Below are 288,358 nucleotides of genomic sequence, written 5' to 3' on the forward strand. Positions count from 1 at the left end.
GGTCATGTACTCGGTATTTTTTCTCACTAGAAAAAAAAAAAAGAAGGTGATGACTGCCGACAAATAACTTTATTTTGTACGGAAACCACTTGCTCCTCTGTCTGATCATCACCATGGGTTACAGAGTGGATTATCCTGTCGTAAATATACCATCTTTGGTCATTGCACTGGTTTGTGGGTTAAAAAAAACAAAAACACAAACTCTTGTTACACCATTCCTGTTCGGCTCCCGGACCGTGGTCGGGAAGTGCAGGGGAGATGTTTCCTCCATATATATATATATATACATATATATATAAATATAAATATATATATATATATATATATATATATATATAGACATATATATATTATTATTATTATTTTATTTTTTTAAATCGATTTTTGGAAATTTAAAAATCGAATCATAATAGTCATTATTATAATCACCACCCCTAATACTAATTATAGGCTATTAAACATCATTAAACATAGTTTTAAGCATACTCGTCACGACTTCGGCAAGCAAACAGAGTTTCTTCTGGAACTCTAAAACTAGTTTTCATAATGTTAATCCTAACAGAGGCCAGGCCAGCAATACAATGTTACCCAGCACTGTTAAAGTTACTTTATCAACTAAGCTGAGTTGTTGTGTGTTTACTTTCTTCAGACATAATGAAGAGAGCACAACAAACCCTGCTCCCCTTTGGGAAGAAGATAGTAAGGCAAGAAGAGGATGAGAGGGGGAGAAAGGGAAAGAAAGGTGAATGAGAAGACCAGGTGCTGCCCCAGGATAGGATTATCAATGTCCCAAACACACTGATGTTAAACAAACAATACTGTCCTCTGATCTAATTCAATCATAATTATAATTATTCAATCTTAATGTAACTTAACATATCTAGTAGTATCTAATAGTGAAATTGTATGACTTACATTTTGCTTGTGTTCATGTACTGTTTATGTTTGAGTTTGCATTATTTGGTATTTGAGTTATTTAAGTGTGTCTTAAGGTTGATATTAAGGAGGTGTATATTATTTTACTTAATTCCTTCTTGGCAGGAGAGACAAGTGGAATCTTGTCTTGCATTATGCCCTGTTACATCTAGGCTAGATAATCTTTGAAACGTTGCTTATGTTAGGACATTTATGTTCATTGGAATCAGTGTACTGTCAATAATCAACAATCATACAATTTCAGTTAGTCTACATGCATGGTGACTGGCTGCCTGCCCCCATCTACTGGCTCTGACTGCCTTCATATCTCCACATCTGTACTGTATTCTGCTGTCCCTGCCCTCTCGAAAGTTGGTCAACACACACTCACACAGTGTCAGTTACAAATACACATTTCCTTATGGACCCGCCCTCTGAAACTTTGCTTATGTTCGGACCTCCACAATTATGACCTCAGTATTTCTAAAATCCTGGTTACGGCCCTGTATACACCAACAAGGAATATGTCTTGGTGAATAGGGTGCATGTATTGAAGAATAAATAAAGAAAGAGAGAATAAACAATAAACAAACAGTGCCTATTATATATACAACATAAACAGAGACACAAGTGTGGGATGATTGATAAATAAAGATGGAGGAGCTGTACAGGAATGACAAAAAAGAGATAAAAAATAAAGGATTGTTAAAAATGACAAAACTTTTACAAACTCTGCATTATTGTAATGTAGAGATTTAAGGGCAGGGATGGGTATGAGTGCAAGAGTCAGTGTCGGTGTCAGTGAGGGTGGGGGTGGGGCCCTGGGACTATGGAGTTAGAACAGTCCCAATATTATTCACAAATAAATGCAGAGTAATTTGTATCTGTAAAACTGGATTTGTATCTGTACCAGAGTATTTCGTATCTGTAAAACTGGATTCGTATCTGTACCTCCAATTTGCGACTTGTATATCATAATTTGCTCATCAACTTAGTATTTTTCACTGTAAATATATTTGTGAATTTCCACCTATTAGTGTGGATACTTTTGAGACTCTTCTACCGTGCTGTTTCACACAAAATCTACAAATGCACGGCGCAGGTGACTCGTAAAATGTCACTTGACCCGTGTCTCGTAAAACACAATTCACAAATAAATGCAGAGTGATTTGTATCTGTAAATTTAATCCGTATCTGAGACAAACAGATTTGTATCTGTAAATCAAATCCGTATCTGAGACAAACAGATTTGTATCTGTAAATCAAATCCGTATCTGAGACAAACAGATTTGTATCTGTAAATCAAATCAGTATCTGAGACTAACAGATTTGTGTCTGTAAATATGAATCTTATCTGTGCCATCTAACTTGTATATCATCATTTGCATATTGACTTCGTATTTTTCGGTGGAAATGTATTTGTGAATCTTCATTTTTGCTGTGGATCTTTTTGGGACTGTTTTTACACGCCGTTTTGTGTCACACGATTCGTAACTCGTGTGTGTCTTCCAGTAGATGGCGCTAATGCAACATTGATAGATGCTGTTTTACTGAACAGAAGAAGAAGACCAAACCAAGTGCTGTCACTAATTGCAAGATTGATGAAGGGGGGAGCAGCAGCATGGCTAGCTAACTAGCTGCTTCCATGCTGCTATATTCATACTTTATTAATTATGAAAAGTCACTCAGAGCCATAATGTAACGTTAACGTTAGCGTACACGACGAGTAGAGGGGGCAGAGCTGCGTGCTTGTATCAGAGTTGACACAAAACTCCAGATGTAACGTTAAGTAAGTTATGTCAAGCTAACCTCCTTACTTTAGTCATGTCTGTGTCACAAAACTTCCTTCAGATGAAAGGCATTTGTGGTGGCAGTTCGTGGTATCATAGTCTGCCAGCTGACCTGCTAACGTTTCCCGAGGCTATATGTATATTGTAGTGATCGGAAGAGTACCGTTTGCAGACGGTGAGCGCTGATGGCGCAAAGGCTCATGGGAGTAATTTTCAAGTGTTTATGAGACTGTTGTTGTTGTGCTGTGTTTCGATTTGATGCTTTGTGTACATGTTCTGGCTGTTGTTGTGCCCTGTTGTGTTTTTAGGATGCCTCATGTTGAATTGGCATAGACATTGAATTTGCAGTGTGCACCATGACCGAGTATGATAAGGCGGGTCATCATATTCATCAAATGATCACAGACACACGATGTCCAAAGTTGCGATATCTGGACGTTACTATGTCAGCAGCACTTGATCCATGACGATTTGGAAGGCGTGGTCCGTGATACATCCTTCCGCACGGGGTTGTCACAATAAAATTAACCGTATATGTAGTTTCATGGTATGTCCCCATCATGTTTTAAATGTAGTTACAAGTGTGGAAGTGTATGGAAGGGGCGGCAAACTTGTTTTCGTTTTGTGACCCTGTGTTGTCAAATGATAAATGACCCTTGGACCTTGTTACGAGGCAGAGTTAGTAAGCTAATCATTAGCATAGCAAAGTTGGCTATAGTTGATTACTTAATACAGGGTTCGTACACATTTTTCAAGTTCAAATTCAAGCACTTTTCAAGCACTTTTAAGGGTCATTTTCACATTTTTCCAGCACCTTCTCGCTGGGGTAAAATACATATCTACAGGAATATACACTCATTTTCATTTTTTTTCCACTTTTTTATCACAATTATGTACATTGTATTATGCTGTAAATTATGTTTCATGATAGCAAAAAGTTTAGAAATTAAAGGAGAACACAAATTTTTATCCAAAAAAATGGAAGCCACTTGGCGTTCTTCAGGCACACTTGCACCGAGACAAAGAGAGAGCTGAGAGCACCCTGTAATTTTCTTTTTTACATACATTTTTATGTTTCAAAATGCAGTGTTGGGAGTAACGCGTTAGAAAAGTAATGCAATTACTGTAATGCATTACTTTTTGCTGTAACACAGTAATGTAAGGCATTACAAAAAAAACTATTTTACTCGGTACAAATCCCATAATGCGCGTTACAATGCATTTTAAACCCGAAATTAAGTGGTGTGTTGTTTTTATACAAATTCGCCAACAACTTCCTGTTAGTGCTAGAGAACTATTGATTGAGGAGAAGACGACTGCAGCAGCAGACAAGTTGGACTCTACGTTCGCGAGATGGACATACGCTCATTATTTTCAGTTCCTCAGAGACAAGGATGTGAAGAACATTATAGTTAAGTGCACTTAATGTGCAAAACCAAAAGATCTCTCTACCTCGCGAAATAGCACAAGTAATTTAACAAAACATCTAGAGCGGTGCCACACTAACATTAAGCTAATAACCAAAAGAAAGCAAACTGAGGATGAGAGCGGAGAAAAAAATAAACAGCAAAAACTAACATTCTCCCGTTCTGCGAAGCTTGAACCTCGAGAAGTGAGGAGACTGTGGCAGAGTATGTTGTCAAAGATACGCTGCCACTTTCAACAGTGGACTCTCCGTCTTTTAGAAAAATTGTGTGCAAGATCCCCGTCCAGGCTAGCAATAACATAGTAAGCTATCATTGCCTCAACAGGTTAGTGCTGCTGGGCTACTGACTATAATATAAACAGCCAACAGAACAGCGACATAACATCAATCTGTTTCATGTCAGTCTGTATCCAGAAAAAAAAAAATAATAAATCATAAACTTTAGCTAAAGGGCCTTACAATGTAGGCCACACACACACACACACACACACACACACACACACACACACACAGCTGCTTTTGAAAGGTCTGCCCAAACTAAATTTGAGTGTTAACATCGAACATTTTGGGATGCATGACCAGCTTCTGCCCCATGAATAGATTCAGGCTACATTGAAAATCTGTGTGTGTGTTTCAAAAATTTTCAATATAATGTAGATGCATTATAGGAATCTGTACTGTCCCTGATATATAGAGGAAGGTTGGACATGTCCATGCATCATGCATGTTTAATCAAATCTAGAGGACATAAGCTTTTAGAAAATGTATGGTACAATCAGCTTTCCCTTATATTAATAGATACCAGAGTGTTGACATACAAAAAGTTTTGACACATATTGATGATGTAAATCTTCTTATGGGACTGAAACAGGTAGTGCACCCCAAATGTTTCAATTTTAACACTGAAATTCATGTTCAGCATGGCCAACCATTCACAAACTGTTGTTTTCAGTGGTGGTGGTTATGAATTTTGGTGAAAGTAACTTAAAAGTAAGTAGTGTAATGCCTTACTATTCAAAGACAGTAATATTATAATGTAATAAAGTTACTGAAATGACAGTAACAAGTTAAAAAAATAATGCATGACATGTTTGGAGTAACTTGCCCAACACTCTCAAAATGTGTCACCTATCTGTAAGAAATCTTGGCTTGCCATCTAATCTTACTTTATTAGAAGTAAGTCATGAAAAGTGGAGAAAAGTGAACATTTCCTTTTCACACGTGACTGGTGTGACGTTACAGAGACAAACTGAACAGTCCCGTTTCTGACGCTGGCACTTTCAGCTCTGGTGTTACTTTGCTGCACAGAGCATTTCTCCTGCTGCTGACACAGAGCGCTGGTCGCTTATTCATCAAAGAGTGTTAATATTGAACGTGTCATCAGTCCAAATTGCATCAAATTTGACCTTCTCCTCAGCCATCTTTCTACCAGGCTGCATGTGTAACGACACACAGACATTCGGGCGCTAACTTAATGAGGTCACTTAACGTGATTAATGGTGCATCAATTACTCTTTAGCACGTTATGGTTTAGCTAACGTTAGCGGTTAACATAAAGTGTTAATGTGCAGCGTTGGCCTAAGTTACTCAAAAAATCTTAACTTACATTTCATGTGACTGGAGAGCGCAGACTCTCCCATTGCACAAATCTGCAAATCTTTTTTGCAGACCTTGCATGATGCCACTCTTTGATTCAGTCCGTATCTTAACCATTGTTTGTAGTTATCATTTTCAAGCCAACGCTCATTATAACGGCAGTCCCCCGGCATTATGTCATCTCCTGCTGTCTGTCTTCGAAGGGGGCAGGGTCACACACAGACCGGCAGGTCGCAGAGAGGAGCAGAGAGGCTCAGCAGAGCCCAGGAGAAAACATCTCCACATATAATACGGTTCTCTTCCTGATTTTATTTCTCCTTGTAATAAGCAAGCTATCCAATCTGATCCCAATTTTGTGAAAGACAGAATTATAATGTAAAGCACTTTCAAGCATTTAAACTTAAATCCAAGCACTTTTCAGACCTTGAAAACACAACATTAAAATTCAAGCACTTTCACGGATTTCAAGCACCCGTACGAACCCTGTTAATAGCCTGATGGCTGATTAACCCAGAGATGTCTCTGTGAAGAGTGCTTGTAGCAAGATTTTTCCTTAAGAGAATAACAGAAACTAGCTACCTAAAGTTGATATAGGCTAGTCGTTCAGCTATTGGGTCATATCCCCGCTGAATGAGCATTGACATGGATGTATACAGGAGCTTTTACAAGTATTTGGCTAGTGTCTCCTATGAGAAGGCGAGGTAATTGCAGCAACCTACAGACTGACACCAGAAGGGATGATAAGACTGTGATCATACTAGTATTAAAGGAGACAGATTATGAAGCTAGTGTCTAGAGATAAACACGTTAGAAAGACTCTTACAGCTTAAAAGATCTGACAGCCTCATCAGGCTTAACGTTACTTTTGCTACATTTTAGACTGGGCTGTCACGACATTTTTTTCAGTGAAAGACCAGAATCTCTGTCCCCAAAATGAAAACTTTGTCTGGTCCATAAACCAACTGAAATAATCATTAACATTTGTCCACTTTCCCCACAACAATTGCAATTGTTTTTACATACCTTCATCCAGTGTGCTTCACACGATAAATCACCTGCTAAGGATACAATGACATAGTTAGTAATTGACCACTAAAGAGATCGTCTATGCAGCACACATCTCACGCTGCCCCCTGTACAGTGGGCTCTCGTATTTGAGAACTCTGAAGTCGGCGCGGTGCAACTTATCACCTGCAGCGTGGCTCGCCGTGCCTTCTGCTGCGGTTTGCAGCTAACAAGCAGAGCTAACCTAACAGCCTAGATGTAGGCTACCTGCTTGTTAGCAGCCACCGCTGCGACCAAAAACTGGCCACACAAACCCAAACACACACGGCCGACTTACAGCTAACACCCCTCACTAACGGTGTTAGCTGACGGCTAACCCCTCACTAACAGCTAACATCATTATGGCTAACACCGTTAGCGAGGGGTAGCCCCGTACACTGGGGGGTCAGCCGTTAGCAAGGGGTGTTCGTGGCTCCCGGCGCCCCTCGCTAATGGCGAATGCCTCTAACGGTGTTAGCCGTTAACGGTTAGCTGTTAGTGAGGAGTTAGCCGTTACCGAGGGGCGCCGTGTGTGAACGCCCCTGGCTAACGGCTAACCCCCCGGTGTAAGCCGTTAGAGAGGGATTCTGCACAGTGCCATAGATAGAAATGCATACAACATAGTTTAACGTTACTCTATCTGGTTCTGCATGCAGCCGAAAACCGGCACCCGGCTCTGTCTGATTAACATTACGTGGAAGAAGAAACACATCCCGGCTTACTTTAAATTATAGCAGAGACAACAATAGTAGAACGTCTCTGCTACAGTACACAGAAAGGTGATGATATGCTACAGATATTGCAATTATTCTACTCAAAATAGGGTGTCACTATATTCCTATATTCTGAATTGCATCATATTCATACTTTGTATATGACGGAGATGTATACTTCATCCATATTTGATTAGATATGGTTCATGTCAACAAAATCTTACATATGCATTGGAAATGGTCTCTATTCTATAGCGGTTCCAGAGTTAATATATGGCTTTAAGTGATGTATCAACTTAATATAGACTGTATATGTAACACAATCAAATATGCCATAGAATTGATCAATATTCCAGAAAAAATGTTGTGATGAGTCAGATATGTCCAGATATGATATGAGGTGATACTTGGAACACACACACTACACAAATAAGATGTTGCTGGTATCCTAATATAAGATATGTCCCCATGATGTACAATACTCACAATAAGTTAGGGATATAGTTATTTACATGAGTGCTTTTCCTATTTGGTCTGAATTTTAATGAAATAAGTAAAAGTTCCCTTTGATATTACTAAATAATGAATGAGAAGAAACACCATTTTCATTAGTTTAATATTTATTACCCCAAAAATTTAGACAATAACAAGGATAGCCCCAAATAACAAAAATTGACAATGTCAGTAGCGGGTGTTTTCACCATTTGCCGCAATGACAGCTTGACAGCGACGTCTCATGCTCCTCACTAGCCTCATGATGTTGTTCTGAGGCCACTCCTCCACAAGTGCTACACGCAGTTCTGCCAGGTCACGTGGAGGTGGGGTACGGTCATCCAGTCTCTGCTTCAGCTGGTCCCAGATGTGCGCTATGGGGTTCACGTCAGGGGACATTGCTGGCCATACCATATGAGGCACTCCGACTTCCTGAAGTTGAGCTGTGACAATTCTGGCACGATGTGGTGGAGCATTATCATCCATGAACAGAAAGTTGGGGGTGTGCTGGTGGAATTGGGGGATGATGATGGGTTCTATGATGTCTCTGAGGTAAGAACGTGCAGTGACTGAGCCATCTACAATAACCAAATCTGTTTTGCGCGGACTGGTAATGCCTGCCCAGACTGTTGCACCTCCTCCACCAAAGGGAACCCTGGGGACCATGTTGACCTCGGCGTATCGGTCACCTCGCCATCTCCAGCAACGCTGACGACCATCATTTTTGTGCAAGGCGACCCGACACTCATCAGTGAACAGGACGGTAGACCACTGCTGCATTGTCCTGGTCACATGGTCTTGTGCCCACTGCAAACGTTCACAGCGGTGTCTTGGTATCAGTGGAGTCACCTGCAACGGTCGTCTGGCATTCAAGCCAAAGCGGTGGAGTCGGTTTCGAATGGTTTGTCTGGAAACCCTAGCACCCCTCACATCTCGTAACTGGGCCTGCAGCTGTGTGGCAGTTGCATAACGATGTCTGAGTGCATAGGTCCTTAGGTACTGGTCATCGTTGCGGTCTGTCACTCGTGGGGCTCCACTCCTGGGTCTGTCACGAACTCTGCCAGTAGTTCTGTGTCTTGATGCAAGTCTGCTGATGACACTTTGAGACACACCAAGTTCACAAGCAACATCTGACTGCCTGCCACCGACCCGAAGGCGCGCTATGGCCAGGTGGCGCTGCTCGTCCGTTAAGTGACGTGTGTTCATGGCTGTTTGAATGATGAACTTGGAATGACTTACTGACAATAACAGCTTTTTATACCCACAGAATGTTGAAATTGATGCCACATTGAAAAGGGTTGTCTTTTAGTTTTTTGGTATTGGCCTTAATATGTAAGGCACACTGTACACAGTGAGACCATTACGTGGAAAACACAAAATGAGGTGTGTCTATCACCCCAATACAATTGCCTCCCTAACCCAAAACTCTCTGAAGTGAAACAAACACCGTATGTATGAAATCCACTGAGTCTCTCACAATATCCCTAACTTATTGTGAGTAGTGTAGAGAAAAGAAATGCTCTGTATTGTACAGAAAATCCAGTGACATATCAAATGAGATATTCTGGGATTATGGCCCTTTTTGCCCAGTATAAATCACCAGATTCCGTCCATTGTCATGACCTATCAATATCTCACCTAAAACAGGCCTGACGGCAAAATCTGTAATAAATATGTTTTATATGAGAAAAGGTGATGACATATGCTAAAGATATTGGCATTATTCTACTCAAAGTAGGGTGTCAATAATTTCCTATATTCTGCATTGCGTCATATTCATACTTTGTATATGACAAGAAGATGTATACTTAATCCATATTTGATTAGATATGGGTCATGTTAACAAAACCTTAAATATGCATTGGAAATTGTCTGTATCTAGCGGTTCCAGAGCCAAGATATGGCTTTGAGGGATATATGCAATCAATATATGACACATCCAGAAATGCCATAGACTTAATCAGTATTCTAGAAAAATATTGTGATCAGATATGACCAGATGTCATATATAGAACAAATACATGACAAAATTTTAAATGTTGCTCGTATCCCAATACAATATTTTGTCTTCATGTTGCATACTGGGTTCATTTTTGACCAGATATGGTGCATATCAACAAAACTCAGGATATGCATCAGAGATGTCCGTATTCTAGACAGAATCCAAAAACGGATATTTAGGGATTCTGGGTATTTTCGCCCTGAGGACATTTACGGAACACATACATGACAAAATCAAAATATCGTTCGTATCCTAGTACAATATATTGTCTTCATGATGTATATTGGGTTAATATTTGACCAGATATTGTGCATATCAACAAAACTCAGGATATGCATCAGAAAAGTCCGCATTCTAGACAGAATCAAAACCTGGATATTTGGGATTCTTGCTCTTTTTGCGCAGTGTGACTGAACCATTCAACGCCCTTAAACAGAAAAGAGCCAAGTTCAGCTGGACATCACCATGTCAGGTAGCCTTTGAGGTCCAACATGACAACAACAACAACACCTAGTTTCACCACCAATTCTGGGTCATCCTGATTTCAACCTCCTCTTCATCCTTTACAATGATGCCAGTGACGTTGACTTTTGGCCGAACAGACTGGGCTGCGTACAGAGCAGGTACTCTGAATCAGGCAGAGTGGAATTACTCAACAACAGAGCAAGAATGCCTCACTGTCCTCTGGGCTCTGGAGAAATGGAGAGATTACTTGTAAGGCAGAGACTTTACAGTGGTAAAGTCTCTGGTCTTCGTTTTTTAAAACCCAAAAGCCCAGCACTCAACTGCTCTGATGGGCACTCTGGCTCCAAGAACTCTCCTTACAGTCAAATATTGTAAAAAGAAGTACAATACAGTGCCGGGTGCTCTGTCAAGAGCTTGTGCTGCTGTGCTATGCTCCAAGAGGGACACCTCTGAAAATCCCAAACTTACAGGTGAGGACATCTCGAAAGCCCAGCAGAAGGATTATTTTATCCAGAGCCTGAATGATGAAATCATGGAAACAGTATAAGTGGCTGAAAACCCTACTATCAAGTTCACTGTTTTGGAGGACAAAGTATACAGAGTGGTGTACTTACCTCACAAAATCCTTTACCAGGTATATATTCCTTTGTCACTCCGCCAACAACTGAATTTCGTTTCATACTGAACTCAGCTGTGCATGAGTCAACAGGAGTTACCTGCAGAGCGCAACCTCAGTTGTCTTTTGAGAGGTCCCTTGGATGCTGAGCTAAGCCCAACACTATGTAACCCTGACACATCTGCCTATGCTACAGTTAACCAGATAGCGGAGTTCAAGAAACGTGTAAGCTTCAAACTGGGAAAAGCAAAACAAAGACAAAAACAGAACTATGGCAAAGGGAGAAGCAGGGGCGCCGCCAGAGATTTTGGATGAAATCTAATTGGGCCCTTGTATAGGCTGGCAAAAAAATGTGATGCCGTTTTATATAAAACTATGCATTTTAATGATATTTTTGACTATCATTCGCATTGGATTTGGGGTGAAAAAATACATATATGAGTCTATATGGTCATTGTGATTTAATCTTCTGATTTCTAGAAAATATAAACATTTCTCTGATTGTACTGAGAGTTGTATTGAGTCACACAGTCTGCATGCACCAGAAATGTTCTCCTCTGTTCCTACTGCAAAGCAGGTGGGCAAGAGTCCCAAACTACTGACCAAACATTCTATTACAGTGATAGCTGAATTTTAACTATATCATATATAAACTAGGGCCGGAACTCGATTAAAAAAATTAATCGAATTAATCAGAGGTTTTGTAATTAATTAATCAAAATTAATCGCATTTTAATCGCATATAAATATTTGACCTGAGAACAGTGAGAAGCAATGATTTTCACATGGATTTTAGTATACCATTGAATAATGACTGAATACAGAAGCTTAAGCAACAAAACATTGTTTTTTCAAGACCAACAGAGCAGTGCAATTTTTTAATATTGGTATGGTCTTTTATGGCTTTATTGATAGAACAGCTGAAGATATGACAGGAAACAGGGAGAGAGAGAGGGGGAGTGACACACAGCAAAGGGACCCAGACCGGGAGTTGAACCTGGGTCCGCTGCAGAGCCTCAGCACATGGGACGCGCGCTCTACCCACTGAGCTAAACGCTGCCCCGACCAGTGCAATTTTTGCCATGAAGTGCAGCAATAGCATGCTCTTATCTACGCTGCCATCCATCCGCTTTTTAAAACAAAATTTCCCATCCACTGGGCCAACCAAAGCAGTCTCATCTGCTTCTTCGGTCATTGTTGTTGTCTGAATTCATGAACGTTAGTTGGTGCTCCAGTATAATCGGTACCCCTGTAACTCTTCCAGTGAGAAACGTTCCGCGGTGCAAAAATTAGTGCGATTAAAATGTGTTAATTTTTTTAACGCGTTAATTTTTGTGTTCGTTCGTTTTCTTCCGCTTTATCCATGCGGGTCGCGGGTGATGTTACCGCTTTTATACCACCTTTTTCAAGGTGGAGCGGGGATACTGGGGCCAAATCCAGTGGCTCTATGGGCGAAGGCCAGGGTACTCCCTGGATGAGACGCCAGCTCATCGCAGGGCCCTTACTGATGGCAGTGGCTGCCACGAAGGTGCCAACTGCACATCAGGAGCAGTGTTGGGGTTCAGCATCTTGCTCAAGGATGCTTCGGCTTGTAGCTCAGTCCCGCCCAGGGGAGCCAGGGATTTGAACCAGTGACCTTCTGGTCACTAGTCCTCAGCTCTACCCACTGAGCCACAGCCGCCCCTAATTTTTGTGTAATTAATTAATCGTAATTAACACGTTAAAGTCCCGGCCCTAATATAAACATGCATATGCTTTTTATTTCAAAACTGTTTTTCATACATGAACATCATTCTGAAATAAATATGGATTATAGGCTATTTTTATTTTATGGGGGGCTGACAGAAAGCTGCTGCTGCTGATGCACTAGACGTATCTGTTCAAACAACATGTTTATTTTAATTATACACTGCCTCAATGATCATTATGTGAGAAAATAATTTGTGAAAAAAAAAAAAAAAATTCTGTCATTAATAAATATTTCCTTTTCTTTTTTGTAATGGTTAAAAGAGCAAGAGAGAGAGAAATCCCCACAGACTGCCTGCAATGATGCTAACTGGTATGTCACTGAACACAGTATTGCTCACCTTCTTCACTGGGACAGGGAGGGGGTGAGTTATGGGGAGACCGGGCTGCTGCTGACTCATCCGTTGTTAAGCCTGCTAAAAGGGGCAGGGACAATGATTTAATACGAATATCTGGCTAAATGTTTCCCTGCACTGATTAAATGTTGATGAAATATAGGCTAATACTAGTCTGTAGGCAAGCTTGCTTATTTCACTATGGACGTTAAGCCAACAGGTTAATACCACTCACAGACTATAGGCTACCCACCTTTCTTGGTGAAAAACTGGGTTACAGGTTGACACCCTTTACTTTGTCTTTCCTCTCTATCTTTCCTCTCTTTCCTTTTTTGAAAACTAGATTTTGATTTAGGCAACATTGTGATCACTGTAGTTCTGGCACATCTACTGACTACAACTAAACACCATAACTGATAAGTGCACTAAGGCAGGACCAAACCATATCACGCAGATACAGGGGGGTGGTTGGTCAATATCGATGTTTACTTTTTGGTCAATGGGAATATTTAACTTTTACTGCCAAAAACAAGTAAAAACAAAGAGATCATTAATTGTATTATTATATTTGAAATATATACACAATGATTATGGTTTAATAATTTATTCGTTTTTTATTTTACCTATTTTTTTGGAATTGTCCTAACTTTTCCCTGCTAAAGGGGCCCCTGGGGAGAAGAGATGGGAATTTTTCAGACAAAGATTGTGTCTGAATCATCCTCACTCAAATATTAATGAATCCTTTTCTGCCAAACTTGCACCACAGTGGAAAGGTCCACATCGTGTCACCTGGATAAGACCTTTGTGTTGTTAATGTGGCCCAACTCAAAGCCATGTTATCCCACAGCTTAGGAGATGGACAGAGAATAACATAGATAGATTCTCAAAATGAATGAAGAGGAAAGCAACAAGGACAGTTTCCCTGGATTCCCTGCCTCAGGAATGGAGGGGGATAGTATAAGTAAAAATAAAAAAAATCTATATATTAGCACGTGAAGTCGATTTGTAAAATAGAAAAACACAAACTAACAAAAAAGCATAAAAAGCCCTCCTGAGTTCAGGCTTTTTTAGGGGGGATGGAGTGTGACAACCAGGATTTTAACACTGGATTTCACCTCCTGTCCACACCCAGGAAATACCTATTTTCATAGCCTACTCACAAATTAATTCCTGGTCGCGCCACAATTCCACTCCCCTACCGTTTTAGGGCATTCATTAACTCTAACCCTTTAAGCAAAGGGTAGTGTAACAGGTCAGGAGGAGAATAAGAAATGCCAACAGAGCTACTTATTTTTTGCGCTTAAAAATCACGGTGAGGTTGTTAAATCCCTTAAAAATCATTTGTACATCAGTCACTCACAGCGACTTCAGATCAGCAATCCTCTTGAGTCTCCTGGATCGCTCCATTCCCTTTCTGCTCAACTGTTTACAGAAGCCAGTCATTCATCCACAACCCAGCAGCAAAACCCGGACTGGACCAGACTCAATGACTGACTGACTTTGTAAGTCAAACGCGACTATCTATTTTCTTTTTTGAGGGTTTCCTTTTGTTACTTGATTATTGTTTATGAATTGATAGTTACTAAATCATGAACTGAACTTGTTTTTCTTTGCTTTTTTCTTTGGGCAACTGACTTATTAGAAATAAAAAGGGTGATAGAAAACCTGAAGTGGAATTTTGAGTTGAATTGTTTTTTTTTTTTTTGTTCTGTAAAATTCTGGGTCTGTGGGATTTCTGGTGTGAATTTAAATACATTTGGTTTTGCACTAAGATTTGAACCAAGTCTGGTTCAGAAAAATGTTTGGGGAGACATTCACTCTAACAAATTATGTGCTGGCTCAACGTAAAAAATTGATGTAACAATTTGCATGGATATTTTTAAGTTATTTCAACTTAGAAGTTTTGTGGCATGTACTCAATACTGGCTTTGGTTAGGCTAACTCAGTTACTTTAGTACAAGGAACATGATTTGCCTTGTCCTCTACAAGCTAATTTAAGTTGAACCAACTTAATTTCAATTGTGTTAAAATTGCTCTTTTAAGTTATTCTAACTTATTTCTTGTCCTTTCATTCTACTTAGAAATGTCCATGCAAATTGTTACCTTAAATTTTTTTTAGTACAAGAACTTATTTATCTAAGTCAGAATAAATCACACATACAAGTTCCAGTTTTATGATCTAACTGTTTATTCAAACACCAGTCAGCATCTCTCTTACAGTAACAGGATTGAGTGTTTATTGACATTTTAACAGTACACAAAAATGTAGCCTTCATTAAATAAGTCAGGAAACTTACAACATAAAATAACCCTGTAAAACTGTCTCAGAAAGATTCATTATCTTCATCATCTTCACTCACTGCACCCTCACAGGATTTTCCCCTCTTCAAAAGCTCAGGCTTGGGGTCATCAATAGTGTGAGGAGTGTGTTTCCGGCTCCTATGAGAAGCAAATGTTCCATAAATGTTTGTTTTGAAAGGACAATTTTCAAAAACACAACACATAGTTTCCTGTTTCTTTAAATGACGGCCAATATGCTCAAAGTATTCTCTTGCTGTGGAGATAGTGTTTAAGGGGCAACATGGACACTTGAATGACAGTACAGTGGACAATGTCACTGTATCACAGGTGGAGTGACAGGTGGGTTCGCAGGCTGCCCCATGTTTTAAATGAGCAACAGCACTCCAAATAAAGACAAGGAAGAGATTCTCCACCATGACCATGTCAAAGTCTATAATGCTTTAACAGATCTGTCTTTCTTGGTGTTTCAAATCTGCAAATTTCACAGGCCCACTTTATTTTAAAAACTAGCGGTTCTGTTTAAATTACTTGAATTTAGGTCATTCAGAAGGCTGTGGTACCTACAATTTGTGTATATAACAGTACATTCTTTGAAACTATTTTTGACGATTCAAGATAAAAAAAAAAAAAAAACAAGAGAAAATTTATGCAAACTGCTGCAAAAAATGGGCAGTCGGCAATTGCACACTCCTGCTGTTATACCAACTAGTTTCATTATGGTATGACCACTCCTGTGGTGTCTCAACAATATTTGCTTCGTCAATGCGGTTTTTAGACTGCACTTGCTGCTGCAATGGCTGACTAACAAACCGAATGTGTGCTCAGTCACCTACAACGGCCTAGCCATGAATCTATTGCTGGTCAAACATTCAACACAACTACAAATTTTAAATAAATGTGAAAGAAACAAAGTAGTAAAAGTACGTAAAACCAGTGCCAATTAACACCTGCCACCATAAAACAAAACTTAACAAACACTAATGTTAGGCCAAATTACCACCATTACTGCTGGCTTATACATTACCACTGCTGACCGAGAAAAAGCATCTAGTGTTGTGTAAAACGATTTCTTGTACTGTCTGCTGATGCAGTTATTAGCTGTTGTGAATAAACAAGTCAAAATTGTACTCACCAAGCCGTAAAGTTTGCAAACCGCGTTTTTCCAACTCTGTGCTCTGCTAAGTCGTGTCTTCCAACCTTATGCTTCAACAGGCATGCCGCATGATCTGTTTGCACTAAACATGTCCGAGCAGGTCAGCCTTGTACTTAGCTTTTAACAAACACAGACACAGATTTTTAAGTTGTGCTAACTGAATACACCTCCATGTTAAGTAAACATACTTGCCAACATTGGGTTGTGAAAAATAGGGAGATTTTTTTCATTGGTGTATCGGCCCAAGTAACAAGGTTCCTTCGCCAGGTGTGTGATTTATTTGTCATAATTTCTTGCCTTGTATTTTAAACCACACATGTCCAAAATTCTTAGAACAGTGTTTCCCCTAATTTTTTTTTATAGCAGCTGTGCTCTGAGTTGATAACCTAGCAATACTAGGGGGGTCTGGGGGCATGCCCCCCCGAAAATATTTTTGAAAAATGACCCTTTAAATCTCACCTACTCGTGAGATTTTGGAAAAGAAAATCATTTTCAGAATTTCAGAATCAGAATCTAAGACATGAGACAAAATAGTGTAGAAGCTGACATTGCTGCTTGAAAATATGTTAACATCCTGAGCATTTCAGAAGTCAGTGAGCCACATGCCATGGAAGCTATTGAGAAAAATAATCATAATTTCTGCATATTAATATTCATATTAAATAGAGGAAGCACTAAAATACAATAACAATAGGTGTCTTACTCGTCCAGTTTACTGATACAATCTGCAGCTGGTTTGGAGTCACTGGGTCACATGACATGAAAGATATTCTAAAAAATAGCAGTTATTTTGTATTAATATATTTATGCTAAGTAATTTAATGACGGTCCCTAAATCAGTCTCCAGTGATTCAGCGCAAGGCTCTGAGAGGTGAGCTAACCGTCCTCCTGCTGCTGACACTGGGGGAACCTCAGTAAAGTCTCAGCTGGACCCGAGTAGATATCCACAGAATATTGTGTGCAACTTAAATTCCCCATTCGCTCGTGATATTAAACAGACAAAAATCACGTCATCATCAAAATCAAATGATTTTGGCAGACCAGGGTTGCCAGATACTGCAACAAATATAGGGACACAATCTTTCTTGTTTCCTTTACTGTAAAATCGGGAGATTAACAGGAGAAATTACTGACCGGGAGCGTCGAGGGAGATAGGGTTAAAAATCGGGAGTCTCCCGCGTGAATTGGGAGAGTTGGCAACTATGAGTAAAGGCAGAAATGTCTGCTGAAAATTCACGTATTATTGAGTTAAGACTATTTTATTTATTTCAATTTAGACCCACTTATCAAATTAAGTTATAAACTCATTATAATGTATACACATAACAAACTAGTTTTATTATGCAGAAAAAGCTCTTGATTTTGAGCTATACTTACTAACCCCATGAATCATTTCTTAGAGTGTGGGTTGTCCATTCTTCAGTGAGAACTGGAGGTGAGATCATAACTGCCAGTTCTAATATATGTCAACAGTAGTATGCCAAAGTTGGCCTGAAGGGCAAGGGTATTGTATCATTGCTCTTCAACACCATCAGCTGCTCTGGGTTCTCTCTCTCTAATTGGCTGTTGTAAGAAATACTGATGTAATGACAAACGTTGTCATCCAGATTTTGAATCCTAGATGTCAAACACATATGAAATTTATTAACGCCCCAGAGGAGTCTTTGAGCACATAATGAGGTTCAAGACTAGATCTGCAAACCCCTCACACAGAACAACCAAGCTCTTGGTTCAGGATCAGGCTTCCCAGATTTTCTGGATGGGCAAATTTGGGTTAAATCTGCCCATACCCCTTCAGTCTGATCCCGGCCACAGGTACAGCTGCAGTTCCATCATTTGTACTATCAACCAGGGTGGGAACTTCAAGGTGGCCACGGCCCACATTTTGGCCTTGATGCCCCGTAAAAAAAAAAATCATCGTACAGCCACAGTGGCCTTTTGTGCCCCTGGCCCGGTCAGCGTGAGTGGGCTTGCCTTCAGTTACAGCCACCCGCGTACACAGTAGTCACTCACAGTAACTTCAGTGAGTTCGCGGTTTGCGCAGGTGGAGTCTCATCATCACGATGATCTCACGTGAAAGCCTCCCAAACAGCAGCAGCATCTCAAAACGGAAGAACGACACTAAAGCACAGGTGTGCAAGCGAGCTCAGCCGGTTTTGATATGATACGTAACATTAACTGACTTATGTGGTAGGATTTAGTTTGGCAAAGTTGGAAACAGATTCGAAATTCCCAGATCGATAACTCATAAGTGAAACATTGTTAAAACCCAAACGATGCCTCTTTTCTACCGTAGTAAGGTAGACAACGAGCTACAACCGTATTTTCATCAAAATGAGCGGCTGGACACACGAATACACTCGTACACACTCATACACACACACACACACACACACACACACACACACACACACACACACGTATGTAACAATCAACACCTTTGATGAGTTTATAAAATGTAGATTCTAAGGCCATCGTCTACTAATAACAAAACCTTTTCCCAGCTAAAGCAGGAACAAATCTCTACAGACCCATTGCAGCATGCAGTGCAATGCACCTTTAAATAATTTGTCAGGCTCTTCATCCTTTTGAGTGAGACAAATTTAGATTTACGAGTGTGTATTTTTAAATTATTGATTAATGTTATTTGAATTATTCACAGTTAACTTGCCATGACTGTATGGTTTGAGAGCAGTCTGTTAAGCTTTGGTATGGTAATGTCTTAGTTTCATTTTTCCAGTGTATAAACTCTTGGCAAATGGCTGGGTTTACAGCAGAAATCATAAAAATTCAAAATGCCGTTAAGTACCTGTGAAAATGTTTTTCTTTTTTGATAGGTGTGACACGTTGTCCATCACTTAAAGTAGTGAAAAACTCTGCACTGTGAAGAAAAAAATAACACTGAACATGAAACAAACTGAAAAAAACTCTATAACTTAGACATGAACACTATGGTGTTATAGTTTGAAAGCTACAAGACAGAATAGATCATGAGAGGTCAACAAAGCTTAGGGGTTATGTCAAAAAGATATCACAATTGACAAAATCAAGGTTTGTTTTTGAAAGAGCAAGTGAAGGAAAAAGTCCTCTAGAAGAAGTTATTATAATGCTTGTATGCGAGGGCAAAATAGGTGCTATTACGGAGACACAGTGTCTGCACAGGGAGAAGTCAGGGGAATGAACGGGTCAACAGAAACACCAAAGTGTTGAGGTGTCTGGACTGCAACACATTCTGGCCTTTAATTCAACTCAGTTTAAATTTAACCTGCTCCTCTTTGTGTAAGTTAAGGAATGTAGATAATACGGGGCTCACAGCTCCAAGGGACCTTGGAGGCAGCATTCAGCTGTGTGTGGGTCAAAGGTTAGCAGGAGACAAGGCCACAATAGGGACTAAAACAGAGCCTGACTCCTATGCCAGGTGGAGGAAGATATCTAAACGTGTACATCTCCAGAAAAGGATAGAGAGATCATTTAGGTAATTTTGGAGTATAACACCCAAGGAGGGACAGTAACAGATTTAGCCATTTATGGGAGATGAGCAGAGAGATAGACCACCTCCTTTTCATATCGATTGGATAGATGGACCCTCAACCCACCGCAATGACCAATTACGATTAGGCAGGTACAGCCCAAGGGACTTTAAGAAGGCCCCTACGAGTAGAGACAGGGGGTGGCACTTGGAAAAACCTCCTAAGAGCAACAGGCTGAGGTTTTGAGGGAGCAGAGGGCAGAGCATTTTTTGGCATAGTTTTGTCCACAGATTTGACACTATCAGAACGCGGCCGCTTCTGATCAGGACTCAAGGCGCTAGATTTTGTTTCAATAAAGATTGCTTCTTCACTCCACCCGCTTTGACTCCGCAGACTCCTTTTATGATCAAACTACACGCCGACACCTTTGAGAAGAGAAGCCCAGAAACCACAGTGTAATACTGTAGACCTGTATTTGTTTCCTCTTTCCTGCCAACAATCAATATCCATAACCAGGTGGTTGTTACTATAATCACAACAAGGATGAGGTTGATAGTAAGTTCTCACTTTCACCCAATACTGAAACCTAAGCAAGTCGTTTTTGTGTGTAAACCTAACTAAATGTAAGGTGATCAAGCTTCCTTCTGTTTAATGTTGGATGAATGAACTTCTCCTCAGCCTGGTCTTGTACGGAACTTCCCTCTGAGTCATAAAAAAGGCTCTGCAAACACTCACAGAGGATATCAAAGAATTAGTGACATGTTGCCAGTTCACCACAGGATGAGCCTTCCCAGTCTGATAAACTGCCAAGCACCCTGCAGACATGACATGGCATGGCCCAAATGTCCCAAGAAGCATGAATTTAGAGAAACAAAGATTTTTTGTTCAAAAACAGTAGGGACTATTCCATTGCACCAGAAATAATCTTTGTGTTAAATGCCATTGTTTCTGACCTTCAGACTGCAGTCAGCTAGGTCTACTTTCAAGTAAAACTCAACAACCTTGCAATGGCGCCGCCAGCTGGAATCCTGTACTTTTTTTGAAGGTGAAAAACAAAAAAAAATTAAAGCAATTTGTATTCTGTGTAATTTCTCTCTCCCTCTGCTTAGCGGGAAAGCAGGGACTTGAGATAATTTTTTCATAGCCTATATCCATTTTCATAGCCTGCACAGAGATGCATTTCTTTATAGGAACAGCATAGGCTAGTGAGCACCATACATATGTCTTCTACAAATCCCGACCACGTTTGCAAAGTTTGGATGAAAACAAATGCTGCAGGTCTGCAGTGCACTGTCCAGGGTGCTGAACCGGGGCCGGATTGGAAGGTTTGGCAGGCTAGATATTTAAATTATGCAAATCAGTGGGTGACACCAAACAGCGTCTGCAAGCAAGTCATAGCTTTTCTCTCTCTCACACAGTGACCTGGAGAGACGCAGCCGCATCTGAGAGGACGATCGCGCGTGTGTGCGCAATTGTGCATAGCCTGTGTTGCACCTTCTCCACTACACAATACAGCTCGTCTTTACTCGACTCAATTTAGGTGCTTTTCCATCGCAACTGAGTTCTTCATAGTTCCTCCTCAGCGGGGGCGACGTCGTCATATCATGGCGGCTACATTCGCGCGCCATATCGTTCTCTTTTTTTCTCTCCTCTGGTCAGCTCCAAAGTCACTCGTCTGCACTGCGATTATGGACCACAGCGTGGTTTTCCACACAGCAGCCATTTAACTCGTGTCAGAATAACCATAGTCTCACAGATCATGTGGGAGCTGCAATCTGTTATTTCACTAATACTGAAAACATTAGATTTTGTCTTAAAAAAGTATTTTTCCATTTGTTGTATTTGCAGTTTCTGTGTGTACTTTGAAATTGAATCCTGGCGGCGCCACTGCAACCTTGCATAGGGATTTTACCTTTAAATAAACGTACAAAAGACATACAATCAGACGGTTTCCTTACTGAGCAGAGACGTGTGAAGACCATGATAGGTTATCTTTGATGTTGATTCCCAGAAACCTTCAAATGCTAATTTGCTCCACCTCAGCTCAAATGATATATAGGGGTGTGTGTCATGTTTTTCTCCCCTAAAATCAGGGATCAGCTCCTTGGTTTTGCTGGTGTGCTTTTGAAGTCTCAATGTTGGTGTTGTTCACAAGTTTGACATTTTTGCACAACAGTTAAGTTCAGGGTGGGAATTTCACGGCGGCCACAGCGGCCATGCCCCATGAAAAAAAAAAATCATCGTATGGCCACAATGGCCCTTGTGCCTCTGGCCCGGTCAGCGTAGTGGGCTTGCCTTGAATTACAGCCACCTGAGTTCGCGGTTCGCGCAGGTAGAGTCTCATCATCACGATCATCTCACATGAAAGCCTCTCACACAGAAGAATGACACTTCCCAGCCAGCATACTCATGTGGGGCCCAGATGGGCTCCACCAGGGCCGATATGTGGTGCCCAGCCTGGCTGCCCAACTGGGGCCCAGCTAAATTTGTCCTCAGTTTTCATGGAGGCCCCTCATGTGTCAGCCCTGATGGGCTGATGATGGGCCCTTGCTGGGCTTCATACGGGTCCCACATGGGCATAACTGGGTTTTCCCCATGTGGGTCCCACAGATTTTCCCTAATATGGGCTGATGATGGGCCCTTACTGGGCTTCATATAGGTCCCATGTGGGCAAAACAGTTTGTCCTATGCCTGTACTTTTCATGGGTTAGTGATAGGACCTAACTCAATTTTGTATATATATATATATATAATAACATAACATTTAGTTTAGTAAAGAAAGGTGTGTAAAAGTTAAAACTAAAATGTTTCTATATATGAAACGAACATAGACAGTTGATGCTTCTTTTCAATACAGTAGCGTTGGTAATGAGATTGGTATTGAATAGCGGTGATGATACATTAGGAAGTCTAAATGAAGAGTAAAACAATGATTAGAAGACTAAAAAGCTAATATAGCGAAAAAAAGGAGAGAGGCCAAACAAATTTCTAAGGAAAACGGTTTATTCAACAACAAATATAGAAAAAACAGTGTAATGTGTGTATGTGTGCTATGTAATGATGATGGTCTTCTACTCCTGTGTCCTCCCTGTTCCATCGGCCCTTTGAAACGAAAAAAAAAAGGATGAAGACGGACCTTACCTCATTTAATAGTGCTTTGAGATAGCTGATTACTGTGATCTATGAAGTATCTCAAGGGTGCTCCAAATTGAATTTAAGACTTTCATAGACCCTATACAGCCTATATACTGTAGCAATATGAATCTGTCACAGCTAAATTGTCATGAAATTTAAACCCAAAATGGCAAAACAACAGATCATTCTTGTAGCAAACATCATTCCTAACTATAAATATAAAATATATTTTAATTTTTATATTTTTAAACCTTTAAGTGTCGTATTTGTTTTGATGCCAAAATTCACACTGTGATTATGAATACAGCAAACACTATAAAAAAATAAAAAGTTGAGTGTAGAAAAAGCCCTGAGCACGGTCTCTGTCATTTATATCTTGCATATTATGTGACTTACAGGTTTTGCTCTCCTCCATGTGCTTTCATGGCACGGTTTCCTCCCCTGTCCCTAGCACCAATCAGCCATTTTGACACTGCCTTTTCCGCATTCTATCTTGTTATGTCTTTGGTGAGGCAATTTCTTTTCAAACTCCCTAAGTGACATCCAGAAAAAGCAGAGAGGGAGAGGTGGAGCATGAATCACAAAGTGTATTATTTAGATGTTACATATGGTGAAATAAATATTTAAAAATAATGTTTGTCATTTCTCTGTCATGGTATATGGCATAGGTCTGCACCTACTAATAAGCCGGATGAATAGCCGACTGGCCCTCTCTCTCCCATGCACTCTGCACAACACAGAGGCTGATGCTCAGTGGCGTGGGAGTGGACTGCCATCTTTTATAAATGTATATATTTCTTGATTTTCTATTTTTTTAACACCTGATTCTATTTTTAATATAAGGATCAGCTTAATATTTTGTATAATTAACTAAAATAGAAGATTGCATTAAAAAGTTATGTTGAAAAATTTGAAATTGTGATAAGATAAACTAAATAAATAAATAACAATATACACAAAATACATATGTAAATACAATAAAACTGCATTATCCGTGTATGGTTCATTCTTTCATTATTCTGTTTTAAAAAACAAAATCAGTAAAACAAGCAAATGGGTCCGTTTCTCCGTCTTGAAACCATAACGGAAAAACCGAAAATGAAAAAATGAGAGACAGCAACCACGTAAATATGTGTGTCTGCACCTTTATTGAAATGGTAATTCATTTTGCAAAATGGTTTCAAGACGGAGAAACGGACCCAATTGCTTGTTTTCCTGATGATCACGGACATAGACATATGTCTATGATCACAGATTGCCAACTTGCGAGCGTCCTAGCGGAAACGGAAACACTGTTCGTGGGTAACACAGAGTTTAGCCAATCGCAGACCCCGCTGGTAGACATTGGGATCATGGGTAATGTAGTACTTCTTCGACTACGTGAAAATGAATGTAACGGTCAAACCTATATTTGGATAAAAAACCTCTGAAAAAAAACGATACGAGCGTCTGACAGTTGCGTAGTTCTAACATAATTAGTGAGTCTACACTGGCAAATTAGGACATTACATGTTAAACTCATTTACATTCTTGCTAGCTAACGTTCTTGCTAGCTAACAGATGTTTAACTACTTGGCTAAACGTCTGTTAGCTAGCAAGAACGTTGCTAAAGGGAAAAAATTGTTGAACAAACTTTTAGGTTTACACAGTGCTTTTTCAGTTCTATGGTGTTTGTTTGTTAGTCAGGACTTACCTTCGACACTGTCTGGCCCAAATCAAAACTTGTCTTCTTCAAACTGGTGATCCTGAGGCAACTCAAGAATGAATGAGTGTAGTGAGATTACTTCTCATCTCCATGACAACCCCTGCCACACACGCGCACAGTTTATAAAAAATGCACTGGCTGAAAGACTGGCTGTGGTTGAGATTATTCATGTTTTTCTTAGTTCCTTTTTTTACCTCACATTATAGTGGCTGAAATACCAAAACATTTTGATGACACCTTAAGTTTCAATAATATAACCATATTATAACAATTAAATTTTTTGCCCAGTTGGGATCCATCTAGTTCCCATATGTGCTGGCCAACTGGGATGCCCATCTCTCGCCCATGTATATTCTTCTGGGATGCCCATGTGGGGCCCAACACCAACCCACTTCAAAGCCCACGCTGAGCCCATGCCCAGTTAAAGCCCATGTAACCCAAGTAAATCTCATGTGGGCCCCATTTGGACGTGTTGGCTGAGTTACAGTGCAAGCGAGCTCAGCTGGTTTTGATATGATACGTGACTGACTTATGTGGCATGATTTAGTTCGGTAAAGTTGGAAATATATTCACAGATTCTAACTTTCCGGATCAATAACTCATAAGTGAAACATTTTTAACACACAAACGACGACTCAGTACTACCGTAGTAAGGTAGACAACGAGCTACAACCGTATTTTCATCAAAACAAGCTCCTCTGGGCTGGACATTAACACTGGTCTATATGGTCAGCCGTCTGTGAGACGAGGGCGCAGGGAACGTCTACAAAGTGCAACACTGAAAAGAGATACTACAAAAAATATTCAATAACTTCACAATTATTCACTGTAGTGTCACGAAAATCACTCCACACACCAGTGGTCTCCTATTGGTTATTACATAATTTTTTGTTTGGAAAAAATGTGCTTTGGCATAATTTTAAAAAATGTTTTAATACCTAATCCATGTCTTATTATAAATCAGGATGTTATGGTATTAATCTGAAAGGTAAAACCATCAAATTTTACTCAATGGCCTTTGTGCTCTGTAATGTGGCCTTGGTGCCCCTAAAAAAAAAAAGAAAAAGAAAAGTGAAGGCCTTGCCCCTAAAATGACAAAATTCCAACACTGGTTTAGTCAAATATCCAGTTACAGACTGTGTTAATCAGGCTCAGTGTTAAGACTCCCATCAGTTTCATGGGGGAGATTGTTTTTGAACCTTTAGCTGAAATCAACACTCTAATATAAGTGTTGTTATTTTCATGGTGTGTGAAAACTGAGCAGAGGACAGTGGATATGGCAGCTTCTGTGGATTTGTTGCATCTGAATGCAAGTGGTGAGCTTCCAGGTTGGCAGGGATATTGTTCTTGATTTGCTGCAGAACTAGTTTCTGAAAACTCTTAGACAAATTAAAGGTGAGTTAAGCAATTGGGCAATAAGGCTAGCTACAGACTTTTTAGATATATGGACAATGGTGGCTGTTTTAATACAGGTCTCCTGTTACAGTGCGTATGTATAAAAGGTCAGTAATGATATTGCTATGCTCACACTCACTCACCATGATGTGAACACTGACAGTGGCCGGTCCGCTGGAGGTTGATAATATTTTACAGCTGACTCTTTGATGAGGAGGTCAAAGCAAACCTATGATGTGAAACATTTTTTATCTTCACGGGTACAACAGCTCGTGACAGGGGCAGTACCCTCAAAGGTACACAGTTGTACAAGACTATAGAAGAACCCTGCATATGAAGACAGAAGAACCACATCCCGGTTAACTTCAAACCCAGCAACACACTGATGCAGAAACATGTCCACCCTAAGCACAAAACAACCCCTCCATAAGCGAATGGCACAGCACAGGAGGGCCAGCTCCTCCGGTCAAGACTCTGTCCACGTACATTTAGAAGAGAAAGGTCATTCATTTGAGGAAAACACCCATTCACAAATTGACCCCTAGCCCTTACGACCCACATGAAGGCTGGTTGGGTTAGCCACTCACTAGTGGCCCCAATGACAGAGTTCAAGCAAGACCCTCTAATGTAATGTAAATGGTATTTCTATAGGCTACTACAAAACTATGGGTGTGCCTTTTTTGCATCATTATCAATACTCACTAACCACCCAGTCTAAACAGCAATTTGGTCTCACACTGACATTGTCATTGCACCCCTTTATGTTGGAACAATGTTACAAACATGGACACATTGTCAGTTTGGAACTTATTAGTACCTTTTCAACTTTAACAACATACATATTACATCATGTACATATTAGTAGGGGTGTCAAATTATTGCGTTAATTGCGATTAATTAATTACAGTCATATTTAGCGCGTTGTGTTTTTTAATCACGTTAATCTAATTTTTAATCTCTAACTTTACTGTTTCTGTTTGCCAGTTGCCTTTTTATAAAATCTGTTTTTATGCGTTCAGCTTCTTGTGCTTGAGTGGAAAACAATGGTCAGTCACACCCTGAAAGTGGACATTGATTGGCTGTCATTGTGTTTGGGATGGTTTAGCATAAACTGATAGGCTCCCATTGTAGTTGGGAGGGCAAGTGAGGAGCTGTGAGTAGTGGAGAGGAGACGCGAAAATGGAGGAGCATGTGAGAGATGTCGGTCCAGTGAATGGGAAATTTACATTTCACAAATGCCCCGACGCCACCATTGATAGATGTAGAGTGATATGCCTTCTTTGTAAGAAGGAGTTTGCTTACCACCGAAACAGCTCAAGTTTAGCCTACCACATCAACACAAAGCACCCAGTCACTAGTGCAGCCAAAGTTAGCAGCGAAAACGTTTGCAATTTAGCGAGCCATAGCAAAGCTCTTCGCCAAATTAAGTTCGAGGAGAACACCCCGTGTATGAGCAAGTCTGTGACCGACAGGCTGACGAATGTTCTTGCCAAGTGGATAGCGATGAACTACAGGCCGATAAACATAGTGGAAGACGAGGGGTTAACAGAGGTGTTGCAAACTACGTCCAGTGACCCATCATAGCCGTAAGTCTGATTGACTTGAAATTTGACACACAAGTCCAGCTCCATGTGCTCTACAAAAAAGCCTCTTGGACCATGAAGCTCTGCCTACTTAGATTTTTTGCTAATTAGCATAATGTGAAAAACAGTAAAATGAATAGAACTTTTGAAAGATTGACTCTATCAACACCAAATTTGGTATAAGGCTTCGGGGGACGGATTGCCGCTTGCGGCTATATTTATGTTTTATTTTTTCACTTCGGACAGTTGCCAGGATTGTAGTGTTGACTATGTCACTAACTGTCTTTGCATCAAAGACACCAACAGTTGTACTACAGGGAAATGGTAAAAAGACAATTGCACGTAGGAAAATAGAAAAAAATACTTCATGATTCTGGTCATTCATAATAAATATTGTCTTACATGGTGGTGGCAGCATCATGCTGTGGGCATGCTTTTCTTCAGCAGGGACAGGGAAGCTGGTCTGAGTTGATGGAAAGATGGATGGAGCCAAATACAGGACATTCTTGGAAGAAAACCTGTTAGAGTCTGCAAAAGACTTGAGACTGGGGCGGAGTTTCACCTCCCAGCAGGACAATGAGCCACAGCTACAATGGAATGGTTTGGTTAAAAGCCTATTCATGTGTTAGAATGGACCAGTCAAAGTCCAGACCTAAATCTAATTGAGAATCTCTGGAATCACTTCAGACTAAACTAAAGCTATTTTGCAAGGAAGAATGGGCAAATATTTTAGTCTCTATATGTGCATTGCTGGTAGAGACCTTTTGCTGTCATTGCAGCGAAAGGTGGCTCTCCATTATTGACTCAGGGGGGTGAATAATTTTGCACACCACACTTTAGTTTTTTATTTGTAAAAAAAAATTAAAAACCATGTATCAATTTCCTTCACAATTATGCACCACTTTGTGTTGGTCTGTCACATAAAATCCCAATAAAAATACATATACATTCAAAATGTGGAAAAGTTCAAGGGGGGTGAATACTTTTGCAAGGCACTGTACATTATAGGAAGCCTCCAACTGATTTACTTCTTCTAATTATGTCATTTTAATTTCCTTTCGTCCTGGAAATTTAAGTAAAATTAAAGCTGCAGGCAGCGATGAACGGGCCCTCACAGTCCACACGCATCGGAAGTCTGAATTGGAAGTCTGTGGTGTTCAATCTATAGGAGGAGTTCGTTAAAGTACGAGGCATGGTCATCCATGAAGATGGGGGTGAAATGGGAACTTTGAATGAAAATGGCTGGCTTTTGTTGGAGTGACAGTTTGGTACCCCGGATGTTTTTTGTGCATCTGGTCATGATACTTATGCATACCGAATGTCATTCATGTATGTGCATGTAGGGGGCGGGGCTTGGATTTGTAATATTCCAGGGGGTGCTATAGAGTCCCCTGGTAACACCTTTCGTCAGCTATCCTCAGGAGGGCATTGGCAATTATTGTACCAAGTTTCGTGTTAATCCAAACTACCAATGTGGAGATATAAAATACGTCAATTTAAAGAGTGGCACCTAATGGTAAGCGGCCGAAATTTTGCACAGAGCCTTAGGGGCTCATGGGGAAGTAGTAACCTGAGTTTCATGTCATTCAGACACACCAATGTGGAGATATGCAACACTTGCTGTTTGGAACGAAATCTGCAGGATGTGAGTATTGAGTATTGAGTATCGTTTGAAAAATCTAAATTCTTTTAATAACTTTTTGTCAGGAGGGTCCACAGATATTGTGTGCAAAGTTTCGTGCAAATTGTTGAAATCACCTGGGAGGAATTTGAAAAAGTATTTTTATGAAACCTTGTATTTTTGCGAAACCTTGTATGTTTGCGAAACGGTAGGCGGAGGCCTGTATGAAAAGATTCAGCACAATTCAGGAAACGCGTGGTTATAGGGTTTTTGAATGTGCAATAAAGTATATGGGAGTTATAAGCCAAAACGCACCTCGATTATAGCGCCACCTAGTGGTGGAAACTTCCGACAATAGATTATAAAATTTTTTGGTAGGTGTGACCTTCATTACAAGTTTGGTGAGTTCGAGACCGAGACCTGCTTGGGCCTTAAAGTGAAACTCTCACCAAATTGCAACCTAGGCTTTTTTTGTGAATGTACATGAGTCAAACCTTCGTGTAAAATCATAATTACGAAGAAAAAGGAACTTTTAAGATTTACTGTTCAAAAACGTTATTTTTAGCAAACTCTGTGCACACAAACAATGTTCTCAATGCTCGTGTTCATGTGTAGAGACCCTGGTGATACTACGCACAAAGTTTCATGTTGTGTCGGGCCTTCTTAGTGTTTTAAAAATAGCGATTTTGATGCTATCGCTAATTTGCCCCAAGCACTCTCATTGAAAAGTTGAGTTTGACCCCAAAAAAGAAAAATATGCTAAATCTTAAAAGTGCCTATTTCGTCGTAATTATGCTTTTACATGAAGGTTTGACTCATATACATTCACAAAAAAAAGCCTAAGTTGCATTTTCACAAGAGTTTCACTTTAAACACCTATCATAGTCAGGACCAACGTAAATTCAAAGCTGTTGTTAAACCAAAGGCATGATTTTAGGCTCTTTTGAAAGATGATAAGGTTACTACTGCACTGATCTATAAGATTTTGAACTCACTGCATCATTAGGGCCCGAGCTGGTCAAAACCTGAGAGGTCCCTACTGTTTTTGTAGTATCAACTTTTTTGTCCAAAATGATCACATTTTTCACTGCCTGAACATACCCCAAAACTCACCAAACTTGAAACATAGGGCACACCTGCCGAAAAATGTTATAATCTATTGTCATTGTGAATTTCCACCACTGGGTGGCATGATTATTGCACAGGTGTGCCTTAGGCTGGCCACAGTAAAAGGCCACTCTAAAATGTTCAGTTTTATCGCACAGCACAATGCCACAGATGTCTTAAGGGAGCGTGCAATTGGCATGCTGACTGCAGGAATGTCCCCCAGAGCTGTTGCCCGTGAATTTAATGTTAATTTAATGTTCTTTACCATAAGCAGTCTCCAAAGGCGTTTCAAACAATTTGGCAGTACATCCAACCGGCCTCACAACCGCAGACCACGTGTAAACCACACCAGCCCAGGATCTCCACATCCAGCATGTTCACCTCCAAGATCGTCTGAGACCAGCCACCCGGACAGCTGCTGCAACAATCAGTTTGCATAACCAAAGAATTTCTGCACAAACTGTCAGAAACCGTCCCAGGGAAGCTCATCTGCATGCTCGACCTGACTGCAGTTCGTCGTCATAACCGACTTGAGTAGGCAAATGATCACATTCGATGGCATCTGGCACGTTAGAGAGGTGTTCTCTTCACGGATGAATCACGGTTTTCACTGTTCAGGGCAGTTGGCAGACAGCTTGTGTGGCGTTGTGTGGGTGAGCGGTTTGCTGATGTCAACATTGTGGATCGAGCGGCCCATGGTGGCGGTGGGGTTATGGTATGGGCAGGCATATGTTATGAACAGCGAACACAGGTGCATTTTATTGATGGCATTTTGAATGCACAGAGATACCCTGATGAGATCCTGAGGCCCATTGTTGTGTTATTCATCCATGACCATCACCTTTACATGAGGGAACAACTGTTTGGACTGAGGACAATGGGACACACCGGCATAGTTCACGACACCCCGGAGGAATTGAAGCTACACTACCATCAGTGTTTCCCACACATTCATTTATTTGTGGCGGCCCGCCACGAAAGAATTACGTCCGCCACAAATAGATTTTTCGGCTTTTGACTCGCTCGACCGCTCATAAAAGCAATGGGACTCTGTCTGTGAATGTAACTTGTAGTTACAATTCCGGTGCAGTAGGTGGCGGTAGCCTACTATGCATTGTAACTCCGCCAATAGCATTTAATCCACCTGGTGGGCCAGAAGAAGAAGACGACGACGACGACGACGAAGTGAAGGAAGAACGGACCGACCGGATCAAAATACGAGGGTAAGACGTCTTGGCAAACAAGTTCAAAAGTGGTCCGAACAACTCTAACTCATCATGTTATATTAGCATGTGTCTGTATTTATAGCTGGAAGCTCAACATGTCACAGATACATTAACTCACGCTGTAGTGTAAACGTTGGCTAACAGCCGCTAACCGTGGTCTCAACACGTTGCTCACACTAGCCCCTTTCACACAGCCGTTTGCATGCGGGGATCCTGTGCCAATTCTCCGCACCCCCCTCTGTGTGAAAGTTTCAGATGCGGAGAGGGGGGAAATTTCGCTGCAGCTCTGATCCGCCTCTGGAGGTAGTATCAGGGCCGCATTATTGGTGAGCCGTCCCAGTGTGAACGGATAATCCGGAGGCGCGGAGCGAGGGCGTGTCGGTCTGACAGTCTGATAACTACACAGGTCTTTCACTCAACTAAATGCAGAGAAATGTCCCACAAAGCAACGTTACAGGACCAAACAACAGTAACGTAGTAACTGTAACTGTCTTTGGCAACTTATATGAGGGAAAAAAATACCACAGATGTACGTGGAGAAGCGTATGTCCTGCCGACTCTTCGTCACATTTCTGTCCGAAAAACAGCGTCTGTCACCGGCAAACAACTTTAACTCACAGAGTGTTTGTGATAAAAATAAATCACCGCGACCGAGACTTCAGGGAACTTTCCCCCAGAAAACAGCCTCCATCCCCGCGAGTGACAGAGTCAGACAGTGTCCAGTTTACTGATGGTGATTATGTATAATTATGTAATTTAGCGCGAAAAACGTAACTTCGTCACTTTCCAGGATGTTTGGTGGGTCAGGATCTCATTCACAACACATTATAACAGCATCCATATGATAATAAACCGTCGCGGGTTTGGATTAACAGGGGGAACACCTGGGGAGACACCCACGTCATCAACATGACGTATACCGTCACGCCTCTTTAGGAGCCGCAGCGCCGGCTTTCTGTATGAATCACACACGTGAAGGCGGAGAGGCTTCGCTCTGTGTGAATCAACCTCGGCGGAGAATTGCCGAACCACCGCTCCGGAGATAATGCGGAGAGGCTGTGTAAAAAGGGCTAGTGCCGCTTAAGGTTAGACGGCACTGTACATAGAGCGGTTCTGCTCGTTAGTAATAAATTCTAATGTTGGATGTTCACTCCTTCACACAGATGAGTATAGAAAAATATTTTCAAAGGCCGAAAAGGGCTCGACTGGGAGAGGAGGTGGGCCTACAGTCCGGACCACAGGAGGTATTATCAAAACGGTGTAGACACTTAGAAATCTCATAAGGAAAGTGAACAGACGTCCATCAGTGTGAAAATTAATTTGCTTCCAGTACTTCCAGGCTTCAACTAGTGCCGCAGCTGGTGCAGCAGCGGCAGCTGAGGCAGTAAGAGAGGGTGAGGAGGAAGGGATAGTAAGTACGCAGGGAGATGTTGTAGGAGAGGAGGAAGACAGGCAGCATGTAGAGCCAGCTAGGGCGGAGGCAACAGGTGAGACTCAGCAAACACTGAAAAATAAAGCAGGGTCAGATCAGAAATGCACTTTTCTCATGAAAATGTATATTTTTATATTTATATTTATATTATAATTTATATTCTTATGTGCCTTATAGAGAGGACCACGACAAAACATAGAGCGACTGGGTTCGATCCAGAATGGCTAAAAATGCCACAATTTAAGTCATGGCTGTATAACACCCAGCACGGTAAGTTTAGTATCTTTATCGATAAAACCATGTCTTGTTTTTTGTTCTCTTTGTAATGTTATTGCTTTACATTTTAGGGATGTTTTGTCGATTGTGCCGACAGCACAAGCCTGCTGCCAGAAAAGGGCCAGGAAAGAGGGCCTTCGTTGAGTTTGGAGGAGGGGTCTACAGAAAAGACTACATCGAGAGGCACATCACCACAGAACACCACCAGGAGAGTGTTAGATGCCAAGCATCTCTTGCATCTGGTAGGTTCCAATTTCAACATCAAATATGCAATGATAATACAATTTGAGTTCAACATTTTAAAACATTTAATCATTTACAGGCATGTCACTGATGAATGCCTTTGAGCCCACAGTTGTTGTGGAGCATGAGGCAGTAATAGGTGGCTTCAAGTGCCTTTACTGGCTGATAAAAATGAACTGGCCCACCACACTAATTACCCCAAGCTTTTGAGCCTGGCTGAGCTTCTGGGGTGCGATTATTTTAGGAAACTGAAGGTAAAAGTCATCAAGATATTTAAAATAAAATCAGTCTTTACATTAATAAATAAAAATTACAAAACAAATGTTCTCTTTTTCCTAATGTCAAGATTGACCAGCGCAATAACTACAGATCTCATCGCATTATCGATGAAATGCTGGAGATCTTGGGAGAGGTTATTGAGGAACCAGTCCTCTCTGAAATCCAATCTTCAAAGGCAATTACCCTGGAGGTTGATGAAAGTACAGACGTCTCCACAGCCAGGCAGCTCGATGTGCATGTCCGGTATGGAAGTAGAATTTCATCAAAATCTTACATATCCTGGGTCATATATGTGAATACTTAATACTTTGCTTTCTCTCAGATACCTGGATAAAGAGGGGCATGTTTTCAACCAGTTCCTGGACCTGGTTGAACTTGCTGATGGCAAAGCACACACTATTGTGACAGCCATAAAGACTGCAATCTGTAAGAAAGGCCTGCCAACAGAAAGACTTTATGGAGTGGGGACTGATGGAGCAGCTGTTATGACAGGTATTATTATACATATCATGTAAAATTGTTTGTTATAACCTGTGTTTGTGACTGATTAATTTTATTTTAAAAACCTTTTTTTTTTAAAATTCAGGGCGTGTGAATGGTGTTGTGAAGCAACTTGCTGACAGCTATCCAAAGATCGTGGGTGTGGCTTGTGCAGCCCATAGATTAGCCCTTGCCTGCAAGGACTCATCCAACCATGTAAAGTACATGGCCACCTTCAGAGATCACCTGCAAGAGCTCCACTTATTCTTCCGCAACAGTGCAAATCGCACTGCAACACTCAAGGCAGCATCCATCACCCTTGGTGTTAGTGACTTAAAAATGAAGGTAATTGTAATTTGATATTGTAGTAGTTATCTTTTGTGTATTCATAATGTAAAATGTGATAGCATAGTTATTTTCTGTCTATTACAATATTCTGTCTTTTTTGCAACATTTCCAGGAAGTAAAAGACACACGTTGGCTGTCTCAGCACAAGGCAATTGAGAACTTGCAGAGAAACCTGCCAGCAGTCCTGGCAGCCCTGGCAGAGGAGGCAGAAATGCGTAGATGTCCAGTGGCAAAGGGTCTCTACACTTTTTGTGCCACCTACAGATTTGTGGCTGCTGTTTACCTGCAAGCTGATGTTTTGCCCCACCTTGCAAGTCTCTCCAGAGTATTTCAGAAAGCAGACGTCAACTTCCTTCATATAAAGGAGATGGTATGCTGAATGTGCACATTTAATTAGTGTGATAAAAGTCAGTGTGTTTTGATACATTGAAATAGGGGTCCTTTCCATATCTGACCAGTAACAGCAGCTATGTTTTTTGTTTTGTTTTTTAATTTAGGTCCCTGTCACCATTAATACTCTGAGGAACATCAGAGAAGCTGGACAGACTCCACTCCCGGGATCATTTCTGTCTCGCCTCCACGAGGACCTGGATAATTCCCAAGGTCTTGGGGCCTTTAACATACAGCATGAGGAGGAGAGGGACAGGAGAGGACGGGGGCAAGGAGATGGCCAGGAAGCCACAAGGGAGGGGCAGTGGGCCAGATTCCAGCAAGAGGTAAATAATGATTAAAGTAATGATTTACCTCTTACATGTTTTTTATTTGTACTCCTGACTCTATGGTCTGACCCTTAATGACTATATTAAAGGTAGCTGTAAGCTCATCTTCCTATGTTCATTGTAGGTCATCCACCCTTACCTAAGTGGCCTGGAAAAAAACCTTCACCTGCGGTTCCATGACCTGGACATACTTGGGGCTTTCAGTGTCTTTGGACCTAAATCGGCTGCTCTGCAAGATGACTCTGCTAACATCGACAATCTGAGGATTCTTGCCAGAAAATTCTGCCCTGAGCAACAGAATGAGGTCCTGCAGGAGTGGACTTCATTTAAGAACCATGTCCTTACTGGGGCATTCAAGGTGGGCGAATTAAACTGATTTATAACTATAGGATTCATATAATAGGATATGATTAATAACACACTCACTAACTAACTATTGCCAAATTTGTTTTTTGAAGGACAAGAACCAGGCTGACATCCTTACTCTGCTGGCAAGTGAGTTCGACGAATGGGATAATGTCTACCCTTGTCTCAGCCTCCTCGCAGGCATTGCCTTGGTGATCCCCGTTTCAAGTGTTAATTGTGAACGGGATTTTTCTACTCTGAATAGGGTAAGAGCATCACTCTGAGGAGCAAAACAAATATTTTCTTTATTGGTGCAGTTTATGACATTTTTTTTTTTTGATGAATCCTTAGGTGAAAACAGACCTGAGGAATCAGCTGCAAGGAGAACACCTGGCTGCCTGCCTGAGAATCTCCATCAACGGACCTGACCCCAAGGAATTTCCTTACGATAAGGCCTTGCAATATTTTTTTCGGAAGCCCCGAAAAATTCATTGCCCTAACAAAGGGTGCAAAGTCTGTAGGCAGTAGGAAAGAAAGAAGTCTGTGTCTGAATCTGTATATATATGTCAATTTATCTAATCTGTATATAAATATGTACATAAAGTGTTGTTATTATATTCCAACTCCGCGTTCTTCTTGGTCATCGCCGCTGCCGCCGCCACCCCCCACCCACACCACCACAAATAGATGCCTGTCCTGTGGGAAACACTGACCATGGAAGCAAAGCTGGAGCTTTGATTAAGGCAAGGCTCTTGGAGAAGCGGTGGAGGTTTAAACCGACCATTCCCTCATGTGTGATGGGAAACGTGAACTCTCTAGCCAACAAGACTGACAAGCTAGCGACACTTGTGAAGAACTTGAAGCTGTACAGGGAGTGCAGCCTACTCTTTACTATGGCTACTATGGCTCACTAGCAACATTCCTGATGCTAACGTGGAACTACCCGGCTTTACAACTGTACGGGCGGACCAGGACCTCAAGCTAAGTGGCAAACGCAAAGGTGGGGGCCTCTTACTTTTCGTAAACAACAGATGGTGTAACCCAGGACATGTGACTGTAAAGGAGATAACGTGCTGCCCAGACATCGAACTGTTAGCTTTTAGTCTCAGACCATATTACATGCAGAGAGAGTTCTCACACTCCATAGAGTCTTCAGACTCAGCACCCAGATGCCTTCATTGTGATCTCAGGCGACTTTAATCATGTAACACTGAACTCATCACTGACTGCCTTTTATCGGTTTGTGAATTGCCCCACATGAAAAAACTAAAGAATTGACCTCATGTATGCCAATACAAAGGACGCTTACACTGCCACCCCACTGCCACCACTTGGGAAATCAGATCATAACCTGGTTTTCTTACAACCACTGTACACCCCACTGGTCTCCGCAGACATCCCATTACTACTTGCTCCTTCAGGAAGTGGTCCCCAGAGGTGGAGGAGGCTCTGAGGGACTGCTTCGAATCAATGGATTGAAATGTGCTTCAGGAGTCACACGGCGAGGACATTGAGGGAGTCACTAACTACACTACTGACTACCTGAACTTCTGCATGGATATTGTTGTTCCCACAAGGACTGTACGCTGCTTTCCTAATAACAAGCCCTGGATAACCAGCAATGTCAAAAATCTCCTCAATAAGAAGAAGAGGGCATTTAAAGAGGGGGACCAGGCAGAGCTGAGGCACGTACAGAGGGAACTCAAGGCTAAGCTGAAAGAGGCTAAGGAGGAGTACAGGCGGAAGGTGGAGCAGAAGCTGCAGGAAAACAACTTGAAGGAGGTTTGGGATGGGATGAAAACAATCACAGGCTGCAAGAAGGGGAATAGCATCGTGGAAGGAGATGAGCTGAAAGCTCATCAACTCAACCTCTTTTAAAATAGGTTTGACTGTCCACCCCCCACAGCTACCCCTACCTGTCCACCCCATGTCCCCCCCTCACTTTCACCTCCACCACAAACTGCTGTCTCACCCCTCCCCAATGCTGTGACCACAGATAATGTGGCTCCACTCAACCAGCAACCACCAATCAGCCACCACCCGCGGATGCATCCCCTCCCAGGGAGAAGCAAAGGCAATGAGACCCCCCTCTCTCCGATCATCAAAGCAGACCAGGTTAGAACAGAGTTGAGGAGAATAAAAACTCGGAAAGCGGCCGGGCCTGATAAGGTGTCTCCTAGACTGCTCAAAGCCCATGCTGTGGAACTGGGGGAGCCTCTTCAACTTGTATTTAACCTGAGCCTCCGACAGGGAAAAGTTCCAGCACTATGGAAAACTTCATGCCTCATCCCCATCCCTAAGAAACCACATCCAAGCGAGCTAAATGACTTCAGGCCAGTTGCTCTAACATCCCACATAATGAAAACCATAGAACGACTGTTACTTCTCCTCCTCAAACCCCAGGTTCGCCATGCACTTGACCCACTACAGTTTGCGTACCAGGAGAAGGTGGGTGTGAAGGATGCAGTCACATACCTACTGCACAGAGCACACTCTCACCTGGACAAGGGGAAAGGTGCTGTGAGAATCATGTTCTTTGACTTCTCCAGTGCCTTTAACACCATCCAGCCCCTCTCACTGAGAGACAAGCTTATGCAGATGGGCCAATACAGATGCACTCTATAAGAAAGGGCAGAGTCGACTTTACTTCCTGAGGAGGCTGCGGTCCTTCAATGTCTGCAGCAAGCTCCTCCGAATGTTTTACCAGTCTGTCATTGCCAGTGTACTCTTTTAAGCTGTTGTGTGCTGGGGAGGTAGCACTAATGGGAGGGACACTGGGCAGCTGGACAGGTTGGTAAGAAAAGCTGGCTCTGTTGTTGGAATGGAACTGGAGGGCATCATAGCAACAGCTGAGAAAAGAACACTGAGCAGGATGCTGGAAATCCTGGACAATGACCGCCACCCATTACACAACACTTTTAACAAACAGAGGAGCATTTTATACAAGTCAACTACTTAACCCTACTTTCTTAATTCAATGAAAATTAAGCAATAAAACAATGACTTACAGGACTTATTTAAAAAAACATTTCATTAAATGGCTAATATACAAGACAAAAAAAAATACAAATTTGTATCCCTTCCAGGAATCAAACCCCAGTCACCTGTATGACAGACAACTGCGCTACCCCCTGTGCTACCTTTGCACTCAATGTACAAGTTTCACGACAGTGTCTTTGTTGCTGCTCTGTATTGTGTGCTCTGTAACTGTGTTGCTGTCCCGGTCGTGCCGGTAACGTTATGTCCTCCAGCAGGACGAACGAAAGAAACGAAAACTATGAATTATGTTTCTGACTGCTTCTCTCTGATTTCTCTGAACAGTTTTTTTTCTTTCAGAAATTTGCTTATATGTCCTTTGAAACCGATTCCAATATCGCTGAAAACTCCATATTTCTTGTCCGAGCATGGCTGGCAGTGAAAGCTGTAAAATACATAGAAGTATTTTTGTTTACGGTTGTTTAATGTGAGAATGAAATTTGGGAACTGTTATTGGACCAACCTGCTGTCAATCTTGTATTTTGGTTGCTGATTGGTAAGGGAGGACGTCCTCCCTTAGCGCGTCATTTTACGTGTCTTAGCCAATCATAGATCAGCATGAAAAACTCCTAAATGCATTGAGTGAATGGAAGGAGATCCCTCCCACGGAGGACAGAAACCCTCCGTCCTCCTCTAGCCCCCACCTTCCTGCTCCCTGCCCTGCTTAAATCTGAGTTTGCTAATCACTTCCTACTTTTTTCTCACTGTGTGACTACGTGGTACTTTCAAAGCAAAGTATTTGTAATGATCCATACTTAATTTACTTCCAGTATATTTAATTAATAAAACAAAAGAAAGAAGTGTGGCAAGTCAACGAGAAGGTTACATTTGCTAGCAAACATCCAGCTTTACAAAGAACCAAAAGGAAAAGAAAAGTGTTCCTGTTGCAGCCTATATGTAGTACATTAATACAGCTGCAGCTGGTTGACGGTCAATACAGGTGTTTGCATCACAGGTTGATCTGGAGGTCTCACACTTTGCCACAGCTGACTGACCTCACGCTGAGTTCATGCTGGATTTCAACATACTGTGCGGCATAGGCGCCGATTTATGTTTTTGCCTGTGGGTGCTCAATTATTTTTTTTTGGTGGTCAAATTAAATAAATACCACCAAGGTAATGATTGTCACAACTACTACTACAGCTTAATAACGATGTATGCGGCTGGGAACAATGGCTTTAAAGGAGTCATCACCCGGAAATCGCAATTTCTCTTGTTAAAACATGCATATTGGTGTTGGACCTCAGTTGAAACTTGCCTGAAAAGCTGGAGTTTGAAAGTGGCTCAGTTTTTTCACTTTGGCTCTTTTTCCGAACAGGGATAGCGCACAAGGGTGTGCATTCCTAAAGCACGAGATTTTGACTCTGCTCCTGTGGTGACGTTACCACAGGAGGCTACTTGCATAACTAACTGCTAACTCCTAACTGTTGATAAATTAGCAATTATCATATTGAGGTGCTTGTATCTAACTACAGGCAGGGTGAGTAGACACTCACTCGAAATGAAAAAGTAAGAAAAAGAATTTACCATTCAGAGACATCCTGCTGTAAACATGTCTCTTCCACCGTCACTCTTCCGTTCGGGTTCCGACTCCGGCTCGAACATAAATGCCTAAATTCCGTAAGGTTCGTCATGTAGTATGTGCGCCATGACAGGGGGCTGTTTATGTTTTGGAGTCTGTGTGCATGCAGGCTAGCCCCCCATTCCGGCTCTGTCCTTCCTGCGGCCAATCAACGCGCGCCTCATTACATATTAATACAATGCACATCCGGACCAGTCAAAACCTCGCACGTAATCTCGCGGTATGAAAACGTGTCAGAACAAGCTCCAAGGGGGACTGGATACGTAAAAAACCAGGTCCTTTAAGTAACCATTTGAACGCACTGCGGAATGACAGAAATACCCGATAGTTAGTTACAGGTGTCGCAAGTTAACCTGGATGCTGCGCACTCAACACCACAGCTAACAGCTATCAGCCAACAGCTAACAGCCAACAGCGGTCTCCACGTTGCTCTCGAGCCGCTCGGCGTGAACAAATGCCTCAGACGTTCCACCCATGAGTTGTTTGTGAGTACAGACATTCACAACACATCCCATGTTTTTTGTTGTGTGCATGCCGTCAACTGTCCGGGCGCTGCACTTCCACACTTCTGAGTTCCGCCCCTTGCGTTCCATCAACATTACGCTGTCTATCAACATGTAGAAAATCGATTTTTGACATTTGTGAATCGATTCAGAATCATCCACGTCCGAATCGCGATTCATCTAAGAATCGATTATTTTTCCCACCCCTAATATGTGTATATATCTATATATATATATATAGATATATATATATAGATATATAGATATATATATCCAATCCCTGATCAGGATGTAACGTCCGATTCCAAACGAGTCTGAAACCACGTGATCGGCCCCGATTTCTGATCGCGTGATCGGATCGGGACATCCCTAATAAAAACCTTTGACCTGCAATTTTCTGTTTCTAAACAGAAGTTATTGTGCTTGGTTTTTAAACATCTTAGAGACACATTATCTAATGATATAGCTAATGTGGACGGCATTACTCTGGCTTCCAGCACCACAATAATGAATCTGGTGGTTATCTTTGATCAGGATTTGTCCTTTAACTTCCACATAAACACATTTCAAGGACTGCCTATTTCCACCTAGGGAACATTGCAAAAATCTGGAACATCCTGTCTCACAAAGATACATAGAAATAAATCCATGTAATGTTACTTCAAGGCTGGATTATTGGGTCGCACTTTATTTTACAGTATGTTTATAAGACGTAACAAGCCGTACTTTGTATCAAATTAGACAAAAACAATACTCTAATAAGACGTAACAAGCCATACTTTGTATCAAATTAGACAAAAACAACACGCTAATAAGATGTAACAAGCCGTACTTTGTATCAAGCTAGACAACGACAAATAATGTAATCTTAATTAGACAGTAAACAAGAAAAGTTATACCATATAGCCTACCCAAATTATACTGTAATCAGCAACTGCATATAAAGTCTTATTACTTAAAATATAAGCAACTATAATTACAAACCAAATCGGAGATCCTAATACACTCATTTTACAAGATCTAAGTCTAATTAGAAATCACACACGATGCCATATCATATTCAAAATATGCTAGTTAGACGCTATTCTACCCTAGTAGTGTATAAAATCTGAGCTGTAATACAATCACCCTATTTAGAAATGCTGTTCTCTGTAAGAGCAAGGAAAGTACCTAGGAGGCCTGCATTGCAGAAAACACTGGAGAAGGAATCCCCAAGAAGGCCACTAGAGTCACAATTGCTGTTTATGGAAATCATAATTACTATGTATAAAATAAATAAAAAATGACTTTTGCCAGATGACACCCAAGGCCCAGAGGAGGTGTCTGGCTATCTTTTTAAGGCCTTATTTGGAAGGTATTACATCAGTATAACCCACAAATGGAAGTTAATCATGAATAAGGGCGTGTGTGAAACAAATATCTTTGACCTGAAGACTAGCTGTTTCGTCCTTGATTTAGGACTCCACCTGTGAGTGTTTTATAGTTAATAACTCATATAATTGTAAACTTTAGACAAGTAGTTTGACACTACATTTTGGCGAGCTCCAGCCACGAGGCGTGGCGGACGGACTGGGCAGGAGGGGATGCCGGAGCTCAGGGGCCCTCAAAACCACCATTAAGGTAAGTCAGAAGTTAAACCAATATAGTACATGAGTAATGCTGTCCAATTCTTCCCAGCCCATAAGTCTCGGGTATTGTCTTAAAGGAGAACTTCGGTCGATTTAAACATGCAGCTTCATTGCTCAAGCTACCCTTGACTCGCCAGTACCGAAGACGCGAACAAATTTGGTCCAGCCATTACAGAGCTCCGTGAACGGAGACGTAGCATTGAACGCTAACAGCATGGGGTCAGAACTTTAGACTGTGTTTTAAGCATCTTAACATGCTCCACATCTCACACCAAAAGTTATGCAACAACATTTGTGCAAGGAGCTACTTACCTGTTTGTTGACATCGGCGTCTTCCGGTAGCTAGACTAAACTAGCTGATCCGTCGAGCGTGCATTTACTCCCTCACTGGCGGAGACGGAAACGTAATCCAGCATTTTCGTGTTTCTGTTCATAATGTACATGTCCATGTTACAGCCTGTCATGAGCCATGAGCCTTACAATAGCCTGTTAAGCCTGTTAAGTGCACACTCGATGTATATACTAGTTTGGTCTAGCTACCGGAACACACAGATGTCAACAAACAGGTAAGTAGCTCCTTGCACAAACACACTGTTTTAACTACTTTTTTATTCATTTTGAGTCATACACGCTACAGAGCTGTGTGCTAAGGTGTCTGCTGATGTTGCATAACTTTTGGTGTGAGATGTGAAGCATGTTAAGACGCTTAAAACACAGTCTAAAGTTCTGACCCCATGCTGTTAGCGTTCAATGCTACGTCTCCGTTCACGGAGCTCTGTAATGGCTGGATCAAATGTGTTCGCGTCTTCGGTACTGGCAAGTCAAGGGTAGCTTGAGCAATGAAGCTGCATGTTTAAATCGACCGAAGTTCTCCTTTAAAGGCCCTCCAAAAAAACCTAGAACCATTTGAGTGCTATTAATAACCTTAATTAAGGTAGTTTGAAGGGCATGCAACAGTGGCTGTCAGGTCAAAATTAATAATGATATTGTAAAAATGACTGTATATGAATAGTCAAAGCAATACTCTGAAATATAAATCTGAAGCTAAGTCAAATGATGTGTACATAGGAAAAATGTCAATCAAGTAAGATCTGTATGTAACCTAACCCTAATCACTCTCTCTTCCTTTTCTCTTCATTGTATTTAAAGAAAAGCACATGCATGACAAATAATGGATACATTTGAAAGATTGATTTTCAACATATTAATTTGCATGTGGATTGGAATGGTTTTGAGTATGGCAGGTGGAATGATATGGGTTGTTGTAAAATACAATGAGGAAAGAGACCTAATACAAAATGACTCATTGTGCAATGATACACAATGAGGAATTAGGCTGAAGAAAAAACAGAGTAAAGACAGACCAAATGCAGAAGGCATTTGCGTACTGTCAGAATAGATGAGTGTGTAAAGGAGGAAACAAGGTTGCTGGTATTGAGTAGAAAACCAGCTGGAGGTTGTGTGAGGCTTAAAACCAATATTGCTGCATGAATTATTGTTTGTCACATTGTAGCTACAAAGGTGGAGTGGGTTATTGTATTGTTGTGTTGAAATCATTGCAATAGACAGCTGTCAGAGATAGTTAAAAAAAAAAATATGTAGGATGTTGCTGTCATTTAATGAAGTTGAGTAAATTGCTGTTTAAAGAAGAGCTCAAAGAGTGACCCGTGCCTAAGTGAGAGGACTGTTGCCAACTTTGTGAAAGCAGCTGCAGAAAATAAAAACATAAAAGGCCTTGTATAATACCTGTACATAAAGTGTGAGTGTTAAAAATAGTGGAATGAATGTGAGAAGAGTTTTGTAAATAATAAATAGTGGTAACAGTTGTAAGATAAAGTATAACTGAAAAAGTAAAGAGTAGCAGATAATTAAAGAGAAAAGTATATCTAATCACTGAAAAATTACATAGAGAAGGTGAGAGGAAGCAGACAGGAGAGATAAACAACCCACACACACACCAATTAAAAATGGCCTAGGCCTGCTGTAGCCAGCCAAGGGACGGAGCAGACAGAGTGTGAGGAAAACTATGGGAAAGGCTCAGAACAAAAGTTCGACTGGATTAACACCGGTTGAGCTGATAATATTACAGCGCCCAACACAGAGACACAAAATTCAGAAGTGCATGAAGTCATTGCATAGTCAACCGCAGGAGGGACCAGACGGCCTCTCACAGGAACATTTAACCCAAATTATTGTGATCAGGTGGAAGCAGAACTATGGTAGAAAGACTTGAAAAATGATAAAAAGCACTAGAAAAGAAGGATTAGCCACACTGAACAGAGAGAAGTGTTGCAGTATTTTAGGATGGAAGGAGCACATAGACAGATGGTAGCACAGCAAAGAAAGGAACAGGGTGAGACGAAGCCCACTGCCCCTACTCTGGACACAGAATAAGCCCCAGTACATAAGCCTAGAATAAAATACAGACAGAAGGATAGGGAGCAGGCAACCTCAGAAGATGCAGAGCCCCCTGCTTACCAACAAAAGGTGCACAGTTTGAGCAGCCGCTCAGCAATAGATTTGAGTCACACTCCAGAACCTGAACCTATGACAGAAAGTCTGGATAGAGAATTAGATGCTGATAGCGAAGGGTCAGTGTCTCCAGATAGGGAACATGAAAAAGGAGCGTGTGGACCACAAGTGAGGGACAAGGCGAGACAACACAGACATCCTGAAGCAGCACGCCACTTGACGCCAAATGACCAAATGGGGAAAAAGATACCGGAAGAATTCTCACGACTGCTGGGACAGCATGAAGAAAAGGAGCGATGAAGACAGCGGCGGTGACTGGATGAACAACACACGCGAGCCAGGTGAAACAGCCTGGGTAAACATACACATCACTATCATAACTATCATTCCCCAACTCAGACACAAATGGAAAAGTGGAAAAAGGAGTATGAGGAAAGGGAGTGCCAGAGGCCAAGAGAAAGTATGATGGACCTGGAGAAAACCGAGGAGGAAAGATGGAGTCCACAAAGTGGAACGCAATATGGCCAAAGTATGGGAGACCACACCTCGAGTGCGACTGGTCCTGAGGGACCAAGCAAAATCAATTCTGAAGAACTAATGGCAGAAATACGTGAGCTTACGAAGGACCTAGACAAAACACTGCAAGAACTGAAAGACGACATGGACCGAAGCACAAAGATATGGATGAGGAGGTAAAAAAAACACAGAGGAAAGAGGAACAGCAGCAAGAGGAGAGAGAGCGAGAAGAAGAACAACCAAGAGGAAATGGACGCCAGCGGTCAAGAACATATGCTGTGGCAGTAGCAGTTAAAGGAAAAATGAAAACAAGCCCTCCCTATAAAGACTTATGAACCCAGAGAGTTGTGATAACTGACAGGCATTCACACTTACAAGATGAAGAGGAGATGGAAGAAAGAGAGGAGAAGAAACAGAGGACGAAAAAGAAGAGGAGTTGGTGAGAAACCCAGTAATCACTGACGGCGCCAGGTGGAAGGGAAATATGGAGCAGAAGGTCCTCACTATGCCACTCATGACCAAAGGCAACGCAGGTGAAAAGTATGTGCCATGGAGCTTCATGGACTTAACGGGACTGATAAACCGTATGCCTGCATTAACAGAAGGAGTTGACAAGTGGATCAGGGCCTTCTAGGAAAATACAGCAGGAGTCAAGTTGGCTATAGGAGACATCAAGGCCATACTGATGAAAGTAGTGGGGCAGCAGACAGCAGCTGAAATCCTTACAGATGGAAAAGCTAAAAGCGTAATTGGTAACACCGGAAGGGATGGCGTGGCATTCAGACCCCACAGAACAGACATATGGGCTGCACTTAGAAGCAAGTACCCATCCAGGATGGACCCATCCAAGTTGGAAAAACAGAGCCTGAAAGAAGGAGAAAACCCAGCACAGTTCCTGCATGATTTCCAAAGAAAATGGAAAGAAGAGACCGGAAGTGAGTGGAACGCCAACAAAACATCTAAAGCTTTGTTTATGTTGTATGTAAAGAATGCCATGCCAAAAGAGGTGACAAGCAAACTAAATCAGGTGGTTGGTCTGATGAAAATGGAATGGCCGGTGTTTTCAGAGCACATCATACATTACGTGGAACAGTACAGGGCTGAGAAAACCAACCAGGAAGAGCAAAGTAAGATGCTAGGGGGAAAGCTAACACAATTACAGATTGGCGAACTGACAAAAAACATTAAAAAAGACAGAGAAAAAGCCAAGTACCAGGCAGCAGTGACAACAACCACATCAGAGACCAAATCTGAGCCCCCACCTGAAGTCAAAGGTGAGCCAGCGGTCACTCAAGCACCTGTGTACACAGCTGTAATGGCCCCACCCCAGACACAGCCCCCTGCTGTTCAACAGCCACACTCTGCTCCAGCCTCAACAGCAGTACAAGTACCTCCCATACGTTTACACCTCAATCAGGGAGGTGAAGTGGTCTATCAGCCACAAGGAAGAGGAAGACCCAATCAAAATGGAGGACCACCTCAAAGAGGAAGATGGCGGCAGGGACCTCAACCTGGATACAATCAACGTCAACAACAACAAACCAATGGACAGAACCAGCAAGGGTACCAAAGACAGGACATCCAGTGCTGGGGATGTGGACCAGCTGTACACCTGCAGAGAAACTGCCCATCCAACCCACGAATGGGACCAGCAGCACAAGCACAATAGGGATGCCCAGAGAAACCTGAAGGGGAAGTAATTGCACCTGCTCTAACCACACAGCCCCAAAAGGAACCCACTATAGAAGTTAACCATCCAAGATCGCCAACACCATTTCATGGTAGACACAGGCGCCACACACTCCTGTATTGGAAAAGAAGGAGCTGAACTTCCCCTCTCATCAGCTAAAATTCGAACCATTGGTTTCTCAGGAAAAACTCAAGTAATACCAGTTACAGAACCTGTCCCCATGCAAATTGCTGGAAAAGCGGTATATGCCCCACTCCTCTACTCAGTAGACACACCCATCAACCTGCTAGGAAGAGACATTCTGTGTGCATTACAAGCCAGAATAATGTGCACGCCAGATGGACTACACTTTGACCTGCCAGAAGAAAATATGCAGATGTTAATGGCACCAGTAATGGAACAACAAATGTTGACCAAAGAAGCACATGTATACTGGCTGAAGATTATATCACCTACATCATTCCTACAGTACGAATGGGGAGCCTGGAAGCTGTTCATTACTCACTTTTACGAAGCAGCTAAAGAGCCCCCCCTTCCACTACACTGTACCATGATGTATGATGCTGAAGGTGACCAAGAAGATTATGACGCCTGTTGGAATTAACTGATCAACCGCTCCATTACAGCCATACAGTACCAAGACATCATAATGGGACCACAAGGCGTGGCAGCAGCTGTAAAATTTACAGAACATGTACAGGAATGGTTCCAGGACCCGCATGGGCTTATAGGACACCAAAAAAGAAAAGAAAGAACCAAACCAGATCCAGAGCACAACTGGATCAGCACAATAACATCAGCACGTCAAAAATTAATTAAACAAATGTACCTGTCGTCTTTTCCAGGCTTGAGAAATAAAGCTAGCAGTTTTAAAAACATTGAAATTAACAACCACTCCAGCTTCTGCTCATCAGAGCACCAAAATATTTCAGGGTTTTGTCCATAGATTTCATGAAATAATACCTCTCTCAAATCGTCATACTTTGTACAGTATAAAAGGAAATGAGACTCACTCTCTACTTCATCTAGCTCACACATTTCGCATATTCTATTCTCCTCGGGAATATTTTTAAATCGACCAACCTCAATGGCCAGAGGAAGAATACCAGATCTCAACTGTGCAACTAAAGATCTTTGACTTCTCTGTAAACGTGATGTAACATATAATTCAGGTCCAAAATTAGATTTAATCTGCATATATGTCCTTAATTTTGGTTTTAATAGGACATTTCCAAACCATTTCTCTTCAAATTTCAATAGAAGCTTATTTTTAATGAAGTTAACGTTACAGCACAAGTTATTCCTATAAATATACACCATATCCACCTCCTCAAAAATAGAGTAAATTTCGTTTGACCAGGGGGAACTATTAGTCCGGTGGCATAATGAAATTACCGTTACGGAGGTGATAAAAGCACCAAATTTTGCATGGTGTTTCCTTAGGGTCTATAGTGTAAATTTGGCCTAGGTGCCCTCAGAAAATAAACTTCATATTAGCAGTATATCAATATCAATGAAATATGCTTAAAACACAGTGATTTTCAAGTTCCTGCACCAGATAAAGTGTTCAAATGAATCCCAAAGTTAACATTTTATAGTTTTATTTATGTGTATGAACTTTTACATTACTAAAGCTTCAATACATGACAAGTATTGAAAAAGTATAATCTTTATTGGCCCTGTAATTAATAATTATGAGTCGTTACAGGTGCATTTGCAAAGAGGTGAGCAGTATTGCCAGCCCATAGAGCCCCATTGTGAACCCGGAAATATTGAGTACACCAAAGTTTTATATTAGAAATGTGCAGTGCTTGTGCAGTATTAAGAAACTGCTGGTTGCTAACTTGTATATGTTGTGCAATTTGCATAATTAACATTATTAGCATTAATTAGCATTAGCCTATATGGGCAATATTTCAGCAACTGCTTGGCCGATTTGGACAATATTGGAGTGGTTTTGGGGGTTATTAAGGATGCTGAATCCATTTCTGACATTTTCAAAATTCAAAATGACAATTTAAACCAAAAGTGGCCATATTTCAACTCCCGGTGGACCGATTTTTATTAATTGTGAGTCGATTTTGAGGTTATTTATATGCCTTATACATTGGACCTGCATTTCAGAATCAATAGAGCACAATGTCACTGGTGTGAATGTTGAGACCTAATTTTTCGTCAAATTGCTTCAGTTCTGCTTGCGTTTTTTGGCTGCTCAGTTTTGTGTGATTGTCACTGTGCTAACTGCATCAGGCAGAATACTGGCTGGATGGAAAGATGGACAAAACAGAGCTTTTTATATTTGGATCATATCATCTCAATGCAAGTAAGTTGATCAAATAGAAGCAAATAACAGTGATTACAGTATGTATGTAGTGCATACATAAAGTCTGTGTAAAGCAAATTTAGCTATTTTCTTCAAAACACATTAAACAGGTCATAAATATATTTTCTTAAAACATGTAAAAAGCCATTCAACCATTTAGAATTAAATTTTGGAGCTAGGCTCACAAACTGTGTTTCACGATTTTTGTGTTCAGGATTTAATGGGCGGGTCAGAAATCATTGCTGCATTACGTAACACGGACATGATCCCAGCCCTGCTGCGGAAGCCATATAAATACATTCAGCACATTAGTTTCAGAGGTTTTTCCGCTCACTCTCGAGTCATAGCATCTCTTAGAATAGTTTGCAGCTAGCTAACCAGTCAACCAGTCAGGCTGACAACCCGGGCCAGCTCGGACACAACGTGCACGGGCTCAGGTCAGGTAGGGTCGGGCTTGATTATAAGGCCAGATCTAAGCTCTAAGTGTAAGTGTGTGCTTATGTATGTTATAAATATTGTACATTTGGGCAACTAAAAGCATTTTGCTGAAGGTGCAAATCCTGAAAGTGATGTTACATCGGGCATCCTGTCATGCCCATGTAATGTTAGCAAATGTTATTGCATTTAATCATGACATGATTTGGCCTCATTCCCTGAGCAGAGTCCATCTGACAGCACAATGATAATCTACAGGTAATATTTTATGTGCCCCAATATAGGGTTTTATGTTGGTGTGTATTGTAAAACATGGACTGTGAGGAACGAGGCTGAGCACTATCAGTGTCTGACTCAGAGTCAGTTTCTGGCTCGGATGGCTCAAACAGGTCGGGCTGGGTCCGTCCGATGATGCTGCTAGCTTCCATTGTTACTGTAGGTTAGGTCCTTGTACAGTACACGGAGGAGGATCCCCTCCCGCGCGTTGGCTTGGTTCCAGCGCCTCTAACTGACACGCCCCCATTTTATATACTTGGCAATTGTTTTAATCTTTCAAATTTGGCTCAGTGGTCAATAACACATGTTTCTGTGGTATGACATACTCATAACACAAATTTATTTCTGCTTTACACTGACCTTAATGTTACCACAGCTACCAAAAGAAGTTAGACTACTTTGCTTCATCACCCCAACCCTAATAGCGCACAAGTTCTGGCGAGCAAAAAGAGAGGGTGACTGGTTGCTGCAACAACAACATGCCTTGAAGAGATGCTGCCCTATTTCTTTGCCGCTGGTCATCACAACTACTCAAGATAGATCACATGGCATCTGCGCGACATGCAGCACCTTCCTGCTACTGCCAAGGATGACCTCCTCGCCGGATGCCATGTGTGCTGCCACTCAGATGGTGCAGCTGCACTGAGTGGAGATATGTTTGGGGAGCAGACATGCATCAAGCAAGGGAAGGGAGTGAAAGGCATGTGGTGGTGGGGAACACGAGAAGAATGGAGCTCTCTACCCTCTTTATCTACGAGCTTGGCCTAGTCCCTGCATCCATCATCGGTAAGTATGGATGCCTCAGAAACAGTAACAAGTCTGTGATTGCTCAGCGTCTTGAAATCTTTGTTCCCAATCCCCACCCACCAGACGTTGTACTCGTTGATGCATCGCAGCTAATCTATCGCGTGGTGTGGCCATTGTAAGGCACTGTGGCTGATTTCACAGCCAGAATGGGGCACCGGCTTGATCACTACATCACCCAAACATTAGTTATCTTAGACCGGTATGAGCAAGTCTCTGCCAAAGACCACGAGAGGCAGGGGCTGGGGGGAGCTCAATAGAGTACAACTGTCACTGAAAACCCCCCTACCTAGCCGCAATAAAGTGATGAAGGACAAGACAATTGAGTGGAGGGTAGGCGAGCTCCTTTGCACACAACATAGGAGATCACATCAAGATGGTCAGACAGTATTGTCACTCATGACAAAGCAGCCAGGCGTGGTGCTAAAACTGTCCACATTCTCAGCGACAACACTGATGTGTTTGTGCTCATGGTCTGTTGGTGCTGGAGGGTGGGTATCACATGTCACCTGCAGATGGAGAGGTGGCTATGCATGCTCCCTAGGGTGTTACACCACCTCCTATCTCGTTGGCAAAGGGCAGGTGTCTGCGCTCAAGGCCATGAGAGTAGTACCTGGTGACCTGCGTCACTTCATTGGACAGGAGGGAGCTACTGATTTGCAAATCACAGAGACAGTGAGGGTTTTTTTCCTCGCTCTGTACAGCCGCAGGAAGTCTGCATCTCTGAATGTCGCCAGATATGACTTATACCGAAAGTGCAAACCCCCCCCAGCACTGAAGACACTGCCTACAGAGTGCAACGTGCACCTCCATGGACGGCGTGCCCATCTACAGATACTGCTTTGGAAACCAGCAGACCGCCCTGATCCACCAACTGTGGACATCACCAAGTTTGGATGGAACAAGAAGGAAGGTGAGAAGGAAGGAAATCATCATGCCTGTCCTGGATGCAAGCCCCCTGTACCAGCTACTGCTTCTGCAATGGCTATGACAGTACATGTTGCACCCAGCTCACACACTCACAGCAAGAAGAGCAAGACGACAAAAATGTAGTCGAAGAAGAAGATGTTGATGATGAATATATGGTTATATAGTGCAGAGTAGCAGAAGTACAAGGTGCTATTGCTTGATGAAAGTTTTCTAGTTTTCTGCTGTGATAATTTTGGGTATACTTCTGTTTTAAAATCTGTTCCAGGACTTTTGTGTTCTAACTGTAACTTGTAATATACTCCTTTCTCTGTATTATTTAGCCATAGTCATAGTTTGATATGGTACTTGCCTTTGTTACCTCCAATTTCACCTCAGAGTGTAATGTTATGTGAATTAAAATGTACATATTCTGCATCATTTGGATAATTGTGTTCATAAATATCCTGCAATTTATTTTTATTGATTCAGTGTCCTCTAAAACATCTAAATTGACTCAAAATTAATCAAAACTGGGAGTTGAAATATGGTTTGAACTGCCATTTTGAATTTTGAAAATGTTGGATATTCCTGTCGGCATCAAATGTTGATACTTCATGGAGAGCACCTTGATCTATGCCACCCTCACAGAGGAAGCACTTGTGAATATCCAGTCGTTGCATTTCATCATTACATCGGCTTTCCCCCTCCAGATTCAACAGCAGTGCATCTAGCTATGTACTGTCACACACAAATAGGATTTAATGTGATGTGATGCAGAACTAATGGCCAAACTATGAACTCAGTAGATGGCTAAATGAATAACCTAAAGCTGAATTAAAAAATAAAAGAGAAAACCCAAGATCTCTTAACATTTAAGCAATTTTTGCTGCCTTTTTTCTATAATTTCGCCTATATTATACAGGGCTTTTGAGGTTTTTTGGGGTCTAAGATGTCTTGGTACTCTATTTTACACTTATAATTTGGAAGATCTACTCGCCAGAGCACAAATTAACAAAAGGAAGCTTTTTTAGTGGTCTTAAATGGCCATTACCATTAAAGTTTTACTTGAGAGGAAAAAACAAAAAAACATTTTTCTTGGATATCGTTTTGTGAGTGATTTGACACTAAATTTCAATATTTCAGCTGGGCTCCTAGGCTGAAATCATTCAGGAGGTCCTAAAGAAGCTTCATGTCAAATTTGGTGCTTTTATCACCTCGGTATGTAATTTACTCCATATAAATACTTTTTTATTTATTCTATCCTTTGCCATTTTGTTTAGTCAATTCCACAGTCGAATCATTTCACATTTTCGTTGTACACATCCTGGAATCCAGCCCATAGCTCCTTCTATTGCTGGAATTGGCGCAAATTTATGGACACCCAAAAAATATCTTATAGCTCTATTCTGTATAGTACGTATAACTTTAGACTCTTTAAATCCCCATACTCCTGCAGCATAATTCAGTATGGGAGAGACGCATGCATTATACAATTGAGTATATGTAAAGTAACCCAAATCATAACAAACTTTCATTTTATTAATAACTGATCCCAAAGCTCTCCCAGCTGAATCAGCAAGGCACCCAAAACCAGTTTCAAACCTCATAAAATCATCCAGAAGGAAACCTAAATATTTATATGAGCTAACATATTCCAAGGGAACTGAATCAAACTAGAATTTTTGTTTACTTCTTTCCATGCCTTTGTTTCTAAAATGCATTATCTGTGTTTTGCAATGATTTATCACCAATCTCCATTTATGAGACCAGGAGCTAACCAAATTTAGCATATTTTGTAAATCAGACTCAGATTCTGCCAGTAAAATAATATCATCTGCGTATAATAGAATACCTAAATAAGTGTCATCCAAACATACACCCAGATTATTTTTCTTAATCTGTAGAGCTAAATCATTCACAACAATGCAAAAAGTGTTGGAGAAAGAATATCACCTTGTTTCACGCCAAAAGGGGTTTCAAACCAATCAGTATACACACACACACACACACACACTTAGACCAGCCACTGCACTCAATGTAAAAACTGTATGCTGTCTTACATTATGTTTTTGTTGTTGTTTTTATTAAGTTTGTTATATACGTTTATATTTTGTTAAAAAAAATCGATTAAAAATAATAATAATAATTTATCTCTAAAACTATACGTGGTGGAATTAGAGTTGGGGTGGAAAAACATAAATGAGGCTCTATGGTCGTTGCGATTTAATATTGTTGACGTTTCTCTGATTGGATTGAGAGCAGTCACTTAGTCTGCAAGCACCAGCAAATTTCTCCTCTTTTCCTACTGCAAAGCAAGGGGTGAGAGTCCCAAACTACTGACCAAACATAGTATTTCAGTGAGTTTATAGTTCAGTTTCAGTGATAGCTAAATTTCAACAAAACAAAATAAAGTTATAGGCTATATGCTTTTTAAACCATTTAAATCATTCTGAAATAAATACAGACTATGTGTTTTTATTTCAGAATGATCTTTATTCATTAATTTCAATTTATCTTTTTTCCATAATAACAGATTAATTCAACACAGAGCTGCTCACCTCCTTCCTCAGTTGTGGGTAGGCCTACTGGGGCTGGTTCAGGGGTAGGTGGGGGTACTGGGGCTGGTTCAGGGGTAGGTGGCTCACGGGGCTCACAGACAGCTGCGGCGGCTGCTGTTGCACTTGACGTGTCTGTTCAAACATGCATCATTTTTGACAGGAGGGGTGGTCAACTGATTAAATATGGGCAGCTTGCTAAACGTGAACAGTGAAATCTAAAAATCCAGAGTTTTCTTCCAAAATATGAGCTAATATGGGGAGAAAAGTGAGCTAGCTTAAAAACCACAAGGTTAAGATAAACAGCAGACCACCACATGAACAAAACCCACCTTGTTTTTGGAAAAACTGGGTGACATACTGACACCCCTTTGCTTCTCTCTCCTGCCTAATCTTTTTGTCTTTCCTTTTTTGGCTACCCGACTTCTGGGGCATTTTCCCTTCTCTCGGTCTCCTTACTGACTGAATACACGCGCCGCGCAGCAGTTCAGTTGATTCGATGAAAGGACCGAACCATTTTACGTAAGGGGGCAGGGGGGGCCTAGAGAAATATTTCCAAAATAAACTTAGTGTTATTATCAGTGCATTAAGTGATGCACATTTATGAATATAAACTAACAAATTAGTGTCATATTATTTTTGTCAGTATTCTAATTTTATTAGGGGCCTTTCTGGGCCCCTGTAAATGATGGGCCCCTAGAATCCTTCCCCTTATCCCCCCCTTTTCGGCGCCCAAGACTGTAGCCTCGGCATAGGTCCGTTTCATCAGGCAGCCGTTCCCGCGATGTAAAAATCTTTTCCAGCTGGTATCTCCTGGAGAAGCGTTTTAAAGTTGAACTCGAGAATCCGATCCGTGTGAGACTTAGCGGATCTCAGATAAACTCTTTTGAACTGGGTATTGCTCTTCAGCCTCTGTTTACACCTGAGAACCGCCACCTTGTCCTCCACATTAGCGAAGGCAACTTTCACCACACCTGGACCGGGTCCTCTTGCTCGCATTCTCAGCACCGCAACAATTTCTGGCGCAGGTTCACACTCCGAACCACTCTCCAGTAGCTCTCTTACTTTTCCATTCAAATCCTCCCCTTCATCGTAGGCAAGACCCAGTATCACAATCGACACATCAGGTTCAAATTTATCAGAGGGCTTGGAGCTAGTTGTCTGTATTTTTTCTTCAAGTGAATCGAGTCGCGACTTTATGGAAGTTAAATCCTGTCATTAATCAAGAGCATAGATTTTCAGTTTGAGAGCATGATTTCATTCCTTTTCAGTGACACAGCTCTTTCGTGTGCTCAGATTTTTTCTCCTCATGCTCACATTTTGTTCTTGCATTTAAATTTCTTCTGCTCTCTTTCAAAATGTCAGCTTGAACTCAAAAATCACATGCCCGTGTTCACATTTCTCCTTCTTGCACACAAAAATTTCGCTCGCATTCAAATGTGCCCTCTGCGCGCTCAGATCTAAAGTGCACACGCTCAGAACACACACCTGCTCACAGATCAAGTTCTGCTCTCGGATCTCTCCTCTGCTCACGGATTTTTCTTGTGTATCAACACTGTCAACCAATAGAAGGCCGGCTACTATTGACCAATCAGATTACACCCGCTTCTTTGCGGGGCGGGCACTCTTTCTACCGGGTTTATCTACTTCCGCCCTCCAGGCTGTTAAATGTGGTGGTTGCCTTTATTTTTTGACGACCTTTGGAATAAAATATCAGTTAATCAATACACCAGCGCCCGTGCTTTTCATTACAGTAGCTACATCAACATAAAGTAGAACAATAGCTGCTGTACTTTCGCCATATTAGCCAGCTGCCCAGGCAGCGGGATATGTCTTATATAGTATAAATACTGCAAAGTGGTTATGATCGGGACGATAGTACAGCGGTTAAGAATATTGTTTCATAATGATTTTTGCTTCATGAGACGCTGGTTCGCATCCCAGCTCGGCCGGCACCCTCGCTCGTGTAATGAAAAATGATGTAATGACACTATGATGATAAATACGCTATCATCATAGCGTATTTTTCATTCATCCGTTTTTCATTACACGGATTCTACTATTGCAGGGGTTCTCAACCCTTTGCAAGCTGCCCCCCCCCAAAGCTGGTTCATTGCAGTTGGAAAAACGTGCAGTGTCAGTGGTCACGTCTTCTTCCTTGATTAAAAAAAATAAATGAATTAAACCCGGCATTTATTTGGAACCTGCGGTTATTTATCAAAATATACACCTGCACCTGGCGTTTAAAGTGGACCCTGCGGTTAATTGAAACTCGGCTATTATATAAAGTACATTTACACCCCGCTCTGTACGCCGGGCCGGGATGCGAACCAGGGTGAAGCATAAATCATCATCAAACGATATTCTTAACCGCTGTACTATCGTCCCGATCATAACCACTCTGCAGTATTTATACTATATAAGATATATCCCGCTGCCTGGGCAGCTGGCTAATATGGCGAAAGTACAGCAGCTATTGTTCTACTTTATGTTGATGTAGCTACTGTAATGAAAAGCACGGGCGCTGGTGTATTGATTAACTGATATTTTATTCCAAAGGTCGTCAAAAAATAAAGGCAACCACCACATTTAACAGCCTGGAGGGCGGAAGTAGATAAACCTGGTAGAAAGAGTGCCCGCCCCGCAAAGAAGCGGGTGTAATCTGATTGGTCAACAGTAGCCGGCCTTCTATTGGTTGACAGTGTTGATACACAAGAAAAATCCGTGAGCAGAGGAGAGATCCGAGAGCAGAACTTGACCTGTGAGCAGGTGTGTGTTCTGAGCGCGTGCACTTTAGATCTGAGCGCGCAGAGGGCACATTTGAATGCGAGCGAAATTTTTGTGTGCAAGAAGGAGAAATGTGAACACGGGCATGTGATTTTTGAGTTCAAGCTGACATTTTGAAAGAGAGCAGAAGAAATTTAAATGCAAGAACAAAATGTGAGCATGAGGAGAAAAGATCTGAGCACGCGAAAGAGCTGTGTCACTGAAAAGGAGTGAAATCATGCTCTCAAACTGAAAATCTATGCTCTTGATTAATGACAGGATTTAACTTCCATACGACTTTAGGATACCTATTTCCAGGTCGATATTTTCTCGTATCTCCTTAATGGACTTCTTCAGTTCGGCTTTCATCATTTTTTCAAGGGAACCATACACGCTGTCAACCTTGCTACTTAACTGTTTTTCAATATTATCCATCTTCGTACTTAACAATTTCATCTCCTTCAGCTACACATTTGTTTCCTTGTCTTCGTCTCTGTCTTTGTCCTGTGCTCGCCGCCCACGTCCATCCGCCATCTTGTGCTCTTAAAAGTCTGATGTAGGCTTAGTGAAGTCAGCAACCCCACAGTGTTTTCACATAAAAGCAGGTGTGCAATTGCCCTACCAGAGACAGTACCCCCTAAAGAAAGATGCACTTGAGGGAAACAAACCAACCATTGAAGGTCTAGTAGAGGCAGGAGTGCTGACAAAGACCAAAAGCACTTGCAACACACCTATTTTTCCCATAAGGAAATCTAAATTCTAACAACTATAGGTTAGTGCATGACCTCAGGGCCATAAATGCCAGATCCACACATGTTGTTGTCTAACATTCCTCCAGAAACAAAGTGGTATACAGTAATAGATCTATGCTCTGCATTTTTCAGTGTGCCTGTTCATCCTGACTCTCAATATCTATTTGCTTTCACTTATCAGGGCCAGCAGTATACCTACAGCTGGTTGCCACAAGGCTTTGTGCACTCACCATCCATTTTCAACAAAGCCCTGGCTGAGGACCTGCAACACTCGGATGCGCAGTCCACCACCCTGATGTACGTTGATGACATCCTTATATGCTCAGAAAGCAAAGAGCAGTGTGAAAAAGACTCAATTACAGTCTTAAAAGCACTAGCAGTGGGTGGACATAAGGTCAGTAAATACAAACTACAGTTTTGCCAACAGACAGTTGAATATCTGGGCCAACAACTAAGTGGTAATAAGAGGCAAATTGCACCCTCTCAAGTTGAGGCAGTGACAAAGGCCCCAAAGCCACAAACGGTGGGCCAAATGTTGTCTTTCCTGGGCATGACGGGTTGCAGCAGACCGTGGATATGTGATTATGCAATAAAAACAGCTCCTTTGAGAGCTTTGATATGTGTTGCAGGTGAGACCCAGAGGTCAGCCCCGTTGAAGTGGACAGAGGAGGCAGACAAAGCTTTTTTCCTCCTAAAAACAGACATGCAGACCGCACCTGCTCTGGCTACCCCAGATTAAAGTAAAATTTTCCATCTGTATGTAACTGAGAGACATGGTTATGCATGTGCAGTGTTAATGCAGGATTCCCCTACAGGTAAACAACCTTTAGCATATTATAGCGCTAGACTTGACAACATTGAAGAAGGCTTGCCACCCTGTTAATCAGGGATTGGCAGCTGCAGCCTTCAACTATAAAAAGGCATCTGTTCTAACAATGGGGCATCCTGTTACATTGTTTACATCACACCAACTACATGCCATGCTAACCAGTCCACGTTTTGTGTTAACACAACCCAGACGAACTGGCTACGAAGTATTGTTGTCAGGAGCAGAACTTACCATACAAAGATGCACCACCAATCCAGCTACGAGGATGGTGTTGCCCACAGATGGCACTCCTCATGACTGCCTCGCAGAGACTGACACATTCATGAAAGTGCATGATAACTTATTTAATCAACCTATCCCATCAGATGTTAGGTTGTTTGTGGATGGGTCATTTGTCACAGGAGACACTGACAATTGTGCAGGCTATGGAACTGTGCAATTAAATCCTGAGCACTCCTTCACCAGACTCCAATCAGTACAAATAGATCAGCCATGCTCTGCCCAATTGGCAGAGATAAAAGCTATTACTGCAGCTTGTAAGTTAGCGGCAGGCAAAAGAGCAACTATTTATGCTGATAGTGCATATGGTTACGGTGTTTGCCACATCAATGCTGGCATTCCGAAACAGCGTGGGTTTATTCGTGCAGATGGCACCCCAGTAGTGCATGGACATGCAATAGCAGGGCTGATTCAGGCAATACAGTTGCCCATAGAATTAGCGGTAGTCAAGTGCCCTGCCCACCAACACTCTGGTGGCAAGAGGAAATAACTTAGCTGATGAAGCAGCTAAAGAAGCTACTGGACAGATTGAGGTAGTGCAAGAGGCTGCTGGACTAACCATCCAGGCCCCTGTGTTAACTAAGCGAGATCGTGCATCTTTAACTAACATTGCCTCTCTTGTTGAGGCACAGAACCAGGTCTCAGAGGCTGAGAAACGCTTATGGCTCCAAAGGGGAGCTATCAGAACTGCAGCCACAGCTCCCCATGAAGGACTGTGGAGAAGTCCCCAAGGACATTTTGTTATGCCTCTATCATTGTTGAAAGTTGCCATTCGGCTAATGCATGAACCGGATCACTGCTCACGTATCCAAGTGATAAGAAAGTTGCGGCAGTATGGTGGTCTCCCTATATGACTGCCATGGTAGACAGGGAACTGGCTTTGTGCCCACAGTGTCCTAAGTACAACGTTCGTAAAATGTTTACTCATCCACTGGTTCATTTCCCAGTTCCACTTGGTCCATTCCCGCACCTGATGATGGACTATGTTGACATGATAGAGTTAACCGTAAAAGGTACATGATAGTGGTCATCTGCTGTTTAGCAGATGGGTAGAGGCAGGTGCGACCACTAAAGAAGACCATAAGTCAGCAGCAAAATTTCTGTGTACAGAAGTTTTTTCCCAGGTTTGGTGTACCAGATACTATCTCATCAGACAATGGACCTGCTTTTGTGAACAGAGTGCTAAAGGAAATGTTAAAAAGACTTGGGGTACAACAAAAGTTTGGTTGTGTGTATCACCCCCAATCACAGGGATCCATTGAACGAGCCAATGGTATGCTAAAAGCCATGATAGCAAAAATCGTGGCTGATAGTGGCAACAGACTAACCTGAGTGGATGCTATGCCTATAGCTCTAACGTGCATGCGCTCACAGACTAACAGGCTAACCCATCTAACACCGCATGAAATGCTCACTGGAAGACCAGTGCCATTACCCCAACCAAGGACACCCATTGCAGGCCCGTCGCTCCCACAGTTTGAGCAGGAAATGGGAGACTATTTAGCTAGTTTAACCCAAAGTCAGGTGTTAATGATCCTATCAACAATTGGTTGGACACTCAATTTGGACGATACAAGGCACTCATTGCAATAGACAATGAGGAAGCCCACCTGTAGGGTATGAGCACTGCAGCTTAAGTCTCTGGGTCAGAAAGGATGACCCAATGGTAAGATGAAACAGAATACGGGCAAATGTACATAACTGTAAATAAGATAACCATCCTCCCCTTTTGAGGTAAATGACTTGCTCCCTAAAAATATGATATAAGCAAATGTTACCAACTAGGAGAGCGACTTGCTCCATAAAACGGCATATACTAACAATAACTCAATACATTGCTGTAAGTATAAAAACGCAAAATGACTGTGTATACCTGCCTCACTACTGGGGTCCGTTTCACAAAGCAGGTTTAGTGAAAACTCTGAGTTTGTTAACCCTGAAATGAGGGAAACTCTAAGTTTTCCGTTTCACAAAGGGAGGTAACTCAAACCAGAGAAAGAGGGGTAACTCTAGCCTGTTTCACAGAGAGAGGTAACTTAAGCTCTTGGTCAGTTACCATGGCAACATACTCTATGAACCTAACCTGGTCGGGACCAGGTTTTTCTCAACAAATCTCCGCCCTCTTTCAGCCACACGCGGTATTTGATTTCCTCATTCATTCAGTCAGCAGGCCAGTTTTGGCGTAGTATAGTTCTGCCGTCTGTTTTTTCAGAAAATCATTGCAAAAATCAGTCATTATAAGTTATATTAGGTGGCGACTATTTTCACGACCATGGCATGTCCTTTTGATAATGATCCCGTGGATGAAGGTGCAGCATTACTGCGCAGAGAATTAAATATTCGTCGGGAGATGATTATCAGACCGCGCATCGATGTTCTTGCATTTCCAGACATTTATCTTTTTGAGCGGTACCGTTTCACGTCACAGTCCATCATTTACATACACAACCTAATCCGTCCTTACATTTCCAACATTACCAACCGAAGTCATGCTCTCACATCCCAGCAGATATTGTGTGTTGCGCTGCGTTTTTTTGCAAATGGGAGTTTTTTGTACAACGTTGGAGATGCAGAGCACTTGAGCAAGGCAACTGTGTGCCGAGCGGTCAGAAAAGTGTGCCTCGCCCTGAAACGGCTACTACCCATCTTTGTCATTTTCCCTGGACATAAACCTGTCAGAGCCATCAAGGAGGAGTTCCACAGGATTGCAGGTGAATGACTTAGAGATCTATTAAAAGAATATCAAATAATATTCTGTTAATGACGTTGTGCTGCAACCTTAGACTGGGATTATTCATTTTAATTTCTTTCAGGATTTCCCAGTGTGATTGGCTACATAGATGGCACACACATCCCCATCACAGCTCCATCACATAATGAAGCAGATTATGTGAATAGAAAGTCCATTCACAGCATAAATGTGCAGGTACATGTGGATTGACTACTGTTTCAAAATGTTAAAGACTGCATCATAGTTCAACATCTGTCATTCTCTGCACTGTCAAGATCGTATGTGATGCTGCATACATCATTTCCAATGTGGAGGCCAAGTGGCCTGGGTCTGTTCATGACTCAAGGATTTATCGAGAGTCTAACCTGAGCAACAGACTGCAACGTGGTCAGCAGCCTAAAGATTTGCATAATACTTTACTTGTCTCCCTCCTTTTAATATAATCTAATGTATCCACTATACATTACAGGAGAGTTTGATGGCCATCTTCTGGGTGACAGGGGTTACCCATGCCAACCTAGGCTGCTGACCCCTTACCCTGACCCTGAACCAAGCCCCCAACAGAACTTCAACCGGGCTCACTGCAGGACGAGAGCCCGGGTTGAGATGACCATAGGCCTGCTGAAAGCCCGTTTCCAGTGCCTACGTCACCTCAGGGTGACCCCTGAGAGGGCCTTTAATATTATTGTGGCATGTGTTGTTCTTCATAATATTGCCACTATTAGAGGAGAGCAACACCCTGCCCTACAAATTGAAGACCCCGATGATGACCCCATCCACCTGTCAGCTATGCAGGATGGCAGAGCAGTCAGAGACGCCATATGCCATCATCACTTTAGTGATTGAATCACCATCATCACCACCACAGCAGTCAAATAAAGACATAATACACATTTAATTTGGTCTTCTTTATTTCCTGCAAATACAAGAGCTAGTTTAATTAATGTTCCAATATAGTTAACATAATTAACATGATTCACATGTGACCATGCACCTACCTCTAACTTGTGCTCCAGTATTTCAATTTCTATGTCTGCCTTCCTAATCTGGCGGTCCAAGTACTGCATTTCTTTGTCGGTTTTTTGTATTTTTTTCAGCAGGTGAATTTTGTAAATGTCTTTGACTGGTAACTGGGAATACATACAAGGAGGACATTATACAGTTGCACATGAATTCCACAGAACGAATCTCTGGTGTTTACTGAACATCCATCTCACTGTGTCAATCTGTGCAGTGGAAGTTGAGGGACCCTCCTGCTGCTGCCCAGCCATGCCCTGTTAAAAAAGGATGAGAATGTGTTAATACTTCAGTGTAGGCTAAATGTCACTCTATATTCCACCAGAATGTTAAGAAATGTAAATCGGAAGAGAGCTATCAGTAACATATCAAGATGTTACCTCTATAGGCCTTTCTGGATTCCCCTCTGTAAAGGCAGCAGATAAAGTTTCCTCATACTCTTCATCCTAGATGAGTGATACTTTTCAGTATATTTAAACTACCATTTGACAAAATCTTTGAAGTATTGCCTACTTACAATTACAAGGTCTGTTGTGGTATATATATATATATATATATATATATATATATATATATATTTTATAAAAGCACTTGTGTCTTGGGGGGTGAGCTCAGAGGATGAGCTCCCTCCAGGGATTCCCTCAGCCACTGGCCTTCCTAAATTCTGGCTTAGGGCCAGCTCCTCTGCCTCCGTTAGAGGTGGCGGTGCTGGGCCACCACCCGTTTTACGGGCGTCTGCTTTCTTTCTGTTGGCTGAGTAGAAGTCTGTGTTAGTTTAAATAGGCTTAATTATTTAACAGAACATGATATAGATGAGAAGACACTTATGTGTGTGAAAACAGCATTATGTTGGGGATAAAACAACTGCACAGTCAAACAGCCACTTAATATTTACTTTACAATGTAAAACATGATCAAAATGAGGTACCCCCATGAGACTATGCCGAGGTCTTACCTGTTTGAACAATGTTTTTATGTTTCATCTTAAGCTGCTGCCAAGTGCGCTTCTCCCCTGCGGGGTTGCACCTAAATGAAATAAATTGATAGGCTACCACTCAAGTTTCCCCCTGTAATATTATTGTGATTGCAAAGGACTACATTTAAACTTACGCATTGACCCGAGCAGCAATGCTCTCCCACGCCGTCTCCCTCTCTTTTGCTGCTGCAGCGGTGTTACACTTCCTTCTAAAAATGGGCTCAAACTCACTGTATGACCGCATTAATATTTCCAGTTCAAGTGGGGTGAAAAATGAAGCCCGCTTCTTCCCCGTTGCCATGGTGACTCGTCGAATCAGGGCTCCATTGACGCTGTCTTTTTATACTTGTGGTGCACGCGCTTAACTCCAGGTGAAACTACTCCGAGTTGATCAAACTAACTCAAATCAGCTGTTCTGGAACCGAAAACTCAGAGTTTCCTATCTCAGAGTAGATCAACTCAGAGTTCAGGGTTAGACTCAGAGTTTGTCGAACCTGCTTTGTCAAACGGACCCCTGAAGTCTTCCCATGTGATTATACAAATTAATTAATTGTACTGTCTCCATTATAGACTGGACAATATAGAGGAGACTCAACTCAACTCAACTCAACTTCATTTATAAAGCGCTTTAAGCAGCCATAGCTGGGACAAAGTGCAGTACATGAAAAGAAATAGAACATAAAACATAAAAACATAGGAGACAAAAACAAAAACAATAAAACAATAAAAACACACACATACAGACAGGCGCCACCACCCACAGAAATACACAACGGGCAAGGCGGCGAAGTCTATGGTCCACTACACCCACCTCCACTCCTAGTTACACCACACCCTGCCATGCAGCTAACAATGGCCCCTACAGGTTCCTAGGCCTTTAGGGACAACACCAGCAGCCTGGGGATGGATCCCTTTCCGCCCTACCGCCATCAGCTTCCACCAATGGTTCCAGAGATGCCACCACGTATTTTCGCCCAGTTATGGAGAGCCACCGCAGAGCCACCTCCACCCTACTACACCACACTCCAGAACGTCGCCTCGACCGGACCAAGGCCAAAGGCAGCAGACCAGAGCAAGGACATGGACAACGAGCTGGCTGTGCCACCACCACCAAAGTAAGGACCCACCCCAACAAGCTCCAGTGAAAGTGAGGAAGGAAGAAGCCACAACGCAGCGCCAATTGATACTGAAATAAGGCCCCAAGAACCTGTTGACACATTGGTGGCCGTGCTAGGCCCACCCAATGTGGATGTAGTGAATGCGGTCTTGCCAAAAGGACTGCACATGTATCACTCCCTGACCGAGGCAGATGATGTAATAGGGATTCTGCCTAAAAGACAATACAGACTTACGGACAAAAACCTGACACATGAAGCACAGAGATTGATAACCCACATCAGAAGGAAGTCACTGGCCCGCCGACAAGCTCACATATTGAGCCCCTTACGCACGGAAAACAAGAACTTTGGCGACACTGTGGCCCATCTGGAAAGAAAGATTGCTGACCTGGAAGAAGAGAAAGCACACCTACAGATGATGGTGGAACAATTGCATTACCAAAAGAGTGGCCTACTGCGACTCTGCGACGAAAAATTACATCAGCAAAGAGCTGCCCTGAACATGCTCACCTCTGGAGTGGCTTCAGTGGGAGAGGGTCACTACCCATATGACAGCCAGAGGAGCACCCGCAGTGGTGCCCAATAAAGTCTCACTCACCATGGCCCTAGCCCCACATCACAACACCGAGTATGAACAGAAGTTACAGCAGTGGGAGGAGCTGCGTGACCAGCATGTACCTGCTGGAAAGACTGTAGGAGGATGGTCATATGGTGAATTTGTAAAATTAGCCAATACAAACCAGGCCCAAAAATGATTAATACTCTTGTGGGCCTGAGATCAACTGGAAGTTATCACAATAAGTGGTAAGGCCCCCTCAGGCACGCTTCAGACCCCATCACCCCCTATATGAAATGGGATGACCCAAAAGACACCGTGCACAACTCGATGATGCTTCAAGTTGACCATAGGGGAAGTCTTGCCATACAGTACTTAGAGCCTTGACCTTACCAGTACTGGGATGAGGGCTTTGCCCTGTTGGAGGGCACAGCCCTGGGTGAAGGAGCAATTATGCCCCTAGGCAGAGACTTGTGGATACAAACCAAGACGTATAAACTGACGGCCAAATATGTTTTGTTTCTGTGGCCTTATCCTTTCTCTAATCACATTTTTGACGCCTTTTTCCTATATCCAGGAACTCGAGGAGCATATTATATCCTGGTGTTCCACAGCAGCCAGGAAGTGACTAACATTTTGGACAATGGATACAATGTAATTTATTCAAACACGCCCACCACAGTGCAGGCATGGCTGAGGTTGGTGTCGAACCCCTGTGGAGACACCCATGTGGAAGCAGAGTGAAGGAGGTCCTATTCATATGTACCTGGCCCCCTGCGGACGGAGGGTCAGGTTGCAGGACATACACTACCACTGTTGGAAAAATTATGCTTATTTTATCAGTTTCTTGCATTGCATTGATATAACCTGCTTGTCTTCCTTTATATGTTTGTGGAAGTGTACCGAGCTCCTGGAAAAGTACTGTGAAGAAACACACTCACCCTCCGGCGGGACCACAAGGCCTCGAATGGCATCTTGTGTGAATAACATTTGGTGGACATCATAAGAATGTTTGTGTGAAGGATATATGCTGAAGGCCGTAGGTCCGAAAGTGTGTACGTGTACTTCTCCATCATGCATAACAACTGTATGACTCATATGTACTGTCAAAGAGCCAATCATATACGCTTACGCCCTATTGTAGGTGAATAAAAGATGCTTGGGGAGAGCAGCTCATTGGAACTCAGGAGCCCAGACTTTGTGTGCTGACTTCTGCTCTTCCCCTTTGCCTAGAAAGACAATCTCCGTGTCCGTGTCTCATTTCTTAACAGATTTAAACCCAACATTTCTTGGTGCTGTGACCCGGATCCCAATATACCCAGCTCTGCCAGAAGGAGGACGACACACCGAAGCCCGTCAACGGGCAGGACCACAACAGGTGGCCTGAAAGAGACGTCCCCTCCAACTGAACAGGGTTGGATTGACGGGATCCGGACTTTGAAACTAAGGAGACGGGACCGGAGAACTGAGGAAAAATCATATCACCTTCTCTTGTGAGTAAAAACACCCTACATTTAGAAACAGGATATTGCAAATTCCTAGGTAAAGTAAAATAGAAACAAAATTAAAATTAGTTTAAGTAGTATTTCTCTTTGAAGCAGCAGCATAGACTGAAACCTTATCGGTGTTAACGAACGTCTATGGCCTGTTGAAGTAGAAGAGAACACATAAAAAACACAACGCAGACTAGGGAAAAGCATTAAAAAATAACGATCACTGAAACGAAAATTTGCATACAATGGGTGGGAAGAATTCTCGTAAAACTGTAGATGAAGACAGTACAGGTGATAAAAAGTATATGAAGCAATGGAATCCTCAAAGTGTCAAGTATCTAGATAAATGGAAAAAGAAGTATGGATTTACAGGCCGCCTAAAAGTAAGAGAAATAGAGGATTTAATATCCCGCTTGGAGACTAGTCTCATCACCAAGCGAGGGAAAAAGCATGAAAAAAGAGCTGACGAGCTCCGCATAGAGCAAGGATGGTTAACACAGTCTAAAGCCAGACAGGATAACCTTAAGAAGCAAAAAGAAGTGAAAAAGGAAGCTAAGAAAAGCCAAATCCTTTTTGTGCGCAAAGAAGACAATGAGATAAACTGCAGGCAAGTGCCTGAACCTCCCCCATACGTGCCAGTGGCTAGTGCGCCGGTCGAACAAAACATTCCAGAGCAACAAAACATTCCAGAGTCAGTTCCAGAGCCAAAATTGGCATCTGCAGCTAAACCATCCCATTTGTCCCACTGGCCACCTCTGTACCCAAAGGTGCCAACTCCTAAAACTGAAAAGATGAACGATAGGGGGGGCCCTAGTCATGGGTTGCGACCAGCAGGCCTCCTCCAAGCACCCAACAGATACACCCCCTCAAACAGCCCGGCTGGAAGCCCCAGCCTAACTATCAGACTTAAAAAAAGAGAACCACCAGTGAAAAACTCTTCAAATATGATAGCTGAAGAAGTGTTTCCCCAGATCAGCCTCCAATCCTGTACGTTTTTCGTCCTTGGACCCTCGTGGAGGCCGCGAATGCTGTAGCCGGCATTCCTCCACCGGAGGATGATTCAGAGGAATGGATAAAATGTATGAGAGAGCTGATAGACTCCTACCGCTTGAATGGACAGGAAGCAGGGGAAGCTATGCAATCTTCATTGAAAATTAAATGGGGGAGAGTAAAGGGTAATTACACAGGGAGAAATGGTGTAGGGACAGTGTTTGCATATCCAGCCGATGGAATGCTGGTGGGAGAATATAAAGATTTTCTCGATGCAATAGCAGCAAGAGTGAAGGCCACTTTTGCACGCACCGCGAACTACTCTCGCATAGCTGCCATAAAACAGAAAACAGACGAGGATCCTGAGGATTTTAGGGCTCGAATGGAAACCATGTTCCGTGCTAATAGTGGTATAGCATTTAGGTAAATTAAAACTGATGCAGACCAACAACAACTCAAACACGCTATTATGCATGGTTTACACCCAGATGTTGCAGGCTGGGTCCGCAAACATTTCACTGAATTTGACACCGCGGACGTTCCTACCACTATGCAGTGGGTCCGCCATGCAACCAAACACTTAGACTCCAAGAATAAGAAAGGGAAAGGAGGAAAAGGAGCGAACACATTTTTCTATGATGACGAAGACTGTGATGCTTTCCTCAATGACAGCCCAGATTGTCACACAGTGGAAACGAAGGGGGATGATAACCTCAACAGGGAAGCCTGTCCTCGGGATGTTTTGGCAATTCTGACACATACTCAGCAGAGGCAATACACCCTCTTATCACCCTCGATGTCCTCCGTGATATGCAGACCTCTGCTCCTGATAATGAAAAACAGTATTGGGTCAAACAAGGCGCTGAAACAGACAAAAGAGGACTGTATACACAGGCTAACAAACCTATTCTCCCTAAAAACTTGTACAAAGCTGCCGCCATTTTGAGTCATGGGCCTTGCCATGTCTCAACAGGAGGGATGACAGAATTCCTACTCAAAAAACTTTTGCAGATCATGTTTAATTTGCATAAAACACAACCCACAGGGCAATGTAAGACCAAAATGAGGGAAATTCCCGGAACCAACTGAACCTTTTCAGACTATGCACATGGATTTCATAGAACTAAACAGAAGCGGGCCATACAAATACTGTTTAGCACTAGTTGATGCATATTCAAAATGGGTTGAAATAATACCTTCAAAAGCTGCAGACTCACTGACAGTAGCAAAAGCATTGTGCAAAACAAGTGTGCCACAGTATGGGATCCCCGAAGTATTGTACAGTGATAATGGTGCACATTTTGTAAACCAAGTTGTAAGTCAAGTTGCAAAACACTTACAAATAAATCTAAAAAATCATTGTGCCTACCACCCTCAAAGTGCAGGTCTGGTAGAAAGAACAAATGGGACTGTCAAATCTCGGTTAAAGAAATGCATGGAAGAAACAAAGAGACCATGGCCTGACTGTTTAGATCTAGTGAAATTATACATGAGAACCACTCCGACCGATAAAGGGTTAACCCCATTTGAGATAGTTCATGGTAGGGCATTTAGACTCCCTGTTGTCTCAAAAGACCTTGAGGTATCTGAAGAAGAGACAACATTGGCAGAGCACATGAGAAAACTGTTGGACCAAAAAGATGTTTCCAAAACAAATTTACTGCCCTCTGATTCTCTTCCCCCTCCACAGGACAGCCAGAAAGTGAGGCCAGGGGACTACATATTCGTCAAAATCATCAAAAGAAAATGTTGGTCCAGCCCACGGTGGGAGGGTCCGTACCAGGTCCTGCTAACAACACCAACAGCAGTAAAGATTGCAGAAAGGACAACTTGGATCCACCTCAGCCACTGCAAACTGCAGCCTACCTCTGTCTCAACTGGATAGTGGGGAAGTCTGGGCTACAAAGGGGGCTCTGCTATATAGCGGCAGGGCCGTCTCAAACCCCAATGAAGAAAACAACTGATCCCTGTCCTATTAGGATGACAGAGCAAGGTGATGCAGAATCGGATTGTTCTGGACTTGCTAACAGGATCACAAGGAGGAGTGTGTGCAGTTATTGGACAAACATGTTGTACCTACATCCCTGACGGCATGACGGACGGAAGAGATATCTACCAAGCTCTGCAAAACCTGACCAATCTCCAAAGCTATGTGCTGGAGCAAACTCACGGTGCTGACCCACTCCCGGACTGGATGACTGGATTCTTTAACGGCACCTGGTGGCAGGTTCTCCTAAAGGCATTGGTACCCGTGTTCGTAGTCATGCTGTTGTTCCTCTGTTTTATCTCTTGTGTGATACCCTGTATACGATCAATGTTTGAGAAAATGGTTCAACAAAGTTTTGTGCAAATGCAATTATTATCCCAAAGGTATGAGTTTGCTAATCCTCAACCTTATGCTGATTCCCGAGTGTAAAAATGTTTTACACCTCGTCTTTTTCCAATGAAGGTATAATCGAAAATGGCGACAAGTGATAATAACCTGACGAACTGAAAGTATGAGCAATTAAAACTGATAAACAGGAGGGAAATGTTGGAAAAATTATGCTTATATTATCAGTTTCTTGCATTGCATTGATATAACCTGCTTGTCTTCCTTTATATGTTTGTGGAAGTGTACCGAGCTCCTGGAAAAGTACTGTGAAGAAACACACTCACCCTCCGGCGGGACCACAAGGCCTCGAATGGCATCTTGTGTGAATAACATTTGGTGGACATCATACGAATGTTTGTGTGAAGGATATATGCTGAAGGCCGTAGGTCCGAAAGTGTGTACGTGTACTTCTCCATCATGCATAACAACTGTATGACTCATATGTACTGTCAAAGAGCCAATCATATACACTTACGCCCTATTGTAGGTGAATAAAAGATGCTTGGGGAGAGCAGCTCATTGGAACTCAGGAGCCCAGACTTTGTGTGCTGACTTCTGCTCTTCCCCTTTGCCTAGAAAGACAATCTCCGTGTCCATGTCTCATTTCTTAACAGATTTAAACCCAACAACCACGCCACACACAGACGGTTTGTGGAGTTCATGAACGGGACTCCGGCTTTAGCGAGACGAACCACTGGTTTCTCGCCAACCATTTGGCATACCTTAATGACAACATAATGGGATGATAAAGGGAGTGCTTGGTAAAAGGCAAGCAAGGACTACTTTTGAAGGTTAAGTCAGAATATCACATGCACCAGAGCAAGATTACTAAATCATATGGCATACGGGATATCAGTAAGCCCATAGGGGCACTGGAGGAACGTTTAAGCCTAAGGGGAACACCATGGGTAATACATCAATATGACTACAAGATTAGCCCAGGTGACAGGAAGCATGCTGCTAGGGCTAGACAAAGTTCTTGCCTATCTTTGTCCAAAGTCTGATCAGCTGCTGAAAAAACATACCATGATAAAATGTTTCACAAAAACAAACATGGAGGCTTGAGTAATGCATGAGGATGATCTAACAACTAATTAATCTAGTGTTCACTGTAAAGCTGACCTAAGGAGGTTTACATCCATAGGAAGAGCCTGGATCACTACTCTGATCCATGATGTGTTCCTCCTACTTTTGTAGCCATATAGGGTACTCTCATGGGCTCAGAATGTGTGTATTAGTCACTTTTGTGTCTCATAATATGTTTGAGCGTTACACTGTAAATTGTACTTCATGTTTACTCTATGTTCCTTACTAGCCTACAGGATAGATCAGATGGAATGCTAGGCTAAATAGTGTTACCACCACGTAAACCGTTACTCGGGGTGGAGGTTGCTCAGTTATGTTGCCAGGACTGTCAGGTATCTGTTTCATGAATATCATGGTGCCATCATGCTTTGGACTGGTCCAGCGGATGGCTCAGGGATGGCTACCAACTATTACTTTAATAGTTGGAGCCCTCTCCTATAGGTTGATACTCATTTTCAGATTAGTATAACACTGGAATTTCACTTATATCTCTCACATGGTGTTGCTCATATTTTGCAGTCTCATACTTGTCAGCTCACTCGCAAAATGTGTTGTGAAATGATGTATACCTATGCTTGTAACCATATTCCTGTCATACTCACATCATTGTAACTGTTTTTGTTGAGCTTTCTCATAGATAGCATAGTGTTGGTCCTGATAAAGAACCAAAGGGGGTAGTGTATAAAATCTGAGCAGTAATACCATCACCCTATTTAGAAATGCTCAGCTGTTCTCTGTAAGAGCAAGGAAAGTACCTAGGAGGCCTGCATTGCAGAAAACACTGGAGAAGGAATCCCCAAGAGGGCCACTAGAGTCACAATTGCTGTATATGGAAATTATAATTACTATGTATAGAATAAATAAAAAATGACTATTTCCAGATGACACCCAAGGCCCAGAGGGGGGAGGGGGCTGAGAGTGGGGTGTCTGGCTATTTTTTAAGGCCTTATTTGGAAGGTATTTCACTGGTATAATGCAAAAATGGAAGTTAATCATGGATAAGGGTATTGATCAGGCCTAAAGGAAGGAGGATAAAGGCGCGTGGAAACCCCCAGACCAGAATAGTATATAAGTTGGAGCATCAGACAGAGTTCAGTTCATCCTGGGAGAGCGCACTGCATGTATCCTGCTGTATGAAATACATATCTTTGACCTGAAGACCAGCTGTTTCATCCTTGATTTAGGACTCCACCTGTGAGTATTTTATAGTTAATAAGTCAGATAATTGTAAACTTTAGACAAGTAGTTTGACACTACACCCGCACTACCACATTATGCATTTAATGCTACCAACATCGGCCTGTAGCTTAATTAGACAAATGCACTGCCATATTATATCAGGCATGGCCTTTATAACAGACAAAATACAAAAATACACAGAGTTCAGAGGAAAATACATTCATTTGAGCTTTTTAACATAGTTTCACTTTCTTACAGAGTCATTTAATGATCATTAGAAGAAAATCGGTTCACATCTGGTCGCTACTACACACGTCTCTGGTAACGTGGATGCTCTCTAGAGTCTTGTGGAGTGTGTAGATGGATTCCTCGACGCTCTATTTCCATAGTTAAGACATCAGAACATTTAAAGCCATGTCACTATCCAACCCCAGTAACATTAGACCAGCTTGGAAGCTGCCACTTAGGCCGTGTGGCAAAAAGGTACTGTGGATACCAGTGGGCTCGGCTGTGATATGCAGGAACCAGACAGCCAGAGAGCCTGAGCTACAGCGTGTAGTGTGTTTTCTTGTGACTATAGCCGTGTGGGCTAATGAGTGTTTTTTTGTGGGCAATAAAGCCATTTTTGAGTTACTATTTGCTACAGTTTCCTTTTGCCTCCTTTACACCCAGTTTATTATTTAACTATGTCACTCCCTTCATCCCCTAGCCATATGGGGACGTAACATATTTGGGGGCTCATCCGGGATCGTTAAGGAGCCAGAGAAAATTTAGCGAAAGTTTTTCCATCCACAGTAGCGGCTGTGGTGCTGAGTATTGGTCGTCCGGTGTGCCATTGTTTTGCCGTTGCAACTGTGCGGGTAACTGCTCCTCAGGTAAGACTAGGGGAGTGTCCAGCTTGGTTTAAATCAGCCTATCCATCGGGCACTCTTTTGTTATTTTGCCTTTTTTGTTTTCGGGTAATCCTGGGCGGGGATAACATTCTCTGTTGGAGGCAGGCGTTTCAGGGCTTCATCCGCTGATAGTAGCCTTTCAAGTCGCCTCGAGCCCGGCACGCTCCAAAAGGTAAGCAGGTAAAGTTATCATAGGCAGCATCTGAGGAGTTGGTTTCTCACACGGCTGGGCGGGTAATAATTGTGTGTGGCGTCGGACATCAGTGTTACCGCGTTTGCTGCTGTTAGATGCAGTGACTGAATTTCGTTTTAGCGATCAGCTGTAATTTGTTTGCCCCAAGTGGTGTGCGGCTTTTAAATAGCCAGCAGCTAGGTGTGTGATTTTCGTTATCTGCTGTATTGTAAGTATTGCGACTTTTGTGTTAAATGAGTTTGTGGCTAACCCTAGTGTCGAGCAGCTCGATCTGTGTAAGAAGCGCGATTTGAATTATGAATTACCTGTTTCAACTGCGTGGGTGAAAGGAGAGCTTAAAGCAGCTGTTCTTACCGACTTAGTTGATCAAGGTGGGTTGGTGGTATCTAGGTCGGATTCCCCGGGCTTGGTGGCCGCCGGCAAGGACCGCCCCGGGTCGCCAGAGTCCCTCATTTTAGCGGCTGTATTAACTTTGAGTGCAGAGTCGGCGTGTGACGTGAGTGCGGTAGTGAGAGGCATTGAGATGAGGTTGATGCCCTCACCCCTTCATGTGTCCACATTAAGAGTGGGCTAGTGACTGGTTTCTTCCCTGTAGTGGTGTGTGCTGGTTTCCCCGTCAAGGGTGTTCATTTTATTATGGGGAATGACGTTGCTGGTAGCAAGGTCTTTCCTGTGCCAGAGGTTGTAAGTCCCCTTCTTCGTTCTGAGTATGACTGCCGTGCTAAACATCATCCAGGAGCGTGGGTCGCTAAAGCGCTGACTCAGGCGCCGTCTTCTCAGCAGACCCATACTGCGCCTGATAGCTTTTCTGTCCCAACTGAGGGTAGGTTGCCCCCTGCTGGTGACGCAGTGGTTTGCTGGTCCCAAGAGCTCAACATCAGGCTACCCACCTCCTTGGAAAGGAGTTGTACTGTAGCAAGGAAGAATGGTGGCGGTGGTAAGAAGTGCAAACGTCGTGTTAACCAGAGTGTGCCCAGGTGGGTTTCACAGTGGGTTTCACAGCAGGGTGGTGTGTCTGGTGTAACATGAGTGTTTTGTGTGTCACCACGTGAGTATGATCTGTGGCAGGGGTCTGCACTGTGTGTGTGTGAATAACCTGTGGTGGAGGTGTACATTGTTTTGTAGGGTGTGTGTGTATGGACAAACTTGGTTTGTTCTTATGGGAGGAAGTGTTACGGCCCCAGTGCTGTGGGTGTGTTTTGTGTTGTTTTCTTTCACCCATTCAAGTAACACCCGTATCCTCCCCCTCTTCCTCGTCAGTGTGTGGATCGCACACCTGAGGCTACTTGCCACTTAGGCCATTTGGTATAAAGGTGCTAAGGATACCAGTGGGCGCGGCCATGATATGCAGGAGCCAGACAGCCAGAGAGCCTGAGCTTCAGCGTGTAGTGTGTTTTCTTGTGACTATAGCCGTGTGGGCAAATGGATGTTTTTTTTTTTTTTGTGGGCAATAAATATATCCTTACATCTGTGAATGTGTAAATGGGAGGCATTGACTTATAGCACTTTGTAGAACAAGCTTTATAAAGTTCACTCCATTGACTTGTATTAGTTCACGGGGCGGAGCTGCCTCCTCCGATATGATGGTGCCGTCGACGTACATGTGTCTATGGTAAATCTTGTTGCAGTCTTGAATAAAATAGAACATTAAAAAAATAAGATTTAGGGGTAAAAAAAATCGTCCTGCTGGCCTTAAAATGACTGAACAGTGCCACCTGTTGTTGTGGAGTGCGAATTACAGGACATTTGTTGGAAAGTTTACTGGCATTTGTGTGTGGATCTGAAGACATTTGTGTGTGGATCAGCAAGGCGGAAAAGTAGTGCCAAAAGTCACGTGACAGTGGTAAGACAGTGCCAAAAGTCACGTGACAGTTTTTTTCCGTACTTGTAGAATTCTTTTTTGTACTTGAAGGATTTTAGTTTGTACTTGAAGGAAATTATTTTGTACTTGAAAGATTTTAATTTGTACTTGAAGGATACTTTTTTGTACTTGAAGAAATATGTTTCTTTGTATGTGTAAAACATGCTGTATTTATTTCTGAAGCATGATGTATTTGTTTGATTGGTACATTTCTTATTTGCCAAACAAAATGCATTAGTTTGTGAATGATGTTTTGCATTTGCAGACCACACTGAGTTTGTTTGTGAATCGTTGGGTGTGAGTAAAACAAGTTTTGTGTGTGTGTGAGGTTTTGGCATGATTCTAACTCCATAATAACTGCCGACAAATAACTTTATTTTGTACGGAAACTACCTGCTCCTCTGTCTGATCATTACCATGGATTACAGAGTGGATTGTCCTGTCGTAAATATACCATCTTTGGTCATTGCACTGGTTTGTGGGTAAAAAAACAACAACAAAAACTCTTGTTACACCATTCCTGTTCGGCTCCCGGACCGTGATCGGGAAGCGCGGGGGAGATGTTTCCTCGAGGGCCGAAGTTTATTATTACCTTCGGGGTGAACCCTTTCACGTATGTCGTTGGTCGGTAAATAATGCCTGGGAGCTTTGCTGTCTTTTGAGGTGCCGTCACGTTTATTCACAGCTAACTGCAGCATATACTGTACATTTTATTCCTGTCGTTACTGCCGCTACTCCTTTCTCTCTCATTCATTCACTGTCTGCCGTACACACGCTCCCTCACTGTCGCTCACCCACTCACACTTCACGCACTGCCCTATTCATGAAACAACATGTAACAACACTGTTAAAAGAACTTCTGGACAAGCTGTACTTCAGCGGTAAGGATTTGTAGTCCGAAGTATTCTCTACTTCCTAAAATAGACATCGCAAAATTGGTAACTGGAATAAACTGTCCAGGTTGCTTGTATTTTAATAAACCATACGATTTCAAACCTCAGATTTCAACATGGTTTCCGTTGATGTAAATACAAAGCAGGCCAACAAGCTCACGTGAGTGATACGAAGCACCAATTATTACATGTAATGATACTTTTAATTTAACTGCGACTTCACGCCAGGTAGTGCCATCCAAGTTAGTGATCAGCCATCACAAATGATAACATAACTAGCTAAGGTTAACTGCCTACAAATGGTCGTTTCAGAGGTAGTGATGCTGCTGTCTTGACAGGAGCCCATCTTTGGGTGGCCATTGAAAGCAGAGGGATCATGTTGGCTGATGTTAGCTAGCTAATTTATAATCCATGCTTGCTCATTTTTTGCAGTTATGCTGTTCTTTGACTATATCTAGTGCTGCTGCTGCTACTATTATTTCAGTGATTTCTGTACCTACTAGATGTTTTAATAGCCTATACTAATTATAGGCTATTAAACATAATTTTAAACATAGTTTTAAGCATACTCGTCAAGACTTCGGCAAGCAAACAGAGTTTCTTCTGGAACTCTAAAACCAGTTTTTATAATGTTAATCCTAACAGAGGCCAGGCCAGTAATACAATGTTACCCAGCACTGTTGAAGTTACTTTATCAACTCAGCTGAGTTGTTGTGTGTTTACTTTCTTCAGACATAATGAAGAGAGCACAGCAAACCCTGCTCCCCTTTGGGAAGAAGATAGTAAGGCAAGAAGAGGACGAGAGGGGGAGAAAGGGAAAGAAAGGTGAATGAGAAGACCAGGTGCTGCCCCAGGATAGGATTATCAATGTCCCAAACACACTGATGTTAAACAAACAATACTGTCCTCTGATCTAATTCAATCATAATTATAATTATTCAATCCTAAAGTAACTTAACTTAACATATCTAGTAGTGCTAATAGTGAAATTGTATGACTTACATTTTGCTTGTGTTCATGTACTGTTTGTGTTTGAGTTTGCATTATTTGGTATTTGAGTTATTTAAGTGTGTCTCAAAGTTGATATTAAGGAGGTGTATATTATTTTACTTAATTCCTTCTTGGCAGGAGAGACAAGTGGAATCTTTTCTTGCATTATGCCCTGTTACATCTAGGCTAGATAATCTTTGAAACTTTGCTTATGTTAGGACATTTATGTTCATTGGAATCAGTGTACTGTCAATAATCAACAATCATACAATTTCAGTTAGTCTACATGCATGGTGACTGGCTGCCTGCCCCCATCTACTGGCTCTGACTGCCTTCATATCTCCACATCTGTACTGTATTCTGCTGTCTCTGCCCTCTTGAAGGTTGGTCAACACACACTCACACAGTGTCAGTTACAAATACACATTTCCTTATGGACCCGCCCTCTGAAACTTTGCTTATGTTCGGACCTCCACAATTATGACCTCAGTATTTCTAAAATCCTGGTTACGGCCCTGTCAGGGATATCTGTAAAGTTAATGTTAGGCCTGTTCTGGTTATTTTACAGCTGTCTTTTCTACTTGCATGTCAGTTAAAATGCTATTAGTTTTCCATCCCCTTTGTAATAGGGTCGTTGTAAGCCTTTGGTTTATTGTGTCACAGTTTAGTTTGTTAAAGTTTACATCAGTGTTAAAGTGCAGTTAAAGTGTATTACTGTTAATACTCCACACCTTAGCTTTCCCATATCATTAATAGGCGAAATATATATATACACTGCACTTGTACTCTAGTTAGTATGATTAGTATTGCAATGACAATAAACTGGATGAATCTCATCACATGTTCATAATTAGTCTATATCAGTCCTATGTATAGCACACATCAAGCATCTGTTTTTTTTTGTTTTTTTTTTATTAAAATGTAGCATGCAGTGGTCACATATACTTCTCTTCTCTCTTCAGATGCAGTTTTAAAATATTCCACCACCAGCCCAGTGACACAGCATCAGGTGCTTCTGTCCCTCTATTTCAGCACAGCAGACTGACACAGCATCAGGACTAAAGGCTGCACCAACAGACCTGCTGACTGGACATCTCTTCTGACTAGTTCACAGAGGACCAGTTCAAATAAAGAAGCAGGTACACATTTTCCAAAAACAAAGATGGTAGAGTGTCAACATGACTTTTGTAACAGAGTCTTAGTCAATGGGGAAAAAAATCAAAAGAAGCTGGCTGATGTACTCAAACAGAAATAATAGCTTGCACTGCTTCTGCTGCTAAATGTTTTCTCCAAAAGAATACAGACTTAATAAGGAAGGACTTAAGGACTGGAACAATGCAAGCCACTTGCAGAAGGTTCATGAGGACAGCCAGGAGCACAATACCCACATGGCAACATGGAAGGAGTTGGAGGTCGTTTTGCAAAGCGGCTGACAATAGATAAGTGAGAGATGGCACTCTGAGGCTGAGAGATAATATGTTTGCACAATGCCTTATTTATAAAATTGTACCATTTCAAATAATATACAGTTCATGGACTTATAGACTTACTGCTTTAGCTTGCAAGCTAAATTGACATAAATCTGTCCATCGTATAAGTCAGGTTTCTTTTACTCTTTGCAAACCCTCCTCTCGGTCATGTGCATTTGTCTACAAGGAAGCCAGCGGGAAATCTATCAGTGGATCGATGGATTATCATACACACATTGTGATGTGTATATCAATAAAAGTTGCTTTTTGATCAACATTATGTCTCAAATTAATTATCGTTAGCTTGCAAGCTAAAGCAGTAAGTCTGTAAGTCCATGAACTGTATATTTTTTTAAATAGAACAATTTTATGAATAAATATTGGGTATACACGTTATTGACTTTACCTGTGATGCTTCACCCGAGCTGGCTGCTCCACCCGGTCCACTGCCGTCAGCCAACTTTGGCTTTGGCGCATGCACGTTTGGAGTAATCGAGGTTCGATTATTTTCCCCTGTGACCTACGTGGCGTCATTTCAACACTTTCTACTCGTACCCAAAAACTTGAATTCGTGTTCACGGGGAAGACTTCGTAGTTGTAGAAATTAAGAGTTGTACTCACAAGACGTTGCACTCACAGCTTTTAGATTCATACCCACATAAAACCAATCCTAACCCAAACAATTTCTCAGACTCGCTTATATGACAGTAGGATTTTGTGTACAACAATTTTATTTGCACACAAATGTTTAACACTACGGATACAAATGTTAGAATCATGCACACGTCTTTTTGATAGCGATCTTACTACATATATTGCTGACTAATGGTAGGTTTAAGCCACACACAAATATGTTATTCTCTCTGTTGCTACCATACAAAGATTTTGTTTATATCTTTACTGAAATGTTAATTGAGCAGTACAGTTTATTCAAACTAATACAATTTAATTTTGCAGTAAAAATTATCAAATGTAAAACGTGGCTTACTTACCCTGTTCTCCACTAATGTTTTGAAGGAAAATACATATTCTCTACAAGCACTGTGGCTGTATCATCACTTTTTTTAATAAATGTGGCTTTAAAAAATGTTGTATGACCTTTAAAAAAATGGGGCATGCAATGTTGAAAACAAAAGTCACAGATTACAGATATTTAGAAATGTGGGCATTTCATTATTCCATACTCGGCTGATTAAAGGAGTTTCTTGAAATGAAAAATGTTCAATAATGTTTAATGAAGTCAATTAGCACCCTTGTCAGGTGACAAAACCATTTGTAAATGTTGTAGTGTAATAATCAGCAAGGCTCCACAGGTAAAATGCTCCTGGTTTTTGGTCAAGAGTAAAACAAACTGTGAAAATAAAATGACAACAGTCTCATGGATGAGAGTACATTGATTCAATAGCAAACATTTATTCCAATCATATAGACAATGCACAATTTGTCATCTACCCTGATCAGCGTGCTCTGAATACTTAGTGTGACTGCTAGATTCAACTGTCTTTAAGCAATCAATACTTTGCTATTGTCACTGTTATACAAAAATGTAACTATTGAGACTTTTTTTATTTCTGAAATTAACTAATGGTAAGTTTTGCAGTTGTTTTTTTCTTGCTGCATAGAATGCATACAGCTGATCACAGTATCAAAACAATTACTCATCGTGGGACAACACAAGAGGCTATACATGCAGAGAGCATCCATTCACAATTCTACCTATTGGATCTACATTTCTACTCATGTGTTACATTACACTCTTTGATTTCACAGGCCTTAAGGACAGACTCTAAATCAGATAAATCATTAAAAACAATGCAATAGATATATCCTCGTCATATATTCTTTCTTTATATCCAATTGATATGTTAGATATGTTACTCCTGGGGGATTTCTGCCATTTCTATGTGCCATCCTAAAGGGAGTATGGACAATGTTAAGGCTGTGTACTTTGTAAAGATAGCCATGACAACAAGATTTCATACAGGCTGGTTTCACATATATCGTGTACTACATGTATAGTCAAAATGGGTGTTGTCTCTGATACAGTTTGTCCACTGTAAAGAGGCTCCTTTTAAATGCTACGATTAAATGAATGAGTATTGTTTTGTTTCAGTGGGCAGGTTTATGTTTTGCACAGCATAAAAAATCAGTAGAATGTAGTTCAGTCAGTAATTTAGTCCTATATTGGATTTGTTAATAATAGCCAAAAATATATCAGTTTAGTAGGTCAATTATTGATCTGCATTAGTCTGCAGGTTATGTTTCAGTGTAAGAGAGTACAAAAGAACAATTAAGTCTTGGTTTTGGTCTTTTCAATAAGAAAAGTATAGTCAAATGGAAAATATTGTACAAATGTTGTACCACATAATTGTCTTTATTCCTATCCCTGTAGCCTTGCATTAAAAAATAATTTGGGAGAGGTGGTTTCTCCTAAAGAAACTGTATAACTGACTGTATAATGCAGGCATAAATTCTGACAGAAAACAATTGAGTCTAAGTGTTTATTTGATAGGGAAGCTGTATCTCTAAAATGCACCTCAGAGAGACAGTTGGGAAACTAATTGCTTAGCTGGACAGCATGTCTATAGTGAAAAGACAGCAACATTCAACAATCCTAGCTAAAATTAAATCTTCTCTGGATGGGACCAATACAATGTTTCTCTTATGTTTCATGTTTTGAAATGTTAAGAGAGGTTGAAACTATTGTACCTATAAATATTGTGATAAATGTGGCCACAAGAAATGATTCTGAGGTGCACTTAAAACTAAATCCATTGACGTAAGTGCTTGAAGCACAGACAGACTCAGAGGATGACAGTTCCACAAAAGACTGTATTTAAAATATTGAAACCTCCTGGATTACTTCTAAAATAAATATTTTCTTGTTCAGTGACTGATTGAGCTGAATCCAAACCTCAGACATTTCTTTTTTGTACACGTTTGTTAAATTATGTACACATTTGAAATTAATATATGTTGCAGAGTGTGTGGCACTTAAGTTAAGTTAAAAACACAACCAGCCTGTATTACATGAAGGGGCAACAGTACTTGGTTAAAAAAGATTGTCATATAACTCTCACTATGAAACACTGAAATAAAGAACATACTATCGAACATTTCTGTAAATTCAAAATAAAAGCACATTTCTGATAAAATCTTGTGATATGCACTATATAAACGTGACCATGCAGATGCTCATGGGGTATAGAAATATCACGTACAATATAATGCAAGCTTGCTATACAAATACTGAAAATTACATCTGATAGTTCATATCTCTTCCAATGAAAAACTCTAGCTTTGGCAGATTTTCTCACAGTCATTCTGACACAATATTTGTATTTGGTGCCAAAACTGGGATGTTTGTATTAAAATTTAAATTATATATAGTGGGTGCCTATATAACCACTGATATTCTAATAATGGTATGCTTCATAATTTAAACCGCTGTTAGCAAACTATTTTGCATTTCTCAACCGAGAAACGGTCACTTGCCTCATGAACTGACTCAAGAAAAATCATTTGAGACAATTTTAATCTCCATATACAAACCAGTCATTCTGGGAGAACTGGCAGCCTCTACTGGCCTCTACATAACATTTGACACACTGGGTTGGATTTGGTAGAAAGTCTGCTGGTTGCTATATGGCACAAAAGGAAATTACAGCACAAAGTTGGAAGAAGGTGCTTCTCTTCCAGTATATATTACAGATGATGGAGTGCTAATCCTAGCAAAAATCACCTGAAACAGGCTTATTTGATCAGCAAAGCCTATGATGCCAAAAGGTTTTCTTCTGATGATGATAATTAGACTGAGGTATTAATTTAACAGCAGTGTTGTATATTTATGTCGAAAATGCTACATGTAGCACCTGTAAATGTATGCTACAACCAATCAAGTTTGATTTGTGCTACTACGGTGAGCACAGTGCTTTACAGAGTATCCTAAAAGAACTAGGATAAAAATATGTTTTTAAGGTTTTGTTTTGTTTTTTTTAAGAAAAGGGTGATTAGAAAAATCTGCAACATTTGGGAAGTACATGACTTTGCTAGCTGAATCAGAGTCAGAACAGAAGACCAATATCAGTCTTATCTCTCTGCATTCAGTCCAAATATATATCCATGATACGTTTAGCCTAGCTTAGCAGAAGGACAGGGGGGAACAGATAGCCTATATAAACTGGGGGAAAAGCCTTGCAACAACTTGTGTAACATGACAAAGCAACATTTCTCCATTTGAAACAACAACACCTGCCAAAAACACTGGAGACAGCTAGCTCTTTGTGCTAAGCTAGGCTAAACACAACCCCAAGCAACTATCCCTGATGCAAACACATAGAGATAAAACGGATACAGATTGGTCTATTCCATATGATAAATTACTGTTCCGAGATGTTCAATCCCCTTAACATAGAAAAGTGGGAGGCATTAGTGTGTAAAGTTTTTGTTTTGGCTATAATTTCATTATTTCAACTCGGTTTGTGAGAAATGTTCTTCCTTTGGGTTGGTATGGCAGTTGTTCATCTTTTAGTAATTCAGCTGGGAGCATTTCATATTCAGTGTTGGGCAGTAACCAATTCAGCAATAATATATTACAGTAATATTATTACTTTACCTAGTAACAAGTTGTGTAAGGAATTCGTTTCAAAATTGGTAATAATATTACAGTTACTATGTTAGGTTATGCAGTGTTGCCAGAACATAATTTGATTTTTTTCCTAGGTAGGTTGTCATATGATGATGTGTATGCGCAGCAGGTCAGGGCAGGTCACGTCCATTGCAAGCTAAAAGCTGAAGGTTGGAGGATGGGACAGACCGGTCAGTCTCAGTGAGTATATCTCCATTGAAGATACCAAGAACATTGTGGTTTGTTGCAAACTTTGTACAAGCAATAATATGCTTTGAACCGCAAAAAAAACAAAACAATATCTGAATAAATGAAGCATCTGACATGGCAGCACAGCTTTGTGAAACACAACTGACAGTGAGACATCTACTGCCCATGAAGCAGCATGCACCAACAGAAACTGGATTTCAGAGCAGGGCACAGTTGTGGAAGGCGCCAAGTGGACACGATCTAAAGTAGCTCATTGCTAAGTTATACCATGGAGGAGACGTTATTTTTGTAAAAGTAATACAGGATGATAATGAACATAACTAATTACTTTCAATACCAAGTAATAAGTAAAGTACTTGCATTACTTTTTAATGCAGCAATAAGTAAAGAAGGGAACGTATCACACTTCCTGAGTAACTTGCCCAACACTGTCATATCACGGAATATATCTGCCTTGAAAGTGCCCTGACTGCCAGGTTACTAGTCATTTCAGTGCGAAGAATGCATAGATGTGGTTTTTATTTCAGATCCGTAGTTGCCCCCCAAATAACTATCCCACTTTGTGACTCTGTTCAAGTTAGCATTTGGCTGTGGATTTGACAGCAGCAAGTATATTTGAAATGAAACCTGCCAAATTCATTTGGGAAGCTTGAGGTCAAGTATTGCATTGATTAAGTACAATGTACTAATTATCTTGTGATATAAATAAGTATAACATTCCACTGTTGTTCTGCTTTTTGTGCTGTAGATATGGGATGGACATCAAATGTAAGTACGGGATATAAAGATAAGGTCAGGGTTTACAGTATACAAGGTACAGTAAACGCATATTTCAGTGCAAGTCACAGCATATTTGACTTCATAGCTACAGAAGGAATGCTAAGCACACTTACGGTTCAAAACAGTATTCTGTTGAGTATGTGGTATCTGTACAGTGAGAGACAAAATAGAAAACATACCTCTGTCACATATTAATGTCATTGTTGTTCACTCTTTGTAAAATAATTCATTCTTTATCTATTCAAATCAAATATGTTGTATCGTAAATAGTATCTTTCTGATGTAGCACCCTTTTCAAACATACACAGTATTTACAGTGCAGGGAAGTAAACAGTGGTTTCACAGCTATGATACATATATTTTTGCTGTATTTGCTGCTTTTGCTACAGTTTGAATGCTACTGTGCAATTTTTTTTCCTTTTTTGATTGATTTATATATATAAAAAACATACAGAACTGTTTTAAAAAGTTCTCCTTTTCCCAAAGCACTGGCACAGCATCAACACTACAATAGGTTTTCCTTAGAGTGACCACAAAGTACACAATGATTATTTCTACAACACTTAAAAGGTTGTGATTTAGTGTAAAGACGTATAAAATTGTCATGCTGATTAAAACCTTTACTTTTAAAGTTATTATGATATATACAGATAATACTAACTGCTGTCACAGACATAGGGTCCTCTGAAAACCAACTGTCTTTAATTATTAGCTACATCTTCTTCATATGTTTTTCATCTTAGTATGTTAGTCTTTGAAAACAGGGGTTATTGACGTTCCCTTGTAGAAAATGTTTCGGGCGTTATCAGGACTGTTGGCTCTCTCTGGAATCAGGATGATGTTATTGCCTTTTCTCCGCAGTGTCGACTCACGGCTGGAGGGGGTCTCTGAAGCGGTTTCTCCACCCCCCCCTCCGCCACCACCTCCACCGGATCCAGAACCACTACCATCCCCAGGAGTCACCCTTATGGTAGAGAGTCCCTGCGGGTGGAGCCTCTGCTCTGACTGGCCGGTGCTCTGGGTGTGCACAGTAACTATAGGAGGAGCGCTAACAGTGGCAGTGGTGGTAACAATGTGATTGGCACGCTTCCTGTCAATGGACCCTTCACGTATTGAGTCTGAGCTTTCAGAGTCTCTGTTTAAATCATTGAGGTCAAAGGATTGCTTCAAACTTCCACCTCCCCCTCCTGGTCCACCAGTCCCTGTACTTCCACCAACCCCAGTGCCATGATCCAGGGACCGCCATCTCCAGGATCCACTTCCATCTGTGGACGGAGCTTGGATCACTGGCTTGTTGTTTTCAGGGTGGGCCTCTACTCTGATAATTGCTCCAGTACTCCCTGAAATACTACCTGTGGTACTACCCAGTGAACTGGGACCTGTGGTGCTGGTGGGGTCTTGATCAGTTAGCGCTCTGTAGCGAGTAGATCCCTGGCAACTCCCATTGGTGCCGCAGCCAATGCTGCTCTCATCTAAACTCTTGGAGTGGGTCTGTAGTAGGCCCTGCTGTTTGGACATAGCAATCACTTGCATGATTCGTGGCTGGGTGTTCTGCCCGATATTGTTAGTCCTGCAGGCTGTTGTCTTCTCTGCTGCTCTTTGCCAGTTAGCTTGGGCTGTGCTATTTAATGTTGACATCCCCTCACTTCCTCCTACAACCCTCATCCTTGGGGAGTTGGAGTTGTAATTCTCTTGAGCTTCCTCTGGTATGTGGACCAGCTGCGAAGACCCAGGTCTAGATTGCATGGATATTCTGGCACCTCCGGTGATACCACTACAGTTACTGGGCAGGGTGGTACTTGCACCTGTGGCCAGTTTGGACATGTATGCATGACTATCAAAGCCTCCATTCAGACCCATAGCTGATGGCTCAGAGCTAGACCCGAGCTCCATGCTGCCATGGTGATGTGGGTGCTGGGAGGACTGGCCAGATGACGAGTCTACAGAGGAGGAGAATGAGTCTGGGACCTGCAGGGAGCATTTGTGGTTGCTGTTCTTACTTTTCCATTGAGACAGAAGCTGCTTGGAGCGGCTGGAGTCCATAGAGGCATGGTGGAGGCTGGCAGCGTGACGTCTGGCGGCTTCCTCATATGCTGCCATGGCCTGGGGGGTGTGGACCCGAGGTAGGGTGTGACTAAAGGTCGCCTTGGCATCTTTGTTCACAGGGCTGCGGGGGGAAATCACCTCGACATCTGCAGTAGAGCACTTCAGACTGTCCTCAGGTCTCTGCTGTTGAAAGGCTCGATGAAGGAGGCCATCAGAATGGGAGGTGGGCATGCCAGGCTCACCGGCCATGCTTGCTTTCATTTGCAGGTGGTGGAGTATGGCCTCTTGGCTTATGTGGGGCAAGGAGCAGGGGGGGCGGTGTATCTGTGGAGGGGGGCTGGCGCTGGCCTCCTCACTTGGCTGAAAATTTCCGACTGCATACAAGCCCTGGCAACAGAGGAAACATTATGTATAGTACATTGTATATGTATAGTACTACTAATTTTATGAGTTCTTTGTTGAACCATTTTAGAATATTTGAGTTTATATTTTATTTTCAATTTTATAAAATGAGGCTTCTGTTTAGAGAAACCATTGGGAAGGAAGCATTTGATGGGACTTGCTCCTACCAGGTAGACAGCGATAGCACCTCCTAGCAAGAAGCCAAGGTAGACATCAATGGCATGGTTCTTGTACTGAATAATCCGGGTCAGACCACAAATGATGGCACAGATAGTGAAGGAGAAGACCAGCAAGGGCTTGAGCAGCTTGGATGAATCCGTCAGAGTGCTGTTGAAGTACATCTGTGGACAGATGACAGTGTTATTCTCCATTGTCCTTGACTGATTACTGTTTTGTGTTATAGCAGTGTGCTATACTATCACCCTTCAAAGGCAGCATTAGTTAGCATTTATGTGGATACAAATCACAATAAGTAGTTATCTTCTCCGTAATGGCCGCCATCTATATTTTCCAATTACTGCTGACGTAATTACAAGTCACTATCACCAATCACTGTAGAGTCATTCAATGGCAACTCACTCAGAATCCAGAACTGCTGTTAAATAATTTATCAAGTGAAATACTCCACCTATGTTTTAGAAATTACTTTTCAGTTTTTAAAAGTGTTTTCTCCAGCTGTTTGATCTCTGGCATCGTCACATGCAGTTATTGAACCAATTATGAAAAACAAAACACCAACTGAGTTATTTCAGCGCAGTTAATTAAATGTATGCACAACAACAAGATTTGTGGCAGTTTTCTGTCAGGCTTAAGGCCCACTATATTACAGAGACAGCCCTTGTGTTGTTCTCTAAATATGTAATTTAAAAGCGGATAGAGGTAAGAGTGCTGGCCTTCAACTGTTAGGTTCATACCTGTCCAAAAGAACGTTTCAGTTATTATAGCAAATGCAAGTTTATGAAGTCCTGATTTTCACTGTGGTGTCCCTCAAGGGTCCATGAAGGGCCCACTATTGTTCTGTATATAGTACATGCTTCCTCACAATCAGATCATCCAGATACATGGTGTTTCCAATCGCTGCTAGGTAGATGATACACAGCTGTGCAACTCTGTTTGTTGGTCCAAGATCCCAGCTTGTGACTAAAGGTGATCAGCCTCTCTATAACTGTCAAAATCAGAGAGGCTACATCATCAGTATCTTTTAAAACTCTCAAATCCTTCTTTTATTTATAGGAGGGCATTCATGAATTCTAAAATATAAGTTCCTGGGTTTCATTACCTACTCTTGCCATGTAACATTTTTAACTTTATTTTCTTCTCTGGTCTTTAATAAACCTTGGTGTTGGTTTATTTAGGGCCCAAGCAGAGAACCTGCAAGGTTCCTATTGTTTTCAAATGATTATATATGATTTGTTTTTTTTATTTTTCTTTGTCCCAAATGATCGCATTTTTCATTGCTTGAACATACCCCAAAACTCACCAAACTTGGAATATAGGTCACGCCTGGCGAAAAATGTTATAATCACATTCAAAAACCTTATATCCACGCGTTCAGTGAATTGAGCTGAATCTGCAGAATTTTGATATTCCAAACTTTACTCAAATGATTAAATAACAACTTCCTGCAGATTTCGTTACAACCAGGAAGTGTTGCATATCTCCACATTGGTGTGTCCGAATGACATGAAACCCAGGTTATTACTTCCCCATGAGCCCCTGATAACCTGTGCAAAATATTGGGTGATGACCACTAGTTGGCACTCTTTAAATTGAAGTATTTAATATCTCCACATCTGTATGTCAGATTAATACGAAACTTGGTACAATTGTTACAAATGCCCTCCTGAGGATATCTAACGAAGGTTTTACCGATCCGCCACTAATTGGCATTATGGTGGCAGTCTAATTTAATATTTGGCACTGTGACCACACCATAACACTTATGGCAATGAAATTCATAGGGGTGGTATAGACTGGCCCCTGTAACTCACTCACCAAAAATGACCAACAGGTGGCGCTATTTTCAAAGCAAAAGCGTTTTTTGGCCCATAACTCCCATATAATATGTAGCACCTTTTTAATCCTTATATCTACCTGAACCTGAATTGTGTGATGTAGGCCACGCCCACTTTTGTGGTAACTTTCCATTCACAAAATGTGAACAATGAAAAACCTACACTGTAAATTATTTCTGTAAATTTACGGCAGAATTTCAACAGTATTGAGGTGTTTTTTGGATATACAGTGCTTTACTGTTAATATTACAGAAAATCAGTGAAATTACAGTTCATTTACTGTTTTTTTAACGGTATTCCTATAATACAGCACTTTACTGTTAAAGTGTCTTAGATAACAGTATCATGCATTATTTTTGGCATTATGGGAAGAGCATTGCCTGAGCTGCACATGTAAAGCTAGTTACCTGCCATTCCTGATCCATCCCTCATCTTACTAATTATTTGGTGAGTAGCAACTTTATTCGATTGTTTTATTTTACATATTATATTATTGTTTGATTTGATTTGATTTGATTAGTTTTGTTTGCATTGATGATTACAGCATATGCACATGCTAGAATGATTTTGGTTAGCAGCACTGGTGTAGTCCAGGGTATAAGCGGGTATACGGCATATACCCACTTCTTTTTCAGTCAGCATTGCATATATCCACTTCTAAATCTCCCCTGATGCGCACACAGTAGCGTTACACCGGTGAACAACAAGGTGATTTCATCCCCCTGCTTATTCTGATGGCATTAAACCGTTTGCCCTCCATCGCGGTGTACCAGCATACTGAAGTACGGTGAGTATACATGAAAACCCATTGGTCAAGTTAGATTGATTGACAGCCATCAAGCCAATCACAGCCATTTGACCAAACCCACTAGTCCCGGCTGCCCGAGAACTGCTGTCACTCGCTGCCGCAGACAGCGAACAGAGCAAAGGTATCACTGCATGAAAAGTGGGATCTTTGTCCCCGTAAACGCCCGGAAATCTCAGCAGTCTCGGCAGTTAACGACAATTTGCAGCCTGTGAACGTCGCTTTCTTCTGTGCCACATATTGACGGAAACGAACCATGACGTATGTGGAGCTTGCGGAGGTGTTAATGGCTCCAATTAGCATATGAATAGCGGCGAAACCATGCCTTGCCAGAGAATGTGTGGGCTGGTTTGAATTTCCTCACTCAGTATTGGATGAAACCACTACTTTCAAACAAGACAACAACAACTGCCAAGCAAGGCCCACGTCAATTTCCGACAATTCACGGCTGTTTTCGGTGTTGCCTGCAAATTGCCGTGTGCAGTCGCAAACCTGAACTTCCTCAACAATCTACAGTGCCGCATACTGGTGAAAATCCCACTTTTCATGCAGTGTATGAAACGGCTATTTAACTAGTTAATAATGTAGAATTTTGCCTGTAAATAACTAAACTATGTCTTGCTTTGTGGCATGTCTGCTAATATTAAGCAAGCCAGGTGGCAAACAAAGTAATTCCAAGCCAGTTAAAGTTAATGGTAACTGTCAGAGTTTTCTAGAGACATCCACTGATTTTGACATTATTCAACATTATCATTATTCTTTTTGTTAGGAATGCCAAAAAGGAAGAGGTCAACTTACTTCTGTCATGTAAGTGGAGTTATGTGACAGGAGAGAAACAGAAAGCTAGCTTTCAATCCATAAATGTACTAATTCAAGTTTATAGTAGTACATTCATATTCTTGCAATAATGCCATGTAGGTGTTCATTTACGTAACTTAAAGCTATTTGTTGGAGCTTAAAACCTTCTTTTCAATGAAGAAAATCTCCTATCAACTCATCCCTGTTATTGCTCTCAGAAACTAGAAAATAATTGAAATGAAGACAATGAAATGCAATAAAACTATTAAAATATTAAATAAGAGGAATAAAATAATATAGAGTGCAATAAAGGCTAGGAAGAAAGATAAGTTAATACATATTAGAACAACAAAATACATGTAAAAAAACTAATAAAAAGCAGATAAAAGAACAAAAGAAAGGAATGTTTCCTAATCAAATCAAAGCTGTAGAGCTTTGTTCTAAGTTTACATCAAATATTTCAACACTGCCATGTTCAGGAATATTAACATTGAGTTCTTTATGTAGGATGTTTATGAGGAAGGGAAGTCCAGGAGTCAGGACGAAGGTGAGCTAAGGAATAAGGAATAGTTCACACGAAATGCCTAGTTGTCTCTCACTAGTCTGTGGGCCAGTATTGGTTTAGTAATTTCATAATCCTTCCTCCCTGAGATCAATCAGCATAAATTATGTGACAATGAGCAAATACTACTGATGGAGTTTTGGGTAAACTATATAGAGTAGTCTTACGTGTCACTGTTCCTAAAACGGGGCGTTTTTCTTGGCTGCCTTAAAAAAGGGCAAAAATTGAGAGTATACCCACTTCTCCAGGGACCACTACACCACTGGTTAGCAGCGAGCCAAATTCAAAGATGATAGTCAAACAACACAAGGAGCACATTTTAATTTTTACAAGTTAACGTTTGTTGACACCTGCATTTTGCCAGTGAATTCATGAAACTTTATGATAGTCTTGTGTAAACATTTTACCGTCTATGTAATTTACTTAGACTTAGACAACACTTTAAAGACAGTGAATTATTGTGTGTGACAGGGCAGATTCAAATAAAGGCAAGATTATTTTCAAGATAATTATTGGATCACAAATTAAATACTGAAGAATATTTGCTTTGCTGTAACTGTCTTTCCATCTTGCATTGTGCAATTGCCTGTTAATTTGTATTTGGACTGATTTTTTGACACATTTCTCTGATATTGCAGATGCAGTAGATGACTTCAGCATATTCCCATGTTCATCACATGACACAATAAATCAGTTAATTTTCCAGACATCAAACACTAAAATAAGCAACAATCAGGTAACCTGGCAAAAGGAGCCTTTTTTTTCTTGCTTCACAGTTTTACAACTGTAGTTTACTGTTTATTGAACCACAACAGTCAAGTCTGTTCAGTTTGCAATGATGTTTTCTTGTCAGATCTGTGGTTGTATGAACATCAAAAACCACATCTGTTCTTTTTGCTACAAATCCAACAAGATGCACAATAACTACTCTGTAACAAGAAAAAAAACTTAACATCTCTCCATGTTACTGTGCTGTTATTGCTTTAAGATTAAGATACAGATGGGCAGAATATTCATGATGGATTAAATTCTAAATTTCAGTTGACATGGCAGGAATTCAGCACTGGATGGTCAGCCTTGAGGGACACATCCTGTGTGAGGGGATTCAGCCCACTTTCTTGATGGGGCTTGCTGCCTTGTTTTCCACGTTCTACACCTTTAATCTTCAGTACCAAGAAGAGGCAGCATGCACCCTCGAGTTCATCCAGAGGTTAGATACTTTATGTAGAACCTGAATTTTTCTTGTGTTTTCAATCCTACATCTATAGATTTTCTTCCTTTTATTGTGTTATTTATCAGATTGAGTTCAACAACTTGATTTAACACATTGAAGAAACACTATCATTTTTCAGAGTATCATTAGCGTCTTTCACACTGCCGTTTGCATGCGGGGATCCTGCGCCAATTCTCCGCACCCTCCCCTGTGTGAAAGTTTCAGATGCTGAGAGGGGGGAAATTTCGCTCCAGCGCTGATCCGCCTCTGGAGGTAGTATCAGGGCGGCATTATTGGTAAGCCTTCCCAGTGTGAACGGATAATCCGGAGGCGCGGAGTGAAGGCGTGTCGGTCTGACAGTCTGATAACTGCACAGGTCCTTCACTCAACTAAATACAGAGAAATGCCCCACAAAGCAACGTTACAGGACCAAACAAAAGTAACGTTGTAACTGTAACTGTCTTTGGCAACTTATATGAGGAAAACAAATACCACAGCTGTACGTGGAGAAGCGTCTGTCCTCTTGTCCGTCCTCCGCCTGTCCTACTGACTCTTCCTCACATTTCTGCTCACAAAAAAAAGCGTCTGTCACCGGCAAGAACACCTTAACTCACCGAGTGTTTGTGATGAAAATAAATCACCGCGACCGTCAGCCCCCCGGACCGAGACTTCAGGGAACTTTCCCCCAGAAAACAGCCTCCGTCCCGCGAGTGACAGAGTCAGACAGCGTCCTGTTTACTGATGTTGATTATATATTATTATGTAATTTAGCGCGAAAAACTTCACTCCGTCACCTTCCAGGATGTTTGGTGGGTCAGGATCTCAATCACTACACGTTATAACAGCAGCCATATGATTATAAACTGTCCACGGGTTTAGACAGACAAGGGGAACACCTGGGGAAACACCGACGTCATTAACATGACATGTACCGTCACGGCTCTTTAGGAGCCGCAGCGCCGGCTTTTTGTGTGAATTACACACGTGAATGCGGAGATGCTTCGCTCTGTGTAAATCACCATCGGCGGAGAATTGCCGAACCACCGCTCCGGAGATAATGCGGAGAGGCTGTTTAAAAACGGCTATTGGAATAAACCCCCGAGAGAGGCAGCAAGACTTGGCGAGGCAAAGTCGTATCCAAGAAAACGGGCAAAGTCACAACCAACAGTCAACCCACATGTGTCCACTCTGCTAAAGAGACTAATGGATTTTGAGTGGGACTTCATTTTAGATGGTGAGATTAGCTACTCAATCCCGTTAATACTCAATCCCGTTAATCTAAAAACACCAATTTGTCTCAATCTTCTAATTCTCTCTCCCTCTCATTGTTACCCACTTTCTTCCTTCATCTCTCTCCCTGTCTGAACCCCTCTTTTCTTCTCTCTCTCTCTCTCTGATATTTTCTATTCTCTCAGTCATTCTTTTACTCATGACATCTCTATCTTACACCTTGTATTTGTTCTGTCGTTCTTTATGTGTTGTTTTGTTCTGTCTCTGAAACTATTTGAACTATTTGGATGTTTCAGGTTGGAATGTTATGGTTGGCTGATGGGTCAGTTCATGGCTTGGCAATTTTTTTTTATTTGGATAGGGGGGAATGAGGGGTAGAAATGTTAATTTTGTATCCAAGAAGTTGCAAATATACCAATGCTAATATAAGTCTCTCTCTCTCTCTCTCTCTCTCTCTCTCTTTCTCTCTCTCTCTCTCTCACACACACACACACACACACACACACACACAGGCACACACACACATGGCTACCTATAGGCTGGATTGAGAAACCTGGTGTCTTCGAGTGAGCCGTAACTCTCCTGCCGATGTTCTTGGACTTCCACACTAATAACAGTAACTACAGTTGTGTAACATGTACTGTATAGTGATGTTCATTATACTGTTTTTAACATGCAATTTGTTCAACATGTGAAGTTTTTACATGTCAACTTTACATTCAGATAAAAAGTAAGTAAAATTGGAATTGAAAACAAAACCAGTACTGAAAAAGGAAACATTGTCATTGAAACATTTGTATTGAAAACAGTTGTATTCAATAACTGTGGCTAATGCGCCGTGCTCGGCGCCCCGGTACTACCACCACACTCCATAGCATATAGAGACCGGAGCTCGGGAGCTCCGGGACAGAACCAGATACACAGAGACTTCGGCCATCAGGAGAGAGCTTGAAGAAAAGTCAGCGAGGTAGTTGGACTCTGTGCTGTCCAGAGACGGACCATCCAGCCCCACCTTCCCGCAGGCTGCTGCCATTATTCTCAAATAATATGCGAACCACGTTCTACTTGCCCCTCCCCCTCGACGCCAAAACATAAATACAAAAAAAATACAAAAAAAAAATAAAATGATAAGATTTTCGGATTTGAATTATTTGAATTATTTTCTTTTTTCAGTGCCAATACTTGTTTCAATGCCAATACAACTGTTTTCAATACAAATGTTTCAATGACAGTGTTTCCTTTTTCAGTACTGGTTTTGTTTTCAATGCCAATTTTTTTTTTTGGATGCCAAATTTTAAAGTCACCGTTCTGGCTCCACACAATTTAACATTCATTCGTTTACAGTAACATGCAATTGTTCTGCATGTGAAGTTTTTACATGTCAACTTTACATTCAGATAAAAAGTAAGGTGCAATTTAACATTTATTTGTTTGACATGCAATTGTTCTGCATGTGAAGTTTTTACATGTCATCTTTACATTCAAATAAAAAGTAAAGTGCAATAAGAAGCTGCTTTTTCCCTTACATTGTAATCACAGGATTGAAAAAATCAGTAGGTTAATTTTATAATGGTTTGCCTTCTGTGCTTGTGGCCAGGTTCAAACAGATGATTTTCTGAAACCTAAAATCAGTGACATGTAACATGTTTTTGTTAACAAAAGTGCTGTGTGCAATCGTATTTTTTAAAATTGATTATTAAAATGTATATATATTACAAACTAAATAGTCATTTAATTGTAAAATAAAGTGAAAGTAATTTTAAATATCAGTTCACACTGTATTTTTCATTTACAGAAAAAAAATTTTAATTGAGTAACAGTAAAAATATGTACATTTTACAGAAACATAATGGCAACCCAGCTGCCAGTTCTATACTGTTTTTTTACAGGGAAATTTCTAACAGTTTACTTTTGCGAACTCCTCCTAGGCGATTGGACCGATTTGCACCAAACTTTGTATGTAGCATCTGTGGACTCTCCTGACATAAAGTTATGAAAATAATTGTGATAGTCCAAAAGACGCCCAAAATATTAAACAACAATTTCCTGCCCATTGTGGTCAAAACAGATACACATATATAGACACATATTACCACAAAACTTTAGTGAATTGTGTGGCATGGCCCGATGAAGGTTTGTGCAAAATGTGGTGCAAATCGGCCAATAAATGGTGGTTTAATGGCTAAATGACGAAAGAACAGCTCCACTGTCTACTCTTTTGAGTGGACAGGCTTTCTTCACCAGAGGGTAGTGCTCAGGGGCGAAAATCCCATTTCATAGTTGGGGGGGACAATAAACAGTAACATTTTAGAGAATAATTCCAGGGGGGTACAAGGAATAAAAGTTGTAGCCTGTCTGTTATACAACATCTTTTACCGCAATTTGATGCGTTAGTCTCTCTATCTCTCCAACAGGCAGGCAGAAGACCTTTCTTAGCACTGGCTGAGTCCACCTGCACATGTCTAGACTTAAAACAAAATGATTGAAATCAAATTAACATGTACACATGCAATGAATAAACTAATTATCAGGCAAACATCTAAGTTTGTTTATCAGATTTCTCATAATCAGATAACTGCCTTTTTCCAGATGAAAGATATCAGATTATGCTATTTTCTCTCTCTCTCTCTCTCTCTCTCTCTCTCTTTTTACTGTCAAATGTGTACAACTCCAGAATGAATATCATGATCTGACACTGACAATACTGCTAAAAAATCTGTTGAAAATTCATAAATTTGTGATAAATTAATTGGAGATTGACAGAGACTGCAACATTTGACTGAATCTGTTTTAAAAACAAAGTAGATACAGTATCTACTAGTTAACTGAACATATTTCAAGACAATTAACTCTGGATAACTGGATAAAACCTTCCTGGAAATAAATCTAAAATGTCAGTAATATCTGATTCTGACATTTATATCCAGACAGTCTTTTAAAATGACAAAAACAATTATTACTGCTCTTGTCCTGTCCTGTCCTCTCCTCTCTATCTGTGACTATCACTATCTGTAGCTTTTAACTTAGCTTAACAGCACTCGTAATTGAGTAGGCTTTTGAACAATGCAGGATAAATGTTGCAGACAGCCTGGACCTGGCGCTTTTAGTAAATGGGATGTGTGTTGTTGTAACTTAGGTAACTATGTCTGTGTGGTATTGAGAGTGAGGAGTTGTCGTCATGGTACAAAGCCCCTCCCTCGATCTCGCGGGATCTTCCCCCTCTCCGCCATGATGGCAGGATGCCGGCGGCAAAACACGATTGTTTACGTGTGTTCTTAACTCTGTAGTAGTGGAGGTTTTTACAATTCCGCACTGTTTTACCATGCCTGGAAGTCACTGCTGCGTTAAAAACTGATGCAGTACCTCACACGATTCATATGGAAAACATAGGAACAATGGGATACAGTTTTGGTTGCCGAAATGGACACAGCATAAGGAAAGCAAGTCTCTGACCTGACGAGTAGACGCCGGATTGCTTGGTTGGCTGCAATAAGAAGAAAGGACCTTACTTTCGATCACACCCCCCAGTCGATGAGAGTGTGTTCTCTGCATTTTCACTCGGGTACATTCTCTAAAAATGTCTTTTTGCCGGTACAACGCTGTTTTCACCACCTGGGGGCTTGTAGATGGCCAAGTCCTGCACCTAGCCGAAGCAGAAAGTCTCGTAACTTTCCAAAGACTTGTGGCTTTTAAACTCCTGCATTGTGTAGTAACTTACACCAAAAACAAGGTAACTGACGATGTCCATGTATGTGCATGGAGGTAAATGATCCAGGTCTCTGTGCCATTCCGCTGCAGGGAGCTCGTATGGGTCGATATTTTGGATGTCCGAGAGCTTCTCCAAATACCGCTGTTATGCGCTTGGTGTGAGCTTGTTCCTGTAAGGTCCCTTTTCTTTCGCCTTATCTTTTTGCATTGCTTTACTTTCTTCCTTTTCTTTCTCATATTCGTAGATCCGTCTCTGTCCTGCCGAAATAATAAATGCGCAGAAATTAAAGAGCTCTGGACTGTTTAGTCGCGCCTCTGTGAAGTTCTGCAGGCGTTGCCCCTGACAACCGATAGCGTCTCCTACCATCATGGCCGACCGGCTCAGACCCCGCCCAGATCAACCCAAATCAGCACGTGACTCCTCAATCTCAATAGACCTCTTACCCAGCGAAGCACGTGTGAGTAGTCCACGCTGCTGCAGCTGCTAGCTCCGCCCGTTGGAAAGAGTGTGGGGTGGACTCAACCATTTCTAAGAATGGGAGGGGGGGGGGGGCAGCGAAATCTTTAAAGATGTAAATAGCACATTATTGCGCGACTATAATAAGCACTGCTTACATTGTGCTTTCAATAAATGCTACTGCATTGTTTTAAAAATATTAATTGTGTCTCAAATTATTCTTGGGGGGGGGGGGGGGGGGGGGCAGCTTTACTGGAGGGGGGGACATGTCCCCCTGTCCCCCCCCCGGGATTTCTGCCTATGGTAGTGCTGCCTTGCTAATGGATGCAAAACTCTGTTTTAGAGTCTGTAAGGTAACACAGTAGTAGTCCTCTCATTATTTGTTCTTCATGTAGATTGCAGGGAGCTCTTCTGACTTCAGCCTAAAGCATTTAATACCAAATTATAGAGAAACGGCTTCCTCAATGGAAGGTGTTGCATGAACAAGCCCGACAGCAGCATGACCTGACAAGTTTGGACTACCAGGGCCCGTTCATCGCTGCTTGCAGCATTAATTTATTTAGTCTTTCATTTGCTGTTCTTCATCTTTGTTGGTTTTATTTTTTCCTTTTTCTGTGCATCAGTTTGTAACCCTTGTTCAGTAACGTGCTGACAATTTTTTGTCCCAAATGATCGCATTTTTCACTGCCTCAACATAGCCCAAAACTCACCAAACTTGGAATATGTGTCACACATGCAGAAAAATTTCATACTCTATTGTCGTACTCAATTTTCCACCACTAGGTGGTGCTATAATAAAGGAACGTGCATTTTGTCTTATAATTCACATATACTTTGTCGCACATTTAAAAACCTTATATCCACACACTCACTGAATTGTGCTGAATCTCGCGATATAGGCCATTTTATTTTGCCTACCGTTTTTTTCCGCAAATTCGCGAAATGTCGCAAATCTACTTTTTCAAACTCCTCTCAGGCGATTTCACCGATTTGCACCAAACTTTGTAACACAGCATCTGTGGACCCTCCTGACAAAAAGTAATTCAAACAATTTTGATATTCCAAACAATACTAAAGTTATTAAATAACAACTTCATGTACACTTTGCTCAAAACACAAAGTGTTGCATATCTCCACATTGGTCTGGCCGAATGACATGAAACTCAGGTGACTTCTTCCCCATGAGCCACTAAGGCTCTGTGCAAAGTTTTCGCTCTTTAAATTCAAATTCTAACCCTAACCCTAACCTTTAAGACAAAACTTGGTACAATTTTTGCCAATGCCCTCCCGAGGACAGCTGACAAAACTGTTCCCAATCCGCCTCTACGTGGCGCTCTGGTTGCAGTCTAATTAAATAGTTGGCACTGTGCCCACACCATAAGTTTTATGTCAATGAAATTCATAAACGTGGTATAGACTGGCCCCTGTAACTCACACACCAGAAATGACCAGCAGGTGGTGCCAAATAAAACCCACATAATATGGCCCACATTTTTAAACCTCATATGTATGTGTTCCCTAAATTCAGCTGAATTGTGTGATGTAGGCCATGCCAACTTTCGCGGGAAATTTCCATTCGCAAAAATCGCCAAAAATGATAAATTGACTTTTTCCAACTCCTCCTAGGCCATTTCTCCGATTTCCACCAAACTCTGCAAGTAGCATTTGTGGACAAAACTTATCAAAAGCTTTCACCTACATCACACCTGGTGGCTGTGGTGGTGCAGTCCATTTTGATGCTTCACTATAAAACCATCAAGTCATTATAACTTCCACACACAATTTGCCATCTACTCCAAATTGCTTAAACATGGGTGTTGCCCTCAACACGACTACGTGGCACACCCCGACGGCAGCATGCCCCCACACGCGTGGACTGCGAGGGCCCATTCATCGCTGCTTGCAGCTTTAATTATTATTATTATTATTAGTATTAGTAGTAGTAGTAGTAGTAGTATCATCATTATTATTATAGAAGTTGTTGTATTTGTATTTCTTCAGTTTTACTCAAGCACCTCTTGTCAGTTTGCTAAGCTTATCTGTATTTCTATTGTTTATGTTGATTCCCTCTCTTGCCTTGTCATGTCTCATCTGTTAATGACTTAATAACTTGTGTTGCAATATTAATAAATGCCAAAAAAAAAAAAAAGAATAAACAAACATCGGTGTTTACATTGGTGTTTCTAAACATAACTAATTTCTCAGTTTTGGTTTGCACTATCTGGACAATATTTGAATACCAACATTGATTATTTGTAAATACCAACACACTGCCACACTTTTTATAATTACATTCTCATATTGTACACAATTATGTTTATATGTTTGTATGAGTCTATTCCATTTCTTACCTTTATATGATATTGTTTATTTTTTACTATTATTATTGTTTTTTGTAATACTACTGTTGTCCTTTGGCTGCTTTGTCAAAGAATTTTCCCCATTTGCGGGACAAGAAGGGAATTCTGATTCTGATTCTGATTCTGAAGAATAAAGACCAAACTGTTTAGCATCTAATCTGATTGGTGTTCAGTGTTGGGGAGTAACGAATTACATGTAACGATGTTACGTAATTTAATTATAAAATGTACGTAATTGTAATCCGTTACATCACTGGGAGAAAATATGTAATTAAATTACAGTTTCTGTTGGAAATTTCAATGATTACAACTTAAGTAACATTTGAAAAATCGCCGCAAAAGCTCGGATTTATCAAATAGTTTTCCGCCCCCCTGGATTCATGTTTGTTTTTAGTTTTTTTCATATCAACATCCTCCTTCCAAAACTGATGCTTGTGATTGGCTCTCTCTGGTCATGTGCCATTCGACTCAACCGACAAACCGTACGGCGGCAGTCAGACTCAGCAGCAACAATGTCGGCGGCGCACAAGATGTTCCTGGGCTGGAAATACAAAAAACACTTCATACAGACAGAAGATAAGGGCCCAAACATTTTAGTGCAATGCAAAGAGTGTTTGCCGGCAGTTAAGGTGTTGTTGACGTCAAAACTGTCGATGTCGAACCTGAAGACACATCTAAAGGTACGTAGCCTGATGTAGCTGTAGCCTACGGTAACTGCAACCACTCACATACAATAAAAGGGGAAGAAGTGTCAAACTTCGGTGTGTCTTTTATCCTAGCAGATTAAATGATGATGGCAAAGTCAGCTTTAGTTTCACATAAATTCTGATGCAAGAATAGTTATGTTATTAATGTACATTGTCCTTTTTAAATAAATAAACAGTATTATGAAGTAAGATGTAACCTAGCTAAGTTTTTCCAAATATGACCTCGAAGCGCCACCACGTGGTGCAATCTTTATTAGTTTATCTGAGCTTTTGAAAAGGTTAGACCCTGAGGGGTGTACTGCAAAGCCAGTTTAGTGTTTTAGCGAGCTAAAGCCAGGCTTCCCTGTATTACAAAGGTGGCTCTCTTTTAACCCGGCTAGATCACCATGGTAACTTATGCTTAGCTCATAACCTGGTCCCGACCAGGTTCTGTTCAGAGTTTAATCATAAAATCTGCTATAAAAGCGTCTCTGTTTCACTATTTAACTCATTTACAGCTGGCGTCACCTTTACTTTGAAAGTCCAGTGGAGCTGGATCAGAACGGAGCATTTGTACGGAGGGAGAGATCGCGCTGATCCGCTGCTGTTTACTTTCTCTCTGAGCATCTCTGTCTACAGATGTTCAGCTGAGGGGATACGCTGCTCAGCTGTTGATCCGACTCACGTCAGGAGGTCATTTATAAGGCTATAGCCTATTTACTTTTATATACAGTCAGTCACCACTGAAAGAAGTTGTGCACTCGCAGCAGGACAGATAATTTAACTTAATGTGGCCATGAATAAATTAATTGTTTTGCCTGTTATGTGTTGCCCAAACGCAAATCTTGAGTAGGTCTGCTCTGTTTTCTCACATTTAAAAAGGTCTTTGTACAGAGACAACATGAGATTTGCTTGTAGCTACAGCACCTAAAAAAACCCACTGTAACCTATTTTCATACGCACACCCAGCCTCGCTTTCAATAAAACACACACTGGCATTTTATAATTGCGATCAGTGAAATATATGAAAACAATATAAAACACAGTTTAAAACAACAGTTGTTGTTGCTCTAAAGCTTCATATTTAAAAGCAGCTCAATGTAGAGCTGTCAGAAATTAAAATCAGCCTTCTCTTGTCATATTTGCAGCAACACTGTTGCTTCAGGCTGTGATCAGGCTTTTTTGTATCGCTCATACTCTCTCCATTAAAACAACCTGCTCCTCTTGGCTGAAATCAGCCCGTTGTCACTCCATTTAGTGAGGAAGTGAGCCTCCTTCGCAGTACAGGCCTAAGGTCAGACTAATAATATATGGTTAAACCTTTTAACTGAAAGGTTTATCACACTATAGGTCTTAAAATGTGAAAATGGTTAACAGTTGAGAGACTTCATTCAAAATTAAGAAAAGTAATCATAATGTAATCAAATGTAATTAGTTACATTACTTTGACAAAGTAATTGAAATAGTTACACTACTATTACATTTTCAACAGGGTAACTTGTAATTGTAACCAACTACATTTCCAAAGTAATCTTCCCAACACTGCTGGTGTTGATATTTGCAGGTGAATTTTCAGTGTTGTGTTCAATGTGCTACAGCTCGCTCCTGTTTTTACCTATTTTAGCATTCAGTGTTTTATCTTTCTTCCTGAAAAGTTGTCACTGTAGACATGAGGGAATTCTACATGGTGGAGCAAAAATAGTATAGGATAGAACCATGCAGAAGTGTTACTGTTGGCCAATTCCATCCTCCTCCTATAAATGTTTTGCTTTATTTACTTCTCTTTAATTTGGTTTTTGATGGGGGGTGAGCAGGGTTAAGTGTTTGCATGGGCTAGAACCATTACTCACCGAAACATAGACAGCCGCGAAGGATGCAAGGGTAGCGTGCTGCGACGGGAAGGATTTTCTGCAAGACATATAAGACCAGAGATAGACACAGTGAGTTCACATCTGTATGTGTGAGTCAACGGAGGGTGGAGTGTTTAACCATAGCCAACACAAGCATAATGATATATCTCACCACCCTGCACACAGTCAGTCGTTAGGATTGAATGACTGAACCCGATTAGATGTAATACATCTATTCTTCTTTCTCTTGCTTCGACATACATGTTAGAACTCCAAAAATAATTTCACCAATTAAGTGGAATTTTACATTAAGCAAAAAACAAAAGGCATAGTTCATACAACTATGGTTTTGTCTGGAAAAAAATAAATGACAGTTTTTAAGAAATTGTGTTATTACAGGTCTTGGTAAAGCAAGTATAGGCCTGTGCCACTGGCCATCACATTTTTGCTTGAAATACCCATCACTAGTGATATCTTAATCTTATGCTAATATGACCAAGTACCAATGACACATACACATGGTGTGAATGTCTGATCACATTCTGCAGTGTATCAGCAAGAGTTTGACTGTGTGCCTCAAAATGAAAGCGAACCTGTGGCCCTTTTTCCTCACTTCAACCCAGTGACCTACTTCTGACAGCTCCTCCAACAGCCCTCATCTTTACTCCTGACTCTGCATGTGTGTGTGTGTGTGTGCGCGCTTGCGTGCATGTGTGCGCGTGTGTGCATGCTAAAGCTGTTTGCTCTCCTTCCTAAACCAGCATTGCCACATCTGCGGAGTCATAAAAATTTAATTTACATATGAAAACTGATCGCACTGCCTCTGAATGAACTGACCCACTTTTAATACAGAAAATACAAACACGAACATAGCTGTATATATTACTGTGCATCTGCTATAAACACACATCATTATAATTGTATATTGTTATAAACACATTAGTTAGGATATCTATATACTAAGCACTAAATTAATATAATAAATATAAATATATAAATACATTTAAACATTAAAGCTCCCATAAGTGATATAATTTTAATAAAATAAGTGGGCACTATATAGCTTTAGAGAACAAATTCAAACTCAGAATTTTACATTAATGGGGTAATAATGCAAACCATTAGTGAATAAAGAAGCTGTTCTCAGAGGAAAATAAGGTAACCAGAAAACTGTTCGAAGCTGGAAAGGTGGACGGGTCTGCCAGATACAAACAAAGTAAAAATTGCATTGTCCTTTAAGGTCAGTGTGTTTATTCAGTATTGAAAAAGAAGAGTTTCTTTATTTAGTTTTTTCAGGCATAGAAAAATAGCTCTATATTCCAATAGCAATCACAGTTATAGAGTGTTTAGTCAGTAACCCATGCCTCTACTTCCCCCGCTCATGCAGTAAAAGAGTAAATACATTTTCTGGTATCCCTGCCCACTTTATCCAAGGACAGAGAACTGCATAAAGAGGCTGTCCTATCTGGTGCAGTGTGTTTCCCACATAGTCCAGGTGTTGCATAGATTTGGTATTTTTTCGGGCTATATGACTAACCTCACGAAAAGCGAGTGCTTCCCAGTGAACAACCTAGCTCTTGGAATTCCACAAAAGGACCTGCCATTCCATCTGTCCAAATATGGCTTTAGATATTTAGGAATCAGTATTACACGGAATTTCCCTAAGCTGTACAAAGATAACCGGACACCCCTCATTGATAAACTAAGAAACGATTTACAGAATTGGAGGTCCATTAATCTCTCACTGGCTGGAAAGACCAACCATATTAAAACGAACGTGTTACCCCGATTCCTCTATCTTTTTCAGTGTCTCCCTATATTTCTCCCAAAATCCTTTTTTAAGTCCATTGATAAAGTTATATCATCATTCATTTGGGGAGGTAAAGGCCCTAGAATACAGAAAAGGCTTCTGCAGCAACATCGATCCCAGGGCGTACTGGGTTTACCAAGTTTGCTTTACTATCACTGGGCAGCTAATATTCAGAAAATCATATACTGGCTTCATGTTCCAAAGCTGTCATGGTGTGAAATAGAAAATGAGTCATACATTCTGACATACCTCCCTGCCTTGGTTACTTCAAGTATCTCTCTGTCTACTCCACCCTATACCTCTAACCCTGTTGTCATCAATACTTTACGAATCTGGTCACAATTTCGAAACCACTTTGGTCTAATAGATTTCTCTTATCTGGCTCCTATCTGTGATAATGATCTTTTTGTCCCACCTAGATTAGGCAACACCTTCGGCCTGTGGAAAAGACTTGGCCTTTCCAAATTTAAAGAACTCTACAGTGAAGGTGTATTCTCTACCTTTAGTCACCTCTCTCAAAAATTCAACCTTCCCAGCTCAAGTTGTTTCCGATATTTCCAGATCCGACATTTAATGCAAAATCTAGATTCAAACTTCCCCAATGCACCTGAACCTACTGCTATGGATGACATCCTCCAAATTCCCTCCAATTTAAAAGGCTTCATTGCGAGAATCTATTCCAACATATCATCTCCCGGAGACACCTCTCTCAATAAAATTAAAGGGAAATGGGAGGAGGAGCTTGGGAATGTAATACCTGAGGAATCCTGGACTGAAGCTCTGAAGAGAGTTAATGGAACTACTTCATGTGCTAGGCTAGGTGTAATTCAGTTTAAAGTCTTGCACCGTACCCACCTCTCCAAGTCTAGGCTGGCCAGAATTTATCCCGAGGTGGATGAGAATTGTAGCAGATGTCATGTTGCCCCGGCAACATTAACACACATGTTCTGGTCATGCTCTTCCCTCTTGGATTACTGGTCAGCAGTCTTCAGAATTCTTTCACAGGCACTATCCTTAAATTTGCAACCTAGCGCCTACTCTGCCATCTTCGGTATAGTGCCAGCTGACCAACAGATTATAAATAATCATAAGGACATTATAGCATTTACAACTCTACTTGCCCGCCGAAGGATTTTGTTGCACTGGAAACCAGCCACCACCCACCCAGCACCTCCTTATGGATGAGTGACCTTATGCATCATTTAAGTCTTGAAAAGATCAAATACACGCTTAGAGGGTCAAAAGACCTCTTCTATTCCACCTGGGGTTGTATTTATTTGTTTATTCGCGTATGTGTTCTGTGGAAAATCCAAAGGTATTGTCCTTTTCTATAACTGTCTTTTTGTACCTTGTTTTCAATAAACAAGATAGTCTGCCTGTGAATACACAGAGAGCAGGGACAGGGATTTCCAACTGCACAGGAAGTTAGCTGAAACAGTGACAGCTCTCTTTACTCTTTAAGTACTTCAGGAACCTACTGTAGCTGCACTTTACAAAGGACAGAAGTTGAGACAGTGGCCTGACTAATCCCATGGGTGAGTAGAGCCTGGTCAGAACCAGGCTCTACTCGCCCATGGGATTAGTCTGACCAGGCTCTACTCACCCATGGGATTAGTCAGCACCAACTCGTCAGTCCTCATTCTCCTCAATTTATCCCACTGTGTTTGACACGGTCAACCACGGTCAACCACTGTTATGCTGACGACACCCAACTGTTCTTCTCTTTTCACCCATCCTCCTCCAACACCCACTTTGCAAAGCGCATCTTGGAATGTTTGCCAGACATCTCCGCTTGGACAGCTGCGCATTATCTCAACCTTAGTAAAACTGAACTCCTCTTCATCCAGGGGAAAGACTGCCCTCGCATGGACCTGTCAGTCACTGTTGAGAATGTCACGGTATTGCCTTCGTCGATGGTGAGGAACCTGGGCATAATCCTCAACGATGGACTTTCCTGCACCCCTAACATCACTCCTGTGGCCCGATCCTGCTGATTTGCCCTCTACGACATTCACAGGATCTGGCCTTTCCTCACAAAAGGAAACGCAACTTCATGTCCAAGTGTTGGTCATCTCCTGCCTGGACTACTGCAACTTCCTCTTGGCTGGACTCCTAGCCTCTGCAACTGAACCTTTGCAGCATATCCAGAACACTGCAGCGTGCCTCGTTTACAATCTTCCCAAATTCTCCCATCTGACACCACTCCTCCATGACCTCCACTGGCTTCCTGGAGCAGCCCACATCTGATTCAAGTCGATGGTGCTGGCCTTCAAAGCCATCGAAGGAACTCCACCCGTCTACCTCCAAACACTGGTCAGACCACACGCCCCAGCTTGAGCACTTCGCTCATCTACATCAGCTGGCTGACTGGTACCCCCATCGCTGATAGCGAACAAAGCCCGCTCAGCTAAGTTGCGACTCCTCTCTGTTTTGACACCTCAGTGGTGGAACGAATTCCCGACCAATGTCAGGACGACGGAATCGCTCTCCATCTTCCGCAAAAGATTCAAGACTCATCTGTTCAGACTTTGTCTCGACCCCATAACCAGATGATGTTATGGATTTCCCATAATACTCTACTCCAAACACATGGTCACTGACCTCTACACTCGTATCCGACTGTTCCAAAGTACTATGGCATATTTGAAGGAACTGAGATGCAATGGTCAGTTTGACACACTTTGCTCACCAGTGACACACATACAAAAACTTAATCATATGGCAGCAGTTTGCTTGAGTTTAGGCAAGATGAGTACTTGGTTAGGTTCAGGGAACAAAAGACTTTACAGTAAATTAATTATTAACTTAAATTTAATTAACTATAAATAAAAATTTTTATTAAAGATGGCTATCATCAAGCCTTGTCAAAGGTTCCTCGAAAAGTTGGAAGCACATTATTTTGTCTTAACAATGGTGGTTTGATCTTATTCAGTTGGTCCTTCTGCTTTTGCTGTACAATACAAATTAATACTGCCACTGCACAACCACTGCAGCTATAAGTGCTTTCCATGCTGCTCTGGAAACAAGACTGAAGCTTGAGCTGCCACAGAGAGAAAGGAAGACAGTGTTTATGCCAGGAGCAGATGGTTATATTTAGACCTCCATGGTCTGCAGTCACGTCTACATGTGTCTCAAATGCACAGGTCAAATCAAGCCTCATCCCCTTTACCCACATCCCCATGCTGTCTAAGCATACACAAACTCACTTGGTAAAATGTGTTAAACACATTTTTATAATAATATTTTTTGATTTCATCATAAAATGTTACAACGTTAATTCCAAAAGTATGGAAATAGTCGTGTCATACTCCCACTCCTCCTCCTGCTGTCTCTTACACAAAGCCTGTCGTCATTCATCACTTACTTTCAGGTGCATTATTTTGTGTAATACAAACTTTGATCTATACAAATACAACCAACGTGGATCCCTCTTTTTCTATCTCAATCGTCAGCTGCCTCCTCACCTGCCCTGGTTGATGGCTGCAGGGTCGGCCCCTGAGCAGATATCCTCCATGATGTAGGGGTTCTGCTCACAGCTGATGTTGAGCGTAGTGTAGTTGGGTTTACACACAGTGAGGAAGTAGGGTGTTGGGTAGCCTGTCATTAGCTGGAGGATGTCCGTGATGAGGGCCGTGGCACAAAGACCGAATGCATGGACGCCTGAGGACATAGGCGAATGTCATTTATTAATGTTAAAGTGTAATTAAGCAGGTACTGAGGCATAAACAGAATAGAATATATATAAATAGAATATTCTATCTATCTATTCTATCTATCTATCTATCTAAACACTACTGATAATGTTATTAGATGTACTATTTATGCCTCAGAAAGCGTTAGTTAACAGGTAATAAGTCCTTCAAGGATATTTTTTAACATGATCAAGGATATATAGGCATTGATAAAAGCATCACAAACATGATTATTGTTGGATAAAAAAGACATTCATAAGCATTTCTAAGAAAATTGCTAAAAGTTTATGGGTGCTTCAGAAGGTTAAAATCTTATGAGTTTCTTAAAATAGCTTACATAGCATAACAAACACAATTATTGGGTTTAACTAACTTACCCTTTATGTTACTGACAATAGGCAACGTTTTTGATTTAACTTAATCATTCTCCAGAAAATACCGACTGCACAGTGTAACTGCTCTTGAAAAATGAAACCATCCACACATTCTTTATTTGTTCCTTATACACCTATTTTCACATGCTATTTCTCCCACAAATTTGAAAGCAGCATTACAGAACAAAGGAAACATGTCTGCCATGGAACGACCAAAACAGGAAGAGGTGTTTTTTTCCATGTTCACTATTCCCAGCAGAGTTCATTTGGTTAACCAAAACTATAATGAAAAATATTCGTCAGCAACATTTTTTCCATGACTAAGATGAGACAATAAATAGATCTTTCAAAATAAAAAACTATTATGAAATTTATCATAGTGTCGGACATTTGAAATGCATGATATTTTCCCCTAATTGTGGATCTTGTTTGTCTGTTTTGGCTCGCTGTTGCCGTGTCTTTTGATTTTTTTATTCACTTGCACATACCTTGAAAGGCTAGCCGGGTGCTTTAGAGTTCAAATTTAAAATAAAATACATAATTAGGTATATAAATAAATAATTTTAAAAAAAGAAGAAGAAAGGGAAAAATAAAATAATAAATAAATAGATAGTTCAGACAGTGGCTTCAGGTAAAAACTTTTCATAATGACTCAGTAAGGTATTACTTTTTTTGTTACTTAACAAAATCAGAGATTTAAGCAAAGAGCTCAGTTCCAGGAGAAAAGGAACAAATTTAGGTAGTGATTTTGCAAATTTTTGTTTGTGAATAAAACATTTTGCATAGGATAACAAAGTTCGTCGTGTGTTCAAGAGCATTATCTTCTGGGTTAACATAGCAAATAACATGTTTAAGGGTAAGAGAATGGACAGAGAGCAGCATAAAAAAAAATGAAATTCAACATCACTCCAAAACTTTTGAGATATATCACAATAAAAAAAACAGATGTGAAGCCTTTATTTGTTTTTGCCTCCATGCTTAGCACATTGATGACGCATGCGGCGGTGCGACTCTGTGGTGGCTGGTGTTGCCAGTGTTGTGTCCGTTCAGGACGAATTAATCTGTGTTCGTTTGGTAATGCCTCACTGCATGTTTGGTATGCAGCTGTTTCTGTCTGAAAAAGTTTCGTTTTGATCGAAAGTAAAGCGAGTTACACAAACCTCTCGTCCAGCGTCCTTTCTAGACACAACAGCCAGATAGGGTGTTTTTCCGCTACATCAAAACCTGTTCATGGCGTGTTTTAGCCGGTTTTCGGCTGGAAGGCTCGATCGAAATCTGGCACTGTCTTGAACGAAGTTAAACTGTGAGAACGCGCTGTTCACAAACGCCAGAATGAACGCGTTCACTATAACGTTCATCAGGCAGAAATACAGTACGTTCAGTTCACGTTCGCCCAAAATATGAACGAGTTCATGAACGATCGTTCATTGAACGCGTTCAGGCACAACACTGGGGCTCTCACTGCCTGTCTGTCACTTCACACACACGTGGATGTAACATTTATAACTAGCCTAACGCATTTAATAACAACATAACAGGTTTTGAATGGAAGTGATGACTAAAAGTTGACTAAAATGTAATGACTTTTCTTTCACTAAAACTGGACAAAAAAGTTTTGAGTTGTCATCAACTAAAAGTAGAAGGGGGGAGTGATAGAAACTGAGGTAAAGCAGGAGTGAACAGACAGGCACACAGTCAGTGGAGAGTGCTTCAGTGTTGTGGTAAAATCTATTCCACTGTTGACTTAGGTTTTCCTTACCAGTGGGACTCAAGACGGTTCAAAACTGTCATTGTTTCTGCTCCATCAGTAGGGAAAAAAACCTTTGTACTTATTAATACAAGAGATGGTTAACTGCTTTATCATAGCACTGAGATTGGGGTTTCTAGGTCAGATTCTTATAGTAGTGTTTTGCTTTGGCCAGAAGCAAGGCTGCTTTGGGTAGCCGTTTTGCTATCGGTGTATTTGCGACACCAACTGTCCCTTTTTCCACCAGATCCATGTTCAGTCCGTCTACGATCCGCCTCGGCAGCGGAGCTGATAGGTGTCACTCTAGTTTATGTGTGTACTTCCAATGGCTCTGCTAGTTCGGGTATCTACTCTGTTTCAGCTCCAGCAGTCTGGACCTTTCCGTAGCAGATTTGAGCCTGGTGCAGTGATTCAACTGAATTCAGCACAGAGCAGACAGGAAGTCAGACTCTAAAACAACAACATAACATAACACATAACAACATAACATCCGATTACTTTTCATAATTAAACACTCAGTGTTCATGCCAGCACAGAAGTAAAAAAAAAAGACAAATCCAAGCAAGTCCATGTTTCTTCTCATCCTTCAGTTAGGAACACCAACCCTTTGCCTGTTTGTTGTTGTGTTTATAACACATATGTATAACTGCGGTGGCACGTGATCCTGCAGTAATCGTGGGAACTCCTCTCTCTAACAACTCCAGCTTTCCAGCAGTGCTGCACCATGCTGCATTCAAAACAGCTGGTGGGGTTGACGGACCACAGAGCAAAGCCCTTGTGTATCCATTCTGCAACGTACATGCAACCAGTGGAATTCACAGGTAATACCAGGGAAATGCTGGGAGTGGACGAAAGGCGGAAAGATTTCTATTTCCACTTCCACTTTAAACATGTACTAAGCTTTTTTGTTGCTTTATTGGGATTAAAACACATGTTATTGTGCATTTACAGCAGATGCAGTAACACACAGTTAACTATATGCTTTTTACAAATAACTGGTGTAAAGCAATACTTCAACTGGACGTCTTACAGTCATCGTCTTCTACCGAACAGGCAGTTAGGTGGTTTGCAAACTACCTCTCAGACAGAACCCAAGCTGTTCAGCTGGAGCGTGCTGCTTCTGAGGGACAGGCAGGTTTCATTAGGCTTCATTAGGTGAGAAATCAGTTGAGGAAGATGAAGGTGAAAATGGTTACGGGTCCAGACGGGATCAGCTCCAGGCTTCTCAAGTCCTTTGCAGACCAGCTGTGCAGGACTGTGGAGTATATCTTGAACATGAGCCTGAAGCTTGGAAATGTGCCACTTCTGTGCAAAACCTCATGCGTGGTAGCAATACCAAAGATCCCTCACCCTAAAGACTTCAACAGCTACAGACCAGTTGCTCTCACTTCACACCTATTGAAGACCCTGGAGTGGCTGGTCCTTGTCCATCTACGCCCTCTGGTGGGTCCTTTTATGGACCCCCTCCAGTTCGCTGATCAACCTGGCATCAGAGAGGACAACACCACTATCTTCCTCCTGGACAGATCACTGTCTCACCTGGAGAAGCCTGGAAGCATGTTCTTTCATTTCTTCAGTGCTTTTAACACCATACAGCCTGCACTTTTGGGGGACAAGCTGAAGCTCACAGTGGTGGACCTACACCTCACGTCCTGGATCCTCGATTACCTCACCAACCGGCCACAGTACGTGAGGACTCGGGACTACGTGTCGGACACAATAATCTGCAGTACAGGGGCCCCACAGGGAACGGTCCTGGCCCCTTTCCTGTTCACCCTGTACACCGCAGACTTCTATCACCAATCACCTCACTGCCATCTACAAAAGTTCTCTGACGACTCTGCTATCGTCGGCCTCATTAGGGACGGGGACAACTGAGCCTACAGAGAACTTATTAAGGACTTTGTGGACTAGTGCCAGTGGAACCACCTCCAGCTCCACGCCGGGAAGACCAAAAGAGCTGATGGTGGAAAATCCACCTTGTCCGCGTTGTCCACTCCACCTAAGTCGTTTAAGTCACCCTGTTCGTTCTTGCTTCTAAATTTGAAAGGCCCGCACGCCACTTGCGTTAAACACCACCACGCAACTACTGCTGTAGCACAGCCCATCCATTTACCGACATCGTTGATCACAGAAAGTTACCTGATGAACAGTAACTTGATAACGTCATTAAAAACAGAATTACTCCACAATCATATTAACGGAATGATCATCCCAAATAAACACTGATTTTGCCGAATGTATGACGAAATGGACAGGGTAACTAAATGAAAACACAACTAGCTTAACAAAAGTTTTTAGAACAGCGTTTTTGTTTAATGAGAAATAGCTCTATTCATAATAATTTATTCGAGCCTACTGTCAATGTTGTGTAGCCTACATTTCAGTCTAGTTGTGAAGTGAAGTGCAACTGGTTAGATCGACGATAATGGGAGCAAATGAATTGCATTCCTGCTGTAATGTAGCATTCTAGAACATAAACATGTTCTATAAATGGCTGCACTTAAACTCAGTTGCGTCTCGTTATCGATATGGATGATAGCGAGATAGTTGCGTTTGGTGTTGCCCTGTTGTACTTACGGAGACGCTATGCTCGTCGCCGGATTTGGGTGCACGAAATCCTCCAGAGGCGTGAGCAGCACAGCGAATTTCACCAGCTGGTGCAGGAGCTGCGGCTGGATGGCGGGCGATTCCAGCACTACTTCCGTCTGGACAGGGAACAATTTGATAGCTTACTGTCAAAGATTGGGCCTGTCATTACCATGGCTACAATGAATTACCGGCGTCCGATACCTCCCGCTGAGCGCTTGGCGATTTGTCTGCGGTTCCTGGCCACGGGGGACTAGTACGGCACAATAGCGTGCAGCTATCGTGTGGGCATGAGCATTGTGGCAAGCATCGTGACCCAGGTCACCAGGGTAATATGGAATGCCTTGGTATCGGAGTTCATGCCAGTGCCCACCACAGAGGACTGGAGGAGCATTGCAGAGGGCTTCCGTCACCGGTGGGCGTCCCCCAACTGCCTTGGGTCCATTGACGGGAAGCATGTAGTTTTCAGAGCCCCAGATAACTCCAGGTATCTCTTCTACAACTACAAGGGGACCTACTCCATCATGCTCCTTGCAGTTGTGGACTCAGAGTACTGCTTTCGAGTGGTGGATGTGGGCAGCTATGGGAGGACCAGTGACGGCAGTGTCCTGGCAAACTCCAACTTAGGCCAGAAGCTGCTGGATGGGACCCTTGGCCTGCCACCAGATGCTCTGCTGCCAGGGGCTGAGCATATGGGACCACAGCCATATGTTTTTGTGGTGGATGAGGCCTTCCCGCTGCGCCGCAACCTCATGCGACCTTTTCCAGGGCACCAGTCAGGCAGTCACAGGGTTTTTAACTTTAGGTTGTTCCATGCAAGGCTGATTGTTGAAAATACCTTTGGTATGCTCACATCCCAGTGGTGTATGTACAGAGGAGTCATTGGGGTCAGCCCTGCAAATGTGGATGCCTGTGTGAAAGCTACCTGTGTCCTGCACAATTTCCTGAGGCGGACCACCAACAGGACAACCATGCCACCTGCAGGCCAACCAGGACCATCGCGACAACCATCAGCAGACGGCGATGCTGTGGGCCTACAGCCAGTCACTCGAGTAGGCAGCAACAACGCCAGTCGGGAGGCTATCCGTGTGAGGGAAACATTGGTGTCCTACTTCTCCAACGAGGGAGCTGCTACCTGGCAATCTGTATCCATGTCGGACACAATAATCTCCAGTACAGGGGCCCTACAGGGAACAGTCCTGGCCCCTTTTCTGTTGAAAACAGTGCACTCCCACAAATTACCCCACAGCTACCTACAAAAGTTCTCTGACGACTCTGCTATTGTTGGCCTCATCAGGGACGAAAGAGCCTACAGAGAACTTATTAAGGACTTTGTAGACTGGTGCCAGCTCAACGCCAGCAAAGCCAAAGAGCTAGTGATGAATTTCCACAGGCACAAACATCTCTGCACACAGGCGAACACCCAGGGAGCAGACATTGTAATGGTGACATCTTACAAGTACCTAGGAGTTCACATGAACAATAAACTGGACTGGACTGATCACACAGCAGCAACATACAAGTAAGGTCAGTGCAGACTCCATCTGCTGAGGAAGCTTAGGTCCTTTAGTGTGCAGGGGGCTCTCCTGACTTCTTTCTATGACTATGTGGTGGCATCAGCCATTTTATACAGAGTAGTCTGCTGGAGCAGCAGCATCTCAGCAGCAGGCAGGATGAGACTTGATAAACTTGTCAAGAAGGCCAGCTCCATCCTGGGATGCCCTCTTGCCCTAGTGCAGGTTGTGAAAGACAGCAGGATGATGGACAAGCTGTCATCACTGCTGGTGCAGGAGTCCCACCCCCTGCAGGTCACTTTCACAGCACTGGGCAGCTCCTTCAGCAACAAACTGATACACCCCAAGTGTGTGAAGGAGAGGCATCGCAGGGCCTTCCTTCCTGCTGCTGTCAGACTTTACAAACAGCACTACTCCCATTAGCATACAGACATGAATTTTTTTGTAATTTGTGTACACTAAATATGTTCATAAGCATATAGGAATGTATTCTTGCTATTCTATTTCTGACCTTTTTAATAACTTTGTTTATTTTTCACTATTGTTATTGTTTTTTAAAACAATACTGTCATTTTGCTGCTGTAGCAAAGGAATTTCCCGTTTGTGGGACAAAAAAGGTATGCTGATTCTAATTCTGATTCAGTTCTGGGCCTTTTATTATTAGCTTCTACATATATTGCCTCAGACAGAGCATTCCAACATCTGCATTTCATCTAAATGCTGATGATAAAACCATTTACTGCATTGCACCTACTCTTGCTAGGGCTTTTGCCTATCTTTAGCATACATTTGATAAGGTACAAGAACTACATTGTCATTTCTGAAAAACAACAAGCTCTGCATTTTATTATGCTATTATCAACACTGGTATAGTCTAATTTATGTTGATTAGCAACGTATTACATATTATGTAATGCTTATTACAAGGACCTGAATATAAAGCATTAACAATTTGCTGTACAGGGCCAATATATGTAGACAAGACAATATCTGGATTCAACATCAGCAGTCTAAAACAGCCACTTTGAAATAGTTGTAAATAAATAGTTTTTTTTATAGTTGATAGACACATACTGCAGTGTACATGTCACACAGTAGCACTTACTCTAGTGCCTAATGTCTTTTTCACATACAAACATATCGACATACATACACATTTAAAACAACACAATAGTCTGTTTGGGTTGAGTAATCTTGGCATAACATGAGTTAAATAAAAATTGTTTCTTGCTCAGTGGAGAAGCTGAACAACAGCTAAAGATCCCCTTTGCTTAGTATTGTCAAATGGGTCTCTACAAAGAGCAGGAAACAAGACTAGATCAAGACCTAGTAGACGTTCGGACAGTGTCTGGTCAAGGTGTGAAAATGTGGCCAGTTCAGTACTGGGGTAGTCAGTGGTAGAATTCATATTTGTAACTCCTGAATTTGAAATAGTCTTGTGCAAAGTTTCATTTATGAATGTAATTGTTTATTTATGACCTGGTTCCCAGTTGTGTAGTAAACTAAATTTTTAAAATTATTTTACTTAAAATTTTTCTATTTGGACTTTGAATTTGAATTTTGACCAAAAATATCTCCCATACAGAGGATGCTCTGAATGCTCTGAAACTGGAACTGTGATTTACTGCTAAATTCAGCTGAATAATTGTTACTTATGTTTGGAGTTATTTCCGTAAAACACCCAGGGTGGATTAGTGTGGATTAGTATGAGAGACAAACGCTGAGCTTGGTAGTCGGTGCGTCTCTCCATTTTAGTTGGTATGCATAGTATTAGAAAAAACAAATATCAGTGTACCAACGAAGCGGACAGCTCTGCGTATGAAGGAGTTGAAGTTGCAGCCAGCAGCGTTGATGTTAGCCTCCGCCCCAGCACCACTCTTCTTCCGAGACATACAGCAGAATAGGATGGCCTCCCCAATCATTATCTGTTAACAAAACACAGAACATACGTGTCACATGCGTGTGGTTGACAGAGCATGATTTCCTTTCTGGAAGAGGGCAGGCATGTCCCCTCATTTTTCAAAATACTATTTTTGTCCCTCAAGTTTTACCATCATAATTTCCCTAGCTGCTTTTTCTCAATGGGCATCTTATTCCTGCATATACTGGGTGAGCGGCAGACTACACCCTAGACTAGTCCAATCATTTCATTGTATTTTTGATTATTTGTGATACACATATTTCTGTATGCATTTTCATGTTTTTAAATCATGATTGTAGACAGGTGTGAAAACAGTAATAAAAGAGTCTCAGGATGTTTTAACCCGCTGGGATTATCTGGTTGATGTAGGTTGTGTCCCACAGCTTGATGGGCTGTGGCATATCTATGGCAGTCCATGCTCTGGTTTGAGCCAAGCTTGGCCTGTGTGGTACTCTCATACATACACCTCCATGCCTCCATAAGTGACACATGATGTTGCAGTGGGGTACCTGGCTTTCTGCAGAGCACCTATGTAGTATCACAGTCCCTGCTAAAAAAAAGGATGATATTGAGAAAAAAGTATGTTGATAGAGAGGCAAAGAATGTACAGAGGGAAGGCAGCATCAGTGATGGATAGTGACATGGTTAAGAAGTACTTAATCCTCATACATAATACTGAACCAGGGGTTATCTGTAAAATGTTTATCATATTTTTCCTCAAGTATAACATGGACATTTTGTCTTCATTTCTCTCTTTTTGGAATTAAGATCAATTTGTGTCATTTACAGACAAAGAATTGACAAACCCTTCACAGTCTGTCATTTAATGGTCGGAGTGTATTCGATGCAGAGAGAATAAGCATTTTGACCACATTACATGCCATACAGGAGAGATAGGGAATTAGTTAACACAGCACAACAGCTTTATCTGACAGAAAATGCAGCAGAAAGTGAAAGAGATCAATATAAAACAACACCACAAAAATACTGCACATTTTCCTGATGTGGTCTTCAATGGCAGGTTAGTCCAACATTATCGAGTAGGGATGTAACAATAACAAAAACTCATGGTATGATATGGTCATAATAAATAGTCCAGGAAATAATATTTACAATTCATGATATTAAAAAATAAAATAATAATAATAATAATGCATTTTATTTGAAGGCGCCTTTCAAAGCACTCAAGGACACTGCACATAACAACACAGTACAACAAAAGAGCACAAATACAGGACAATTTAGTGCAAATAATAGATAAGTAAGAGGATGCAATTACATGGTGCCGTCTCGGCACAGAATTCAGACTCTGCAGTCCTCACCAAACAGGAAGTCAACCGGGCCGGGTTAGGCAGGGCTGAGCTTACGGGGTGAGAATATTGCAATAGGTAAGAAGGAAAAAGTCTGTGCAGGATTCAGATTCCGCAGTCCTCACCATACAGGAAGTCAACCAGACCGGGTTAGGCAGGGCTGAGCTTCCGGGGTGAGAATAGTTCAATAGGGTGGAATAGAAAAATGGGAAGAGTGTGTGAAAAATGGGAAGAGTGCGAAAAATAGAAACATGACTTCGACTTTGTTATTACTTGAGCTGCCTCAGCTTATTTCTGGGTTTTTTTTCGGCCTTTATGGATTTATTTCACAGGACAGCTCAGAGAGGTGGCAGTAAATGGGAGAGAGGGGGGAGGAGATGCAGCAAAGGGCCACAGCTTGGACTCAAACCCTGGGCAGCTGGAGCGAGGACAAAGCCTCTTTACATGGGACACCTGCTCTACCAACTGAGCTTACCAGCATCTCTATCTCTGCTTTCCATCTATAGTAAAATTAAAGCTACAAGGAGCGATGGACAGGCCCTCGCAGTCCACGCACTTGAGGGCATGCTGCCGTCAGGCTTGTGCATGCAACACTTTCCGTTGAGGAAGCTGTTCCTCTATAATTTGGTGACCAAAGCATGCAAAAAGAATTGAATTGAATAGTTTTTGGCAAAAATGATTGGACTATGTACAATTGCTAAACAAAACTGCAGCCAGCATCCAGTAGCAATCCATCTCTCCCACTGGTGTACTCCAGGGTATACGCGGGTATACGGCGTATACCCACTTCTTTTTCAGTCAGCATTGCGTATATCCACTTCTAAATCTCCCCTGATGCGCACGCAGTAGCACCACACCGGTGAACAACAAGGTGATTTCATCCCCCCGCTTATTCCGATGGTATTAAACCGTTTTCCCGCCATCGCTGTGTACCAGCATACAGAAATGGAGCGCACCTCAGTACGGTGAGTATACATGAAAACCCATTGGTCAAGTTATATTGATTGACAGCCATCAACGCCAATCACAGCCATTTGACCAAACCCACTAGTCCCGGCCGCCCGGGAACTGCTGTCACTCGCTGCCGCAGACAGCGAACAGAGCAGAGGTATCACTGCATGAAAAGTGGGATCTTCGTCCCCGTAAACGCCCAGAAATCTCCCTAATTTTCGGCAGTTAACGACAATTTGCAGCCTGTGAACGTCGCTTTCGTCTGTGTCACATATTGACAGAAACGAACCATAACGTATGTGGAGCTCGCAGAGGTGTTAATGGCTCCAATTAGCATATGAATAGCTGCGAAACCACGCCTGGCCAGAGAATGTGTGGGCTGGCTTGAATTTCCTCACTCAGTATTGGATGAAACCACTACTTTCAAACAAGAACAATCACTTGTGATCTGTCACTATTGGTCACCCTGGGTCATTACAAATGTATATGTACATATACACACACACATAACTTGTTAACTTGAGAGAAAAAATAAATAATTTTGTGTGTTTTTACACAACATTGGCCATTGCTAATGACATACACAGTCATTAATCTAGCATACTTTCATTAAATAGATCAATTCAATCTAAAATTTAGTCTATAATTAGGCTATACTGAGCCTGATCTATTTATACCACAGATTTTCTTAAAATGAAGTTAGTACCTTTTAGAAAAATGTCACCTGAGGTAAAACTCCCCCTGCTACCCTGATTTGCATTTGTTTAGCTCACAGCATTTCCATTTCCATGTTAAAGCCTCCTCTAGAATCAAGGGGGGGGGGGGGTCATGGGGGGACAACTGCCAAGCAAGGCCCACATCAATTTCCGACAATTCACAGCAGTTTTCGGTGTTGCCTGCAAATTGCCGTGTGCAGTCGTAAACCTGAAATTCCACGACAATCTACAGTGCCACTTACTGATAAAAATCCCACTTTTCATGCAGTGTATGAAACGGCTATTCAACTAGTTAATAATGTAGAATTTTGCCTGTAAATAACTAAACTATGTCTTTCTTTGTGGCATGTCTGCTAATATTAAGCAAGCCACGTGGCAAACAAAGTTAATACAAGCCAGTTAAAGTTAATGGTAACTGTCAGAGTTTTCTAGAGACATCCACTGATTTTGACATTATTCAACATTATCATTATTGTTTTTGTTAGGAATGCCAAAAAGGAAGAGGTCGACTGACTTCCGTCATGTAAGTGGAGTTATGTGACAGGAGAGAAACAGAAAGCTAGCTTTCAATCCATAAATGCACTAATTCAAGTTTATAGTAGTACATTCATATTCTTGCATTAATGCCATGTAGGTGTTCATTTACGTAACTTAAAGCTATTTGTTGGAGCTTAAAACCTTCTTTTCAATGAAGAAAATCTCCTATCAACTCATCCCTGTTACTGCTCTCAGAAACTAGAAAAGAATAGAAATGAAGACAATGAAATGCAATAAAACTATTAAAATATTAAATAAGAGGAATAAAATAATATAGAGTGCAATAAAGGCTAGGATGAAAAGATTAGTTAAAACAGATTAGAACAACAAAATATATGTAAAACAATTAATAAAAAGCAGATAAAAGAACAAAAGAAAGGAATGTTTCCTAATCAAATCAAGGCTGTAGGGGTTTGTTCTAAGTTTATAAAAATATTTCAACACTGCCATGTTCAGGAATATTAACATTGAGTTCTTTATGGAGGATGTTTATGAGGAAGGGAAGTCCAGGAGTCAGGACAAAGGAGAGCTAAGGAATAAGGAATAGTTCACACAAAATGCCTAGTTGTCTCTCACTAGTCTGTGGGCCAGTATTGGTTTAGTAATTTCATAATCCTTCCTCCCTGAGATCAAGCAGCAGAAATTATGTGACAATGAGCAAATACTACTGATGGAGTTTTGGGTAAACTATATAGAGTAGTCTTACGTGTCACTGTTTCTAAAACGGGGCGTTTTTCTTGGCTGCCTTAAAAAAGGGCAAAAATTGAGAGTATACCCACTTCTCCAGGGACCACTACACCACTGATCCCTCCCTCTGGTTGTACAGCGGAACTACCAGCACACCCATCTGCAGTCCAAACAGAACAATCCAATAACAAGACAGATAAAATGTATTGTACCTTTCCACATTTTGTCACGTTTTAACCACAAACGTAAATGTATTTTATTGGGATTTAGAATATTTATTTTATTTATGTGATAGACCAACACAAAGTGGTGCATAATTGTAAAGTGGAAGGAAATTGATACATAGTTTTAATTTTTTTTTTATAAATAATAAACAGAAAAGTGTGGTGTGCAAAAGTATTTATACCCCTGAGTCAATACTTTGTAGCTGCAAGTCTTTTGGCGTAAGTCTCTACCAGCGATGCACATATAGAGAGAAATATGTGCCCATTCTTCCTTGCAAAATAGCTTAAGCTTAGTCTGATTGGATGGAGAGTGTCTATGAACAGCAATTTTCAAGTCTTGACAGAGATTTCCAATTGGATTTAGGTCTGGACTTTGACTGGGCCATTTTAACACATTAATATGCCTTGATCTAAACCATTCCATTGTAGCTCTGGCTGTATGTTTAGGCTTGTTGTTCTGCTGGAAGGTGAAACTCCGCCCCAGTCTCAAGTCTTTTGGAGGTTTTCTTCCATTCTTTCTTTTCTTCTTTCTTCTTTGTTTCTTTCTTTGGTGCCCTCAGCATAATTCCTTTATGATGAATACAGCTTAAATATGGTTTGGAGAGCATTTTGTCTACTACAAAACGTTTTTTCTATTTCACTGGCAGATATCGTCCATGCCTTTGCATCCTGACATAAATGCAATCAAAACATCAGTTCATTTTGTCATGTAGCTTCTGTCACATTCGAGCTCGCTGTAGCAGTAACACTAAAAGTTTGAGTTCTTCAGACTTCACATTGTCAAGAGCCATTTTCTGTCCCACTGCACAATCGACACCTCACCCCTCACCTAATTTGTGTGAGAGACTGTAGCCCACTCTGCTGAATTTTACTAAATGACAATCCTAAGGATGGTCGTGGGTTTATTATGCATTGCAAATGCCAAAATATGCTTTCTTAAATTACACTATGCTAGGTAAACTTTGCTAAATGCCTAAATGGCTAAAGATTATCAATTGCATGTTACACAGTAATAAATGGTCTGAAGCAAGAGGAATTGTTAGCCTAACTTGTGCACTGACTGCTAACTGTTACTGAGAAAGTATTGACCACTGTCACTTCAAAATAAACCATAAACTACTGCTCAATATCTAAAGTAAAGTAACAGCTCACTGGTTTTAGTTACTTGTAAAACGCATAAATAATGTTTAACAGTTAAATCTCAATTTAGCTTGCACCTAAGTTATCACATATTTGAGTTTGCTAACATTAGCATTCCACAATAACGTCAGCTAGTTCGAGGTGTATGCTGGGCTAACCGTCACATTAGCAGCACATTTCCCTTATTTAAGAATGATTAAACATGGACTTACCTGCAAGTGATGCACGGGCATCATCTCATAGTTTCTTCCTCTCTCTTTTCTCTGCCCCTGACTGCTGCTGTCTCATATCTCTTGTTCTGCCTGTTTTGTGATATACATGCCTAAATACTGCCTACATTTCTATACTGAAATAATATTGGCATTATGATTATCATGACTATGATGTGACTTACAGAAATACATATATATATATGTAATAAAGAACAAACATATACAATACAAACAAGGAGAAAAGCAGTTTTGCCAGGGGAAGCCTATATGTTATTAAAAGGAGAAAGAGGACCATATGTTGACAGTTTTTACTGCCTTTCTGTTGTTAGAGCCAGAAATCAAATTAATGTAATGTACAACTTCATTGAGAAAAGGTAAAAAAATTGTTTTTTTACTGTTGAATTTACATTTATGAATGTTGAATTTTGCCAACAGAATTAATACATTTATAATGAAATACATATTTTCTTTACTTTGACTTCTATAAAAGCAAAATACCATATTCTCCCACAATAAGGCAAAGTCTTTATAAATATGGTCAATGACAAATCTGCTTAAGTTTTGCCAAAATGTTCTGGTGTGTAAGCAATACCAAAAGAGATGCAAAACAATTTCTGGATGGTCTTCACGAGAAGAACAGTTTTTATTGATGTCTCTTTAAAATTTAGCAGGGTAATATCTGTGAATTATTCTGAACGACACTTCTTTCACCTTGTTAACTATGAGGTATCTGTGAGGAATCATCCAAACTTTTTTCCAGTCAATGTTGTTTACAAATTGGTTCCAATAAAACATAGCATTTGGAATAGATACAATTTCTTTCTGAAACAAGGCACAAATGTTCTTATTATTTTGAGGTTTATAAAAACAGATTTTTCCAACAGGTGACTCAGCCACAGCGGGGAGGGAGACAGAAGTGGGTGGAGGTCTGCCAGTATTTCTAAAAAGCATTATTGAGACTGATGGAATGGCGTCAAATACAACTTCAAAATTTCGTGCCGTAACTACGTCTATTATATTATAACTATTATATGTTGATAAAAACTCTCTATAAGAGAAAAGTTGCCCCTCTCCGTTAAATAGCTGGCCCACTAGCAGAATCTGATTTTGTACCCAACTCCCCAAAAATAGTGACTTGTTTTTATATAAAATATCTCTGTTATTCCAAATTAGATACCTGTGAGGTGAGAAATTGTGCTTGCTAAAAGGACCTGCTTATGGAAAGTGGACAGTTTTACAGGGAGTTTGTCCACATTGTAATTACAGTTTAAAATAAAGCTCAGACCACCAAAGCGAGAGAATATATAGTGGGGTATAAAATTCCAAACTGAGACAGGGTTTTTTAGAAAATGCTTAGCCCACTTTATCTTAAAAGTATTGTTTAGTGTATTAAAGTCCAAAAAGTTGAGCCCACCAGATTCATAATTATTCATAACGACACTTTTTTTGATATGTTTTTTTTTGATAAAACAGTTTTTTTAAGTAGGGTTAGGGTGAGGTGAGTTTTGTGACACTATACTGAATATTAGTGTTACTGAAGATTTCTCCCAAATAGAAATTCCCCAAAATTAGGGCAAAGCACATTTTTTCCAAACAAAAAATCTGTAGAATAACCAGCAGGAGACCACTGATGTGTGGAATGATTTTGGTGACACTACACTCTGAATAATAGTGAAGTTACTGAATATTTTTTGTAGTTTCTCTTTTCAGTGTTGCACTTTGTAGACGGTCCCTGCGCCCTCGTCTCACAGATGGCTGATTATACAGACCAGAGTTAATGTCCAGCCGCTCGTTTTGATTAACATTACGGTTGTAGCTCGTTGTCTACCGTACTACGGTAGGAAAGAGCCGTCAGTTGTGTTTTAACAAGGTTTCACTTATGAGTTATTGATCCGGGAAGTTCGAATATGTGAATATATTTCCAACTTTATCGGACTAAATCCTACCACATAAGTCAGTTACGTATCATGTCAAAACCGGCTGCGCGCGCTCGCTGTGCTGTAAGTTTCGTACTTCTGTTTTGAGACGCTGCTGCTGTGTAAGAGGCTTTCACGTGAGATCATCGTGATGATGAGACTCCACCTGCGCGAACCGCGGACTCAATGAAGTTACTGTGAGTGACTACTGTGCACTAGGGTGGCTGTAATTAAAGGCAAGCTCGCTACGCTGACCGGGCCAGGGGCACAGAGGCCACTGTGGCTGTACGATGAGTTTTTTTTTTTCACACTGCATCAAGGCCAAGGTGCGGGGCAACAGCGACCATGGCCACCGTGAAATTCCCACCCTGCATGCAGTCAGTGCATTGTCTCTTTATTGAAACGTCATCTGATCAGCCTGATTTGATCTATTTTGAGAACTCCGATCAAAACCGATAGGGGCATTATCGGCCGATTGCGATCGGTTGCCGATTGATCGGTGCATCTCTATATAGTATATCTGAGACATGTCTACTCGCTTTTCTTCTTTTGCCCCTTTTTTCTCGAGTGTACACGCTTTGTTTTTTTACATCCTTTATCTCTGCACAAACAAAGTCAATTGTCTTTTAAGCCCTTCAATTTTAAGGGCATTAGCACTGACCATGCTCTCAGTGTTGTCTGACCGCGTGTTTATCAGAGCTGAAAGGCTAGTTATGATATCGTTCGGGTTCGTTTGCTCAGACCTGACTGTGTGCATCATTTTCTTCGGTGCTGGTGACTTACTGGGAGTGATAGGCAGTGGTGATAATTCATCCCTGAAGTCTTCTGCACATGAGTGGCAGGGAAGTGGAGGCATAATCCTGACAATTGTCAATTAAAGCATTGCCAGCCTTGAGAATAAAGGCAGGAACACACCAGCCCAACCGTTGGACGTCTGAAGCGTTTGGGGAGACTCGGACGAGGTCGGGAACAAATCTGTTCGGTGTGTTCAGCTGCGTCAGAAGCTTTCGGAGCCGCGCGGACGTTGTCTGCTCCGATTCAACATGCAAAGTCTGAGGAGGTTGACTGTCGGCCATCTGAGCCATTGGATTCTCTGATTGGCTGTATGCCAGCTGTATGACCATTCTGATTGGCGGGGTGTGGGAGGGGGCGGAATACTGTGTGCGCATTGGTTTTCTATGCACTCCATTCCGTCATTCCCCGTTTTCATGTTTTGGAGTAACGTTACTGGCATGAGACTAGCTGCTATGTCCGTTCAGGACAAATTAATCTGTGTTCGTTTGGTAATGCCTCGCTGCATGTTTAGTATGCAGCTCTTTTTGTCTGAAATAGTTAAGTTTCGTTTTGACCGAAAGTAAATAGAGTTGCGTGCATACAGCTCTCGTCCAGCGTCTTTTTTAATACATAACACTAGTGCCACCCGCTTATTGCATCTTGCGCGAGCAGAACGTACATGGTACTGTGGAGTTGGCAGCACGTGGAAGTGGTGTGTTCAATGCAACTTTTCTGCTGAACGGGTCAGACGAGAGGCAACAAAGTGGTCGGACAAAGGCAGTTGGCTGTAAGTTTGAGCCTAAGTGGTTTGTGGGGGCCTTAACTTTACTAGCATCTAGGGTTGCCAACTCCCTGAAAAATAAATAAGGGACCCCCCCCCCCCGACTCGAATGTGAATTTAGTTTGACGCATGTTTTTGAGTGATACGAATACATAGAAAAAAATATTATTCAACAATTTATTTGTTTGTGCAAAATAAAAGATATTTTTAACAGAAATCTGTCCTGCGTAACTTGACAGAATAAAATAAATATGTATTTATTTAACAGAACTGTCCTGCTTAACTGAAAATAGTATAAAATAACAGAAAACAATAGAAAGTTGTTACTTTCTTACTGATATATAGTTCATGTGTAGTATATCAACTGCCTGTGCAGTACAAATTATGCACATCACATCTATCTATGGACTGTTTGAACTGACATGTGTAAGGTTGTATATATGTATGTATATAGTATAGTGTGTATTCTTTATATATTATTCATCTATGTATTACTTTTATGTCTTATTTATCTATTTTATGTATTCATCTATCAATTGTATGTGTTTTATTACACTAAACATTTTTTTTGCCCACAAAATACTGACATTTATTGGACTTAAAAAACATTCTTATTTCTTCTACATACCATATCTGCCTCTGGTGTTGCCTGGTGGACAACAAACCAGTCAAGGGTCCACCTGGTTGTTACAGAAAAAGTGCGCCAGCAGACATTATCTACACTATTTCCAGCCACGTTTTCTTTTTCTCATTCGAGTATGTATTTTCGCAGCCTTTTCTTTTTTTATCGGGGGAGTAACGTTACTGCGCATGGTGGAAGGCGTACCATCTGCAGTGTCCTGTGAACCTGTGTCGTTGTGAGCCATGCTAGATTGTTTTCCCAGTTGCCTCAGTCTCTTGTCTTCCGGTATCTTCCTGCAAGCAACAGTACCTCGACCGATGAGAAGAGCCGGATTCTGCATTGTTATTCTCGTGTGTGAGTGTGCTGTCAACTCATTGGTCACAGAGCAGGAGAGGGCTGGCAGTAAGATTACTGTATATTTTCATATAAAACGCCCTGTCATTCATTGATTCCATTGACATTTTAAAGGAGACATATTATGCAAAACTCACTTTTTCGTTGCTTTAGTGCGTACATTTGCATATCCGGAGTGCCTCCATTTTGATTCTCACGGAAATATGGGACAAAGTGCGTCCCTTTTAAGCTCAATACGGGACGCGTAACTTTGTTTCTAAATACGGGACGATTCCGTTTTTCAAGGGACGGTTGGCAACCCTACTAGCATCTGGCTTTAGCTTCCGTCCGGCGCTCTCTTAGCTTCTTTTCCTCTCGCGTTGATTCGACATTGGTCATTTGTTCGTTTTATGAGTGCTGTTTTATTTAAGAAAACAGAATTTGGTGCTTGGCGAGATAATACATTGAGTTTTACCATTTCCAAAACTTTCGTTTGCAGTGCTCAGTAGGAAGCATTTACTCACTTGGCCATCTTGGCACGCTCCCCCTTCTGGTAAACAGGTGAGTCTCAGTAAACAGATGCTGCTCATAACTTCCTGTTTCTGGTCCGTGATTCTCGCTCTCTCTCATGTGATCTCCTCTAGAACACCTCACAGTCCGGGGCACAGTGCCATCTGGTGGCTTTAGTGGGAACTTTGTTATTTCCACTTGGCTACATCTAAGTGTAATGAACATCTTGGGTAACAATATATGTGAGAAATGAAGCCTAGGATATTTGTCTGTTTGAAATACCCAAAAGCAGCATTTCATCCAGATAAAATGTAGGATTGGATTACCCAATCTCCTCCTTGAACCAGCACCTTATCATGGTGGAGGGGTTTGAGCACCCGAATGATCCCAGGAGCTATGTTGTCCGGGGCTTAATGCCCCTGGTAGGGTCTCCCAAGGCAAACAGTTCCTAGGTTACGGGTCAGACTAAGATCGGTTCACTCGCCCCTGATGACAGAAAGAACAACGAGGACGTGCACGTTGCCCGGATCGGCGTCACCGGGGCCCCACCCTGGAGCCAGGCCTGGGGTTGGGGCTCGCAAGCGAGCGCCTGGTGGCCGGGTCTGTGCCCACGGGACCCGGCCGAGCGCAGCCCGAGCGAGCAATGTGGGCCCGCCCTCCCGTGGGCTCACCACTCGCGGGAGGGTTCAGAAGGGGCCGGTGCAGTGGGATATGGGTGGCAGTCGTGGGCGGGGGCCCCGGCGGCCCAAACCCCCGATGGCTACTCTAGCCATGGGGACATGGAATGTCACCTCGCTGGGGGGGAAAGAGCCTGAGCTGGTGCAGGAGGTCGAGCGGTACCGGCTAGAAATAGTCGGGCTCACCTCCACGCACAGTCTGGGCTCTGGAAGCCAACTCCTTGAGAGAGGCTGGACTGTCTTCGACTCTGGAGTTGCCCGCGGTGAGAGGCGGCAAGCTGGTGTGGGCTTGCTTATAGCCCCCCAGCTCAGCCGCCATGTGTTGGAGTTCTCCCCGGTGAACGAGAGGGTCATTTCCCTGCGCCTTCGGGTCAGGGATAGGACTCTCACCGTTGTCTCGGCTTATGGGCCGAACAGCGGTGCAGAGTACCCGGCCTTCTTGGAGTCCCTGGGAGGGGTACTGGAGAGTGCTCCAACCGGGGACTCCGTCGTTCTCCTGGGGGACTTCAACGCCCACGTGGGCAGCGACAGTGTTACCTGGAGGGGTGTGATTGGGAGGAACGGCCTCCCCGATCTGAACCCGAGTGGTGTTTTGTTACTGGACTTCTGTGCTAGTCACAGTTTGTCCATAACGAACACCATGTTCAAGCATAAGGGTGTCCATATGTGCACGTGGCACCAGGACACCCTAGGCCGGAGATCAATGATCGACTTTGTGGTCGTGTCATCTGACCTCCGGCCGTATGTCTTGGACACTCGGGTGAAGAGAGGGGCTGAGCTGTCAACTGATCACCACCTGGTGGTGAGTTGGATCCGCTGGCAGGGGAGGAAGCTGGACAGATCTGGCAGACCCAAACGTATCGTGAGGGTCTGCTGGGAACGTCTGGCAGAACCCTCTGCCAGGGAGATCTTTAACTCCCACCTCGGGAGAGCTTTGACCAGATCCTGAGGGAGGCTGGGGACATTGAGTCCGAATGGACCATATTCTCCACTTCCATTGTTGACGCGGCTGTCCGGAGCTGTGGCCGTAAGTTCTCCGGTGCCTGTCGCGGCGGCAATCCCCTAACCCGGTGGTGGACCCCGGAAGTAAGGGTTGCTGTCAAGCTGAAGAAGGAGTCCTACCGAGCCTGGCTGGTCCGGGGGACTCCTGAGGCAGCTGACGGGTACCGGCAGGCCAAGCGTGCGGCAGCACGGGCAGTCTCGGAAGCAAAAACTCGGGTCTGGGAAGAGTTCGGGGAGGCCATGGAGGAGGACTACCGGTCGGCCTCGAAGAAATTCTGGCAAACCATCCGGCGCCTCAGGAGGGGGAAGCAGTCCTCCACCAACACTGTTTACAGTGGAGGTGGGGAGCTGTTGACCTCGACTGGGGATACTGTCGGGCGGTGGAAGGAATACTTCGAGGATCTCCTCAATCCCACTGACATGCCTTCCATAGAGGAAGCAGAGGCTGGGGACTCAGAGGTTGACCCATCCATCACCCAAGCCGAAGTCACCGAGGTAGTTCGGAAGCTCCTCGGTGGCAAAGCACTGGGGGTGGATGAGATCCGCCCTGAGTACCTCAAGTCTCTGGATGTTGTGGGGCTGTCTTGGCTGACACGTCTCTGCAGCGTCGCGTGGCAGTCGGGGACAGTGCCTCTGGACTGGCAGACCGGGGTGGTGGTCCCCCTATTTAAAAAGGGGGACCGGAGGGTGTGTTCCAACTATCGGGGGATCACACTCCTCAGCCTCCCTGGGAAAGTCTATTCCAGGGTACTGGAGAGGAGAATTCGGCCGATAGTCGAACCTCGGATTCAGGAGGAACAATGCGGTTTTCGTCCTGGCCGTGGAACACTGGACCAGCTTTATACCCTCTGCAGGGCTCTCGAGGGTTCATGGGAGTTTGCCCAACCAGTCCACATGTGTTTTGTGGACTTAGAGAAGGCATTCGACCGTGTCCCTCGTGGCATTCTGTGGGAGGTGCTCCAGGAGTACGGGGTCGGAGGCCCTCTGTTAAGGGCTGTACGGTCCCTGTACGACCGGAGCAGGAGCTTGGTTCGCATTGCCGGCAGTAAGTCAGACCTGTTCCCAGTGCATGTTGGACTCCAGCAGGGCTGCCCTTTGTCACCGGTTCTGTTCATTATTTTTATGGACAGAATTTCTAGGCGCAGCCACGGGCCGGAGGGGATCTGGTTCGTGAGCCACTGGATCTCATCTCTGCTTTTCGCAGATGATGTGGTCTTGTTTGCTCCTTCGAGCCAGGACCTCCTGCATGTCCTGGGGCGGTTTGCAGCCGAGTGTGAAGCGGCTGGGATGAGAATCAGCACCTCCAAATCCGAGGCCATGGTTCTCGACCGGAAAAAGGTGGCTTGCTCCCTCCAGGTGGGAGGAGAGTTCCTGCCTCAAGTGGAGGAGTTTAAGTATCTTGGGGTCTTGTTCACGAGTGAGGGAAGGATGGAGCGTGAGATTGACAGGCGGATCGGTGCAGCGGCCGCAGTAATGCGGTCGTTGTATCGGTCTGTCGTGGTGAAGAGAGAGCTGAGCCAAAAGGCGAAGCTCTCGATTTACCAGTCAATCTACGTTCCGACCCTCACCTATGGCCATGAACTTTGGATCATGACCGAAAGAATAAGATCCCGGATACAAGCGGCTGAAATGAGTTTCCTCCGCAGGGTGGCAGGGCGCTCCCTTAGAGATAGGGTGAAGAGATTTGTCACCCTGGAGGAGCTCGGAGTAGGACCGCTGCTCCTCCACATCGAGAGGAGCCAGCTGAGGTGGCTCGGGCATCTGTTTCGGATGCCCCCGGGACGCCTCCCTCGGGAGGTGTTCCTGGCATGTCCCGCCGGGAGGAGACCCCGGGGAAGACCCAGGACACGCTGGTGTGACTATGTCACTCAGCTGGCCTGGGAACACCTTGGGATCCTCCCGGAAGAGCTGGAGGCAGTGTCCGGGCAGAGGGAGGTCTGGGTGTCCCTGCTCAGGCAGCTGCCCCCGCGACCCGGCCCCGGATAAGCGGACGATAATGGATGGATGGATGGATGGATTACCCAATCTGAATATGAATGTTCAGGATCAAACATTTTTGGACATGCTTTGAAATAACCAGTTTTCAGATCAGATCAAAATGTATAGTCCAATCCGGCCAAAAGAATCCTGTGCCTCAGGGATGAGTTTTATTACACTGTGCTGACTATAATTGTATGTCACAATTAAAAATGTTCTTCTTCTAAATATTGAATTCCAACATAAAGTCAGTACAACCAATGTACATACAAGTTAGATATGCTGGCTGGATATAATATGCAATCTTTTGTTTGTGTAGCAGCATAATGCTTTTGTATCCCAGTCCCTAATTGAACACCAGTGGTAGCCACTCACTGTAGGGGGGAACTGAGTATAAAGGCGGCAGCTCTCCCCGGCGCTTTCTCTTTGCACTCCTGTCTGACGCGTCACTTCCGGTCCGGAAGTTTTGGCTCTCGGCAGGTAAGACTGTGCGCAGCTCATCATTTCCAGGTGTTAATCCCTTTCTTGGTTCTTATGGCACATGTATGTTGTACTGCAGAGCGGCTGAGCTGACGTGCCCCGCTTTTTGGTGTGCGCTGGTCCCGTTGGGTTACGGTTGTAAGTGTCCTCTCTGTCTGCAGGATCTTGGTCGATACCTTGTTAAGCTAACGTTAGCATGGTTGCAGGTAAATGCCAGTAGCCGCGTGTGTCTCTCCCCCTCTCACCACCGTTTGTGTAACTCATCCGGCCAAAAGGTATGTTGTGGTTTTACTGCGGCACTTGAAAGTGGTATGGTAGGCTCATTTTAATAGTGTTAATTTTGTTCTTTTTAGATGAGATACAGCCATTGGGCCGTGTGACATAAGAAAAGCCACGATCAGCTGACCGCTGCTGCTTTGTCTGCGGCTCTGTCGTACAGTGTACATTTTAGGACATCCTCAGGATCAGGCTTCAGCGTCAGACCTCAGATGAAAAGGTATAAGGTCTCAGGAAAAGCTCTGTCACACTCGCACCAAACAGACACATGAAAAATAGTCATCGGACCAAAAGAACTTTGTCACACTGAACTGCCTCAGGATGAAAATTGTCACTCTGAGCGCATCAGTAACTAAGTTGTCAAACTGAAAGGTATCAGCACAAAAGTTCTCACACTGAAGGGCATCACACTGAAAGGTATCAGGACAAAAGTTGTCACACTGAACGGCATCACACTGAGAGGTATCAGGACAAAAGTTGTCACACTGAATAGCATCACACTGAAAGGTATCAGGACAAAAGTTGTCACACTGAATGGTATTGGGAAAATCAGTTTCCTACAGAGGTTGCATAAGTACGGTGGCCGACAAGGGCAAACACGCAGTAGCCTAATGGCCAAACGTTGCAAATACATAAACGATGCAGAATCAAAGACACACAAAACACATGCAACAACAAAATGCTGCAAACAAAGAAAAGATGCAGAACCAAAACGACACAAACCCCAAAACACATACAATAGAGAAATGCTGCATATTGAGTTAACAAAACGGAAGTGTCAACACAACGGAAGTATTAATCTTTTTGAACTGTTGTTATATTATTTCAAAAGATTATAACCAAATATTTAAACCACGTAGCTTTTTATGTCGCCTCTCTGAAAGTTTTACTCCACTCTTGTCAGGTACAATGTACAGACTGTAACGCCCGCCAATGTAGTAATGTCCACAAATGTAATACATTTTCCACAGACGTACTAGCCGCTCCCTACTACAAATGTAACATGCTACTTCCCACAAATGTAATAACTATTACGTTTGCAGGGATTTATTACGTTTGTTGGGAAGTGAAAATCTATATCAGTGTTTCCTCTACATTCATTTAGGAGTGTCATCTTGAAAATAGGGCAACGACTCACTGGAGAAAAGGTAGACTTATTAGCTTAAGAAAACTTATAATAGATTTTATAAGTTCAATAGACATTCGCAAAATATTGATGGCCAGCTAAGGTTACGTAACATATCGGTAGCTTAATTAATTGGGCTCGGTGCCACCTCGCTAACGTGAGTAAACTAGTTGATAGCATTAAGCTAATATATACACGCCATGATGTAACTGCTGACTGCATTTTCAGATGAGCTTGTTCAAATATTTATCAAAACCCAGAAAAATTCATTGTTCTGAGCCTGGGTGCAATCTTTGCCACTGATTCTACAGCCCCATCAAGAAATTATCATTTATTGTTTCATTTATTTTTTTACTTTATTGTATTTTTGTTTTTTATTTTTACATTCAGCCTTTAAAAAGCCCTTTTCCATGCCAGCCATTCAATAAAAAGGGGGATTATGCTGGGCATAAAAGTAAAATCTGCAGTCAAGTGTTAGAGTTTTGGGATAGGGAGACAATTGTATTGGGCCATGAACTTTGGATCATGACCGAAAGAATAAGATCCCGGATACAAGCGGCTGAAATGAGTTTCCTCCGCAGGGTGGCAGGGCGCTCCCTTAGAGATAGGGTGAAGAGATTTGTCACCCTGGAGGAGCTCGGAGTAGGACCGCTGCTCCTCCACATCGAGAGGAGCCAGCTGAGGTGGCTCGGGCATCTGTTTCGGATGCCCCCGGGACGCCTCCCTCGGGAGGTGTTCCTGGCATGTCCCGCCGGGAGGAGACCCCGGGGAAGACCCAGGACACGCTGGTGTGACTATGTCACTCAGCTGGCCTGGGAACACCTTGGGATCCTCCCGGAAGAGCTGGAGGCAGTGTCCGGGCAGAGGGAGGTCTGGGTGTCCCTGCTCAGGCAGCTGCCCCCGCGACCCGGCCCCGGATAAGCGGACGATAATGGATGGATGGATGGATGGATTACCCAATCTGAATATGAATGTTCAGGATCAAACATTTTTGGACATGCTTTGAAATAACCAGTTTTCAGATCAGATCAAAATGTATAGTCCAATCCGGCCAAAAGAATCCTGTGCCTCAGGGATGAGTTTTATTACACTGTGCTGACTATAATTGTATGTCACAATTAAAAATGTTCTTCTTCTAAATATTGAATTCCAACATAAAGTCAGTACAACCAATGTACATACAAGTTAGATATGCTGGCTGGATATAATATGCAATCTTTTGTTTGTGTAGCAGCATAATGCTTTTGTATCCCAGTCCCTAATTGAACACCAGTGGTAGCCACTCACTGTAGGGGGGAACTGAGTATAAAGGCGGCAGCTCTCCCCGGCGCTTTCTCTTTGCACTCCTGTCTGACGCGTCACTTCCGGTCCGGAAGTTTTGGCTCTCGGCAGGTAAGACTGTGCGCAGCTCATCATTTCCAGGTGTTAATCCCTTTCTTGGTTCTTATGGCACATGTATGTTGTACTGCAGAGCGGCTGAGCTGACGTGCCCCGCTTTTTGGTGTGCGCTGGTCCCGTTGGGTTACGGTTGTAAGTGTCCTCTCTGTCTGCAGGATCTTGGTCGATACCTTGTTAAGCTAACGTTAGCATGGTTGCAGGTAAATGCCAGTAGCCGCGTGTGTCTCTCCCCCTCTCACCACCGTTTGTGTAACTCATCCGGCCAAAAGGTATGTTGTGGTTTTACTGCGGCACTTGAAAGTGGTATGGTAGGCTCATTTTAATAGTGTTAATTTTGTTCTTTTTAGATGAGATACAGCCATTGGGCCGTGTGACATAAGAAAAGCCACGATCAGCTGACCGCTGCTGCTTTGTCTGCGGCTCTGTCGTACAGTGTACATTTTAGGACATCCTCAGGATCAGGCTTCAGCGTCAGACCTCAGATGAAAAGGTATAAGGTCTCAGGAAAAGCTCTGTCACACTCGCACCAAACAGACACATGAAAAATAGTCATCGGACCAAAAGAACTTTGTCACACTGAACTGCCTCAGGATGAAAATTGTCACTCTGAGCGCATCAGTAACTAAGTTGTCAAACTGAAAGGTATCAGCACAAAAGTTCTCACACTGAAGGGCATCACACTGAAAGGTATCAGGACAAAAGTTGTCACACTGAACGGCATCACACTGAGAGGTATCAGGACAAAAGTTGTCACACTGAATAGCATCACACTGAAAGGTATCAGGACAAAAGTTGTCACACTGAATGGTATTGGGAAAATCAGTTTCCTACAGAGGTTGCATAAGTACGGTGGCCGACAAGGGCAAACACGCAGTAGCCTAATGGCCAAACGTTGCAAATACATAAACGATGCAGAATCAAAGACACACAAAACACATGCAACAACAAAATGCTGCAAACAAAGAAAAGATGCAGAACCAAAACGACACAAACCCCAAAACACATACAATAGAGAAATGCTGCATATTGAGTTAACAAAACGGAAGTGTCAACACAACGGAAGTATTAATCTTTTTGAACTGTTGTTATATTATTTCAAAAGATTATAACCAAATATTTAAACCACGTAGCTTTTTATGTCGCCTCTCTGAAAGTTTTACTCCACTCTTGTCAGGTACAATGTACAGACTGTAACGCCCGCCAATGTAGTAATGTCCACAAATGTAATACATTTTCCACAGACGTACTAGCCGCTCCCTACTACAAATGTAACATGCTACTTCCCACAAATGTAATAACTATTACGTTTGCAGGGATTTATTACGTTTGTTGGGAAGTGAAAATCTATATCAGTGTTTCCTCTACATTCATTTAGGAGTGTCATCTTGAAAATAGGGCAACGACTCACTGGAGAAAAGGTAGACTTATTAGCTTAAGAAAACTTATAATAGATTTTATAAGTTCAATAGACATTCGCAAAATATTGATGGCCAGCTAAGGTTACGTAACATATCGGTAGCTTAATTAATTGGGCTCGGTGCCACCTCGCTAACGTGAGTAAACTAGTTGATAGCATTAAGCTAATATATACACGCCATGATGTAACTGCTGACTGCATTTTCAGATGAGCTTGTTCAAATATTTATCAAAACCCAGAAAAATTCATTGTTCTGAGCCTGGGTGCAATCTTTGCCACTGATTCTACAGCCCCATCAAGAAATTATCATTTATTGTTTCATTTATTTTTTTACTTTATTGTATTTTTGTTTTTTATTTTTACATTCAGCCTTTAAAAAGCCCTTTTCCATGCCAGCCATTCAATAAAAAGGGGGATTATGCTGGGCATAAAAGTAAAATCTGCAGTCAAGTGTTAGAGTTTTGGGATAGGGAGACAATTGTATTGGGGTGATAGACACACCTCATTTTGTGTTTTCCACGTAATGGTCTCACTGTGTACAGTGGGCCTTACATATTGGGGCCAATACCAAAAAACTAAAAGACAACCCTTTTCAATGTGGCATCAATTTCAACATTATGTGGGTATAAAAAGCTGGTATTCAGTAAGTCATTCCAAGTTCATCATTCAAACAGCCATGAACACACGACGTCACTTAATGGACGAGCAGCGCCACCTGGCCATAGCGCGCCTTCAGGTCGGTGGCAGGCAGTCAGATGTTGCTTGTGAACTTGGTGTGTCTCAAAGTGTCATCAGCAGACTTGCATCAAGACACAGAACTACTGGCAGAGTTCGTGACAGACCCAGGAGTGGAGCCCCACGAGTGACAGACCACAACGATGACCAGTACCTAAGGACCTATGCACTCAGACATCGTTATGCAACTGCCACACAGCTGCAGGCCCAGTTACGAGATGTGAGGGGTACTAGGGTTTCCAGACAAACCATTCGAAACCGACTCCACCGCTTTGGCTTGAATGCCAGACGACTGTTGCAGGTGACTCCACTGACACCAAGACACCGCCGTGAACGTTTGCAGTGGGCACAAGACCATGTGACCTGGACAATGCAGCAGTGGTCTACCGTCCTGTTCACTGATGAGTGTCGGGACACCTTGCACAGAAATGATGGTCGTCAGCGTTGCTGGAGAAGGCAAGGTGAGCGATACGCCGAGGTCAACATGGTCCCCAGGGTTCCCTTTGGTGGAGGAGGTGCAACAGTCTGGGCAGGCATCACCAGTCAGTGCAAAACAGATTTGGTAATTGTAGATGGCTCAGTCACTGCACGTTCTTACCTCAGAGACATCATAGAACTCATCATCATCCCCCAATTCCGCCAGCACACCCCCAACTTTATGTTCATGGATGATAATACTCCACCACATCGTACCAGAATTGTCACAGCTCGACTTCAGGAAGTCGGAGTGCCTCATATGGTATGGTCAGCAATGTCCCCTGACCTGAACCCCATAGAGCACATCTGGGACCAGCTGAAGCAGAGACTGGATGATCGTGCCCCACCCCCACGTGACCTGGCAGAACTGCGTGTAGCACTTGTGGAGGAGTGGAACGCATTGCCTCAGAACAACATCATGAGGCTAGTGAGGAGCATGAGACGTCGCTGTCAAGCTGTCATTGCGGCAAATGGTGGAAACACCCGCTACTGACATTGTCAATTTTTGTTATTTGGGGCTATCCTTGTTATTGTCTAAATTTTTGGGGTAATAAATATTAAACTAATGAAAATGGTGTTTCTTCTCATTCATTATTAGTAATGTCAAAGGGAACTTTTACTTATTTCATTAAAATTCAGACCAAATAGGAAAAGCACTCATGTAAATAACAATATCCCTAACTTATTGTGAGTAGTGTATATCTATCTATCTCTCTCTCTCTCTCTCTCTCTCTCTCATATATATATATATATATATATATATATATATATATATATATATATATATATATATACACACATATATATATTTATCTATTATAGATCACAAAAGACAAAGAAAATATATATTTGACCTATTTTGGCCATAAGCGGTTGTATTGGCCGCGCATCATTTTGCAGGGTCTCATTAACGAGACTCAGCATTTATTGTGCTTCTTTGCGAATTTACTTGCAAGTTAATTAATCTATAGTTGTATAGCCTGGTTGGCACCATGCGCGAACATAAAGGGGAGTTCCCACTCCGTGAAACAGCGAGCGGAGCTGTTCAGTGCTGAAGAGATGCGACTCTGACTGTGTACCAGGGAAATCCGAGGAAGAATGTCTGCATCCTGGGCACCATGCACACAGGTGTGGGCACCTTTAGTGGGGCGAAGGCAAAACCAGAGTCTGTGATGTACAGTTGTGTTCAAAATAATAGCAGTCCAAAATCACTAATCAGATCAATCACTGTTTTTGGTAGAAATATATTTTTACATGGCAAATAATTTACTAGTAGGTGTAGTAGAGTAACAGAAAACCAACAGACCCATCAGTCATGACATGCATGCTGCTGAGTCTGTGTAATTGAATCATTAATTGGAAGGGGCGTGTTCAAAATAATAGCAGTGTGGAGTTCAATTAGTGAGGTCATTCACTCTGTGAAAAAACAGGTGGCCCTTATTTATGAACAAAGGCAGCACATGTACCAGCTGGTTGTAGAGCATTTCTTTCTGAAAATCGGAGTAAAATAGGTTGTTCCGCACATTGTTCAGAAGAAAAGCGCACTTTGATTAAAAAGTTGATTGGAGAGGGGAAAACATACAAAGAAGTGCAGAAAATGATAGGCTGCTTATGGAGTAAGATCGCTGTCAAGTGGTCCTCTGTGAACTAGTCAGAAGAGATGTCCAGTTAGCAGGTCTATTGGTCCAGCCTTTAGTCCTGATGCTGTGTCACTCTGCTGTGCTGAGGTAGAGGGACAGGAGCACCTGATGCTGTGTCACTGGGCTGGTGAAATATTTTAAAACTGCATCTGAAGAGAGAAGTATATGTGACCACTGCATGTTTCATTTTAATAAAAAAACAAAAACAAAAACAGATGCTTGATGTGTGCTACACATAAGACTAATAATGAACATGTGATGAGATTCATTCAGTTTATTGTCATTGCAATACAATTAAGTCTAATCATAGTACAAGTGCAGTGTGTGTGTATATGTATCTCTCTCTCTCTCTCTCTCTCTCTCTCTCTCTCTCTCTCTCTCTCTCTCTCTCTCTCTCTCTCTCTCTCTCTCTCCCTCTCTCTCTCCCTCTCTCTCTCTCTCTATATATATATATATATATATATATATATATATATATATATATATATATATATTTCATTCGCCTATGAATGATATGGGAAAGCTAAGATGTGGAGTATAAATAGTAATAAACTTTAACACTGATGTAAACTTTAACAAACATACACTGTGACACAATAAACCAAAGGCTTACAACGACCCTGTTACAAAGTGGATGGAAAACTACTAGCATTTTAACTGGCATACAAGCAGGAAAGACACCTGTAAAATAACACCTGAACAGGCCTAAAGTTAACTTTCCAAACGTCCCTGATGAATTTAAGTGGAGTAACATTAACACACGTCGACTTGAACTATTTATTGATTATTAAACAATGCTCCTATCGTCTGTAGTAAGCTAGCAAGCTAACACTCTGCTCCAACAACGGTAACTACGATCATTAAACTATTAATTTCATTCACTTTATCACATTGACGTTACTGTACCTGTATCTTCTTCACGTCTATCTCTTCTTTCCTTCTTTTCCTTCACTGGGCGCCAGATGGTTTCAGTCTTTTGGACCTTGTGGTTCCGCTACAGTATCAGTAAATCTCTCTCTTGGTCTTGGGGTCTCGGTCCGGTCAGATTCAGGCAGCTCGCCTCTCGACCCGCCCCCCTCACAGAGAACAGGTACAGTGCACCGTTTCGAGTGATCGAGGTTCGATAATTTTTCCCTGTGACCTGCCTGTGACCTACGTGACGTCATTTCAACACTTTTCTACTCGTACCCAAAAACTTGAATTCGTGTTCACAGTGAAGACTTCGTAGTCGTAGAAATTAGAGTCGTGCTCACAAGTCTTTGCACTCACAGCTTTCAGATTCATACTCACATAAAAACAATCCTAACCCAAACAATTTCTCAGACTTGCGTATGACAGTAGAATTTTGTGTACAACATTTTTATTTGCAACCAAAAGTTTAACATTACGAATGCGAATGTTAGAATCATGCACACGTCTTTTTGACAGCGATCTTACTCCATAGCTGCTTAGCTGAAATGATCTCCAATGCTTTAAAATGGCAACCAAAACCAGAAAGACATGGAAGAAAACGGAAAACCACCATTCGAATGGATCGAAGAATAGCCAAAATGGCAAAGACTCAGCCAATGATCAGCTCCAGGGTGATCAAAGAAGATCTAAAGTTACCTGTAAGTACTGTAACAGTTAGAAGACGCCTATGTGAAGCCAAGTTATGGGCAAGAAGTTGAAAAAACGACATGTGCTGAAGAGACTACTATTTGCCAAAGAACACAGTGACTGGCCTAAAGAGAAATGGTGCAACGTTTTGTGGACTGACGAAAGTAAGATTGTTCTTTTTGAGTCTAGGGGCCACAGTTTGTCAGACGACCCCCAAAAACGGAATTCAAGCCACAGTACACTTTAAAGACAATAAAGCATGGTGGCACAAGCATCATGATATGGGGATGTTTCTCTTACTATGGTGTTCGGCCTATTTATCGCATACTAGGGATCATGGATCAGTTTGAATACATCAAAATTCTTGAAGAGGTCATGTTGCCGAAGAGGAAATGCCCTTGAAATGGGTGTTTCAACAAGACAACGACCCCAAACACACCAGCAAGCGAGCAGCATCTTGGTTCCAGACCAACGAGATTAACGTTATGGAGTGGCCAGCCCAATCCCCGGACCTTAATCCAATAGAAAACTTGTGGGGTGACATCAAAAATGCTGTTTCTGAGGCAAAACCAAGAAATGCAGAGGAATTGTGGAATGTAGTCTAATCGTCCTGGGCTGGAATACCTGTTCACAGGTGCCAGAAGTTGGTTGACTCCATGCAACACAGATGTAAAGCAGTTCTCTGAAACAGTGGTTATACAACTAAATATTAGTTCAGTGGTTCCCAAGAAAGCTAAATCTTCAAGCATTTTTCAATTTAGCGCAATATATGATTTTCTTCCTCACTTTTTGTAAAGTAACAACAATTCATGTTTTGATTCGGAATAGAATGTGCAGTGTTCCCATTGCATTTGCGTGTATGGAAATAAAAACTGTCTTAAGGATTTTGAGCTTTACTCACTTTTTTAAACACACTGCTATTATTTTGAACACAACTGTACTATAACAACACCCATACTGCGTGGACGTCCCGGACCAGATGCGAGGACGTACTCCGTCAAAGGCGGTACAGAAGATGGCCAGTAGCGGTCTTCTATAACATCCTCCTCTATGGGCATAGAATACTGCCATAAATCGCGCGCGCGCATTGAGACTCGCGCGCGCGCAATAAAACATCCACAGCGCAAATCAAACATCCACACGCACAAATCAAACACCCGCGAGCGCATTTTTTTTTCCCTCAACGCTTTTCCAAGCACTGGCGAGCTATTTTTCATCCTGCATCTCTGCCCCCTGGAGCAATATTGTGGCCTGCGAGGAGAAAAACAGCTCAGCTGCAGACTGCTCGCTCGCGCAACACTCCTCTCCTCGCTCGGGAAAACTTTCACTCTGCCCGCGCACGAGTGAATATTTTTAATGGGCGTTTTTGTCAGTAAGGGGGCGGGCCTTGGGGGCATGCCAATCACCATTGTATCCCCGAATAATTGGTTGAGCGTATTGGCCAATCGGATAGCAGGGTACAGCAACACCACTAGGACAAACGGGACAAACCACACAGCCCTGAATGCCTGAATGATAAGTATTGCGATCTGGTGTCCTGACTTGAATGTTTGCAAAATGTCACACAGAGCAATGAACTTCAGTATGTTTGTCCGAGTGCTGTCTTTTCTTTCCTCCATCGTTGACATTAATCTGATAAAATGCTGATCATTTTTTGTAACTTGGACCCTGTTGCACACACATTTTTTATTTTGGTAAAACCTGTCATGACTGTAAATCTGTCTGTTGTGTTCTTGTCTGGTTTTGTCTTGTGGCTTCTTGTATTTGATTTCCATGTCTTTGTATCTTGTCTTGTGTCTTGTTTTTCCATGCCCTCATGTGTCCTTTAATTTCTCCTGTGTATTTTCCTATGTTCCCTCTGGCTCCCTCTGTCTATTGTTTTGTTCCCCTCATGTCCTTGTGTGCTCCTCCCCTTCGTTACCTCACCTGTTGGTCCACCTCACCTGTTCCTCGTCTCGTCATCAGTGTCTGTGTACTTAGTCTGTGTGTTTCCCTTCACTCCCTGTCTGGTCATTGTTCTTGTCAGCGTCCGTCCGTCCATGCTCCATGCTCCAGTTCCTGTTCCTCTGTCTGTTCCTTGTTCCCCCATGGTATGTGTTTTTGGAGTTTTGCATTTTGCATCTTTGATTTGAACTTTGCCTTTTTCTTTGCTACTTTGTCTTGCTGTTTTTGGTTGATACTTTGCCTCCTGCCCCGTTTTGTCTGCTCCTGTTTTTGTATTTCAGCTTTTGTTAAATAAAAGCTCGCCTTTTGTTTCCCCACGCCTTGCCTCTCGTGTGTTACTGCATTTGGGTCCACCTTCCCCTTTTCCTGAGTCTTCCCTTTAACCCCCCACCTGACAGAATGACCAGACAGGGAGTGAAGGGAAACACACAGACTAAGTACACAGACACTGATGAAGAGACGAGGAACAGGTGAGGTGGACCAACAGGTGAGGTAACGAAGGGGAGGAGCACACAAGGACATGAGGGGAACAAAACAATAGACAGAGGGAGCCAGAGGGAACATAGGAAAAGACACAGGAGAACTTAAAGGACACATGAGGGCATGGAAAAACAAGACACAAGACAAGATACAAAGACATGGAAATCAAATACAAGAAGCCACAAGACAAAACCAGACAAGAACACAACAGACAGATTTACAGTCATGACAAAACCGTATTGTTCATGTTCTCGATCTAGGCTACTTCTTTCTCCCTGAAAATTGTAAATGTAATATTAAAAAAGTTATTTTCCAGCTTTAGAAAGTAAGAGTTGGGCTCTTAAAACATTCGATCCTTCTTGTCTGGTACGTGTCAGCTTCCTCTTAACTATGCATCATAGTTTGTAGTTCAGACTCTCCATTTAAAAACCCTGATGACATCACTATGACGCACAATGACATCATTAGGACTATTATCAGACTTAAGACATACAACAGAAACACAAACAGAAGTCGTTATACATATACTGTCCCTTAAACTACATCTATTATTTTAATAAGATTATTTTTATTCATAAGCTTGGTGTATTTGAAAATACAGCTAGATAATGTGGATCTTTATCCTGGTTAAACTGAACCATTATATTTATCCTCCTTCTAAGTCAATTATATTAGCTGTATATTCATCATTTTAGAGGATTTGATATTAATGTAGTTACATTAAGTTTTTCCCTTTCTGTCCTTCGAGTTTTTGAAATCAGCTGCTCTGTGAGCAGAGCAGATATGAAGGTCTGCAGAGAGTCGCTTGTAACATAACGGTTAACAGTGGTTAAACACTGTATAAGTCTAATTTTCTTCATTAAGCATCGATAAGACAAATAGTGTTAAAAAAGACAGTGACACTTGAAGTTAGTAAAACAGTCAGCCGTTCTTCTCAGTCTCTTTACTTGTTCATACAGTCGCTGCCAGCTTTCTTTCTGCTGCTGTTTGACAGTAGATATTATCAATCATGTACTGTCCATTCACACAGACAGCTGACATGAAGGATGTTCAAAGACTCTCACATGGGAAAAGCTGAAAAGATATTGGGAAGCCAGCACAACTTTTGGTTAGAAATGCTACATCAAATGACATCAACCAGTGATAATAATAACAACTGCATATTATTTTTGTCTGGTGAAGATTTTGTGTACGTTTTTGTGCAGTCATTAAAAGGCAAGGCAATTTCATTTGTACAGCCCATTTTTACAAGCAGTTTGTCTCAAATGTATTAAAGTATCTGTATTGTCTGTCAATCAAAATAAATGATACGGCAAGCTATGCTTTTCTAGATACGAAATTAATGTTACCTCCTTGCAGTCGGCCATGGTTACTGACGGAACAGGCGGAACACGAACAATTGTCAGGTGCATACCGCCACCTGCACGACAGTCTCATCATTTTACATTATTTCTTATTCTGCACATCAATCTTGTGTCTCTTAAAAAGAGTGTCCATGGCCATCTTTGCCTAACTCGTCTTTTGTTCTGTAGACCTGTAGTAGGCTAATCGTTGCCCTATTTACTGCATGAACTGTATGGGGCTAAACAACAGCTTATTTGAAATCTCAGTGCCTGGTCCTGTTTTAATGCATGAACGAGTAGTTTATTTGCCGTCACTTCTCCCGTCCTCTTTAATGCCAAGACAATTGCAATTTGGTCAGCAGCGTACACTCAAATACTGATCCCAGTCTGCGACGCTGTCTCCTACTGGACCAGGTCTGGATACAAGTTTGAGTAAATAAAAGCCGGCCTTAATTAGAAACCGGGTTTGTTTCGAGGTTATTAATGTTTTCGATCCGAATCGCTGCTTGGCTGCATGTTTTTAATGAAATGCTGATTTATGTTTGGAAACATGTCGCTGTGTTTGCTGACAGCACTCGCTGCCTGTTCACACCTTTTTTTTTTCTTAACCCAGCACATCTGGACAGAGTTGTTCGAGCCTGACCATTGAGAGCTCGGATTGACCCAAGGAAAGAGCTGGAGCCTGTATGGCTACAGTCTGTGGCCGGAGCAACACATTTATTTATAAGTTTAATCGCTAGTAAACTTAAATGAATGTGTGCTCCAGATCCGGCTCTTTCTCTCTACAACTCTTTTAAACAGTAATAATGAGTTGATTATATTATATTTTTCCATCTTTGCTGAGCATAAGATTTGTTCGGAATTAAATAAAAGCCTCTCCCAAATAGAGAAATAGCCTACTATATTGACACACATCTGCATCTGGACATAGGCTTATGTGCTGCTCTCATATCGAGAGTTGCTGACGCCTATTATTAACTACAGGCCTTCTATCTTTATTATTATTATTATTACGTTTAATTTTTTATTATTATAATTTTTTTTTTTTTTAATATGACGTTTATAATTTTCAGGGAGACAGAAGTAGCCTAGATCGAGAATATGAACAATACAGTTTTACCAAAATAAAAAATGTCTGTGTGCAACAGGGTCCAAGTTACAAAAAATGATCAGCATTTTATCAGATTAATGTCAACGATGGAGGAAAGAAAAGACAGCACTCGGACAAACATACTGAAGTTCATTGCTCTGTGTGACATTTTGCAAACATTCAAGTCAGGACACCAAATCGCAATACTTATCATTCAGGCATTCAGGGCTGTGTGGTTTGTCCCGTTTGTCCTAGTGGTGTTGCTGTACCCTGCTATCCGATTGGCCAATACGCTCAACCAATTATTCGGGGATACAATGGTGATTGGCATGCCCCCAAGGCCCGCCCCCTTACTGACAAAAACGCCCATTAAACAAATTCACTCGCGCGCGAGCAGAGTGAAAGTTTTCCCGAGAGAGGAGAGGAGTGTTGCGCGAGCGAGCAGTCTGCGCACGCGCGAGCAGGGGAAAGTATTGCGAGCGGACTCTGCGCACGCTCAAGCTGTTTTTCTCCTCGCAGGCCACAATATTGCTCCAGGGGGCAGAGATGCAGGATGAAAAATAGCTGGCCAGTGCTTGGAAAAGCGCTCTGGGAAAAAAAAAGCGCTCGCGGGTGTTTGATTTGTGCGCGTGGATGTTTTATTGTGCGCGCGCGATTTATGGCAGTATTCTATGTCGATACTCCTCAACCTGGCTGGGATCAATGTCCGCATCTTATTCAAGGAGCACCAGCAGCAGGAGAGCCCAGAGGAAAGTCCTGCAGCAGCTGGCAGAGGAGCTGAGGGCAGAATACATGGAGGGGAAAGCGTCCGCGGCAGTCGGCACAAGGTGGTTAGCAGCAGAAGCAACCACCGCAGCAGCAGCAGAGACGGAGGCAGTGCCGGTCCGAAAGTGCTGCAAACGGAACCAAACCTCAGACACTTGAAATGCCACAAGCCCATGTGTGGTGACTGTGAGGAGAGCGGAGGTAATCTGCAGACTGTGACCAGTGATCAAAACGGCTCTTTTTTGTTTTAGATCAGCTCCTTTCAAGCTTTTTCTATTATTATTATTATTATTATTATTATTATCATTATTTCATTATTTTATTATTATTTTATTATTGTATTATTATTATTATTATTATTCTATTTTTATTATTTTAAGTGTTAAAATAAAATGTTTCATAATCAAATAAGTTATTTTTAATTGTTAATTTTCTTGTTCTGAGTTTTCTCTATTAAAATCTTGTGTAAATATATGCAATAATTATGGTTTACTATATGCATGATATGAATATTGATAAATGTATAATTAAGCGTGTTAACCCTCATGTTGTGTTCGTTTCATGTTAAACAATTTTGTGTTCCCGGTCAAAAATGACCGGTCCATTTAAACTCATCATAAAAGCTGTATAATACATATATTATCACCACTTGTTGTGTTAGATCTTTTTATCAACTTCAGTTCTTGTGAACATTACAAGTTTTGAACTTCTATTTGTTATTTATGGCCTGTATACCTCACTGATCTGAGCGTATACATCTTGAATTCGAGTTCTAAAAAGCATCATTTCTGGATTTTTTTGACTATAAAAAATAATCAGATGAAATATAGTATATTGTTTATCACAGACTACTTAGGGTCAAAGTTACCAAGAACATTTGTTTTGAAACCATTTAATTTTTTTATACAATCATATAAAGTAACACTAGTTGTGTTCCCGGTCAAAGGGTTAGGTGGGTCTCACACTGCATGAAAAGTGGGATTTTCGTCCCCGTAAACGCCCAGAAATCTCCCTAATTTTCGGCAGTTTACGACAATTTACAGGCTGTGAACCTGGCGTTTGTCCGTGCCGAAAATTGTCGGAAACGAACCATGACGTATGTGGAGCTCCCGGCGGTGTGAACGGCTCTAATTTGCATATGAATAGCAGCGAAACCACGCCTGGCCAGAGAATGTGTGGGCTGGCTTGTATATCCTCACTCAGTATTGGATGAAACCACTACTCATAAACAAGCAAAATCACTCGTGATTGGTCACCCTGGGTCATTATAAATGTAAACCCCAGTGGGAATATATATATATATTATGTTTATATATTTATATTTATATGATTTATTCATTCATTTATATTTATGATATCATCAATTACATGAATGAATTTACTGAGGAAAGGAACATTTATGGAGGACCAAACCTGACATAAGTATAAATAAATAAATGAATGCATAAATGCATAAATAAATACATAAATAAATACATAAATAAATGCTGAAATAAATAAATGCATAAATAAATGAATAAATAAATGCTGAAATAAATGTATAAATAAATAAATAAAAGTATAAATAAAAGAATAAATGCTTTTTATTTATTTCTACATTTCTGTTCACCTACATTTATTTATTTCTGTATTTCTGTTCACCTACATATATTTATTTCTGTATTTCTGTGTCCATATGTAAATGAGGAGGTAGGAGGTCCTAACCTCAGTCAAGAGCATGATTAGTCAAATCGTAGAGCCAGACAAAACCAAACGATTCCTGATCTCAAGCCTCGCTCTCTGTAACGTCGTAAAACAGCTCCAGTTAGCTTAATGTCCTCGACCAGTGTGACAGGTAAACTGGCGTTCATTTTAACTTGTGAGGGTCCCAGATGTGCTGGTGGTGTGGTTTGAGAATCCAGTCTGGAGAGCCATGTCCGCTTATCAGGAAAAACATTCTGCTCATTGCTCCAAGTCATGTATATGTGTATTCGTTTTGACGTGGCTTGAACACTTCTATCCAGATGGAGATGCCGGGGCTGCGACGGGCTGGATGTCAACGTCCTCTGCAGACTGTTTGACCACAGGCTGTATGACAGTGTACAGTTTTCACACTGACTTAGCTTCAGCTTAATAACGATGTATGCGGCTCGGAACGATGGCTTTAAGCGACCATTTGAACAGTGCGGAATGAAAAATACCCGATGGTTAGCGGTGTCACAAGGTAGCCTGGACGCTGCGCTACAGCGAGCAGCTAACAGCTAACATAAGAGCTATAAGGGGTCTCCACTCCGCTCTCGAGCTGCTCGGCGTGAAGAAATCCCTCAGCCTGTTCCACCCATGAGTTATTTGAGAGTACAGACATTCACGACAAAGATATGAGACCGACAACATGCACTTTTGGACGATTTGTGCTCTGTAGCGCTCGTCTTGAATACACATATACATGACTTGGAGCGATGAGCAGGATGTTTTTCCTGGTTAGCGGACATGGCTGAGGACCCCTCTCTCTCCAGACGGGATTCTCAAACCACACCACCAGCACACCTGGGACCCTCGCAAGTTAAAATGAACGCCAGTCAAATTCATAACTAAACCAGAGCTACATGAACAAATGTCAACAACTGCAGCTAACAGTTAGCTGAGCGGGCTTGCTGGTAGCCAGCAACATTCCTGTACAGTGTACAGAATCAGCGCTGCTAGTAAGGCAGAAGTAGTAGACCCTCATCGAGCACACTCCTGTAACCAATCATGCTCTTGACTGAGGTTAGGACCTCCTACCTCCTCATTTACATATTGACACAGAAATACAGAAATAAATATATGTAGGTGAGCAGAAATACAGAAATAAATAAATGTAGGTGAACAGAAATGTAGAAATAAATAAAAAGCATTTATTCATTTATTTATACTTTTATTTGTTTATACATTTATTTCAGCATTTATTTATTTATTCATTTATTTATGCAATTATTTATTTCAGCATGTATTTATTTATGCATGTATTTATTTATTTATTTATTTATTTATTTATACTTATGTCAGGTTTGGTCCTCCATACATTTGCCAGGAAGGAGTTGTTTATTCAAAGAAAGAGTTTTATTAGCACAAACACAAACACACAGCATGTACAAAACATAATCTGCCCACACAGCAAACGGGAAGCTCACAAGAGGCCTAAAATCCTACAGCACCGAAGTGTCTGTTTTTGCAGACGTCTGTGGTGCGCTGTCCTGTACTTCGGAATCGCCTCTCATGTGACTGCAGTGTGGCACAGAGCTCGGTGAGCTCCCGGCTGCGAACGGACGGAGGTCGCACAATTCATCCAGACACCCCGCCATCTTGTGCCGTCTTCCTCCTCAGACATCAGGTCCATGGCAGCGCACTTCCAAAGGTCCACCTCATCCTCAGCTAGCACTCTGTCTCGCTTCCAGCAGCTGTAAACAGTTACTTACACACAATGGCGTCATTATCGGCATCGTGTAAATCTGGACTTGCAGACGTGGCTCTGAGCTAACAGGAGGTCGCGGCCTTGTTATGAGGTGAGGTTAGTCTGTGAAAAGAAAATGCTTGCAGCGATAAACCTCCGTGTCCCTCTGCGGCAGCGAAGCTCCGTCCGTCGGCGACATTCTTCGTGGCGACCCGGCAAACTTCTCCCGTCCGCGCAGACGTCCTCTCGACAATGGCCGGGCCGCTAGCCTAGCTCCTGCTAGCTAGCTTAGCTCCTGCTAGCTAGCTTAGCCGAACCTGCTTCGTGTCCAATAAAACACAAACACTTCGACTGCGATGGAGAGTCCAACTCACACACTCACAGCACGTCGTCCGACAACAGTTCACAGTCTGTTAGTGATAAAACACGACACTGACGACACACACAGTCCACTGTTAGCTGCTCGACGCCATTAACTCTCCGCTCCTTCTTCCTCGTCACTCATGCTCCAGTCTACCCGAAAGTGTAAAAACTCTTACAGGTCATGAACTCTCACACGCAATTAGAATTACTTTTCAACTGCTTTTAAAACATTCAGAACCCATGAAATTATAGAAATACTTTTTTTTTTTACATTTTAATATCTTGGTTATCTCAAAATATTTCATGCAAATTTTAACTTCTTAACAACTGGCGTTTTATCTTTAACTTGTTCCCAGGAGAGAGAGAGAGAGAGAGAGAAAAGAATAAATAATCTTTTTTACACAACATTGGCCATTGCTAATGACATACATAGTAATTAATCTAGCATACTTTCATGAAATAAATCCATTCAAGCTCAAATATAAGGGTCTATAATTAGGCTATACTGAGCCTCATCTATTTATACCAGAGATTTTCTTAAAATGAAGTTAACACCTCTTAGAAAAATGTCACCTGGGGTAAAACTCCCCCTGCAACTCTGATTTGCATTTGTATAGCTCACAGCATTTTCATTTACATGTTAACACCTCCCCTAGAATCAGGGGAAGGGGGGTCATTTGGGGACAAATGCCAAGCAAGGCCTGTGATAGAAATTTTGTACTTCAAAGAGAGATGTAAACTGAAGTCCTACATAGGAATGTTCAGTGTAACTGTTCAACATGACCTGTAACCTGTGATCTTGTTTTAGGCCATTTTATTACCTATGTCTGGTATTGAGTGACCACTGAAGCTTAACTCTTCCTTATCACTTCCTTCTCTGTGGAGTATTCCTTTAAGTGCAGGTCATAAATTAGGAACTAATTGAGTGAAAACACACCCACAAAGAGGGATATATACCATGCTTTTCTCTTCAGATATTGAGTCTTCACTTTGTAACAGACATGCGTGTTGCTCTGTGAATGCTCCTCTTGTACAAGATTAAAACCTTGTTTGAATCTTGAGCTGACTCCGATCTCCTTCCTCCAGTTCTAAATTAACGCAGAATTATTTTAACAAAACTTTTGGCGCCCGAACAGGGACCCCAATATCTGTCGCTCTCTCCACATCAGCGGACCTGAAGACCTTGCAAGGCGGAGGTAAAAACTCCTGAAAAGTCCTCCACCGCGGGGCTCTTAAAGCTTCGTTTGGTCAGGGAGGCCAGGTCCCCTGGAGAGAGGGACAGTGACGGGTCTAACCAAAGAGGGGAGACGGACCAGCCAGGCAAGCATTGAGTCAGGGACTCAAATCATCAAAAGGGTAAGAAATAACCATTTCTAATAAGTAAAGCAAGTCAGGGACTTGGGAGATCAGGGATCTCTTAGAATAGGTCAGGGACCTAAAGAAATTTAAAAAAAGCAAGTCAGGGACTTGGGGGAGCAGGTCTCTCTTAGATTTAGGGCAGGAACCCTGAAATATCTGTCTTTGGAAGGACAAGGCTTAAACTAATCCCTCAGGGCTGAGAAACCAAAAGGACGTCGGGTCAGGGACCCATAGGAAAGAGTCAGGGACTCATAAGGAAAAGAAATGGAAAAACCGGTAAAATAAAATAAAATGTAAAAAAAAAAAGAAAAAGAAGAGCGCTCAAATAGAAATACAAATAAAAGTGAGATAAATAAAAAGAAAGGATCAAAATGGGAAATTGTAGTAGTTGTTATAAATGTTGTTGTGAACCTGACGAGGTTCAATATAAAGGAGATGTAAAATAGATCGATCGATAGATAGATAGATAGATAGATAGACAGATTGTTAGACAGATTGATAGATAACTGTATAGATCCCGAGGGGAAATTAGGTAATCGTAGCAGTGGTACAGTATAATAAGAATATAAAAATAAAAAACAAGAGTTAAAGGCAAATATTGATATTAAAAAAAAAAAAAAAAACAGTACAATACACATTTGAAAACATTATACATTAAGCTGCTCTTAAACTTGTCCAGAGTTTTGTGGAGGCACAGGATTATGTAAAAAAGAAGTAGGGGTTTGGAGGAAAGTTGCAGGCAGAAGAATGCATAGAATTGGTAGAAAATTGAGAGGCAAAGTCAAAGGGAAGTAAGATGAGAAAGAAGAGAGAAGGTTATATACAGGTAAAGGCATGGTTGGATGAGGCAGAAGCAAGAAAGAGAGGAATGCAGAAGCAGAAAGAAAAGGAAGTGAGACAACGTAAAGTAGAAATTGAGAAGAGAGGTTGAAGAAAGGAAAAGACAGGAAGAAAAAGAGAAAAAGGAAAAGGAAAAAGATTCAGGAAGTAATAAACTTTATCCTGTTTTGTACTCCAACCAAGATAAACAGGAGAATGATGATTATGTGCCTCTGGGTCCCCATCCTGATCCTCCACGTACGTCGACCCTCAACTACTGCAGCCTCCTGAACAGGCCTCCGCTCCGCTCCACACCCTCACCCTCCTTCTCTCTCTGCACCTACTCTCTCGCTCCTGTACCGACAGAAAGAGCCATAGGAAGTCCAAAAAAACCCAAGGTCTGGTAAGTGGTATGATTTTTTTTAAACCTTCTGTCATGCCTATAATCTCTCTGCCAAAGAAGTCAGTGAATTTTAATATAGAAGAAGAAGAAATGTATCCGCTGATAGAAATGCTGGAGGTAGAAAGTATATTAGGGTGCATTGTAAAGCAAAATTGGTGTTTGATTAAGGTAACATGGGACCCATTCCACAACAATGTCACCATACTACATGGGGACGCTCAATGGACTGTCCAAGTTGATGTTTTGATTCAAAGAATAATAATTCATTTTCAGGGAAGAGCAGATTATTGCAAAATAGCACGGTGTGTAAAGAATGCAGATGAAGGTGTGTTGATTTTCCTAGAGAGACTGATGAAAGTGTAGCAAACAGCGGTATGCAACAGGATAATGCTGACAATGGTCAGTACAATATGCAGCTAAAAAAAATGCATTCCTGAATGGAATGAAGCCAGAGATCTCACAGTTTGTAAGGAAGCACCCGGTTGGTGTTGGAACAGCTGGTATACAAGCTACGACCGACCATGCAGTACATGCAGAGAATGTACTGAAAGAAAAGAAGACCAAGAAAGGTGGAACAAAAAGGCAAGTGAAGTATTTGTCATGGATGATGATGATGATGAAAATTATGCTAATGCATTTACTGATGTGTATTTCCGAGGCAATGTCAACTGTGGAGGCTGGAGAGGGAGAAGCAGAGGAGGAGGACGGGGAGGACGGAGAGTTGGAGAAGATGAGAGCTGCTACAATTGTGGTAAATTTGGACATTGGGCTTGAGAATGTAGAGCTCCAAAGGGCAGAGGTCAAGGAGGCTGGCAGGAAAGAGGAGGAGGAGGGAGACCCAGACGAGTTGATGATTCATCGGCATGACTAGCCAATAAATCAGGTCATGCACTGACACACACAGACACACACCAAGACACAGAAGATGAGGACGAAGAAGTATGTTTGCTAGAAAGTGCTCAAGTATTATTAAGTAAGCACCAAAACCTACTACCAAAAGATAAATGATGTCTTTCTTTGGCATAACTAATTTTTGCAGAGAGTGGATTGCTAAATATGCTGAAAAAAGCACAACTGCTCCAAACCGCTATATATGATCAACCTATAGCGGCTCAAGATAAAATAACATGGACTCAAGATGATGATGCAGATGATGCCTTTGTGACTTGACTCAAAATAGTTCTAGTGAGCTCTTCAGTATTAGCTTTCCCTGATTACACAAAGCCGTTTGTTCAGACATGCGATGCAAGAAATGGTTTTATGACTAGTGTTCTAACACAACCATTTGGTGGAAAACAGAGACCTACTGCATATTATTCCTCTAAACTAGATAACATCACAAAAGCTATGCCACCTTGTTTGCAGGCAGTACAGGTAGCTGCACTCAGTGTGCAGAGTTCTGCTTCTATAGCGTTATTTCATCCATTGACACTTATGTTTTCACATGCTTGTTCTTCAAATGCAAAACAAGATAGTTTTTACATTAAACCCATCAACTCTGTTGCCAAATGTAACAGATGGAATAGCACATGATTGTGTAGGAGAAACTAGTGCTACAGTACTACCAAGACCAGATCTCACCGATGTACCACTTAATACAGCTGATATTGTGATGTTTGTAGATGGCTCATGTAAAAGAATCCAGACAGAACAAATGTCATTGGATATGTCGTAGTAACATCCAACAAAGTTTCAAAGTCAAGTTCCTTACAGTCACATTTCTCTGCATAAGCAGCAGAACTTGTTGCACTTATGGAGGTGTGCAAAGCTATTGGATGCCATTCAACTGCTGAGAAAAGTTGCAATATGCAAGTGTGCTGCACACACTTCAGGGAAAGATTTTATTTCAATAGGGAATCAAAAAAGCAGATTAAGAAGCAAAACGAGCGGCTGCTTCTCTGAAAAAAGTAGATGATATTTATACCACCGAGGTTATGCCTACACATATAGATCATGATATTTTAAGGGACATGCAAAATAGCTCACCTGAGACTGAGAAAAACATGTGGCGAACTAAAGGAGCCACAAAGACAGAAACAGGAATTTGGAAGAGCTAAGGTGATAAACCTATATTACCAAAGAGTTTATTTAGATTTGCTGCAATATTGAGTCATGGGAATATCCATGCAAGAGGTTGCGTTGTTGCAGTCAGTAGGCTATGAGTGGGATCCCGTTAGCCCTACTACCCTCCTGAACACAGGCAATCTGACATTGCTGTGTCTTGTGTCCTCCCTACACTTGCCACATTTGTAAATTCAGTATTCTGTTGTGGCACCCAGAGCTCTGTCACCAGAGAACCCCGAAAGCAGAATCTGACTGCAGCTTCCACCTGACAGGTGACCAGTTCTCAGCTATGGACCACCTGTCCATCAGTCTCTGGTGAGTGGCAGTTTCTTATTAGGTGTGTCAGTCAATAAAAAGTAACTGTGGCCAGCAAGTAGACGTAGACTGGAGTGATGTCATAGCGAAAAAAAGAGAGATTTCTCTGTGATCTAACTGCAATAAATGGATCAAAGGACACCGAAATAACACCATCATAATGCTGCCTTGTAAAAAGACTGAATTTAATTCAATTGTTTGTTGGACGGAGTTTGGACCAATCAGGGCTATGTTTTGCTGAGACATATTTCCATGACTTACCAGGTAGTCCAACTTCCTTGCTCACTTTCCTCCATGCAAACTCCTTTTTTGTGCCATCTTGGTATGAGAAGACATGTTGTTGTTGTTGTAGGTGTCCGCAAACGGCCAGGATTACTGATAATTATCCCCTCCTCCATTGGTGTTCATGAATGTACAGACATCAGTGACGTCAATGTTACAATGTCATTGGGAATGTTAATGGCGATGGGCTTTTGCGACACAGCATCACAGGAAATCCTTGGATGAGTTCAATATTTGCAACTCAATTACACAAATTCCGCCTATTCACATCTTTTCATTGACTTTGTACGTCATGCAAATAATTCACCTCCTGTTTGGTGTGAGCACACCACTAAACTGAATTCTGCCTTCAGATTTTGCCCATCAGCTTGCTAGCTAGCTTAGACACTAGTTTAGCTGTCTAGCAAACAGGATCATTATAGTGCAAAAATCAATTCAGAGTATCAAAAGGAAAAACAATGTCTACTCACTTCTGTTCAAAAAGCTGGTCTGTTTAAATGCGAAGTACTGTAATGTCAAAGCACGTCCAAGGCATGAAAAAACCCATTTAAAACTTAAACTTTGTGGTGTATTATTCAACATGTTGTTGATGATGTGTCATGTTCCAGATACTGTATGCAAATAACCAGAAGTCTCTCAGTTTTCTGTCTCCAGTTTTTGTTTCTAATCCTTACCGTGATGGCTGGTCCAGCGAAAGCCAGGCTGAGCAGCATCAGAAGGGGGATGACCTCGTGGTTGGGATCGATGTAGGGGAGGCTCAAGCTGCGGTCATGGCAGTTGAATCCAGACTTCACTGGCTTAAACACATCTGTCCACTCCAGGAAGTACAGACTGACCACAGAAGACACCAAGATTGGCAGCTGTCAATGGACACAACAGAAGACAGGAAAGAAGGATATCAGAGTTTAAAGTCATAAACTGCTGAGGCAGAAGCAGCTCTAATAGATTCCCAATGAATAAATACATGGATAAACAGGCTGTGAATGCTGCAAATATCCACATAACCCATGGTTCAATGACCATGCTAATTTGATTTGATAATGAGAAAGAAGAAAAGAAAATAGTTTTCATGACCTGAGGGGGTGAGGATGGAGCTGAGGGTGATGAAAGCTGGCATGTGGAAGGAAACACGTTTATGATGCTCCCATTGAGCTCTGCTCCAAACTACCTTATGAATTCTCCTCATTCCAACAAACTAAATGAGAAACAGCTAGTCCATGTTTATTATAGCCAGCTTTATCAATCACAAAAGACCAATTATAATGCAGCAGTTCAATCTAAACCATGAAATAAAGTTAAAGAAATAAAGCTGCAGTTGATCTCTCAACTGAGCCAATCAAAGTGCTCTAGTGGTGTGTGGAAGATAGCCAGGGATAGACTCTGCACAGGGATCTGTTGGTTATGCAAATCTCTGCTTTTGATATGCTGAATGGCTGGCTGCAGCAATTTCACTACTGACCTGTCACAGTGTTACACTGTGGACTATGGGTGGGTGGAATTTTACCAGTGCATATCCAGTTCTGTCAGGAGCATTCACAGAACAGAGCTGTGCAGCTGAGAAGACATACTGTTTACCAGAGACATCCTAAAACTATCAGCCTGTTTTCACAATTTTCACTAAGCCATGTAACAGCTACAACAGATCACAAGTGTGTGGGAGGAAAACTAGAGATCCCAAGATGGCACGTTTTTAAAATGACAGCTGCTTGCCTACTGCATACACAAAAAACTGTTTGCTCTCTTGCTGGTTAATTCATTTTGTGTTAAGCAGCACAGGAAGTTTCTTTCTTCTGGTCTACCTCAGTTATTCTCACCAGAATTAAATTAAATCCCAACCAGAAGACTTCATCACAATCCTCTCTCCACCGGCTCTCAATATCTGCCAGAGTGAATTCAAAGAACTCACCCTGACCTTTAAAGTAAAATATGCGCTGGTGCCAGGTTACATCTCCATCTTATTGCCCATACACCATTCATTTACTTATATATCCCCAGAATGTACAAAAATTGTCCAGTTTCAAAGCTTTTTGACATCATGATGCTCCAACTTAAATTAGAATATCTCCTTGTTCGAAAGGCCTGACCCTGAACTGCCCTTTTCTCTCTGTCATACATAATTTAAACTTACCACAACCTGTTGTTTTTGTTCACTCACCTGTTTTTGTTTTAACTCTTGCAGTGTGCCACACCTTTTCTTTTTCTTTACATTTGAAAAACTCATTAAATATTTTTACCAGTGCAATTACTACTATTATTTCAAAATATTATATAAACCCACAGCAACATGACTTCATAGCAAATCCTATTAAATAATAAATAATGGAGAGGCCTTTTTTCTGGGTTCCAGGCTTGTTGCACTGTGCCTGTCCTCTGTGAGCGGGGCGGGGTCGAGAGGCGGGCTGACACCAAGACCAAGAGAGATTTACTGACACTGTAGCATAATCACTAGGTCCAAAAGACTGAAACCATTCGGCGCTCAGGAAAGGGAAAGAAGAGGAGGAAAAACGTGAAGAAGAAAGAGGTAACGTCAACGTAATTAAGTGAATGAAATTAATAGTTTGATGCAGAGTAGTTACTGTTGTTGGAGCAGAATGTTAACTTGCTAGCTTACTTCGGACGATAGTAGCATTGTTTAATTATCGGTAAATAGCTTGAGTTGACACAAGGTAATTGTCACGGCGGGGTTAAAGTAGAGAAACTAAAAGGCTTAGGAGATGGACCAAAATGCAGTTACTCACAGGACAAGGACATGGGGGAAACAAAAGGCGAGCTTTATTAAAAGCTGACTGCAAAAATCAAGGGAGCCAGGTACAAAAAAGACAGACTAAATACACAGACACTAATGACAAGATGAGGAACAGGTGAGGAGAGAGACGAGGGAGGAGGCCAGGTGAGGTATCGAGGGGGAGGAGCACAGAGGAGAGAACATGGAGGGAACAAAACTACAGACAGAGCGAGACAGAGGGAAGAACAAAAGAGACACTTAAAGGACACAGTGGGGCATGGAAAATCAAAACAAAGACAACAAGACATGATACAAAGACATTTTTCCAGAGTCATGACAGTAATGTTACTCCCACCTTGAATTCAATTGAAAGTTAACATTAGGCCTGTTCAGTTGTTATTTTAACCTGTTGGCTGTGTTTTCCTGCTTGTATGTCAGTTACAATGCTATTAGTGTTCTATCTCCCTTAAGTAAGTAAGTGCAGTTAAAGTGTATTACTGCTCTCCCATATCATTCATCGGCTACATATATATATATATATTAGGGCTGGGACGCGTTAATTACGATTAATTAATTACACAAAAAATAACGCGTTAAAAAAATTAACGCATTTTAATCGCACTAATTTTTGCACCGCGGAACGATTCTCACTGGATGAGTTTCAGGGGTACCGATTATACTGGAGCACCAACTAACGTTCATGCATAGCGTTCATGCAGTGTTGGGCAGTTACTAGTTTAACTACATTTCTCAGTAGCGTGGTGGTAGCGTCGCTACTTTCTGAATGAAATAGCTTTTCAGTAGCTTAGCTCTTTTATTGACCAAGTAGCGCGGTAGCGTCTACACAAGCTACATTTTTATGAACACCTCTGAAGTTCAGCGCAGCGGAGCTTTCTTTTGCGGTCTGAAATGAAAGGATAAGTCGTGACGCAACCGCCACACATGGCCGTGTATGTGGAGCCGACAGAAGCACTTCCGTATGACGGTGACACCACGGACTAATCCTTGCATACAACGTCTCTGCTGCACGGGAATACAGACAGGTTAGCATGAGTGAGTTACGTTACTTGATAGAAAGATGGCAGAGGGTGAGGAGGACGGAGACGAGTTGATCCCGAGAGATGCAAAAGACAAACTTGAATAATAAACAAATACAGTAACAGAGAAACATTACTCTGAATTGTTACTTTTGTAATTTTTAACCAGCACAGGACACAGCAAAAATGCAATTTCTACAAAACCAAAGTATGGTGATTAGTCAAAATGATTGGCTTAAAATGTATGTAGATATAGCTACTACTACAGAGTGGGCTTGATAAAAATACCACTTTTGAAACTGCCAGTTATATGAGACACTGGTTGATGGATAGAGTACTTTATTAATCTCAAAGGGAAATTAAAGTGTTACAGCCGCTTGACATAAATCAAAATCCAAAAACAATGAGGTAGGTAAAAGAAACAAAAGGCTGAATTATATACAATAACTAAATAGACTAACTCAAATATCAAATATAAATTATAAAGCTGAAGCTAGAAGACTAGAGAACCTTAACGAAAACTACAACTATAATATACTATTTGTTGTTTAATTATGTTAATATGCTACAGTGTAGGACACTGTCCATTAGTGTAAGTCAGGTGGATATTGCTGTGGTAGCAAGGTGAATGTCTGTCCATGGATGTTAGAATTAAGTGTGCATTGATAGTTGAATAATAAAATACACAAAATAGTGAAAGCACAAATTATTGTTTAATAAACAATTGAACGTAACATTTTTGCCTGCTTATCTGTCTGATTGATAATTTTATTGATCACTGAGATAGCTTTGACTTGGAATGAAGTTGTTCCAATATAAAAAAAAATAGCTTTGATGTAGTTAAGCTACTTTTGCCATTTTGCTGTAGCTTAGCTTGCTACATTTCTCTGGGGAGTAGCTTTGGTGTAGTGAAGCTTAATTTAATGTAGAGTAACTTGTAGCTTAGCTCACTACTTTTTTCGAGTAGCTTGCCCAACACTGCGTTCATGACTTCAGACAACAACAATGAACGAAGAAGCAGATGAGACCGCTCTGGTTGGCCCCGTGGATGGGAAATGTTATGGCCTCTGAAGATAGATGTTTTCTAATAGTCAGGGTTTCCAATGTTCTGAATGTACTTGAAAGTATTGTGTTTTACTTAAAAAAAAGTGTTATAGTTTACAGAAGGTCTACCTACCTATAGGCTACCTGAATCTCTGAAATGTATTCCTAAATATGCTATTGCTACACTTTATGGCAAAAATTGCACTGGTCTGTTGGTCTTGAAAAAAAAAAACATCAAAAAGTCATTATTCAATGGTATACTAAAATCCATGTGAAAAAAATTGCTTCTCACTGTTCTCAGGTCAAATATTTATATGCGATTAAAATGCGATTCATTTCGATTAATTAATTACAAAGCCTCTGATTAATTCGATTAAAAACGAGTCCCGGCCCTAATATACATATATATATATATATATATATACGACTCACATTAAGTTAGGGATATTGTTATTTACATGAGTGCTTTTCCTATTTGGTCTGAATTTTAATGAAATAAGTAAAAGTTCCCTTTGATATTACTAATAATGAATGAGAAGAAACACCATTTTCATTAGTTTAATATTTATTACCCCAAAAATTTAGACAATAACATATACATATATATACATATATATATATATATATATATATATATATATATATATATATATATATATATATATACGTTATTGCTAATGTTAGCAAACTCAAATATGCGATAATTGAGGTGCAAGCTAAATTGAGATATTACTGTTAAACATTATCTATGCATTTTACAAGTAACTGACACCAGCTAGCCGTTACTTTACTTTAGATATAGAGCAGTAGTTTATGGTTTATTTTGACGTGACGGTGGCCAACACTTTCAGTTAGCAGTCATTTATTACCATGTGGAGTGCGGTTAATAGTCTTTAGCCAGGCATTTAGCAAAGTTTACCTAGCATAGTGTCAGTTGGTTTTGTTGTTGAATTGTATGCAATATTGCAACTCAATCTATTATGCTTTTATATTAGATTAGATTAGATTTATCAAATAGTTGATAAATAAGTAATAAAGGGGGAGAGCTCCTTGGCTGCAAGTGCACAAGTAGGGGAATTATTACAAAGTTAAATAAATACAAAAGCTAAATAAAGCAGAAAAATGAAATTAGGTCACTATGTAAGGGATAATGCCCGACGAGGTGTCGATAAACAGGAGTTAGTGACCTCCGCGTCGTCCATTAACTCCTGTTTATGGACACCACGAAGGGCATTATCCTGCTTATACCATGGTCACTTGCCAAAGAAAAGAAATTTGGACCATTAATTTAAATTTTCATGCGTTTTACAATCAAAATATAAAGTTTTTCACAAGCCATAACTTAGTTTCCCTGGTAACGCCCAAGGGTTTGACTAATACCTGGAACAATCATTACCCTCCCGTAAGATTCTTATGCAACGGAAACGTTGTTCACTCCTCTAGTAAATAGGACGGATCATAGGTACAACTTGGCAACGGGAGATATTTTAGTCCGCTCAGCGATGAGCCAGAAAGCTAACGCTATGCTAGCAAGATTCAAAGTCAATAACATTGCACACGGTTGACAAACAGTAAATAAAATTTGACAGTATGCTAGTACACTAACACGATTAGCTAACTATCCAGTCATGTCATTGTCCCCAAATCAATAGCAAGATTTTCACGAACAAATGAAGCAGAGAGCTGAACAGCGAACGGGATGTGAGATTATTTGCGTATCAGTAAGTTTAGAGGGGAAGTGTACTTTCTGCAGCTTGTGTGTTACAGTCACCACCCTGTACTGAAGGACTGACAGACTGCACTCAGTGCTGGAAATAAAATATTCAGATTTGATACGCCAGCTAGCGCAATGATTTACAGCGGTGAACAGTCAATTTGACTGGAACTACTTAGTAGGTGTCCATATATCAGGGGTTAATGGACACCCTGCAGCCAATCAGAATCGAGTATTCCCCCAGATCATGGTATAAAAATAAATAACTGTCTGCATTTATTTTTAGTATCATACCTGGTGCTTTTAATTATATTATTGTATATATTGAGTTATTTATTAATTTCTATATATTTGATTTTGGCAGTTTTAGTCCTCCAAACAGGCTGACTACAGTAACATACTCACCTTTACTACCCCTCAGCCTAGGCACTCTCTCTACGACAAGAGGGTGAAGAGGGGGGATGGCATGAGGGGCATCCTATCCTAACCTCCCACAAAAAGCCTGCACCATGTAACAGGTAGAGAGATGGACTGACACAGTGCAACTGAGCCATGTAAACAAGACCTACAAGTCAATCAAAGCTGGTATTAACAGTGCGTAAATGGGTCTACCTAAAATTGCTCTGAGACATTTCTCATTTAGCCTTAACAAGAAAGAGATGGAAACTCAAATGCACACAAGTCTATTTTGCAGACCAACAGTCTGCAGCTCTGTTGCATTGGATTCCTCCCGTAATTTCTTCTCACAGCCCTCCAGGCTCTGTGCTCTCCCATTAAAGAGTAGGACAGAGAAGTGAGGTGCATGTGTAGGCAGAAAATGGATGTGTAATTGAAGCCGGTAGAGGGTCTGCAGAGAACTGCAGTGAGATGCTCAGTGGGAGTTGAATGTGGCCTGCAGCATCATGGGCTTTATCATGCAGCTTAATACCCTGATTCACTGGTGGACAGAGGCAGGCGCTTACTCAGCTAATGCTAAGTAGAGCAGCACGATAGAGGAGGGCCCCACTTGGAGCCCAACACAGGGGAATCTCTTCAAGTCAACCAAGTCCTACTGGAAGCTCAGCCACACACACACACACACACACACACACACACACACACACACACACAGAGGGCTTCTGTTTGCAGACTTCCTTCCTTTGTCTACCAGGAATTGGTCACTAACACACTAACACAGTAGTTTTCTTGTCCCCTTGTCCAGCCTTTCTATCAGAGAAGATAGAAAGGCTGGACAAGCCTGGACAAGTAGACTGAATTCAGTTCAATTCAGTCTACTATAAAAGAGAGAGGATTCATCTAGCTTATCAGCTTATTAATATAAGGCAATTAAGGCATGTTGGGGAGACCAGAAACCAAACAAACAGGTGAATAGAGGGCAAGAGTTGTTAAACAAATGAACGAAGGAGTTGCTTCTTACAGCATCACATACAGTCTTCTTGGCCATATTCACAATGTGAGAGGTCAGAGAGCTCTTAACCAACAGGCCTGAACACAAGCCCCAAAGGCCAGCCCTAGCTTCAGGAAGATTAGGACATTTGGAACAAGTACAAGAAAGGATATGGATTGGATATTTATAATGTATTATTCTGGCGGTTGTCATAACTGATGTTCAGTGTATAAAATATGAACAATGTTAGGATCTCCATCCACATCTTCATTAGTAACAGGGACCCCCTGTCTAATCTCAAACCCATCTAGCACTGTTATACTGTTGAAGTAGAGAATTCAAACCCATGTTTCAAAGTCTTCCTTCATTTCTCAATTCTCATTTTTATTTTTATTTGCATTTAATTTGTGCATGAGTTCAACCTCAAGACACCTCTGGATGTAAAGGCAACAGATAAAGACCAGTGGCAGTGGGCATGTTAATGATAATGTGCAAATAATTAAACTATTAGGCCAAGACCATACCTATACTCACTGTACTCAAGTATTGTTTTTCCTCCCCTTTGTGTCCAATGAAAACCATGAATCTCCAGATTTGTTCACTTTAAATGTTTCTTATAAACTGAAAACATAAGTGTTCCTTTATGTGTTGAGAGTATTCTCCTTCTTCAGCTCTATAAACTGTTCAAAAGTCTGTTTTTCTGACTTTTTACAGATATGTGGTACTCACAAGACAGCCGCGCCACAAACATAACATGGGTCTAACACTGTTGTGCATTGTTGTAAATTAAACTAGTCACTAACAGGACTAACAGTGTAATGGTTGTTTGTAATATATTATTTTAAGAGACAGCTTTTATTGTGAAACAGGTACTTTTATTTTGTAATCCAGTTGCACTATTCTGTGTAGGTGAGAAGGGAGAAGCTAGCAGATAAAGGATGCACACATGTCAAGTTAAGAAACATACTAAGAAGCACCTGTTGAGTGGTATTAAAATGTTTAAGGACCCTCCAAGCATCAAAGATAATTCCCTTATTTGCAGCACGCAGCCAACAAGGTAACTTATGTTTCTTTTGTCTTTGTCTTTTGATAAGCAGTTTTCCATGTGAATGCTTTTATTTTTGCTAACCTTGTCTTTATACTTTGTGTGTGTGTGTCTGTAGTTTTCATGGTGGATTTGGTGGTATTGGTGGATCTGGAAAGAAGGGGACAAATAAACCCATTGAAAGAAAGCCGCTTGTGTTTGCTGTGCTTCGAGGGAATTACAAACAGGATATTTTAACCACATCCCAAGTTTGGTTTGAGAAATTATGTTAACAGTTAGAAACTCTGGCTGGAGTGGGGCTTTAGTCTTCACCTCCATAGATAGATAGATAGATAGATAGATAGATCTCAGCACAAAAAGTTAGTTTGAAATACAGAGGTAGAAATTGTAAGAAATAAAAGTCAAAAGTTAAAAGTTAAAAATTAAAAATTGTACCCGCCAACAGGGGTAAATGTAATTGTACATGTCAAGGTCACAGTCCAGGTTGTGTGCCGGACAGCTAATATAGCCTGTAAACTGGACAGCAGACACAGTGATGTGACATTAGGGGCAGAAAGAGACTCAAGCTGAAAAGTCCAGTTCTTTACTCTCATTTTGTGTGGCATTGAAGAGCGTGATCGCCCTGGGGACAAAGGATTTCCTCAGCCTGTCTGTAGTGCATGCAAAAGACAGAAGTCTGTTGCTTAGGATGCTGTTCTGTTTGTTAAAAGTGTTGTGTAGTGGGTGGCGGTCATTGTCCAGGAATTCCAGCATCCTGTTCAGTGCCCTCCAGTTCCATGCCAACAACAGAGCCAGCTTTTCTTACCAACCTGTCCAGCCGCCCAGTGTCCCTCCCGTTAGTGCTACCTCCCCAGCACACAACAGCTTAAAAGAGTACACTGGCAATGACAGACTGGTAAAACATTCGGAGGAGCTTGCTGCAGACATTGAAGGACCGCAGCCTCCTCAGGAAGTAAAGTCGACTCTGCCCTTTCTTATAGAGTGCATCTGTATTGGCTGACCAGTCCAGTTTATTATCCAAGTGTACTCCCAGGTATTTGTATGTGGTGACCACCTCCACCTTGTCTTCTTCAACAGAGACTGGAAGCAAGGGTGGTTTTTTGCACCATTTCACAAAGTCATCCACCAGGCTCCTGTACTCATACTCCTGCCCATTTCTGATACACCCCACAATTGCAGTGTCATCCAAAAACTTCTATATGTGACATGACTCTGTGTTGTAGCAGAAGTCAGACAGGACAGGTGAGAGCATTGTTCTCTGTGGTGCGCCGGTTCTACTGACCACAGTGTCAGACACTGCATGAAAAGTGGGATTTTCGTCCCCGTAAATGCCCGGAAATCTCCCTAATTTTCGGCAGTTAACGTCAATTTACAGCCTGCGACCGTCGCGTTCGTCTGTGCCACATACTGACGGAAACGAACCATGACGTATGTGGAGCTCCCGGAGGTGCGAACGGCTCCAATTTGCATATGAATAGCAGCAAAACCACGCCTGGCCAGAGAATGTGTGGGCTGGTGTAAAAACTCCTAAAGGTCATGAACTCTAACACGTAAGAAAAATTACTTTTCAACTTCTTTTAAAACATTCAGAACCCATGAAATTGTAGAAATACAAGGGTTCCGGTGATGTCATCACACCGAATGGCAGCCTAAACTAACAGCTCCCACGAAGAAAGACTAACTTCGCCCCGTTAAATCGTCAAATTTGAAAAACTGTGATAATACTTGAACTGGCAAGTGGGGGCAACAATGGGAAAAAAGGATGGAGGCAAAAAAAAAACGCCGCCAGAGAACGTGCAAACGAAGAAAATGCGGGGAACAGCACACCTGGAGAGGTACAAGACAAGGAGGTTAACGCTAACGCTAACACTAGCGTCACTGCTAGCGCTAATCTAGACGACTCTGCAAATATAGCAAAAGTTCTGGAGGAGATACGTGACTTCCGCAAAGACACAAAGCAGCAACTGAACGATATTAAATCCTAGCTCACCGGCGTTAATCAAAAAATAGTGGAGGCAGAGACACAAATTGAAAAGACGGAAGACCGCGTTCAAAACGTGGAACAGGTGCTAAACAAGATGATAAAAGTGATAAACCAACAAGAAAATAAACTTCTCGATCAAGAGGGGAGGTTGCGACGAGAAAATTTTAGGGTATACAAAGTCCCAGAAGGAGCAGAGGGGTCGGCTATGGTGGAGTTCCTGGAGAAGTTACTACGGGACACGTTGGAGATTCCCCAGACTACGAGCCTGGACATAGAGAGAGCACACCGGGCACTCACCCCGAGACCCCCAGGGGACAGGGAAGACAAACCACAGTCAATCATCATCAAATTCCTCCGCAAAGCTTGGGGAAAGAAGAAGGTGCTTTTCAACGGGAGATTAATATATTTTGACCAAGACTACCCACCAGCAGTCCTGCAGAAGCGCAAGGAATACTCTGAAGCGAAGCAAGTTTTGAAGCAGAGAAAGATCCGCTTCCAGACTCCGTTCCCCGCTAAACTGCGAGTGTTTTATGAAGAAGGGGTGTGGCTCTACCCAGGCCCGTATTAACCCCATTTGGTGCCCCTGGGCACTATACCTCAAGTGCCCCCCCCCAACGCCCGCCAAAGTAATAATGACCGCAAACGTAATAAAAATCAGCAGCATTTAATGTAATAAACCCACAAATGTAGTACATTTTCCATAAGCGTATTAGCCGCTGCCTACTGCAAATGTAACACACAATTTCCCACAAACGTAATAACTATCACTATTACGTAATAACTATTACGTTTGTGGGGACGTGAACGTCTGTATTGTAATAACTTTCCACAAATGTAACAGTACAATGAATAATGATCTTAGTGGTTGTTGCTTGTTTGTTTGCCTATACACCTACTAATACTACTGACTGTGGGTGCAAAATCCTGCTGACTCTCCGCTCCACTATCACGTAATGGATCATATCTCTCTTTCTCACTCAATATTGTTTTGTGGCATATAAATATCTAGCTTAAACAGATTTATTTCTTTGCATAAGCAAATGCTTTTTGTTAATGAGGATCATCTCTCTCTCTCACGGCTGTCTGCATGCTGCGCATCACTACCTGTGTGAATATGTTACATCCAAATGAGTCGGAAGCAGCAGCCCGATCCTAGACGTGGTCTTACATGAAGAAAATGAATTTTGGGCTGTTTTGGTTGTATATGTGTTTCAGAATTAATCTCAAGTTTAATATATAGACCCTAGCCAACATTCAAATGATAAGCTGTAGTTTAGGAATTAGTTTAGTAACGTTAGGTCGGAGGGGTTTTCTCCAACCCAACGTTACCTAAGGGTTTTAATACCCGTTATTTAACAGAGCTGAATAGAGTTTATTGACAGAGGAGACAGATTGTGGTTGACAGAGGGAGATAACTAGCTTGAAAAAATAAAATAAAATCCGTGAGGAAAACATCGCCTGACATTTACAATTAAATTCCCATTGGCAATACAGATTTGAAGAAATCTGGATGTATTTCTCATTTGTAAACACAACACTTACCAGTCTATAGGCAAGAATCTAAAGGTTTATTAATTCAATTTTATTCAAATTCGCTTCATTGGCATGAATGCCACAACAACAATATTGCTAAAGCACCAAGAACCTCAAAGAGTAGCCAGCACTAGAACAGCCAAGATTCAAATTTATATGTGCAATAATATTGTTGAATGAAAAAAAAAATGCAATACTGCTGTTACATGACTTTTCCTGAAAGTGTCTGTATTTTAATTTAGAACAGTTTTTATATACCTATTACCTATTTCGGCCATAAGCGGTCATATTGACCACACATCATTTCGCAGGGTTTGCTATTTTCATTGTCTCTCTTCTCTGACTTTGTTTGTGGTCTCCAGCTGTGCTTCTTTGTGAATTTACTTGTAAGTGAGTCACTATATAGTTGTATTATAGCCTGGTTGGCACCATGGGCAGACAAAAACCCCTCCGTGAAACAGCACGACGAGCTGTTCAACACTAAAGTGTGGTGATGCGACTCTGACTGTGTAGCAGGGAAATCCGAGGAAGAATGTCTGCATCCTGAGCACCTGCACACAGGTGTGGGCAGCTTTAGTGGGGCGAAGACAAAACCAGAGTCTGTGATGTACTACAACAACACCAAGTACGGTGTGGACGTCCCGGACCAGATGGCGAGGACACTCCGTCAGAGGAAGATGGCCAGTGGCGGTCTTGTATAACATCCTCAACCTGGCTGGGATCAATTTCTGCATCTTATTCAGGGAGCACCAGCAGCAGGAGAGGCCGGAGGAAAGTCCTGCAGCAGTTGGCAGAGGAGCTGAGGGCAGAATGCATGGAGGGGAAAGCGGCCACGGCAGTCGGCACAAGCTGGGCAGCAGCGGAAGCAACCACCGCAGCAGCAGCAGACACGGAGACGGAGGCAGTGCCGGTCCGAAAAAGCTGCAAACGGAACCAAATGTCGGACACATGACACGCCACAAGCCCGTGTGTGGTAACTGTGCATCTGGTATAGTCTCCACAGTTAGCTTCGGTTTCGTCAGCACTGCACCTGCTAGTGACCGCAGTTCTTCTTCCTGCTTTGTGGACCAACCCAACTCTGGCCGATTGTGGGGGGGAGACACGAGTGATGGGGTCATGTAATCCTGATTTATTATTATTGTTGTTATTTTTATGAAATTGATATTCATAAACGAGTAATGTATGGTCTTTCAACAATTTCCAGTGAATAATATAAACATTTAAGTAAAACATGTTTAAAGCTTGTATCATGAGGTGCCCCCCCACTGGCTGTAAATGGTTGGTGCCCCTGGGCACTTGCCCAGTCCAGTCTATGGATAATCCGGCCTTGGCTCAGAAGAGTTGTGAGCTCTGACTAACTTTATAAGTGTTGGTGAGTTAAACAGAATCTAAAATAGATGGTGTACAGAACTTGAGAAATGCACATCCAATGTGGTTCCCTTTTGCATCCACTCCTTTCCCCCATCTAAATGAGAACGTATACATGGGAGGAATGCACAGGGAAGCCCATTCTGTGTAATGGACAGAGACTTTTCTTTTTCTTTCGGGAGCTGCAAAGGGGGCCCTCAGCCTACGGGTAAGAGAGGCTTTCCCCCTCAGCTGGATGTTCTTTCTAGCTCAGCCCAGGGTCAACTAGAGACCCCAGCCTTGGAATCACATCTTTTTATTTTTTTGTTCTCTTATAGTTCTTGGTTCTGGTTTGTTCAGGGAGTAGATATGTTAAGTTTTTTTTTCAATAAATTCAACGATATATTGGCAGGTAAATGGCTAATGAGTAAGTAAAATTCATCTCTTTTAATGTCAATGGGCTGTTAAATCCAATCAAACGTTGTAAAATCTTAACAAAATTGAAGAAGGAACAAGCCCATATGGTATATTTACAGGAAATTCATCTGAATGACAAAGAACATGCCAAACTAAAGAGGATGGGCTTCACCAGTCTGTTTTTCTTTTCATACAAATCAGGACATAGGAGAGGTGTTGCTATTCTCATCTCAAGCAAGTTAAACTTTGAAAAAGTATTTGAAATGGGGGATAAGGACGGCAGATTTATTTTAGTAAGGGGGAACATAGATGGGAAGTCAGTTACTTTAATGAATGTATATGCACCCCCAGGAAGTGACATTTATTTCTTTCGGAAAATCACTAAAATCATGATAACAGAAACAGAAGGTCTTTTGATATGCGGAGGAGATTTAAATATACATTTGCAACCAAAGCTCGACTCATCCAGTAGGAACATTCATGATAAAAAGTCTATACACAGAAGGGTTAACACACTTCTTGAAGAAGTCGGGCTGGTTGATGTATGGAGGGACCTTTTCCCCAACAGAAGGGATTACACTTACTACTCTGCCCCCCACTCCCTGTAGACAAGAATAGACTATTTTATAACATTTGGAAAAGATAAAAACAAAATAAATACTTGTGGAATTGGAACAATAGATTTAAGTGACCATGCACCTATATATTTATCTGTTGATTTTAACCTGCGACTGAAGAATAATAATTGGAAACTAAACTCAAGTTTGATAAATGACCCCCATTTTAGAGAGCAAATTAAAAAAGAAATTAATCTCTACCTAGAGTTCAACGATAATGAAGAGGTCTCACCTCCCATTTTGTGGCATACTCTCAAAGCTGTCTTAAGAGGGAAAAATATATCAATGTGTTCATACAAGAAGAAAATGAGACATAAAACATTAGAGGCATTACAAAACAAGTTGAAGGAACTAGAAGGAAAAAACAAACTGAATCCGTCTCAGGATATATTGAGGGAAATTAAAAAAATTAGGAATGAAATTGATAATTTGACAACACACGAAATCAAGAAAAACCTAATGTTTTTAAAACAGAGACACTATGAAAGTGGAACTAAGTCCATAAAGATATTGGCATGGAACCTAAAGAAAAAGATAGCAGAAAATACGATTCATAAAATTAGGGATCCGAGGACAAAAGTTACCAAGAATAAAACAAGTGAGATTCAGGAAGCTTTTGAAGTGTTTTACAAAAATCTATATTCAAAAGTCCCAGGGGGAAATGTAACGCAAATTGATACTTTATTGAATTCTCTGGACTTACCTACTCTAAATGAGGATAAAAATAGAGCGCTGACTGCTGACATAACTGAAGGTGAACTAACAGCTGCAATTAGAAGACTTAAATTAAGCAAGTCACCAGGATCAGATGGTTATACGGCAGAGTGGTATAAGGAAATTAAGAAAGAATTAACACCTGTTTTACTCCCCACACTAAACTGGGCTTTTAAAAAAGGCACAAACGCCTCCCAGCTGGAAAGAGGCAATAATTTCAGCAATCCCAAAAGAAGGCAAAGATAGAATGGAATGTGGGTCATTTAGACCAATATCTGTCCTCAGTGTAGATTATAGATTATTTACCTCCATCATGGCCAAACGATTAGAGGAGTTCCTACCCAAATTGATACATAATGATCAGACAGGTTTTATACAACAACGGCAAACACAAGACAATATTCGAAGGACGTTACACATTATGGATCATATACAAAAAAATCAAATTGAGGCAATAGTGATAAGCGTGGATGCTGAAAAGGCCTTCAATTCCGTTAGTTGGGATTTCCTTTATAGAGTTCTACATAGATTTGGTCTACATGATACAATTATTAAAACCATACAAGCACTGTATGACAATCCCACTGCCAGGATTAAAATCAATGGATATTTATAAAATAGTTTTACCCTAGAGAGAGGGTCGAGACAGGGATGTACATGGTCACCGCTACTCTTCGCATTATATTTGGAACCATTAGCGCAATACATCAGACAAAACAAAGATATCAGGGGAATCATTATTAAAGGGAGAGAGCACAAATTGGCATGCTATGCAGACGACATTTTGATCTACCTAGGACAACCAACATACTGTCTACCTAAATTAATGCAGTCATTTGAACAATATGGTCAACTATCAGGATATAAAATTAATATAAGCAAAACCCAACTCCTTTCATATAATTACAACCCACCAGGGGAAATTATAAACAGATATCCCTTGAGATGGCAAACAGAGTCCTTCAAGTATCTGGGCATCAATATACCAAAAGACCTGTCAAGACTATCAGATTGCAACTACTTGCCTCTACATAAAAAAATCAAGGAGGACATAGCAAGGTGGAATTTGATTCCTTTCCTTAGTTTCAGCTCGAGAGTTGAATCTATTAAAATGAACATATTACCCAGACCGTTGTACCTATTCCAGACACTACCAATAGAACTCACACAAGACAATTTGATGAATGGGAAAAAATGCTATCAAGATACATATGGCAAGGTAAGAGACCCATGGTTTGTCTCAAAACTCTACAGTTAGTCGAAAAAAAAAAGGGGGGATGGGGCCTACCTTCTTTTAAAGATTATTATTTTGCGGCACAGATGAGAGCTATGATATGCTGGTGCAACCCATCATATGTTGCTCACTGGAAAGGTATTGAGGAGAGAGTGTCTCCCATTCCCATACAAGCAATCATAGCCGATAATAATCTACAAAGTCACATAAACACTATTGATAACCCATGGGTGAAATTTACTCTTAAAACATGGAAAACTATTATAAAAGAACATAAATTAGAGGAAGATATGTCAATCCTTAAATGGTGCGCATACGACTCAGACTTTACACCCAATTAATAGGATACTAGATTAAAGACTGGACAGCTAAAGGAATAACAGCTATATGTAATGTAATAAAAGAAAGAACACTGCTCAGTTTTGAAACCCTTAAAGAGAAACATTCATTAGAAAAGCATGACTTTTACCGGTATTTGCAGATGCGGCATTAAATTTGTTTAAAGATGAAAAACATGACTGAGACAGGCATGTGTTTGATAGAGTTGTTCAGGAGGGCATATAGTTCAGACACTGGTGGCAAGATTATCTCATATGTTTGTATAAGGGTCTGTTAAATCTTAAAATGCACTCAACCTCGTATGTTAAAACAAAGTGGGAAAAGGAAGGAGGAATTGTTCTATCTGATGAAGATTGGACAACAATATGGAGATACCAATGGAAGTGCACCAGTTCACAGAAATGGAGGGAATTTGGGTGGAAAAATCTAACAAGATATTTTATTACACCCACACAGAAATCCCACTATGATAATAATCCCCCTGTATGCTGGAGAAACTGTGGAAACCAAAACGCGAACCATTATCACATCTTCTGGGAGTGCTCTGTTGTTGAAGACTATTGGAGGGAGATACACAAGATATTTTTAAATGTGAATTACCTTTTGCAAGTAAAACCATATATTTTGGATATATACCCCAAGACTGGTCAAAAGGAGATAAACTCCTAATGAATGCACTGCTGGTAGCCGGTAAAAAAACTCTTACCAGGAAATGGTTATCTCAGGAGTGCCCAACTTTAAATGCATGGATGGAAATTACAATGGACATTTATAAAATGGAGAGGATAACAGCATTTGTCAACTATAAATTAGAAAAATTTGCTTCCTGCTGGCAGAAATGGGTTTTCTACGTAAAGCCTCTTAGGCCTGATTTTACTTTTACTTACCAATAATAAGGTTACAAAGAAAATGTCACTTTTTTTTCTGTTTGTTTGTTTGTTTTTTCTTCTTCCTTTTTTCTCTGTTTGTTTGTTTGTTATGTGTATATACACAAACAATGCATATAATATTTGAAATGTACTTTGTGAAGAAGCATATTTGTCTTGATGATGATGAATACCAATAAAAAAATAAATTACTTATCTCAAAATATTTCATGCAATTTGTTATATTCTTAACAACTGGCGTTTTATCTTGTTCCCAGGAGAGAGAGGAAAAAAAAAAAGAATAAATAATCTTTTCTACATAACATTGGCCATTGCTAATGACATACACAGTAATTAATCTAGCATACTTTCATTGAATAAATCAATTCAAGCTAAAATATAAAGATCTATAATTAGGCTATTCTGAGCCTCATCTATTTATACCAGAGATTTTCTTAAAATGAAGTTAACACCTTTTAGAAAAAGGTCACCTGCGGTAAAACTCACCTTGCTACCCTGATTTGCATTTGTATAGCTCACAGCATTTTCATTTACATGTTAAAGCCTCCCCTAGAATCAGGGGGAGGGGGATCATGGGGGGACAACTGCCAAGCAAGGCCCATGTCAATTTCTGACAATTCACAGCAGTTTTCGGAAATGCCTGCAAATTGCCGCGTGCAGTCGCAGGCCTGAAATTCCACGACAATCTACAGTGCCGCATACTGACGAAAATCCCACTTTTCATGCATTGAGAGAAGCAGTCCTTCAGTCTGACAAACTGTGGCCTCTCCATCAGGTAGTCTGTGATCCCATCTGCCTGAGCTTGTCTCTCAGTGTGAGTGGCTGGATGGTGTTAAAGGCACTGGAGAAGTCAAAGAACATGATTCTCACAGCACCTTTCCCCTTGTCCAGGTTAGAGTGCGCTCTGTGCAGTAGGTATGTGACTGCATCCTCCACACCCACCTTCTCCTGGTACGCAAACTGTAGTTGGTCGAGTGCATGGCGAACCTGGGGTTTGAGGAGGAGAAGTAACAGCCGTTCCATGGTTTTCATTATGTCGGATGTTAGAGCAACTGGCCTTAAGTCATTTAGCTTGGATGTGGCTTCTTAGGGACGGGGATGAGGCATGAAGTTTTCCATAGTGCTGGAACTTTTCCCTGTCGGAGGCTCAGGTTAAATATGTGTTGAAGAGGCTCCCCCAGTTCCACAGCACAGGCTTTGAGCAGTCTAGGAGACACCTTATCAGGCCTGGCTGCTTTCCGATTTTTTATTCTCCTCAACTCTGTTCTAACCTGGTCTGCTGTGATGATCGGATGGAGGGGGGTCACCTTTTTAGATAGAAAAGGCGGCACATTTGCTCCAAGGTAAGGATGGCAATGTGCCGGCCTGTCTTTCTAAAATGGAGGTGTAATATTCCTCCTTTTCCAAAAGCCGCCTCTGAGGTAGGCGTAAATATGTGACGTGACGTGAAGCTTGGGTTGGGCAGTGAACAGTGACAACGAATTTGTCTTCAAAATAAGAGCTTTACATTGCACCCCATTGGAGTTTAGAACTGGGTTCTTAGCGGGGAGCTTTTAATTTGAAAGTAGCGACCGTCCTTAGCTTGCCGACACAACAGCAAACTAACACAACCAAACAGCTACAGAGACCGAGGAGAGGCTAGCATCTCCTGGATCTCAGCGGCTGTCCAGTTGGTCAGCTTAATGTCCGCAGATGAAATGATGGACTGACTGCTGTGATCAGCTGTTTCCTGGTTTTAAAACTCCCCGGCTGTGGGTCGCACAACAGCGCAGGTCATCGACACCTCCGCCCACCTCAAGCAGAGGCCTCGTTTTTAGATAGCAGGCGAGGCGGAAATAAGTGTACCCTTCGAGGCGGAAAATCTGCGGACCAAAACAGACCCCCAATTTGCTGGCCTCTGTCTAAAACCGCGGACCAAGCCGCCAAAAGGAATGGCAAATTGGTGGCTTGGCGCCCTGTGTAAAAACGGCTATTGTCTTTGCTGCTCCCCCTGGGAGGGGGTGCATCCACGGGTGGTGGCTGATTGGTGGTTGCTGGGTTGAGTGGAGCCACATTGTCTGAGGTCGCAGCATTGGGGAGGGGAGAGACAGCAGTTTGTGGTGGAGGTGAAAGTGAGGGGGGGACATGGTGTGGACAGGTAGGGGTAGCTGTGGGGGGTGGACAGGCCGATGCCGCAGAAGGTGGATAGTCAAACCTGTTATAAAAGAGGTTGAGTTGATTAGTTTTCAGCTCATCTCCTTCCACGATGCTATTCCACTTCTTGCAGCCTGCGATTGTTTTCATCCCATCCCAAACCTCCTTCAAGTTGTTTTTCTGCAGCTTCTGCTCCACCGTCAGACCTTCCGTCTGTACTCCTCCTTAGCCTCTTTCAGCTTAGCCTTGAGTTCCCTCTGTACGTGCCTCAGCTCTGCCTGGTCCCCATCTTGAAACACCCTTTTCTTCTTATTGAGGAGGTTCCTGACATTGCTGGTTATCCAGGGCTTGTTATTAGAAAAGCAGCGTACAGTCCTTATGGGAGCAACAATATCCATGCAGAAGTTCAGGTAGTCAGTAGTGCAGTTAGTGACTCCCTCAATGTCCTTGCTGAGTGACTCCTGAAGCACATTCCAGTCCGTTGATTCAAAGCAGTCCCCCAGAGCATCCTCCGCCTCTGGGGACGACTTCCTGAAGGAGCAAGTAGTGATGGGATGTCTGCGGACCAGTGGGGTGTCCATCATGAAACCAAAGCTGCTGGTCAGGGGGCGTCATAGAGTGCGCTTAATCTACGTTATTTTTTCTATAATGAATTAGTCAAAATTAACATGTTATAATGACAGCCCTAGTGTAAATGTATCAAATCAGTAACTCTGCTGCAGTGTCCAGTCATTAACTAATCTCCACTTTCATGACGGCTGCGCTCATGTGTCCTTGCTCATTGCTCCTCAGAGATTGCTTCTCGGTCCTTGAAGCATAAAGCATACAGAATGATTTCCCTTTCAAACGAGGAGTGACACTGAGCATATGCTGAATAAGGTAAGTGTACCCATGTGATTTCTAGAGGGGCTGCACTAATGTGTTAAATCTGGTGCCATTCACATGCTCCTCGGATGGTTTCATCTCCCAACCTGGAAATTTGTTCTTCCAACATTTTTGATTTAATCAGCTTTAAAAGCTCTCATTGTAGAAATGTTACGCTCGAAGGATATGTCTTGTATTTTATTGTTGGATCATTTCAGCAACGTGTTGATAGCTATTTCTACTGAAATCTTGCTCAACAGTGGGGAACTCATTTTTACAATTATTCCGACTCCACAGTAAAGTCAACATGGCTAATGTTACCACAACTTGAGGGAGTGAATCAATCATGTAGTTGAAAGAAATAACATCAAATAAATAAATGTTGGATGTTATATATATTATATGTGATGCTTTTGGATATCACTGCTGGATTAATGTGTGGTATTTTACAGCTGGAACTGTTTAAGGTTGAGCTCACTTTAAATGTGATCACAGTAACACAAATGTGATTGTTTTTCTTGGAAGCATAGCATTTTGCAGCCCGCCCTCCATCGCTTGGCCTCTTTTCACTCCCAGAGAGTCTCTGGATGAGAGAGAGAATACAGCAGGCCGGCTTGTGTTTCTTCATTCAAGCTGGCCTTGGTTGGAGCCATGGCCCTCCCTGCAGGCACTCTGCCTGTCCGCATGTACTAGTCCAGAGACAAAGCTGTGACTCGGTGTGTATAAAGAGGAATGTCAGCTGGCAGTCAGCTCATCACCACCAGCAACGCAGACACACCATTGCACATGTATAAACTCTTACTAAAACATGGTTACTTGCATAGGTTACCTCTCCGGCTCTGCATAGAGCCTACATACAACCATAAATCAGGGATACAAATTACTCTGGCACAGATATGGATCCAGCTTTGCGGATACAAATCCCTCTGCATTTATTTGTGAATAATATTGACACTGTTCTAGCTCCATAGGTACGTGTCAAAGTAACATCCACATGAATGGCAGGACCCAATGTTTCCCAGCATTACACTGTGTCCACCAACTGGCCCTCTTCCCAAATTGCATCCTGATGTCATCTCTTCCCCTGGTAAGCGACACACTCATCCACAGGATATCAAAGAAGCACACCTTATTCCATAGCTCTATAGTCTATCTCTGAAGTTCACGTGCCCGTTGAGGACATCACAGCATGGGCACTCTGACGGTCTGCAGCTAAGCAGTCCCATATGCAGCAGACTGTGATGCACTTTGTGTTCTGACAACTTTCTATCAGAATAGGCATGAAAACAGCAATTTGTGCTACAGTAGCTCTTCTGTGGGATCAGACAACAAGGGCTAACCTTCACTCACCACATACATCATTGAACTCAAAAAAGCACATAGTCAGTCTTCTTCTTTGTCAAGTTTTATTTTGTGTTTTCAGGTTGTTGGCAAACAGATTTTTGGTGAATTACTCAGATCACAGACTGTTTTGCCAATATCTTTACAGAGACCTGTCTTCACCACAACATCCAGGATCAAGCTGCTATCGGTGGACTGCATTCCAACTGACAGAGCACAGGACTTCAAGTAAATCAGCTCATACCTTGAACTGTAACCTGTAGCCTGCACACTAATCCTTATCAAGGAAGACAATCTGTGATGACTTTCTGCCACAAGACAACAAGAGGGGTAAAGAGGGATCTGAAGATTCTTTAAGAAAAAAAAGCTGAAATAAATCACTGTATTTTTATTTTTGCTTTAAAGATGATATTAGTGTTGTGACTTATGTATTGGATCTTGACTGGATGAATAAATGCATGAAGCAAGAATACTTGCAGGAAGCATCCTGCTTGTGTGTTCCATATGAAACTGGTTCATACTTCCCCTCCCCCTCACTTCAGGTCTGTTTTCTTGGCTCACTGTGAGCCTCCCTCACCTCTCTCCCAGCTTATGAGCTTGTGGAATGGAGAAAAATGTAGGTCAGTGGCATCTGTTCCCCCGCTGCTCATGCTCTGCAGAGGAAGCTGTTCTAAGAGGAATGTGGTACTCTCTGCTCTTCAAAGTAGATTTCTCTAGGATATTTTATGTCACATCCTGTTATTTTGAGAGTGCAGCATGATTTGCTCGGACTAGCAGCAGCTAATCATATTTTGTATGCTCCGCACATGCTTATGATTCCTTTCATTTGTTGGTGTGTTAAGTAGGTAATTTAAAGCCAGGCTTCGTAAGAACCAAGCAAAAGCAAGCTTATTCAACCAAAAAAAAATAAACCCAGCCACTCCCTCCAGAGTCACTCCTCCAAAACAAAAGCACCCGCACTGCCTGACTACACAGACAGAGACTGCCCTGTAGCTCTTGCCGGTCAGCTGTGAAGTGTATCAGTGGCTAGATCGCAACATTCAAAACACTCTCTTTGCTTTCCAGACCAAAAAGTACATCAACAAACCCTAGCTGCAGAACTGTTTCAGCTGTACAGACTGGACCATATTTGAGGATGACAACATTAAAACTTACACCTTCTTTGTACTGTTCTACATAAAATGCTGCATGGACAATGTCACCACCACAAAACGGATCTGCGTGTTTCCCAATCACAAGCCATGGATGACCAAGGACGTACAACTCCTGCTGAAGGCCTGCAACACCGCTTTTTGGTCTGGTGACACGCAAAACTACAGTGACACCAGGTCAAACCTGAAGAAGGGCATCAGGGATGCTAAGGCAGCCGACAAGTGGAGGATCGAGGACCACTTTGCCAACTCGGAGCCTGGTCCAGCATAGCAGGGGATACATCACATCACCAGGCAAAGCAACACCAGCAGCCTGACCAAAAGCAGCACCGTGGAGACAGAGCCGCTCAACCTGTTCTTCTGCCGCTTCGAGGTGGAAAGAACAAGGATGAACATCGATCCTGCTCCAGTCACCAACAACCAGCCACTCGTCATCCAGTCTGCAGATGTGATCCGCACACTCGGGTGGGTCCTCAGAGACTGTGCTGCAGAGTTAGGCAAGGTATTTTCAAATGACTTAAACCTTTCTCTGTCACCATGCACAGTCCCCACCTGCTTGAAGACATCGACAATAGTGCCAGTTCCAAAGCAGACTGCTGTAACATCCCACAATGACTACAGGCCTGTGGCACTGACACGTGTAATCATGAAGTGCCTGGAGAGGCTGGTCCTGCAACACATCAAGGCTGCTCTGCCACCCATCCTGGACCCCCACCAATAAGCATACAGAGCCAACAGGTCATCAGACGACGCCACCTCCACTGTCCTCCACACTGTACTGCATCACCTGGAACAACAAGGGGCAAATGCACAGCTGCTGTTCGTGGACTACAGCTCCGCATTCAATGTCATCATACCCAGCAGACTGTTCTCCAAGAGGTCCGACCTGGGTGTACAACACAACATCTGCCTTTGGAGTAAGGATTTCTTGACAGATGGCCACAGTCAGTCAGGATGGGCCCGCATCTCTCCTCTACTGTAACACTCAGCACAGGGACCCCGAAAGGCTGTGTGCTTTCCTCTGTATACACATGACTGCCTTCCATCCCACAACACCAACACATAGGCAACACATAGGCAAATTTGCAGATGATACAACTGTGGTGGGGCTGATCACCAAAAGCGATGGTCTGTCACCAGAGAGGAGGTACAGAGGCTGACAGAATGGTGCACAGAGAACAATCTCACACTCAACACCAAAAAAAACCAAAAGAACATCATAAACCAACAGTTACCTTCCCTGGACAACATCTTCACCTCACATTGCCTGCAGAAAATTCACAACATCCTAAAGGACTCATTTCACTCCGCCCATCACCTGTTTGAACTGTTGCCTTCCGGTAAACGCTACAGGTACATCAAAACACACACTACAAGATTCATCAACATTTCCTACCCCAAAGTCATCACCATACTTAACTCAGAATTAAAAACACACATCAACATTAAAATGCAATAATATATTTATTGCACAATGCAGTTTACCTTCATGGAAGATATGATTTGCATACGCTGGCAAGGTATGCATGGTAAATAAGCTGGCATGAATAAGAGTATGAGTGAGTTGCTGTGTTCTGTGAGCAGAATTAACGCATCATGTTCGTATGCCTCCGCGCATCTCTACAGTTGCTGTTCCTGAGCCGTGGCTCAGAACATCCTTTGTAGAATATCATGTTACAGTGAAGTTGACCTTTGCCATTTACATATGAAATGTCCTCACTTCATCATGACATTTGTGCAAAGATTTTTGTCAAACTAATCATATTCAAAAATGTGTTATAGGAGGTCACAGTGATCTTGACATTTGACCTTTGAGTCCAAGTAGACAGGCATTTATGGTGTTATTAGGTTTAACCATCACTGCTGCATAGGGGGGCCTTAGTGTGATACACATCTGTAGCTTTGTAGTTGTGTGTGTGTGTGTGCACGTGTGTGTGTGTGCGTGTGTGAGCGTGTAAGTGAGTAGGTGTTAGAAGTCGTGTGTGTGTGTGTTTGTGTAGCTCCATGTAGGTAGATCAGAGGTTGTGATGAAATCAAATTAACTTTTGAAGTCGGGTCAAAAAGACCCGAAGACAACACGAGGGCTAAGATAAATACTGAATAAAGTACAAATCATTTGTCTGTTGTGAATGTGCAGTAGCTATCTTAGTCTAAGGATGAATGAATTTACAACTTGTTAGTGTGAGCAAGTGAAAGAAAACCATGTCTATGCCTTTTTAACTCTCTGCCCCAATAGGCCAGTTGAACTGGAAAGGCGGACTCTTCCGCTACATATGTGAGTGGAATGGGAGAGGGCGAGGAGTTCAGTTTTTTTCTTGGGAAGAGAGCGACCTGAGCGGTCTGAGCTCAGTAAGAAATGTTTGATTGTTTGTTTGTTTGTTTTTGAGACTAAAATAAAAGTCTTCCTATCTTCCGATATTAGTACGCCTGTGACGAGTTGGTGTCAAAGTACTGACTAAATGCGAGGTGTAGGACGTGGAAGAGCGCGTGTGACCAGGCAAAACACCTTGGTGGATATGGAGGAAAGAAATCCTGAAAGGACAAAGGAATTTGAGCCACCACCTAATGGAGCCATGGCCGCTGAAAGTGAAGAAAAACCGGTGGTAAGGCCAAAAGTAAATACGGCCCATGCTGTAAGTGAGGAACTCTCTGCACCATTGTTTTTTGAAGAAATGAGAGAGTTTATGCACCCGTCAGACAAACTGAGGTGGTATTTTTTTGAACAGATTAAGCAGCTAAGAAGTGAAATGGTACCAAAGGATGGGTTGTCAGAAGAACATTTTAAACAGCCTGTCCAATATTATCCCTTTTCTGAGCCAGCTGGTGTTCCAAGGCTGCAAGCTGGAACCCCCACACTTCTGCTAACAGATGAAAAACCTAAAAAAAAATTCCTCCACACCAAGTTCCTGGGCCTGTCTTATCATCACAACAGCTGCCAGCTCAGCATCAACAGCAGGCTGCTCCACCAACCAGAACTACAGGTTCCCGTGACCCCAGAACATGGGAATGGTAACCAGTTGAATGGGCAGCCAGAGTGGTCACCTTGTTGACAGGGAAAGCACTTGAGGCTTAATTGGGAATGGACGAGGAACAGTCAGAATCCTATGAAGCGGTTAAAGCTGCAGTGTTAATTAAGTTCAATGTAACAGAAGAGACTAACGGCCAATTTCCACTGGATACGTGTCCGCTGCATTCTGTCTCCGCCACGCCAACGGAGCTGATTTTACTTTAGTCTATGTGTTATTCCCCATCAGGTCCGGTGCGCTGCGTATTTGCTCCGTCCCAGCTCCAGCAGCAGTCCAGAGCCCTCCGGAGCAGACACGCAGGACTTCTATTTCTGGCGGATGCCGGAGCATGACACAGCAATTCATCCCAATTTAGCACTGAGCAGACAGGAAGTCAAGCACAGAAACAACAATATAACATCTGGTTACTTTTCAAAATAAAACACTTCGTTTTGACACCAGCACACAAATAAAAAAAAAAAAAAAAGAAACAAACATAAGTTCTTCTGCTAATCATTCAGTCGGGTACACTTCGTGTTATTGTTTTTATAAGACATATCAATAACTGCGGTCGCGAGTGATCATTTGATTATCGCAGGAACTCCTCGGCCTCACAATGCCAGCTGTCTACCATACTGCGCCGTGGCGGACTCAAAACGCAACTGGTGGTGATTGCCAGACGGCGAGGCAAACCGGATCGGAGTCGTAACACCGTGGATACGTATCCAGTGGAAATTCAGGGTTACAGAGCACTATTGTGCCAGTGGGAGAAACTATGCAAGAGACCTACAACCGGAATAAAGGGACATTACAAATGTCCGACCCAACAGCCACACTAAGGAGCAGATTGGGGAAACCATTGTCTTGGAGCAATTTTGTGTGCTCCATCCAGACATCTGCACCTGGGTAAAGGAGCACAATCCCCAGACAGGAGAGAAAGCCGCGGCCCTGGCAGAGTACTATACAGAAGCCCACTGGGACCCTTTAACTAAAAGGATGACTGTTGGGAAGTCAAGATTCGGGGAGGGCAGACCTTACAGTTTAGGTTTGAAAGTACAGATTTCTTACCAACCCCAGTGTCCTTACTGTCAACAACAAGCAAAGTCTAACTTCATATGTTACTATTGTCAGCAGCCTGGCCACAAAGCTTTCGATGTATCCTCTAAGAAAACCAAAGTCCCTTGAGTTGTGTTTTGTACCCCATTCAGAAAGTGATGACGATGTTAAGGACAATGAAATGATTCCCCACTAACATGTGGTGGATGTGACAGTTAATGGTAATGCGGCAAAGGCGCTGGCTGACACTGGTAGTTCACAAACCTTGATTAAGTCTAACTTACTCTGTAATGTGCTCATTATCTTTGATCAAAGTGTAAATATCACTTGTGTTCATGGATGTAAGAAAGATAACCGAACTACAGATGTGATCATTGAGGTTGAAGGGCAAGCCTTTATGTTAACTGTTGGAGTGCTAGATAACCTAGCCTATGATGTGATCCTTGGAGAAGATTTGCCCATCCTAGACAACTTGGTCCAGGAAAACTCTGTAGCATACTCCTGTGCTGTAGTTACATGCTCTGTGACCAAGGGTTTAGAACCCCTCCCGGATGCGGATGGTAGTTTGTATGAAGGGAGGAGTAAGGTTAAGAAAACAAAAAGGCAACATCATCAGGAGAAAAACAAAAATCATGTTAAAGCTAAATGTTCTGAACCTGTTCTCCCTGTAACCCCCCTCATCGAACCCCAATGGCAAATTCCCAAAAAGTTTAGAGAAAGTCAGGAGAATGACTCTTCTCTCAAACCTCTGTTTGCAAAGGTGTGTGAAAGAGAGGAGGTGCAGGTATCAGGCTCAGGGGGGCTAAAAAGGGTAATTGGGGATCCCTTCATCATAAAGGACAATCTTTTGTATTTAGCAGATATTGAGAAACATAGGCTGGTTCTTCCAAGAGTATCGGCCCTTAATCCTGCATTTGGGTCATACTGTTCCATGGGCCGGGCATCTAGGACAGGCTAAGACCTAGAACCGCATTGCTCAGCATTTCTATTGGCCAGGATTATACAAAGAGGTGATGAATTATTGTATAACATGCCACGACTGTCAGGTTGTAGCCCCCACCACATTTTCATACCAAGGCCCATTACAACCATTACCTATCATGAGTGTGCCTTATGAGAGAATAGCTATGGATATAATTGGTCCCCTGCCAAAAAGTAGCAATAGACACAAATTTGCCCTGGTCATATGTGACTATGCAACCAGATACCCAGATGTCTATCCACTGCGCTCCATTCAGGTCAAACATATAGTTTGATGTTTAGTGGAGTTATTCTCTAGAGTTGGTATCCCTAAAGAGATCTTAACTGATCAAGGAGGAAGCTTTATGTCACATCTGATGAAGTCATTGTATTCCCAACTAGGTGTGAAAGGGATAACAACAACACCATACCACCCAGAAACAGATGGTCTTGTTGAATGGTTTAATGGTACCCTGAAACAAATGTAGAGAAAATGTGTTGATGTTACTGCCAAAGACTGGGATAAGTGGTTGCCTTTCATTTTGTTTGCATACCGAGAGGTACCACAGGCTTCAACTGTTTTTTCCCCTTTTGAGCTGTTGTATGGCAGACAGGTTAGAGGCCCTTTGGACATGCTGAAGGAAAACTGGATGGCTGGTGAGGCAACTTCAACAACTACCAACATCATTTACTACATTCTGCAGATGAGAGACAAACTGGACCATTGCAGAGGGAAAGTCAAAGAACACATGCAAGAAGCTCAACATAAGCAAAGCAAAAGGTATGGTACGACAAACATGCTTGAGAAAGAGAACCGAAGGCTGACCAGAAGGTGTTGTTGCTGCTTCCGACTCGGCTGGGCAAGCTACTAGCTAAGTGGCAAGGCCCCTATACTGTGACCAGGAAGGTTGGCCCAGTAACTTATGACATTCTCTGTCCTGATAAATGTAAACAAAAACAGCTGCTCCATGTTAACCTGTTAAAGGAATACCGTGAAAGAAACGACCAGGAAATCGGTGGGGAGCATGTGCTGTTGTTGATTGTCAGGGATGTCCAGCCTGATGATGATGATGGGGTGGAGACCAAAAAGCAAGTGAGGTCATTTTTAGGCCTGGTGGGGTAGTAGAGAATGTTTATTCCCCATTTTGCTACAGTGGCAGCACCACTCACTGAACTTACAAAAAAATCAACCACTAAACTGAGTTGAAATGTGAACGTGCCTTTCTGACAATAAAGCGGCAGATCTGTCAAGATCCTGTGTTGCAGAGCCCGGACTTCACAAAACATTCAATGTCCAGGTTGATGCCTCTGATGTTGAACTAGGTGCAGTACTAGCCCAGGGAGAGCCTGGTGAGGAGAAGCCTGTCCTGTTCTTGAGTAAGAAACTGTTTGAGCAGGAGAAAAAGTACTCTACAGTGGAAAAAGAGGGGCTGGCTATAAAGTGGGCTGTTAATTCATTGAAGTATTACCATTTGGGAGAGAGTTTGTGTTGAAGACGGACCACAGACCTTTGAAAAGGATGCACTCAAAGCAGCATCAGAATGCACAAATCCTGCATTGGTGCCTTGCCCTCCAGCCATACCAGTCCACCATAGAGCATTGTCCTGGTAAGGAAAACCTAATTGCTGACTATCTTTCCCGTTTGCCTGACCTGGGCAAGCCAGAGGGGGAGGATGTGTGAAATATGATGAAGCACTAGCTCCCTCACTAGTTGCTAACCATTTTTTCAGAAAGGTGGAAAGACACTTAGACACAGTTTTCTATTATGTTTCCACTAACATTTGCTTAATACAAAGAACTGTACTTTAAGTTGATAACTCAAAATATATATATATAAGATTTGTGGCAATCCAAGTAATAACCTGTCGGAGTTAGAGTCCTTTGTGGTGGCCATCTTGTGCTGGTGTGGAAAGAGAAAGCACACCTCAGCAGTAGCCTTTTTATGTGGAGTATGAGAAGGTGCGTTCTCAGTTGCGATTGGAGAATGGATGTGTGATGTCATGATGGGTAATTAAGATGAATACTGAATAAAGTACAAATCATTTGTTTGTTGTGAATGTGCAGTGGGTATCTTAGTCTAAGGATAAATGAATTTACAACTTGTTAGTGTGAGCAAGTAAAAGAAAACCATGTCTATGCGTTGTAAACCTTTTCAACTCTCCATTATAGAGCTCTGCCCTGATAGGCCAGTTGAACTGGCATATGTGAGTGGAATGGGAGAGGGCGAGAAGTTTAGTTTTTTTCTTGGTAAGAGGGCGACCTGAGCGGTCTGGAGCTCAGTAAGAAATGTTTGTTTGTTTGTTTTTGAGACTAAAATTAAAGTATTCTTATTTTTTTCCTGCACAACCCTTGCCAGTGTGATCTTTTATCTTCCACCATGCTTTGCTGCACCTCACCTTATGACAGCGACCTGTTCCCAAATAGAAAGCTGGACACAGGAAAACACAGAATCGAGGAAAAATGCTGCAAGGAGATGTGCTGAGTTAATGTCTTTTCAACTGGAGACCTCCCAGAGTGCTCTGGGTGTTTACAAACACACTGGCCCCCATTCATCAAATGAACGTACGGCAGAAAAACGTGCGTACAACCATTTCCACGCAAACTTCGGCATTTATCAATTTGGACGTGAGCAGAAGCTACGATCAGATCTCCTGTCAGGTCTGAGCTTGTGTACGCAAATCTGAGTCTGTGGATTTGCGGTGCAGCACAGCAAAATCTGGCTGAGTCTGAAAATAACAAACCTCAGCTGTCATTTAGCATAAGCAGTCACATATTTAGATCAGATAAAAACAATTTAAAAAGCCCACGTTTTTACTTTTTTGTAAATTAATTATGATAGGCTAAATAGCCTAACATGACAACTAATTAACGGAATACCTAATAACCCCGCTGGCAAACCTGCTACAGAGCAGGAACACAGATTCAATAGTGTGCACACACGTACACGGGTCACAGTGGAGTGCTGCTTCGGGTTGCTGAAGGGCAACCTGGCCTGTCAAGTTTTGCACAACATTGCATTAGTGAATGGAGCCCTTGATGTGCCGGCGCAGCCAGATGAGCCAATGCCCATGGAACCGTGGTCAGCACAGCCTCCACTTGGGGCTATACAGAGGGGACAGGACCTCATTCATTGCCTTTAAAACGTAAAGTATACCTTAAACTCTTGCAAATGCTCTGCAGTATTTAATCAGTAATGTGAAGTATTGGTGGAATTGGCTAAAGGCATACTAAACACAGAAAATTGACAACATTTAGTCATTTTAACACTTTATTAAGGCTTTTTTAGAGTTTCATTAATTTCTTTTAATGTGTTATTTATTGCCTCAAGTGCGCCGACAACTGAGGCCAATCAACTGCATATTTCTATTTGTCTGTCCAGGACCTCTGCCGTGATGATGTTTGGTCTGGGCGCAGCCCCGGGGCCAGAGGGCATGCGCTCTGGGGAGGAGACCTCGCTGACATGATGCTGGTGTCTGGCTCTGAAACATTTAAAAATACAATAAAAATGTATACCCATGTAACATGTGTAAGCCTAATTATTTGTAAGAAATGTGAACAGTCAGAGTTTGATAGATTTTACAATGCAAGCAAAAAGGGGTTGTTAGTTACCATTCTGCTCTGGCTCTGACACGAGTGCGTCTGTGTCACCTCAGCCGGAGTCCGTTCCTCTGGCAACGCTGTTGACTGCCTCCGTTATTCTCTTCCATAGAGCGTTTTTATGAGCTCCCTTAATTCCATTTTTCAGACTGCCAAAAAGCACATCTTTGTTTTTCTCCACCTCGGATGTCAGGATGCCGATATCCATCTTGGAAAAGTTTCTCTTCTTGCCAGTGTTTCTTCTCTCCATGTTTGCCCTTAGTGGGTGAGGCCTCCGAACCAGGAATATTTAAGGGCATAACATGTTAATGACGATCGAATTCAGCCGCCGCATTTATCAAGACCCACTCATTCATATGCTGAGATTGGTCAGATACGAATGTTTCATAAATCACTAGTGTCCTGTCGTACGACCAATTCTGCGCTCAGATATGCACCCGTTTTCACGGAAGATTGATAAATGAGGGCCACTGTGCGCAGGGCACATGAACAGGGCAAAAAACACTTACTACCAATGTAAAACAACTAGAAAAAGACGTCTGGAAAAATGTGTTCTGTCTGATCGGGCTCAAAGTCTTGTCAACAGATAATTTTCCTGCTGCTGTGAGCAGCTGTGATCAGAGCCCTGCGGCAGGCAGCTGCCAGCTTTAACATTACTTCCACAGGTGCTCCACATCATGTGAATGAATGAAATGTCACCTCTTTTTTCTCCAATGTCAAATCTGATCTTCTGATCTAACTGGCTCTGACATTTGCACACTTTTTCAGTTATAATAACAATCCTTAAATGACTATCAACAGTTCTGTTTTTGAAATCAAACCTCTGGAGTTAAAAAAAAATGTCAGAGCCAGTTAGATCAAGAGATCAAATCTGACATGGGAAAAAAAGAGGCAACATTTCATTAAGGAGAGGTATATATTAGGAAGAACAGGCCGTGTGTTATACAATTATATTATTGGTACATTATTACTGTTTTCTCTAACATGTGAACAGTACTTTAAATGTTGAACTTGAGGTGGACCTGTTTTCAACTGCTTTATACTTTTAGGGGCCTGAATCCAACAGCATATTTTCCAGAACTAATCACTTGTGTCTAACACAGTTCTCACCCTCCTGGATGAGAGCTGAAATGTCTCTGAAAAACTGAAACACATCCAGTTGCCTAAAATAAAGCATTTATAATTTTACTGACTAAATTAGCGAGGCAGTAAGTCTAACCTATTATTTTGTGTTTTCCATGATAATTGTCATATTAATGATGTTCTAGTTAGCTACATCATCATTGTCATTGTATGAAATCTTAATTGTTTATAAAATTGTCAACAATACAGAACAGTTGTAAACAGCAAAATGGAATAATTATTATTAAATGTTTATTGTTATATTGTATTGGCTTAGGGTTTTATTTTGATACATATTTGACAAGGAACTGCGCAATGAATATGGTCTCTATAACAATAATAATAATAACTAGAACTGCAAGCATGGTAATCAAGGATCTCAAATTTGGTGTTAATAGCATTTAGTTTGACCGAGATATCAAACACTTTCCATTTTTATAGCTAGCTACAGAACGTTGTTTGTTAATAATTTACGCATTTTTTGACCGAGCAAAATTCTTTTCATAACTTTAGATCAGGTCCAGCTGAAGAGTGTACGTGCCAAGTTTCATGCAGATCGGACAAAATCCCAAGGAGGAGTTCGAAAAAGTAGGTTTTGCATATGTGGCGCGTTTCCGTGAAAACTTGGCACCTACACTCTTCAGCTCAATGTGATCTAAAGTTATCAAAAGAATTTTGCTCAGTCAAAAAATGCGCAACTTATTAACTAACACATTTCTGTAGCTAGCTATAAAAATGTAAACTGTTTGATATCTAGGTCAAACTAAATGCTATTAACACCAAATTTGAGATCCTTGGTTGCGATGACACTGGGAAGGGATGAGCCGAATTTGGCGAATTTTGGCCACTAGGGGGCGCTGAAAATATGGGAAGTTTATATCTCTTGAACAGCTACACCGATTTTTACGAAATTTGGTCGGTATGACGTAGGGCCAATCCTGAGGCCATATCTTGAAGGTGGTCATGACTGCTCAATGTGGGCATGGCCTATTACAACATAAACAACAAACATTAATTTCAGCCAAACTATTATGCTGAGAGCTTTGAAATTTATATGGTACAGATAGAACAGGACACAGTTCTTCCATACCAAATATTGCACATGTACTCCAGTAAGTGGCGCTATAATGGATGCAATCGCGTTTTTGCCTGTAACTTCCACATTTTAAATAACACATTCGCAAACCTTATATCCATATGTTCCCTGAATGGAGCTGGGTTTTCTGACATAGGACCCGCCCAGTTCTGCTGCACATTTCGTTCGCTAAATCGCCACATATGCAAAACCTACTTTTTCAAACTCCTCCTTGGGATTTTGTCCGATCTGCGTGAAACTTGGCACGTACACTCTTCAGCAGGACCTGATGTAAAGTTATCAAAAAATTTTTGCTTGGTCAAAAAATGCGCAAATTATTAACGAACACATTTCTGTAGCAAGCTATAAAAATGCAAACTGTTTGATATCTCGGTCAAACTAAATGCTATTAACACCAAATTTGAGATCCTTGGTTGCGATGACACTGGGAAGGGATGAGCCAAATTTGGCGAATTTTGGCCACTAGGAGGCGCTGAAAAGATGGGAAGTTTTTATCTCTTGAACGGCTTCACCGATTTTTACGAAATTTGGTCGGTATGATGTAGGGCAAATCCTGAGGCCATATCTTGAAGGTGGTCATGACTGCTCAATGTGGGCGTGTCTTATTAGAAGACAAAAAACAACAAACATTCATTTCCGCCAAACTATTATGCTGAGAGCTTTCAAATTTATATGGTAGATATAGAATAGGTGACAGTTCTCCCATACCAAAAATTGCACATGTACTCCACTAGGTGGCGCTATAATGGATGCAATCGCGTTTTTGCCAGTAACTTCCACATTTCAAATAATACATTTGCAAACCTTATATCCATATGTTCCCTGAACACAGCTGGATTTTCTGACATAGGACACGCCCACTTCTGCTGCAAATGTCCTTCGCTAAATCGCCACATATGCAAAACCTACTTTTTCCAACTCCTCCTTGGTATTTTGTCCGATCTGCGTGAAACTTGGCACGTACACTCTTCAGCTGGACCTGATCTAAAGTTATCAAAAAATGTTGCTTGGTCAAAAAATGCGCAACTTATTAACGAACAAATTTCTGTAGCTAGCTGTAAAAATGTCGGTCAAACTTAATGCTATTAACACCAAATTTGAGATCCTTGGTTGCCATGAGACTGGGAAGGGATGATCCGAATTTGGCGAATTTTGGCCACTAAGGGGCGCTAAAAATATGGGAACTTTATATCTCTTGAACGGCTACACCGATTTTTACGAAATTTGGTCGTAGGGCCAATCCTGAGGCCAAATCTTGAAGGTGGTCATGACTGGTCAATGTGGGCGTGGCCTATTACAACAAATCCAAATCGGCACAGATTCAGCCTTTTGCACTTCCAGTGCACTTCCCATTACAGCGAATACCACGGCTCAGACGTTGGCCTGTGTCCTCACTTTTGCCCCGAGCCCGTCATCCTTTGGTGCTAACTTCCATGGGCTCTGCAGTGCGTGGGGTCCGAGTCGTGCGGGGGGGCTTATTTTGTCTTAGTTAGGAAAAGTCTGGTACCTTTAGTCCCTTCCACATGGTGGAAGGAAGGTATAAGGTGGAAGGTATACAGTTTATTATTAATTCAACAACGGTATCGGGTAGGTATCGGGTATCCACAGATACACAAAGTCCAGGCATCGGTATCGGTATCGGGACTGTAAAAGTCGAATCGGTGCATCCCTAGTATTAGTAGTGGTAGTGGTATTCTTACAGTAACATTATTTAAATACAGGATAGATACATACTGTAAATAAACTGTAATTTACTGACAAAACTATAAGCAGAACAGTGTTGTGAATTAACAAGAATAAACTATTTAACTGTATATCTATTTCTTACCATGCAGGTGAAGCTGCAACCAGTTAATCACTGTAAATACACAGTGAAAAACAATTTGATAGCATCTTTCTTGCGAAAAAACTGAATATTTTCAGAGAGAGAACATGTATCAGCTCAGTGCTCTGTGTCAAGCACAGATACATTTCTGCCTTCTTTTCTGCAAATATTGAGTTTCTGACCGACTCGTGTCATTATTGGTTGACTGTTTCATTGACTGGTTGACATCCTGATAAAGTATCTGGTTGACTTAAGTGACAGTGATGAGTGAACCTACTAATGCCTCATAGAGCAAACAGTATGGTGAGAAAGTAGGAAGAGCAGAGTGATAAAACAGAGAGCAGAATGTCTTAGTATTCCTTACGCTCTCTTTCTCTGAAAAGCCTCGGCTCCTCTGGGAGAGTTCAGCTCAGCAGAGATGCTCCTTTGCCCTACATCTGCTAACACTCGCTGCCTGCCAGCTCTCTGTGTCTCATTTTCTTTGTCTTGCCTTCATTCCCTTAGTTTCTGTCACACATAAAGACTATATCTGTGTCACATACTACTGTTCTCACTTAGGCCTCTTTCATGCCGACTAGATCTCTGGCAATATCCTTACGCTTTTCCCTCGGTTTGTCTGCCAGCCCTGGGGTCATCTGATATAGGTTTTTGAAGCCTTATAATACTATGAGACTGAAAATTTGGGACTGAAGCTGAAAATAAGAAGCATTGCAAAAGCTGAGCTGCATCTTGAAGGTTTTCACTTTGATTTGATTCAGGGCCATCATTATCAACATTGTGTAATACAAAGGTTGCTCTCTTTTAACCCGGCTAGATCACCATGGTAACTTATGCTTAGCTCATAACCTGGTCCCGACCAGGTTATGTTCAGAGTTTCAGCTTAAAATCGGCTGTAAAAGCGCCGCAGTTTCACTGTGTAACTTATTCGGAGATGGCGTCACCATTCATTGAGAACCCGGTGGACCTGGGAGCAAGAATAATTCTGGCAGCACTACGATGTGAGCGGCTTCTTCGAGATTGCGCTGATCCGCTGGCATTTCCTGATGAAATTCTCTATGAGCGATATAGATTTTCAGCCGAGGGAATACGGTACATTTGCTCACTTATTGAGCCGAGTGTCAGGAATGCCACTCGAAGAAGCTGTGCGTTCACTGTCGGGCAAACTGTTTGTTTAGCCCTTCGTTTTTTTGGCACAGGAACCTACTTACATTCAGTTGGTGATGCAGAAAATCTGAGCAAGAACACTGCGTGTTGCGCCATCCGCAAAGTGGTCCTTGCTCTTACTGAGAAGCTGAATATGTTTGTAGTGTTCCCAAGTCATTTGAGCACAATGCTTGTTAAGGAAGGATTCTATAAAATATCTTGTAATGTAGGCTACTTTCATACCCCTCTACATCATCAGTATTACTTGCTTGCATAATGAAATCTTACCATTTTCATTCTTCTTCCTGTTGGCTTAAGATAGTGATGATATTACAATAAAATGGGAAACAGTATATTATCCACACACTGACAAAATGATGGGGCAGCCACTTGAATGATGTTTTTGTATTTGGCTCTAACTTGCTGCCATGTCCGACTGCTGCTTCCACATCTCAATAAAATGCAATACGAAATATTAATTAGGCCAACCTAGTATTTATTTGTCACAGATAATGAGTAAAGTTAATTATTTCTTTGATGTGGCCATGAATAAACTGATGAACTGATCAATGTTTCACCCGTTGTAGGGCAGTGTACGCCCAAACACAAATCTTACAGGCTTGAGCGATTTTCACTGTCAAAAAGGTCTTTATTGTCATTGTACAGGGACAGTAGCTACGCTTGCTTGTTCATTCCGACACAGTAATACAAAAAAAAACACTGAACATTTATAGCCTATGCACACTTAGCCTCGCTTTCAATAAAACACACACGCGCATCCTATAACTGAGTTCAGTAAAATGTGAAAACAATATAGACATCATTCAAAAATGAAAAAAGATAGTTGTTGCTTCAGTTTATTTATTTTTTAAATGGATGAGGGTTAATATGTAAAAGTTGCACAATGTTGAGCTTTCAGAAATTAAAACACCAAGGGCTTAATATAATATTGATCATAATATTAATCATTGTTAACTTACGCATTTACACGGTCAGCAATTTTCTGCCAGCAGCCCTCCCTCGCTCTATTGGCGGCGACAGTGTTACTTTTTACCGTGATGGTTTCTTTGAATTCTTCATAGCCTTGCATAATAACAATCTGCTCATCTTGAGTAAAATATGTGGCCCGGGATCGATCCATTTTCGCACGGAAGCAGAATAATATGACGTCAAACGCCCCCTTTTATGTGAACGTGCGCAGAGCACAAAGCAGAGAACCGGACTTGACAAATTAAGTTGATAACCACCGTCGCAGTACCGTTTAACTCTATTTGGGGACTTGGGGCTTTGTCGAGCTGCATCATGAGCAAAAAGCCTGGCTATGTTGAGCCCCCTTCGCAGTACAGGCCTCAGAAGCTTTATCAGAGCTTATTGTCTGTACACTAAATGTTGCTGGAGAGTGTTGCTCAATGTTGTTTGTCAATAGTTGTGTGGTCAGCCCTCTATGACCATGGCGTTAGTGGCTGTCAATCACAACCAACATGCAACGTTTTTGTCTCAGCATACAAGCACTTCAACCCAGTGCCCGCGAGCACACCAGCAGCACAACTCAACTCAAGCTTAACAAAAACGCTATGTGGACACAGGCAGAATGCAGGTCGTTAGACAAAAGCTGTGGTGTATCGAGGTTCAACATCTAGTCTGAAATGCTGTTCTGACAAGTCGCATCACAACCAAAATGACCCAATCTGTTGTTTTCTATCAAAAAAGAAGTCACACTACAACCAACACAAGAGCTCAGTTAGTAAGGACTTCTTAGGTGAGGAACGCCCACAAAGGTACTAGAATGAATAGCTGTGAATGTAGGGAGGTCTCATAGAGTATGCCTTTGTATGCTCCACCAATGTTAGCCTTCTCTGCAGGTAAACTGTATTCTTTATCCTTTTTCTAGGCTAATGGCCACGTCCCTCCCTATAATTCTATATGTGTTTTAATCTTTTGTTTCTCACAGTTTTATGTAACAGTTGTTCAGCCCTCCTCATGCATCCATTTGTTCCACTTTGGAGGAAAAGCAGCCGGAGGCTTCACAGTGGAGCCACTCTCCACTTCCCCACTCAGTCCAAACTAAAGTAGAGCAGCAGGCTTGTTACAGGGAACACACAGATCATACCTGCAGCTGCTCCTCAGTGCCACATATGGAATTTCAGTCAAACATAACCAGTTATAGCATTACAGTAATATTGTAGGTGCTTATGTTACATACACAAGGTCATACAAAGACGGTGATGATAATACTACTACTACTAATAATAATAGTAATAATAATAATGTAGAAGATATTATTAAGTGACATATTATCACTTTATCAGCTCATGGTGAAAATCAGAGCCCAACTGATATGTGACAAATGTCACACAGATAGCATTTTTTAACAGAGTGATGTCATTTCCTATATTCTGGTTCCCGTTAACAGTTGGTTTGATACTTTTGACTGGATATACTAGCATGCAATTTCTGGGGAGAAGTGTTTGGGCCCAGATCACAAATATGAATATATTTTATGTTATAAGTCAAGGTCAAGATAAACTTTATTATCCAACAAGTGGGAAATTCATGTGGTCAGCAATGCACGTTACATTGCTATATACTATACAGCATTAAAGGAAAAAAAATAAAGCATTTGAGAGAAAAAAAAACAATAACAGGACAGACAAAACAGTAATAACGTTAAAGGCCCCCACCCAAGGCCTAGACGTCCAACTGCCTTATTCGACCATTCTCCGACTACTCTGTTGCCTCCCGTCTGACCCATTTGGCACAAAAGTTGCACTGAACACACCGCTTCAACGTGCTGCCAGCTCTACAGTAGCGTGTACATTCTGCGCTTGCACGAGATGCAATAAGCGGGTGGCTCTAGTGTTAAAGACGCTGGACTAGAGGTTTATGCACGCAACTGTCTTTACTTTCGATCAAAACTAAACTTAACTATTTCAGACAAAAACAGCTGCATACTAAACATGCAGCGAGGCATTACCAAACAAACACAGATTAATTCGTCCTGAACGGACATAATAACAGCTAGTCTCATGCCAGTACTCCAAAACATGAAAACAAGAAATGACGGAACGGAGAGTGTAGAAAACCAATGCGCACACAGTATCCCGCCCCTCCCACACACCGCGCTGATTCCCTAGCACACTGCAAATCAGAGTATCAAATGGCTCAGACGGCGACAGCCAACCTCCTCAAACTTCGCATGTTGAATCGGATCAGACAACTTCTGAGCGGCTCCGAAGGCCTCCAACGCAGCTGAACACACCAAACAGATTTGTTCCCGACCTCGTCCGAGTCTCTCCAAAAGCTTCAGACGTCCAACAGTTGGGCCAGTGTGTTCCTGCCTTAAGAAAACATGACAAGCATGTGTGAATAAATAAAATAGTTGAATGTTCATTTGAAGTAGTTTAAAATACTTAGGATTTTTTTTGTCTAATGTTGTACAGTCTAATTGCTGTAGGCACACAAGACTTGTTGTACCTTGCGGTCCTAATTTTCCTCTGCAGGATTCTGCCACTTGACCTGCTACTTTTTATAAAAGTCAGGTGAAGAGGGTGGGTTGAGTCACTTAGGATTTGATCTATCTTTTTTCAGGTCATAGTGCAATTTAGCTACAGATACTTGATCAACTCCAATGATCCTACTGGCTATTTTAACTATTCATTGCAATTTCTTTTGATTCTGAATATACATGTTTCCAAAGGCACAAATAAGGCCGAAGGATAAGACACTCTGCAAGAGAGTTTTGTAAAACATCTGAAGAAAGCAGCTATCTATCTTAAAATGATTCAGTTTCCTAAGAAAAAACATCCTCTTCTGCAATTTTTTGGTCTTATTTTGTGCACATTCTTTGAATGTCAGTTATCAATTTCAACACCCAAATATGTATATGTTGAGACCCGCTCTACCACTTCACCATTAATATTTGAGGGGGCGGAACTATAATTCCTTTTTTGACCATTTCTTTTGTTTTCTTGCATTAACCTAAAGGAAATTGAGACCTCACATAAAAGTTGTTTCAGAATAATTTTTTCAAAACATTTCATTACTGTAGATGTAAGGGTCACCGGGCACAGGTCATTTAGTTCCCTAGGTTTGTTTTGTATTGACAGCTGGAACAGGGCTGTGACAGCTGATCTGCACATATCTTTAATGTCCTGCTGCTAATACCATCGGGCCCTCTAGCTTTACGAATGTCAATGTACACACACTTCATACCACTGATTTCTTCATGAACCAAGTCTTGTTCAGCCATAAAATCATGTGTGTCAAATCTACAATAAAAATCATTCAAATCATTGGCCCTATCAAGTTCATTATCCACTGCCATGAGATATTTTTTAGGCTTGTATCCTGTGATTGCCTGAACCCCCTGCCATGCTCTCCTAGCATCTATCTAAAAAAGCTTTCTAATTTATGTTTATATGCTGCTTTACAGTCCCTGATCATACTTGTTATGTTACTTAAGGGATCATTGCAAAAAATGTGTGTTTATGCACATGCACAATAAATAAAGAATATCTCTCTCTCTCTCTCTCTCTCTCTCTCTCTATAGATATATATATATATATATATATATATATATACACACATATACATATATATATATATCTATCTTAATATCAGAGATTTTTACTCCCTAATTTCGGTATTTGCATCACTATAGATTGGGCTCTAGTGAAAATGTTAGCAAATGCCTATATGCCCATCAAGCAGAGAATGAGCAACATTAGCATAGCCCTAATTAGAAGTGAATGCCATAAGATGAATGTGTCCATGATGTCAAAAGGTCGAGAAATTACTGAAGTTGGCTTTAATTACAGAAGTACTTTGGGCCTAGCTTTGTTTCTATGTCTGGCTAGGTATAGGAGGAGGAACTGAAAAAAAAGGATTGCAGGGGGAAGCCCTGTGAGTCGATTGCAGTAGAGTTCCGCAGCTCAATGATGATCATTACTGCGGGACTCTACTACGGATGGATTGAACTTACACCGGAATATTCTTTTAACAAAGACCCGGCTTTCGACTGAACATCTAGTACTAGTCTCCAAGTGATCAGCTGAGTTACCCCAGACTACATCACTATGACATCATCAGCAACAGTGGTATCACAGGCAAGTCGTACTCCTTACTCAACAGATTTATTTGTCTGTGTGATTAATATCTAATTGAAAGGCAATCATTAAGAATTTGAATGACAAAAAAAAAAACATCATAGCATATGCAACTACTTTACTTTTCAGCAGTCACACTATGTAATTTAACATTTTTCACTTGCTTCAAATCATGGCTGCCATTCAGGGCACACTATCCAAGGATATGTTAAAAATAATTGTGAAGAATATGAGATATGGATGTGATAAAGCTCTGGCAACTATGATTTTTGGAAGAGCAAATGAAGGCATACTAACTGAGAAAAAAGAATTTGATTGTGTTGTTGATGTGACTGACCTATTACTGCTGACTTCACATATAAACTCAATATGACTTCATGTTAACTCAATCTTCTACTGTGTAGCTTCAACACTGACGAGCTACAGCAAGCTAAAGGGTAAAAACTCTGTCGGTGTTAATATAGCTACCATTGGTGGAGAGGTTGTGTGCCAGAGGAGGGCAGCACATAAACATATACCGTGATGTTTTCTATTACATTTATTCTGATAGCACTAATTTGATGAGTGGGAGCTGCTAAATGTAATTTATTTCATAATGTTTGTCTTATGTCTTACTTAGTACATTTTGTTTTCCACTTTTAAAATGTCATGTCTAAGGGTTTTAAAGGAGAGTTTTAAAGTTCAATTTTCTAAGTTAAGGATGTTAATTAAAAGGCTGTATGATCAAATCTGCAATTACAGCAACCATCTTAGGTTGTCCAACAATGTGAATCCTTGTTGAGAATAGTACTCTTTACTGATCCATTCTACATGATATGGATGCAGCAGCAGACCTGTTGACCAGATCTGCATTGTTTTATGTCTATGTTGTATAGAAGTATGAAATGAAAACCATCACACAGAGGTTTTAGGATTACTTGGTTCTCAAAAACAAAGAAAGAATGTCAACTGCTAAATCTGAGAAATCACCTCTGCTGTGTTGTGATGGATGTGGTAGCGTATGGACCAAATGGTGCTAGTTTATATGCCAAAGCAAAACTATTTTTATTTCTGATGTGAGATTAGGATTTTTTCTGACTCTAAAGCTATCAGCATTGAGAACTGATATGATGGACTCACTCCAGAGAGAAGGGACACATCATGATCGACACACTTTGATCTCCTCTCCACGTCTATTGTGGGACATGGTGGCCACATCTGACAGGACAGCAGGATGGGATGGAGCTGAACGGGCCACCACCTCAGCTCACTGAAAACAGGCCGGACACAGACACACACACACACACACACACACACACACACACACACACACTTATGCACGCACACTAAGGGGAATGAGCCTGAGCAGGCTTAAATATACACACAAGTGCTGTAGTTCGCTGAGTAGAGTTAACTTTCAGCACTGACCTACTTTAAATGTTTCCTGATGTTTGTAAAAAGCAAGGGCAAGAAATACTTCAGTGAGCAGCAGCTTTGGCAATTTGAAAAGCTCCAAGCTGACGTTTCTTGTTCACTCTTATTGTAGTGAGAGTGCATTGAAATGTAAATGGAGAATTCTGAAAACAAAACAAAATCAAGGGAACCCCCTGTACAAGTCTCCACTACCAGAGAAAACCATGGGAATGATGGAGTCATCCCAACAGCATCCATAATATATGATGCCAGTTTGATTGGAGAGCCACAGGCCAGACGTGAACTGGGGCATGCATAAAGTGCACAGCAGAGGAACGAGTGACAGTCACCACAAGCTGCATGCAATCTGTAATAAATGCTTGAAATCATCAGTCCATTTCAATCATTTTACAATGAGCCTTTCAACATGATATTCACAAAAATACAATGTAAGAAATCTCTCCAGACACTGTTGCTACAAAGGAATCCACATCCATCATGGTTGCACTACCCCATCACTGACTCAAATTTGGCGTCAAGTAACAGTTTAAGTCTGAAACCTGATGCCTGAATGAATGTTGTTGGCAATTACATTTTTGTGAAAACCACAGACAAGTTCAAACTTCCTTTAGGTTCAATTTTCAATTGTATGTTGAGACAATGCAGTGGTCATGGTATGGTGAGTGGTATGGTAATTTAAGGCACAACAAAACACTTGTTTTTGGTTAGGAAAAAATCTTGTTTTGTCTTAAAATATCTGTTTTGGTTGCCACAAACATAGCCGGACAGTGTATCCAAGTCTCCTTTAAAATTTCCAGTTGTGTCACATTTACAAATGATAAAACACAGATCCAAACAGCAGTCAGAACCTTGTTGCCTGTTACTCCGCCACTGTCACCCTCTTCCTCCCAACAAGAAAGTTACGTTATGAACATGAAGCCATGGCAGTAGCCAGCAACAAGGTCACCGAGGTCCAGACTTAAGTACTTAATTCATAGATATTAACATTTTAAAAATCCGTGCTATATAACTGTATAATCACGGGTTGAAACGTCTGGTCAGTCCTTTGATTGTCTGTGTGGCAGCTCTACCTTTATCCATCTAAATTTTATAAATTCATGCACAATACATTAGGGGTTGGTCAGCTGGTTCCAGGTGTGCTGGCACTCTGTTATTCCACCACAGCCACTCCTCCACATGACTGTTCAAAGCAGCTTAATGACAGAAGTTGTTGCAGGAGGATGGTTTTCAAATCGCGCTGATGTCTTATATTTATATATCAGTTACCAGTGCAGCTGACACAGAACAGCATGTGTGAGCAGAGACCAAATAATGCACACGACAGAGAAATAATCTACTGATGTCATGTTTCAACCACAGAGGGTCTTCAGGTAAAAGTGAAGACATGAAGTCGAATGAGTCATCTGATATGAGACATTTCCAGAAAGACAACAGACTGATGTGACACATCTCTAATCTTACTGTCTTCATGTGATTGGACAGACAAGATGTGGGCTCATTTGTACTGGATCCATCAAAGTTTAAGGACATGGTAACATTTTGACACTCTTTATATATTTTTTTTTTTGGCATAACAGACACAATCTAATATGCACACAATTTGGTAATTTATATAACAAGCAAACAACATCATCTTAAATTAATAGAGTTTAATAATAATATAATATTATGTTCACACTTGAGAGATACCTAGTGGGAACACTGTCCAACTATGTGGCATTTGAGGTAATCAGGTGATCGTGATTTGTCATTTCATCACAAATAAATACAGACGTCTGTTCACCTCTTCACCTTTACCCATAGAAGACCATCTGTGATTGAAATAATCACATCAAATAAAAGACAGAAATTACTCCTGACTAACTTTTAATGCTTTTGTACTCTACTTGAAGTACTTATTTTGATCACTACCTTTATTTCTACTTGAGCACGCCTATTTGTTTGTGTAAAGTAACAGTACTAATACTTGGGCACAGTTCCTGGCTACTCTACTCCACTGTCTCTGCATATTAAACTGACAGCTCTCAGTAGGATAATTAACTGTGCGGGAGAGACTGAATGTATAGCAGAGATGAGGAAAACCCCACTGTGGATTAGTATAAGACAGAGTACAAGACAACAGAGTCTTACAAGGAATTAACAGAGAGCAGCTCCATAAAACAACAGCCTCTATTTGAAAAAGAAAAAAAGAGAAAAAATATGAAAAGAAACTAGACCTTACTAATTTCTAAACTCTGGCTATGGCCCTGTAGACATGTCGATGTGGTTAGTAGCCTATGACACATACACATTTGAACGTATCTGTGGTTTTACGTAATAAATGTTAAAATGTTTTCCTCGCAACTCAGACTGAAGTCTGACATTGTGTTTGGGAAAAGGTCCTCACCATGTTTTCCTTCTGCCCTGTCTATGTTAATCTACTAAGACTGTGTAAAAAAATCCGTTTTGATGCTGCAGCTATTTTCAGCATGTCCACTGCTTGTCAATTTGAAATAAACCATCAAATCATAAGTGTTTGAATCTGTGACTGCAAGGTCTCCTACTGGATCTGAAGGACAAGTTAACCACATCTGGAATGAAACAGAAAAAAGAGTGTGTGCATATGCATTTACCTCACTGTGTTCATGTTTCAGAGAGAGACCTCTGTCCATGTAAATATAAACAGTCTACAACTACTTGACTGTGCTGTAACATTTTAGGACAGGTGTAATAGATGAAAACAAAGAGGAAATACTAAAAGCAGCAATGCATTTCTTTATAATAGTGTAAATCCAGCCACTTCTCTACATGATGAGTACAGGTGTCTGCATGCACATACAGAGATATAATAATCGTATACAGTCCTCTATTGGAGGAGATTTAACTCGAGCGCTTGTACACGTTTCATCTGCGGAAAACATTGTGATGCGTTCTAACGTGGACATTATTCTTTTGTCCTACATACTGACACAGTATCAGTCACATTCAGCTGGTCGTCAGAGGCAGCATATCTTCTCAGAAATGGACCTTTGGCGATACGAGCAGACTAGACTCCATCCTCACTGTGCTGGAGGATTGTTAGACACAGAGCATGCAGCATCGACCCACCTCCACAAAATAGAAACAGGGCAGCAGGCTGACACTGTCTTTGGTCAGGATCCCCTTCTCTCGCGCAGACATGGTCAGGCCTCGAGATATCTAAACAAATTCCAAGATGTGACGACAAAAGAATGTCTGAGCTCTCCAGCAGGCGTCCTGTCGTGATCAGACGCTTTCCATGGCGAGATGTGTAGCGGGACGACAGGCGGTCTTATCCGGTCCAGGCTCCCGGTGTCCACAACTGCGCGGCCCTTTATCTCTGTTTGTGAAAAGCCCCGGACTTGGTTCTGCGCATGTCTTCCGATGAGCGGTCCGGTAGAGAACGGAGCCTCAGCGATCAAGGGAGGAAGGAGGAGGAGAAGGAGCGCAGGCGCACAGGGGAGGAGGGGAGACGACAGCATTAAGGTTTGACTGCTGACACCGACGATGGATGGATCAGAGTGACTGCCAGGATACTCTCACTTACACTCATTTAAGACAATAATATTTTTCGCAGTAGGTCTACATCATGTTAGCGTATCATCACATCTTTCTGACATGCTCCCGGATCCAGGCCCCTTTTACAACAGGTTGTCTTATTTATAGACCAGCAGCCCTTATTTGTGAGATTGCTGCGCGCAGAGATGAATACAAGATCCCAGCTGACGCACAGCTTCCCTCTGCTCTCTCCTCATTCAACAGTGTTCTCCACACTGTACCACAATACAATTTTCAAATATATAAACACACACACACACACACACACACACACACGCACGCATGATATATATTATCATTGTTAATAATAATAATAATAATAAATACATATAAATACATGTGATTTTGTAACCCAGGTAGTAATTCCAGGCTATAACCTGATAATTTTGAAAATTAAGCAGCATTTCATGTGTTATGTATCTTAAATGTTGTTTTTCTTCAAGGAAATAACCTATTTCGAGTTTGGCAGCAGAGGCGCATATACGCACTGTTTAGGCGTGGGAAAAAAAAGCGCTAAGAGTCATCATCTCACTCCCATACATAAACTTTGTCCTTCCTCTCGCCTGTTGCCCGGTCTGTGTGGATGTTAGAGAAATACCATAGCTTTGAGCTTGATAAACCTAAGTCAAATGGTTGATAATTGAAACAGAAATTAAACATTGACAAACAAGAGACAATTGAGAAGCTGTTGACCTCGTGTAGAACTCCGTTAAACTCCTTAGAAACTATTAATTGATATTCCGGTGAGTTAGACCCTACTCAACACGATGCATTAGCATGCTAACTATATTAGCAACTTCTTGCATGCTGCTAAAACCATAAACCTTTAACTCTTATCATAACCAGTAGGGACATTGTTAAAAAGGTGGTAACATAAATGTATGAACATGTGATAACAGTGTTTATGTGCTGTGTGAACCCCGCAGCCGTTAATTTTGTAATTTAAAGGTGAATATATATAGGTTGCATTGTGAGCTGTAAGTTCAGGGAAACAATGTGGTTACATCTTTTAAATATTTATGTAAATTCCTGGTTGAAGGGTATTGTAGTTAGCGTTATCGTGGCTCTAGGTTATTATAAATTCATGGGAGCTGCTATAAATTAATAAAAGGTACAGTGGACACACTGTGGAGCGGTAATTTTATTGGAGTACAGTGTATATACATATATATATATATATATGTATATATATATATATATATATATATATATATATATATATATATATATATATATATATATATATATATATATATATATATATATATACAGGGGTATAGACTGGATTGGGCAAGTGCCAACCATTGACAGCCAGTGGGGGGGGGGCACCTCATGATAAAAGCTTTAAAAATCTTTCACGTAAATGTTTATATTATTCACTGGAAATTGTTGAAAGACCATACATAACTCGTTTATGAATATCAATTTCATAAAAATAACAACAATAATAACTAGAACTGCAAGCAGTTATGAACGGGGGCCAAGCCCCCCCGCGCGACTCGGACCCCGCGCACTGCAGAGCCCACGGAAGTTGGCCCCAAAGGATGACGGGCTCGGGGCAAAAGTCAAGATCCAGGCCAATGTCTGAGCCGTGGTATTCACTGTAATGGGAAGTGCACTGGAAGTGCAAAAGGCTGAATGTGTGCCGATTTGGATTTGTTGCAATAAGCCATGCCCACATTGACCAGTCATGACCACCTTCAAGATATGGCCTCAGGATTGGCGCTACATCATACGAACACATTTTGTAAAAATCGGTACAGCCGTTCAAGAGATATAAACTTCCCATATTTTTTAGCGCCCCCTAGTGGCAAAGATTCAACAAATTCAGCTCATCCCTTTCCAGTGTCATGGCAACCAAGGATCTCAAATTTGGTGTTAATAGCATTTAGTTTGACAAAGATATCAAACAGTTTCCATTTTTATAGCTAGCTACAGAAATTTGTTTGTTAATAATTTCCGCATTTTTTGACCAAGCAGAATTCTTTTGATAACTTTAGACCAGGTCCAGCTGAAGAGTGTACGTGCCAAGTTTCACGAAGATCGGAGAAAATCCCAAGGAGGAGTTGGAAAAAGTAGGTTTTGCATATGTGGCGATTTAGCGAACGAAATGTGCAGCAGAAGTGGGCGTGTCCTATGTCAGAAAACCCAGCTGTATTCAGGGAACATATGGATATAAGGTTTGCGAATGTGTTATTTAAAATGTGGAAGTTACAGGCAAAAATGCAATTGCATCCATTATAGCGCCATCTAGTGGAGCACATTACACAATTTTTGGTATGGAAGAACTGTGTCCTATTCTATCTGTACCATATAAATTTCAAAGCTGTCAGCATATGTGGTTTTTTGTGTCTGAGATATTCGCAGGAATCTGGACCAACCCTCCAAATTGCACCGGCCTCCCTTGCACGGTTTAGCCTGCAGCACCACTTTTAGCCGGAGGAAAAAAAATATAAAAATCTTTACAATTACAATAGGGTTCGTAGCACCGCTCTTCCTAGGAAACGCATTCCCTCAGCCCCTCGGGCTTGGCCCCCTAATAAATCACGATTACATGACCCCATCACCCGTCCACCCCAGAGGAAGAACTGCGGTCACTAGCAGCAGGTGCAGTGCTGACGAAGCTGAGGCGAATTGTGGAGATGGTACCAGATGCTGCAGCCCTTAGTGCCACTGCACAGTTACCACACACGGGCTTGTGGCGTGTCAAGTGTCCGGCGTTTGGTTCCGTTTGCAGCTCTTTCCGACCGGCACTGTCTCTGGCTACGTTCACACTGCAGTTACAAGTGACCTGAATTCGATTTTTTCGCTCAAATGTGACTAGGGCTGGGTATCGGTACTCAATACTTTCGACCGAAACAAACCAGTACCAAGTAGTGCGCCTGTCAAACGATACCTTCAATCGATTCTTTTGTTCCCAAATAAAGAAAAAAATGACTGTTTGTATGGTTTTGCTCGCAGCCAATTACCGCAAGCGTTCTTCGATTCAATGCGCCCTGTGATTGGTCCACGGACAACAATAGTTTGGCGGGTGAGAGTGAAGTGCGGTGAAGCTACGGAGGAGTATTCAGCTCTCAGCTCTGCAGCTTTCCAAAAAAGAAATTAAAAAATGCCACCTAAACGGTCAAGAGTATGGCTCTTCTACGAGCCCGTGGGGCCGGGGATTAATGCCTGCAAAAAATGAACACCAGCAACATGATCAAACATCTTATAATACATGGGGAGAACTTCAGAGTGGAGAGCTGCACGGTGTTTAGCAAGAAGCCGGCTTCAACACCAGCGTTGTCATCTCAGGACGACAAAGAGCAACCGCCGATAACTCCAGGTAATATATTTTGGTTACTACGTTAACAGTAATCGTCTTTTGTGTGTTAAAACATTTATTGTGAAGTAAATCGTTTTGGGCATGTTAGGTATGTGTGCTAATGCTAGCCTTAGCTTACTCGCTAAGTTTACCTAACGTTAATTAGCAAATTAGCAGTGGCACCCTACTCAGTCACATCAGTGCTTTGTTCACACTACACGAAAAGTGGGATTTTCGCCTCGTAAACACCCGGAAATCTCCCCAATATTTGGCAGTTAACGACAATTTACCACACACCCAAGAGTAAATGAATATAAAAATGTATTTATTATTCATTCATTTATATTTATGATATCATCAAGGACATAAATGAATTTATTGAGGAAAGGAACATTTGCCAGGAAGGTGTTGTTTATTCAAAGACAGAGTTTTATTAGCACAAACACAAAAACACAGCATGTACAAAGCATAATCTGCCCACACAACAAACGGGAAGCTCACAAGTGGCCCAAAATACTACAGCACCGCGAAGTGTCTGTTTCTGCAGACGTCTGTGGTGCGCTGCCCTGTACTTCAGAATCGCCTCTCATGTGACTGAAGCGTGGCTCATAGCTCGGTGAGCTCCCGGCTGCCAAAGGACGGAGGTCGCACAATCCATCCAGACACCCCGCCATCTTGTGCCATCTTCCTCCTCAGACATCAGGTCCATGGCGGCGAACTTCGAAAGGTCCACCTCATCCTCAGCTAGCACTCTGGCTCGCTTCCAGCAGCTGTAAAAACAATTAATAAAGACGATCAGTACTGCGCGATGCACTGCGTATGGACACAACACATCTATTATTTAATAGAATAATAGATCCTCACAGCCTCCGCCTGCGATGCAAGATCTGGTTGTTTGTTGTCCTGCGTACTGTCTCGTAATGTCTCACAGACCGCTGGAAAACAATTAAAAAGAGTGGTATGAATAAAGAAACGTAAGTCACAGTAAAATTAAACGAGGGATAAAACAGTAACAGTTACTTACACACAATGGCGTCATTATCGGCATCGTGTAAATCTGGACTTGCAGACGTGGCTCCGAGCTAACAGGAGGTCGAGGCCTTGTTATGAGGCGAGGTTAGTCTGTGACAACAAAATGCTGGCAGCGATAAACCTCCGTGTCCCTCTGCGGCAGCGAAGATCCGTCCGTCGGCGACATTCTTCGTGGCGACCCGGCAAAGCTCCTCCCGTCGTCGCAGACTAGCGCAGGCCTCCTCTCGACAATGGCCGGGCCGCTAGCTTAGCTCCTGCTAGCTAGCTTAGCCGAACTTGCTTCGTGTCCATTAAAACACAAACACTTCGACTGAGATGGAGAGTCCAACTCCCACACTCACAGCACGTCGTCCGACAACAGTTCACAGTCTGGTAGTGATAAAACACGACACTGACGACACACACAAGCCACTGTTAGCTGCCAAGCAAGGCCCACGTCAATTTCCGACAATTTCCGTCAATTTTCGGTGTTGCCTGCAAATTGCCGCGTGCAGTCGCAAACCTGAAATTCCACGTCAATCTACAGTGCCGCATACTGACGAAAATCCCACTTTTCATGCAGTGTCAATGGTTAACTTACTGGTAGTTTTAGCTTCTGTGGCAGCTTAATTACTTACTTACTTAATGTTAAGGTCCAACTACTACCACCACCACTGCATCGGCTGATGCCAGAGACTCTAGCCGCAGCAGCCTTGATCTCACTACACCATTCACATTAGCTGCAAGGTCGCAGATGACGAGGGAGAGGAAGGAAGAATGCCACAGGAAAGTTACAGCTTTTATTGTGAAGGGGCTTCAGCCGTTTTCTACAGTAGAGTCACCTTGGTTTAGGTAAGCCAGCAAGCACAGAGCTCATAGCTCACTCAATTATGCTCAGAAAAATGGAAGTATTCAACAACTAACTTAATGTTTTGAGATGAATCATTCAAGATGTTGTCACAACAGTTGTGTCCTGTGTTTTACTACTTAGAGAGATGGTTGCTGCCCTTAACCCACGGTATCAACTGCCATCAAGAGACATGCTCTCTAACACACTGATACCAGCATGGTATGCCGTAGAGAGGGAGAGAGTGCAGACTGAGTTGGAAGAGACTGAGCATGTGGCACTTACCTGTGATGGTTGGACCAGTGTAGCCCAGGATCATTACATCACAGTGACTGTCCACTTTGCTAAGGGAGGTCAGCTGCAAGAAAGGGTTCTCCACACTAAAGCTGTCTATGAGGCCCAGACAGGAGAATTTGTGGCAGAAGAGATTTGTCACATAATGGCAGAGTTTAATATTCAGGAAAAGGTGGCAGCATTAACAGTCGACAATGCTGCAAATATGGGCGTGGCTGCAAGGAGGTTAAAGATGCTCAAGATAGGCTGCTTTGCTCATTCTCTGAACCTTGCTGCCCAAAAGGTGTATACTGAACCAACAGTGTCGAATTGGGCAGCAAGAATCCGGGCAGTGGTTGTGTGGCTGAGGAAGGCGAGCTTAGCCAAGCCAGTTATGAAGGAGAAACAACACCTCTTAAGTATGTCTATTCCTCTATTGGCAGCATACATTTTTCCAAAATTTTCCTTTCAAAGCGTTACACAGTATGTATTTTGTTGTTGTAGTAAATCAGTAAAATACATTATGAAAGTGTCTAACTCTGGTACTGGCATATTGATTATCTCCTACAACAGGATGAAGACATCAGGATGTTCCTGGAAGAGGCCACATCACTCGACCCCAGGTTTAAGACAAAAATCCTGGGTGCTGCCGTTTGGTCTAGGTTGGTGGAGAAAGCATGCGGTGAAAACTCTGAACAGGTTACCTTCACTTTGACTATTGTTACTGTACTTTCTGGGATTAAGATATTGATTATTAAAATGCCACACAGATTAGTGATATAAAACTGTATTATAGCATGCACTGGAAATGTATGAAGAAGAGGAAGAGAACAAACTGGACAAGGGGATGGAGGAGGAATTAGGGGATGAAGAGACTGCATCTCTGGATGACACAACACATGTAAGCTTTCCATACTACCTACCACTCATTACTTACTCATCTCTTAATCAAACTAAGCACTTTGCATTAAGATACTCAGTACGTGAGTGCTTTCCTCTGGTTTTGTCTCACTTGTTTTTTGTTTTCTCTCAATTTTTGCCTTGATACCTTGATATCTTTAAAGATTGCTGTGACTACGAGCCACTCCATGTGTCACTCTGCACTGGGGGAGCTGTTTGCAGAGGAGGACTTGGCCCTTAAAACCAACCAGGCAGCGCCACTACTTGACCTGTCAGAGAAGGCACGGAAGGAGCTTGAACTCTACAGAGCTCTACCTCCAGAGCTGACCTCCACCAATCCTGCTGAGTGGTGGTGGGAGAGGAGAGGGACGTTCCCTATCTTGTTTAATCCGGCCTCTAATTACACATGTGTCCAGGCATCCTCCACTCCAGCCGAACGGATCTTTTCAACAGCCGGTGACACAATCAGCCAGGGCTTGCCTTTTGCCAGAGAAGGCAGACATGCTAATATTTCTGAAAAAAAGTTGTTAATAAATGAGGACTGACTGAGTCAGTGTTGTTCAGTGTTAGTTCTGGTTGTGAAATTGACACAAACCAAAATACTTCATTGTACAGGTTTGTACAGCTGTTAATAAATATTTGAGCACTTTTGAAATGCATTTGTGTAGAAAATCTTTTGAATGGGGAGGAGTGGTGACATTTATGATACTGATTTACTGATTTACTGATTTCTGTGAAAATACTGCTTTATTTTCACATGATTATTATTGAATGAAGTTGAAAAAAGTATCGAATGAAGTACTCAATTGGTGTCAGTATCGTTTTAAGGGTACTGGTATTGGTACTGGTATCGAAAAATTTCAAACGATACCCAGCCCTATATGTGACCCATATCTGATTTGCTTTATGAACAGCACAAGTCGCATTGAATCTGACATTTTCTAATCAGATTCAGGCCACATTTAAATGTGGTACTGAATCGGATACGTATCGGATTTTTTTGAATGCGACCGCAATCTGAACAGCCAGGTCGCATTTAACGCGACTTTGACGTCATTCTGACCCGCGCTGCACTGTTTTGTAAATGAATGACAAATAAAGTTGATTGAAAAAAAAGTGTGCCACAGGCGGGAGCGAGCGGGAGCCACGAACAAAATCAAAACAAACATGGAGGACAGCAGTGAAGCAGGCCGCCAGTGGAGGGACAGTGAGGTTTTAGACCTTATAAGTAAGACGCCGCATCCAAATACTCCTCTGTACGGATGTTGCCGCTATTGCTCCGCATAGAGCCATCATTAAAATATGAATTTTCTTTCTCCTCTTCCTTCTTCGTGATATCACCCGCTCACAAATTTGCCGGCTGCCGCCACACACTGTTTTTAGCATTAAGCCATACAGTCCCACGTTAATGGTTGCCGTTGCCATGTTCGCTTCCGTAAACACCGCTGTGGCGTGATGTCATCAATGATCAACTGCGCATGCGGGTCACTTCAGGAGCGTGAGCTGTTCACACAGCAATCCGTAGACAGGCCGCATTTAAAGAGGTAATGTGAACAGCCAAACAAAAAATCGGATTTGAGCAATAAATCGGAATTGTGCATTAAGACCTGCAGTGTGAACGTAGCCTCTGTCTCCATGCCTGCTGCTGCTGCGGTGGTTGCTTCCGCTGCTGCCCACCTTGTGCCGACTGCTGCGGCCGCTTTCCCCTCCATGTATTCTGCCCTCAGCTCCCCTGCCAGCTGCTGCAGGACTTTCCTTCGGGCTCTCCTGCTGCTGGTGCTCCTTGAATAAGATGCAGGCATCGATACCAGCCAGGTCAAGGGTGTTATAGAAGACCGCTACTGGCCGTCTTCGCTAGTTTTGCCTTCGCCCCACTAAAGCTGCCCACAGCTGTGTGCACGGTGCGCAAGATGCAGACATTCTTCCCCGGCTTTCCCTGCTACACAGTCAGAGTTGCATCACCACACTTAAGTGTTGAACAGCTCGCCTTGCTGTTCCACAGAGGGGTTTTTGTTTGCCCATGGTTTCAACCAGGCTATATAATACAACTATACAATAATTCACTTACAAGTAAATTCACAAAGAAACACAGCTGGAGACCACTAACAAAAGGTAGAGAAGACAGACAATGAAAATAGCAAACCCTGCGAAATGATGTGCGGTCAATATGACCGCTTGTTGCCGAAATAGGTAAAACATTTTTCTTTTGTGTAATTTATATAAAAACTGTTCTAAATTAAAATACAGACACTTTCAGGAAAAGTCATGTAACAGCAGTATTGCATTTTTTCATTCAACAAAGTTATTGCACATATAAATTTCAATCTTGGCCATTCTAGTGCTGGGTATTCTTCAAGGTTCTTGGTGCTTTAGCAATATTGTAGTTGTGGCATTCATGCCAATAAAGCAAATTTGAATAAAACTGAATTAATAAACCTTTAGATTCTTGCCTATAGACTGATAAGTGTTGTGTTTACAAATGAGCAATAAATCCAGATTTCTTCAAATTTGTATTGCCAATGGGAATTTAAATTTAAATGTCAGGCGATGTTTTCCTCACTGAAATTTTTTTTTTTCAAGCTAGCTATCTCCCTCTGTCAACCACAATCTGTCTCCTCTGTCAATAAACTCTATTCAGCTCTGTTAAATAACAGGTGTTACAACCCTTAGGTAACATTAGGTTGGAGGAAAACCCTCCTACCTAACGTTACTAAACTCATTTCTTAACTACAGCTTGTCATTTGAATGTCGACTAGGGTCTATATATTAAAGCTGAGATTAATTCTGAAACACATATAAACCCAAAACAGCCCACAATTCATTTTCTTCATGTAAGACCACGTCTAGGAATGGGTGGCTGCTTCTGACTCATTTGGATGTAACATGTACACGCAGGTAGTGATGCGCAGCATGCAGACAGCGGTGTTTGAGAGAGATGATCCTCATTAACAAGAAGCATTTTGCTTATGCAAATAAATACATCTGTTTAAACTAGATATTTATATGCCACAAAACAATATCAGTAGTATTAGTAGGTTTATAGGCAAACAAACAAGCAACAACCACTATGATCATTATTTATTGTATTCTTACATTTGTGGGAAGTTACAATACAGATGTTCACGTCCCCACAAACGTAATAGTTATTACGTTTGAGGTATAGTGCACCAAATGGGGTTAATACGGGCCTGGGAATGTGTTGTGACACGCCCCCATTTGGGCTAAATTCATTCAGCCCAAACTCAGTAGCTTAAGCTTCCTCTGACGTTTGATTGACAGGTGCGCTGACACGCCCCCCTCATATGCTGCCCATTTGGGCTGAATTAATTCTGACCTTCAACCAATCACAGTGCAGTAGCCACTGTATCAGTTTTCTTTAATGTCTTTGGAGGAAAAAATGGAAGTGAAGAGATTGGGGGCACATCATCTAAACAATGTACAAATAACACAAAAGGATAAACAGCAAAATAGTAACTTTTGTGTTACATGGTTTCAGCGAACAGACTGGCTAACTGCAAGTGTAGCTAGAAATTCACTTTTTCTGTTTCCCATGTTTGACACGGCTTGGACCCAACAAGGAATTGTGGATTTGAAACATTTGTCCGACAAAATAAGGAAACATGAATACAGCACAAGCCACATTGGAAATGCTGTAAAGCTGTCATTGCTGGATAAAGTAAACATCGCCTGTCAGCTTAATGAGGGTCACCGCATCGCTGTACAGAGACACAACGAGCTGGTAAAAAAAAAACAGGCATTCACTGTCAAGGATTGTGGACTGTATTAAATTTTGTGGGGGACACGAGCTTGCTCTGCGGGGGTCAGAGGAATCTCCCACTTCACTCCAGCAGGGCATGTTTCTGGACCTCGTCGACCAGTTCTCTTTTTTAGACAGCCAATTAGCCGATCACCTGTCAAACACACAGGTTGCAAAGTACACATCCAAGTCCAGCCAAAATGAGTTGCTTGACTGTATGTTAGAGATTCAAGGACAAAAACTGGCGTTTGAAATATCACAGGCATCTTTTGTGGCTGTGCAAGCTGATGAGACAACAGATGTGGCCTATGTAAGCCAGTGCGTAATTGTGCTCAGGTACATCACTGAAGCCTCAATGGTGGTGGAAAGATTCCTTCCTTTCTCCCCGGAAGTGGACAGAATTGTGGCGGGACTTGAAACACTGCTGCTGGAGAAGCTGCAGCCATATAAGTTGGAGAACAAACTAATCGCACAGACATATGACGGGGCAGCTGTAATGAGCGGTGCATCATCCAACCTGCAGGCCAGGTTAAAGGAAACGTTCCCTCACGCACACTTTGTGCACTGCTATGCCCACCAGTTCAACCTCATCATGCAACAGGCCTGCTTATCTAACACACCCGTCAGAATATTTTTTGACAGCGTCTCCGCTTTTGCGACGTTTTTCTCCAAGTCCCCCAAGAGAACTGCAGTCCTGGCTGAAGTGTGTGGCAAGAGGATCCCAGCGTCAGGACAGACAAGGTGGAACTTTAAAAGCCGCACCGTCCACACCGTGTTTGACCATCAGGACACTTTAAAAGTGTGTTTTGGAAAAATACGGGAGGATCAGTCTTGGGACAGCGTGTCAATCCAACAAGCGCACGGCCTGTCTGCACTTCTGGGGGACGTTAGCTTTCTTTTCTTTTTTCCACTCTGCCCTCATGCGTGTAGATATTCTCTACAGCATTCTTCAGAAACGGACCACAGATTCTCTCAAAATGAGACAGGCCCTGGAGAATTTTTCGTGCTCCATATCGTAACTGAAGGACAAGCTGACCACGGACGACAATCAGCCACATCCAGATACGGACACAGCTGTAGCCGCTGCAGCCGCTTGAAATAGCAAACCCACTTGGAACATCACGGAAAGTCCATAAACTATATTCAGTCTACTGGGTATTTGCTGATCTGCCCAAGTAAATATAGATCATTATTGCATGTGCTTCAGTAAGCAGCCTTATGTAAGGTGTCTGATGTTCAGAGGTTTGGCTACGAAAGATTGTTTGGTCCGCTGTTACGAGATATCCAAACTCTGGAGCAAGACGGTGTATTTATTGAGTCCACTGGTAAAGCAGTAAAGGGCACAGTCTTGTAAATCATGGCTGACAATCTTGCAGCTCATGCATTAGCAGGATTTACAAAGTGTTTCAGAGCTCAATATTTTTGTATATTCTTCACAGCTACCAAAGACCAAATTCAGGCTCATGATGTTGGGATTGGAGAACTCAGTCTGAGGACAAAAGCCAGTCATGATGTTGATGCTGAACTGTATAGGGATAGTCAGGGTCAGAGTGGTGTACAGGGAGACTGTGTTCTGAGTCAGGGTCTACAGTATTTTCATACAGGCACAGGTTTCTCTGGAGTGTTTGAACAGAAAAATTGTGTAATTCCCATACAAGCACACAGACAAGGTTGACAGACCTCAGCCTATCCCAAAGACCTTTACTGTAAAGAAAACGATTTGTGGCAATGGCCATGAAAATGCTACTTTGTTCAGACTACTGGCATTGATTATTGGTAGTAAAGTTCCAGAGGAGGATGGAGCATGGATAGTACTCTTGGATTTTAAAGAGGTATGTAAGACCACTTGTTGTAAAATTACAACATTACCTTTAGCCATCCTTAAAAAAAATCTGTTATATTTTATATTATTTTTTACCACATTCACATAGTCATTGGGTCCTATTGTTCAGTCTCACAATGCTTCTGGATAGCCATTGTTGTTTTTTTTGTTAACATACTAGATGATGAACAAGTTCAAACAAGCAATAAACATTTTGCCTATTAAAACAATGCAATTTTAGTCTCCTCAATCGCTTTTTGTGCTCATATGTAATCTGGATAACTCTATTTTCCTGCTGAATATGAGCAAATCTAACCAGAAAACACAGGAGGGCAAGCATGGCAGCAGACATTTTGTTCCAAGTGAAAACTACCCAGAATTCAGTGCATTGGGGGTCTGAGAGCTCTAGAGGACCAGGTGTGAACAGAAAGGGGACTGAGGCCCCATCAAAGCTGAACTGGACCGGAAAGAGAACCCGGTCCTCGTTGTAATAAATTCACAATGTGAACACAAAAAGAACTGAGTTCTTTTTCTGTTGGTCCACTTTTAGGTCCACTAACAGAGGACTGAGTTTGGTTCGCTTAAAGGGGACTATATGTGAAAACACCCTAAAAGAAGACACAGAGAAATAATCAAATGGATGCAGAAGAAAAGTCTTCTAAGAAGACGGATGAGATGCCAAAAATGCAAACACAAGATGAAATTCAAGGAATCAGTTTGTGTGGACAACTATGCATGGTAAGTTTATTGCATGAAATGACAACATACATGGGTATTTTGGTCCAGAATTCTAGTGAAAATGAAATCTATTTAATTGTGAGCTGATATATCTTAATTCATGTTAACGTTAATTTCTAGAAATACACTGCTATACACTACACTACTTAATACTAATCTACAAGATCACAACACGTCAAAACGTTGTGAGCTTATAGATCTGCTATTTTCAGAAAAAAATACTGAAAAAATTTCAACACTTTTGAAACATATTAACACACATTTTATGGGGGTTCCTGGCACAAAATATTTTCAGATGGGGTCCATGGCCAAATACACATTAATTTGGGGGTCCTTGACATGAAAATGTTTGAGAATCACTGCTCTAGCCACTACCCTGGCCTGTGTCATTCTTATCTTTAATTGTATATAACTTCAGGGTTTGCAAACACCATAACCACAGAGGGAGGAAACTGAAGAGGTCAATTAGACACAAATCTATATTCAGCAATTCAAAGGTCTCCCTCTTCAACTGGATGCGCTTTGTGTACAGGTATGCTATGGCATAGGTATATGATTTTAGTCTGTCTGTCTATGATGAAAGTGTTTATTTCAATAGAAATACTGTATAACTATGCTGTCATAAACAATAACTGGAGACTATGTAGTAAAGCTTGTGATTATTATGTTATGGAGCATCTCTAGACTCATGATAACAGGTGCTTGGAGTTATTTCACTTTTGTGATTTATTTTGCTAAAAGGTGTAATTTACAGCTTGAATTCTTAACAGTTTAATTATGGAAATATGTTTAATTGCTGTTACTTATGGGATGCTGTGTTGGTCAGCATTAGGCCTGGTGGAGCAACATGAGTGTCTGACCCCGCCTCTTGAAGCTCAATGGCAATTGGCTCTCTCAATCTATAAGCTCTGGCAATTAATATTAGAAATAGGATTTTACAAATATCCTACAGTATTACTAGTCCCAAATGTATTGACAAAGCTCTGTAGAAAATACCACAAAACATATTTTCTATCATTATTGCTGTTTTTGTCTACACAGTAGTGGACAATTTTCATATCCTGGGGTGCAGTAGATGCAAACTTTGTGTATCAAACCAAAAAGATCAAAAGAACTGTGGTATAATAATTATTTGCCTTGTTCTATCAGATTTGCACAAGGCCTGCGTCTACGTCAAGTGGACATGATCAATGATGACATTTCTGGAAGCTCAGCAACCCTGTCCAAGATGGCTCAAAAGCTATGAGATGTGTGCACTACTCCAATGGACAGATATCAGCAAGCAAGAGGCCAGTACATTGGGGGGCGGCAGCAGTTTGTCACCGTTGATGAGAGACACTTCAGACACAAAAGAAAGGCAAGCAGCAAGCACTATTATCAAGATAGTAATGCAAATTACCATTGAATGACATGTTTAAAGAAGAATAATTCCTAATATTTTATGTTTTCAACAGTATGGACGGGGACAAATGGCTGGTCGCTGGAAGAGGAAGAAGTGGGTGTTTTGGATGCTAAGTGTGAACCGGAGAGGGAGAAGACATGCAAAGCCTGTTCTTCGCTTAGTCGAGAGAAGAAGAAGGAGAGATCTGGTGCCATTTATAGCTCACCATGTTAAAGTGGGATCTACAATAATAAGTGATGAGTGGCGGGCTTATCGCAATGCTTTACCTCAGCTAGGTTACACCCATTTCACTGTCAATCACAGTGTGTCATATGTCAATGCCCAAACAGGTGCACGTACTCAGCACATAGAGAGGGCCTGGAGAACGGTTAAGGGAAATGTGTGGAGACTCAGGGGGAATCATACAGAGGAGTTACTGGTAGACCATCTCAGAGTTATTGAATGGCATGAGTGGCTTGCCCGTAAGCATCGCAAAGGGCCGTTAGCATGGATAATCCATGACATTGCTGTGATGTATGGACATTAAATGTCCCTCTGAAATTCTGTTTATCCAGTGTTTAGCACAAAAAGTGCCCAAACCTCATGGGTTTGTATACTGTTGTATACTGCTGTTCTGCCATGTGATGGCTCAGTATGTGTGTTTCTATACATTAAACACAATGTTCAACATTTCATCTGTGATGTTTCTTTGATAAAATACAGTACACAGAAAAGCCTATGGGTGGAACAAGGTTGAGGTACAAAAATTTGCTATTTTAAATATCACATCTAATTTCTGTACCTTGAACTTGTTCCACCCATTTGCTGTTCTACAAAGTTTCACTGGTATAAACAAACTATTAACAACTGATCTGTAAAGTGTGAGTTAATATATTAGTTAAGTATTAGTTATTAGCTTATGTATGTTATTGGGACGTTATGCTAACCCTGTAAGACCCAATGTTGTAATATTACAACGTTACCTTTAGCCACCCTAAAAAACAATCTGTTATATTTTATCTTGTTTTTTATCACATTTATCACATTGGGTCCTATTGTTCAGTCTTACGATGCTATTGGATAGTACATTTGTTTATAAGTCCCGCCTCATGGCCATGAACTCACACAACCTCTCATGGTTTCCTTCGGACAACATTGCTTTGTTTCATTGGACTAATTTCATCAGATTCAAGTAAGTAAAATGCCTTTTATATATTTTTTTGTTGTTATTACAATGTCTAGAACATGTACATGTAGTTTTTGTAGAATAGATTCATCAAATTTCAATTAGAGCATGATAATGCATGCGCATTTCCCAGTGAAGACAGGGAGAGGAAGATGCAGACACTGCACTAAAGGATACACTAACATGCAATGCAGCAAGCGTGATGTTCACCTTTGCTTTTCAGAGGACAAGAACTGTTTTTGGGACTTTTACTATGAATGAAAGTCAGCCATGAAAAGAAAAAAAGGAATGAAGAAGTCACTAGAAAAGCTGTTTAATAAAAAAAATATATACATATATATTCTTCATAAAAATATGAATGTGTGATTATTATTAATGTTATATACCTTTATGGGGCTAAGTAAGCAATCAACTTTGCAAATGAACCCTTAGTTGTTCTGAATTGTTGTTCAGAGAACATGAGTACACATACAGAAATTCTGCTCCTACCTAAGCCCAACGTTGCAATATTACAACATTTCTCCAAAAATGTACATAAACACTTTTTATAAAAAAAAGTCTTTCATTTCTGCATAAGAGGCCTCCTACAACAACATCTGAAGGGTCAAAAAAATGTCTTTTAGGTTTTTCTATATTTGGGTCTTACAGGGCTAAAGTTGCAACTATTCCTCATTTACTAACAGTTAATAAATGAGGAATAGTTGCAACTTTAGAATAACGTCCCAATAACATATATAAACTATTTAACAAGTTATTAGTAAGTAATTCACTAATAGCTTGTTCATGATCTATTACTAATTTATAAGGTATAGTTATAAATCATTAACATACAGTTAACAAGTCATTTATAACTCATTAACTAACAGCTTGTAAGTTATCTATGGCTATCTATAAGGCACAGTTATAAATCCTTAACAAACTGTTAACAAACACTTAAAAAAGTCATTAATAACGCATTAATTAACAGTTTACTAATGATCTATTAACTAGTTATAATGGATAGTTATTATAAACTGTTACCAAATAACTTATCACATTCAGATGCCTCACCCTTTAAACATGGACATATCTTTTCAAAGTGACAAGACGCATCCCTCTAATTTTGTAGTCTGCCAGTGGGTAGGTATCATGTAGTTCCTGTGGCTCAACAAGCTCCACTTCCTTGCTTGGCGATGTTTTGAGATCATACGCTCTGTAGTGTTCCATATACCATCCACTAAGCTTCTTCACAATGAAGATTAGTTTGTCATGCAGAATAACCATTTTGGATGATATCATTAAACTCTGGCAGTTCTCCAAGTGAGCCGTGGATCAAGATCATCCCACACTTGTAGTTAAGTCCATTATATGCTACACTTTTAGCCAAGCACACACTGTCGATATCTGGAGACTTCTGTCTCAGTGCATTTGAGATGTCTTTGTTAAGAACATCAATGTGAGTCTGTCTTGAAGCAAAACCCAAATGCCCATATGTACATTGAAAGCATTATTTTTTGTTGCAATAGGTTCCTCTGTCAATACTAGTACGTTTAAGAGATCTATTTTTGAAAGCAATTTTACTATATACAAAATTGTACTACAATTTTTCCAAAACTAATAGTACTGTACATTAAAAGTTATTGTTACAGCTTTAAACAAGCCTGTAAACAATCAACTGCATTTCACCTGTACGATTAATGTTGAAATTACTTTCATTTTTCAAAATTTTTCTCACTTCAACACACAGTCCTGTAAGTTACATGCAGCCATATTTCAGCCTGTTCTGTAGCACTCTATTCTATTATAGGAGCGCAACTTACCTTAAGTATTCCAAATGAGTTGTGTCCTGGCCTGAAGTAACCACCGCCAGTCATGAAAAAAAAATCCAGGAAAATTAGAAATCCATTAACGAAAAGGAATTTTTCATTCCAGTGTTATTTTTGATTTGTGTATGGTTAAGGAGTATAAATACATAACTGTCACTGCTTATTACCCCACCTGGTAACTGACTTAGGACAGGGAATACAGGAGTCTGCAGCAGCAGACACAAACTAACACAGGTGCTTTTTAACACACTGTCACAACAACACTGGGCTAGGAAACTCTTCACACAGCAAATATTTATTACCACTACCTCAATAAGCCCTGCCACGAGAAACCGCACACCATCACCCCCTCCCCCACAGCCGATCCGTGCGTGTACGAGCGCTGCACGCACCCCCTTTCCTCTCCTCCTCGCCCTCTTAACGTTAATAGGTACATTCAGGGTTCGTACATATTGTTCAAGGTCAAATTCAAGCACTTTTCAAGCACTTTTAAGGGTCATTTTCAAAATTTTCCAGCACCTTATCACTGTGGTAAAATATATATGTACAGGAATATATATACTCATGATATATATATATTTGTTTTCATTTTTTAATCACAATTATGCACATTGTATTATGCTGTAAACATCTAAAATTATGTTTCATAATTGCAAAATCTTTAGAAACTAGAACTGCAAGCAGTTATGAACGAGGGCCAAGCCCCCCGGCGCGACTCGGACCCGGCACACAGCAGAGCCCACGGAAGTTGGCCCCAAAGGATGACTGGCTCGGTGCAAAAGTGAGGACACAGGTCAACGTCTGAGCCATGGGATTCACTGTAATGGGAAGTGCACCGGAAGTGCAAAAGGCTGAATGTGTGCCGATTTGGATTTGTTGTACTAAATCACACCCACTTTGACCAATCGTTACTTAACTATATGGCTGGCCTCAGGAGTGACGCTACATCAGTACTGTTTCATTACATTTCTATTATTGCAACAAAAAATGAGAGTGACAAGGAAAAATGCATTTCTTTTAACTGCAACGCCACCTGGTGGTGCATACATATATAACACGAGCAAGTCAATACTTGGCTGTAATAAACTGAAAACATAATAGAAAACAGACTTTAGTTGGTTACAACTACTGTAAGTGGCTTTCACAGCTCATATATATCACCACATGAACAACATGAATTATTTCCCCTGAGGTTGTGTCATCAGATTTCTTGTTGGGGAAAAAAGGTATAAAAGTGTTTTTTGTCAGCTGCTGGACTTGTGAAGGAATCTAAAACTGGCTGTCATGAAAGATACACACAAAGATACAGTAATCCTTATAAGGAGGCACAAACTTAACACATACAGACACTGTCTTCTTGTCATGTCTTACCATGCTCAGTATACTGCCTGTACATAATTGAACAACATAAAATCCTCACTGTAAATAATATATAATTAAACATATATTTACAATAAAATGAACCTCTGAACACTTTACTTATTCATTTTTATACCATTCTTTAACTTATTGTTCTGTCTTTACTGTCCCTGATCTTTGTAATTGAATGTTTCTTATGTCATAGTTATGTTTATGTATGTTCATGTTGATGTTTATGTACATCCTAAGCAAGAAGTGCTAGTGCATTTTTTGGAGTGCCAAAATTAATTTTATAACTCATCATCAGATTCTATGTGCAAAGTTTCATGCAGATGGCACTTAAATCGTAGTAGGAGTTGGAAAAAGTAGGTTTTGGACATGTGGTGACTTAAAGGCGCCATATGTAAGAATTTGGCTAAGTATCCAATGTAAGATTTCGTTTTTGTGATTCATAACGAGGTCTTTTTTAGATTTTGTTGGCTCCGCCATTGTAGCTCAATCGTAACTGGCAACCTATGGTTGCTCGGCAGCTGAGACTCTACTGCCTGCAATGATTTGTAGACAGCGGTGGGTGGCGCCACATGCCAAAACATGATTTCAAAACATCAACATGATTTGCGGTCTGCAAAAGATTTTTTTAATGTGAATATTTTGGCTGTACTGTTGTTGTTGGTGAGTTAAGTATGTTATATGAACATTATTCCTGAGTCTCTGTGACATATTAGGATGGTTTTACGGCCAGTTGCCTTAGATTTCTTACATATTGTACCTTTAACAAAGGAAAAGTGCAGCACAAGTGGGCGGGGCCTATGTCAGAAAACCTAGCTCTATTCGGGAAATGCATGAATATGATGTTTATGAATGTGTTCTTTAAAATGTGGAAGTTAAAGGCAAAAATGCATTTACATCCGTTATAGTGCCACCTATTGGCCAATTTGCACCAAATTTGGAAGAGAGCCTCTGGATGACTTCAGGAACAATCGACTTAAGTTTGATGTTGAAAGCATTTAGTTTGACCGAAATATGAAACAATATGTGTTTTTTAGCGAGCAAAAAAGATTGTTTGGTTATAACTAGCAGATTTTTGGAGTACCAACATTCTTTTGACAACTTTTCATCAAACACATCTGGACATTCTATGTGCAAAATTTCAGGCAGATGGCACTAAAATTGTAGGAGAAGTTCGAAAAAGTAGGTTTTGCATATGTGGCGATTTAGCGAGCGCAATATGCAGCAGAGGTGGGTGTGTCCTATGTCAGAAAACACAGCTCTATTCAGGGAATATGTGGATATAAGGTTTGCGAATGTGTTATTTAAAATGTGGAAGTTACAGGCAAAAACGCATTGCATCCATTATAGCGCCACCTAGTGAAGTACATGTGCAATTTTTGGTATGGAAGAACTGTGTCCTATTCTATATGGACCATATAAATTTCAAAGCTCTCAGCATAATAGTTTGGCTGAAATTAATGTTTGTTGTTTATCTTGTAATAAGCCACGCCCACATTGATCAGTCATGACCAAGTTCAAGTTATGGCCTCAGGATTGGCCCTACATCATACCGACAAAATTGCGTAAAAATCGGTGTAGCCTTTCGAGAGATATAAACCTCCCATATGTTTAGCATCCCCTAGTGGCCAACATTCGTTAAGTTGGGCTCATCCCTTCCCCGTTTACAGTTTTATAGCTAGCTACAGAAATTTGTTCGTTAATAATTTCCGAATTTTTGACCAAGCGAAATTCTTTTGATAGCTTTAGATCAGGTCAAGAGTGTACGTGCCAAGTTTCACGCAGATCGGACAAAATCCCAAGGAGGAGTTCGAAAAAGTAGGTTTTTCCAGTTTTTGTGATTTTGTCAAAAAAGTTTCTAACGGAAGCGGGCGTGGCCAATTGCAAAGTCATTCAGCTCCAATCAGGGAATCTGGGGATACAGGGTTTTTGAAAGTGTGACATACGGTTTGGGAGTTATAGGCAAAAATGCGTTGGCCTAGTTTATAGCGCCCCCTGCCGGCAGATATATGTAGTTTTTTGTGTCTGAGGTACGTGCAGGTGTCTGGACCAACCTTCCAAATTGCACCATCCTCCCTTGCACGGTTTGGCCTGCAGCACCACTTTTAGCGGGATAAAAATAAAAATAAATATAGCCGCAAGCGGCAATCCGCAGGTTCTAACCTCTTTCGCCCCAAACCGGCCACCCTGACCCTCATCCCCCGCAGTCGATGACATCGGCCGCCGTCTCCCTCAAAGATCAACATACCCATGATAAGCCCCAGATTTCTCAAAATTGTTTTTTCAGCTACATGCTAATGGCTTTTATAGCGCCCCCTATAGGTTGAGCTCAACATGCTTTTATAGGCAGATTACCAGTACAGTCATGAGCCTACCCACCAAGTTTTGTGATGACAGGGCAAAGGTTGTGGGAGTTATGGCCAATCATTCATAAACCCCGCCCATTGCAGAAATGTGTCTGCCCGTCCCCCGAAGCCATATACCAAATTTGGTGTTGATAGAGTCAATCTTTCAAAAGTTCTATTCATTTGACTGTTTTTCACATTATGCTAATTAGCAAAAGATCTAAGTAGGCGGAGCTAAATGGTCCAATTGGCTTTTTCGTAGCGCATATGGAGCTGGACTTGTGTGTCAAATTTCAAATCAATCAGACTTATGGTGTGAGGGCATGGCCTTCCCAAAAACGCATTTTCAAGCCTTAGTTACAGCGCCACCATCTGGCAGACTGGGCTCATATTTTAATAAAAGTTGATCATCATTTCCAAGTTTCAAGTTTCTGGCCCATTCCAGCTCACGGGAATTTGAGCTCAAGCGGCAGACAACAAATAATAACCAAGCCCTGCCCACTGCAAAGATACATTGGTCCATGGCGGCCATGTTTTTTGACCAATCTGGCTTATTTATAATAGAAATCTGTCTTTTCATCCCCTAAAGCTTTATAGCAAATTTGGTGTTGATAGAGTCAATCTTTCAAAAGTTCTATTCAGAGTTCCAGTTATGGCGCGGTGCTGAGCAGACGTGTGTCCGAGCTCCTCCACAAAGTTTTGAATTTTGGACAACCAAACAACGACAACAAATCCTGTACAGCCATTTTTTTTTCTTTTTTTTTTCTTCCAAGCTGAAGCGAGCTGTTGCCCGAATGGCACCGAAACCGGTAAAACAGGCACAAAAATCTGCGAAACCTGACCCTACACCTGATCTTGCCCAGCAAGCTAGCGGCATTGCTATGGCTAGCGTAGAAACAACAGGTGCTAGCTTGATTACCAACACAGACCAAATCCTCACCGCTATTCAAGCAATGAAGGAAGACGTCGAGATTTGACGGACTGCTGAATGCGATACAGGGAGTGAAAAGTGAACTGAAAGCAGTCATAGTGCGTGTTACAGAGGTTGAAGACAGAATCAGCTCCAACGATGATGACATTGCATCGCTGCAAACCCAAAATTCTGCCATGAAAGCGACCGTGGAGAAGTTGGTGCTTAAAGTTGACGACTTGGAAAACCGCAGCCGCCGTTTCAACCTTCGACTGGTGGGCCTCCCGGAGAAGAAGGAAGGGGCTGATATTTGCGCATTTCTGGAGAAATTGTTAACTGATATGCTTGGTGCGGACAATTTTCCTGGACCGCTGCTGATCGAGAGAGCACACAGAATCGGTCAAATTAACGTAACTGACAGACAATCAGCTGCGCGACCCAGAGCAGTGATTATCAAGTTCCTGAACTATGCGGACAAGACTCGGGTAATGAAGGCTGCCAGGATGAAGGGACCTCTGTCTCTTGACAACCAGAGGATCATGCTCTTCCCCGATGTTTCCGCCGACCTGCTCAAGCAAAGAAAAGTCTTCGACCAGGTGAAGAAACATCTGGCTTCCCTCTCCATTCCAGGGCTACGTTACGGGATTGTACACCCGGCTAAACTTTTGATAACATACCAGGGGAGACGCCACATATTCGACACCACGGCTGCGGCGGAGAAGTTTGTACAGGGACTGCAACCAGAAGTTTGTGGGTAAACACTAAAATCGCCTTTATGGCACCAACACAGCTTGAACTGGGTTTTTGACATAATAGGTAAGAGGCAGAAATGAATAATGATAGTCAACACTTCATACGACCTTATGTCATTACTGCTCTGCTTATCTCTGTTTATGTTTGGCCTCAAACTATACAGTGGATTATAACTCTGTGACACTGTTCCCATAATAATATCTAAGTCATATTGTTTGGTTGTCTTAGTTTATAATGTTACTGTTTACTCCTGGAGGGCTTGGCCCAGTATGTTAGGCAGGCTGTTCCTCTCCATGCTGATGGCAGGGGTGGACCGGCAAAGCTCCATAGCTGGGCCTGGTTACGGGCTCCTAGGGATCTGCTTATTGTGGGGCGGGGGGGTGTATTTCAGTTGGGGAAGTGCGCTCAGTTATCATTCAAGTGTCCATCTAATGTTTGCTGTTGTTGTGCATCTCTGTTATTGTACTTTTATTTTTCCGTTCTGTTTTGATGTAGCTTCTGTTAGCAGCCAACTGAAGTATATCCAAGCGACCATAACTGTAGAAGTAACTTACACTGATGACCTCTGAACTCCAGTTCACCTCGTGGAATGTGAGAGGACTAAACAAACTTGTTAAATTAAAGCAAGTCATGAATAGGATACAGCAATTAAAAGCCAAAGTGATCTTCCTGCAGGAGACCCATTTAACCTCTGAGGAAATTGTTAGAGTGGGGAGGAGATGGCCTGGCCAGGTGTTTTCAGCATCTTTTAGCTCACATTCACGGGGAGTAATTACTCTTATACATAAATCATTGCCTTTTCAACTTATTGATATTACCCAAGACAAATTTGGTAGATATCTTGTCATCCAATGTGAAATTCTCTCTGTCAGACTGAACCTAGTCAATGTATATGGGACGAACAAGGACGATCCCGCCTTTTTCAGACATCTCTTTTTATCACTAGCTGCTCTGCCTGGCCATCTTGTCATTGGTGGGGATTTCAATCGTGCACTTCAGTCAGAGCTGGATAGGTCTACTGGAATAGACACCTCACACCCTCAGGCAAGAAAAGAGTTACTTCAGTGTATGAAAGACTTCAACTTGATTGATGTGTGGAGAAATATGCACCCCAGCAAACAAACTTTCTCCTGCTATTCCAGCACCTATCAGACTTTTTCTAGAATTGATTATTTTCTAATCTCAGCTGATTTAATACACAAAATTACAAGCTCCTGGTACGACAGCATTTTAATTTCAGATCACGCCCCAACTTCATTTCTTTTTAAACTGCCTAGCATGTTACACCACTCCCCAAGATGGTGGCTGCAGCCAAGTTGGCTGAGAGATCCTGAATTTATAAAGTTTATCGGTACACAAATTGATTTGTTTTTTGAAAATAATACTGACCAAACATCGGCATCTGTGAGGTGGGAAGCTTCTAAAGCCTTTTTAAGAGGCCAAATGATAAGCTTTATAAGCTTTAAACACAAATCCCAAAGATCAGAATTGGAACAGCTTGAAAAAGCAATAAAAGAAATTGAAAACCAGATATACCAGAATCCTAACCAACAGCAAATTTTGGAGCTTCATAAACTGAGGGCAAAATACAATGGTTTATCTACTAATAAGGCCACAAGGAGCTTGTTGAGACTAAGGCAATCCTTTTATGAGCAAGGCGAAAAGGCTGGTAGTTTGTTGGCCTGGTGCATTAAACAAATGCAAACAGAAAGAACGATAAACTCCGTTCAAACAGATGAAGGATTGATGACTTCTGACCCAAAAGAAATTAATAACACATTTTTAAATTTCTATCACAGATTGTATAGCTCTGAATATTCAGACTCAGCTCCAGACTATCAAATAACATTTCTAGACTCTCTAGATTTTATTCCCTTAGACGAGGATTCTTTGGGCTTATTGGAGTTTAATCTTGGAGCTCAGGATCTGTCTGAGGCTATATCCAATCTGAAAGGAGGGAAAACTCCTGGACCAGATGAGATCCCAGTTGAATTGTATAAAATCTTTAAAACTAAATTGTCACCACCATTACTTGAGATGTATCAAGAATCATTCAATAATGGAGTCCTCCCTCTCTCTCTCAATACAGCAATAATTACATTACTGTTGAAACGTGGGAAGTTGCCAGGTCAATGTGGATCTTACAGGCCAATATCCCTCATCAATTATGATCTTAAAATATTGTGTAAAGTACTGGCTATGAAGTTGGATCTTATCTTACCTAAAATGGTTCACTCCGACCAGAATGAATTTATACAGGGAGGGCAGGGCTTTCACAATATAAGGAGAGTGCTTAACATTCTCTTTGAGAAATCTGGTCTTTCCGACCACTCTGTCCTGTCGTTGGACGCGGAGAAGGCCTTCGACAGGATAGAGTGGTCAAACTTATTTGAAGTCTTACAGAGGTTTGGTATTGGGGGAAATTTTCTCAGGTGGATTCGCCTTCTCTACTCTAACCCACAAGCTGAGATCTTAACCAATGGCCTTATATCCAACCCTTTCAGACTTAATCGAGGCACGAGACAGGGCTGTCCCTTATCTCCCCTGTTGTTCACCCTGGCTATTGAGCCTCTGGCCATGGCAATTCACAAACACAACAATATAAAAGGAATAACGGTTGGAGATATTGAACATCGCATAGCCCTATATGCGGATGTTGTTATTTTGTTTTGCTCCGGTTTAAAACAAACCTTGCCTGCCCTACTTGAGTTGATAGACACTTTTGGTGTCTTTTCAGGTTATAAAGTAAATAACAGTAAATCTGTAATAATGTTTTTGACAGAGAGAGAGAGACTTAGCCCTCCAGTTCCGACTCCGTTTGTAGTGTCGAAAAAAGGGTTTACTTATCTAGGGGTTAAAATTACACCCACTGTCAATGAAATCATTTTAGCGAACTATAACCCCCTCACAGGTGCAGTTACACAGCTTATAAATAGGTGGACAAAATTACCAATATCCTTGATTGGATGCATTAATATTCTAAAAATGACAGTCTTACCAAAATACTTATACCTCTTCCAATCGATCCCACTGTCCCCTCCACTCTCTTTCTTTCAATCATTAAAAAAAACATTTTCAAACTTCATTTGGAACAATAAACGACCAAGAATCAGACTTTCTTTGTTATATTTGCCATACGACAGAGGTGGTTTGAAATTACCAAATTTCTTATGGTATTTCTGGGCAGCTCAGATCAGAGCAAGCATTTTTTACTTTGTTAAGTGTAGGAACACAAGCCGTTGTCTCTGCATCATAAAGTGGTCTCATTTTGGCCATGATTACCTTTAACCCAAATCAACTCCTTTTTCCAGCATTTGGGACTGAAAGCCCCCATATCCTGGCCTGGCAAATTCCTCTCCTCTCCACAGAGTGGGAAGATGTTGTTTTTCTTGCAATAAACAGATCACCAGAGATCTTCTTTGTAATTTACAACGACTAAAGCACATCTGGTCTGTTCCTCTTCCTCCAAAGAAGATGAACCCCTGTTCCTCAGGTCAAACAAGGTCAAGCCTGATAGAGTTTTCTTTGGTCACACCAAAAGGAGGAAGGACTGGTTTCTAACATAGATGTGGTGATTTAAGATGTTTTTCTAATCTACGTGTCTCTTCCTCTGGAACATTCTCCAGTGGGGGAAGGCTTAATGGGAAACCTAATCTGTGTGTTCTTCTCCTCACATGTACAACTGTTATTTACGACCGTTGTTGTTCCTGGGTCTGACATACCAGTCCCCCCTTTCAGTCTTCTGTTCTCACCCAAAAGTCCTAAATAACAAATAAACTACATCTCAATTTCTTAAATTTAACGGATCCCGAAATAGAAAAATCTGTCATTCAACAGATCTTTCTTATGTTATTGTGGAGCCCAAATGAAGTTTATTACTCAATAAGTTTGAGGTCAACAGAAACCCCCTCCCCTTTGTCGATGGAGGAGAGATTTGAAGATCACCATTCCTTGTGTAATACTTGTATTATTTACCAGTTAAATGTCCGATATGTTTTGTTAAAGATAGAACTACAAGGAATATGTATAAGTCCTTGGTTCTACTGTGTATTGTATACTTTATTGTCATATGTTGTATACTTAAGTGCTTCATGTTTTAATCAGGTTATAATTCTTTTGAATGACAAATGATCATTATCATGTTGCATCTTTTCACGAAGGCAAACATTCGACTTTTAAGATGGTGAAGTTTTGGGAAGGTTAAAACACGATTTCGAAATGTTAAATACAAATAGTATAGTTAGATTAACTTTTGGGAGCCTCAACTCAGATCACAGGAGGTGTGACACTGTCAGCCAGCCCCTGCTACAGGTCATAAAAACAGACACTCTCCCCTGCTCTCATCCTCTCTCATGCCACTACTTCTTCTCTCTCTTCTTCTCCGGACACGCTCTCCCCCTGTCCTCTTCTCCCCCTGCTTCTTCTCCCTCTTCTTCTTTCTTCTCTTCTTTGTTTTTCATTTTTATTTTATTTTTATTTTTAAAGTAATCTTTACTTTTATTTTTGCAACAAGCTAAGACAAGCGAATTGAATCCCTACTTTAAGTATTCACTTTTATTCAAGTTTTTAATAGGACAAATTCTTTTCTTTTTGATTTTATACTGTTAAAGTATCACCGCCTGATCCAGAAGAAGTTGAATTAGTTTCAGAATCAGAACTTGACTACCACTATTTGAAACCACCAACAAAAGTCTTTTTCAAGACTGTAATCATCTGATGAAGAACGTTGCAGTCCATCGTCTGCCTCAGAAGCCGTGCAAGGAGTCTCCGTAAATAGAGCCTTTGTGTGCTCCCAGCCGAGATCAACTCTGCCCCCAGCGCTCCCAAGGCGGAAACCCGCTGGGCCTTCGGACCAAGAGTCCCTCAACAGAGTACCGGCCATCCCTCTGGCTACTGGACCGACGCGCCGTGCCGTGGTTCAACCCAGAACTCTCAAAGAGACCAAGCTTCAGTGCCTCCTGACGCCCAGACAAAACAGGCTGAACGTCTTCATACAGCTGGATCCACACACGTGAGAATGAGTGGTGTCTAAAGTTCTGACTTCTGTCTAAAGTTCTGACTTCTGTCTAAAGTTCTGACTTCTGTCAAAGTTCTAACTTCTATCTTATGAACTTAAAAGAATTAAGATTAGGGTCTCGTTAGTATTAAAAGATTACTCCCGTAATATTTAATATATAAAAACCCGACCCTTTAACTTTACCATCTACCGACGGTCACACGACTTTATTACTTTCCTAATTGCAGTCTTTACATTTTCTGTTATCTGTTGTTCGTCTAAAATTGTCATGTCTTTTATTTTACCCAAATTATTTAGTCAATAAACATATAATCGTTTGTCTTTGTCTGGAACTTAATTTTAATATGGAGAACCGATGGATACGTGCAAAGAATTCACTACTTCAGAATATTGAGACTGAATATTGATTGATATTGAATAAATTGATTTTGAATGGACTCTAACTGTCCAAGCCAACTGGTACAGTTAGGTGTTTGGAATAATGTCCTCCGGATTATTCCAATAACTAAACACGGAGGTGGTGCCCCCTTTAACGAGTGTAATATTAATTGCTAGTGATTAATAATCATATATATATATCAAAGTAGTGTGTGAGCAGTGTCTCCTACATCATATATTTATGGTGCTGCCCATGTCAGGACCGCACACCATAGTATCCTACATAAGGACCCCCCAGTGTGGGTAACAATTGAATCTCACTCGATTTCAATCCCTTTAAAATTGTATATACACTCAGCAGAGAAGAAAAAAATAATTAAACAGACAAAAAACCCCTTTCTGAAGAACACAATAACAATTTGGCATAATGTTTCAGCATATATTGAGGAAACACAACAACTATCGCAATTTTCACCTATTATTGGCAATGATTACTTCCAACCAGGCAGAGCAGATCCAGGTTTTAAACTCTGGTCGACTAAAGGTATATCTAAAGTGGCTGACCTTTATAATGGAAATACATTTATGTCATTTGAAGAACTTAAAACCAAATATGATATCCCCACAAAGCACTTTTTCAAATATCTCCAGTTACGAAGTTTTATTATGTCTAGACAAGGTAATAGTTTGGGGCTACCTCCTTATCTACACTGGAAGACATAATTCTAAAACATCTTGAACATAGGGGGCAGGTGACCATATTATATAATCTACTTGTCAGCAAGTGCAAAGAATCTTCAAACTATATCCTACAGGCCTGGAGGATAGATTTAACAGAGAATATAACGGAAGAGGAATGGACACAGGCTTGCTCCTTAGTCCAAACCCAAAGTGCAAACACACACTCCAAATTGCTACAATACAAGTGGTTAAGTAGACAGTATATTACTCCAGCTAGATTACACCACTTTAATCCCAGTATTCCTGATTCATGTATTAAATGTAATCATCAGAAGGGGTCACTGATCCATTGTATGTGGGAATGCCCTCAGATTATTGTTTTTTGGGGAAAGGTTTTAGATCTAATCAGTCACATTATTGGTAAAGAGGTACCTCTAAATATTTACCCAGATGATTTTGTTATTTCAAACAATGTAAGGTCTCTGCTAAATATTTGTTTGCTTGAAGCCAAAAGGTGTATTGCCCGCTCATGGAAGAATCAATCGATCGATGGAATTTCTCAATGGTTGAAGGGAATGTCCTTGAACTTTGCTCTTGAAAAGATAAGTTATTTAGCTAAAAACAAACTGGATAAGTTTTGGGAAATTTGGCATATTTTTTACAATTATCTGGAACAGAATGAGATACAAATTGATGCTTGGACTAACAAACTGAATTGAGTGCAAATGGCTGTTTTTGTTTTGTTTGTTTGTTTTTCTTCCACTCTCTTTTTCATTTATTTTATATTTGCTTGTGTGTGTATGTATGTATATGTATATATGTATATGTTTCTACCTTGTTTGCTTATGCATTTGCTTTGTATTAAAATACAATAAAGAGATGTTTAAAAAAAATCTGTAATAGCAGCTTTTGTGGTGCAAGAGGCTTTTTTGTAGAGGATTGGGATCAAATTTTTGGAGCAGGATTTGGACGTCATTTATACTCAACGTACCAAGATTCGTGTCTCTGGGTCCTTCCAGCTCGCCATAAATTAATAAAACGCAAACAACGATGGTTAAGGACGAATAGGCCACGCCCACTTTTACCTATCAACATGGCACTCAAGATGTTACTTAATACTTGACCCTAGAGCATGCATACCAAATTTGGTGAAATTCCGTCCAATGATCTTTGAGATACGCATGTGTAGCAATTATAGCGCCCCCTATGGGTTGAGCTCAACATGCTCTGTTAGGCAGATTCCAAGTCCTGTTTTGAACCTACCCACCAAGTTTTGTGATGCTAGGGCAAAGGGTGTGGGAGTTATGGCCAACCATTTCTAAGCCCCACCCATTGCGAAGATACATTGGTCCGTGGCGGCTATGTTTTTTGACCAATCTGGCTCATTTATTATAGAAATTTGTCTTTTCGTCTCCCAAAGCCATATACCCAATTTGGTGTTGATAGAGTCAATCTTTCAAACGTTCTATTCATTTGACTGTTTTTCACATTATGCTAATTAGCAAAAAATCTAAGTAGGCGGAGCTTCATGGTCCAATTGGCTTTTTTGTAGAGCACATGGAGCTGGACTTGTGTGTCAAATTTCAAGTCAATCAGACTTACGGTGTGAGGGCCGAGGCCTTCCCAAAAATGCATTTTCAATCCATAATTACAGCGCCACCATCTGGCTGACAGGGCTCATATTTTTATAAAAGTTGATGCACATCATTTCCAATCATTGGGCCAAGTTTCAAGTTTCTGGCCCATTCCAGCTCACAGGAATTTGAGCTCAAGCGGCAGACAACAAATAATAATAATAAACCGGCACAATTTCAGAAGGGTTCCACCCCTTCGGGCTTAGAACCCTAAATATAGCCGCAAGCAGCAATCCGTGGGTTCTAACCTCTTTCGCCCCAAACCGTCCATTCTGACATTCATCCCCCGCAGTCAATGACATCGGCCGCCGTCTTCCTCAAAGATCTGTGCAACACATAGCCATGAAAAGTCCCAGATTTCTCCAAATTGGATTTTCAGCTACATGCTAATGGCATTTATAGCGCCCCCTATAGGTTGAGCTCAACATGCTTTGGTAGGCAGATTACCAGTACAGGTGTGAAACTACCCACCAACTACCCATCATTTTGTGATGATAGGACAAAGGGTGCGGGAGTTATGGCCAATCATTTCTAAGCCCCGCCCATTGCGAAGATGCATTGGTCCGTGGGGTTAGAACCCTAATAATAATAATAATAACTAGAACTGCAAGCAGTTATGAACGGGGGCCAAGCCCCCCCCCCCCCCCCCACCTCCCACCCCCGCGCGACTCGGACCCCGCGCACCGCAGAGCCCATGGAAGTTGGCCCCAAAGGATGATGGGATGGGAAATGCACCAGAAGTGCAAAAGGCTGAATGTGTGCCGATTTGGATTTGTTGTAATAAGCCACACCCACATTGAGCACTCATGACCACCTTCAAGATATGGCCTCAGGACTGGCCCTACATCATACGACCAAATTTCGTAAAAATCAGCTTAGCCGCTCAGGAGATATAAACTTATCATATTTTTAGTGCCCCCTAGTTGCCAAAATTCGCCAAATTTGGCTCATCCCTTCCCACTGTCATGGCAACCAAGGATCTCAAATTTGGTGTTAATAGCATTTAGTTTGACCAAGATATCAAACAGTATCCATTTTTATAGCTAGCTACAGAAATTTGTTCGTTAATAATCTCCGCATTTTTTGACCAAGCAGAATTCTTTTGATAATTTTAGACCAGGTCCAGCTGAAGAGTGTATGTTCCAAGTTTCACGCAGATCGGAGAAAATCCCACGGAGGAGTTCGAAAACGTAGGTTTTGCATATGTGGCAATTTAGCGAACGAAATGTTCAGCAGAAGTGGGTGTGTCCTATGTCAGAAAACCCAGCTCTATTCAGGGAACATATGGATATAAGGTTTGCGAATGTGCTATTTAAAATGTGGAAGTTACAGGTAAAAACGCGATTGCATCCATTATTGCGCCACCTAGTGGAGTACATGTGCAATTTTTGTTGTGGAAGAACTGTGTCCTATTCTTTATGTACCATATACATTTCAAAGCTCTCAGCATAATAGTTTGGCTGAAATTAATGTTTGTTATTTATCTTGTAATAAGCCACGCCCACATTGACCAGTCATGACCACCTTGAAGATATGGCGTCAGGATTGGTTGAGAAAAATAAAAATAAAAATCTTTACAATTACAATAGGGTTCCTAGCACCGCTGGTCCTAACAAACGCGTCTGCTTGCATAGGCGTTTCCTCGGCCCCTCGGGCTTAGCCCCCTAGTTAAAGTAGAACACATAGTTTTATCCAAAAAAAGGGAGGCCACTTGGCAAGCTTCAGGTACACTTGCAATGAAACAAAGAGAGACCTGAGAGTACCCTGTAATTTATTTTTACATAAACTTTTATAAGCTGTTCGCTTATTCATCAAAGTTTATTAATATTGAACGTGTCATCAGTCCAAATTGCATCAAATTCATCTTCTCCTCAGCCATCCCTCTCTATTGCTACCAGGCTTCATGTGTAATGATACACACACACACACACACACACACACACACACACACACACTGATTTTATTTCTCCTTGTAATAAGTAAACTATCCAGTATAATCCTAATTTTGCCAAGACAAAGTTATAATGTCAAGCACTTTGAAGCACTTAAACTAATATCCAAGCAGTTTTCAGACCTTGAAAACACAACATTGAAATTCAAGCACTTTCAAGGATTTCAAGCACCCGTATGAACCTTGTACATTGAAAACAACGCAGGCGGCAGTAAATTCACGCTTCCTGGAAGCACCACAGTTAAATCATAATTAACATTACTTCTCACATCACCCGCGGCCATGAGGACAATCCAAAAAGAGTGACCACATGAACTGTGTGCGACGACAGGCATGTGAATCCACGCTCGTGTACAAATGAGCGCGCCCGAAGTAGTCTGAAGAGGAACCGCGGGCCCAGCTTGCTCCAATAATGTGCTAATGCTAATGCATGACTAACACTAAGCCAACACCAACACACTGCATGAATACACAACTTTAAGCTGGCGTTACAATATTAAACAATGAGAGTCCCGTCTGCTAACTACTAACCTATCTGTCCAAGCGCAAACTACCAACTGGTCTGCAATTAAACAGCTAACTTTATGGTAGGGTTAACGTTAGTTCTTACTCTAAGCCCTCTAGCAGAATGCTAACATTAACTGACACAGCGGCAGAGTACAGCTAATTTACTGACCAGCTAAAGTATCAGAGGGTATAATTTTACTTTAAGTGTTACACATCAGAATTGAACATGAAACTACAAAACCAGCAGACTGCATTGAAATTAATGCTAATTCAAAACTTGCTAACGTTCAAGATGGAATAAGATAACGTTAGCTGGTTTGGTTCAGCCAGTTTACTAAAAACTAGGGCCGGGACTTTAATGCGTTAATTACGATTAATTAAATTACACAAAAATTAACGCGTTAAAAAAATTAACGCATTTTAATCGCACTAATTTTTGCACCGCGGAACGTTTCTCACTGGAAGAGTTTCAGGGGTATCGATTATACTGGAGCACCAACTAACAGTGTTGGTAATAACGGCGTTAGAATAAACGGCGTTACTAAACGGCGTTACTTTTTTCAGTAACGGGTAATCTAACTAATTACTATTTCCATCGTTACAACGCCATTACCGTTACCGACTATTAATTGTGGTGCGTTACAAACTGAGGCTGCTGTCATCCGACTCGGCTCTCAGCCACCGGAGCTGCAGAGCTGTTTTATTTTTCCTCCGGTGAGGCAGGAGGGAGGGGCGAGGCAACTGCATAGGTAGTGGTGATTAGCTGTCTAACGTTGAGTGAGAGTTCTTAAGCCAATCAGTGTCAATGTTCGGTTTACACACAAGCCACACATGCACACAGCAGCCTCATACACAGTCCGGAGGGAAAGTTAACGTTTCAAAGTGGAAGCACAGGCACTACTTTAATCTCCTTTGTCCTCGTCCGTTGTGAGCAACTCTGATTTTATGAATAGTCTCTCAACGGCACACGCTTCTACAAAACTAACACTGGCCAAAAACTCCGTTGGTGACGCTGTTGATGATGACAGCAGGCCAGGTGTGGCTAACGTAAGTTCAGCAAACAGCTTTACAAAAACTTGTGACACAGACTGAACTGAATGCAATGATAGACAGGTATGTTGTTGAGAATTTGCTCCCGTTATCAACAGCTGACTCAGACTCCTTCAGAGCCTTACTGGCAAAAATATCATCAGGGAGAACAGGAGCCGGTCCGCCATGCAGAAAGACATTTTCTAAATACATGGATGCCGAGTAGCTAAAATGAATGCCGAGCTCAAAAGGGGGAATAATTAAAAGTAATACGTGTCACTCCCTCTCTCTCTCTCTCTCTCTCCCTGTTTCCTGTCATAACTTCAGCTGTTCTGTCAATAAAGCCATAAAAGGCCAAAAAAATATTAAAAAATTGCACTGATCAGTTGGTCTTGAAAAAACAAAAACAATGTTTTGTTGCTTAAGCTTCTGTATTCAGTCATTATTTAATGGTATTCTAAAATCCATGTGAAAAAAATTGCTTCTCACTGTTCTCAGGTCAAATATTTATATGCGATTAAAATGCGATTAATTTCGATTAATTAATTACAAAGCCTCTGATTAATTCGATTAATTTTTTTAATCGAGTCCCGGCCCTACTAAAAACTTAACAAATTTAACCATAAAGTTGGACCATTTTATATCAAATATGTTAAAATATTTGTTTTATCTTTGACTTACATTCAAAGACGATTCAGTATCTTTGTTACCTTCTTCTCTTGTCGAGCAGAGAAATTGGCACATCAAATGCAGGTAGAAAATTCTGGAGAAGAAGGTGGAGACGTCATGACGTCAGACGCACAGCATCGTGAGAAACCTTATTGGTGCAGGTTCACTTAAGTGAGAATAGCAGGTTAAATGTGTACTGAGGGAACAACATGTAATTGCACTTTGATATACTCCACAAATGTAGACTGCCTTCACTTAAACAGAAATCTGAATGAAACTCACTTAGAACTTTACGTTACTTCAACTACTGCTGAAATGCACTTTTTAGAGTGCAGAGCCATATAAGTGGAGTGTTTTTTCCGGAAACCATACTGGTGTTTGTAAAGAATTGAATTAGAATCTACATCTACAAATATGTGAGCAAGTGGCTGCAGTATTGACTGGTTCACCTGTTTGACAAGGAATGCAGTAATATTGTCATGACTGGCTGAAGATGTTTTTAGCTCATCAATTATGTCACTTATTTCTTGGATATCAGGGGACTTCAAAGAAGAAATAAGAAAATGTCTCGGAATAAAATCCAGTGGATTACCATGACATGCAGATATTTTGATAGCTAATTCATAACCAATATTAACAAAGAAATCATTAAATTTTTGAGCTATATCAAATGGATTTTTCAAAGAATTTTCACGATCCAAAAAGAGTGAAAGTAGCTCTGGTGCAGTTTTTTCTCTTTTCAAAAACTGATTTATTACTTTCCACGTGGTTTTAAAATACTTTGAACACCTGTTACATTTTTCAGTGAAATATTTCTTTTGTGCAGATCTAATGGAATTAATATATTTATTTCTATAGGATTTATGAACACCATAGAGGAGTAGGATTTGAGACATATTTTCTGTATAATTTATTCTTTTTCCTCAACAGCTTCAACAATCAACTGTAAACCAAGGTTTATTTAAGTCTTGACTGTATTTCGTGCTAGAACTTCCAATTGGAAAACATTAATTAAAACTAGAGCTAATGACTTACATAAAATGTTGATATGCGAATTCAGCATTATTTTCCTCTTGGTATGTTTTGTCAGGTCGGGGTTTTAAGGAAAGACTATGGATAAGGGAAGGTGGACCCAAATGCAGTTAAGCACGGGAGGCAAGGATACGGGGAAACAAAAGGCGAGCTTTATTTCAAAGCTGAACACAAAAATAGCCGCAAACAAAATAGGGGCAAGAGGCAAAGTAGCAACAAAAACTGTAAGGCAAAGTAGCAACTAAAAGGCAAGACAAAGTACAAAGAAAAAGGCAAAGTTCAAATCAAACATGGAACAATACAAAACTCAAATCCAAAAACACATACCGTGTTGGAACAAGGAACAGACTGGAGCATGGACAAAGATGGACGCTGACAAGAACAATGACCAGACAAGGAGTGAAGGGAACACAGAGACTAAATACACAGACACTGATGACAAGACAAGGAACAGGTGAGGTGGACCAACAGGTGAGGTAAAGAAGGGGAGGAGCACACGAGAACATGAAGGGAACAAAGCAATAGACAGAGGGAGCCAGAGGGAACATAGGAAAATACACAGGAGAACTTAAAGGACACATGAGGGTATGGAAAAACAAGACACAAGACAAGATACAGAGACATGGAAATCAAATACAAGAAAACACAAGACAAAACCAGACAACACAACAAACAGATCTACAGTCATGACAGTACCCCCCCCTCAAGGGACAGCTCCAAGATGTCCCTCAAAACATGAGTCCAAGTGAGGCTGGGAGGGTGGAGGGGGGTCAGGAGGAGGGCCAAGGTCCAAACAAACAGGAGGGTGGAGGCGAGGACTGGAGCCCACTGGAGGCCGGGGGCGTGGGCTGGGGCCCCCTAGAGGTCGGGGACGTGGACTGGGACCCACTAGAGGCCGGGGACGAAGACGAAGACGTAGGCGTTCTGGAGGCCGGCGACGAAGACGAAGGCATAGGCGCTCTGGAGGCCGGCGACGAAGGCGAAGGCGTAGGCGCTCTGGAGGCCGGCAACGAAGGCGAAGGCGTAGGCGCTCTGGAGGCCGGCGACGAAGGCAAAGGCATGGGAGCTCTGGAGGCCGGCGACGAAGGCGAAGGCGTGGGCGCTCTGGAGGCCGGCGACGAAGGCGAAGGCGTGGGCTGGCACCCACTGGAGGCCGGCAGCGAAGGCGAAGGCGTGGGCTGGCACCCACTGGAGGCTGGCGGCGAAGGCGAAGGTGTGGGCTGGGACCCACTGGAGGCCGGTGGCGAAGACGTGGGCTGGGACCCACTGGAGGCCGGCGGCGAAGACGTGGGCTGGGACCCACTGGAGGCCGGCGGCGAAGACGTGGGCTGGGACCCACTGGAGGCCGGCGGCGGAGGCGAAGGCTGAAGCCCTCTTGAGGCCGGATCGCTGACTGGGAAACCCTCCTGGGCCTTGGCCGGACCACCAACAGAGGTTCGCAGGGAGCTGGTGGCCTGTGAGCCAATAAAGGGTCGCTGGCGGCAGATGACCTCGGCCTGGCCTCCGACCAAGGAGCTGGCACTGGACTTGGCACGGGACTTGGTACTAGCCTCGGCCGGTCCTCCGACCGAGGAGCAGACACAGGACTTGGCGTGGGACTCGGCCGGGTCTCCAACCGAGGAGCAGGCGCTGGACTTGGCGTGGGACTCGGCTGGGCCTCTGACCGAGGAGCAGGCGCTGGACTTGGCGTGGGACTCGGCCGGGCCTCCGACCGAGAAGCAGGCGCTGGACTTGGCATGGGACTCGGCCGGGCCTCCGACCGAGGTGCAGGGTCTGGACTTGGCGTGGGACTCGGCCGGGCCTCCGACCGAGGAGCAGGCACAGGACTTGGCGTGGGACTCGGCCGGACCTCCGACCAAGGAGCAGGGACAGGCCTCGGCCGGGCCTCTGACCAAGGAGCAGGGACGGGCCTCGGCCGGGCCTCTGACCGAGGTGCAGGAACGGGCCTCGGCCGGGCCTCCGACCGGGGTGCAGGGTCTGGACTTGGCATGGGACTCGGCCGGGCCTCTGACCGAGGAGCAGGGACAGGCCTCGGCCGGTCCTCCGACCGAGGACTTGGCACTGGACTCGGAGCAGGAGCAGGCCTCGGCCGGTCCTCCGACCGAGGTGCTGGGACGGGACTTGGCATGGGCCTCGGCCGGTCCTCCGACCGAGGAGCTGGGACGGGACTTGGCATGGGCCTCGGCCGGTCCTCCGACCGAGGAGCAGGGACGGGCCTCGGCCAGTCCTCCGACCGAGGCGCTGGGGCAGGACTTGGCATGGGCCTCGGCCAGTCCACCGACCGAGGAGCAGGGACAGGACTTGGCATGGGCCTCGGCCGGTCCTCCGACCGAGGAGCAGGGACGGGCCTCGGCCGGTCCTCCGACCGAGGCGCTGGGGCAGGACTTGGCATGGGCCTCGGCCGGTCCTCCGACCGAGGAGCAGGGACAGGACTTGGCATGGGCCTCGGCCGGTCCTCCGACCGAGGAGCAGGGACAGGACTTGACATGGGCCTCGGCCGGTCCTCCGACCGAGGAGCAGGGACGGGCGCCATCAGGTCCGCCGACTGAAGGCCACAGGCAGGAACAGGCGCCATCAGGTCCGCCGACTGAAGGCCACAGGCAGGAACAGGCGTCATCAGGTCCGCCGACTGAAGGCCACTGGCAGGTGTCGACCGGGCCGCCGACTGAAGGCCAATGGCAGGTGTGGGTGTCAGCCACACCTTTAGCGGTGCAAACCCGGCAAGCGCTGGCTGTGCAGTTGACAATGGAGTTGGGGCTCCATTGCCAGACTTCAAGGAGCCAGGACGCTGCCGAGAATGTCGCTTTCTTGGTGGAGGCATTTTATAGGCCAGGGGGGTTCCACAAAAAGGGGACATTTCAGCTGAGGCTGGAGCTGAGGCATGAGCTGGTAGCTTGGCTGTGGCTGTGGCGAGGGTTTGGGCTGGTAGCTTGGCTGTGGCTTGAAAAAAAAGGTTGCTAGCAGCGATTTGACGAGCCCTGCAAGCGGGGTTGGTCATAAAGTCCTGGTACCAGCGAATTACTGCAAAGCCATCAACTGCTGGGTCCATTTTAGTTCTGGTCATTCTGTCAGGTCGGGGTTTTAAGGAAAGACTATGGATAAGGGAAGGTGGACCCAAATGCAGTTAAGCACGGGAGGCAAGGATACGGGGAAACAAAAGGCGAGCTTTATTTCAAAGCTGAACACAAAAATAGCCGCAGACAAAACAGGGGCAAGAGGCAAAGTAGCAACAAAAACTGTAAGGCAAAGTAGCAACTAAAAGGCAAGACAAAGTACAAAGAAAAAGGCAAAGTTCAAATCAAACATGGAACAATACAAAACTCAAATCCAAAAACACATACCGTGGGGGAACAAGGAACAGACTGGAGAATGGACAAAGACGGATGCTGACAAGAACAATGACCAGACAAGGAGTGAAGGGAACACAGAGACTAAATACACAGACACTGATGACAAGAAGAGGAACAGGTGAGGTGGACCAACAGGTGAGGTAACGAAGGGGAGGAGCACACGAGAACATGAAGGGAACAAAGCAATAGACAGAGGGAGCCAGAGGGAACATAGGAAAATACACAGGAGAACTTAAAGGACACATGAGGGTATGGAAAAACAAGACACAAGACAAGATACAGAGACATGGAAATCAAATACAAGAAAACACAAGACAAAACCAGACAACACAACAAACAGATCTACAGTCATGACATGTTTAGCTCTATTAACCCTGATTAAAGAGTACTGGAATATTTCATACCTTCACCCAAAGAGTAAGTTAAGATGTTATCAATCAAAGTTGCTGAATTTCTTTGTGTTCTCGTAGATTTAAGAATAAGAGGGAAAACACTACAGTACCGGGAGTGTAGCCTGATCAGTCCAAGATGGCGCTGCCCAAGTGGCAGCCAGTCATAGTAGCTCCGTGTGTTTTTGTGTGGTTTAGTGTCTTTTTGTACTTTTTTTGTGTCTTTTTTTCTGCGAGTCTAAGTTGGAAGTGTGCACCTATGGATGTACAACTCCTGAGACTATGCATTTGTTCATTTTTCTTTTTTTTTAATCGGCATCAGCGGACCCTTTCAGCCATGGCTCCATTGTTTACAACCGGGAGCAGCTGTTAGCACTGTGCAACACGAAGGTACTCCCCATGGAAAGACTGGAGATCCCCGAGAATTTAAGAAGGAGAAGGGGATGTAGTGCTGGAACGAAGCGTCAGGAGAAGAAAAGACGGTATAAACCCTGTATACCATCTGTCATTATGGGGAACGTAAGATCTCTCCCTAATAAAATAGAGGAGCTAACGGCGCTAACCAGGCTGCAGAGGGAGTACCGGGAGTGTAGCCTCATGTGCTTCACAGAGACCTGGCTGAATGAACTCTCACCGGACTCACACGTCAATTTGGGTGGATTTCAACTTGTGAGAGCGGACAGGAAAGCAAAGGAGAGCGGTAAGAGGAAAGGAGGGGGCATAGCGATGTTTGTAAACAACAGATGGTGTAACCCGGGACACATCACGGTGAAGGAACAGTATTGTAGCAGAGACATTGAACTGCTAGCGGTTAGCATTTGGCCATATTACCTCCCGAGGTAATTCTTGCATGTTATCGCGGTAACTGTGTACATTCCCCCATCGGCCGATGCAGCTGCAGCCTGTGAGACCTTACACACTGTTGTGTCACAGCTTCAGACATCGCACCCCCAGTCTCTCCTCCTCATCTCCGGTGACTTTAATCATGCTTCCCTGTCCTCCACTCTTCCTACCTTCATACAGTATGTGAAATGCCACACCAGAGACAATAAAACTTTGGATCTCATGTATGTGAACACCAAGGACGCATACACCTCATCACCCCTCCCCCCACTGGGCCGTTCTGACCACAACCTAGTTCATCTGTCCCCTGCATACATAGCTATGGTGAACAAACAACCACTCACCAAAAAGTATGTGAGGAGCTGGTCTGAGGAGACCAGCATTGCACTGAGGGACTGTTTCAACACCACAGACTGGGATGTGTTGTGTGAACCCCACAGGGATGACATCAACAGCCTGACAACCTGCCTCACGGATTACATTAATTTCTGCGTGGAAAACACTGTGCCAATGTCAGGCGGGTTCATTTGTTTGAGATTTGAAAATAGAGAAGACAGACTACAACGTAATGTTAACTATTTATTAAGAAGAATTGTATCATTAAGCATAGGCTTGATATCAAGGACCTTCTCTGTTTGAAAATCACAGGCAGGAGAGCCCTAAGCAGCAACGCTGTTAACTGTAACCAATCGCCCAGAGAAAGATGCACAATTTCAGTGTACAATGTATTTTATGTTTTCAGCTAACACAGATGTGTGAATTGTCATTGGTTAAGCAAATAGATAAGTTGAATAGCTTTTATTGGTCAGCCAGGTAAAAAGGTGGGGAGATAGCCCTCCCATTGGGGTACGTGAACTGGTCCCAGTTCCGTGGCACAGAAATTTGATCCCTCGGAGACAGGAAAAAAAAAAGAGTCCCTGTCCTGTCTTCCTGCCCATCTGCTCTTGTTTAAGTTAGGGTTGGGAGTGTAAGGCGTTATCGCTGGCCTTGAGGCCTCCGCTGTGAAATGTGTGAAAGTAAAAGGATGGTGGATGCTTTCTCATATCCTGACTTTGCTCTCCTATGTATTAGTCCCTCATAAAAAGGCCTAACACTTCTGACCTCTCTCATTTGTCAACAGGATATGTACAGCTCTTTTAATAATGTGCAATAAGATGGGAAAAGTTATAGTTAATAGTTACAGTGGGGCAGACATCTCACTTCAGTGGGCAATGAGTGATGCATGGCAGTGTTAGGCACAGACTATGCATGGGGCAGACATAAGATGACTGGGATATATAAATGCATACCATTTAGCAGGACAGGGGTCATAGGGTCACTTCTGAGCAGTCAACAATGGTGTGGTGGTTGTTAATGAAAAAGTGTGGGTAATGAAAAGTGTGAATCCTAACAATCCCTCCTTTCACACCAAGTAGGCGTGAATAAAAGGAAGAGAAAAGAAACACAGGAAAAAACAACCTCAGCTACATCAATTACCGAAACACATCCACCAAACTTTTTTTTTTTTTTTGGGGGGGGGGGGTATCTCATCCATTATATTCCTTTTTTTTCAACAAAATCAAAGTAAAATCAAAACACCACACAACTAATCTAAGTTTATTACATCAAAAGCAAAATAGAAAAAAAAAAGAAAACATCAAGACTGAAAATGCACATTTAAGTTAAACAACTTAAAGGGGTGAAAAACTTGTGGAGGTCTCATCCATTATATTCCTTTTTTTTTCAACAAAATCAAAGTAAAATCAAAACACCACACAACTAATCTAAGTTTATTACATCAAAAGCAAAATAGAAAAAAAAAAAGAAAACATCAAGACTGAAAATGCACATTTAAGTTAAACAACTTAAAGGGGTGAAAAACTTGTGGAGGTGAACCTCCTTAGGTATGCAAAAAATCAGTTACAAGACTAACACCATATTTCAATCACATAGCCTTTTTTTTTTTTTTGTGAGTTTTTGGAATTGTTGTTGCCTGAGCTCCAATAGGACAGAGAAACTCTAGACCAATAGTAGCAGCAGGACTTAAACGTCAAGTTTGAAGTCCAATGTGAATGAGCAACAAAACATGACGTGGGGAGGAATTCAATTAAGTCCAGCATGACCTTCCTCCTAGACATGCAGACGAAAAGAGACGGGAGTTTGAACCCGTCTCACACACTAACGCCGGGGGGAACGGAAAGGGGGACGGGGTCAAGTAGAGGGCCTATTTTTGACACCAGAATCATCGGCCGTTTTGATAGACAGATATTTAAGTCCTGAAAGTGATGTTACATCGGGCATCCTGTCATGCCCATGTAATGTTAGCAAATGTTATTGCATTTGATCATGACATGATTTGGCCTCATTCCCTGAGCAGAGTCCATCTGACAGCACAGTGATAATCTGCAGGTAATATTTTATGTGCACCAATATAGGGTTTTATGTTGGTGTGTAATGTAAAACATGGACTGTGAGGAACGAGGCTGAGCACTATCAGTGTCTGACTCAGAGTCAGTTTCTGGCTCGGATGGCTCAAACAGGTCGGGCTGGGTCCGTCCGATGATGCTGCTAGCTTCCATTGTTACTGTAGGTTAGGTCCTACAGCGCCTCTAACTGACACGCCCCAAGCGTTTCACAGCAGAGAGAAGTGCTTGTTTTCCCATGATTTTCAGACCTAATTTTATATACTTGGCAATTGTTTTAATCTTTCAAATTTGGCTCAGTGGTCAATAACACGTTTCTGTGGTATGACAAACTCATAACACAAATTTATTGCTGCTTTACACTGACCTTAATGTTACCACAGCTACCAAAAGAAGTTAGACTACTTTGCTTCATCACCCCAAACCTAATAGCGCACAAGTTCTGGCGAGCAAAAAGAGAGGGTGACTGGTTGCTGCAACAACAACATGCCTTGAAGAGATGCTGCCCTATTTCTTTGCCGCTGGTCATCACAACTACTCAAGATGGATCACATGGCATCTGCGCGACATGCAGCACCTTCCTGCTACTGCCAAGGATGACCTCCTCGCCAGAAGCTGTGTGTGCTGCCACTCAGATGGTGCAGCTACACTGAGTGGAGATATATTCGGGGAGCAGACATGCATCAAGCAAGGGAAGGGAGTGAAAGGCATGTGGTGGTGGGGAACAAGAGAAGAATGGAGCTCTCTACCCTCTTTATCTACGAGATCGGCCTGGTCCCTGCATCCATCATCGGTAAGTATGGATGCCTCAGAAACAGTAACAAGTCTATGATTGTTCAGCGTCTTGAAATCCTTGTTCCCAATCTCCACCCACCAGACGTTGTACTCGTTGATGCATCGCAGCTAATCTATCGCGTGGTGTGGCCATTGTAAGGCACTGTGGCTGATTTCACAGCCAGAATGGGGCACCGGCTTGATCACTACATCACCGAAACATTTGTTATCTTAGACCGGTATGAGCAAGTCTCTGCCAAAGACCACGAGAGGCAGGGGCTGGGGGGAGCTCAATAGAGTACAACTGTCACTGAAAACCCCCCTACCTAGCCGCAATAAAGTGATGAAGGACAAGACAATTGAGTGGAGGGTAGGCGAGCTCCTTTGCACACACAACATAGAAGATCACATCAAGATGGTCAGACAGTATTGTCATTCACGAAAAAGCAGCCAGGCGTGGTGCTAAAACTGTCCACATTCTCAACGACAACACTGATGTGTTTGTGCTCATGGTCTGTTGGTGCTGGAGGGTGGGTATCACATGTCACCTGCAGATGTAGAGGTGGCTATGCATGCTCCCTAGGGTGTTACACCACCTCCTATCTCGTTGGCAAAGGGCAGGTGTCTGCGCTCAAGGCCATGAGAGTAGTACCTGGTGACCTGCTTCACTTCATTGGACAGGAGGGAGCTACTGATTTGCAAATCACAGAGACAGTGAGGTTTTTTTTCCTGGCTCTGTACAGCCGCAGGAAGTCTGCATCTCTGAATGTCGCCAGATATGACTTATACCGAAAGTGCAAAACCCCCCCAGCACTGAAGACACTGCCTACAGAGCGCAACGTGCACCTCCATGGACAGCGTGCCCATCTACAGATGCTGCTTTGGAAACCAGCAGACCGCCCTGATCCACCAGCTGTGGACATCACCAAGTTTGGATGGAACAAGAAGGAAGGTGAGAAGGAAGGAAATCATCATGCCTGTCCTGAATGCAAGCCCCCTGTACCAGCTACTGCTTCTGCAATGGCTATGACAGTACATGTTGCACCCAGCTCACGTACTCACAGCAAGAAGAGCAAGACGACAAAAATGTAGTCGAAGAAGAAGATGTTGATGATGAATATATGGTTATATAGTGCAGAGTAGCAGAAGTACAAGGTGCTATTGCTTGATCAAAGTTTTCTAGTTTTCTGCTCTGATAATTTTGGGTATACTTCTGTTTTAAAATCTGTTCCAGGACTTATGTGTTCTAACTGTAACTTGTATTATACTCCTTTCTCTGTATTATTTAGCCATAGTCATAGTTTGATATGGTACTTGCCTTTGTTACCTCCAATGTCACCTCAGAGTGTAATGTTATGTAGATTGAAATGTACATATTCTGCATCATTTGGATAATTGTGTTCATAAATATCCTGCAATTTATTTTTATTGATTCAGTGTCCTCTAAAACATCTAAATTGACTCAAAATTAATCAAAACTGGGAGTTGAAATATGGTTTGAACTGCCATTTTGAATTTTGAAAATGTTGGATATTCCTGTCGGCATCAAATGTTGATACTTCATGGAGAGCACCTTGATCTATGCCACCCTCACAGAGGAAGCACTTGTGAATATCTAGTCGTTGCATTTCATCATTACATCGGCTTTCCCCCTCTAGATTCAACAGCAGTGCGTCTAGCTATGTACTGTCACACACAAATAGGATTTAATGTGATGTGATGCAGAACTAATGGCCAAACTATGATCTCAGTAGATGGCTAAATGAATAACCTAAAGTTGAATTAAAAAATAAAAGAGAAAACCCCAGATCTCTTAACATTTAAGCAATTTTTGCTGCCTTTTTTCTATAATTTCGCCTATATTATACAGGGCTTTTGAGGTTTTTTGGGGTCTTAGATGTCTTGGTACTCTATTTTACACTTATAATTTGGAAGATCTACTGGCCAGAGCACAAATTAACAAAAGGAAGCTTTTTTAGTGGTCTTAAATGGCCATTACCATGAAAGTTTTACTCAAGAGGAAAAAACAAAAAAACGTTTTTCTTGGATATTGTTTTGTGAGTGATTTGACACTAAATTTCAATATTTCAGCTGGGCTCCTAGGCTGAAATCATTCAGGAGGTCCTAAAGAAGCTTCATGTAAAAGTTGGTGCTTTTATCACCTCGGTAACGGTAATATGTAATTTGTGCGCTAACCAACTGGACTATGTGGAATGCCTATAGCATCAAAGTAGGTGGGGGAGTTAACAGTTAAATCAAAGTCAGTAGGGGCAGTTCTCCTGAAGCGAGATTTAAGAGGAACATAAACAGGAGACCTTTTCTGACCTATCAGGGTAATCGGGAAGGCTAACCTAACTAAAGAGCAAACACCAGACCAAGTAGGGGGCAAAACATTACACAGAGTCTTCCCACCACAATACCAAAACAAATCTGTGCGAGCTAGGGTCAAATTATGCATATCAGGTCTGTTTGTAACATCTAGAGTGTAATTACACCATGACTGGGGCATACTGCCGACATTAGTTGCACCGTATCGCAGCAGACAGATATACTCACCCTCCTTTGCTGTGAAAACAGGAGGGATAGCGGCAGCTGCTGAGACAGGAAACAACTTACTCAAAGCCGTGCAGCTCTCGGGCTCGGCCACCATGTGTAACCACAACATACATTCAATCCCAGCTTTGTCAGCCAGCGGGAACAGTGGTGCTGGAACGGTGGTGAGGGTAGGTCTAGCCGTGGAACAAGCTATACAGTTAACAAGGTTGTTAGGGATAGCAGTGAAATACATCCAATCCAACCACAAGTTTTTATCATGATAACCAGTTTCATAGCCAAGGACAGCTTCAGGAGTAGAAATGTCAAAGTATTTCACACGTGAGTCAGGATTGTGCGATGAGCGAGGTGTGGTGGGTGCTGGAGAGATCACTTATATCACTATCACTCTTTGGGAATCTGCGCCACTTTCAACGGAGCCAAGTAAATAGCTTCTAGCATAGCCAAGTCAGGGATTCTTAAGGGTTACAATAATGGGATTGCAATAGCCGGGTTGACAATTTTCATTGTGGGGGCCTTTGTGAAGAGCAAGATGGTTCTTAGCCAGATTGTCGAGCTGATAGCCTCAATCAGAGTCTCCGATGTTACTAACTACATCAGACCAATCAGCGCAATAGCGGCCAATAAACATCCCCATAGCATCTTCGTATTTGCTAAAGGTGCACAGGTATTTATTAGTCGAGATATGACGTTTTTGGAATCGGTCACAGTAGATTACATCGCACAAGTCAAAATGATTAGTTCCATCTACGCCTGCAATGAACTGAAGGGTGATAGGGATGTCATTGATTCTGGTGTAGCGTTTGACTGTGTGTGTGGTATTGCACAGGGTGTCAGGGTCATGGGGTTCTTCTAAATATAACCACCACAAAGGAAGAACTATTATCAGTGTTGCCAATGCAAGGCAGAAAATAATTCCCCGGAGACCACACAAGCCAGGCAGTCGAAAAGGGTGCCATGGTCTTGGTCTCTCCATTCCACCACTAGGGCTGCAGCAGGCAAAGTCAATAGTAGCCAAATAGGATATCTGTGGTTTGGTGCCATCAGCCTGGGCTTTCAAATCAGTGCTAATCTCGCTCAAAGTACGAGATGGTGGCAAGGCTGGAACACAATGTGTCAGGTGGTGCCAATTAGCTGCTGTCCTGCCTTTTACACAGACTGCATGTGAGGTGCATTCAATTACCACATACGGTCCTGTCCACCTGGGCTCAGACCATTTTCTTTTGTGGACCTTCACTTGTACCCAGTCTACCACACTTACAGCAGGAGTCTTCGGTTGAGTTGCCTCTGGCCCGTCCTCCACAGTCTGCATCTGTTTGCACAAAACTCGGGTCAGGTTAGTCAGAGCAGACATGTATTCAATTTGTAGTCAATTTGCCACAAATCAAGAGTAGGAAGGTGTCCCCCCCCTAGGTGGGCCTGGCATAGGACGGCCTGTCAACAACTCATGAGTAGTCTAGTGTTTTTGCTGTGAGGAGAGTTTCTCATTGACATTAACGCTAAAGGCAGCGCATCCACCCATGTGAGTTTAGTACCTGCGCAAATCTTTGCGATTTTTCTTTCAACGTCTGGTTTGCTCTCACTATCCCCTGTGAGGCAGGATGATAGACACTTCCAAACCTGTGTGTGATCCCTGATGAATTTTCAACTTCAGTTAAGCGCTTGTTGTTGTAATGGGACCCGTTGTCCGACCTGATAGAGCGTGGACCGCCATATCGGGGAATGAGTTAATTTTTCAGCCATTTGACAACTGTTTTGGCGTCTCGCTTCCGGCAGGGAATCGCTTTGACAAATCTGGTGAATCTGTCGACCATGACCAGAAGATATCTGAAGCCCTGCACGCTGTTGTCTGCTCCCATGTCAGTGTAGTCGATGGTAATGTCTTTGAATGGGGCGTCTGGAACAGGGAATTTTCCCATGGGGCACTTGTAGACCGGTTGGGGTTGTGGCTGTTGCAAACGTTGCATTCAGCCACATAGTTGTCAACCATGTCAGCCATGAATGGATGCCACCATAGAATGTTGATGTTTTTCAAAGTGGTCTTTTTGCTCTCGTGTGCTGGTCCATGAGCTTGCTTCAGGAGGAGTTGACACAATTTCGAAGGAGTGACTATTCGTCCATCGTGAGATCTCCAGAGTCCCTCCTTTTATGTTGCTCCCTTCTTCATCCACATGTACAGCACCATGAGCATAGGCTGAGTCAGTGTAGATGTTGACTCTGAGTCCTTCACTCAGTTGTAGTGCTTTAATCAATCTGATTATCTCAGCCAGTTGTGCTGAGGCAGGTTATGGGATTATCCCTTGGTCGATCACTTCATGGCGTTGTTGTTCCTGTTTCACAACAGCATAGGAGGCAACATTTCCGTGTTCTCCTATATAGCAACAGCCATCAGTGAATAAGATCATGTCTGGTGAAAGCAAAGGCTCTGTCTGTAGATCCGGCCTGAGTCTGATGTCTTTGGCAGCAATTTTAGCACAGTCATGTGGGAGGTACGGGGCTGGGTCGGGTGGCTATTGTTGTGATAGGCTATACCTGTGTTCACGTATCACTGCCTATCCTGATAGCCAATCACATTTCGTCCATGTGGGTAAGTCCCACCCATTTCCTCAGGCTGTTGCAGCTGTCACTTGTCAATCACACTGCGCTAACGGTGCAAGACAGCTTTGGTGGATTGAGAGCCAGCGCTGTCCGGGCAGATGGAGAATAAAAAACAAGCCCAAAAACGCAAAGGTGGTGCTGAAAAGCTTAGGGATAAAAAAAAAAAAGTAATCCCTCGAGGAAGTTGCAGCCACAAGTCAGAAAATTATGGACCTATTTGTCGTTCGGGTTTAGCCATCACCACCAGACAAGAATCTGATGATGTTGCCATACCCAGCACTAGCAGCGTTAGCAGCGGTGAGCTTCGACTGCTGGATATTTCCATACATGCACCTGAGTCCAGCAAGGATGCAGAGCACGAAACAAAGCGGCCTCCAGAGCCCAGTCAAAGACCCAGTTATATAATAATGGTAAGTTGTGTTTGGAACTTGATGATGCTTTAGGTGAAAATGCTCATTTGGCTAACGTTAGTTAATACCGCGAAGTGCCTAGCCTAGTGTTAGCTAGCATACGGAGTCCAAAATGAGCACCATTCACTGACCAGATGTTTCCTGTATTTGTCAACCTGCCTATAGATAATGTTATCGTCTGGTTGAAATCAACCTCTTACTGTCTTTGAATTGACTCCAATACTAAATGAGTATAAATGAATGAATAGTTTATTTATGTGTCTGTACATGGCCCATCCTACATGGGATCATCATCAGACAGACACCACTTCACTCAGTAATGATATTCCAGAGTGTGTAATAGGCCTGCACGAAAGGAGGAATAACTGCAATGTGCGATAACGATATCACTTATGATAAATAAACATGTATTGGAGCCCAACAGTGGTCATGGGGAAGAAAATAAATAATGTGCTGATGTGCACAGAAGATACAGGTCATTAAGTCATAATTTGACGCTACAAGATATAATTTATTACCACGTCTTAATTAACTATTTATTTATTTTGGTTCAGGTTGTCTTGGCTATACTTAGTGTGCATGTCATTATAATAATAATAATAATAATAATACATTTTATTTGTTTGGTGGCGCCTTTCAAGTCACCCAAGGTCACCTTACATAGGATAAAAGCATAAAATCACAGAGTAATATCACCACATAGTATCACAGAATATTAAAAACAAACATTGATATAAAAAAGGAAAAGAAAGGTGTAGTGCACAGTGACCAGTCAGAGTGAGTATGCCAGTTTGAACAGGTGGGTTTTGAGTTTGGATTTGAATGTTGTGATGGAGTCTGACTGTCTTATGTGTGGGGGGAGAGAGTTCCATAGTCTGGGTGCCGAGCAGCTGAAGGCTCGGGCACCCATGGTACTGAGGCGTGGTGTGGGGATGGTTAGCAGTCCAGCAGAGGTTGAGCGGAGGGTATATATATATATATATGTAGGGGTGTGACGAGATCTCGCGAGATTAAACTCGACGCTATTTCTCGTCGCCTTAAAAATCTGTCTCGCAAGATTTGTGAGCTATCCAAAATTCTATTTGTGACCTATGGGGGCAGTAATGCGCCTTTGCTACGTCTAGCCTGCCAGAACCTAAAGAAGGAGAAGGAAAAGAAGAAGAGGAGGAGAAGGAGGGGAAACAACAAGCAGCCAGAATGACGTTGGAAAATACCGGTATTACCATTGAAGATGCCCCTGCCACTTTCAAATCGTTTGTTTGGCAGCACTTTGGGTACCCGGCGGAAATGATAAATGGCAGTAGAGTGGCTGATAAGACACGGACAATATGCAAGCATTGTATGAAAATAATGCCGTACACGGTGGCTAATACGAGCACGATGCAGAGACATATACAGCACCACCACAGCTCGGTACTCAAATCAACAACTGCATATGTGAAGAAAACACTAACAAACCAGACAATGCTGAAAAACGCATTCGGACCTCAACTTCCACAGTCAAGCGCCAGAGCCACAACAATAACAAGAGACATAGGTGTTTTCATCGCAGCAGATATGAGGCCATTTTCTGTGGTAGAAAATCAAGGATTTCGGCGACTCCTCCACACACTGGAACCAAAGTACACCATCCCATCACGCACGCATTTTACCCGCACAGTGATCCGAACCTCTATGGAGAGTCCAAGAGCAAGGTTGTACAGATCCTTAAAGACGCAGAAAGCATCGCCATAACAACAGACGGTTGGACATCGAGCGGTACGCATAGCTACATCACAATTACAGCCCACACAATCAACAATGACTGGAAAATGGAAAGTGTTGTGCTACAGACTCGCCCCCTTTTCGAGTCCCACACAGGGGCAAAGATACAGTAGCTGAGGTTTTACAGACAGCTGTTACTGACTGGGAGCTTAAAAAACCCAACCACGGCATCGCTATTGTTACTGACAATGCACGTAATATGGACGTGGCCATGCGCGAGGCGGGATTGAAGCCGCACATTAAGTGTTTTGCGCACATTATAAATCTTGCAACCCAAGCTGGCCTCGGTATTCCCCGCGTCGCTCGTTTGCTCGGGCGGGTGAGACGTGTGGCTGCTTTTTTTCATCGTAGTACAACGGCTACCGCGGTGTTGATGTCCAAGCAGAAACAGCTACAATTGCCATCACACAAGTTAATCATGGACGTTACGACACGATGGAACAGCACGTTGGATATGCTGGCTTGTTACCTCGAGCAGCAAGCTGCCATAGCAGCAGCTCTCACCAGCCCAGAGATAAGACAAAACGCCCGAAGCATTGATACACTTGACAGCTGCGATGTCAGAGATGCTGAAGACCTTGTGAACAGTGGCGGTTCTAGACCAGTTTTAATAGGGGGGCCAGGTCGGGGCCGGCTTTTTTGTTAGGGGGCATATACAACCCGGGAAAAAGAGATAAATCCCTCATTCAGACAAAACAGTGTTTACAATTTCAGCAATTTTGATTGGGTAGTAAAATGCTGAGACACTTTATTTCAGCTTTTCCCTTCAAAACTAAATCACTGCAAGAAATCTGTCATTGTATTATTGATGCAGACTCCCTGTCAGGGGGGCCACAGGGGGGTCCAGACTCAAAGTTACGGGGGCACTGGCCCCTGTTGGCCCCCCCCCCCTAGAACCGCCCCTGCTTGTGAAGCTGCTGCATCCTTTGAAGACAGCCACCACAGTGTTGTGTGAGGAGAAGAGTCCAACAGTGTCTCTCATTGTGCCACTGAAGAGCATGATTGAACAGAACATGACGCCAAATGATGGAGATTCCACCACCGTGGCCAGCACAAAGACTGCAATCCTCACGAATATTGCAAACAGATACAGTGGGGATGCCTTCAACTATCTGCTGGAGTACACGGTACTGGACCCAAGGTTCCGGACTCTACCTCAGCTAGACCATGACCAGTGTGAGGCTGTCTTCCTGAGGGTACAGAACAAGGCAGAACAGCTGCTGCAAACACAGGTATATATATCCCTTTAAATTGTATTGTGTATGTTTGTCAACTAAACATATTTAAGAGATTGATGAAGTGTGTTTGTTAGAAACATGAGAGCATCACTGTGTGTGTGTGGGTGGGTGTGTATGTGTGTGTGTGTGTGTGTGTGTGTGTGGGGAGGGCTCTTAGCTGCTTATCAAATTTAACACCAGTGTTTCTTCTGTTTAAAGACAGCAGCTGAGGAAAGGGAAGAAGGAGCAGCAGGTGGAGCTCACTGTCCCACACACGGTGGAGAGGAGGCTGCGAGAGATGATGTGCCAGAAGTGACAGAACCTGCTCCCAAAAAGACAGCACTTGAGGACCTGTTAGGGAACTCTTTCTCTACTGAGCCAGAGGAGTACAACAGTTCAAAACAGGCTGAGAGGGAAGTTGAAAACTACAGAAAAGAGGCCTCTATCCCTCTCAGTGGCTGCCCTCTGAAGTGGTGGCAAGAACACTGCTCCCAATATCCTTTGCTGTCTCACCTTGCCAAAGCGTGCCTTTCTGTCCCTGCTACCTCCGTTCCAAGTGAGCGCATCTTTTTAACAGCAGGAGACATAGTCAATGCACAAAGATCCCAACTGCTGCCAGAGAACGTGGACATGCTAATATTCTTAAAAAAGAACATGGCTGTGTAGTTGCAGCAAGTTGTCAGTGACATACTTGGTCAGGCTCTGTTTGCACTATTTGCACTCTGTATTGACAGAGTAGAACTTTGATTTGGTTTTGCACATAATATTGTTTGCACTTAAAAAAAAAAGGAGGAAATATTTAATTGTATTATTTTTTTTATTGTTTTATTTGAACTTTTATAAATGTTAGTTCTAGTTTCAATTTGTGGAAGAAGAAGTTTATTAACAGTTAAAAGAACATGGCTGTGTAGTTGCAGCATGTTGTTAATGACATACTTGGTCAGGCTTTGTTTGCACTATTTGCAGTCTGTATTGACAGAGTAGAACTTTGATTTGGTTTTGCACATAATATTGTTTGCACTTGAAAAAAAGAGAATTTTTTCATTCTATTTATTTTATTTTAACTTTTATATATTTTATTTGTGGAAGAAGAAGTTTATTAAAAGCTCATGCTTACATCATGCATGTAAAGAGTTATGATAAAACAATTCAAAATGCATGTGCAACTCGGTTAATATATACTGTATATAACCCTGTTGTGGCTTACTTTTTGCTTAATTAACAATTTTATCCTATTTTCAGTTTTGACGACCAGATGTTTACATCCAGTGTCTTACAGGTAATTTGGTTCTCTGTCCAGGAGATGGAGATGGAGAGTTAAAATAGTCAGAGCACTTAGACTTCTTTCCACCAGGGTGTCAAAGTCCAATTTTAATTTTTAATTTTAACTTTAGCAATACTCACATGCGACCAACAGATGGAGACAAAACTCCTTCTCGCTGAAGTTTTACCTCTAACAATTCCCACTTCGCTCTCTTGATGGAGCCAAGGCTCTATCAACAATCACCACGCATAACTTCTCAAGCTATATTTTATTAACAAAATTCATCCACAACAGCCAGTCAGTCTATATGGAATACATCCGAGCAACTGACCCACCAAGACACCACCAGAATCTAGACACTGTTGTGACTACTACTACTACTACTAATAATAATAATAATAATATATTTAATTTGTAAAGCACTTTACATTTAGATAAATTTCAAAGTGCTACTGGAAAAGCACCAATAAAAGAAAAACATTAGTAAAAGAAAAAAAGAAAAAGAAAAACACCTGAAAGTCAATAGCAACTTAGTGGTCATAGGCTCTGCTAAAAAGGAAAGTTTTATGTCCTTTTTTAAAACATTCAACAGTCTGTGGTGCCCTCAGGTATTCAGGGAGGCTGTTCCATAGACGAGGGGCGGCAGAACAGAATGCTCGGTCCCCTAAGGTGCGGAACTTAGTCCTGGGGGGCTGGAGACGGTGAGAGTTGGTCAAGTGGAGGGGTCGAGATGAGGTTTGTGGGGTTAGCAGTTCTTTAAGATAGGAGGGGGCGTTGCCATGGACAAACTGGTGAGTGAGGAGGGAGACCTTTTAATCAATCCTGGCGGAGATGGGAAGCCAATGAAGTGAATGGAGGATGGGTGTGATGTGTTCATACTTTTGCACTCTCATCAGGATCCTAGCAGCACTGTTTTGCACATACTGAAGCCTTTGGATGCTCTTGCTGGGGGTTCCAATCAGTAGTGCATTGCAGTAATCCAGCCTGGAGGAGACGAAGGCATGGATGAGCTTTTTCGGCATCGGGAAAGGAGAGTGAGGGTCGGAGTTTGGCAATATTTCTGAGGTGATGGAAGGAGTTTTTGCAGAGACGTTTGATGTGAGCCTCAAAGGTGGGGTGAGGGTCAAATATGACCCCAAGGTTAGTGACGGATGTGGAGAGGGGAATGACCTGCCCGGAAAACGTGATGCTGGTTATGGAGGATGACTGGATCTGGTGAGGGGTGCCAACAAGTATGACTTCTGTTTTGGAGCTGTTTAACTGCAGGAAGTTGTGCTTCATCCACGCCTTTATCTCCTCCAGACAGGTGGTGATAGTAGAAAATGGTGATGGTGTTAGGGGCTTGAGTCCATTTTAATGTACAGTTGTGTGTCATCTGCATAACAGTGAAATGAGACTCCAAAGCGACTGATGATCTGGCCAAGGGGGAGCATGTAGAGTGTGAAAATGGAGACGTACTGTGTCCTGTCGTCCTGTCGGTGAGATACGAGTGGAACCAGTCGAGAGCGGTGTCAGTGAGTCCGATGGTGTGATGTAGCCGGTTGAGAAGTATACAGTGGTCGACAGTGTCGAATGCTGCAGACAAGTCAAGGAGGATGAGGAGAGAGGGTGAGCCAGCATCAGCCGTCATCAGCAAGTCGTTTGTGACCCTCATCAGAGCTGTTTCAGTGCTGTGGGCGGAGCGGAAACCAGACTGAAACCTTTCGAAAAGGTTGTTTTGTTTCAGGTGATCCTGTAGGCGGGCAGAAACAGCTTTTTCTAATATCTTGGAGAGAAATGGAAGGTTGGAAATGGGCCTGTAGTTGGCAAGGATTTCAGGGTCCAAGGAGGGTTTTTTAAGGATTGGTCTGATTATGGCAGTTTTTAGGGCAGGTGGAACATGGCCAGCTTGGATGGTGTAGTTTATCACTGTGGTGATCAGAGGACTGAAGATAGAGATGTTTGTTTTCACCAGGGCTGTAGGAAAGGGGTCGAGGGCACAGGTAGAGGGTTTCATCCTCCTGATGATGTCCTCAACCTCTTGCTGTGAGACTGCAGGGAAGCAGTGGAGAGGCTGGGAGATCGCAGACTGTGGGTCGACGGTCAGGATAGGTAGAGTGGAGAGACAGCCAGATAGGATGGCACGGATGGAGTCAATTTTGGAGCTGAAAAAGGCCATGAAATTGTTGCAGTGTTCTTCTGTAGTTTCTATGTGCGGGGCTGTTTGTGGCTTGAGGAGATGATTAATGGTGGAGAATAGCTGCTTAGAGTTTCCAGTATTCTCTTTTATTATGTTGGAGTAAAATTTTGATTGTGCTTCTTTGAGGGATTTTGAGTAGGCCCTTTGATGTTCCCGATAGGCTTGTTTATGCACAGTGAGTTCAGAGGCTTTGTAAATGCTGCTCCAAAGCGCGCCCAGCTGTCTTCATTTTCCGCAGTTCGTTAGTGAACCAGGGTGTTGAATGGGAGAAGCTGACTGTTCTGGTCCTAACAGGTGCATGGAGATCCAGGATGTTACCCAGGGTTTTATTATAGAAATCCACAGAATCACTGGCTGATGAGAGCTGAGCAGAAAGAAGGCACTGGAGGTCCACAGTCAGATTTTCTTGGTTGATGTTTTTCAGGTTCCTAAAGCGGAGTTGGTGATTTTTCTTAATATGGGGGGATGGAAATGGTAACTCCATGGAGATGACCTTGTGGTCAGACACGCCCAGGTCATACACCTGTAGATTGCTGATAGGGGCAGAGTCCGTGATGACCAGATCGAGAGTGTGCCCCCTGGTGAGAGTGGGTACATCAACATGTTGAGTGAGATTGAAACAGTCCAAAAATTTAAGAAATTCAGCAGCAAGACAGCAGGAGGGGTATTCAAGTGGATGTTCATGTCTCCCAGTATAATTGTATTGGCAGATGTAGTACAGAATGATGAGAAGAGGTTGTACATCTCTGGAATGAAAGCTGAGTTTGGTTTGGGTGGACGGTAGATGAGAAATACAGTCATGAGGAACGGAGGCTTACATTTAAATGCAAGGCATTCAAAAGAGGACAGTTCAGGTAGAGGCAGGGGGGACAGATCCAACTCATCACGGTAGATGACAGACAGACCGCCACTACGGCCTGTTCTGCGGGCTTTCTGGAGGTAGTGGTAGCCAGGAGGACAGGTCTCATTTAAAACAGAAAACACATCTGGTTTGTGCCAGGTTTCTGTGAGGCACATTAAATCCAGATGTTTGTCCAGGATGTGGTCGTGTATGAGACAAGATTTGTTTGTTAGAGATTGTGCATTAAACAGTTAAATTTTGACATTAGGACGACTAGTAAGTCTCTGGATTGGCTGAAGCATCCTAAGATCCACTCCGCGTTTTCTGCCCCGTTCTGTGACTCCAAGAGGGGCAACAGCATACTGATGACGTGATTGGGATGCGACAGTGCACGCAGCTGACCAGAGGGATGGGATTGAATGGCCGGACTGGGAGTAAACAAACTTTAGACGGGAGCTCCTGTGAATGTAACAGGGTCGGGGAAGTAGTCCAAGATGTTTGATAATTGAAATCCACGCTGGAGTGGTGCAATTGTTGAATTTCCTCAGTTGGGCGGCAGAGTAATTCAACATCATGCCAATTGCGAAGGGTGTCCGTCTTGTCCATCTTGTCACCGTTAGCCGTGGACACGGGGTAACAACAATCCTCATCGGCAGTACAAAAGGAGGAGGCAGGACCAGGAGACCAGTTGCTCTTGGTGGAACGAGAGAACCTGGTGCCAGGAGTCCGGTTGTGGCAGGGAACACTGTAGCCGTCTTGTTAGCTGCTAAGCTAGCAGTTGGCAGTTTGGCGTCCGCTACCAGCCTCTTGAGAGGGGCAGCTGGCTAACAGTTTGATGAGTTGATTGAGGGTTCCCGGAAAAGCAGCGGCAACAGGCTATCCAGGTGAATATCCCTTGATGGCAAGCTGGATGAAGACGGGAGTCTCTGGAAGGTGGTTAATTGGTAGCAACTGATCACCAGTTATTCAGGAGGTCAATCCGCTGTTAGCCGTTGCAGGAGTACGACGGCAGTAGGTGGTGGACAGACATCAGATTCGGTTACAGCAATTGTGGTAACAAGTACACTATTGTAGACTATTTTCTCAGTTAAATCAGTAAGTTAAACAAACGAAGAAAGAGAAAAAAGAGGAAGGAGAAGCGGCGAACAAGCAGCACCAGCGTCCTCTCCTGTCCTCGGTTGCTAGGCAATCGACTACTACTACCTTCCTTTCTCACACTCCGACCTTCAAACCAGCAGCAATTCTCAAAGCACAACTCAAGGTATCCAAAACAATTCAACAGCAGTTCTCAAAACACAAACCAAGCTATTCAAAACAATTCAGCACAGCAATACCACGGCGACACTAGACTTCTAAGATATACGTTATACACTGGATTTTAAGATATTTTATATAGCGCTTTTTTTCTTTTTTTTTGTACTAGAGGTGCCTCTGATCACCACACAGATTGAACCACACAGATTCCATACAGATTGATTAAACCACACAGGTTCCACACAGATATAATCACACAGAGAGCACACAGCTCAAACCACACAGGTATAATCACACAGAGAGCACACAGCTCAAACCACACAGGTATAATCACACAGAGCGCTCACAGCTCTACCCCCAGACCACACAGATAAAAGCCTCAAGACTCCCACCCAGCTGGTCCCAATGGACCTGGCGAGGAATACTTGGACTACAGGGGCTCTATTACCTATTATTAATCTGATTAATGATACAATTATTCACATTGGGTGTAATGGGTATATTTATAAGTAGAAACTTAAAATTACTATCTTTTAGCGTCAGACAACCTTACCTCCTCCTCATTCACATAAAATTGTACATGTTCAATTCACAGAATTTGGTTTTTCAAACAACAGGTTTCTGCTTACCTTTTTGAGTGAGGCGCCCAAGTGAGTGACAAGGAGTCCGGCCTCTGGCTCCGGCTCTGCCAGGAACAGTCGGTCCAGTCCCGATCTGGTCTTTTCATCCCTTCTTCTTCAAATCACAGCAAATCACGTCTGGGTCACCAAATTTGTCAGGCGTGTTCGTTTGTTTGAGATTCGAGATTTGAAAATAGAGAAGACAGACTACGACGTACTGTTAGCAATTTATTAAAAAGAATTATATCATTAAGCATAGGCTTGATATCAAGGACCTTCTGTTTGAAAAATCACAGGCAGCAGAGCCCTAAGCAGCAACGCTGTTAACTGTAACCAATCGCCCAGAGAAAGATGCACAATTTCAGTGTACAATGTATTTTATGTTTTCAGCTAACACAGATGTGTGAATTGTCATTGGTTAAGCAAATAGATAAGTTGAATAGCTTTTATTGGTCAGCCAGGTAAAAAGGTGGGGAGATAGCCCTCCCATTGGGGTACGTGAACTGGTCCCAGTTCCGTGGCACAGAAATTTGATCCCTTGGAGACATCAACCTGTTGGAGGAAAAATAAGAGTCCCTGTCCTGTCTTCCTGCCCATCTACTCTTGTTTAAGTTAGGGTTGGCAGTGTAAGGCGTTATTGCTGGCCTTAAGCGGGTTAGGTAATGGTGATAAAAGTGTATTAGGACTCCTAAGAGCCCCATACGGCATTGGCGCAGGTCTCTCTTCATATATTCTCTCATTGGAGACCTGAAATCATAAAAGGTCACATTAATTCAAAAATAAAAAGGAATAAAAGGGGAGAAAAAAGGTTTTCTTTGAAACATGCCTAAAAGAATGAAAGAAAAAGAAATCAAGAGAACCAAATTAAAGCGGTGGTAATATAAATCCGGCAAAAAAATTCAAATAAGGACGTGATGTTGATGGTGATTTAGTTGAAGTTTATTAGAAGGATAAACCCCTTGAGATGATTTGAGTTTAGGTCAGGGTCCAGAGATGTTATATTCAGGGCACCTGGTCCAGTAATGGTTATGGTTAGGATTATTATACAAACAAGGTTATATTAGCTACTGTGATTAATGAGGACGAAGTTTGTGGCACAAATCACATATGGTGTTGATGGTGATTTGGATTTAGGTCAGGGTCCAGAGATGTTATGTTTAGGGCACCTGGTCCAGTAATGGTTATGGTTAGAGTTATTATAAAGGCGAAGTTATATTTGACACCTGTGGCTAATGAAGGGAGAAGTTTATGGCACAAATCACATATAGCTTATGATTAGGTATTAAAACAAGGACTGGTTAAGAATTAGGGGACCGGGCCGGGTCACTGTTGAGATGTAGGCTCATAAAATAAAAAATAAAAAAAGCAGAACAGGTATGGAGGCAAACAGACACACATCGACACTTCTTTATATACTACATTGTAAGTTATGTTTTCTGTGTTTTATGGGGAGTCCTCCAAACTAACGGGGTGAGGAATCGTCAACTGGCAATACCCTGCATGGAAACACAAGGATGAGGTAAGGCAATTCATAAAGCCATAGTCTTTCAAAATAAATACTCTACATAAATTTGAAAATATAAAATAAGAAAATTCATGCAAACCTACACTGAAAATCATATAATAAATCATGCTATTAAATCCTCAGATCCAGTCTGTAAGATTAACGTTTAAGGGAAACCACAACAACAAACAAAACAGGGTACAGTAGCGGCTTTTATTATTGTCAGTTGTAGTTCCACCTCCTATATGATAAAAAATCTAATTGGAGGAGTCCACTAAGTGCTTTTATTTTGAAGGCAGAGAAGAGGCGACAGATAAGCAATTGCCTAGAGATGTGTCATTATATCAAATCTAAAATATCATAAATTTGAAGTGCTATTGTTGGAAAGTAAGATTAAATATAGTTGAATAAATCAGGAAAATCTTTATCAAAATCCAATACTCATGATAAATAATCATGCATACAAGAAATCACACTGAATAGAATAAGAAAATAGATAAATCAATATTTCAAATATACAATTAATTATGAATTTCTATAAATAAAATCCTGTTGGTGAAATAAATAAATATAAGAAATTTCGATTATCAATTTAATGACAGGGTGTATAATTCATAAAACACCTTCTCTTAAGGACATAGTATACAACTATTCAAGATGTCGTCGGTCAAACTCAACTCATTAATCCTTTTTGCTATATGACATATATCAATGTGTGTCTCTCATCCCCCCCCCCCCCCCCCCCCCCCCCCACACACACACTCTATATCGAAAGAAAACAAAAAAAGTGAGCCAATTCAGCCGTCTCTGCCCAAAGGGCACTTGAGCAGTTATCAGTAAGCAATCTAGGGTTTTTCATTCAAACCTTTGGTGTTACAGTAGATAACTTCTGAATCAACATGTGCTCGAGACGTTTACGTTGAATAGTACTCCATAACGGATTGCTATCCAAGCCGATGTATTTAAAGTTATGTATGCCATGCACAGTAAAGTGCGCATACAAAGTTGACATACTTGTTCTGTTCTTTTAAAGTTCGCCTTAAGTGTAGTATTACATTTCCCTAAATGGTGGGAAAATGTTTCAACCATGGGAATGAGCGGGAGGCTCTCCCCCTCTCTCCTGTACTCATCATGATTTTGAAAAGTTGCATTAACTTCTGCCTCTATTTTCCGAAGGAAAGGTTTAGAAAAACCCCTGTGCAACAGTGCCTCAAACAAGATGTCAGTGGCCTCTTCCACATCATCCCAGTAAGTACAAATCCTGTAGAAGCGAATAATTTGCGACTTAATTAGCCCTTGATAAGTATGTTGTGGATGGTAGCTGCTTTTATGTATAAGTGCATGTCTATCTGTGGTTTTGAAATAAACTTTTAATAGCAAGTTTTTTACAGTTACCGCCCCATACCAGGGTAAAAAATACCTCTGTATCCAAAAATTCAACTTTAGTTTTTTGCAGATTACATTTCAATTTTATTTGAGGGTGATGAGAATTCAAGATTGAGACGAACTCAGCAAAAGACTCCTCCGTGTCTGCCCAAAGCCCAAAAAATGACATCCAAATATCTCAGATAGAGAATTGGCAATTTAGTACATTTAGCAAATGGAGACATTTCCCACTCGGTCATGTAAATATCAGCATACGCAGGGGAATACTTTCTACCCATCGCACACCCACAGATCTGTAAATAATATTTATTATTAAACTCAAAATCATTACGTGTTAAGTGATTTTCAACAACTGTAAGATCTCCTCATCTGGCCTGTCCTCCCTTGGAGAGCGCTGGAAAGCTGCTCTGATGGCTGCTAAACCTCGTTCCGTCTCTATGTTTGTATATAAGGAGTCGACATCTATGGAGAAGAGAAAGGTGCTGGAGGGGACCGACAGCAGAGAGAGTTTTTGGACAAAGTCATAGGTATCTTTAACATAGCTGGGATGTAACTGAGCTAGTGGGTTAATATAATAATCTATATATTCAGCCACTCGATAAAACTCCGATCCGCAATCACTAACTATTGGTCTCCCTGCTGGGATCTTAAAGGGCACTATCCAAGATTCTGGAGGTTTGTGGATCTTTGGCAGGAGGTAAAATAATCGCTGACGTGGATTTTCAGGACCAAAGAGGTAAGTAAGCTGTTTAAAAGTAACATAATTTTTAACATATAAAGTGTTAATAATATCCTGGATCATTTGATGTGTTTCAGGCTGCATTGGCTGTGAGAGTATTTGCCTCTATAAGATAACTAGTTCTATCTTGGAGGACAATTTGGCTTCCCTTATCTGCTGGCTTAATAATCACATGGTCTAACTGTATTAAAGATTTTAAAGACCGTCTCAGTTGTGTTGTGATGTTACTCTTGAAATGGTTTTGATTTTTACGAGGTATTTTCAGGGCCCTGAATGCAGCCACATTCCGTGTGATCAAATCCTTAGTTGATAGAGACGTCGTGCTAGTCTCCGGCTCCCGCATTGATGGATTGATAAATGGTAAATGAGAATAATCTAAATTATAAGAAAAATGATCTAAAATCTTTAATCTCCTGTGGTATTCGTGCAAATCTTTTCTCAACTCTAATTTATTAAACGAGGTGGGTTTTGGAATGAACTTAAGTCCCTTCTCCGGTACTTCTCTCTCTACTACTCCTAATTTATATGAGGCACATAAATTCATTATATTAGATGAAAGGGGATGGGATGCCTCTCTATCCCCGCCTATAAGTTTAATTGATCCAACCAGTCTTCTATGATTAGCTTGGCTGTACTGGGTGTCCAGTGAATCAGATCATGAGATAGAGGAGATGAGGATTTCGGTCAGGAAATCATATTTTTTAATTATGGTTTTATTAAGAGTTTCTAACAGATGTTGTTGAGCCATGTCTAATTTGTCAGAGTAATTAATTACTGGTATTCTGATTTTAGCGTTGGGAAAGGTCTGCTTTGCTGCGGTCACCAGTAAGCCCAGTTGTTTATCTGTCGTCGTTGGAAGGAGACGTTTCAGACCATTATTGAGGCCCACTGAAAGGATCACCTCGCGCACCTCCCCGACAGGTTTCGCCGTTTTCAACAACTCATATATATGATAACAAGTAGCCCCTGGAAAGCTATCAACCTGGATTTCTGCACTCTCAATCTCAGTTATCGCTGGCCTTGAGCGGGTTAGGGTTAGGGTTAGGGTGAAATGTGTGAAAGTAAAGGGGTGGTGGGTGCTTTCTCATATCCTGGCTTTGCTCTACTATGTATTAGTCCCTCATAAAAAGGCCTAATGCTTCTGACCTGTCTCATTTGTCAACAGGATATGTACAGCTCTGTTAATAATGTGCAATAAGATGGGAAAAGTTATAGTTAATAGTTATAGTGGGGCAGACATCTCACTTCAGTGGGCAATGAGCGATGCATGGCAATGTTAGGCACTGACTATGCATGGGGCAGACATAAGATGACTGGGATATAAAAATGTATACCATTTAGCAGGACAGGGGTCATAGGGTCACTTCTGAGCAGTCAACAATGGTGTGGTGGTTGTTAATTAAAAAGTGTGGGTAATGAAAAGTGTGAATCCTAACAGCAACCAGGAAGGTACGGTGTTTCCCCAACAATAAACCCTGGGTGACCCCAGAGCTAAAAGCCCTGCTTAAGGAGAAGAAGAGGGTTTTCAAATCTGGGGACAAGGAGGAGCTGAGGAGGGTGCAGAAGGTGCTGAAAAGGGGTATAAGGAGAGGCAAAGACAGTTACAGGAGAAAGCTGGAGAAGCGCCTCACGGGGAACAATGCCAGAGGGGTCTAGAGAGGCCTGAAAACCATCTCTGGCCACACAAAGTACAGTGGGAGGGGCCCTGAAACTGGAGACCAGGGGCCTCATTTATAAAACTGTGCGTAGGATTGACGTCAAAAGGTTGCGTACGCACGAAACACAGAAAGTGCATAAGCACAAAAATATCTGGTTTTATAAAACAGTGCGCACGCACATCCTACGCTGATTTCCCTTTATAAATCACAATCCACTCTAAATGTGGCGCACCTGTGTGCAGGTCATACCACGCCCATAGTCGCCTATGAATATTCAGAGAAACGCCCCTAATTAATATTCATTCATGACTGAAAGCATGCCGAAAGCAGAGAGAAAGGCGAAGAAGCGCAATTTCACCCAGTGTGAGGTGGAAGTTCTTTTCGGGGAGGTGGAGAAGAGGAAGGCTGTATTATTTGGTGGACACAGTGTTGGGTCGGGTCACCAATGCCACAAAGGCTCTAGGGTGGCAGCATGTGGCAGACAGTGTAAATGCTGTTGCCTCAGAAGGTCGGAGTGTGGCCGAAGTGAAAAAAAAAAAGTGATCAGTCATAAAAGTGGAAGCAAAAAAGTGCCTGGCGTCACACAGGCAGAGCGTCTGTGCCACGGGCGGGGGAACGGGCCAACCGGAGCTCACCCCGCTGGATGAACAACTGGTGGGGATCATCAGGGAATCCCTCCTGAGTGACGTGGTGATGGAGGTGGAGGGGGACACCGGTGCCGGCTCAATTCATTCTCACTCGCTCTTATAGCAACATGAGTGCAGTCAGTGGCACGATTACATTTGGGAAACCGGACATTGCTGCAAATTGCGCATTTTTATTTGCCTGTTCACCCACCGTATAAGGAAACTTTATGTACTGCTGCGACAAACCAATTATACCTCCTAACACGTCTGGCATGACACGGCTAAAGGTTGGCTGGGATATCCCTGACCTGTCAGCCAATTCCCTCTGGAATGTGCCGGTTGAAACCCGAGTGTTGTGAGCACTTGAAGCGGGACCGGCACGGTGTGGTTTCTGTGGGTGGTCCTCTCTAATGCTGGGCCCATCAGCCACTCATCACTGTTGGCCAGTGGATCTTGCTGGTCTCTGAAGTTCCACTCCCTCCGTATCCTTCCGTTTGCCACATCCTCCAACAGTGCCAAAGCAGCCATTGTGCGCCACAACGCATAGTGAATACATGCCTTTATATACCCATCTATTAGGTAATATCTGCTACACATGTGAGAATAATCTGATTGGCTAACAGTCCTTCAAACTAACAATACAAGATAATTATAGTCTTTATTTGTATGGCAACAAAACACAGTTACAAAGTGTTTTATGCATTATGCATTGAAAACGGAGATGAAACGAAATGGTCTATATGATATAGGATATTAATATATTCAACTGCATTCATATCAGTGTAAACGTAATTTTCTCTACTGTTACTCTTACTATTGTTCTAAATCATATGTTTCCCATGTGCACTCCAGGGAGTATGTTTGTTTATTTATTGTAGAAATATTTTTTTTGAATACATTTTCACAGTTTCTCCCGTTTCTTTCTTCTGCCATCAGTGGCGAAGTTTCTCCTTACCCCAGTTATGTGCGTACGCATGGGTCAGAGTTTTACGGGAGGACCGCACATTTTCCCGTCAAGTCAAGAGAGTGGCGTACGCCTTCTTTTGTGCCTACACAATGTTTATAAATGTCTCTCACGTGATGAAGACCATGGAGAGGATCATTCTCACCCACCTTCATCACCTGGTGAACAGCGAGATGGACCCTCTGCAGTTTGCTTATCAACCTGGCATTGGTGTGGATGAGGCTGTCATCTACCTGCTGCACAGGCCACTTTCACACCTGGAGAGCACTGGGAGCACTGTGAGAGTCATGTTTTTTGACTTCTCCAGTGCTTTCAACACAATCCACCCATCACTGCTAAGGGGGAAGCTGGAAGGAGCGGGAGTCGTCTGCCACCTGGCTGCATGGACCACCGACTACCTCACAAACAAACCGCAGTATGTGAGGCTCCACGACTGTGTGTTTGATGTGGTAGTCTGCAGCACGGGAGCTCCACAGGGTACGGTGCTCTCTCCTTTCCTCTTCACACTCTACACATCAGACTTCAGTTACAACACGGACAGCTGCTGGAACGATCTGGAGTACAGGAAGGTCATCACCAACTTTGTCGCCTGGTGTGAACTGAACCACCTGTGCAATCACGCCAGCAAGACAAAGGAGGTGGTGATCGATTTCAGGAGGAAGGCTCCTCAGACTGCACCAGTGAACATCCAGGGTTTGGACATTGAGATCGTGGAGGAGTACAAATACCTGGGTGTTCACATAAACAACAAACTGGACTGGAGGCACAACACAGATGTCCTGTACAAGAAGGGCCAAAGTCCAAAGTACATAATGCATATTTTGGCCTCCTGTATATACAATGTACATAAGGTATTGTCCTTTCTATATTAATAACTAGAATAAAGAATCTTGAGAAAATCCCCAGTATGGGTATCTGATTTATATTTAAAGAGATTTATATTTAAATCTCCTAAAATGTTAAAGAGTTTATCCTCATTGTTTATCAGATCAAGAGAATTTGACAAACCTTCATTAAAATCTTTGATGATAGAGTCAGGTGGGCGATAAATAACACCAACAACAACATTCTTTCCACCAGAGACACCAGAGAGCTCTATAAAAACAGATTCCACCTCAGCCCCATCAGACTTTAGAGAGAGATCATCCCTAATTTTAAATTAATAGTCACCATTGATAACAGAGATACTCCACCTCCAGATCTATTCTCTCTTATGTAGTGAACCGAATTGTATTAAGGAAATTTAAAAATGTCTCTAGAGTCCTCTGTAAGCCATGTTTCGGATAAAGCAATAACAGAAAAATCATGTTTAAGTGAAGATAGATGATGAATGAATTTGTCATAGTTGCTGGAAAGACTTCTTATATTCAGATGAAAAGTAGAGAATACATTAGGAGGCATAGAAACACACAAATCATTAAAATGAGTGTCATGAAAAAAACTACAAATGTAAGAGGCATCAAATGATAAAAAAAATGTAGGTCAACATAAAAATTGTAAGAGTCAATAGTAGAGGGATCAAAGGGCTTAAAAATCTGGCCTTCAAAATCAGGTTTGTTGTAGTCCATAGTGTGTGTAAGGAATAATGTGCTTTATATATATATGGTTAATACTGTATAAAATGTCTAATGGTGGAGACTAAACAAACTCTGAGCGTTGGCTTTCTTTTGTTGTGGTGGGTTTTGGGTGGGTGCATGGACAATAACTTTGTCATATCTCAAATATGTAATGTCACCTCTCTCTTGAGCTGCCTTCATTGCTGGGAGTAGTTCTTTCCTTCTTTGCCGGACGGCTTCAGGGAAGTCCTCATTAATGAAGATGCCTGAGCCCTTCAAGTTTTTAGCTTTATCCAGAACAGCAAGTTTGTCCTTCAGCCACAGAAATCTGACCACAATAGGTTGTGGCTTTTCTGATGACGCCATTGGCTTCCCAGTCCTATGAGCCCAATCCAGCTCTATTTTCAAATGATCCAGTTGTAGTTTTTCACTGAGTAGTTTTCTCACTTTTTCTTCAGATTCAGACACCTTTTTATTCCCAGACTCTTTAATGCCATTTACAACAATATTTTGGCATCTTGACTGGCCCTCCAGATATTCTTTCTTGTCTGAAATTGAAATCATGCTTTTGCAAATTATGTCCAAGTCTGTCCTGGTTTCCCCAAAGTTCATGGACCATGGTTTACATGAGATTTTTAAATGATCAAATTCCTTCTGAGTTATTTCCAGACTCACCTTGAGATCACAGACTTGCTTTGACAGATCATCAGTCCTCCTGTTTGAAGAGTCAACTATGATCTGAACACAAGTTTTGAAGCTTTTTTCCTGTTGTTCAAGCAAAGTCCTGTAAAAGTCTTTGTGTTGGTCCAACAATTCACGCACTTGAGCCATGGTGACATATATATCAGTGATGTGGTTAAAAGCTTTGGGTGGCATGGTTTGGTCATCAAGGCCTGCTAGGCCTAAAGTTCAGCAGGATAGAGCTAGAAACCTCCACAAAATGCTAACAATGGCCACAATTTTGCTGTAGAGAGTTGGTTTGACCAGCCACAGTTCAGAGGAACACAGCGGCAGCTGTAATGACACCAAAGATAACTGCTAAGTTAGCTTTAGTTTAAACCAGCTATAAATGTGTGTAATATCGTAACATGTAACTTTGTCACAGTGACGTGCAGTCAGGGGAGGCAGGTGAAGCAGTGCCTCACCTGTTAAACTTGCTGTGGTTTTATTAAGAGGAGGAAATTCAGACTTAAGCTCATGATTTCAACATTTCTATGGTCAAAATCACTAAATTTATGCATCTCCTGTTTAAATACATAAAAGAACGGCGAGTTGAGGCAGCGATGAGCTGTGCCTCACCTCTGAAGGTGCTGTGCCACACACACTACCCCCTTTCACACTGCCGTTTGCATGTGGGGATCCTGAGACAATTCTTCGCACCCTCCTCTGTGTGAAAGTTTCAGATGCGGAGAGGGGGGAAATTTCGCTCCGGCGCTGATCCGCCTCTGGAGGTAGTATCAGGGCCGCATTATTGGTGAGCCGTCCCAGTGTGAATGGATAATCCGGAAGGTGCGGAGCGGGGGCTTGTCAGTCTGACTTGTCTGATAACTACACAGGTCCTTCACTCAACTAAATACAGAGAAATGTACCACAAAGCAACGTTACAGAACAAAAGTAACGTTGTAACTGTCTTTGGCAACTTATATGAGGAAAACAAATACTGCAGCTGTACGTGGAGAAGCATCGTCCTCCCGCCTGTCCTACCGACTCTTCCTCACATTTCTGCTCAAAAAACAGCATCTGTCACCGGCAAAAAACTTGAAAATGAAAATAAATCACCGCGACCGTGTCAGCTCTCCGAACCGAGGCTTCAGGGAAATTTCCCCCAGAAAATGGCCGCTGTCCCCACGAGTGAGGGAGTCAGACAGTGTCCTGTTTACTGATGGTGATTATGTAATTATATAATCTAGCCCGAAAAACTTAACTTCGTCACTTTCCAGGATGTTTGGTGGGTCAGGATCTCAATCACGACACATTAAAACAGCATCCATATGATTATAAACTGTCCACGGGTTTAGATTAACAGGGGAACACCTGGGGAAACACAGACGTCATCATCATGACGTGTACCGTCACGCTCTTTAGGAGCTGCAGTCCTTCAGATCGGCCATAAATGCGCAGTGAAAAGGCACGGGGTGAGGCAGAAAGTACCGTGCCACACTGATAGGGGGCAGTGCGGAGGTCCAGATGCACAACGCACATCGCTGTGTACTCTTCTTCTACGCAGAGGAAATTTAAATACAGTGGTGCTTTGACTTAGGAGTTTAATTTGTTCCGTGAAGGAGCTTGTATGTCAAATCAATTGTCTAACGTACATGTGTAGAGGTGGGTAACAATATCTATTCATCAATGCATTTCAATAAATTTTTTCCCAATTCAATATCAATTCAGAAAATCCTCTGAATCGATTCAGGCAAGCAGCGGGCCCCGACCACCTGCTGTCCCTCGCCGGACACCTCTCGGTCCCCGCCTCCAGCAGCTAGAAGTACCTCGCCCGCGTCCTCGCTCGAGGGTCGGAGGGTGATTTTTTAATTTAAAAATTAACAGGTACTCTAATGAAACATGTGTTTATTACTACTTATTACTGAATTGAAATGCTTTAACATACAGGTGGTTTTCCAATAGTCTATTAAGAACTCGGGTCAAATGGTCATGATGAGTGTCAAGGTTGGGGGAATATATGAGAATATCATCAAAATAAACATAGACAAAATGATCAAGGAAGTCTCTCAATACTTCATTAATCATGGCTTGGAACACAGCGGGGGCATTAGTGGGGCCAAAATGCATGACCCGATACTCGTAGTGACCACTAGGGGTATTAAACCTTGTCTTCCACTCGTCCCCCTCTCTGATGCGGATCAGATGATAGGCATTGCGAAGATCTAACTTGGTGAACACCTTGGCCTGCTGGAGCTGGTCAAAAACAGAAGACGTGAGTGGAGGAGGGTAACGGTATTTTATTTTGATGTCATTTAATGGGCTATAGTCTAGCTGATGGCAAAAAGTTCCTTTCCATCAAGTGGCTCTGATGGGTTTATCCAATCGTTCAGAGCCGCGGCCCAGCTCCATAGCTAAGCCCCAGTCCATTAAACTCTCGTCTGTCCCTGAGCCTATGAGCGCCTCAAGCTCTGTGGTGGTGTGATGCGTTACCTTTACTCTTGTGAGTGTGCGTAACACGGGACCTGAGGCCATGACATGACTCACCGCCAGGGATCTCTTGGCTGGACAGGTGACGACGGGATGACCAGTCTCTCCTCAGTAAAAACACCTGCCTTCCAGCTGTCATCTCCTTTGCTCCTCCTGCATCAGCCGCGCTCTACCCAGCTGCATGGGGTCCCCCTCTCCTTCCACGGAGGGGTGATGATGCTACTCCGGTGGGGTACGGTGGAGAGCCAGCCAGCTCGGCGTCTGTGGGCACGAGGATTTTTCTGTCGTCGTGGTTACCCTGCTCCGGTTTCGTCTGATCTGTCAGAGCCTGTTGTCCGTCCGGATGGCGAGCGTGAAGAGGGTGTCCAAACCTGTGGGTAGGTCCACAGGGACGAGAAGATCTTGAATCAGGGCTGCGAGCCCCTTCAAAAACACATCGTAGAGAGCTGTGGAGTTCCACCTGCTTTCTGCCAACAGTGCAGAAGCGGATGGCGTAGCCACAAACGGAGTCGCTGCCTTGTCTCAGCCCGCTCAGCTCCTGCGCTTTCTCACGGTCGTCCATTACTGGTACAAAAGTCTTTTTTAACGCCGCCTGAAAATCAGTGAGTGAGCTGCAGATAGATGAGACCAGTCAGTAGGAAAAGCATGGGGGGTTAATTCAAAATGAATTGAGCCCGTCTATGAGGAAGGTCTTACACAGTCCTGGTTCCCCATTATACTGCGCTTGTGGGGCCAACTTACTGCCGGCTCACACATAAAGGAGGGCTCAAACATTTACTGGGAAATTCCCCTCCCAAAATAAACAAACCAATTACCAATCAAACTGATCAAATTACCAACAGAAATTCAACCATTAAGCAGAAAATAAGACAAGAGGCAATAGAGTGGTCGGATAAGGCAGTTGGCTGTTGGTTTCAGTCTGGGTGGTGGGTGGGGGCCTTTAACGTTAGCTTTAGCTTCAGCTTCCATAGCTCCGGTGCATTGGCGTCCCTTCCAAAGAGGGAGAGAGGGGAAGAGAAGCAAACGTAGCTGGGAAGACAGCCACCATGCAGCACACAACCAGCAGACTGTTAGAGGGAAAGGAGCGGAAGGGGAGCTTAGCACCTGGCTACAGCAATGAATGACAAAGGCACGTCATCACTCACCAATACTCTGGTCGACAGCGGTAAACAACCCCAAACAATCGGCTCGACCGCGGTGGAGACGCCGGATCTGTTAAAGTACAACGGTTTTAATTCAAAGAAACACGGCCGAATATACACAAAACAGCGCGGCAATGTGCGCTTACCTGTGCTCAGATGCTAGAGGCGAATGCAGCGACCCAGAAGTGGGTGGGCCGAAGATGCAGAGGTCAGGAGGAGGGACACGGCCTACTTTTATCCCCTTGGTAGGAGCAACGATTGGCTAATAAGCCAGAGGGGCTGTGGTGCAGCAAAACAACGAGGTTGATATGGCAGTGGTGCCTCATACAACTACATTATGTTGTTAATAATGTTTCAAATTTGACCGCGTAGTGTGGTACATTGCAAACAAAGGTCAGATATTATCAGTGTTGGGGAGACTTAAACTACATGTAGTTGAACTACATAGTTTAACTACAATTTGCTGTAGTGGGGCAGATTAATGGCATATTTAAAGAGAATTGTTCACTTTGGTATACAAGCATGAAATTTGGTACAGATACTCTCTAAGGGTCACTTTTTGGGAAAAAAGGCGTTGGCCACCCAAAAATTCTAAATGGCGGCCATTTTTTCAAGATGGCCACTATTTCTGTGAAATGCTCATCATGTCAATCATTCAAACAGTGATGTAGGCATAACATTTTGTGAAAATACTCTCTTAAGAATGTTTTTTTGGAAAACGGTGCTTGTCACTCAAAAATTCAAGATGGCAACCATTTTTCAAGATGGCCGCCATTTCTCTTGAATCCTTACATCAATTTTTCAAATGGTGATGCTATCATCAAATTTGGTACACATATTCTTCAAGGAACATTCTCATGGAAAAAGGTGTGTGCCACTCAAAAATTAAAGATGGCCACCATTTTCAAGTCTTTATTTATTTTAGTCTCAATTTAATGTGTAAATGAAGGTTTTGTTTGATAGAATGAATGTCATTACACAACCAGGGCACACTGGTGACTTCACTGCTGTGGAACTCAGCATGGAGTTCAGTGTCAGCTGATCTAGTTTTACTTTCACTGTAGTTCCTGACTAGTAGTAATAGTATAGCTAAGTTTAGTGTCCCAAATGCTGTCTACCAGCCCCTCATCAATTAGCTAGTAATAGGTGTAGTTAGATAGCCGCACCTGAATTGACAGGATGTGCCAGCGCGGGAGAGCCGAGCCAAGGGTAAGCGGGGCAATACATGACTTGTTCATGTATGCTTAGCTGGAAGGTGTACAGATCACATGGGACTTAAATGGCATTGGATGAATGATCGGGCTAGGTGTAGGTGACCCGAACCTAGTTGTATACCATACCTGAATGTGTAATATGTCTATGATTGAGGTGGTAAAGGATAACCCTTCGGCCTTAATCAGACAACAAAACCCCAAAATGGCAGATTGTGTGGCCTCTCTCATCTTCAGCAAACTAAGTCAATACCCTCCTGTTCTGACTGATAGTGACCTAGAGATCCTTGAGAAGTTTGTGGTCCTGCTGTATGATCAATCAAGCACAACTGTTAGCGTAGATGAGGCTAGACTTGACATGTTTGCCCGAAAGCAGAGGCCATATGAAGCCATTCCTCCAACAAGAGCAGCTCTGCTTCAACACACTAAACGTGCCGTATATCAGGCAGGCCACATATGGGGTCAAGCAACCCAGTGTCAGCCGGAAGCAGAGAGTCCTGCTGACTGGGGATGGAAAAAGCTTGGTGAACAATGGGGGGTCTTCTGGACAGCAATTGCACCAGTTGCACAAAGTTGTGAACAACTAGCCAAGTGTGGCTGCAAATCAAAGTGCCATGGAAGATGCAAATGTTTTAGATTGGGTTTCACTTGCACAGAACTGTGCAATTGCAAATGTGAATAAAAAATTACGTAGCCTTGCGGTGGGCCGAGAGCCAATTTCCCGATATTGGACCGTGATGTATACGTACACCTTCCTAGGTATGTTGCCCCCACTACCACACTTGCTGACTGCCAAGCCTGGGAGGCATTGGCTACCATTTTTAATAGTCTTTATTATGACTCGGCAGGGCACAGCCTCTCAATTTCAGGTGGACACTCTAACCACAAGGCCTTTGAGCTGGTAAAAATGTGAATAGAACTTCTGTTTTTTTTCCAATCCTTCCTTTTAACTCAGTCCCAACGGAGTACACTATTAAAGCAACACCCACCTTGAATAATGAATCCTGAATTTTTGCGATTGCCTTTTGCCTATTTTTGCTAACATGCATGTGTGCATCAGTGTACATACTACTGAAATGATGGCCATCTTAGAAAAGGTCTCCATCTTGAATTTTTTTATTGGCCATCCAATTTTTCCAAAAAGTGGCCTTAACAGAGTATTTGTGGCATATTTTCTGTATCTCTACTTGGAAACAGTGGCAATGAACATAGGACAGGAATGGCAGCTATCTTGAAAAATGGTTTCTATCCTGAATTTTTACTGGTCACTTCCTTTTTCTAACAGTGGCCCTTCCTCTCTGTGGACTGCACCTTGCCGTGGTGGAGAGGCTTGTGTACTCCAATGAACGTGAGAGCTATGCCGGCGGGGATTTTATATCCCTGGCAGTTTTAACTAAGCCGGACAGGTCAAAGGAGAGGAGGCAGACAAAGCAGACATTATGACTATTTGACAGAAATGGTGGCCATCTTGAAAATGGTCGCCATCCTGAATTTTTGAGTGGCATATACCTTTTTCCAAAACAGTGTTTCTTGAAGAGTATTTCTGCCTAATTTCTGCTTGCATCACCATTTGAACAATTGAAATAATTAATATTCGACAGGAACGGTGGCCATCTTTAAAAATGGTGGCCATCTTGAATTTTTGAGGGACAAGCATCTTTTTCCATTAAAATGTATTTGTATCAAATGTTATTCTTGGATCACTGTTTGAATAATTGATATAATAAGCACTGAACAGCTTGAAGAGTATTTCTGCCTAATGTTATGCTTGCATCACCATTTGAACAATTGAAATAATTAATATTCGACAGGAACGGTGGCCATCTTGAAAAATGGCCGCCATATTGAATTTTTGAGTGGCCAACACCTTTTTCCAAAATAGTGGCCCCTAGAGAGTATCTGTGCCAAATGTCATGCTTGTATACCAAAGTGAACGATTTTCTTACTAATCTGCTGCACGACTGTAACTTGCTGGTAGTTAAACAACATTCATATTTTGTGCTGCTTCAAGTATTTCAACTACTTTTTTGGTCATTTTTTGTAGTTTAACTATTCAATTTACAAATTACAATTCTGGCCAATAACATGAACATTTTTTTTTTTTTTTTAAAAAGACCTATATAATATACATTTTATTTTATATGTCTTTGATGACAAAGTGGATGAGATGGCCGCCTTTGTGAAGTCACCAGATGAGTTGCCTCAAAATGCTTTCAAATCTCTACCCAAAATGTCCAAAGTGTTTAAGTTCAACACTGGTATCCCAGCCAGTACAAAATATGAGCGGCTTTTTAGTGTTGGTCAGGATGTTTTTAGTGCCAAATGGAACTGGCTATCTGATAAGAACTTTGAAAGACTGCTCATGTGTCGTGTCAACAAGCGATTCTGTCCTGGCATCCAGTTCTGGTGCCTAAGTGTTTGTGCCTCTGAAGTTCTTGTGATGTAGACCAAAAATGTCAGCTTTTGTTTTTTAAAAAATAAAACTTGAGTTGAGAGGCATATTTCTGCTGGCATGTGAATTTTTTTGTGAATTTGGAATTATATTTTGTTTCATATACATCATATGTTGATTTATTTAACATTGAGTTAAATGAGTATAATGATTCTAAGTAGTTGCTAAAGCTACTTTTTTTAGTAGTAGTTTTACAAACTACATTGCTCCAGGGGTAGAAATGTAGTTTGTTCAAACTACTGCCAGGCTGAACTACGTGTAGTTTTACAATCAGAATCAGAATCAGAAATACTTTAATAATCCCAGGTGTTAAAAGACCTCAGCCTCCTGAGGAAAAAGAGTCGACTTTGGCCCTTTTTGTAGACCGCCTCAGTATTTCTTGTCCAGTCCAGCTTATTATTGAAGTACACCCCCAGATATTTATATTACTCAACAGTGTCCACAGGGACACCCTGGATGGAAACAGGGGTCACTGTTGTTTTCACCCTCCTCAGATCCACTATGAGCTCCTTTGTTTTTGTCACGTTGAGCTGCAGAGGATTCCGTTCACTCCAAGTGACAAAGTTGTCCACAACAGTCCTGTTTTCATTCTCATCACACGTCTCGACGCAGCCAACTATTGCTGAATCATCAGAAAACTTCTGAAGGTGGCAAGACTGAGTGTCAGAGGTGAATAGGGTGAAGAGGAAGGGAGAGAGGACAGTCCCCTGTGGGGCCCCAGTATTGCTGACCACCCTGTTCGACACACTGTTCTGTAGGCATACATACTGTGGTCTGCCCATCAGGTAATCCACAATCCAGGACACGATGGGGGCATCAACCTGCATGGCAGCCATCTTCTCACCCAGTAGAGCTGGACGGATGGTGTTGAAAGCACTGGAGAAGTCAAAGAACATGACTCTCACAGTGCTCGCCGGCTTGTCCAGATGGGTGTAGACTCTGTTCAGCAGGTAGATGATGCCGTCCTCAACTCCCAGGCGGGGCTGGTAGGCGAACTGTAGTGGATCAGTGAAGGGCCTGACCTTAGGCCTTAGCTGCCCCAGGACGAGCCTCTCCAGGGTCTTCATGATGTGAGATGTCAGGGCCACCGGTCTGTAGTCCTGAGGGCTGCTAGGGTGCGGCGTCTTTGGCACAGGAACGAGGCAGGACGTCTTCCATGGCACAGGGACCCTCTGGAGGTGCAGGCTCAGGTTGAATACTTGACTAAGTACTCCACACAGCTGGGGGGCACAAGCTTTAAGCACCCTGGGAAGAACACCGTCGGGACCTGCAGCTTTGCCGGAGTGGAGTCTCATCAGCTGTCTTCTCACCAGGTTGACATGCAGAAGACTGTAGAGGTGACAGTTGGGGGAGAGGTGAGGTCCTCAGGTTGTGGAGGACATGATGCAGTGCAGGGGGAGGGGTGGAGTAGGTGGGTGTGAATTGAGGTGGAGGGGGGCAGACAAGGGGTCTGTAAGGAGGAGGAGGGGGAGTTAAAGTGGCAGTTGTTGTTGGGCAGCCAGCAGCAGAGTTTTGTGGGAGAGGGGCCGCAGTATCAAACCTATTGAAAAAGAGGTTCAGTTCATTGGCCCGGTCCATACGGCCATCCAACCCCATATTACCAGTCCTTTGGAACCCGGTAATGGTTCTCATGCCACTCCACACATCCCTCATGTTGTTTCGCTTGAGTTTATTCTCCAGCTTTCTCTTGTTATTGTCTTTAGCCTTAGTTAAGTTTGAGTACCCCCTGCACTCTCCTCACCTCATCACGGTTGCCATCTCTGAACGCCCTCTTCTTCTCATTCAGGATGACCTTGATGTCCTTAGTGATCCAAGGTTTATTATTAGCGTAACAGGTTACAGTCCGAGCAGGGACATTGCAGCCCACACAGAAGTTTATGTAATCCGTGATGCACTCTGTGAGCCCATCAATGTCCTCCTCGTGGGGCTCACAGAGTGCAGGCCAGTCAGTTATTTCAAAGCAGCCCTGCAGTGCCTCATGAGCCTCCTCTGACCACCTCCTCACAGTTCTTGTGGTTGTAGGCTTCCTCTTCACCAGAGGCACATAGCAGGGTTTGAGGTGAACCAGGTTGTGATCTGACCTGCCCAGAGGGGGGAGAGAAGAGGAGATGTATGCATACTTAATGTTAGCATACATAAGGTCCAGGGTCCTCTCCTCTCTGGTAGGACAGCTGACATATTGTTTGAATGTCGGCAGAACTGTATCCATGGTGACGTGGTTAAAGTCTCCCGACATGATGATGAGGGCACTGGGGTGTTTAGTTTGAAGCTTGGAGATGGTGGTGTGCTGCAGGCAGATGTTGGGTTTGCAGACGGAGGGATGTACAGGACAACAATGATGACATGTGGGATCTCTCTAGGCAGATGATATGGACGGAGTCCAACGGCAAGCAGTTCAAGATCCGGGCAACAGAGCTGTTCTTTAATTGTGATGTGACCAGGATTACACCATCTGCTATTCACTAGAACAGTGAGCCCCCCGCCTTTCCGCTTACCGCTCTCGGTACAATCCCGGCCGGCCCGGACGGTGTGGAAACCATCCACGGAGACGTTCTGGTCCGAAATGTCCCTGTGCAGCCATGTCTCAATAAAACACATCAGACTGCACTCCCTGTACTCCGTGTGGCTCCGCGTTAGCGCCGTTAGCTCGTCCATTTTGTTGCTAAGAGACCGTACATTTCCCATAACAACAGAGGGGAGACAGGGCTTAAATCTTTTTCTTTCCATAAGCCCGTCCCGTCTTGACCCTCCTCTCATCCACTGACGTTGCTTCCCTCCTCTGCATCCCCGGTGTGTTTTTCTCCAGAGTTCAGGTGGTATGTCAGCTGGTCTGGCCACAATGCCGGTCAGCATAAGCGTGATCAGCTGTTCTCCGGAGTAAACAAAAACAGCATGTCCCGGTGGAAGCGGCATTTTATAAAAAGCAACACTGAAAAAGCACAAAAACTCTCTAAAAACAACCTCGTTAGAGAGGGCAGGACTTCACAGATTAACAGTGAAGAATTGATAACGGACAAAAAGAGAAAAAAATTTTAAAGTTCAAAAAGCAAACTCAAAGGCTGGAGCAAGGTAAGAGGCAGCCTGCAGCTTTTCGCGCATGCGCACTACCTACTAGCTACGCTTGCAAAGTAGCTTCCCTAACACTGGATATTATAGTGCATAAAAGTGTAGTCTAAAAATGGCATAGCAACCTGTGCTTTAAAAAAGATAAATATAACAATCGAGAATCGAATCAAACCGTGACCTTAGAATCGAAAATGTAATCGAATCGAGGGTTTGGAGAATCATGACACCCCTAGTGCATATATTCTGTCCCAGCTACAGAACAACAAAAGAGACAGTGGTTGCGTTTCATTTTTTAACGACAACATGCCGGCCGCCATTTCATGTTAGCTTGTATGTGTGTTCTAACCACTTAACATCAGACTGATTCAGTAACGAGGGTCAGTACATGCTGGCTTTACCTCGACACTGACCCTTGTAAAAGGATCAGTCCCAACCACACCGGACCCAGCAACTGCACCCGAGCCACAGGTAAGTGTTGCTGTGGTTTGATAGTATTTACAGTTGCCTACGAGTATGTTGAAGTCAGCTGGAAATTGGCAAAAACAATTTAGCTCCACTTCGGTCCACTATGCAATGGCGTTTGAAGGAAGTTTAATGTTAACCACCATAAAACATGAGAGCATACTACCACTAGCGTAAGAGGCATCGTCTTCCTAAGAGTGACGTGTAGCAGGCAAGGCTCTCCAAGTAGGCATTGACAGACGGAGCTCATTAGCATTTAAAGGTTCAGGCACAGAAAGCCTGCTCTCAGTAGAGGTCAGTAGAGCGACTTTTAGACAGCTGAAATTCAGGACCAAGGATGGGTTTGGGGCAATGCATATCGGACAGCTGTGTGAAATTGATGAAAAACAGTATAATATGGGACCTTTAAAGTGGATTACATAGACTAGGTGTCATTAAATTATACAGAGCAATTGCGATAAAACAGCCATGGTGAACTTAGAAAAATATATGCTAGGAAATATGGATAAAAAATAATATTTTATCTATAAAATACGTCTATTATTATTTACAATCAGTCTAATTTGCTTGAACTGTTAAATTAATATTTTAAAATGCAGGTATTGACAAACTTAATTGTGGCTTTTATGTATGTATTTAATTAAATATTTTACTGGCAATTTCAATTTGAGTCACCTCAGTATTATAAAACAGCAAGTGTTTGTATCCCCTTATTGTAGGCTATTTGGAGAGACTACATACATAGTTGAATCTAAATAAGATTAAGCATTCAGTGCAGAGTATCCCAATTATTTGTTTTGCCCTGTGATTTTAAAATAAATAAATAAATAACTCTGATGTCTTGTATTCTTTATAAAGCTATGATTTAAAATACACTACTTTTTTTAGATTTACCAAACACATTAGGTGTGTTTGCACAAAGTATCGTTATCAGATTGGTATCGCTGATACGAGCCTGAATTTTACACAGTATCGGATCGGAAAGGAAATTGCTGGTATCAAATATTTTAAACCAGTAACAAAGGGTTTATGAACTTATTGAATAAATATTACAAAAGAAACAAAGCGCCGTGATTGCTTAGCTATCATTGTTTTGAATGAATAATACAAATCCTGCTTAAAAACAGGTGTTCCTGTGGCAATTGTGAACGAAACCCTACAGAACCCGAGAATATCTACTGTATGGAAATACCACAAGTAAGTGTGAATACTTGGCAAACATGGTCATTTTGCAGTCTATCTTCTCTGTAAGCCATAAACACAGAGGCACCACAAGGGTGCGTTCTGTCTCCTATTCTATATACCTTATACACTAATAACTGTCAAGCAACCTTCTCAGACCACACTTATTTTGAATATGCTGATGATACAGCATTAGTGGGTTTTTTAAAGTCTAACACTGCACCCCAAGAGGTTTTTGAAAGGGAGATGCAGGGTTTCATTAAATGGTGTACAAATAATTTGCTTGTGCTTAATGCAAAGAAAATGAGATGGTCTTCGATTTTTACAAAAAAGGAATTATAGTTCCGCCCTCAAATATTAATGGTGAAGTGGTAGAGCAGGTCTCAACATATACATATTTAGGTGTTGAAAGTGATAACAAACTGACATTCAAAGAATTTGCGCAAAATAAGACCAAAAAACTGTGGAAGAGGATGTTTTTTCTAGGAAACTGAATCATTTTAAGATAAATAGCTGCTTTCTTCAGATGTTTTACAAAATTCTCTTGCAGAATGTCTTATTCTTCAGCCTTATTTGTGCCTTTGGAAACATGTATATTCAGGATCAAAAGAAACTGCAACGAATAGTCAAAATAGCCAGTAGGTTCATTGGAGTTGATCAGGTATCTGTCGCTCAATTGCACAATGACCTCAGTTTAAAAAAGATGGATCAAATCCTAAATGACTCAACCCACCCTCTTCACCTAACTTTTTTAATAAGTAGCAGGTCAAGTGGCAGAATCCTGCAAAGGAAAATCAGGACCACAAGGTACAACAAGTCTTTTGTGCCAACAGAACGGGCCCTCGCAGTCCATTTGTGTCAGGCCTTGTTCATGTAACATCTTCCGCTGAGGAAGTCGTTCCTTTATAATTCGGTGGCCTGCTACTGCCAGTATTATATAATGTACGCTGAAGTCAAAAGAATTCCCTGCAATCATCATAAAGAACAAATAATGAGAGGAGTACACTGTGTGACTCTACCGATTGTTAAACAGAGGTTTGTATCCATTAGCAAGGCTGAATGGTCAATTTTTCAAAAGCTAAAAAGGCAGAAAGGCTGAAATAATAGGCTGAATGGGCTAACAAAGTTGAATATTTTGATAGCTTATCAGTTTCTCCTGCTGAACATAAGGCTAAATGCATGAAGAAGCTGAAAAGGCAGAAAGATGAATATTTGAAAAGGCTGAAAAGCTGAAAAGTAAGAAGGCTGAAACAGCTGAAAAAGGTGAACAATTTCTCTGGCTGCAAATTATGCTGGAGCAGTAGCAGAGCTACAAAGATGAAAATGTCTCCATAAGAATGAATGGGAAAACACCTCCCCAACTCCTGCCATTTCTGCAGGATTATTGGCAAGATATTTCTATACTGAGTAACAGGAGACATTGCTGAACTCTGTGATGTCTTTTTTATGTATGTAGAGTGAAAAATAAGCGCACCAGGGTGAGAGACAAAACACGTACCGTCTGCGCTCCTCCAGAAATTAAGGCTCAAAATTAACATTGCCACTTATGGGGGAGTTGCTGGAGTGCTTGTTGCTCTAGGGCTGCTACAGCCAAAAATGTAAGTTGTGCATCTGAAATAAGACCATCAGCTGAAAGCCAACACAATTTCCTACATGTCTATGTTTTTATAGTCTATGTAAAGTAACAGATGTGGGATCCAAATTAAGCTGAAGAGAATTTTGATGATTTGAAAACCGTAACGTTGAAAGTCGATGAGTTTTGAACAGGATTTGAAGATTTTGCAATTTACTTCCATTCAAGCTAATTAGACTTCCACCACAGTGCCACCTCTTAGCCAATTTGCACCAAATTTTGCATAAAGCCTCATCGGGCAATGGAACAAAATTAGCAAAAGTGTTGTGGTACTGGGACTGTATTTGGTCAAGATATGAAAGACTGTCTGTTTTGAACACAGTGTGCAAGAATTTGTTGTTTCAAAATTCTTTTGATAAATTTTGGTCAGGAGGGTCCATAGATACTTCAGGCAACTTTGGTGCAAATTGGTCAAATCGCCTAGGAGGAGTTCGAAAAAGTAGGTTTTTCATTTGTCGCAATTTTGCGAATGGAAAGTGACTGTGACAGTGGGCGTGGCCTACACCACACAATTCAGCTGAATTGAGAGAACATGTAAATATTAGGTTTCACAATGTGCGACATAGTATGTGGGAGTTATTAGCCAAAAATGCTTTTGTGTTGATAATAGCGCCACCTGCTGGTAATTTTTGAGAGAGTTACAGGGGCCAGTCTTTACCACCCCTATGAATTTCATTGCCATAAGTGTTATGGTATGGGCACAGTGCAAAATATTGAATTAGACGGCCACCAGAGCTCCCACCTAGTGGCGGATTGGTAAGTCCTTTGTCAGATATCCTAAGGAAGGCATTGACAATAATTATACCACGTTTTGTGATAATCCGCCCAACCGATGTGGAGATATAAAATACTTCAATTTAAAGAGCTCCACCTTGTGGTCATCGCCCAATTTTGCACAGAGCCTCAGGGGCTCATGGGGAAGTAGTCACCTGAGTTTCATGTCATTCGGACTGACCAATGGGAGATATGCAACACATTGTGTTTTGAGCAAAATGTACAGGAATTTGTTATTTTATAACTTGAGTATTGTTTGGAATATCAAAAATCTTGTATTAGCATTTTGTCAGGAGAGTCCACAGATGCTGTGTGCAAAGTTTAGTGCAAATCGTTGAAATCTCCTGGGAGGAGTAGGTTTGCGACATTTTGCGAATTAGCAGAAAAAATGGAGGCGGAAATGGGTGACAAAGTACATGTGAGTTATAAGCCAAAACCCACTTTCCTTGAGTACAGTGCCACTTAGTAATGGAAATTGAGGACAGCAATAGATTATGAAATTTTTTCGGCAGGTGTGACGTATATTCCAAGTTTGGCGAGTTTTGGGTATGTTCAGGTAGGGCTGGGCGATATGGCCTCAAATCAATATCACGATATATTGAGCAACTCACCTCGATAACGATAAATGAACGATAAGTAACACCCCCCCCCCACACACACACATCTAAAAAAAAAGGAAAAAAAAATCCTGTGTATTTACAGAAATGCCACTTTAAAGGACTGTAAAACTACATTGTAGTTAAGATTTATATTATTTATTTAGTTATTAAGAACAACTGATAGGCACACAATTGAACAGCTGAAAAGCACAGATTACTTGAAATGACAACAACTGAACAAGTTTAAAAGTATAAAATAAACAGTCCCTTATAAACAAATTCTAAGCTTCTCGCTTCTCGCTTTTTTTATTTCTTCGAATTGAATCACGTGGTTGTACTGCAGGTGGTGGAAGAGGTTGGATGTAAATAAATAAACATTTTGAGGACTTCAGAAGAAGACATGAGACAAAATAGTAGAGAAGTTGACATTGCTGCTTAATAATATTTTAACCTCTTGAGCATTAGAGAACTTTTTTTACCACTATTTTCTTTATCATTATATATTTTTGATAGACACAGAATCTGTTTCAGAGGTCAGAGGGTCACATGACATGGAAGCTATTGAGAAAAAAAATCAAGATTTCTGCATATTAATATTCATATAAAATAGAGGAAGCACTAAAGTACAATAAACATAGCTGTGTCTCATTCGTCCAGTTTACTAATACAATCTGCTGCTGGAGTCACTGGGCCCCATGTCATGGAAGATATTGAAAGAACTGCAATTATTTTATTTTATTTTATGCTAAGTTATTTGATGACAGTCCCTAAATCAGTTTCCAGCGATTCAGTGCCATGTTCTGGGAGGTGAGCTAACCGTCCTCCTGCTGCTCACACTGGGTGAACCTCAGTAAAGTCTCAGCTGGACCCGAGTAGAGCTTAGAATCAAGCCCGACCCGAGCCCGTGCACGTTGTGTCCGAGGCCGGCCCGACACACTGAATGTTATTATGAGCCCGAGACCGATTTAAACCCGACAACTGTTTAAAACGTGGGCTGTTATAACTGACGTTCTCGACTACAATTGCGAGTTGTTTTAACTACAGAAATCTTAATAAATAATGCAACAAGTGCCGCACTTAATGCACTCGACAAAGCCGACAAATGTTATTATCACGGCCCACGACTTGTTTAAAATGGGTCCACACCTCCGACTTTCCAAACTTGCTCAAAGTTAATTCTACTGTTTTTATTTTTTCCTTTACATCTTCGTGCTCCATGTTGCACTTAAGCTACACAATGAGTGATGCCGGTAACGCGTTACTAGTTTTGTCATTTTCCTTAGTAAAAAATATATATTTTTGCTTGCGTCTCGGGGAGTGACGTCATGTACTCGAGAAGTCACGTTTTCCAGCATGAGGACACTCACGTGTCAGACCACGCAGAGACACGAATGCAAGAACAATGGAGGGAGGAGAGAGATGCGCGTTTTCTAGCTGGAAATACAGTCATTATTTTGAGTGAATAAAAAACAAAACACAAATGTTTGATCAATGAACCGGCCCGGCCGAGGACAGTGGCCTGTTGCAGCCTTTGAACGCAGCATTATTACACAAACTGTCCGCGACTCACAGCGAGAGTGGGTTCACTTGATTACTAACCTGGCATAGCTGGTGTTGCATCAGCGGGTGGAGTTTGCCATCAAATTAATGTAAAATAAGCACATCGGTATATGCCGGGGTAGATTAATCAAGTGGACCTAACATGTCCCCTGACCCTAGTGGATGTTATGCCTATGACACCGAATATACCGACATGGCCAAAATGACGTCGGTTATCGTCGTAAATTTCGGTATCGGTAAATTTTCGGTTTATCGCCCAGGCCTATGTTCAGGTAGTGAAAAATGCGATGATTTGGGACGAAAAAGTAGTAATTCGAATAACAATAGGGACCTCGCAGGTCGAGACCAGCTTGGGCTTGTCGGGTCTATCACACCGAGCTGAGAGGTTGCTGTGGAAATTCTCCTTTGTGAGGTAGAGAGTTGCTAAGTCTCCGAAGAACTTCAGACTTCAGTGTATGAATCATATCTCTTTAATAACACGCAGCATGGAGGGAAAGCAAGAGCTTTCCCTGCCAAACTCTAAAATGTTAACCCTTAAGTATAGAAACAGAGATTAAATTGACCCATATGCATAAAAATATTACCTTATACGCACATATGCGCAGAAACGGAGCCATCAGAACATACTCATGTAACGTGTATGAATGAAATGAGGTGACATAAAGCCACATACTGACAGACATATCACTGGGAAGCAGTGTCCTAACGCCTCTGTTCCAGTGAATGTAAAAGCGGAGCAACTTCTTTCGTGGTGTCAAATCAGAGTAGCCGGGTACAGTACGCGTAGGCCATGTTCATCTTCCTCAGCTGCGCCTTTATGTCATCAAAAGCTTTTCGTCTCTGGACCACCTCAGCTGAATAGTCATTAAAGAAGGAGATTCTGGGTTCCTTGTTTGTGGGGTCGTCCTGGTTAGACCGGCGAGATCTGAGCCGACGAGCTGCATAAACAAACTCGGTTGTCGAGTTTGTTTATGTGCCGCCGCATGTCATGCACTTGCTTCTTGAGATATGCTAACTTCGCCTCCGATGATGTCGTCGCGGCTTCCGCATCAGCAATCAGTTTCTCCGCTTCGCCCACTTGGGTGGCGACCGCCTGTAGCTGTGAGGTCTGTTCTTTAATCGCTTCCAGGACAGTGGAAATCTTGGTGTCGATTACTGTAGTAAGGCTATCAGTTATTCTGTCCAGGGCTTGAACAATACCTGGTTCCATAGAGCCGAAGCTAACATCCAAGCTCAGTATCTCAGGTGAGGCACTTAGCTCCCCCTCATTGTTAACATTAGTGTAACCAATAAGCAGAATTCAGTCAGAGTCCTGATAACAGTTTACTATCAATGCAGATTTATTTACAATTTGCTGGACTGAAATGCACCTCATCTCTTCCTTCAAATAACACTTGAAGTCTAAACATAGAAAACCACACTTCCATTAAGCAATACACAGTAACAGGTTCTCTGTACAAGTACATTCAAACTTTCCCCTTTGGGTTTTATAAATGTTATACACCATCAACATGAAATGTATTTTCTTTGACAATAGACTTATTGTTCTGCTTAAGTGCACTTATGAATTGTACCTGACAAGTTATTACTTGCCCCTTTCTCAGTCCATGAAATGAAAATAAAACCTGAAACGGTCTTCAATCAAAAAATCAAAAAATCAAAACGGTGTCCTTCGATTGTCCTTATCAAAAAAAGAAAAATGAACTGCTGACCAGCAAAAGTAGGTTCAGTTTTTATAGAGCTCTATTTGTATGTGTATGTATAATGTGTGAATGTGGGGGTTGTGTATGTGTGAGGGTTTGTCTGAAATGAGCAAACAGGGGTCGCAGCGATGGCAGCCGGCAACTTTCCCTACTTTAAAGCCACAGGTAATCAGCAGCAGTCTCACACAGCCAACTAGCAGGGAAACATGAAACAACCCGATCAAATGGGCAGACATGTTGCAGCTTTCACCATCTGAGCCTGCGATGCTCGCTAGGGGCACTATCGTAAATCTCCTGACAAATTTACACAGTAGAGTATTTAACATAATATACAGTACATGACAACAGGAAACAATAAAACACATTATCCAATGAAGGATTAATTAAACTACATTATTCAAGGTAACACTCTGTTATGAGGTGACTGAATTCATAATAACACATCTTAAGCACAGCTAAATAACTCCGCTTAGCAAGGTGGCTAGTTAGCGATTAGCGTAATTAGCTATTTGCATTAATACCATTAACTCAGTCATTTAAACTTAACTGTGATACATACAACAATCCTTACAATACTGACTACATGGGAAATTTAACAATAATGCTCACCTAGCAGGGAAACATGACATAACCCAAACAAATGGGCAGACAGGCGAAACACACATGTTGCAGCTTTCACCATCTGAGCCCGCGATGCTTGCTAGGGGCACTATCATAAATCTCCTGACACGGCGTAAAACTGTCATCACGTGATGTCGTCTTAACCCTTAAATATCTTCATTGTGGAATACTGACCCCATAAGTTTTGGATGTAATTTCTTTAAAAACAATCGCCAGTCTGTTGTGTGAGTTATTTCGGTCGGATATTACAGGTCTATACCAACAATATGAGAGGAAAATTCAACCAATCTTCTCATTCAGTCTAAAGTAGATAATAACCCCTGCCTCTTGGTTTGATACAACACTAACTTAAAGAGATAAACGCAAGGGGGGTTACAATTTAATTGAACGCATACTACTTTGAAAATATACTGTCAATGACTAATCTGGACAGTCCTCCACAGTCACCTGACCTCAACACTATAGAACATTTATGAGGGCACTTGTAGACTGAAAAAGCTTCCCAAAGAGGACGTGGCATGATGTGGCCATCATGTGGAGGCA

At 42.0% G+C, this 288,358-nt stretch overlaps 4 protein-coding genes and 5 long non-coding RNA genes across 11 annotated transcripts; 7 read left to right on the forward strand and 2 right to left on the reverse strand.

The window, feature by feature from the left end:
* Window positions 1-23,053: 23,053 nt before the first annotated feature.
* LOC115569692 (uncharacterized) lies at window positions 23,054-23,907 on the reverse strand. The gene is made up of 2 exons (XR_003981603.1): window positions 23,596-23,907; window positions 23,054-23,166 (listed from the first exon to the last, which is right to left on the reverse strand). It is a non-coding gene; the product is annotated as an uncharacterized LOC115569692 (long non-coding RNA).
* Window positions 23,908-31,755: 7,848 nt separating this feature from the next.
* Window positions 31,756-36,517, forward strand: LOC115569633 (zinc finger protein 862-like). Of its 3 annotated transcripts, none has more exons than XM_030397651.1 (12): window positions 31,756-31,833; window positions 33,446-33,538; window positions 33,616-33,786; window positions 33,867-34,041; window positions 34,134-34,309; window positions 34,389-34,558; window positions 34,653-34,891; window positions 35,007-35,264; window positions 35,392-35,610; window positions 35,738-35,971; window positions 36,072-36,224; window positions 36,310-36,517. In XM_030397651.1, exons 5-12 carry the CDS (start codon window positions 34,179-34,181, stop codon window positions 36,484-36,486), a joined length of 1,581 nt encoding a protein of 526 aa, XP_030253511.1. In that variant the 5' UTR covers window positions 31,756-31,833; window positions 33,446-33,538; window positions 33,616-33,786; window positions 33,867-34,041; window positions 34,134-34,178; the 3' UTR covers window positions 36,487-36,517. The 3 variants fall into 3 exon arrangements, with proteins under 3 accessions (XP_030253511.1, XP_030253513.1, XP_030253512.1); XM_030397653.1 differs by having other exon boundaries at window positions 33,642-33,786; XM_030397652.1 differs by lacking the exon at window positions 33,867-34,041.
* Window positions 36,518-61,585: 25,068 nt separating this feature from the next.
* On the forward strand, window positions 61,586-62,911 carry LOC115570395 (putative nuclease HARBI1). The gene is made up of 4 exons (XM_030398946.1): window positions 61,586-62,024; window positions 62,127-62,239; window positions 62,320-62,431; window positions 62,514-62,911. Exons 1-4 carry the CDS (start codon window positions 61,586-61,588, stop codon window positions 62,888-62,890), a joined length of 1,041 nt encoding a protein of 346 aa, XP_030254806.1. The 3' UTR covers window positions 62,891-62,911.
* A 4,021-nt stretch (window positions 62,912-66,932) lies between these two features.
* On the forward strand, window positions 66,933-70,599 carry LOC115569713 (uncharacterized). Its single transcript, XR_003981614.1, has 2 exons — window positions 66,933-67,204; window positions 69,885-70,599. It is a non-coding gene; the product is annotated as an uncharacterized LOC115569713 (long non-coding RNA).
* Window positions 70,600-76,314: 5,715 nt separating this feature from the next.
* LOC115570323 (uncharacterized) lies at window positions 76,315-78,714 on the forward strand. Its single transcript, XR_003981746.1, has 3 exons — window positions 76,315-76,661; window positions 77,406-78,046; window positions 78,626-78,714. It is a non-coding gene; the product is annotated as an uncharacterized LOC115570323 (long non-coding RNA).
* A 1,801-nt stretch (window positions 78,715-80,515) lies between these two features.
* LOC115570029 (phospholipid phosphatase-related protein type 4-like) lies at window positions 80,516-202,254 on the reverse strand. Its single transcript, XM_030398253.1, has 7 exons — window positions 201,604-202,254; window positions 155,356-155,541; window positions 116,403-116,532; window positions 108,156-108,351; window positions 102,882-102,939; window positions 87,365-87,538; window positions 80,516-87,182 (listed from the first exon to the last, which is right to left on the reverse strand). Exons 1-7 carry the CDS (start codon window positions 201,673-201,675, stop codon window positions 85,497-85,499), a joined length of 2,502 nt encoding a protein of 833 aa, XP_030254113.1. The 5' UTR covers window positions 201,676-202,254; the 3' UTR covers window positions 80,516-85,496.
* Window positions 202,255-206,933: 4,679 nt separating this feature from the next.
* Window positions 206,934-209,315, forward strand: LOC115570287 (zinc finger BED domain-containing protein 1-like). The gene is made up of 4 exons (XM_030398762.1): window positions 206,934-207,925; window positions 208,080-208,205; window positions 208,303-208,407; window positions 208,571-209,315. Exons 2-4 carry the CDS (start codon window positions 208,095-208,097, stop codon window positions 208,949-208,951), a joined length of 597 nt encoding a protein of 198 aa, XP_030254622.1. The 5' UTR covers window positions 206,934-207,925; window positions 208,080-208,094; the 3' UTR covers window positions 208,952-209,315.
* A 5,116-nt stretch (window positions 209,316-214,431) lies between these two features.
* Window positions 214,432-216,074, forward strand: LOC115570281 (uncharacterized). The gene is made up of 3 exons (XR_003981737.1): window positions 214,432-214,723; window positions 215,142-215,255; window positions 215,873-216,074. It is a non-coding gene; the product is annotated as an uncharacterized LOC115570281 (long non-coding RNA).
* A 43,916-nt stretch (window positions 216,075-259,990) lies between these two features.
* On the forward strand, window positions 259,991-263,539 carry LOC115570377 (uncharacterized). The gene is made up of 4 exons (XR_003981758.1): window positions 259,991-261,346; window positions 262,508-262,579; window positions 263,170-263,244; window positions 263,371-263,539. It is a non-coding gene; the product is annotated as an uncharacterized LOC115570377 (long non-coding RNA).
* The last annotated feature ends 24,819 nt before the right edge of the window (window positions 263,540-288,358 follow it).

This window comes from Sparus aurata, chromosome 19 (genome assembly GCF_900880675.1).
Source record: "Sparus aurata chromosome 19, fSpaAur1.1, whole genome shotgun sequence".
Classification (NCBI taxonomy): Eukaryota; Metazoa; Chordata; class Actinopteri; order Spariformes; family Sparidae; genus Sparus; species Sparus aurata.

What these genes read in the sequence shown, in the direction of transcription:
- LOC115569633 (XM_030397651.1), top strand. Translation starts at nt 34,179, where the DNA reads ATGCTGGAGATCTTGGGAGAGGTTATTGAGGAACCAGTCCTCTCTGAA. An exon ending in CAGCTCGATGTGCATGTCCG is followed by an intron (nt 34,310 to 34,388) that starts GTATGGAAGTAG and finishes GCTTTCTCTCAG; the next exon opens with ATACCTGGATAAAGAGGGGC. An exon ending in ATTTTTCTACTCTGAATAGG is followed by an intron (nt 36,225 to 36,309) that starts GTAAGAGCATCA and finishes ATGAATCCTTAG; the next exon opens with GTGAAAACAGACCTGAGGAA.
- LOC115570395 (XM_030398946.1), top strand. Translation starts at nt 61,586, where the DNA reads ATGGCATGTCCTTTTGATAATGATCCCGTGGATGAAGGTGCAGCATTA. An exon ending in GGAGTTCCACAGGATTGCAG is followed by an intron (nt 62,025 to 62,126) that starts GTGAATGACTTA and finishes AATTTCTTTCAG; the next exon opens with GATTTCCCAGTGTGATTGGC. An exon ending in GAGCAACAGACTGCAACGTG is followed by an intron (nt 62,432 to 62,513) that starts GTCAGCAGCCTA and finishes TATACATTACAG; the next exon opens with GAGAGTTTGATGGCCATCTT.
- LOC115570029 (XM_030398253.1), bottom strand. Translation starts at nt 201,675, where the DNA reads ATGTCTGCGCGAGAGAAGGGGATCCTGACCAAAGACAGTGTCAGCCTG. An exon ending in TCGCTGGACCAGCCATCACG is followed by an intron (nt 116,533 to 155,355) that starts GTAAGGATTAGA and finishes TTTTGTTAACAG; the next exon opens with ATAATGATTGGGGAGGCCAT. An exon ending in CAGAGCTGTCCGCTTCGTTG is followed by an intron (nt 108,352 to 116,402) that starts GTACACTGATAT and finishes CTATGTCCTCAG; the next exon opens with GCGTCCATGCATTCGGTCTT.
- LOC115570287 (XM_030398762.1), top strand. Translation starts at nt 208,095, where the DNA reads ATGTTCCTGGAAGAGGCCACATCACTCGACCCCAGGTTTAAGACAAAA. An exon ending in GCGGTGAAAACTCTGAACAG is followed by an intron (nt 208,206 to 208,302) that starts GTTACCTTCACT and finishes ACTGTATTATAG; the next exon opens with CATGCACTGGAAATGTATGA. An exon ending in CTCTGGATGACACAACACAT is followed by an intron (nt 208,408 to 208,570) that starts GTAAGCTTTCCA and finishes ATATCTTTAAAG; the next exon opens with ATTGCTGTGACTACGAGCCA.